The 273,626-nt window shown below is 45.4% G+C and overlaps 5 protein-coding genes across 23 annotated transcripts in view; 2 read left to right on the top strand and 3 right to left on the bottom strand.

The window, feature by feature from the left end:
- The first annotated feature begins 7,858 nt into the window (after positions 1 to 7,858).
- Positions 7,859 to 32,075, top strand: LOC114589398 (uncharacterized). Its single transcript, XM_028715765.2, has 8 exons — positions 7,859 to 7,964; positions 10,205 to 10,296; positions 12,828 to 13,011; positions 21,315 to 21,458; positions 22,483 to 22,616; positions 24,491 to 24,699; positions 26,121 to 26,227; positions 28,582 to 32,075. Exons 1-8 carry the CDS (start codon positions 7,942 to 7,944, stop codon positions 28,682 to 28,684), a joined length of 996 nt encoding a protein of 331 aa, XP_028571598.2. The 5' UTR covers positions 7,859 to 7,941; the 3' UTR covers positions 28,685 to 32,075.
- Positions 32,076 to 38,928: 6,853 nt separating this feature from the next.
- KCNT1 (potassium sodium-activated channel subfamily T member 1) lies at positions 38,929 to 236,758 on the top strand. Of its 13 annotated transcripts, none has more exons than XM_028715145.2 (32): positions 38,930 to 39,646; positions 68,464 to 68,658; positions 165,703 to 165,782; positions 170,865 to 170,961; positions 171,519 to 171,578; positions 173,993 to 174,041; positions 174,800 to 174,859; positions 175,191 to 175,265; positions 177,830 to 177,913; positions 179,516 to 179,610; positions 180,046 to 180,226; positions 182,414 to 182,578; positions 184,022 to 184,158; positions 186,460 to 186,523; positions 187,628 to 187,736; positions 192,790 to 192,898; positions 196,810 to 196,959; positions 198,412 to 198,650; positions 206,383 to 206,599; positions 210,788 to 210,893; positions 212,610 to 212,782; positions 214,493 to 214,564; positions 215,003 to 215,137; positions 217,793 to 217,904; positions 218,663 to 218,764; positions 221,518 to 221,601; positions 222,617 to 222,745; positions 224,476 to 224,496; positions 225,086 to 225,392; positions 231,337 to 231,399; positions 235,653 to 235,737; positions 236,307 to 236,758. In XM_028715145.2, exons 1-32 carry the CDS (start codon positions 39,453 to 39,455, stop codon positions 236,425 to 236,427), a joined length of 3,870 nt encoding a protein of 1,289 aa, XP_028570978.2. In that variant the 5' UTR covers positions 38,930 to 39,452; the 3' UTR covers positions 236,428 to 236,758. The 13 variants fall into 13 exon arrangements, with proteins under 13 accessions (XP_077778366.1, XP_028570978.2, XP_028570983.2 ...); XM_028715146.2 differs by having other exon boundaries at positions 38,931 to 39,646; positions 225,092 to 225,392; XM_028715158.2 differs by lacking the exon at positions 38,930 to 39,646 and adding an exon at positions 47,354 to 47,599.
- Positions 236,759 to 239,588: 2,830 nt separating this feature from the next.
- LOC114589405 (uncharacterized) lies at positions 239,589 to 247,561 on the bottom strand. Its single transcript, XM_028715772.2, has 5 exons — positions 247,435 to 247,561; positions 245,085 to 245,974; positions 243,601 to 244,195; positions 242,002 to 242,889; positions 239,589 to 241,151 (listed from the first exon to the last, which is right to left on the bottom strand). The coding sequence occupies exons 1-5, from the start codon at positions 247,559 to 247,561 to the stop codon at positions 240,349 to 240,351; spliced, it is 3,303 nt and encodes a 1,100-aa protein (XP_028571605.2). The 3' UTR covers positions 239,589 to 240,348.
- Positions 247,562 to 253,992: 6,431 nt separating this feature from the next.
- On the bottom strand, positions 253,993 to 263,813 carry LOC114589404 (uncharacterized). Its single transcript, XM_028715771.2, has 5 exons — positions 263,648 to 263,813; positions 259,527 to 259,622; positions 257,679 to 258,203; positions 255,984 to 256,163; positions 253,993 to 255,710 (listed from the first exon to the last, which is right to left on the bottom strand). The coding sequence occupies exons 1-5, from the start codon at positions 263,652 to 263,654 to the stop codon at positions 254,257 to 254,259; spliced, it is 2,262 nt and encodes a 753-aa protein (XP_028571604.2). The 5' UTR covers positions 263,655 to 263,813; the 3' UTR covers positions 253,993 to 254,256.
- An 8,380-nt stretch (positions 263,814 to 272,193) lies between these two features.
- The window catches only part of CAMSAP1 (calmodulin regulated spectrin associated protein 1), a 42,252-nt gene continuing 40,819 nt past the window's right edge, over positions 272,194 to 273,626 (bottom strand). For all 7 annotated transcript variants that reach the window (XM_028715893.2, XM_028715890.2, XM_028715898.2 and 4 more), the window contains one exon: positions 272,194 to 273,600. In XM_028715893.2, coding sequence (XP_028571726.2) covers positions 273,298 to 273,600 — 303 coding nt within the window. In that variant the 3' untranslated portion in view covers positions 272,194 to 273,297. The remainder of the gene's footprint in view (positions 273,601 to 273,626) is intronic.

Below are 273,626 nucleotides of genomic sequence, written 5' to 3'. Positions count from 1 at the left end.
AGAGGCTAAAGGTAAAGTTAAAGGGACCCCTGACCATTATGTCCAGTCGCGAATGACTCTGGGGTTGCAGAGCTCATCTCGCTTTATGGAGGAGGAAGAGGAGTGTGGGGGGAGCGCACAACCCCTGGAAACACGATCCCAGTGGGGTGCCATCGCAGCTGCCCCCCATGCCCCCGCAGGCAGTGCCCCCCGCCCCCAGGGCGGCATGCCCCCCCGCCTGCTCTCTCCCCCCCCCCCCCGGTGCCGGAGCATGAAGCCCCGCCACTGGGTACAACCTCTCTCTTGCTGCCATTTTGTCAACATGAGCAATGTCAGTTTTATCTTGCAATGATCACTTCCAGAACAAATTAGGGGGAACAATAATATCTCCTGGATAGCTCAGGCAGTAGAGCATGGGACTCTTCATCTCAGGGTTGTGGGTTCAACCTCCACAAGATTTCTGCATTGCAGGGGTTGGACTTGATGACCCTTGTGGTCCCTTCCAACTTTAAAATTCCATTATTCTATACTGCAAAACAGGAGGATGAGTTTAAAAAAAAGAAAAGAGGATTTTAGCTTGTGATGCACAGTGGGGTCCAGCAGAGGTCAGTGTTTCATTGCAGAGCAGAGATGTGAATTAATTTGGTAAAGTTAGGCTATGTATCTCAGTACCTGCACACACACGAAATTACCGTACTTTTCCATGTATAACACAGGTGTCAAACACAAGGCCCGCGGGCCGAATCCGGCCCGCCAGACCTCATCATGTGGCCCGTGTAGCCGCCGCCGGCCGCCAGCCTTCACCTTTTATTCTCGCTTTTTTTTTTTACACAAGAAAGCCGCCTCTTCAGTGCATGCACAGCAGCCTACAAGCCAGAGAACGTCTGCCCTCTAGCAGCGCCGGCCGTTCTACACAGGAAACCTCCACTTTACATGCAAGATACAGATACAACCGGCCCTTTGAGGGTGACCAAATTGCTCGTACGGCCCCCGATGAATTTGAGTTTGACACCCCTGATGTATAAGACTAGTTTTTTTTACTTCAAAGTAAGGTTAAAAGTCTTATACATGGATAGTACATATATGCCCATTTTCTAAATTTGGGGTCCCCAAAAGTAGGGGGCATCTTATACATGGGGGCATCTTATACACGGAAAAATACAGTAGCACTACGGGTTTATCCAAATAGCATCACCTCCTATAATTCAATTAGAAGGTGCAATCGACTGGGGATTTCTCTTTCATAGAATCTTAGAGTTGGAAAGGACCCCAAAGGTCCTCTATTCCAACCCCTTGCAATGCAGGAATCTCAGCTAAAGCATCCATGGCAGATGGCCATCTACCTGCTGCTTAAAAACCTCCATTGAAGCAGAGTTCACAGTCTCCCAAGAGAGTCTGTTCCACTGCTGAACAGCTCTTACTGTCAGAAAGTTTTTCCGAATGTTTAGTCGGACTCTCATTTCTTGACGCTTGCAGCCTTTACAAGCTTCTTTGGAGGAAAAAAAAGCTTTATTCAGTAAATATTTTTATTATTATTTTAAAAATCAAGGCTTATTGTATCTTAGCAGCCAAAACTCCAACTATTACTGAGAGAGAGAAAAAACAGAAACTGAGAGAAACCAAAACCAACCAATTCGCCCATCTCTGATGTAGAATCTACACACATATAAAAAAAAAACGCTGTGAAAATGCTTTTTAAAAAAACGTTTTGAAAAAATACATTGAATTTTCCATAGATCACTGTCGCCATTTGTGTCACATTTGCATACTGCACTTTAAACGTTTTATTTGCAGCTTGTGTAGCTGAGTATGATTTATATCAGCCTCCTCCTGCTTGTACTAATTAGGGTCCCCCCCCTTTTGCAAATGCAACTCAAAGCAATTAACAATACATATAACAATACAAAAACGAAACAGAGAAAAAATATAAAACTCCACATTTTTAAAAGGACTAAAACATCCCATCCACTGAAGGAGGCTGCAGATCATTCAGAGCTAAAGGACTGGTGGGAAAGTAATGTTTTTGCCTGGAGCCTAAAGGTAGGTAATGATGGTGCCAGGTGAGCCTCCCTGGGGAGAGCACTTCACAAGAAGGGAGCCACCGCAGAAAAGGCCCATTCTTGTGTTGCCACTCTCTGGACCTCCTGTGGGGTACGCACCCGGAGGAGAGCCTCAAATGACTTACAGCAGAGCTTTCAAACTTTTCATGTTGATGACACACCAGCATTTTTAGACGTGCATCGCGACACAGTATAGTGGTAACCTCTGGTTGCGAACGGGATCCACTCTGGAGGCCAGTTTGCAACATGAAAAGAACACAACCTGCAGCAGCGCGTCTGCACACGCGCGGGTTGCGATTCACTGCTTCTGCGCATGCACGTGATGTCATTTTGCGCTTCTGTGCATGCGCGAGTGGCGAAACCCGGAAGTAACCCTTTCCGGTACTTCCGGGTCACCACGGGACGTAACCTGAAAGAACGTAACATGAAGCGGACGTAACATGAGGTATGACTGTAATTCAGTTTCACTAGCAAACTAACTCCTGGGAGGAGCATGGGGAGTATTTGCGCGACACACCTACACACTGCAGCCAACACACCAGCATATCACAACACACAGTTTGGAAAGCTCTGACTTGCAGGCCTTTGCTGCTGTTCTTGCTGTTATTATTATTACTTGTGGTAATGAATGCCTCTTCTGAGATGGTGACACATGCAACATCAAGCAGCTCTTGAGGGCAGTGTTGCTTCCCCTAGAGGGTGCATTCCCTTTTCAGCCTGAGGGCCACATTAGCCTCTGGGCAACTTTCTGGGGGCCACATGCTATTGGTTGGGAGGGCCAGAGGCAACAGTGGGTGGAGAAGTGGATGTCATTGTTTATTTTTGCACAGTAGACTACTGTCTACACCTGCCACCCACCCCCATCCATTCAGACAAGAAGAGGTCAGGAATACATTCCATCCAGATCCAACTGGATTCAAAGCTAATCTGTTGAAGGTTATGTAGAAACTAGCCTGCTACACAAAGGTAAAATTTGCCTGTTGCTCTGCCCACTTTCGTTTCCGGACCTGCCCACAAATGGCATGTGCTCTGAAAAAGTTCCTCAACCCTGCTCTGTCTTATGCTGAACATGTTGTGATGGCCACTGAGAGGTGCAAGTGACAGTTGTTGTGACAAACCCCCATCTAAGTTCCCCGATTAGAATAAGAGGATTGGTGATCGTGCCAAGAATGCAATGTTCTTACGGAATGTGGAAGGGATCTCTTTCCTCACAGGTGCAAAAACCAGCCTGGCGCGAGCCGACGCCTCAGCGATTTGAACTTTCCAACAGCTGCTCTTGTGTCTCTCTGGACAGCTCAACTTGCCTCCCCTATTGCCTCAGCCTGTTCTGTGCACTGCCAAGTGGAGGCTGTGATTGCAATGGCCACTGATGTGCTAACCAGTTTGGAATACCTACAACATGAGAGACTGGTGTTCACAGATGGCAGCGTGCCTTATGAGTCGCTAGGCTGATTTCAGTTCTTCCGATGTGATGGAGATTCTTTCTCGGCCTCCGTGCTTCTAAGTATCACATCTAATAGTTATAATTTAATTACTACAAATGCCAATTGTTGCAAGTAATGCAGAGGTGGGAAGCCTCCAACCCATGGGGCAATCTTGACCCACCAGAGGTTTTGATTTGGCCCACAGGGCCATTTTTTCCTTAAACCTCACCCATCTGCTAATAAGGTGGCATTAGCCCAATAGGTAGATGTGGGTTGGTTCATCTACATGCCCTAGTTCCCTGCATGTGTAGGACTGAACTGACCTGGTGTGGGGAGTTCAGTACTGCTCAGTTGGAGGTCATAAGGGAATAATCTGCAGAGAATTCCCTCCTACATCTGAACCCTGTACAACGTGGGGAGTTCAATCTCTCTTGCTCGCTACCTTTGCTGCTTTTGCTGGTGTGCGTATCTGCCTGCCTGCCTGCCAATGACCCAAGCACCTGTCTCAGTTGGCCTGTCGGGTGGGGAGGAGGTAAAGATCTTGGCTGCTGGGCCATAAAGGTTCCAGACCCCCGGAATAAAGCAAAGTGAACCTGGTTGAAGCTGAGGAAATGCAAAAGGGAGAAGATGGTGAGGGGAAAGTATTAGAAAAAGAATTTGGTCTCTCTGATATGGAAATGTGCTGAACTAGGGATTCGAAAAATGAACAATTGAGAGACTAATCTGACAGATTTGTCTATTTCTCCTTTGACCTGATATATCTCCACACTGAGGGCCATACTCTGTAAACCTGGGCACTGCACCACTGTCAGCCTAATCTACCTTGCTGTGAAGATAAAGTCTATAGAGGCATGCCATCTTGGGCTCCTTGAAAGAAAAGTGGATATAATTGTAGTAAAGGGACCCCTGACCGTTAGGTCCAGGCGTGGCCGACTCTGGGGTTGTGGCGCTCATCTCCCTTTATTGGCCGAGGGAGCCAGCATACAGCTTCTGGGTCATGTGGCCAGCATGACTAAGCCGCTGCTGGCGAACCAGAGCAGCGCACGGAAACGCCGTTTACCTTCCCGCCGGAGCGGTACCTATTTATCTACTTGCACTTTGACGTGCTTTCGAATTGCTAGGTTGGCAGGAGCAGGGACCGAGCAACGGGATTCGAACCACCGACCTTCTGATCGGCAAGTCCTAAGCTCTGTGGTTTAACCCACAGCGCCACCCACATCCCTCATAATTGTAATACTGTAGCTTAATTTTTGAAGCTATGTTTCTTATCATATATAGTTTCAACATGACTAATTGTAAACTGCCTTGTGGGCCTTTGGGCCTGAAGGTGGGGGATAAATGGTACAATAAAGTCCATATTTTATGAGTGAAAGCATTCTTGAGTGTTCAAGGCTGCAATCCTAACCCCACTTACCTGGGAGTAAGCCCCAAATGAGGTACTGCCAAACTAGCTCCAGTCTAACCTCAGCCCGTGCCCCCCCGCTTCCCTTCTTACCTAAATCCATTACTGGGGTGGCAATACTGTCAGCTTCACCCTTTTCCTTATTTTCAGTGTTGCCCAAGTAGAATTCAACAGAGAGGAGAATGGGTGTGTGTGTGTGTGAAACTAGAATTAGTTGGCTCTCCATGTCATTGGCTCTGGCGTCACCTGCTGTTGAGCTGCTTGCCTTCCATCCCAATGGGCACCAGCCATCACTGCCCCCACTGGATTCAACAGGACTTAACAGTGTGGTGCAGTGGTTAAAGTGGCTGACCTTGGGCCAGCCACTGCCTCTTAGCCTAAGCTACTGCACAGGGTTGTTGAGGGGGTTAAATGAGGAAGGAGAGAAAACAATGCGGAGAAAAAGGTGTGATATAAATTCAATAAATACTCAGAGTAACATGGTTAGGATTGTGCTTGAAGGAAATTAAATGAAACAGCAGCAACTGAGGTCTGCTTTGCATTGACCAGCGCCATAGCAGTATGAGGAGGAGATGAGGTGATGCCTCAGCTCAGGGAGGTCAATTGCACGCCCTTCTTGCAGACATTGAAACCGAAACTAAACTCCACAAGAGAGTTAGGTTGCCATGGCAATGGGATTACTGCCTAATCGGGTCACCTTCTTATAGAGAGATTCTCTCCTAATTCAGTTACTGGACTTCAAAGGGTTGCGTCGTCTCTGCCCTTGGATGTATTACAACAAGGTCCTTTAAGTGGTTATTTCAAGCTGCTGGTGTGTCTCAGCGGATGCTCTGCCTCTGATTCTTACTTTGTGGAAATTCTTACTTGGCCTCATATTGAGGCCAAGATGTGAGGTGTTTCTTCCCACTTTGCAATTTTCATCCACCCCCCCATCCTCAATGAGAAAAGAGAACAAGTGAGGAGGTAGTGTTGGGAGAGGGAATATATATATATATATATATATATATATATATATATATATGTGTGTGTGTGTGTGTGTGTGTGTGTGTGTATATATATATATATATATATATATATATATATTTGTATAAAGTTGTTTTAAACTCTTTTTTAATGCTGTGTTTTAATGTTATAGTGTTAGAACTCTCCCTGGGACCTTAGAATGAGGGGTGGGGGTGAATTGCAGGTAATTAATTAATTATTAATTAATTAATAGTAGTGATGGTAATGGTGATGATAACAGCAAAAAAATAATAATAATGTAGAATTTTGGTGGGGGATTGATCTAGGTGCAATCATCACCTGACAGCTCCAGGAGGATCCACCAGTGCTTGTACCACATTGGAGAGTCTCCTACCTAGACGCACATTTTAAGTCACCACAATACTCTGCTACGACATGGCCTAGGGCCCTCCAGAGAAGTTTAAAAATGGCAGCTCTTAAGCCACCCTTCTGTGGCTGCTTCCATTGCCATGCAAAAAGCCTGAGGCATACATGACAGCATGGCAGCCAGTGTGGTGTAGTGGTTAGCAGCGGTAGTCTCGTAATCTGGTGAACCGGGTTCACGTCTCTGCTCCTCCACATGCAGCTGCTGGGTGACCTTGGCCTAGTCACACTTCTCTGAAGCCTCTCAGCCCCACTCACCTCACAGAGTGTTTGTTGAGGGGGAGGAAGGGAAAGGAGAATGTTAGCCATTTTGTGACTCCTTCGGGTAGTGATAAAGCAGGATATCAAATCCAAACTCCTCCTCCTCCTCCTCCTCCTCTTCTTCTTCTTCTTCTTCTTCTTCTTCTTCTTCTTCTTCTTCTCCTCCTCCTCCTCCTCCTCCTCCTCCTCCTCCTCCTCCTCCTCCTCAAACCTGGGGTCAGCCCTGGGTGAAATACAACCTTTTCAGGACAAGGATCCTGGGCAAACACATATTTTGGAACCAACTTCTTAACATCTTCCTATATACATACAAATGTAAGCCTGTTGTCACGTGCTGCAGTTTGTGTGACTGCCAACAGGTGACACTGTAGAATACAGCACAATGACAAACTTACTGGTAAGGTCTAAGCGGGGGGTGGGGGTGGGGGGTGAGCAATGTGTATAAATATTTCACTTATATTCATAGGGCAAGTAGCGCTGCAGGTGTGGCTCACTTTTGCTCAGGCCGTGGCCCAGTATGCTTTGAACTGAAATAGTTCTTAGAAATGTTTATAACAGTAACTGTTTTTAGATGCTTTTAACTGTAATTCTTTTTTAAATTATTTAATCTTTTTTTTCGTTCTTTTTGCTTTGCTTTGTTTTTATATTATATCTCTCTCTGCCTCTCTGGGTTCTTTGGGGAAGAAGGGGAGGATATATACCGTATTTTTCCGTGTATAAGACTAGGTCCCCCCCCCTTAAAAATAATGTCAAAAACTAGGGGGCGTCTTATACACGGATACATCTCCCCCATTTTCTTAAATCTGAGTCCCCCAAAATAGGGGGCGTCTTATACATGGGGGTGTCTTATAGATGGAAAATACAGCTTATTCAATAAATAAATAATAAAACTAAGGAGGAGAAAACTACCTGTAGTGCTACCTGCACTCCAGGCTGGTTGTAAGTAAGACGGCAGTTAGGTGGGGGCTGCCAGAGGGCAGTTTGAGGTTGGTGGGGCAGTGCCCCATTTCCCCTAATGGACCAGCCTCCACTGTCTGGTCAGCGCCTGGATGGAAAACAGGTTTAGGAAACCTCTGTGTGTGTGTTTGCCAACTTGAGTTCTATTTGGGATTTGGAGGTAATCAGGAAATAAACAGATGATTTTGGCCGTCACTTCCAGACTGGCCACCAAGTCCTGAGCTGGAATAGATAGCTCTGGCTGGATATCAGGTGTCTTGTTATGCTGAGCGAGGCTCATGGCTGGGGATGGGAACAATGGCTTGGGCGGAATTTCACAGAGACACATGGATCGCTGGCCTCTAGCTTGGAGCTATGCCAGGCATTCCTATTTTTGGCTTCTGAGTTTGCATATAAGCCTGCCGCTTTGCCTCTAAATTAGACACACGGCTCCCTCTCTTTGTTGGACAAGTAGCATCATCAGAGTGTGAGGATGGGCATCTATGAAGAAAGAGGGTAGGTTATTACCTATTATTATTATTATTATTAGCCTCTTGGACTTGCTGATTGTAAGGTCAGCGGTTCAAATCTGCTCAAGGGTGGTGAGCTTCGGTTGCTCTGTCCCAGCTCTGCCAACCTAGCAGTTCAAAAGCATACCAGCATGAGTAGATAAATAGGTACTGCTGTGGCGGGAAGGTAAATGGTGTTTCCATTCACTCTAGCACTCGTCACAGTCCTCCATGTGGCTCCCTCGGCCTGAAAGGAGAGATGAGTGCCACACCCCACAGTCGAATTCGACTGCACTTAACTGCCTAGGGGTCCTTTACCTTTTATCTATTATTATTATTATTATTATTATTATTATTATTATTATTATTATTATTAATTGGGTGTGTTTCCCTTCTTGTTGGAGAGGAGAGGACACTAGCATAGAATGTGTGTTAAAAATTCAAAGAACTGGATATGTGATTCCCTCAGAGCTGTGGGCCATTTTTATTCTTTATTACCGCGTGTACCCCACTTTTCTTCCAAGGAGCTCAAGATGGTGTAAACAGTTCTTCACCTCCTCATTTTATCCTCACAACAACCCTGTGAGGTAGTTTAGACCGAGAGGTGGTGACTTGGCCAAAGGTCACCTGGTGGGTGGGGATTTGAACCCTAGTCTCCCAGGTCTTAGACCAGCTCTCTACCTGCTACACTGCACTGGCTCTTCTAGTGGAGATGGAAGTAGCATGATGATCATAGTGTATAGGGACTGAGGGAAGAAGCTGAGACAGATGTGTGCAACAACTGGAGGCTGTTGGATCTGAAAGATGAGCGGGGGAGCAGCATTGTGGGAGTCTGAGCTGGAGATGGATACCTAGTGAAATTGGGCCTGGATCTGGACCTAAGGGAACCTCAAGATATGTCAATATATTTTGTGTGAGGATTCAAGTGCATACCAGGAAATTGAGGTTTGCACAACTGAAGTGCATTAAAGCACTTTGTAACCATAGCACAACAAATCCACTTAAAAGACGACAATGGACTTTTTGTGCATCAAAAAGGGCAGAATGAATGTGTGACTAATGGGAAGATACATAAACAACATAGAAGCAAATCAGAATGAATGCTCATCAACCTATGACCTCCTCACAAACAAATCAGAACAAATGCTCAATAAAGCCCAGATGCAATCTAACCTTTGCTTTTTTTAATTTGTGCATGCAAATCATGGTGAATGTTCAATAAATATGCCATATGGAGGAGTCCTTAGTTTTTAATAGTTCATTTGTTAAATTTGTATCCTGCCTCCCTAAACCTGTGAGGGGTAAGCTGAGAGAGCGATGCACAAGCTCTAAGGCAGGTGTGGCAAATCTTTGGCTCTCTTGATATTGCCACACTACAACTCCCATTAGCCCTAGCAATCATGGCCAATGGGCAGGGATTGTGGGAATTGCCATTCAGTAACATCTGGAAGGCCCAGGTTCTCCACACCTGCCCTCAACTTTATGACCACTGCTCTGCACACTGAATAAAAAAGGTAGAAGTGCATTAGTGTGCCCATGCTCTCATCTCTGCAACATAGGTCAGGTCATGCTATATGTCAATCTCCCTAGTAATTTTCTCCTCTGATTGGCAGTAGCTCTTAGGGAGTGTGGGACACCTCTTTCAAGCCTGAGGACCCAATTTCCTTGTGGACAACCTTCCTAGAGCCTTAAACTGGTGGTGAGCAGGGCCAGATGTGGAAGAGGGTGAAGACAGCACAACCTAATCCCCCTCTGCAAAACCAGTCAGGATGGATGCTCCACAGGAGTGCCAACTTGAACAAAATATTTTTTTTTTGGGGGGGGAGGCAGGTAAGCCCCACCTTGCATAATGATCACAAGATGTGGTGCACACACACCATTTGAATGTCCATTATTTTTGGTGGTGGGATGGCCACCTGAAATGACCTTGGCCCCTAAGCTCCTATGATGCTCAATAAGCACATTGTCCAGATGTGCCCTGAATCAAGGACATGGTCTAGCTAGACGCTTCTAAAATACCCCTGCTTCCTATTTGGAGTCAGGATAGATCAAGCCATTAACTTTTTTTTAAAGCCTTCTCGGAATGACTCAAGCTCTCACGCGGCATTCCCTTTGCGAGGGCTGATGCTCTCAAAGTCAACATCTCAAAACTTCTCTGGGATAGAATGGCAGCTTGCATGTTTGCTTTGGGAAGCTGAGATGTTCCTGAGGGTAGAATAATAACAGGGAGGTCTTGGTTTGTTCCAGGGAACGGCTTGAACCGAAGAGGAAGCCCTTTAGCTGGAGAACCAAATGTGCAGTGTCCAACCGAGGACGTCCCTTGGAACTTGTTTATGCTAGTAAGTATAACACGGCGTCCTTTCTATCATCCCATTGGAAACATCCATCATTTTCTCTCTGGCATTGGATCCAGTGGGGGCAGGGGCAGAAATGAAACTCAGGTAAGTCATCTGGCCCCTTTCAGGCACTGAGGCAGAACACTAGTATCATTCCCAAGCCTGGCAGCTATCAGCTGACTTATGCAGTGCCAGACCATTGGTCCATCTAGGTCAATGTGCCAACACTGGTATCAGCTGTCCAGGATTTCAGACAGCGTTGTTCTCTCAGCCCTGGAGATGCTGTGGATTGACCCTGGAGCCTTCTGCATGCAAACAAATGTTCTGCCGCTGAGCTCTGGCCCTTCTGTGTTCCATGCTCTTTAGTAGAGGCAAGGAATGTCTATTTTGGGGAGCAAATCCTCTTCACTCTCTGCTACATTCCTTCCCACCTCCTTCTCTCCCTCCCTATCTGCCTGCCACCCTCTTCCCTTCCATTACTTATTCATCGTTAGTGTCATCAAGTTGGAATGAAGAAGACCAATCTCACCCATCTGGTGCCAGAGGCTGACCACTCCTACCTTTTATATTTTATTAAGAAATTTATGTGAGGCAGGGGTGGGGCATGTTGTTTTGTAAGGAGAACAGTTCTTGTCTTACAGAAGATATATGTAGCTTTATAAAAATAGTATAGTAGACAGGCAGCAAGCTTTAAAACCCACTTGTAAATTGCCTATACTCGTACTTACTGGAAGAGATGTTTTCATCACATTGAAGTTTTCTTAAGATCTTGTGACCCATGCCTGCTAACTCTGTAAAGTGAAGAAGAGGTTGTGTTCCTCTGGAAACAGGTGGCGATGGGTGGAAAATAACAGAGAAGGCTTGACTCATCCATGCCCATCTGCAGATGCCAGTTAAAAGTCAGAGTTTGCAGTTGTGAAATGCCAGGATCTGGTCCTGCCTTAAATCCATGTATTGGACTCGAATGGAGGAACCTTCATTATATTTATTTATTTTGTTTCATTTATTTGTTTATTGCATTTATATCCCACCTCTCCCACACAAGGAGCTGAAGGTGGCAAACATGGTTCTTCCCCTCTTCATTTAATCCCCACAACTTCCTCCTGGTGGATTCACCTTTAATTGTGAACTGAAACAGATTTCTCTCCCAACCCTAGTGAGGACCCTGCTCTGGGAGCTGTTGGTGAAGGGTGGGTAATAAACTTAATAATAATAATAATAATAATAATAATAATAATAATAAATATAAAATATAAAAGCAATACTTATAGCCTTCTGGGACTGTTATACATAACACCACTCCCTTTGTAGCTGATAAGATTCACATAATGGGCATTTTGTCAGAAAGTCTATTTGGGGGAGCTCTCAAAGGATTGTTTTTAACGCTGATTCCTTTCCTGTCGATAAAGCTCTAGAGTGACCCACAATTTTGTGCATAGGGTGGTTGAGGATAATGACCCTCCTCATTAAAATTGTGAAGAGCTGATTAATGGATCCCTCCCCAACCCAGTTAAAAATCCACCCCCAACATCAGCTCTGTTAATGACTTCAGCACAGAGACCCCTTGGTTACCAGGGAAAGATTATGCTTTGCAAGCTGACAGGCTGTCAGTCAACGAGGGAGAAAAGTTCACACCGGTCTCTGGAAATAGAGTCATTTAATGAGGAAATCTATTGCTGCTTTACAGTTGGCAGAGCGCTTTCAGCCATGCATCTGTTTCCTCCAAAAGCTCTTTAGCGGTGGGAAGGCAAAAGTTTTTAAATAATTGCTTGACAGAAATAGGAGGGGGAATAAACCAAGCACAAATGTATATCTAGTTCTGGAGTTAGGCTTCCAGTATACCTGAAAGACCACCTCCCCTACACAGAACTGTAACATCATTTATATCTTCAGGGGAAATTCCCCTCCTGACACCACACCTTACAGAATGGCTTTAAAAGCACAAATTCATGGGGGGTAAAGCCTATTGATTGCTGGTTCCCCAGAAGAGTCAACTGGACACAACCCAGCTTTGCTCCTCACCACCTCTGCTTTAAAGTAAAGGTAAAGGTACCCCTGCCCGTACGGGCCAGTCGTGTCCGACTCTAGGGTTGTGCGCCCATCTCACTTAAGAGGCCGGGGGCCAGCGCTGTCCGGAGACACTTCCGGGTCACGTGGCCAGCGTGACAAAGCTGCATCTCGCGAGCCAGCGCAGCAAACGGAAACGCCGTTTACCTTCCCGCCAGTAAGCGGTCCCTATTTATCTACTTGCACCCAGGGGTGCTTTCGAACTGCTAGGTTGGCAGGCGCTGGGACCGAAAGACGGGAGTGCACCCCGCCACGGAGATTCAAACCGCCGACCTTTCGATCGGCAAGTCCTAGGCACTGAGGCTTTTACCCACAGCGCCACCCGCATCCCTACCTCTGCTTTAGACTGATGGAAATGGCACTGATGAGACAGATGCCATCACTTCCTTCTGACCTTTGACTATCCACACTTAAGATTTCAGTTCTTTGATCTAATCTCCTTCCACCCTTCTTCTCTCATCTTATAGTTGGGGGGTTGAGCCCCAAGGGCAACGTCAGTGGTGTGGAGTGTTACAACCCCCTGGAACATGAGTGGAAGGTTCTGGGCTCCGTCTCAAGGCATCGGACTGGAGTTGGAGTGGCTCCCCTCAATGGCTCCATCTACGCAGTGGGAGGCCATGATGGCATGGTGTGCCTCAGCAGTGTTGAGAGGTAATTCTACCGTGTGATTGGGTTGTTTTAGACTTTTGTGGGGCTGGTGATGGTGGGGCAAACTGGAAATGCGATGGGAAGGAGCTAATTAAAGAGGAAACTTCCGTTGACCAGGATTTGCAGTTCCTGTGGTGGCTCTGCATGTGGTTATCCCTTTCATTTGAGTAGAAGTAAGAAGGGCAAGAAAGCGATGCGAGTGGTGCTGTGGGTTAAACCACAGAGCCTAGGACTTGCTGATCAGAAGGTCGGTGGTTCAAATCCTCATGAAGGGGTGAGCTCCCATTGCTCGGTCCCTGCTCCTGTCAATCTAGCAGTTTGAAAGCACATCAAAGTGCAAGTAGATAAATAGGGACCGCTCCGGCAGGAAGGTAAACTGCGTTTCCGTGCATTGCTCTGGTTCGCCAGAAGCAGCTTAGTCCTGCTGGCCACATGACTTGGAAGCTGTACGCCGGCTTCCTCGGCCAATACAGCAAGATGAGCGCTGCAACCCCAGAGTCGGCCACGACTGGACCTAATGGTCAGGGGTCCCTTTACTTTTTAAGAAGGGCAAGATGGCTTTGGGGCCTGCTTGGCATTTTTCTTTTATGTCCATTCCCCCAGAACTCCTATATTGTCCTATGCAACACAGAGCCCTGCTGGATCAGGCCAAAGCCCCACTCAGTTCATCATGCTGTTTTCACAGTGACTGACCACTAGATGCATGGATTGGGGTGCAGGGACATCTTTCTGCCTGAGGCAAAACAGAAAATGCCCCCACCTTCTCCTCTTTTGCAGCCCCCTACCTCCTTTCCCGCAGCACTCCCTCACCTCCTCCTTGGCAGCAGCCCCCCTCCCCTGCCCCCCACATGCTGAACGTGGTGATGATGGTATAAAGGGCCAGAGAGAAGCAGGTGATGAATGTAAGTGGGCGACCACACAGGAGGCAGTCATGGCAGATGGTATGCTCCTCAGAGGCCAGATTTGCCACCTGAGGTGATTGCCTTGCCTTGCCTTGCCTGATGGGAAGTCTGCAAAGTAGGATCTGAGGGCAATAGCACTCTCCTGCCTTGTGATTTCTGGCAACTGGAGTTCAGGAACATGCTGTTTCCAACAGACGAGGAAGAGCATAGCTCTCAGGGTTAGTTAGTGGCCATTGATTTCATTATCCTCCATTAATTTATCTAATCCTGTTTTAAAACCCAACCAGGTAAGTGGCCACCACAGCCCCTCGTTGGAGTGAATTCTACCCTCCATGCAGGCAAGAAAGAAAGAAGCATCATTAGAGTTGAAGGGCACATTCCAGCCAGGCAAAACCACTTAAGAGGGTACAAGGCAAGGCTGGTGATGGCTGTAGCCTGGGGAGGAGCCAGAGGGCCAGACAGAGAGAGGTTTGGAGGGTCACAACTGGGCCTCCAGCCTCTGGACCTCCATCCTTTAAGGCCCCCTTCAAGTCCACGATGGTTTAACAATAATCTGAAAGTGGTCGTTGGATCACATCCTTAGTGCAAGTGCTGAGTTCTCAGAATTTGGCAGATCTGAACCATCCAGCCCGGGCTACTCAATCAGAAACATGAGAAGAGACTAAAGAAGTCGTTGAAGGACTGTAAAATAGCTATGACCCTAAGCAGGAGGAACAGATAGGACTGACTTTCCAGAAAGGAAGGTGGCTTGGCCATAAATAACTACCTTCATGAAGGGTCCAGATGGTTGCACCATTAGCAGTGCAGCAATTTTGGTGTAATCCTTTTCTTATTAAAAAAAACAACAACACAAAAAAACTGAACAGAGTGTTGAACTTAGACCAGAGTTCATAATCCCTGTCTGTTGAGCAAGAAACTTTCTGGATAATCCTAGGCCAACGTAGCTTAATTTTCAGCTTATTGTGAGGATATACTGGGGAAACTTGCTGTACCAACCTGAAGACCTTAGGGAAAGTGTAATTTAATTTATTTTTTTATTTAATTATGTCTTACATTTGTATTCCACCAACCCCCCCCCCCCCCGCCGCCCAAGGATCTCAAGGAGGCATGCATGGTCTCCTTTCCTCTCCATTTTGTCCTCACAACAATCCTGTGAGGTAGGTTAGATGGAGAGAGTTCAGCTGCCCCAAGGTCACTTGGTGAGCTTCATAGGCTGAGTGGAGATTTGAAGCCTAGCCTCCGAGGTCCTAGTCCAACACTGTAACCACTACACCAGATTGCATCTACACTATGCTGACTTGGAGGAAGCGCTGAGATACCAATGCTGAAAGATTTTATGACATTCGCATATTGTTTTGCAAATTAGGGGTTGGTCAATACTAGTCCTACTCAGAGTGCACCCTCTGAAAATGATGGAAACAATAAACTTAGATCCTTTAATTTCAGTGGTTCAACTCCCGAGTAGGACTGAATGGGATATAGCCTTTAAATGCAAACTGAATTTAATTCATAAAGGTAAAGGTAAAGGTACCCCTGCCCGTATGGGCCAGTCTTGACAGACTCTAGGGTTGTGCGCCCATCTCACTTAAGAGGCCGGGGGCCAGCGCTGTCCGGAGACACTTCCGGGTCACGTGGCCAGCGTGACAAGCTGCATCTGGCGAGCCAGAGCCGCACACAGAAATGCCGTTTACCTTCCCGCTAGTAAGCGGTCCCTATTTATCTACTTGCACCCGGGAGTGCTTTCGAACTGCTAGGTTGGCAGCCGCTGGGACCGAACAACAGGAGCGCACCCCGCCGTGGGGATTCGAACCGCCGACCTTTCGATTGGCAAGCCCTAGGCGCTGAGGCTTTTACCCACAGCGCCACCCGCGTCCCCAAATTTAATTCATCCCGCATCCCAAATCATGTCTTTAAATCCCCACAGCATAGCTGGAAATATTCTGGGGGAAGGTAAAGTGACCTGCCATGGTTCTAGTGACAAGTGTCACAGGTGTCTGCAGGGGCAATTGAGTATTTTGGTGCTCCCTCCATAAAAGCTGTATTTGTTTTTGGTAAGATTTTCACTGCTGCATCTCATGAGTTCAGACCTTTTCTCCCCATCTCTCCAATTTCCTCCTTAGTCACTTCTGTTTTCTGTTCCTTTTGGCTAACCCTGGGGACTCGCTCACTTTCAGCCTCACTGGAATGCCTCCCCCCCCCCCAATCATGCCAAAAGGAGGGGCCAAGTGAGAACTTCTTCACCTGCCTTTCTTTTTAAAGATGACTGATTCTGATGGGTGCTCATTTGCCACAGGAAAACTCCCAAGGAATGTGACTGGTCCCTTGTGACAACATCAAAAACCAGTTCCTTGCTTGCTTGGAACATAGGGTGGGTAGCTGGGCAGTGCCCCCCCCAGGGTGGAAAAGCTGAGCTTCTGTGGCTGGGTGCTTAAGAACGAAAATATCTGTTTAATGAACCCTATTAGACTCCAACCTCTCATTTATAGAAATGAGGCCAAGCTGAGAATCCTTCTCTGCTGACATCTTTCTCCCCTCTCCAGCTGATTCAGAATGAGCCCATCACTTCCCTCTTGCTCCTGAGCTATTTCTCGCACCCTGACTGACCTTATTTCCTAGGACCTGCCCCTCATAAACCACTGCCATTATATTTTCTGTCTTTGGGGAGGCCTGTTTAACAAAGCAATGTTTTTTTTTTTAAAAAAAATTAGTATTGTTAGTTTCCATCATACCACAGGGTGCACCTTCCTGTGCTGGAGGAGAAAGCTGCTGGTGGCTGCTAGCCATGATGGCTCTGCTCTGCCTTCGCAGTCAGAGGCAGCAGTGCTTCTGAATACTAGTTGCTGGAAATCACAGAAGCAGAAAGTGTGCTGTGCTTAGGTTCTGTCTGCAAGTTTCCCACAAGCACCTTGTTAGCCAGTGTGAGACAAGGATGCTGGACTAGATGGGACAGTGGCCTGATTCAGCAGGCTCATCTAGTGTTAATTCTTTCATTATTTAATCCAGACTAAACAGTCCTAAAGGGACTGGCGCTGTGGTCTACAACAGAGCCTAGGACTTGCCAATCAGAAGGTCAGCGGTTCGAATCCCCGCAACGGGGTGAGCTCCCGTTGCTCGGTCCCTGCTCCTGCCAACCTGGCAGTTCGAAAGCACGTCAAAGTGCAAGTAGATAAACGGTGTTTCCGTGCACTGCTCTGGTTTGCCAGAAGCGGCTTAGTCATGCTGGCCACATGGCCTGGAAGCTGTACGCCGGCTCCCTCGGCCAATAAAGCAAGATGAGCGCCACAACCCCAGAGTCATCTGTGACTGGACCTAATGGTCAGGGGTCCCTTTACCTTTACCTTTAAACGGTCCTAAACGTGTGCACCTTTTGTTGTTGTTGCATGTTTTAAATTGCTTTTGCTGTTCTTATTTTCAATCAGCTTGAGATGATTGTGTAACGGAAATTAATACATTGATTGTGGTGGTGATGGAAATGTTGTGCAAGAAAATGAAAACATCTTTACCTGGATCCAAAAGGACTAGCAGCAGTTCTCAACCTGTGGGTCCCCAGATGTTGTTGGACTACAACTCCCATCATACCTGAGCTCTGGCCTTGCTAGCTAGGGGTGATGGGAGTTGTAGTTCAACAACATCTGGGGACTCACAGGTTGAGAAAGGCTGGACTACAGGGTCATGAAAGGGAGTCTTTGTAGGGAGATCATTCCATAACTGAAATGCCAACACCAAAAAGTAGCCCCCTCTGGAAACCACTAGCTATACCTCCCTTGGCTGGGGGCACCTGGTAGGGACATGTGGGAAGAGGAGATCTTTCAAGTGCTTGGAAGACCAAAAGGCCTTTAAAAAGGCAAAGCCAGTCAGCCTCAAAGCCAGTCAGCCTCAAAGATGGACTGGAAGGAACAGCAGATGATGACACCCTGGCATAAATATGATGAAAGCACCCACAAGCAAACAACCTCATAGCCCTATTTTGGAGAGTGGTGGCTGGCTCCCCCTGGGACTAGTAGGGCTGAAAGCAGAGAGCCCAACCGCAGGTGGTTCTAGAGCCAATGAGAAGTAAAGACAACTCCATCTAATTTTGTCCTCTTTCCTGCTGAGCTCTGCAAGGCGCAACGCTAAGACAAAGGAGCTGACAGCAAGTTGCCACCCCTTGGACCAGTTGTAAGGAAGGAGGCAGGCAGGGAGCTGAGGACAGACTCAGGCTGGTGGGGCCGTTCCCCATTTGTTCCTCATCTGGGCCTAATGGCCCAAGCCTCCACTGCTGCTCCCCCCCTCAAACTACTTCACTTCCTTAAAGGTAAAGGGACGCCTGACCATTACGTCCAGTCACAGATGACTCTGGGGTTGCAGTGCTCATCTCGCTTTATTGGCCGAGGGAGCCGGCATACAGCTTCCGGGTCATGTGGCCAGCATGACTAAGCCTCTTCTGGCGAACCAGAGCAGCACACAGAAATGCCGTTTACCTTCCCGCCGGAGCGGTACCTATTTATCTACTTGCACTTTGATGTGCTTTCAAACTGCTAGGTTGGCAGGAGCAGGGACCGAGCAACGGGAGCTCACCCCGTCGTGGGGATTTGAACCGCCGACCTTCCGATCGGCAAGTCCTAGGCTCTGTGGTTTAACCCACAGCGCCACCCGCGTCACTTCACTTCCTTAGAAACATGACAAATCCGTCCTGCTGCTTTTGGAGGCCCTCCTCCTCCTGAGCTGGGTCCTAGATTTCTGCCCCCAAATCCTGCCCCAATGGTGCCAGATCTTCTCAAGTGGCTTTAAAATGGAAAATCTCAAGAGAAGGGAGCAGATGTTTTTTCTGTCCAGCACACATGCATGCAAACATATGCATAGAGATGTCAAGGCACCAGACAACAGGTGAGAAATAATATATGGACCCTTTCCCCTTCCCTTGTTGCAACAGAGTTTTGCCAGCAGCATCCATCTCATCAGTGGAATGAATGTTTTTTTCAAAACAGGCCGTCCTTGGCCTCCCCTGTGCCTCTTTAGCCACCCACGTGATTACTGCTTCCTCTGATTGATAGCTTTGACAACCTATTTACTATGTGATATTTCTCGCTAAAGGCAAACTCAGTGCCTCTGGCTCATTTTGCAAGTGTTGCCAGGAAGGGAGGGCTGGAATCCCACAGCTAAATATATGCTTAATTGAGTGGGCAGGGGGGTGCCAGTAATGCGTCATGCCGTATTTGCAGCCTGCGGTTGGCTTCAGGAGGCTGCCTGTCTCCCAAAAGAGATTGCTTTACTGCAAGGCTAGCTCAGGGTCCAATGATGTAAGACAGAAGGATAGCTGGGTTAAAAAAAATTGTTGCTATCTCTGGTTGCTAAGTCAGGTTCTTGGCTATATGGAGATACTTGCTTAGCCTTAGCATTGCATTGGAACGTCCTTACATGGCATGGGTGAGTGGTCTTCATCTGAGCGAGACCCAGCCCCACCAAGCACACTTTGCCCATAGCCAGCCCACCTCCTTACTTATAGCCAGTCCAGTGGGCTACAGTGGTACCTTGGGTTAAGTACTTAATTCGTTCCGGAAGTCCATTCTTAACCTGAAGCACCACTTCAGCTAATGGGGCCTCCTGCTGCCGCCGCGCCACCACTTCGCGATTTCCGTTCTCATCCTGAAGCAAAGTTCTTAACCCGAGGTAATATTTCTGGGTTACTGGAGTCTGTAACCTGAAGCGTATGTAACCTAAGGTACCACTGTATTGCCCTTATTCCTCTTTTAGCTTCAGTTTTTCTTATGTAGAACTCCTATGGAAACTGTTATGTACGGTGGAACCTCTACTCAAATACGGAATCCATTCCGAAGGTCCATTTGTGAGTCGATCTGGGTCGCTGGTAGAAGCACCATTCTGCGCAGTGCTATTCTGCTAATGTGCAGACGGCAGAAGTCGCTTCTGTGCATGCATGAATCGCGGCAAACCCGGTATTTACTTCCAGGTTTGCCATGATCACGAGTCAAATTGTTCACGAGTAGGGGCGGTGGTAAGTCGAGGTTCTACTGTACTAAGCTTGGATCCTAGAACAATAGGCAGGTAGGATTTTGGAAGGCAGCAACCTGATTGGTCTGCAGGAGCGGCCCAATCAGGCTCCAAGAGGAAGTGAATCAGCAACTGGATTGGCCTGCAGGAGCAGTCCAATCAGGCTCCAGGAGAGAAGCTGAATCAGCCAATCACGCGGGACCCATTGTGTACATAATGTATATATAGCCAGAGGTTTTAGGGAAAAGCAATCACTGTTTACCATGAGCCAAAATAAAGAGCATGAAATCAACACTCAACTCCAAGTATATTTTAGAAACAAAACCAGAGTTGGCTGGCTCTGTGTCTCATTGGCTGTGGTTGTCATTAGCTCCACCTTCTGTGGGCATCCCTGCCTTCTGCCCTCTTGCTCCCAGTGGGCCTTCATTGTCTGCCTTAGCAGCTTCTAACTCTGTTCCAAACCATATATTTCTAGCAAATACAAAGAAACAAATCTTTGTTTAGAAAATGCCTTTGAGGGTCTTAAACCCCGGGAATATCCATGCAGAAAATAAAGGAAGGAGGATTTGGGATCCCAGATATAGAACTATATCATCATGCCTATTTACTGTCAAGTACACAGTTCTGGCTTTAACTATAGGTAAAGCCATGGTTTTCCCAGTAGTGATGTATGGAAGTGAGAGCTGGACCATAAAGAAGGCTGATCGCCGAAGACTTGATGCTTTTGAATTATGGTGCTGGAGGAGACTCTTGAGAGTCCCATGGACTGCAAGAAGATCAAACGCATCCATTCTTAAGGAAATCAGCCCTGAGTGCTCACTGGAAGGACAGATCGTGAAGCTGAGGCTCCAGTACTTTGGCCACCTCATGAGAAGAGAAGACTCCCTGGAGAAGACACCGATGCTGGGAAAGATGGAGGGCACAAGGAGAAGGGGGCGACAGAGGACGAGATGGTTGGATAGTGTTTTCGAGGTTACCAGCATGAGTTTGACCAAACTGCGGGAGGTAGTGGAGGACAGAGGTGCCTGGCGTGCTCTGGTCCATGGGGTCACGAAGAGTCGGACACGACTAAACGACTAAACAACAACACACAGTTCTGGAGATCTGCAACCGATAATAACTGTCCAAATTGGGCATCCTTGGAATACTCTTACAGAGCACCTCTGCAAAGATGGGTAGCACTTGGTTCTAAATACATCAATACTTGAGATGCCGTTGAAAGAATTTCATCAGTTTGAACGATACAGCACCACATATGTCTTCATGGGTACTGTTTCTTGTTTCTTCTTTTTTTGTGTGTCTTATCTTATCTCTGTGCACTTGCAATTTTGTACTTTTGATTTTTCAATAAAGAAAGTAAAATAAAGAACAACAATACTGCAACTCTGTTTCATCTTCCTTCTTGTGTTGCTGAAGGTACGATCCTGAAATCAACGAGTGGAGGCGGGATGTGGCGCCGCTTCGTGAACCCAAGCAGGATGCGGCCGTGGCTGAGCTAGGAGGCTACTTGTACTGTGTCGGTGGCTACGATGGGCTCCTATGCGTCAACACCACTGAGAGGTAAGCTGCATCCAATGGATGCCCTTTGGGTGTGATGATGGCAAGATGATGATTGTTCTTGTACATTTGTTCATTTATTTGGTTTTCGTTAAAAAGATAAACCAGTGTCCACCCTGCCTTTCGAATAGAGATTTTCCAGTGGGACTTATACTGAATCAGTCCTAAAAAGAAACGATTAATTAAATGGAACACTATGAACATTTGATACAAATAATTATTTAATGGTCCCTTTTCTTTATTGATTAATTTCATATAACCAGTTTGGTAATCTATATAGCTGCATGTACGTTTAGTAAGTATGTATTTAACACCATTAAAAAAACCCCAACCATATTATAAAGGAGCTTTAATGCACTACAAACTTTAAAAAGCTCCTCTGTTGTCTAGAAATGCACCATTATTGTTATTTTGTTATGATGTGGTGGTTGGTAATTATTTCTTAATTCACCATAAAGCCCCAGATAAGGTTACAACAGTGTAAAAATACAATATTAAAATTAGTTCAAATGTGTAATCAGAAGAATAGGGTGGGTACACACACACACACACACACACACACACAATGTCAAAGAAGGCTTTGTCATCTTCAACATATGACAAAAGCTATACAACGAAGATGCCAGATGCATCTCTGTGTGGAAGGAATCCCACAGATTTGGGGCTGCTACAGGAAGTTTCCAAACTCTCAAATTTTGCTTCTGTGGACCTTTGTTAATACTCAGTAACCTTTGACATACTTTATGCAACTCATATAACTGTGCTTCCCAGTTAACAACATGAATGTTGGACCATCTCCAGTATTTGGCATAACCAAGTCTAGTGGCAACAGTCATCTATAATATTAACTCTATTAAATATACAGGTACTTTCTTTGCATAAGTCAATATCAATAAATTATATTCTGTTTGCATCCATCTTATTCTTTCCATTGCATATTTTGTGCCCTTTGACACTCTCCGTCCAGTGAAGTAAACACTGGTTCAATCGTCTCTAAGCATTCTCACAATTGTAAATTTGTCTCTAGATATGATCCACTACTCAACAGGTGGCGCAAAATGGCACCTATGAATCGTTGCCGGAGGGGCCTAGGCTTGGCAGTACTGGATGGCTACTTGTATGCTGTTGGAGGATCTGATGGATACTCTACATTACATTCAGGTAACAAGAAGCTCTGGTTGTAGACAGGAGTCTGAAGAGGAGATGCACCCCCCCCAAAACACACACACACCCTCCAACTGTTAGGAAAGATTGCAGCTTGGATGAATTAGATTGGAACGATCTCTTACAGTTTCTGGAGTTCAAAGGCTTTATTCATGCAGAAAAAGGTTCATCTGGGCAAGAACTATTTACAGGATGAGTAGAGGTGAAAGAGAGAAATAGACATCTTGTCTCAACATGTTGGGAGAGAGAAAAAACCAACTGGCTCAGCTTTTAGGGGCAGAATTCACTTAGACAGAGACATTGCAACCAAGTGTTGGCTAGACTGATAGACAAACAGTGCCCTCATGTGGTTTAAAGTAACACATGCATTAACATGAAGCTCAGTGAGAAGCAATTGTATTTGTTTTTCTCTAGCATGAATCAGTAAGTGTAAACTGTGGCTGTTGCTACTGGTTGTGTACAAATTGGCAAATATGCCAACTTTGGTTTCTCTCAGGTTCTCATTTTTCCAGTCTTAATTCAGTTCCATGCATTTCCATGGGAGTGTGTGATTTTTATTTTTAAAGCTGAAAATTCACCAGCATTTCAAGTTTGAGTTTCACCTCATGTACACATTTTGTGTGTGCGATTTTGCCTAATATACACATTCTTGCAAGTGGTTTCTCCAAACACACTTTCTGTATGTTATTGTCATAAAAATATGCATCCTTTTAAAGCACACTTTGTACTACCATAAGCATTTTGGTACACCACTGCTTGGCTGGAGCATGGTATTGCAAAATCCAGAGAAATGCAAATTTCAAAGGAGAGCTGTGTTTGCCTAATGTTTCAGAAAGTGTGGATTATATAGGTTTGCCTTCAAATGTAAGCTGAGTCTAATTTCTCTCTCATCAGTGCTGAAGTCAGTGGCGACATCCAGTTCTGAGAGAGCACCACATGCACACTGGAGCAAATGTGAAGCTTTGAATATCTACACCAGAGCTTTCCAAACAGTGTGTCATGACACGTTAGTGTGTCAGCTGTAGTGTGTAGGTGTGCCGTGCAAGTGCTCCCTGCTCTCCTCCCGGAAAGGGGTTAGTTTAACCTCCGGTTTGCTAGTAAAAGTGAATTACTGTATTGCAAAATGATGCATGTCTAAACAGTATGTCACCAACATGAAAAAGTTTCGAAAGCTCTGATCTAGACTGTGGCTGCATTCACATGGACATTTCCCTAGCTATTAATTTTCACATTATTTTGGGGGGGTATAAAAGCCACTTCCAGAAATCTAGTGGAGCCTAGTGGAAGCGCCCTCCCCCTCAACTGCATCTTCCTTAACCTGGAAAATATTTGGGAGTGAAGTGACAACAATTATTTCCTGTTGTTTTCATGGGGGAACCATGGGAGAACAGAAGCATAAATGTGGAAAGGGAATGGGAGTAGCAATGCTGTCTAGTGATGTTTGTTGTTGTGTCACACCATGCCCAGTGGTGGAACTTCATGTTCTGGCACCGGGGGCAGGGGGTGGAGACCAGGCGGGGTGGGGCGCACGTCCTGGGGGTGGGGCGCACCACCCGCAGGGGTGTGACATGCGTCCTGGGGGCGTAGTGTCCAGTGCAGGCGGGGGGGGGGGAGCTGTGATGGCACCCCACCGGGATCGCGCTGCCAGGGGTGGTGCACTCCCCCCCCGCATTCCTCTTCCTCTGCCAGTGACCATGCCCACAAGTGTGAATGGTATTTAGTATGGCATGCCGGCACACCAGTCAAAAAGCCACAGTTCCACTACACAAGAGGTACTGGGCTGCTGAAGGAGCATGAGAAAACAGGGAAACTAATGCAATAGTTCCCATTCCTGAATGCACCCTGTGTCCCAATTTTATTGCCTCCTCCAGTGGAGCGCTACAACCCCCTGGAAGACAGATGGACTCCCTGCCCTCCCCTGAAGACCTGTCGAGAGAACCTGGGTTGCGTTACCTTTCAAGGCAATATCTATGTGGTTGGTGGGAGAGATGACCTCACTGAGCTGTGCAGTGTTGAGCGATTTGATCCTCTTGCCAATGAATGGTCTACTGTCATGCCCATGAAGTCAAGAAGGAGCAAGGTATCAGTGCTGTGGGAACTCATCACAGTAACATCTAAACTTCTTTCAACGCCTTCCGAACTTGTAGGAGAAACTCTCTAGCAGACCATAGCGATCTACTGGGTGCTTAAGGGATGGAGGGATGAGTGTGTTTAGGATAGCGGCCTAAACCCTCAATCTATTTAGGCTGTCACCCCAGTGTTCACCTACCTGTAAGCAAGTCCCACTGAACTCAATAGATATGTATAGGATTTATATTTATATTGTAGATAGGTATAGGATCAGACTGTTGCTTGAAACGATATTTGCAGCTCTGCTTTATTTATTTTTTATCTGGCCTCTTGGTTTCATGACTAGATCAACCCATGACAGAATGTTAGGAAGATGGGAACATTCCTCAGAGCCAGACCCTCGGTCCATTTGGCTCAATAATGTCTGCAATGACTGGCAGTGGCCAGAGGATTTCAGACAGGGGTCCTTCTCAGCCCTACATGGAGATGCTGGGGACTTAACCTGGGATCTTCTATTGCTCTACCACTGAGCTATGGCCCTTCCCCTTAAAATGACAGGAATCTGCCTTATACCAAGTGAGGCCACTGGTCCATCTAAATAGGCATTGTCTACCCCAGGGGTTTCATCTGGCGCCTTTGTTATGCACCTTTAGGCACCAGGCAAAAATGTTCTTTTTTAACCAGGCCTTTGGCTGATTGACACCCTTTTAAAATGTGTTGGGGGGGGTTATTGGGTTTTTATTTTGATTACGTGTTTTGTGTTTTTATATTGTGATTTTATCTTGTGAACCACCTGTGGCTATAGGGTGGTATTCACATTTAATAAATAGTAATAGTAATAGTGGGATGCAGGTGGCGCTGTGGATCAGACCACTGAGCCTAGGGCTTGCCAATCAGAAGGTTGGCGGTTCGAATCCCTGCGACGGGGTGAGCTCCTGTTGCTCGGTCCCTTCCCCTGCCAAGCTAGCAGTTCGAAAGCACATCAAAGTGCAAGTAGATAAATAGGTAGCGCTCTGGCGGGAAGGTAAACGGCGTTTCCGTGTGCTGCTCTGGTTCTCCAGAAGCGGCTTAGTCATGCTGGCCACATGACCTGGAAGCTGTATGCCGGCTCCCTTGGCCAATAAAGCAAGATGAGCGCCGCAACCCCAGAGTCGGCCACGACTGGACCTAATGGTCAGGGGTCCCTTTACCTTTAATAGTAATAGTAATAGTAATAGTAATACCCTGACTATCTACACAATGGCTTACTAGAGTTCTAGACAGGAGTCTTTCTTCAACCCTATCTGGAGATGCCATATGTTGAACCTGGAACGTTCTGCACACAAAGCAGTTGTTCCACCACTCAGCTGCAGGCTTTCCACCGTCATTGCATGAAAATTTATGTGTGTGGTGCAAAAACTGAGAATTCTCTATTTACTTTTAACAACGAAGGTGAGCCTGGTTGCTGCCAATGGTTACCTCTTAGCCATCGGGGGTTATGACGGCACTGTCCACGTAACCACTGTGGAAGCGTTTGACGTGGAGCTAAATGGATGGAGGTAAGCTATCATCCCTTTTCTGTGAGGCTGCTCTTATGGGAGTTTCCTGGCCCAGCAACACAACTCTTGAGACCTTGCATGGCGCCACCTTGAGGATGGGGGGTGGGGAGAGGAGCCCTCCAAGTTCTTAGCCAGGGCGGTCCAACCTCTCAGTCCAAGTGGGCTGCAAGAGTACTTCAACACAGAGCCCGGGAGCCACACACAGAATTACATTTCCATATTGTAAATATGCAGTGTAGTTAATATTATTTAATATACACAAGTAAATGATATTATTTATTATTAAATTAAATAATATTAAATATGCACAATATATTTAACTGAACAAGCACACACACATGTACACACTTAATAGATTTAATATATTTATTTATGCACGAACAGAGGTATGCACTTTCATTAACAACACAGACATCGAGTCCCTGTCAGGATAAACAGGCACGGTATAGTAGTAGTAGTAGTAGTAGTAGTAGTAGTAGTAGTAGTAGTAGTAATAATAATAAATTTTAATAATAAATTTTATTTATAGCCCTTCCCGGCCAGAACCAGGGTGGCTAACAACAGTAAAATTACAGTAAAAACATAATAGGGGGTGTAATGGTTCTAGAGGTTGCTCGTGCGTAAGCCCACACCTGGCTGGGTTGCCTAAGTGAACCTTTTCTGTCTGGACAGCCACTCACCCGTGGCTGTCTCAATCGCTGGCAGAATCCGTCAGTGGGCGTTTCTTAAACTTCTTCCAACAAAGAAGTTCTTTCACGCCCAGTCTCCTCCTACTTTCCCTGTGTGGAAGCCTTCTGCGCAAGGAGGGCGTAGGCAGCGGAGGACCCTTCCTCCCCCCGCTGGTCCCCGGCAAGGAGTCATGTGACCCCCTCTCAGTTTCCCCCATCTGCCCCCCTTCTCCACTGGAGCTAAGCTGATTCCCTTCCCCGGAAGATGGGCTGCCTCTCCCAATCCCGGGATGCTCTCTGGGATCCCTCTGGAGCTTGCTCTCTCCCTCCGGCACTGATGGCAGTTCCCTGACAGGGGGGAAAGGGGAAAAAAACCCCCAATTTAAAATACAGGTTAAAATGCAATTTAAAATGCAGCCTCATTGGAGGGCAACATAAGGGTCAGACTGAGTCCGAACCGAAGGCCAGGTGGAACAGCTCTGTCTTGCAGGCCCTGCAGAAAGATGTCAAGTCCCGCAGTAGTAATTTATTTTATAAGGCTTGTAGTGAAAAGGATTTGAGCCTCTTGTGGAGCCCGTAAATAAATGCAGCCCATGAAAAAGGAGGAGGAGGAGGAGGCGTGCAGGGTGGGTGGGGGGTATCTTCCTCACCTCAGAGTGGAAGACTGTTCCAGATTCCACAGTCTGGAGGGAGGGCTACCTTTGGCTGCTGCTGGGGGCCTGTTATTTTGCCTATTATGCACAATTTCCTTTAGTTGCTGCTAGTTTATTACTTGGCTTAAGCTGTAATTTCTCTCAATCTTGTGAGGCAGCCTCTGATTTCCCAAAGGGCAGGAACGTGAAACACAAGCAGAACGAATAACGAAACAGGGTCTTCTTATGACACACGCAGACGCTTCCATCAACTCCTCAGTATTATTATTAATATAGTAACTTGCGTCGCTAACTGTCTGCTTGCATGGGGAGGCAGTAGCAAGTTTTTGGAAGAAAGGAAGCCGCCTCCCCGCCCCCATGGCTTTCTTGGTCAATGCTGTGCCTTCAGAAGCAGGAATGGAGAAACTTGCAGAGCCCACCTTGCATCAGGAAGGCCCCCAGAGCCCCAGCCTGGCCTTGGGAGGTAGGAGGTGGGAGCCACCTGGTGGGAAAGGGTGTGATGAGATGGCTGAGGGGGGGGGTATATCCCCCCACCCCCCATGGCACATGACCTTGGAGGGCCTGGCTCACCTCAAGTGTTTTTGCCTGGCTGAAACGTATTCTTGAACTCTCGCTCACCTGGAATGAGGATAGCAAGGGATCTGTGAGTAAGTGTGGAAACCAGCCTGCAACACAAAGGTGGCATTTACATTACAGTGGTGCCTCGCAAGACGAAAATAATCCGTTCCGCGAGTCTCTTCGTCTAGCGGTTTTTTCGTCTTGTGAAGCAACCCTATTAGCGGATTAGCGCTATTAGCGGTTTAGCGGCTTAGCGGCTATTAAAGGCTTAGCTGCTTAGCGGCTAAAAGGCTATTAGCGGCTTAGAAAAAAGGGGGGGAGTGAAAAAAATCGCTTCTGCCTGTGGCCTCACCTATGTGGCCCCTGGCATGTCACGAAGACTGGAATATGGCCCTCAGGTAGAAAAATGTTCCCCACCCCTTGCCTTTGCATCAACAGTATACGCTCCATTAACAGCCTCTCTCTTCTCTCGCAGACGTTTTGGAAACACGCAAACCTGTCATCCAGGTGGAGGTGTCACTGTGATCAAAACGTCTCCTGATTATCTGGAACTTTCTGAGTCGCCTTGGAGCAGATAAAACAACAACACACACAGCAGCAGCAAATTCTGGACTTCCTTGTTTGGTGTTTAGTATACAAATGACACACGATGCGTTACTAAACTACGTGCTTGACTTCTTCCTGCTCTTCCCCCTCTTTTGATTGTGTCACCTGTGTCAAATTTTAGATTGTAAGCTTCTTGGGGCAGGGACCCCTTGCCCATGCCCATTTGTGCCCCTATATCAATAATAAGCAGGAGACAATGACACAGTGCTGATGTTTTAAGTGTTAGTTCTGTGTATCCCAGAATATATTTAGTTTGTCCTTTGCCTGAAAGTAGCTGAAGCTTTGCAGGGGGTGGAATAGATGTCTGGGGAGTACCTTCAAACTCTACAATTCTATGGTTCAATTGTTTAATTTGGAGAGCTGTTACATAGTTGTTAGGAGTTTGTCCTACACTCGAGTAGGACCCTGGCAGAGACACATGCCCAACTGGCATGTTCTCTCCCTCCTGGCCGATCGTTCGGGAGCTTCAAAAGCTTTCTTCTGCCCGAACATCACAGCGACCGATGCCAACAGACACCGGCACACTTAGGGATCCGCCGAGTCTTTGCAGCTTGCGTAACAGACCTCAGCAACTCAGCATTTTGGCTAATCTACTTTATTTACATATAAACACACACGAAGCACTGCAACATGGCTCCCCCTCTCTCTAGCATCAGACAGCAAAGAGAAGGAACAAAGGACAATAGTCCCACTTCACGGAACACAGTAACACAAACATCCTGTCTCCATCACTTCCCACACTTTGTAGAGTCAAAACATATACCGTCATGTGATAGACAAAAACCCCATGACTGCAACCATGGAGCAGGAATTCTAACAGTTTACTGGAGGAGGAAGACTCATCTTTTCCCGTCTGACAATTCTTTATTTAATGCCTCTCCTCTGCCCTAAACCACAAAATGAACAAACACGTTCACTTCCAGGCCCACTGAATATGCCTCCTGAGTTTATCTTCAGAAAAACATGGGAGACCGACTTAATGTAAGGCACTGGTCACTAACATGGTCTCATGGGCACCCACAGAAGTCTTACATGGTGCCCACAGGGTCCCCTCTCCCGCCCATCTTCCAGATGCAATTAGTTCTCTACCGGGGATATAGGAAGCTACCTTACATTGAGTAAGATGATTGGTCCAGCTATCCCAGTACTGTCTACACTGACTGTCAGCATCTCTCCAGGATTTCAGGCAAGAGTGTACCTAGATATGCTGGGAACTGAACCTGGCATCTTTTCTGCTGTGTCACTGAACTCTTGTCCTTCTCTAACACCTAATGTAAGATGCCAGCCCTCATGGTTCTGAACAAAGGGTTGAATTAAGTAGGAACATGGGAAGGTGTCTTACAGCGAGTCAGATGACATGCTTCAGTACTGACTACACTGACTTGCAACAGCTCTGCAGGGGTTTTGGGCAAGGCTTACCTGGAGATGTTGGGGACTGAAGGCGAGACCTTCTGCATGCAAAGCAGATGTCCTTCCGCTGAGCTAGAGCCCTCCCCTTAGCCCATAGAATAAAAGGCCCATGTGCTTGGGTGGTGCCCAGAGATTCCAAAAAGTCGGCAACTTTTAATGTAAATACAAGCTACATTAGGGGAGGCAGGTATTTCTTATATTTTTCCTATGCCGCAAGAGAGAAATTGCCCAGCAGCAAATTTATGAGCGCTGTTGGAAGCTTGGCACAAATGAACAGGCATTATTGCTAGTTCCCAAGTGGCGAGGCTCTGCTGTTTGGCTAAACATAATAAACAAATTTTTATTAAAGGCTGGAATTAGAAGCTGGTCTCATGCTCACCACTCATTAGAGGGCACTGCTGCATTAGTAGATTCACCCAAATTTGCCTTCGTGGTTACATTCTGAATTCCTATTGCCTTTTAAGCGGAAAGGTGGGTTCTATTCTGTTTTGATTTGTTTTTAGGGAGGGGGTTATGATGGAAGGGATATTTCAAAATGTGGGCGTGGAGTTGCTAGTCTTTATCCCAATCATCAAAACCACCCCTGTCTATTATTCTGTTTAACGGAAAGCAGAGCAGGTTGCAATCTCTGCTGCTGTGACCTTAGGCCCCGAAGCTTAGGGAGATCAGTATACGGTGTTCTTCAAGGACGTTAATACTGCTGTTTTTATTTTCTTTTAAGTGTGGTGCATGCAAAGCGAATCTTCCCGTCCTGCTATGCTGTTTCCCCTTGAGTGTCTTTCGACGTCATGAAAGTTTAAACCAGGGGTCAGCAAACTTACCGCACCTGAGGCCGGTGTCTCCAGCGCTAATTGCACAGCGGGCTGGAGGGCGGGGTAGCGTGTGCACATACGCATGAGCACACGCTATTTCCGGTGCACTTCTGGGTTGGAGGAGCACCGGAAATAGCTTGTGCACATGTGCACGGGCCTCCTCCGACCCGGACGTGCACCAGAAATAATGCATGTGCATGCACAAATAATGCATGCGCATGCGCACAAGCTATTTCCGGTGCTTCTCTGACCCAGAAGTGGGCAGCCGCGCAACACAGCGCAGCACCGGTAAGAGCGGGCAGCGGCGGTCGCCGCGGGCTGGATAAACGAGTCCCTCGGGCCTTATCCAGCCTGTGGACCTTAGTTTGGGGACCCCTGGTTTAAACATTGCTAGTATGTATATTTATAGCCAGTGGGGGCTGGTGCCCATTGGGCAGATGTGCAAGAAGGCAGGGATCCCAACAGCAGGTGGCAGCAGAGCTAATGATGGGCAGAGCCAACGAATTCTACTTTTGTCCCCATCCTCTTCCTCCTCTCTACTGTGTTCTACAAGGGGCAACTCTGAGACTAAGGAGGAGGAAGAAGGCAGGGCCACCCCTTGGACTGGATGTAAGGAAGAAGGGAGGCAGGTGGGGAGTTCCTGAGGACAGGCTGAGGTTGGCCGGGCAATGCCCCTATTTTCTCCCATGGATCAGCCTCCACTGCATGTATCTAAATCAAGGGTGCTGACGAAGTTCTCCCAGATCTCCTTTGAGGCAACCACCAGTGTGGTGTACTGGTTACAGTGCACACCCTCCAAGTGTCCCTATTTTCTAGGGACAGTCCCATGTTTACAGAAGCCGTCTCAGTTTCCGATTAGATCCCAGAACATCCTGCATTTCCTTACTACGCTGCTATTTTCATCAGAGAAATATTGGAGGGTTGGACTAGGACCTGGGAGACCTGGGTTCAAATCCCTACCGAGCCATGAACCTCACTGGGTGACCTTGGGCCAGTCACTCACTCTCAGCCCAACCCCACAGGGTTGTCGTCGTGAGGATAAAATGGGGAGGAGGAGAACAATGTATGCCACCTTGAGCTCTGTGGAGGAAAGGTGGAATGGAAATGCAATAATAAATAAACAAATAAATAATTCCAATAATCTGTTGTTTGTTTGTTTTTAAGATTCCCTTGCTGGTTTTTGCTGTTTTAAAGAATGTTCTTTAGCTGTTGTGCTTATGTCAATTTTTAGATATTCTTTTTTGTTGCTGTTTTCATATATTTATAATGGTTTGGGCTGTTTATGTTTGTTTTCATACTTTGAATGGATTTTGAAAACACTCCCCCCAAAAGCAAGGCTGTATAGGCAGTGTATAAATGTAACAGAAAAATAAGTAAACCCAAGTTCAAAAATAAAAGAAACTAAATATATAAAACAGAATAAGGATTCCTGGTTAATATAATTTTCTGATTTATGGGATATTTCCAACCCTCCCTTCATTCTAAGTTTTAACAAAGCCACTGAAATAAGCAGCTGAAATAAAAGAAATCCTGATAGCATTTCACTGAGAAAACTGGACAAAGTCTGTGTAATTTGAGGAGAAAAGAGCAGAGAGGCTCCCTCTTTCTTTCTTCAGACCTTGTACCTATCAGGGAGACAATTCAGCCAGAGGGAAAACTCCTTCAGAGCTACACAGCCAATCAGGGCATGCACTACCTCAGTAAACCTCATGCCACTCTGTCTGGTTGCCAAGCAACACCTCTACTCACATCTTGACTTACTGCTAATAGAATTAACCCTTAAACTACAAACTGAATGATCCCTGCTGCCTCACTTACAACATTATGGTCTCAGGGTGGGTACAATACAATAAAATGATTAAAAAATCACTATGATGAAAACCAACTGACAACAAATTACAAGAGTTTTTGTAATTTAAAAAGTTAGCATAGATCCTTAAAATACGTTTTGAGTTTATTTCTCACCCAGCCCCTAAACAGTGGGTGGGGGAGAAAAACAACAAATCAAATTACATCTCAGTCCTACTGCTACCAGCCCTCAATTGACCCCAGCTGTTGAGGAAGGGGATTCAAAGATTGATGGGGGGGGGGGGGAAGGAAGGAATTAGTTACCTCCCCTGTGCCAAAGAGTGCTTCTGTACTGTTGCTATTTTGAGGTGGAATTTAATCACATACTGGCAAACTTAGGCTGCACAATTAAAGTTGGTTTGTTTCTCCCGTACAACAAACCTACTCCTACCCACCCCCAAATCCAGACTTGACAGGAAAATGCACTGGAAAGTAGAGCTAACAATTGCTTGACCCAGCACTGGACCCATCTGCACTGTGCATTTAAAGCAATATCAAATCACTTGAAAGAGCCATGGCTTCCCCCAATGAATCCTGGGAACTGTAGTTTGTTAAGGGTGCAGAGACTTGGTAGGAAAATCCCATTTTCCTCAGGGAGCTACAATTCACAGTTTCCTGGGAAGAGTGACTCTAGAATTGTAGCTCTGTGAGGAGAATGGGGTCTCCTAACCACTCTTGATGCTTTTGAATTAAGGTGCTGGAGGAGACTCTTGAGAGTCTCATGGACTGCAAGAAGATCAAACCTCTCCATTCTTAAGGAAATCAGCCCTGAGTGCTCACTGGAAGGACAGATCCTGAAGCTGAGGCTCCAATACTTTGGCCACCTCATGAGAAGAGAAGACTCCCTGGAAAAGACCCTGATGTTGGGAAAGATGGAGGGCACAAGGAGAAGGGGACGACAGAGGATGAGGTGGTTGGGTAGTGTTCTTGAAGCTACCAGCATGGGTTTGACCAAACTGCGGGAGGCAGTGGAAGACAGGAGTGCCTGGCGTGCTCTGGTCCATGGGTCACGAAGAGTCAGACACGACTAAACGACCAAACAACAACAACAACCACTCTTAGCACCCTTAACGAACTATGGTTCCCAGGATTCTTTGGGGGAAGCCATGGCTCTTTCAAGTGGTATGATATTGCTTTAAATGTACAGGTGGGGTCTGTCATCTACCAACAAATCAGAACAGATACTTCATAAACAACTGATAAACAGGTTACCTGGAAGTGACCACCTTTTGGTGTTTGTATTCCATGCAGTGTGTCCCATGGGTGGTAACTACATTTGCACAAAATATCAGCGAGGCAGTTTCTCTCAGTTTTCCCTTCCAGTCTTAAGTTTAGTTCTCTACATTTCCATATCACTTTGTGATTTATTTATTTTATTTATTTAGTCTTTATTTATTTATTTATTTATTTATTTATTTATTTATTTTATTTATTTAGTCTTCTTGAGAATCCACCAGCATTTTAGTGCAAAATTCTTCTAAAAGGACCCACTTTTGCGTTCATTTCTTGCCCCAGTACACAGATTTTTGGCAAAGCTATTTCCCCAAACCTAATACATTTCTGTATGTTGATTTCATTTTAGCAGGAGAACTGCATTGCAAAAGGTGGAGAAAGGCAGATTTTGAAGGATGGGCGTTTCTCAGTTTGTTTATTGTTTGGGAAAGCATAGATTAAGAAAGTTCGCCTTAACATGTGAACCGAATCCAAATTCTTCCCTATCCCTAAAACGAGCTTCGTTTGGCCCCTTGGGGATCTGTGCCATTTATTAGACTGTGCTCCATGTTGCTGGAACTGTGGAAAGCTTCTCTGTGATGGGTGACTCACCACTTCTGTCTTCTGTGAATTTGCTGCTCGCTCTTTTGACATCTCCTTGCACTTGGCTTCCTTCCTGCTGGAAAGTGGTTGTCAGAGGATCTTCCCGCAGGGACCACCACCTTTAAGAGTGCGAGCTCAGAAGCCAAGACGACGAGCTGCTGATGGCCACAGAGAGACAATCAAATGGCCCCAAGCTGCCAAGGTATCCAACTAAAACAACTAAAATCAAATAAGAACCATGCACTTACTTTATTCAGTACATTCCAAACAGTGAACGAATGAAGGTAGACCTGTTAAGATAAATATAGGATAAATTATGTTACTCTGTCTAAACATCCAACCAAGTGTGGAATTTATACTTACAACAAGCATGTAAGTTAAAACAGAGCATACTCAATTTATATTTTCATGTATGCCTAATTGCTACTTAAAGCAAATCTGGGCATATTAAGATAAATCGGAGCCATAGCTACAGTGGGGTTAGCCAGGTTTTTTTGCCCCAGGTGAAGCCTCCAGAGGGGTGCCATTGAGGCTACCAGTTTCTCTCTGTATGTACACAGATGTGCATGGTGTGTGTGTGTGTGTGCACATGCCAAATTGGGTCTTTGACCAGTGAAAAGAAGCCTAGTTTTGCCCCTGGATAAATAAAAGATGCTAGGGGTTCGGCTCACTCCACTCACTCCACCCCTGCCATGCTCCCCTCCTTAATCCTTTAGAACTTCCCCTTCTCACCCCAGGCAACTACTAGCCTCACTTTTCACCTTCCCAACCCCATTTCTCCATGCAAATCCAACACTGAGATGCGGCACTACAAATCCTCCAGTGAGGACTATGTGAAGACAGTGTTACATTTTTATGTATATGGGGAAGGGGGGGGGGGAGGAATCATGTTAATGTTGCATGAATGTCCAAACAGATGTGGAATTTATGCTTGCCTTAATGCAGCTACTGAGAATTTTAGACACTCATGGGCGCGGTTGGGAGGAAGAACACACCAGTTTAATTTCTTGTTTCTCTATATACATCATATTATTGAAAATCAACCCATCAGTACATTTTTTTAAAAGGGAGATGGGCAAAAAAGGAATAGTGGATGCTATTAGCCCTCTGATGGTGTGTGCATGGACTAAATCCAATTGCACCCCCCCCCCATCTGTGAAGGGAATCCCCCCCCCCGCAACATGTTATCTAGGGTACAAAGCATCTGAATTCAGCTGAAAGGGTGGAGAACATGTAGCTCTTTAGGTTTTGTTGGGCTACAACTCCCATAATCCTGGATGGTGGGAGTTAGAGTTCAACAACATCTGGAGAGCCACAGATTCTCCACCCTTGACTTACGGTGCAATCAAAACACATCTGCTAAGCATTAAACCCTTTTGAGTTCAATGGGACTTACTCGCTGGCAAGCAGAGAAAACATCAGGACGTGGGTGGTGCTGTGGGTTAAACAACAGAGCCTAGGGCTTGCCGATCAGAAGGTCGGTGGTTTGAATCCCCGCGACGGGGTGAGCTCCCGTTGCTCGGTCCCTGCTCCTGCCAACCTAGCAGTTCAAAAGCACTTCAAAGTGCAAGTAGATAAATAGGTACTGCGCCGGCGGGAAGGTAAACGGCGTTTCCGTGCACTGCTCTGGTTCACCAGAAGTGGCTTAGTCATGCTGGCCACATGACCTGGAAGCTGTACGCCAGCTCCCTTGGCCAATAAAGCAAGATGAGCGCCACAACCCCAGAGTCGTCCACGACTGGACCCAACGGTCAGGCGTCCCTTTAACTTTACCTAGAGGAAACATCAGGCCCAAGGGCTGGCATCTCTCTGTCTGGCCTTTGAGAGTCTCCCCAGGCCCCACTTCTCACTGACCCCTTTTCATACCGCAAGTGCTTTTTGGGATGTGTCCTTGAACCCTAATAATGCCTATTGCTTGCCTAGATGGAGGATAGGGAGTGGTGTGCATAGAAATCAGCTTGGTACCTCAAGGTAAAAATCAGCATCCATTGCTCCACTCACTTTTGCCTCTGGCTCCGCCCATCACTGGAATATGGCCCTTAGATGGTTGCCTAGATGTGAATGCGGCCCTTGGGGGGATAAGGTTCCCTCCCATTGACATATAGGCTTGCATTGTTGGTTATACTTGGCTCTTTATAGAGGACTTTAAGCATTCACATAGGGCTCCCTTCAACATTTTAAGCTGTTGGGTATTTTTGTTTTATTATCTTCATTATTATCTAGATGTCTTTCTCAGGCTTAAAAGCAATGCAATCTTCTTTCTAGAGGTGTGTTATGATGCCTCTCACCTAGCTCCCATTGCATCTCTCCCACAGCTTTGTGAGCTACACAGATTAGATCTGAGAAGGAGCACTTCAGTGGGTGGGTGGAAATGAGTAACTTGCTATAAAGGATAAGCATAAACATGTTTTGCTAAACTAGCAGTGCAGTAGTAGTAGTAGCAGTAGTTCAAGCTGATGGTTTATGGCAACGATGTTATTGCAGCATGAAACTGTAACATAAGATAAAGGAAGCTGAAGCAATATGAAAGGCAGATATAATAGTCAATAAAAATACAGTCACAAGTGGGGACCTGCAGTAAAATGCCCTTGTTCAACATACTCCACTCATTGTTCTTGCCTTTTGATTTTGTGTGCTCCGCATGCTGGTAATGGCTGTCAGCATTCTGCGGCCACTGAGAAAGGCCCATCTTCGCTGAGCCGGAGTTTTTTGGGGGGAGCAGCCTAGTCTTAGAGGCCCCCCTTTTTGTACTGCAACCCTCGGGAGCCCCCCACACCAGCTGTTCTGTAATGTCCCTCTTGTGCATGGGTGTTGCTGTTTCGGCTGCACTCACCTCTGGACATTGGAACTAACGGGAGCAATAATGTCACGGAAGATGAAAAGGAGGGGGAAGTTGAGAGCTAGATTGCAAGTTTGGAAAGCAGATCTGGACTCTGTTCCTTGTTTTGAGAATTGTTCACCCATCTGCAATGTAACGTGTTCAGAAGTAAAAGGATATGAACTTGTATCTGGTCTATGCGGAAGACCCAAAAGGAGTAAAGGAGGAATCTCTCCACTGTTTTGACTGGAGATGGTAAAGGCTCCAAATGCATGTATTCTACTTGGGTAGAAGCCTCACTGAACTCTGGGATTCACTTCTAAGCAAGGATGGGGGGGGGGGATCTCAAACTTCAGTTTCTCATTCTTGCAGTCTTAAGTTCAGTTCTCTGCATCTTCACATCAGTTTGCGACTTTTTAAAAAGGAGTCCTCATAATTCAGCATTTTTCTGTAAATTTATCCCAATAGAAATATGTGTGCATGCTATTTTGCCTGATCTTCCCATATACTTAAAAATGTAAGTCTGTTGTCATGCTGCAGTTAACCTGGCCACCAATAGGTGGTCATGCCAACTTCAGTATGATGGCACAACAACAGGCAGGCAGGTGAGTGAGCAGTATGGGAGGCAGGTGGCCTAGGTAAGCTGTTTAACAGAGTGCAGGAGGGGGAGGCAAGTCAGAGAGGGGTTTGGCAATTTGCTTTCTGACGCGCCTCTTACCGCCTTTAAAAGAGAGTGACAGTTTGGGTGGAATGTAAGGGGATAGGTGAGATGTAAAGGGAGAAGGTGTTGGTCAGGTGTGGAGGAAGAGGGGTTGTCAAAGGGGATGTCAAGCGGGACGAGCAGGGCTGTAACTGCTAGCGTACACCTTTTTTTCAAAGTGGCTTTCCCCAACATGATGCATGTTTTACATTATTTCATGGACACTTTGCCATAGTACATGCATTTTTGTATGCACATTGGCCAGAGATGACTCGGCACTGCAAGATTTGGAAAAGATGAGTTTCAAAGGATGGCTGTGTTTCAGTTTGTGAACAGTTGTGTATTTGCATTTTGCATTTAAATGCAAACAAAGTGAATTTTTTTCTCCATTCCTACTTCTGAGATTGCACTGCACATAACAATTATGGGATCTGAGTGTGGCATGAAGTCCACATTTGGGCTAAGAGTGCATTTGGGCTAGGCTGCAATATTTATATATTTCTCATGTGCAAATGCATACAGATTAAACCCAATCATCTAAAATTCACTCGGTTTTTTGCACGAAAATTCTTCTAAGTTTGGATGCAGCAATGCTTCGAATACCAGTTGCTGGAAGCCACAGGAGTGGGCTGGGGAAGCACTCTTGCGCTCGGGGTCCTGTTTGCTGGTTTCCCACAGACTAGATGTTACCTTAAGCTGCACGCTTCTCGTCCTGACCACTAGATGCCGCCACAACGCAACAAACCGATCCCATTCACCCCTACACAGACCTCCAGGAAAAGCCAAGTTAAGAGGAAGAAAAGGCTTATGTCTGTATATATGTGTGATTTTTTAGACCGCGAATCTGACATCTTTTTTTTTTGCAGACGCCTCTCCTTGGATGTAGCTGTTCGCGATCCCTCTGCTGCGGTCGCCCAGAGGGATGGAGGGAGGTGAGAAGGATCACACCCCTCCAGCTGTTTAATGGCCCTCCTAGGAGGAAATTGTCTGGCCTTTCGTGGAGCTGCAACTTCTTCCCTTCTCCAGCCTGACTTGTTGATTGTTTTGTGTGTGTCCTCGCTGCGCCCGGATCAGGATCGCGAGGCAAAGGCGAGTGGGATCGCTCCTTGCAATGCGCGGCCGGAGGAGCTCTAGGAGAGAAGACGAAGCGGCTATTGCCCTTCACTCTTGATGTCACGGCACCCAGGCTGTGGTTTAGCTGCGACCGGTGTAGCTCTGGGGGGCGGCCAAGAGCTCTCCTGGTGAACAGGTTCGAGCTCAGGCAAGGTGGGGGAAGGAGAGAGAGAGAGAGAGAGAGACGGGAGCATCATCTCTAAGCAGGCGCCCGCGGCCATCCTATGCGCTGGTTGATGCTGGCAGGCGCGCCGATCCGGACGCGAGAGATGCCTTGCCCCGGAGAAGGACGAGGGCTGGCCGGGGTCTACAAGCCCACCTCCGGCCGCAGTGGTGGCCAGCAAGCGGAAGAGACCCAATCCTGCCCGGAATGCTACACCAACCAGACCTTTCTGTTTGACGATGGCACCTCACGGAGGTAAGGAATAAGAGATTTATTTTTATCACTTAGATGTAGCTGTATATAATGTCAAGCGTTGATGTCAAGCGTTTATACATTATTACTTAATTAGCTGACGATATGCACATTTATTTATTTTTCAAAGCGTTAAGCGGCACTTCAGGCAAGTTTGTTACAGAGCCCCGGAGGATGCAGGTTGTTGGCTAAAACCAACGAGTTGCACCCGCTGTTAGTCCTGCTCAGAGCAGACCCACCGAATTGAACAGATGGCTAATAAAGGTCCGCTAATTTCCGTAGGTTTGCTCTGATTAGACCATAGTTGGAGTCCAACCTGCTATATTTATTTCGGTGGCTAACGTAACAGAGGAGAGAGTCCTGCCCTAAAGTAGGAAACAAACGTTTTTGTCCTGGGACCAGCACAACATCCCACATAAAATAACTGTATCTATGTGTGTGTTCAAATCACACACGCATCTCAATAGCCTTTCTAGTGTAAGAGCTGCTTGACGGGATCAGTCAAAAGGTGCACCAGGTGATACTTGTCTGACATCCTGTTTCCAAAAGTCATCACCCTGGTACTTCTCTGGGAAGAACACAAGTGGCACAGAAAAGGCAGCCAGCCTTCCCCCGTGTTGCGTGTCCGCAGCATCCAATGGCCAGGCCAGAGGTCTTCTGCCTGTGAAACCAGGAGATGGGTCAGTATGTGATCCTGAGCAGAAGGAGTAGACATGCCACATAGTAGTCTGGTGTCTTTGCATTCACTGGCCACCTTGGGAGATCATGGGAAGCCACTTGCTCTCTGTTGCTCCCACGGCAACTGGTATTCCAAGGTAGACTGCTTCTGAACCAGAAGTCTCCATGAAAGGGGGTGGTAGGGCGTCTGCTTTGCATACAGAAGGTCCCAGGTTGAGTCCTTGGCCTTTCCAGTTAGGGTTGGGGAATTGCCCTGCTTGAGATCCTGAAATGCCACTGCCAGTCAGTGCAGAAAAATACTTTGTTTAGATGTTTAGTCGTGTCCGACTCTTCGTGACCCCATGGACCAGAGCACACCAGGCACTCCTGTCTTCCACTGCCTCCTGCAGCTTGGTCAGACTCATGTTTGTAGCTTCGAGAACACTATCCAACCATCTCATCCTCTGTTGCAGCGGCGTAGCATGGGTTGTCAGCACCCGGGGCAAGGCAAGTAATTTGCGCCCCCTAACCTGTGGATTTGCGCCCCCTAACCCGTGGATTTGCCCTAACCCCAGATGTTGCGCCCGGTGCAGCCGGCACCCCCTGCACCCCCCACGCTACGCCACTGCTCTGTTGTCCCCTTCTCCTTGTGCCCTCCATCTTTCCCAACATCAGGGTCTTTTCCAGGGAGTCTTCTCTTCTCATGTTGTGGCCAAAGTATTGGAGCCTCAGCTTCAGGATCTGTCCTTCCAGTGAGCACTCAGGGCTGATTTCCTTCAGAATGGAGAGGTTTGATCTTCTTGCAGTCCATGGGACTCTCAAGAGTCTCCTCCAGCACCATAATTCAAAAGCATCAATTCTTCGGCAATCAACCTTCTTTATGGTCCATCTCTCACTTCCATACACCACTACTGGGAAAACCATGGCTTTAACTATACAAACCTTTGTTGGCAAGGTGATGTCTCTGCTTTTTAAGATGCTGTCTAGGTTTGTCATTGCTTTTCTCCCAAGAAGCAGGTGCCTTTTAATTTTGTGACTGCTGTCACCATCTGCAGTGATCCAGAAAAATACTAAGCAATGGCAAATATTGGCCTGACAGGCTAGAAGGCACCTCTCTGTGCTTTTATTTAAACCAGCTCTTTATTCAGAACAATGAGGACTGGAACCTTAGTTTGTTGCTAGGGGAACAGATGTAGCTCAGTAGTGGAGCCTCTGCTTTGTGTACAGAAGGCTCCAGGTTCAATTGCCGGCATCTCCTGTTTGTTCCTAGGATCCATGGATCTTATACATGAAACTGTCTGGCTGCTAAATCAAGGAAGTTTGTGGCCACATTGCCTAGTCTACTACAACCTTGCCAGGCAGACCAATCTTGTTTTTTTCTGTTCCCCTGCCCTGCTTCCAGCTTTGCCACCCTTGCTTCTCAAAGAGACTCTGTGCCTTTATTAAGATGGCTCATTTTTCTTTGGGGTGCGAGGGATTTGAAAGAATACTCATGCCTCCCTCTTTTGTAATTTCATTTTTCATTTTCTCATTTATAAACTTATAATAGAAAAAATTTACACATGCAATTTAAATTACCAGATATTAATACTGACCCCCTCCCCTCTTTCTGTGGCTGCTTATGTCATATCTTTTATCACTGCATATCCAATTTAAATCAATTTGTTACTTATCCTTTATTTATTTAATTTGTTTCACTGCTCATTTTTAAAATTTAATACTGCTAGGTCTTTTAAGCTGTTTGGAGTAGTTTTTCAAATAGTATTCCCCATTCTAAATCAAAAAAGTCTATCTTCTTGATTTCTTATTCTTCCGGTTAGTTTCTGCATACTCCAACAGTTTTTGCTGCCAATCTTCCTTGGTTGGGACTACTTCTTCTTTCCATCTCTGGGCATATATAATTTGAGCGGCTGTTGTTGCATACATAAATACAGTCATACCTTGGGTTAAAGTAGCTTCAGGTTGAGCGTTTTCAGGTTGCATTCTGTGGCAACCCGGAAGTAACGGAACGGGTTACTTCCGGGTTTCACCACTTGTGCATGCGCAGACGCTCAAAATGATGTCACGTGCATGCACAGAAGCGACAAATCACGACCTGTGAACGTGCAGACGCGGGTTGCGTTCTGCTCAGGATGCGAACGGGGCTCTGGAATGGATCCCGTTCGCATCCAGAGGTACCACTGTACACCATAACACAAACCAGAAGTCTAACAAGAGTCTCTTGCCTGCATCTCCAAGCTGTGAAAAGGCTCGGATTGAAATTAAGTGGTTTCTAGCAGTAATGGTATAAAAGAATATGAAAAAATGGTTTTTTATAAGTAAAAATTCAAGGTTATAATAATTTAAGATTAAAGATCTGGGTAGAATAAAGAGGGAAAGAAACTCCTGAGCTAATAAATTGAACTGGAATACAAAAAAGGGAGGTCCGAGGAGGTCCGAGAAACAAGTAAATGAAAAATAATGTGATGAAAAGATTGATTGTTTTTAACTACTTTTATTTTGTATTTTGTATTTTTTCTTTTTCTATTTTGTAATGTAAAAATCTTAATAAAATTTTTATTAAAAAAAATAAATAAGCTGTGAAAAGGCTCAGCTGATGACAACATTCCATAAGTCAAGTTAAAATTCCCAGAGAAGGTGGAAAGAAGCAATGTGTTTTGGGCTGCCTGATAGGCAGAAATCAAACAGGTGCAGCTTCTTGGACCCCCAGTGGCAAACTGCTTTGCCTGTTGCAGTTTAAGCTTCCACAGATGACGCCTTGTCTCTTTCCCCTACCACTTTGGTAGAAGATACACTTGGAGAAATGCAAAAACCTTCTCCTATACATCATACTGTTCAATGAAATTCTCCTATTGGTTCAGGTGCAATATATATACCACTGTAGTGTCTTTTTATATGCCTAATTTATGTTGGGATAGAGGATACGCAGGATATGAGACCCCGGAGAGCTGCTGCCAGTCAGTGTATCATTTACTTATCTATTTATTTATACTCCACACTTTTCCGCAGACCAGCACTCAGGGTGGCTTACACAAATTAAAATGGCACAGATAGAATACAAAAAGCTAAAAGCATTTATTTATTTACAGATAATCATTAAAAAGTAATTAATTTCTAATAAGGCTAAACCAAACATTAAAATACAGGTGGTTAAAAACAGCACAGCACTAATAGAAGCCCTTTCTTTAAACAAAACAAACCAGTCCATTCCCAAGGGCCTGCCAGAATAAAACAGCCTTGCCGGCAGAAGGCCTGCAAGGAGGAAGCCAATCTAGCTTCTGTAGGAGGTCTCAGAGCATGGGCAGATTTCCGCTCTTTCAAGGTAGTCGTGCTCTTTCAACGTAGACAAGACTGAGCTAGGTGGACTCACAGCTTTCTGTGCTCAAAGCTGACATGCTATTATTTGGGAGCTCAGTAAGGAAGAAAGCTGATGACTGGCTAAGGTTTGGGATTTAATCAGCACATCTGTTTAGTTTGGGGATAATCAACAGCCTGCGATAGATAACTGAGTGCAGGGGTTTTTGTTTTGGTGTGTGTAGATATGAGCGATTTCAGAATGGAAACTGGTATTCTGAACCAAGAGATGGAATGGAAAGAAAAGTCATATTGTTATAACATTGTTATTATTGTTATAATAAGAGTGTAGGAACTGTATAGTTTGGGGAAAAGTTATGATTTCCTTTTAAAAAATGATGATCTGAAAAAACATAATTGCTAAGTATCACTGGAAGAATTCCAAGTTCAAATGCTGCTCATTCGGAATGCAAATCACACTCAAAATGTACCACAGGAAAGGAGCGAGCTGAGAAATTTTGCATGTGGAACATGCCTTCTGCTCTGCACCAGAGTGGACATTTTTTTTTTTTAAAAAAAGCAATAACCGCCAGCTGCAGCAGCAACAAGCTCAGCCAAACAGGTGCTGAACCAACCCCCTCCCTGCTCCAGCATCAAAGCTGGCATCTGATTGGTCAAGCTCATTGTCACTCATGTTGCTTTGAAGAAGCTGATGGTGATGGACTGCTAGTGCACAGCTTCTTGTTGCCATTGTCTGGATTCCAATTTGTAAATCCCTCCCCCTCCCCCTGCCTGGCAACAGAGCGGTGGGACTTATGCCCCAAAGCCCTCATTGCAGCCAATAAGGCTCCACTCCTGGTGCCATATTTTTGAGAGCTTTGATGGATTGTCGTCCCATCCCCCTGGAGCAGGACCAATTTTTAGTCACGGCCCCAGTACCAATGGAATATTCTTCCTTGTTCAGTTCCTTTGTATCCCCTGCTCACGAAAAAGCTGAAAACGAAAGGGTCCAAAGTTAAAGGTAAAGGGACCCCTGACCATTAGGTCCAGTCGTGACCGACTCTGGGGTTGCGGTGTTCATCTCGCTTTATTGGCCGAGGGAGCTGGCGCACAGCTTCTGGGTCATGTGGCCAGCATGACTAAGCCGCTTCTGGTGAACCAGAGCAGCGCACGGAAACGCCGTTTACATTCCCGCCAGAGCGGTACCTATTTATCTACTTGCACTTTGACGTGGAACGGCCAATACGTCAAGCAAGTGTATCTCTAACATGGACTTACAACTCCAATCATCCCTAGCTATAGCAGAACCAGTAGTCAGGGATGATGTGAGTAGTAGTCCAACCACAGCTAGAGACCCAAGTTTGAGAAACACTGCTTTATAGTCTGCTTTGATCTTTTGATCCCAGTACGTTTCCAAGCACAATTGGTGTTGGTGCTGACCTTTAAGGCCCTAAACGGCCTTGGTCCTGTATACCTGAAGGAGCGTCTCCACCCCCATTGTTCTGCCCGGACACTGAGGTCCAGTGCCGAGGGCCTTCTGGCGGTTCCTCGCTGTGAGAAGTGAGGTTACAGGGAACCAGGCAGAGGGCCTTCTCGGTAGTGGCACCCACCCTATGGAACGCCCTCCCTTCAGATGTCAAAGAGAAGAACAACTACCAGACTTTTAGAAGACATCTGAAGGAAGCCCTATTTAGGGAAGTTTTTAATGTCTGATGCTGTATTGTTTTTAATATTCTGTTGGAAGCTGCCCAGAATGGCTGGGGAAACCCAGCCAGATGAGCGGGGTATAAATTAATAAATTATTATTATTATTATTATTATTATTATTATTATTATTATTATTATTATTATTATTATTATTATTTTGTAACATCCAGAGCCATGGTCCGCTCATCCTTTAGGCCAGGGGAGGCGACTGCCTTGGGTGGTAGGATCCATGAGGGCAGGGGATCCAGCTTCCAAGGAGTGTATCCTCTGCTGCTGCAATGGCACAACCTCTTTGGAGGCTGGATCTGCCTCCTCCTTTGGCCTCACCCCACTGCCGCCTCTGTACGGCCTAGGACCCTCGTACCTACGGGACAGCCTCTCCTGCTATGCCCCACGGAGGACCTTAAGGTCTGCAAATAATAACACCCTGAAGATCCCAGGCCCCAGGGAGATTAGACTGGCCTCGACCAGAGCCAGGGCCTTTTCAGCCATGGCCCCGGCCTGGTGGAACATTCTCTCACAAGAGATCAGGGCCCTGTGGGATGTGACATCTTTCCGCGAGGCCTGCAAGACGGAGCTGTTCCGCCAGGCCTTTGGTTGGGTTCAGTCTGATTCTTTTCCTTAACAAGCATTAAAGAGGCCTCCTAGCCCACTTACAGGTCTTTTATAAGACCATTAGTAACAGTTGGCCCTGGAGAATGTTAACCACTTTCAATTTTACCTGTGGACTGCATCTGTCCAGATTTTAATTTGCTCTGAACTAATTTTAAGATGAATTTAAATTAATTGATTGCCTGTTTTTATGTTCTTATGTTCTTTGTATACTGTGTTAGTTTTGCAGGGTACAAATAAATTAATAATAATAATAATAATAATAATAATAATAATAATAATAATAATAATAATATTACTACGGCCTCTGCAAATCAGAGATGCTGCTGGCCTTTTCCCACCCCTAGGAAGGAAATGGCAGAAGCTGTCTTCTGTGGTCTCCTGGGGTCTGTGCTTGCCCCGTGTGATTCAGTGCATGCTCCTTTCCCCTCCATGAGTACCTTTGATTCCCACTTCACCTGTTAGGTAAGGTTGATTTGATTCCACCTCTTGTTCCCAACATAGATCTTCACTCACTGCTTATTTCCAGTGTAGATCTTTATTCCTCCATTGTTCCTGATGTAGATCTTCACTCACCTCTTCTTCCCTGGTGGGGGAGGTGCCATTCTGTGGTTAGCCTCATGTGACAAAATGTATTGGGCTGGCCCTGCCCAGAGCCCCAAATTATTTAAGTAAAGGGACGCGGGTGGAGCTGTGGGTTAAACCACAGAGCTTAGGACTTGCCGATCAGAAGGTCGGCGGTTTGAATCCCCTCGACGGGGTGAGCTCCCGTTGCTCGGCTCCTGCTCCTGCCAACCTAGCAGTTTGAAAGCAGAAAGTGCAAGTAGATAAATAGGTATCGCTCCGGCGGGAAGGTAAACAGCATTTCTGTGTGCTGTTCTGGTTCGCCAGAAGCAGCTTAGTCATGCTGGCCACATGACCCGGAAGCTGTATGCCGGCTCCCTCAGCCAGTAAAGCAAGATGAGTGCCGCAACCCCAAAGTCGTCCACGACTGGACCTAATGGTCAGGGGTCCCTTTACCTTTTATATTAAGTTACATTAGCAGGTCCTCTGTTACTTTGATGCTGTGGTGCCTAAATCAGGTTGCTGCCACGCTGTACAGTGTCTTCCCCACCCTAGGTGGATTTGGAGCTTGCAAAATTATTCTGTATGTGTGGCAAAGATAATTTCCATCCCAGCTTCCCGTTGTCATTTGCTTATGTTATTTGTGCTGCAGGACAGAAGCACAAAATCAGCCTTCCTCCCCCCTGACTTTCACTTATGGGAAATCTGTTTGCCTTAGGGAAAAGCCTCCTGGGACCTGTCAAATCCCCTCTCTTGACCATGTAAGGGAACTCCGGATGGCAAAGGAACAGGAATGAAGGCAGCACGCTCTTTCCAAAATAACCTGCTCTTAAAGAGGTTGTATATTGGGTGGGGGGAGGAAGAGGAGGAGGAGGAGGAGGAGGAAGGTGCAACTCGGATTTCAGAAGAGGCAATGCCTTCCAAGTGCTTCTTCTGGAACTGAGGATTTTCTGGAGCAGTATTGAGTTTCAGAAGTACTTTGTGGACTGGAATCTGGGCAGAAAATGCAGCAGTTTTATCTCTGATTGCGGTGGAGGTAATTCAACTTTACACCTTCTGTGGGGAAGAGGCATTGGGGTTCCCCGTATTGACTGTTTGTTCCCACAAAGATGGAACTGAAAGGTAATATTTATAGCTTTCTATTTATAACTGGTGTGTAATGCAAATAATGCATGGTTGAGAGGCGGATCCACTTATCAACCAAGGACTGCTGCCTCAGAATTTTTGGATCTGGCCTATATGGTTAAACTTACCAATATTAAAAGAACTAGGGGAGTTAAGAAAACAATATGATTTATTTGTACAGAGCTGGAACTTGTTTATTCAGTATTAAAATGATGAGATGCAGAATACAGTTTGGTGGCATGCAATGTAAGGAAGAATCTGATAACAATGTATATTGGTGATTTTTTTTAAAAGCAACCAAATAAAAACAGAACAATGCTGTTAAAAGCTTTGTTTAAGAGAGGTGCTTGTGCCAGCCCCCCCCCCCCCAGCTTTTTCCAGAGGACAAACAAGGCTGGGCATTTGGCTAGCCATGTAAAGTTTGGCATATATAGCAGTGTAGGAATAAGTAAGTAAATAGTATGGTAATATATCTGCTTTCCTTTGGACCACATCAGCAAGGCCAAGAGGGGAGTCTTGTCGCCTGAGCAGCCTAGGACCTCCATACGCACTGCCCAGGCTTGCACCCCGGGGAAGTAATTTCAGTGCTGCTAACATAGCAGTTTGACTTCATTCCTGGAGGCGCATTCCATGGTTTCTTGAGACAGATGCATGCCAACCTGGCTGAATGAATGAATGAATGAGTAAATAAACTTAAGGGTTATTACTCTTGGCAAACAAACCATTCTGAGCACAGACTTACATGTGGCCATCATGGAGTCGTGAGACGAGCAAAGCCTGAAAATCAAACAGTCTACAGGTAGTTACTGGGGAAAAAATATCAGTGAGGGAAGAGTGGGGCACATAATTTTAAAAGAATAATACAAAGAATAATAACAATTTAAAAAATCATCGCTGAAACAACAAAAAGCCCTCCTTGAAATGTCTGCAGGTATAAGAAACTCTTAGTCAGGGGTCAGCAAAGTTTTTGTGGCTTGGGCCGGTTCACGGTCCTGTAGACACTATGGTGGGCTGGAGTGCGCGCACACGCACACATACGCAAACACACTTTCCAGTGCTGAGGAGGCGTATGCAGCTTCCCATTGGCTGCAGGAGCTTCCTGCAGCCAATGGGAAGCTGGCCAGCATCGCAGAAGGCGGTGCCTGCTCTGCTCCGTGCTGGTTTAGCGCAGCGCACGGGAGCCAACCAAGTGGGTGATGGGGGTCCCTGAGCGGGCGGCAGGAGTCTATGGGCTGGTTAAACGACCCCCATGGGCCGCTTGTGGCCCATGGGCCTTAGGTTGCCGACTGCTGCTCTTAGTCATATGCCTGAAGTTCAGCGAGGGTTCCCATCTAAACTCAGTCACAGAGGCATATCTAGGGGTTGGCAAAACCAGCCCTGGACAGGAGTGCAGGCCCAGCTCCCCCCCCCAAAACCACCTACCAGACTATGTAGTGTATGGTGGATATGTTTGTGGTGATGCACGACCACAGTCTTGCACCGTGCCACAAAAAAGTGTGCAATTTTTTCCACCCTTCCTCTTTTGCCTCAGCCTCACTCCAGACATTCTGAGTACTTGGGTCATGTAAATGTGGTCATTTTTAATGTGGCTATTGCGGTAAAGTGATTCTATTTTATTTTACTGCGGGGTGCCAACACAACTGTGCCAATACAGCTCCTTGCCAAGGGCTCAAGGTATCCGAGGTATGCCTCTGCTAAGTCAGGAGGGAGTTTGACAAGCTTGAACCACAAAGCTGAATGCATGACTTAGTTGAGAGCCATGTATCTACGCCAATGGGGGGGGGGGGCAAATAACAAAAACTCCCTCAGATATTTCAGTTATGGGGCAGGAATGAATGAATTTATTATTTCGGTCACAGACCAGTTCCAGCTCACATACAAAATCAGGGAAGTCATGAAACACAATAGGGATACATTTAAATTGGCAGTGTGGGGCAGAAATATAAAGGACTTGGTGGTCCTCAACTCTCCTGGAGTCAAGTTGTTAAGGGCTTTGTAAATTAATACAAGAACCTTGAACCTGGCCCAGTAACATGTGGGTAGCCATCACAAGGTTTTGAGCACTGGATTTATGTGCTGGGCAGGAATAATATTTCCTGATCAACAATCTGCAGCATTTTAAACCATCTGGAGCTTCCGAACCAGGTGCAAGTGTAGCCCCACGCAGTGTGTATTGCAGTACAGTGGTACCTCGCAAGACGAATGCCTCGCAAGACGGAAAACTCGCAAGACGAAAGGGTTTTTTGTTTTTTGAGCTGCTTTGCAAGACGATTTCCCCTATGGTCTTGCTTCGCAAGACGGAAATGTCTTGCAAGTTTGTTTCCTTTTTCTTAACACCGTTAATACAGTTGCGACTTGACTTCGAGGAGCAACTCATAGCACTCAGTGTGGTAGCCTTTTTTGAGGTTTTTGAAGACTTTGGTGATTTTTGAAGCTTTTCCAAAACTTTTCCGACACCGTGCTTCGCAAGATGAAAAAAATCGCAAGGCGACAGAACTCGCGGAACGAATTAATTCCGTCTTGCGAGGCACCACTGTAATCAAGTCTTGAGGTTACCAATGCATGAATCACCACAGCCAGGCTGCCCCTGTTAACAGTTTGATGATAGAAAAGGCTGAAAATGGGTAAGGTTGACATTTTGTTACACTCCTCACCAAAGACTCCAATCTTCCTTCCTTCCTTCCTTCCTTCCTGAGTGGGCAATTGGGATTGACCTTTGTCTGCTCTGTGTCAACACCTTGAAAGCTGACCAGGTAACTGCCGTGATTTCACAAGCTAAGATCCACAAATGCTTAACCCAAATCCCCAGTTGGAGTGTCTTCAGGTGGAGTTAGCAGACTCCAGAAAGTCCACAGCGGAAAGCAAATCTGCAGATCCCGTTTGCCAGGAGAGACTTCTGAGTCCAGACTCAGCTGGGATCACCAGCAGCATGTAAGAAAAGCTTTCTGCCTGTATTAGTTAGTGGCTAGGGCAAGTCTAGGAGTGCATCCCTGCACTCTGAAATTGACTGCAATGCCACATTCAGCATATTACTTTCTGAATCGTTTTGTTTGTTTGGGGGAAGTGCGGCAGGTGTGATTTGATTAAAATCAGCTTCTGCAAACCTTGTGACCTCCTGGTGCCTTGAACTATAACTCCCATCAACTCCAGTCAGCACAATATGATAATTCTTTCAGTTTGACCTCTCCTTAATTGCAAATAGTCTGTCTATTTTTAAACTGAATTTGTTGCTCTAGGACAACCAAGCCCTTTTAACCCACTTCAATGGCGGAAAGTGAAATTTCTGCCTCATGCCTTCCCACAAAATATTGGCAGCATGGAGGCAAAGTAACTCTCTATGAATGAGAACATTAAAACATAATTAGTTTTACCCACTGCTAGTCATACTCAAACTAGACCTATTGAAAATAATGAACATTATTATTAAAAGTTTTCAGTTTACCAGTTTTGTAAAAACACACTACACATTGTGTGTTCGCATTGATTAGAAGTAGGCTTGTGTTAGGGAAACAGCCTTCTCTGGTCTGATTTAAATATGAAACCTTTGTATTATATATACTGATTCAGGATACTTGATGTAATTAAGAAATTGCTTATTACTTAATTATTATTTTTAGTTAAATCAAAGTTGAGTGTTAAAGAGCATAAATAAGGAATTGATAGCCGCTGTATTAAAGTTTTGCTCAGGTTTAATGAACTTTCAGGTCAATGCCAGTTTCTTGCAACAGAAAAACAGATGCGAACAGTAACTGAAGAGGATTCTCTGTGATTTAGAACCCCAGATCATCCTGTGGTTAAAGTAAAGTAGGATGCAAAAGGAGGAAAAAATGACAACAGTTATTGTCATTTTCCATAGGGAGACATAATTTTAACTAATGGACTTGCCAGCTCTAGCACAGAAATCAATAATTATAAAATAAGGCATTAATAGGAGGTAAGAAGAGAACTCAACCTTTCTTTGCTCCCACTACTTGAGCAATTGAGGCAAATCCTTGATGATTACTGTTATTCGGACATGTCCTTCCTTCATTGATAGAGATCACTGCTTTTCTACCTGGCTACTGAGTTTGTAAGTCTGCATGTTTTGCTGTGAAAAGGTGTGATTGCTTTGTTTATTTTGTGTTGTGGAATAAAATATCCTTATTGGTGTGCGTCAGTGTTGATCTGGTTGAGACATTTGCTGAAGCCCCAAAGCCCACATATTGGGAGAGATTTCCAGGGATTTCCAGCAACCTTTTAGCCCCAGCAATGTGATCCATTAGATCCATTAATATCAGCGGACCCGCTTTGAATAGAAGTCGGTACAACCTGATGATAAGCTGTGAGAATGGATAGTATAAAAATTCCCAGGGCAATATTTTAACTTCAACAACTTTAAAGTTTAGTAAGGACAGTAAGAATAGCTTTAAAATGCCAAATCTGTTGCTGGACAAAGCTCAAGGTGTTGGTACTAATATATATATGTTCCTTGAGAGACTGCATTATCCCTTATATACCCAGCAGTTCACTGTGGCCTGTAGGAGATTTTCTCCTGCTAGTTCCAAAGAACTGTGAAGCAGTGGCAGAGGAAGCGGTGGTGCGGGGGGCTGCAGCCCCCCCAAGGGGTCATCACTGAGAGGGAGTGTGTGGCAAAATGAGTTTAAAATAAAAAATAAAAAATTGGGCTCACGAAACTTTTTAGGAGTGACGTGGTGGCGTAGGTGCCTGCAGGTTCCGCGCTGCCTGAAACGGCAGTGTGGGACTTTTGTCTGCCTACTGCCTCTCCCTCAGCCACCCTACAGCTGAGAGGGAGGAGTGGAGACGCTTGCCCCGCCCCCATGGACAGATCGCCCCGCCCCCGGCTGCAGGACACGCCCCCACACCAGGCACCCAAGCGGCTAGCTATGCTGCTGCTGAGCAGCCTGCTATGTTAAGGTCACCAGATTTTTTTCAAAGAATCTTGGGACACTTTCTTTTTTTTTGAAAAGAGAAAAAAAAGTTATTAAAAAAAGTTTTTTTAAAAAAAGAAGACGTAGTATCTTCTCTTCTGTGGTCTCCTCTGCCGCATGGCCTTCCTCTGGGCCCTGGACTGCTCTCTTGGAGCTCCAAGAGAGTGCTAGCAGCTGTGGAGTAGGCTCGGCCACATGTTCTTGCCCTACCTTAGCGGCAGTGGTGGTAGCAGCGGGGCAAAGTCAGGGCTCCCCTCTTTTTTTCTCCTCCTCTTTCTCTCTCTTCCTTCTATCCTTCTTCTCCTTGTGTTGGCTCTGGGGTTTTCTGGGGTTGACGTGCCGGGCGTCTCCGGTTCCCCCTTGGCAGTGGCAGTGGCAGTCTCAGTAGCCCAGATCAAGCCTGGTAGTGCAGTTGGCTCTGGCTGGCTTCAAGAGCTGCTCACTGCTGTGGCGCCCATCATTTTGCCTCGCCGGAAGTCCCCATATGATGTGTCTTGTGCCGTTGAACCAATCACGCAACATTCATTCCCGTCTAATAAATCTACCACACATAAAAAATATAAATCCAGGGATATTAAATGAAATCCGAGGACATTCTAGGGATGGCTTTTGTCCGGGGACAGCTTTGTAAATCTGGGGACTGTCCCCAGGAAACGGGGACATCTGGTAACCATATGCTATGTGGAACAGCATTCCTGTTGAGATATGACAAGCACCCACTCTCAGCATTGCCCAACAACAACGGAAGACATTTTTGTTCCAATACGCTTTCCAAGCTGGATAAATGAATCTTTGCCATGAGTGTCTATTTTGTATGATGTAAGTTTTGTTTTAAAAATATCTGTTGGTTTTTGGGGCTTATCAGGGTTTTGTTTTTTTGTTTATGCTGCTTTTATTGTTGCTTTGAGACAACTGTATAGAAAGAGAATAATAAATCAATGGTGATGATAGTAATACTGCCTGAGAAGATAAAAAGGGTCTTTACCTGTCACCAGAAAGACTGCAGAGTAGGGCCCAAGTGAATCCCTATAGGGAGAGCAGTCCTTAATTGGGATGCCAACACCAAAAAGACCCCCTCTCTAGTAGCTGCAAGCCATACCTCCCTTGGCAGGGGGCGCCTGGATAAAGGTCACCAAAGAGGATTGCAAGGTCTGGGAAGGGATGTGTGGGAAGAGGCAGCCTTTTCCAGAACCTTGCTACCAGGGCCTTAAAAAGGACTGGATGGACTGGAAGACAGTGCAGATAAGAAAGCCCTGACATAAAGATGATCAAAGCACCCAGTCCCAGTGAACAACCTCATAGCCCTGTTTTGAACTGTGGTGTCTGGCTCCCTTTGGGACTGGTAGGGTGGAATGCAAGGAGCCCAACTGTAGGTGGCGCCAATTCATTCCTGTTACATTCCCAGACTCCTCCTTACTGCTGAGTTGTATAAGGGCAACACTGTGACTAAGAAGGAGGAATCTGATAGCACTCTCTCTCCTCCCCCCGCCCCGCCCGATTAGTTGTAAGTAAGAAAGCAGGCAGGTGGAAATTTGAAAAAAGAAGAAGACAAAACCTAATAAGTATTAATTGGAAAAAGGCAATCAGGCAGGTCGGGGCCAGCTGAGGGCAGGCTGAAGTTGGTGGGGCAGTAACCCTTTCACCCTCGTGGACGGGCTTCTACTGATTTTAGGCTAACTGATGTTCCTGGAGCATCTTCCAAGGCAACGCATTGCAGATATTTGTGTGTTAATAATAGTAGTGCTCTATACCAGTGGTTTCCAATTAGCTAATTACTGAGGAACCTCTATTTTTCAAAAGCCAAGCCAGGAACCCCCTCCTTTGAAAATTTTGATAACTCTATGGTTGTTACCTGTGCAGAGCAATTTTTTGAATAAAATGTCAGGTAGCCCCTAATAAGCAAAGGATTTTAGGCATACTTTTAAAAAAAGACCATAAAATTTGTGATATTATCACAAATTGCCTATCCCCAGACAGTAGGAAAAACATGTCTCCATTGCTCCACTAAAACCAAAGAAAGAAAGAAAAGTAATTGTGTACCTAACTTGCAATTGCTCTATATGCAGAAGGCTTTTTACATGAGAGAATATTCAAACATGCTATTCCTTACTTCTAAAATGAGATGGTACATCTTAGCAATGGATGTTGGTGATCTGACACTAAGTAAAAGCAAAACTAAAGAAGTGGGGGTGGGACCGATTCGGAAGGTCCGCCCCCACCACTTAATGGATCCAAATGGTTTCCAGAGAGTGGTAGGGGATGCTTTATCCCATGCGGATGGCCTTTCAGCTGATTCCCTGGTGACCCGCTGGAATGCAGAGTTAACCAGGGCTATTGACTGCCTGGCTCCGAAGCGCCCTCTCCGATTGCATGGAGCCCGGACAGGACTTACTCACTGTGTAGGACTGGGCCCTGTATCTTGGCTGCTTCTTCTTTCCCTAAGGTGGAAAGTAACAGTCGAGATAAAGTCCAGTCATTGTGATATATCTGCATATACCAGTATTTAGCTGCTGATATATCACAAAGTTGAAAAGAAAGTATCGCCCACCCCATCACTAAACTAAATCATCAGAGGTTGAGCTGTTGTGCTAATCATAGTGGCAATGTGCTTAACTGCTTCCCCTGTTGGACTTCCAAGATGAGACATGAATCCCAAATTCATCAGGCAAGATTCACTGAAAACCCTACCTACAAGCAGTGGGAGAGTCCTCTAAACTTGTTGTTGTTGAAAGCAATTAGAAGTTCTTTTCAGTTAAAAAGTAGAGAGCGAGGAGAAGGAATCCTTTACATTTTTTTAAATGATAAGCATGTGAGCTGTTTGCACTCTCTCCCCCTCTCCCCCCCCATTGCAAGAGCCCTAAGAAACTGTGCCAGAGGTTTGTGCCCAATCCCAGCTCACTTGCCATTCAGCAAATATTTCACAAGTTTTTCCCCTACCAGGAAGCAGGCACTGGTTGTAGGCAGAGGCTGGATGACTCGTGGAAGGCTCTCACTGTCCAATTAGCAAGACAAGCGAATTCCTGGCAGGGGGTGGTGCTGCAGACCCCCTGGGTGTGATCCACGGACCCCCAGGGGACCCCTAATTGGGAACCACTGCTCTAGAGGGAACAAAGTAATGTGCTGTCATTGGGCAAAGTGTACGTAATGCGACCATCTGCATAGCACTCCTGTGGGTGCCCTTGGGGAGAAGAGTCCACTTCAAGGAGGTTTTTTTAATTAATTAATTAATTAATTAATTAATTAGATTCTATTCTGCCCTTCATCCAGAGATCACAGGGCAGTTTACAATGTAAAACACAAAAATATATAGCACAATAACAAATACAACAGTATAATTATGATTTATTATAAGCCTCTTCACAAAACCCTCACCAACCAGAATAAGGTTGCATGTGCAGCACTGTCCAAAGGAGCCAGTGTCCAGCATGGAAACATGATCTAGACTAGGCAAGGTGAGGCACCACCATCAGGTCCTCAAGCAACGTGCACCAATGCTAGGCAAGATCGTCTGACCAAGAAGCCAGGAACTTTGGTTATTTCCACCTCTTGTAAGACTCCCAAAGGATGCCTTACATATTTTAGGTCCCCAAGACAACACCCAAACCACAACTATTGGTAGTGAAGCCGTTTTATGAAGTGCTTGCTCATGAGGAGACCTCTTGCTCATGAGCCGTGCGGTGACTTCATAGATGTGTGCTATGTTGCCTTTCTTTGACCTGGACCTTTCTCAAGGACTGGGAGCCACCAACAATGGTTACAGGGGACCTACTTGCTCCTCCAAGTCTTCCACTTGTGGGTTGTCCGGGGTTCCTATGAGAACCGTTTCTGGTACCAGGCCTGGGCTCAGCATGAGCGCTATTAAGCCTCCATCTGTGTAGTCTGTCTAACTGATGACTGAAGCTAATTCTTTTAAATTCTATTAGGCCTGATAACTGCTCAGGCCAGGCATCTCCTGCTGATATTAATAAAGCTGACCCCATTTTTTTAAAAATTATGCCAGGGGTTGAGTTTTGCCTCTGAGCAAGTCCTGCTTTCCCCAAGATATATTCCATGCTCTACGGAATTCCAAGAGTGTGCCATTTCTCACGAGAGAGATTGGCTGACTTGAGGATTGACTCTGAGCTACGTGCAAAATGACCTAGTTGTGGAATCAGAAATGCTGGGTTGGGTGGGAGAGAGGGAATGAAACCCATCTGGAGTACTGGATCTGGCAGCCAAAGTTCATTAGAGTTCAGCTTCCCTATATCCAAACTGCACAGTCAGAAAGTTGTGCTCCCGTCTCCTATAACTCAGGAGGTTGGCAAGCTTGATGGGGCTCAACTTCTAAACAGAGGTGTGAGCCAAAACCTGACCTTTTCCAAGTTGCCAGCCTTTCTGCTTTGGAATCCTCATATTGAATATCCTTTCCATGTTTTCTGGGTGGGATTCATCTCATGAACGAAGCCCATCAGTGGAAGTGGAAAAATGGGGTTTTAATTTCTCTCCATGTTGAGAAATTCCCCCCAGCAATGTGTAAGGGGAGGGGTGGCAGCGATCACACAGGGTCCCCGGACGTTTCACCGTCTATTGATCCCTGTGCCACCACTTTATCTCCTGCTGCCACCACCCAGGCCCTACCTGGGACAATACTGAGTCCAGTCAGGGTTAAATTGAAACATAAACTTCTGTTTATTTATTGCAGTTTAACAAGCGTGTGGTTTCACAAACGGTATCAGCCCATTACAATCATGGGATGCCTATCCAGACCTATAACTTCCGCTACCTGCTCTCACTCACTAAACCACCTCTCAGATATTTACTTCTCTTCCTAGCCCGTAACTGTTCCTGACTCAGCTTATTTCATTATACTAACTCAACCTACCCACAGACTCTATCCCAATTCCCACTCCAACCAACCTCCCAACGAACTCTTCCCTTCACCCCTCCCAGAGCTGGTTTTATAGTCCCCCCGACTCCACCCCCCTGGGTTCTGATTGGCTAACTTGTTTAACTATTTCACCTCCAGCATTCTCATATGTTAACGTCACAGGGGGTTGTTCCTTCTGGCAAGCCTATGAAGGGTTTTCTGCCTCTGGCCTTCTCTTTCCCTCAAGCCTGTTGTTTCTCCCACCTCCCAGCGTCCCTCCTCCTCTGACCTGTCTTCAGACTCACAACACCACATTCCTGGTTGTGTGCTTTCCTCCCCAGCTGCTTCCCTGGGGGGCTCTTCAGCCGGAGGCTCCAACCATTCCTCTTCACGCAGCCAGTCCCTGACATTGTGTGGCTGGATTATAGCCTACTGTACTGGAGCTGCATCTATTGCTCTGATTGCTTTTGCCCCTGGCCCCACCCTGCCCTCGGCATGTGGCCCCTGGAAGATTTCATGCAAGGGAATGTGGCCTCCTGACTGCAGAAGGTTCTTCATCCCTGTCTCGTTAGAAAGATTACCAGGAATGGGAATTTGTGGGCTTCCTGCAGGCAAGTGCTCCTCCAAAGGAGACTGAAATATTTAAAGGATGGTGGGAATTGTGGCTTGGGATGAAAAGCCGTATCACTCATGGGAGCAGTTAAGTAAGATTTCCACCAAGCAGCCCATCATTACAGGAATGCTGCTGAGAGCAAAAGCTGGCTGAGAAATATTAAGCTGAGAAAATGCATAGCTCAGTAGAGAACGAGTCTCTTAATCACATTGTCATGGGTTCAAACCCCAGGCTGGGCAAAAGTTTATTTTATTGGACTAGGTGGCCCTCATGGTCCTTCCAACTCTACAATTCTATGATACGACATAATATTGCACAGAGGCTTAATGTGAACCTGGATCTTGCTCCAGAGCCTTCTGTTCAGCTCCTGGTACCTTTTCCTGAATACTGCTTATATTACTCCTGTTGGAAGTGTAACAACGGAGATCATTCGATGAGGTGCCTTAAGGGTTATCAGTAAGTCAGTTAAGAGGGGTGGTCTGGAGGTATTATTTAGCAACTAAGCAGAGTGATTTATCCAGACATGAGATCAAGCTGGGAGGCAATCAGGATGGGGAGGAATTCAGAACAACCTGCATTTCAGAGTTCTTTCTCACAGAGAGGGAATGAAAGCAAACTCCTTGCACCTGCTCCTTCTCTGGCCAGTGGAGGAGCCCAAGCTGATTTCCCTCTTGCTCCATAAGAGCCTTAATTGGAGTCTGGTGGAACAGCCTCTCAGTAGCCCTCAGTTCTGCTGGCTGGTGGAGGAGGTCAGTTCTGCAGCCTAAAGGCAACTTGGGACAAAGGGAGGGGGTGATCATACTGACTTACCTTGCAGAGTAGTTGCAAGGCAGGGGTCGGGAACGTCAGGTCCAGGGGCCAAGCGCAGCCTTCTAGGCCTTTCACTCTGACCCTCTGGACACACACCCCTCGCAAGCCCTGCTTTGCACCCTCCTCAGGTGTTTTTGCCTGGCTGGAATGTGCCCTTGAGCTCTGGTGGTACCTCCTGCTTGCCTGGATGGAAAACAGAGAGAGGAACTTGTGTGAGTGTGAGTAGAAACTAGCCTACTAGCATACACAGGTAAGATTCACACCCATTGCTCCACTCACTTTTGCCCCTGGCCACACCCACCTCTGACCTGTGGCCCCGCAAGGCTACTCTTTAAGGAATGCAGCCCTTTGGGTGCAAAAATACCATCTGCCCTGGTTTCAGGTAGTTTGTACACTTAGATAACGACAGGGCTTTGCACCCCTGAAAGCATTCTGGAATTCCTGGATTTCCAAGCAGGAGGTTGTCCTAAGATGATCTGCTGTGATTAGAGCTATCACAGTACATGTGAAATGCAGTGATGGCTAAGTCCTGAACATGCAGAGGTGATTATAACAAGGATCGTGTGGGGAAGGAAGGAGGATGAGCCACCAGCACTTACAGAAAGGAAAATCTCTCCCCCCACTTCTTTCTCTCTCTCTCTCTCTCTTTTTGCGTTGTCACTCAGCCAGCTCACACGACTGTATGAGGGATTGGAGTGGCTTGTGGAGATGGATATGGCATGCGTTCCTCCTCTGTGCATGTGAGCTGCTTTGCCTCTTTCCCTGCTGTTTCCTCATTGTGCGTGTGCCTGGAGGCCTGTTGTCATCCTTCAGCACAGAAGCTGAGATCGCCGAGAGCCGTGGGTGGGGGAAACTGGCAAAGTGGCAGCAGCCTCTGGACCTGCCGAGATGAAATAAGAGAGTGTGATGATTTCCCATCAGTTTCTGGGTGCAGAACAAAGTGGGGGCAGATGAGCCTTCGTTTAAGGAAGTGGATTTTTGGAACGGGCTGTAGCCACCCCACCTGTCGGCGTGGGAGAGGCTTCCTGGCTGTGGGGTCCTCCTCTGCTGTGCTTGATTCGAAAAAGTGTATTTGCTGAGCAGCTGATTCCCAAGGCTCGGCACCCAGCATGCTTGCACCCAATATGATGTTGAGTCATCGTTCCAGGAGGGATGATCTCGCTCAGGAACTGATGAGGTCAGTGTCTGCCAGAAGAGGAGACACGCTGGCTGGCTCCAGGTACTGGTGTGGATATAGCTGGAAGTGTGACTCTTTCATCCTTTTTTGGGAAAAGGTGACTGTAGCAATTTTAAAAGGAGCCCAGTGCAGTTTTCCCCTCTGTTGCAAGTGATGTCAGCATGGAGGACACCTTATCACATGGTATTTCCCCAAACCTAGGACTCTCACCTCCAAGGGCTCTGAATGAATCACTGGCCTGGCCTTGTGCCTCCTCCTGGTCAGCCTCTGCCAAGGAGTGGTCATTCTGGCCCTTCTTGTGGCATCAGTGGTGGTTGGAGCTTAAGTGATGCAGTGAAAATGCCCACCCTCAAAGGGGACTGCCTGCTTTGTCTCTGCATGAGTTCCCCACCGGGCTCAGGTTACCAACAGAAGATCTGCCCTCAGAGCACCTGCCGGTTCTATGTCTGTGTGACCTGCTGTTTGCATTTGTCTCAGATTAGTGATTTGCAAAAAGGAAGGTCAGTTAGTAGTGCTAAAGTCAACAGCAGAACTTTGGGGCAGATGCCCAGAGCCCTACTCTGTATAATGAGCAGGAGGGCATGCCATGTGTTAAAGGAAGTGAAATAATATGCACAATATACAGGTGAAACTCAAAAAATTAGAATATCGTGGAAAAGTTCATAGATTTCAGTAATTCAACTTGAAAGGTGAAACTAATACATGAGCTCGATTCATGACATGCAAAGCAAGATATTTCAAGCCTCTCTTTGTTATCATTTTGATGATCATGGCGAACAGCTGATGAAAACCCCAAATTAACGATCTCAGAAAATTAGAATATTCAATGAAATCAGCAAAACAATGATTGCAAATAGAGCAAGATTGGACCTCTGAGAAGTGGAAGCATATCTGGCTTTGCATGTCATGAGCTGATCTCATATATTAGTTTCACCTTTTAAGTTGAATTACTGAAATCAAGGAACTTTTCCACGATATTCTAATTTTTCGAGTTTCACCTGTATATAAAGAAACCATGCTCTCCACCATAAGACTGCTAAGTCCAGAGTTTCAAATTGCCTAATTGCACTATGGATTGCAGGGGGCGTTCCCTTCCTCTGGGGGAGGCCACCTCTCACTCCTTGGTTCTTTGATAGTACAGCTTTCCAACTGTTCAGTGCCACAATATGCTTCTTGTTTTCATCTGCCAACATGCTTTGCCTCTGCTGTTAGTTGTTTCAGGAATGTTGCAGCATGCAGTGGGGGGATTGATGATTTTTTTTTTTTTGTAATGCTGATTATACAGACTGGGGTGCAGAGAGATCGGATATCAGCAGTGATGGTTCCATTTGAAGTAACTTGAGCCCATCCATAGCTGGGAAGCAGCTGGAATCTAGGTGTCCCCCCAAAAAAACAAAAATCCCCCAAGTGGTTTGAGGAATTTATATTTTGGGAAACTATGGGACACTCAAGCTCAGCCCCAGCCTCCAAGCTTCTCTATCTGGTCCTGGGGATTCTCCCCAGGCCACACCCCTTACCAGTTCTGCTTTGCACCCTCCTTGAGTGTTTTTGCCTAGCTGGAATGTGTCATGGAGCTTGGGTAATGCTTCTTGCTTGCCTGGATGGAAGGTAGAGTGCGTTGTGCAAGTGTGAAGAAACCAGCCCACTGTGCAAAAGTAAAATTCATTGCCCCACCCACTTTGACTCTGGCTCCACCCACCACTGGCATGTGGTCCCTGGAGGCTTACCCAGAAAGGAATGTGGCCCTCAGTATGAAAAATGCTTCCCACCTCTTGTACGGTGGGTATGGAGATGTTACCAGGATTTTTACAAGGGGGGCAGGACTTTGGGTGGGGGCAGAACCAAGCTATCTGTGACATGATTGATCAGTTAGTTAAGTATTTTTATTTATTTACTTGATGGGGGGGGGAAGCTGCCCCCTGCCCCCTCTGGCTATGCCCATGGGCATGTATCCAGGGGTCCCATCAATAAATCGGCATCACCAAGCACCTGTCGTGGCTCACAGCCCAGCAGGGCCAGCACTGCTGACCAGCCCCCTTCTGGTTGTCCTCTTTGCTGTTGCTTCCTGCTCACCTGCCTTCTCCAAGCATGTGAGCACTAACAAGAATAAGGAAAAGGTCTTCTGGCTGCCCTGCAGGGTGGGGAGAATCTTTGAGGGCCAGGCAGGGAGACTTGGAGCCCTGCATTTAGCACCCAGGCCTGAGGTTCCTCACACCTGCAGTGGACAGTACTTAGCAAAGTGGACCTCTGATCTCACTTTGTATAAAGCAGTTTCATACACTTAGCTTCAGCAAGGTTGCTGGGACATGTGTCTTCAGACAATGTCCTTAGTGGTGGCTAGAAGAAGAAGAGAAGAGTTTGGATTTGATATCCCGCTTTATCACCCCCCTTTAGTAGTCTCAAAGCGGCTAACATCCTCCTTTCCCTTCCTCCCCCACAACAAACACTCTGTGAGGTGAGTGAGGCTGAGAGACTTCAGAGAAGTGTGACTAGCCCAAGGTCACCCAGCAGCTGCATGTGGAGGAGCGGAGACACGAACCCGATTCACCAGATTACAAGTCTACTGCTCTTAACCACTACACTCACACTGGTTAGTATCCTTTGGGACTTGTGGGGCAGAGTGCACTTAGCACAGAGTCAGTGGCAGGCAGAGCCAACTCATTCTACTTTATTCTCTCCCCCACCATCCTTCTCCTTGCATAGTTCTGCAAGGGCAACACTGAGACAATAAGGAGGGGAAAGCTGACAGCCAGGACCACACCTTAGGCTGGTTGTAAATAGGTGTGTGGGGGATGGCTGAGGGAAGACTGAGATGGGTGGGACAGTGCCCCACTTGCTCAAATGGAGCACCCTTCCCTGCATTCCCTAGAACATGCCCAAGAGACATTTGGCTGCTCACCTTTACAAGCAGAACAATGAACTTGGCAGACCTTTGGTGTCATCCAACAGAGTTGCTCTAATGTTTTTGTTCTTTCAATTGGGGGATCTTTGGCCCTCCATATGTTGTTGAACTGCAGTTCCCAACATCGCTGGCCACTGGCCATGCTTGCTAGAGCTGGTGGAAACTGTAGTTCAGTAACACCTAGAGGGCCAAATGTCCCCTACACCTGTTTTACCTGGTGCCAGGTGTGTGAATGAGTGAGAGGGTTTTGATACAGATAACATATTGTCTACTTGTAAGAATCACTTTACAGTGATTGATTTCTTTATTATTTTTAATATGTTTTTGATTATATGCAGCTTTCAGCATCTTTGGGAACAGGTAACCCTAATCTGTTATTAGTAAATCTATACAAATTTCCAATTTTTGGAGCACCTTGGTGAGAAGGTCAGAATTAGCCAGTGCTATTCTAGGCTGCATCAACAGATAGTGTCCCGATCAAGGGAAGTAATAGTACAACAGTCTGGAGGCAGAACTTAAGGGAAGTACAGCATGTGGGAAGCCACACAAAATTTATAATTGGCTATGTACCAGTAATTGATTTGTATTTGAATTGGTATTTGGTGTTAATATAATATGGCACGCGGACGGGGGTGGCGCTGTGGGTAAAAGCCTCAGCGCCTAGGGCTTGCCGATCGAAAGGTCGGCGGTTCGAATCCCCACGGCGGGGTGCGCTCCCGTTGCTCGGTCCCAGTGCCTGCCAACCTAGCAGTTCGAAAGCATCCCTGGGTGCAAGTAGATAAATAGGGACCGCTTACTAGCGGGAAGGTAAATGGCGTTTCCGTGTGCGGCTCTGGCTCGCCAGAGCAGCGATGTCACGCTGGCCACGTGACCCGGAAGTGTCTCTGGACAGCGCTGGCCCCCAGCCTCTTGAGTGAGATGGGCGCACAACCCTAGAGTCTGTCAAGACTGGCCCGTACGGGCAGGGGTACCTTTACCTTTACCTTTATAATATGGCACATATTGGATTTTTGTAAAAATTATTTAACAAAGTGGGTGGGGAGCAACAGTACCACTCTACTCTGCCTTGGCCAGACACCTGGAGTTCTCTGTCCAGTTATGGGTGCCACAATTTATGGAGGATATTGAAAAGCTAGGATGTGTGCAGAGGAGGGCAACCAAGATGATCAAGGGTCTGGAAACTCAGCCTTGTGGGGAGCGCTTGAAGGAGTTGGGTATGCATAGCCTGCGAAAGAGGAGACTGAGAGGAGATATGATAACCATCTTCAAATATCTCAAGGGCTGTTACATGGAAGACAGAGCAAGTTTGTTTTCTCCTGCTCTGGAGGGTAGGACTCGAACCAATGGCTTCAAGTTGCAAGAAAGGGGATTCTGACTAAACATCAGGAGGACCTTTCTGACAGTAAGAGCTGTTCGACAGTGGAATAGTCTTCCTCAGGAGGTTGTGGACTCACCTCCCTTGGGGGTTTTTAAGCAGAGGTTGGGTGGCCACCTGTCATGGATGCTTTAGATGAGATTCTTGCATTTCAGGGGGTTGGACTAGATGACCCTTGGGGTCCCTTCCAACTCTACAATTCTATGATCTTAGGTTTTGAACACATCTTGGTTGTGTGGATAAAGTTCAGTTGGCTCTGATTATTTAAGCACAGGCTGGCTCCCGGAAAGAAAAAGGATTCTACCCACTCTTGCTCAAGGGGGATAGAATAAAGCAATGGTACTTATGAGTAGCACGTGGTGGGTGAAACTTTGATCTCAAAAGCACTGAAAAGCAGCTTCCTCAGGCTCCTCAGTGCATCCTTCAGCAGAAATTTCAGATGCCCTTTGCTTCTCAACCAACCCAGGAAATGCAATTTTAGGCAAATTAATTGACTTTTTGCACTTTGGCAAGCTATATTAGGAGGTGCCTCAGCTACTAAAACAAGAACGCATCTTTACAGCAGTTTACTGGAGCCAGACAGCCTCCTCCTCCTCCTCCTCCTCCTCCTCCTCCTCCTCCTCCTCCTCCTCCTCCTCCTCCTCCTCCTCTCCTCTCCTCTCCCCTGGTGAAAATGTGGCTGATAAAGGCTGTTCAGTTTTGCTCCCTTTCACCCAGTATTGTTGAGAGTTGATGCTATGTAGGTGCCAAGGCCTCATACCAGGTTCAAAATCATGGAATAAACTCTGGGGCTGCCATCAACATTGGCCAATTCATAGAATCATAAAATAGAAGAGCTGAAAGGGACTGTGAGGGTCATCCAGTCCAACCCCCTGGAATTTGTGCTAAGGTGAGATTTGAGCTTCCATATCTCATGGAAGGGGCAAACATGCCTTTTGCAATTGTGTACACATAAGGCAACTTATCCTGCAATCTTGGGAGTTTCAGATTGTAGTAAATTCTGAAACATTGAACCTTGCAAACAGTTGCAGCTTATCCTTCCATCTTGTTCTTATTAGCTTAGATGGCTGTAAAAGGGGATTAAGGTAAAGGTAAAGGGACCCCTGACCATTAGGTCCAGTCGTGACCGACTCTGGGGTTGCGGTGCTCATCTCGCTTTATTGGCCGAGGGAGCCGGCGTGCAGCTTCCGGAACATGTAAAGGGGGATTAGATGGCTTTATTTACTGTATTTATCTTTCCTTCGAATAGCTCAAGGTTCTCCCCACTCCATTTTAGCCCCCAGCTACCTGTGAGGTAGGTGAGGCTGAGAGATAGTGACCCAAGGACACTTAGGAAGCACCATGGTCAAGTGGGGATTTAAACCCAGGTTCAAACACTAGCCCAGATGTTGCAAGGGACTACATCTACAGAGTTGCTCTCCATACATCCATGTAAAGTATTTAGGATTAGCACCAACACCTTAGGTTGAGATGAATCCAAAACCTGCTCCATCAGATTGGCCACTGCTTTAAGGCATATCAGCAATAAAGACTGCAGTCCACTGATGGAGAAGACTCTTGTGGCACCTTGAAGCATTAAAAACATGCACACACGAAAAAATGGCATAAGCTTTCATGCAGCACGGCTCACTTACCCACACTTATTTTTCCTTTGCTTCTTCCAGGCATGGCCCACAATTTAAAGCTCAGTGTCTGAGTGCCCTCCTTTGTTTTTGCTCTGGAACTTCCCCCACAAAAACCCACTCTTCAAAGCTCAATCGGAGCAAACGTCAATCCATGGTAAACTCAAACAGATGTTTGCTCTGATTTAGCTTTAAAGAGTGTGTTGTGTGTGTGTGCGAAGGCAGCTTGTGGAAAAAATAAACCCTGACACAGAGCATTAAAGTGCAGACTGTGCCTGGAAAAAGTGGGGGGGGGGGGAGTAAGTGTGGATAAGATGTTTGTCAAATGCATGATGTGTAAACCTTGAATCGGCGAACATATGTGCACATGGAGAGAGTTCAGTGGAAAGTGTACAGCAAAATGAGAGATGGTGATGATTACCTGAAAGCAAAATAATTAGAAAATCAACTAAGAAGGCATTACAGTTATTAATTTGACTAGACAGCATTGGTGAAAACACAAAATTTTGGCATGTATACATGCTGGCCAATTAAGGGTTACACATCATGCAACTGATGAAGTGGACATAGGAACATTAGACACTGCCTTATATTGAGTCAGGCCATTGGTCTATCTAGCTTAGTATTGTCTGCAGCAGGGGTCAGTAAGGTTTATCTTGCCTGGGCCGGTTCACTCCAGTGGAGATCCCTCCATGGGTCGGATTGTGCATGCGTGTGAGTGCACACAGCCATGATTTCTGGCATCTGCGCAAACATGATTTCTGGCATCTGCGTCTGCGCAGATGCAATTTTCAGTGTCTGAGCATGCGCAGACACAATATCTGGCACCATGGAAGTGAGTCCCCGCACCACGCTGCACCGGTTTAGCGCAGAGCATGGGGACTTGTCAAGTGGGCAGCTTGGTTCAGGGGCAGCTTGTGGGCTGGTTAAGCGACCGCCGTGGGCCGCTTGTGGCCCATGGGCTTTAGGTTGCCGACCCCTGGTCTACAGGGACTAACAGCAGCCCTCCAGGTTATCTTTTCCAGTCTGACTTGGAGATGCCAAGAATTGAACCTGGGACCTTCTGCATGCAAGGCAGATGCTCCACCACTGAGTTACCTGTCCCACTTCCCAAATCAGTTGTAACTGCCTTATACCAACTCTTTTGGTCCTGCTGGCTCAGTATTGCCTACTCAGGTTGGCTGTGGGTCTCCAGAGTTTCAGACTGGGATTGATCTTGGGATGCTTACCACTGAGCTACAGAATTCCCCTAACTGTGGTCCATAAAAGCAGGTGCCATTATAAATGTGCTAATCTTGTGGCATCTTCAGGATTCTGCTATAGCAAAACAAAAACAACAACCAACACAGCCACCTTTCTGTAAATTGTTACCAAAGTCTAGCTGGATTCCAGTTTGATTTGTCAGTGAATGTAATGCAGGATAGAGTCATAGAATTGTAGAGTTGGAAGGGATCTCAAGGATCATCTAGTCCAACCCCTGCAATGCATCCCTGGGTAGGCAGCAGCAGCCTTATTGATTGCATCAACGGTGACAGTGGAACATGATGTATGTGCATATATGACATTCTTACATTAGAGGAGGACAATTGCATCCAGTGTTAGTTCTACTTTGAGCATATCCACTGAAATTTATTTATTGCATTTATGTCACACCTTTTTCTACAAATGGCATACATGGTTCTCCCCCATCTCATTTAATCCCCACAACAACCCTGTGAGGTAAGTTAAACTGTGAGGCAGTGACTGGCCCAGAGTCCTCCAGTGAGCTTCATAGCTGAGTGGGGGATTTGAACCCTGGTCTCCTGGGTCATACTCTGACACTCAACACTACCCCCCACTACTTCCCAAACTTCAGGTCACTGATTTCAGTTTGGTCTACTCAGAATAGAAATTAGTTGGCTCCAACCCAGTACCTCTCCTTGACTTTTGCTGAAATCTCTTCTCTTCCCTCCCCCCATTTTGCTGATCCAGATGTTTGCCTTGTTAGTGTGTCTCTGTGGACACTCCACACGTCCAGATTCAATATCTCTCCTCGCCATCCCTCTTCATTGCTGGCAGGAGGGTCAGCCAGAGCGGTGCTTTGTCTCCGCGTGCCTCACACTCTCCCCCCCCCCCCCAATTCCTCTCCTACTTCGATATTGGCTGTCAATTTGGAAGGATTCTTTTCTCTGCCGGAGAAACTGTGCCTATACCCCTCTGGGCTTCAAGGAGGCTGGTGAGGGTCTTTTAAAAGAACGAGAGCGTGTTTTTCCTTCTACCAAAAGGGGAGGTTGAAGGATGCGAAGCCGGATGGGGCTTGGGAGATCATGTTTATCTGGGGGGGGGGGGGGGCTGGAGTGTCCCAGTTAGAGAGAGAGCGGTGTCTCATTTGCAGTCCAGGGAATCAACTCCACACAACCCCCAAAGGAAATCTAAGTTAGATCCGCAGGGAACGCGCCTCCGGAGCCAGTTTTGCAGAGGAGGTCTTTGAACGGCGGGCAGTCGCCTTCCTCCTCCGCCAAGGCTTCCGTCCAGCGGGTAGGAAAGGAGAGCACAGTCTCTAGCCTGGCTCCATCCTCTCATCTCCTTCGCCCCTCTCTTCCTCGCAGGCTGAAGTCGTCAACTGGCGGCTACCGAAGCGGCGGCACCGGCACGGCTGGCGCCAACAAGCAGAAGAGCGGGGTCATCCTGGACATCTCCTCCTTGACGATGAACGAGCTGGACTCCGAGGTGCTTCCCTTGCCGCCTCGCTACCGGTTCCGGGACCTGCTCTTGGGGGATCAGAGCTTTCAAAACGACGACAGGTAAGAGCGCAGAGCGGGAGGAGGACGGACCAAGGGCACAGGGAAACCTCACGATGGGCACAGAAGCGTTTCAAGAGTGCTGGGGTCGAAATGGCGATGCTTTTGGTTGGAGGTTGCTGGGTCAAAAGGCGACAAAATAGCGGCAGCTGGTAAGTGGGCGCCTGGAGTGCTCTCCATGGTGCTTATCGCTGCGTTCCGCTTTTACGCGCTGCCGTTTCGCTGGTTGAACTCTGAGCGGCTCCGGACTCGTGTTACTACTTCATGCCCTCATTGAGCTCTCTCCATGGTGCTGATCCTGTGGAAGCCGCTCTCCTCAAACCTTCCTCAGTCCTCGTTGTTCGCATGGTGGCGGTGGGGATCGGATGCCTTCTGGCTGGCCCTCCGGTTTCTTCCTTCCTCTATCCAGTGTGCTGTAAACGCTCCCGCGGGAACTGCTCCCTTTCGGGATTTAAGAGCCCCCTCCGTTCTCCCTTGTCAAAGAGGGCTTTCGCACATACTTAACACACGTTTGGGAGACTTGCATGCCATTTGTTCGCAGGAACGTGTTTGCGTTTTCTAGTTAGTTTTTTTTTTTTTTTTTTTTTTTTTTGCTTTGAAAGTAAGATCCGAAGAGAGATTAATTTCTAATCTGAATTACATTCCTGCTAATATAGACATTACTGATCGTGTAAAGTAAGCCCCCTTGAACTTAGTGGAACTTCTGACTAAACATGCATAGGAGTGCTCACTTTTGTGTTTTGGGGTGCCAGTTCTTTTTTGGATTATATATCCCACTTTGAGGGAAGGCCCAGAGCTCAGTGGTGAATAATCTGCTTTGTGTTTAGAAATCTCCAGGTAGAGTTGAGAATTTCCCCTGGCTGAAACTCTGGAGAGGAACTGTCAAGTCAGTATAGACAATACTGAACTACATGAACCAATGGTCTGACTCAGTATAAGGCAGCCTCTTATGTCTTGGAGAAGGGCTGTAGCTCCTTAGAAGAACATCCATCATGTATGCACAAGGTTCAGGTCAAATCCCTAGCACCTTCAGGTAGGACTGGGAGTGTCCCTGAAACCCTGGAAAGACTCTGCTAGACTAGGCAGAATTGGTACAAGGCACCTTCCTGTGATCAACTGCAAGCAGACTCAAAGGTGGATTACAAAGGAGCGTATCCAGCTAAGTTCTACTCAGAGTAGACCCAATGAAGTTAATGGTCATTGCCTAGGCACATCCATTAATTTCAATGGGCCTTATCTGAGTAGAACTGACATTGGCTACATTCCAAAGGGTGGTTCTTCCCACTGTGTCCCATTCTCCAAAAGCCTTCCATGCTTGCTAAATGGGATGCCAATGCTTTCCTCACCAAACCACCCTTCCTTTTGCTTCCTCTGTATCTTATTTCCTTTGCTACCTTGCTGAAAGTGCTCTCCAAAAAACAACCAGCCACCCTTATTTTCCTGTAGGAAAGAGACATGGGAAATTGCATTATACTGTGTCAGACCATTGGTCCTCCTTGCTCAGTCTTCTCTACACAGTGGCTCCCCAGGGTTTCAAGCAGGGGATTGAGTCAGAGACCTTTTGTGTGCAAAGGAGCTGCTCTACTATTGAGCTGTGGTCCTTCTATGTTAGTTGGATGGGTGCATCCCTGAGACTTTGTCCAAGTTGTCTGCTTTGTTGCCCAAACCTTTGACTCTCCTGTTGCCACCTGTCATCTGTTTTCTTGCTCTGGACACTGCAAAGCTCTCTCTACACCCAGTCAAGCATCCCATTGGGTTGTAAGTTCCTTCAGAGAGCTGGTATAGTGGGGGGACAAGTCCCAAGGCAAATTTTTAATGTCTGGTAGCTGCTATTGCAGTCTAGAGGAAAGGATGAATCAATGGTATGGCAACAGCTCTCAGGGGTGGGAGACGGGTTGGCTTTTGTGGTGATGGGCATTTTTGTAAGATGGTGACTTTGGGAGTCATGGATGATTATTGCTTTGGAGAATTGCACCTACCTGAAATTACCTTTGTGTCTAGGGTCATGGATTTGTATTTTGAGAACTGCAAATTTCTGAAATTTCCCTTGTGTCTATGGTCTTGGATTTCGAACTGGAGAGCTGCATGTGTCTGAAATTTCCCTTGTGCTTAAGACAAATGTGGTTCATAATCATTTAAGACATGCATGCTTGGCCATGTGCAAATAGGAAAAGACCTGCATGGTTGATGACACTCAGTCTGAGTGAATGTAAATAAACCTTTGAAGAGGGAGAGGGTGTGTTTGTGATAAACGTTCCTTATTTTATTTGAAAATGGTTTGTGGAGTTTTGGATATGGATTGCTGTTGATTTTAAACTTCCTGCCTCTCCCCTCCCACCTGCCCAATTTGCCATGATTTATTAAGGTTCCTACAAAGTTATAACCAAGCTGTGAGCTTACAGTTGCTTAGCTGCAAATGAGTTTCAGAGAAAGTGTCAGTTAAAACAAACAGCAATAACAGAGTGATTGCCCTCTGGTGAAATGTGTGGTTGTCATAACCATTAGACATGCAATCTATTGCTAATGGGGGTCTGTTCTGCAATATGGCACATTATTTCCCCACAAAGATAATATTTATCTTGCAAAGAAGTGTTCTGTGGATCTCCAAGAAGCAACTAATTTTTGCTACAGGGTGATCAGACTGAGTGTTCAGGGAAAATTTGGACTGTTTCTTCTCCCTTCCAAAGCAGAGCATTGTAGAGCTAGTTATCTCACCAGTTTCCGTAAGAAATGCCTTTATTGAGCTCTGTTTCCAAGTGATGCCCACTGCAGTCTTGGATGGCTGCTTCAGCAAGGTCCCATATGCAGAGAGACTTTGTATTTGTGGTCAACCTCAGGTGGAAGACCTCACTCTATCTGTTAGCCTGCCCCTTATCTAGAGACCCAAGAGATTCCTTTCTGAAACAAAGCACAAGCAATCAGGCACACTCTGGCACAAATGGTTTGGTTTCTTTTAAGTAAAAATAGTATCTTCATAACACATAGGTGGCCCTCTATGCACTGGCTGAGCATGCACACACACGCACGCACGCACACACACACAAAAATCTGGAAAAAGTAGTCAGCTATAATAACTATAAATTGTTTTGATGATTCAGAGGTTTAATCTGAAATCGAACTGGATTTGAGTTTGCTGGTGTCAGTGGTAACTTCTCTTTCTTACATAATGGATGCTGGCAAATTGGATTTTAAAAAGGTGAAATAATGCTAGAATTTGAGTTGTAAGAGATGCACAAAGGGAAACTGTTTTAATGCCCAGGAACTTGGCAAAGTATTTGCAGATTGTTATATTATGCATGTTTTGTATTATGTTATTGGTACTATTGCTTAATACATGTTTGTCATGCGCTCTGGCTAGAATAATAAACTTATGAAATGAACTTGTTATCCCTTTCAAAGCAGCAAAGGGGAGAATTTGCAGAGCCAGACGGCACGCTTAACCCCCCCCCCCCCTGCTGGCCATTTCCCTCCAACTATCTGCATCTCAGTTACTACATTCTCAGATTCCTTCTTGCCACATTGAGTTGTGGGTAGGGAGGCATGGTTGAATAGGAGTTGATGGGGGAGAACAATGAAGGGTCAAGCTCACACACCTGTCTGCTGTTTCTCCTATGCAAATCACCCCCCCCCCCCATTGTTGCAATAGGGAAGTGGCAAGTTCGGCAGTGAGACCATCAGAGTATGGCTTTGGGGACAGAAGACCAGGACCCCAGTCAATAGAATGAGGAGTAACAAATTTTGAAGTAATGCATACTGCCATCTAAATTGCCTAACTGCACCATTGGTCCATTTTTGAACTGGAATCATGAGCCCAAGAAACACATTGGGTGTGTACCTCCTACATACATTAAAAGACTGATTTATAGCCTGCATGCCTTCATGCCTCTTATGGGGTAGGCTTTCTTGACAAGTGGTGGGAAATATGTTTGGCCTAGTGGCTCAGATCTTTATCTCCCCGACCCCACCCATGGGCTGACTTTGACAGATGTACAGGGTCACTCACCTGATGTCATGATGACATCAGGACGTTTTTAATAAATAAAATGTTGGGGTGGGGGAAGGGTCTGCTTTGCCAGCACATTCCCTATAGGATACTTGCTGGCATAGCATCATCCAGCAGAATTGAACTGCACCACCTTGCTCATCAGCTGATGTCACCCAGTAATGCCAACTGATTGACAGATGGACATGTGGTTCTTTTTTTTTGGGGGGGGAATAGCCTTGAGGGCCAAGACTGACCAGCAGGCTGGAGGTTCTTCATCCCTGCTTAGAAGACCAAGAAAAGCTTCTGCCCATAATAAATATGTTAATCTTAAAAGTAGATTTTTCCATTGTTTTTGCTTATTTATACAAAGAGCAATCAACAGTCAAGAAACCTACCCCCAGCAGAAGCACTAGATTCCTGTTTGATTTCATTTAGGCCATTTCAGTTTTTAAACAAATATATAACGTATTTTTCACTCTATAAGACGCACCAGACCACAAGACGCACCTAGTTTCTGGAGGAGGAAAACAAGAAAAAAATATTCTGAATCTCAGAAGCCAGAACAGCAAGAGGGATCGCTGCACAGTGAAAGCAGCGATCCCTCTTGCTGTTCTGGCTTCTGGGATAGCTGCGCAGCCTGCATTCGCTCCATAAGATGCACACACATTTCCCTCCTAAAAAGTAAGGGGAAATGTGTGTGCATCTTATGGAGCGAATGCAGGCTGCGCAGCTATCCCAGAAGCCAGAACAGCAAGAGGTGAGTCTTATAGTGCAAAAAATACGGTAACTCCACAAGTTGCCATGTGTCACTGGAAGCTTTTTGATGTTGCATATATCATAAAACTATGCCAGGTTGATTGAAGAGTAGTGTTTTTCTTGTCTGTTCAGCTCTCTTGGACCTGGGCTGTCACTTTGTCCATTTGTATTTAGTTGTGAGATCCAGGTCTCAAACAGGTCTACATTTAGAGTCTTCCAATACCTTGCAATAATAAGGTGTGCTGCAGTCATCAGGTGAGTAGTGAGGTCATTGTGGGAAAGTTGTTGACAACTTCTTAATAGTATGATATGAGTGCTATTTATTGTTAATCTTTGAGGTGCCTCACAAAGCTTTTTGCTGTTGTTTTATTAGATGAGCTTCTGCTAGGTGGTAAAAATGATGTCAGGATGAACTAAAGACTTCTAGGACAAGAAATAGCACTAATGGTGGTCCCCAGCCCTCCGTTGAAAATATAAAATCTAGCAGTTACATGGATGTGACTCCAGCACCGATGATCACCTACAAGTTTCTCTTCTGAGGTGGAGAGAAGAGGCAAAGGGAAAATGCAATAAAGCCAAGTCGCCACTGGACTTATGACAAGAGATGGAGAAAATGCAGGCCCACTCTTTCTAGTGACAGCTGGGAATTGTATGGGTTTGTGGAAATGTACTTGTGGAACATATATTAAACATTTTGTATGATATGCATCTCCTCCTCTTCACTTGGGATAGATTTAGATATCCTAAGCTTGCAGCCCTTTATCTATTCACCTATCAGTAAACCCCTGAATTCAGTGGGACCAACAACCATGTAAACATGTATTGCACTGCTGGTTTCTGCCTTGGTCATATCACACCTGGAGAACTGTAACCAAATCAGGGCACTATGGTTTAAGAAGGATATCAACAAGCTGGAATGTGTGTGGAGGAGGGTGACCAAGACGATCAAGGGTCTGGAAACCAAGACTTATGAGGAATGGTTGAATGAATTGGGTATGTTTAGCCTGGAGAAGACGGATAGGCGATATGATACCCATATTCAACTATCTGAAGGGCTGCCACACATGGAAGATGGAGCAAAGCTTATTTTCTGCTGCTCCAGAGTCTAGGATCTGAATCAATGGATTCAGATAAGAAAGTTTCTGACTAAACTTTAGGAAACATTTTCTGGCAGTAATTGCTGTTTGGCAGTTGAATGGACCAGCACTTTAAAAAAAAAAAAAAGGAAGAAGGAAAAGGTGCTGGTTCTCACCATGAAGTTGTTGCAGTAAGTGCCACACTTTTAACATCTGGAAAAAAGTACTGGTACTGAGTACCCTTGCATACCCCGAGAGGAAAAGCACTGGAGTGGACCACCTCCAAAGGTGGTAGACTCTTCTTCTGGGGGTCCCTTCCAACTCTACAATTCTACAGGACCAGAGTCCTATCTACGGGGGTGGTCAATGTGGTACCTCCAGATGATTACATCTCCTATCAGCCCTGACCATTGGCCATGCTGGCCAGGGCTGGTGGGCAAATCCCAGTCTAGCAACATCTGGAGAACATCATGGTGGCTATTTCTGAGTATATAATGATCAGGGAGTAAGTCCAGTTGAATTGAATTGTAAGATTTTGGTTTTTTATTTGCCTTCTCTCCCCACCCCTCTTCCTCCCCTCTTAATTTTGTGAAAGTGTCTAGTATGGTGTATTTTTATGGACTTTTTTTAAAAAAAGGGTGCAGGGGCTGTGGAATGAAGTACTTTATGTTCCTTCACTTAAATGCATTTGAGATTTGCCATTTTCTTGTTCGGAAACTCAGCTTCTTTATTCTAAGAGTGAGGGCAGGCTGCAGTTGCTCATTCATTAGGGAAAGAGAGGGAATCTCTTCATGCTCTGCAGTCATTTTAATTATATGATGAATGCCCTGCAATACTTGGCATGTTGGGGAAAATAAGGGCAATGGTAAAGGATCAAGGCTGAGATCCTGAACGTATTTAAGTAATCCTTCTTAGACATAGGATTGCACTGTTGGTTTCCTTTGGACCAGAAAGCCCTCCAAGCCTATGGTGCCTTTGTTACATTTACTTTATTTTGCAAATATATACCAAGAGCACTTTGGAGCACAGTGATAGTCTGAGAGCAAGGAGCACAATAGCCAATCCTGCACCAGGTTAGATCCCCACACCCTGAATCCCTTAGTAGAACATCCATATTCAAGGACAGTGTACCTCTGAATACAAGTTGCTGGTTACAAATGACAAGGGGAAGATTGCTGCCTTCATGCTTCACTTGTTGTCTTTCTGGAAGTGTCTGGATGATCACTGTTGGAATCAGTGCACTGGGGTTACATTAGCCTGATGTGCAAGGCTCTGCTTAGATTCCAGAAGAGAGCCACTCAACCTTAAAGATGCTTCACAGCTCTCTCCCATAGTCTCTGCCCACATCCAGACTTCAAACATCCCTCCTTCACTGTCTTTCTGTCCCTGCCCACTCCCAATACACTGAAGTATTCCATTACAAACTTTGGAGAGATATTCCAAGCCATTAAGGACCATCTAGCTCAGGCTAGTGAGCCTGTGGCCTTCCAGATGTTGACGGACTATAGCCCCTGTCACCCCTGGCCATTAGCCATGCTGGCTGGGTTGATGGGAACTGGAGTCCAGCGACATCTGGAGGGCCACTGGCTGCCTACCCCTGATTCTAGTTCGCTTTTTTATAAGCCCATGAATAGCCATCAGCTTAGCCAGCCAAAATCTATCCACAGCTCTCCAGATAGCTATACTCCTAATTTACTTGGCAAGACACTGGAACATAGGAATGTGCCTTTTGTCAAGTCAGGCTGCTTGCCAGTCTAGCCTAGTGCTGTGAGCTCTGATTGGCAAGAGCTCTCCAAGAGGTCTTTCCCATCCTCTCATCATGATTTGTGTGTGTGTGTGTGTGTGTGTGTGTGTGTATGTATATATATATATGTATAATATATGTATATAATTTATATATGTATAAATGTGTGTGTGTGTGTGTGTGTGTGTGTGTGTGTGTGTGTGTGTGTGGTAAAGGGACCCCTGACCATAAGGTCCAGTCGTGACCAACTCTGGGGTTGCAGCGCTCATCTCGCTTTATTGGCCGAGGGAGCTGGCGTACAGCTTCCGGGTCATGTGACCAGCATGGCTAAGCCGCTTCTGGCGAACCAGAGCAGCGCACGGAAATGCCGTTTACCTTCCCACCGGAGCGGTACCTATTTATCTCCTTGCACTTTGACATGCTTTCAAACTGCTAGGTTGGCAGGAGCAGGGACCGAGCAACGGGAGCTCACTCCGTTGCGGGGATTTGAACCACCGACCTTCTGATCGGCAAGTCCTAGGCCCTGTGGTTTAACCCACAGCACCACCTGCATCCATATATATACACTGGAGCTAGAGTATCTCAGGGCCATGGGTTTTAGCCCCATGTTGGGCAAAAGATTCTTGCATTCCAGGAGGTTGGACTTGATGACCCTTGTTGTCCCTTCCAACTGTACAATTCTGTGAACCCGAGACATTTTGCATGGCACCAAGTAATAGGAAGCAATGGGTAATACCCAAAGTAGGCCTATTGCAGTAAACATGAGATGGTTTAGCTCATCGATGTCAATGGTTTTATTTTGAGTTGGACTATTATTGGAGAAGAGCCTGCTGCATCAGGGCAATGGTCCTTCTAGTCCAGACATACTGTATTCACGGTGGGCGAGCATTTGCCCGTGAGAAGCCCAAAAGCATGACCTGAGGACAACAGCACTCTCCCCTCCTGTGGTTTCGAGCAACTGGTATTCAGAAGCATTGCTGCCTCTGACTGTGGAGCCAGAGTGTAGGCATCATGGTGAGTTGGTAAGGCCATTGATAGCCTTCTCCATGAATTTCTCTAATTCCTCTTTTGTGTAATCCTCAATGGGATACATCCAATTGATACATCCCATTGAGGTTCAATGATACGATAAAAGGGGCAGTAAAGTTGCAAGACCAGATAACCCTGTGAAAGGTCAACCACCCCTAAATCTTTTGGATAAAACCTGATTTTAAAAATGGTTTTAACCCCTTTTTAATATGAAGAAAATCACCATTTGTGGCCATCTTGCAGAACTGAGGTTGATTTTCCCCCCTTTTCTGGGAGCACGTAGAAGGCTGAGAGTGCACTTCTAGATTTCCAGCTGTGGCCTGATCAAGTTATATACAATGACTCTAAATATCTGCTCAGATTTTTAAAAACCCAATCAAGAGGAAGAGGGAAATCAGTGACATTCCCTCCCACCCCACCCCCCATTTTGGCTGAATGTTCTCCTGGTATGAGAACATGCCCTGATTACTTGAAATGGAAGTGCAGTTAACTACAAAGGCCCACAGAGAAATGCTCACTTGAAGAAGACAAGGTGGTGGTGATTAGCTCCTAGCATAATTAGAACCATTTGTATTGGCTTGCTAAGCAAGGGTGACAGCTGGGGGAGCTTCCTGATGGCTCTTGAAGAAAATGTTAGGGAGAGACCTGTGTCAAACCTCTATGTGTGTGTGGAAGGGACGAGAGAAAGGAGAATAGCCTTGTTTGCTTGACACTGTCTGGAAAGTCTGGGGAAACAACTGGGAGAAGTGATAATTTGGCCTACTGGAGACAAAGAGATAATGCAAAATCTAAAGCATGCTCAGTGGTACAGAACAGCCCTTGGGACCTTACCAAGGCCACACCCCCTCTCCCAGGCCACACCCTCACCAGCCCTGCTTTGAACCTTCAAGTATTTTTGCTTGGCTGGGATGCATCATTGGAACTCTTATCATTCCTCTTGCTTTCCTGGATGGAAGATAGAGAGGGATGTGTGTGAGCATATCTAGAATTTGTTGTTGTTTAGTCGTGTCCGACTCTTTGTGACCCCATGGACCAGAGCACGCCAGGCACTCCTGTCTTCCACTGCCTCCCGCAGTTTGGTCAAACTCATGCTGGTAGCTTCAAGAACACTGTCCAACCATCTCGTCCTCTGTCGTCCCCTTCTCCTTGTGCCCTCCATCTTTCCCAACATCAGGGTCTTTTCCAGGGAGTCTTCTCTTCTCATGAGGTGGCCAAAGTATTGGAGCCTCAGCTTCACGATCTGTCCTTCCAGTGAGCACTCAGGGCTGATTTCCTTAAGAATGGAGAGGTTTGATCTTCTTGCAGTCCATGGGACTCTCAAGAGTCTCCTCCAGCACCATAATTCAAAAGCATCTGCCCTATCATATAAATGCAATTATTTACATTCATTGCCCAAACTTTCTTGCCCCTGGGTGCACTGACCACTGTTTCCTTGCCTCTGGAAGGTTGCCCAGTTGTGAATGGGCAGCTCTCAGTCTGAAAAAGATTTCCCCCACCCTGCTTCAGAACACCAGAAGAGCTGCACTTGATCAGACCAAAGACCTATCTAGTCCAGCATCACAGTGGCCAACTGTGACCATCTTGCAGAACTGAGGCTCCCCTGAGGGAGGGGATTGCACAACCTGAGTAGGACATTGGAAGAAAGCCCCATCTCATTCCCCAGCCTATTGTGCATAGTGGTGGGTTGCATATCATAGCCTCCAGTGTTGAATGCAGTGAGTAGTGGGCAGGATTATATGGCAAGAGCCTGTCTTTAACAAGGTAAGAGCAGAACAGACCCCAAAGTCAAACATTTGCTTGCATTGGAGCTTCCCTTAAATTTTTCCTATCTGGAAATCAAAAATCAACATGAAACAGCTTCATTAAAGTCTGGCTGATTCAGAGTAATTTGAATGTCAGGAAAGTTTGACTCATTTCTTGTATAGAAGACAGATGAGTGTAGAAGAAATGAAGACCTGTTTTTATACTGATGTCAGTGCAATGAGAGAAGATTGAAGTTTCTCATTCTAAAGTGCAACTGATGCTTCTAAGAGTAAATCCACATGGTATGGAAGCACAGTCTTGAGTTATTCGGAACACTCTTGGGATGCTTTTTCCAAAGCTTAGGCTACATAAGTTCTACCAAGCAGAACATTGAAATCAATGTGTCTATGTTAGTCATGTCCACTCTTTTCAGTGGGTTTACTCTGAGCAGAACTAACACTGAATACAGCTCAACATTTGGATTCACGTGCAACACTAAGTTCTGGTTAACAGCAAGGCTAACTAACCACAAACCATGAGTGTGTTTGGTTAGTAAACCATAGTTAAACTTCTGGGCCTGCCTTGGGCGAGCAACCTAAACCATGTTTTATAAACCATAGTTTAGTGCTATGTGCAAACTAGGCTACTGTGATACTCCTGTTCACTAAAACCTCTTAGCAAACCCCATGATAGTATTTTGGTATCTGTGGTCTGTTTTCCCCAGATTCTGGCTGATTTGTTTTACTTAGTTAAGTCTACGTAGGTATGTGCTTGTTTTCAGTGCAAAATGTGAAGTTTTTGCTTTTTTAAAGCCCTCAATGGTCTGGTAAGACTAGTTTTATTGACCAAATAAATTACATCCTCCCACTTTGTGCGTAAGAACCTGATGTGGCTTATGAATACACTGTTCTTGGAAAAGTAGTCTAAGAGGGAACATTGCCTTTGTCTTGAGTTAAATGTCTGCCCCATTCTCCAGGAAGCTGGAGCTGGAAACCACAAGGGTCAACTTATAGCGGCAGAGATAATGGATGCCCTTCTGATTAAATGTTTGCTCCTAACATCTAATAATCAACAAAGGATTTATCTTTAGCACAAGGGTTGGAGAGAGAGAGAGAGAGAGAGAGAGAGAGAGAGGAGTTTTCATAGACGAAAGGGAAGCAACTTCTGTCGAACAGATTTAGCAGCCCTTATTTTGAAGGAAGGATTCTGCTGACATTGCATAACCAAATGCCTTGAGGATTTATTTTATTATGAAAGCAAACTAACTTTTAAATAAAGCAAAAAAAACTTCATCCCCATTTATATTTCTAGGTTAAAGAAAACTGTGGCATATTATTTCTTTTCTCACATTATCCATGCTCCAGATTCAGCAGGGGGGAAATTGTATTATTTAAAAATGACATTGTAATCTCCTCTTCTTCTAAGGAGCTCAGGATGACATATGTGATTTTCCCACTCCCTGTGTTAATTATTATTATTATTATTATTATTATTATTATTATTTTGAAGAAGAAGAAGAAGAGTTTGGATTTGATATCCCGCCTTTCACTCCCCTTCAGGAGTCTCAAAGCGGCTAACAATCTCCTTTCCCTTCCTCCCCCACAACAAACACTCTGTGGGGTGAGTGGGGCTGAGAGACTTCAAAGAAATGTGACTGGCCCAAGGTCACCCAGCAGCTGCATGTGGAGGAGCGGAGACGCGAACCCGGTTACCCAGATTACGTGACTACCGCTCTTAACCACTACACCACCACTGGTTTTGATTACATCCTTTCTTCCAAGGAGCTCACAGTGACATATATGGTTCTCCTCCTCTTCATTTTATCTCCACAACAAACCTGTAAGGTAGGTTGGGGCAGCCAATGCCTCCCCTCCTAAGTCAGCATCCCACAGAGGGCTGAATTCCCTTGAAGCAAACTAATTTGGGTCTGCATATCAATGGTGGGTGAGGAAGGAGCTGCTCTGAGAAGAGGGGGCTGCTCTCTCATGACACAGAGGTTAAAACTCGAACCAGTGTCTTCAAGTTACAAGAAAGGAGATGCCTACTAAACATCAGGAAGAACTTTCTGACAGTAAGAGCTATCCGATAGCAGAAGAGACTCTCTTAGCAGGTTGTGGACTCTCCTTCCTTCCCCTCCACAGTTTCTCCTTCCTTCCCCTCCACAGTTTCCAGCAACAGGCATTCAGAAGCATTACTGCTTCTGATCATGGAGGTGGAGCACAGCTGTCATGGCTAGCAGCTGTTGATATCCATCCCTCTTCCCTTCCCTTCCTCCTTGGATGCCCTCTTGCGTCTCTGCCTCCCAAAGGTTTGTGCAGCTGTTGTTGCAGCAGCCCTAGCCTCATGCTCCCTATGTGAAGAATTATTATTATTATTATTATTATTATTATTATTATTATTATTAATACCCCACCCATCTGGCTGAGTTTCCCCAGCCACTCTGGGCAGCTCCCAATCAAGTGTTAAAAAGAATACAGCATTAAATATTAAAAACTTCCCTAAACAGGGCTGCCTTCAGATGTCTTTTAAAGATAAGATAGCTGCTTATTTCCTTCACATCTGAAGGGAGGGCGTTCCACAGGGTGGGCACCACTACCGAGAAGGCCCTCTGCCTGGTTCCCTGTAACCTCACTTCTCGCAATGAGGGAACCACCAGAAGGCCCTCAGTGCTGGATCTCAGTGTCCGGGCTGAACGATGGGGGTGGAGACACTTGTTGGTGCCTCTGGGGCTGCCCAGGGGGTGCTGGTTGCCAGCAGCTGAGGCAGCCTCAGAGTAAGCAAGTGGGTTGGGGAGCCTAGCCAGCCAGCCTTCGCTGTTGGGAATGGACAGACAAGTGGGAGGCAGGCAGGCAGGCACTGTGCTGGCCTTTCTTGTGCTTGCTGTGTACAAGGCTTGCCTGGGAGCTGAGTGTCTGGTGCCAAAGGGGAGGCTTTCCTCCATGCAGGCCCAGCAGTGCCAGCTTCTGCCTCCAAGGAGAGTAAGGTGCTGGTCTCAGGTTCACTTTGGGCCAGTCTCCGTCAGGCCCCTAAGGATGGGGGCATCCTCTTTGCAGGCCCCTGTGGGGCGGCATGAGGAGGCACCTCTTTTGGGGGTTGGGTGAGGGTGGTGGCGGCTGCCTGGAGGACTCCAAAAGAGAGGGAGAGGAGAGGATGCTGAGGGATCACTTCACAAGGGAGGGTGAAGGGCTGCCGATTATGCAGGCAAGGGGTGACATAACTGGGCTTCTGAGGCTTGGAGCGCCTTTTTGCCACAGCGGAGCCACAGAAAGAATGTAGCTGGTCAAGGGAGCCATGGATTCAAAAAGGTTGAAAACCTGTGCCCCATATGTTCTAGACGATGGGTAGGAAAACTAAGGCCTGGGGGCCGGATCCGGCCCAACCGCCTTCTAAATCCGGCTCTTGAACGGTCTGGGAATCTGTGTGTTTTTACATGAGTAGAATGTGTCCTTTTATTTAAAATGCACCTCTGGGTTATTGGTGGGGCCTGCCTGGTCTTTTTACATGAACAGAATGTGTGCTTTTATTTAAAATGCACCTCTGGGTTATTTGTGGGGCATAGGAATTCGTTCACTCCCCCCCCAAAAAAACCCCTTTAGTCCAGCCCCCCACAAGGTCTGAGGGATAGTGGACCGGCCCCCTGCTGAAAAAGTTTTCTGACCCCTCTTCCAGACAAAATAAGTACTGGGCTGTTAAAGAACAATTGACTGTGCAGGTGCTGTCCTCCCCTGCCCCCCCCCAGCTGGGTGTTAGTTAGCAGAAGAAATAGAAGAGTTGGGAGGGTGAGGTTAAAGGAGGAGTGGTGTCACACTGGAGAAAGGGGTGTGTGTGAGCAGACAGAAGGGAAAGTGTTTTTTTGGTAAGGAGTTCTGGGAACCAGAAGAAAGAAGTGAGAGAGAACTCCAATGGCTGGAGGAGGCTGCAGGAGCCGTGCCTGTTGCCTTGTGCCCCAGCTTGCTGAAGCGATGAGAGGGGCAATGAGAGAAACTCTTGAGGGGTGTAATGTTTTGCATGCCCTCCACTGAAGACCAAATATGTGTAAAACAAACCATATTTCTTAAAGGTCTCCACTGTGCCTCTATTTCCCAGTGGTAACACAAACCTGGATGAACTCCTGGAATCCTCCTACTGAGGTTAGCAGAGATGGTGGCTGATGCACAACCTCTGCATTATAATTAATTAATTAATTAATTAATTAAATTTCTATACTGCCCTTCATCCAAGGATTACAGGGCAGTTTACAATATAAAAACACAAAAATACATACCATAATAGGTGCTCTTCACTTAGGTTTTGAAAACAGCTTTGTTGGGTCAGTTTGATAATTAAGTAACTCTGCTCTTTGAGGCAAGTAAATTATTTTGGTTCTAACTGAGGGGAAGAAATTAATTAATTTATATTTAATCCCGAATATAAGCAATGTGACTCTCACTGGTGGTGATTTTTAAACTGTGGCTTTCCAGCTGCAGCCCAGCAAAGAGGTGGGGTGAATTTCCACCTCCTTATGGGACTAAGAAGTCTGACCTTTTAATTTCCACTGGTGTTGGATTCATGATCCCCAACCCACCCCCACTTCAGACAAAATGTGGGCCATTTTAAAAGTCAGGAAAAAGATCACTTTGCAGAATTGCTCCCCCAGGGGGAGGAAATCAGCAGGACAGCAGCCCACATTGAAACGCAGCCTGATTTAATCACAGCACAATTTGTATTTTATATGGGCAATCGAACAGCTTTTGGGGAGGTAGTAGCTGGGGAACAGGTCTGCAGGAACGTTTTGGGTATCTGGCAGGGAAACTGCCTGGAACTGTTGGTGATAAATGAGAGACTATTGTGTTCTGCTGTTAAGGCCTGAAATGTTAATTTAGGCCAGCTTTCGGCAATCTGGTGCTCTCCAGACATTTTGGACTACAGTTCAGGATGATACCGGAATCAGGTGTGGCAGCACCTATCCTTTACATGTAGGGATTGTGGGATGTACTATTACTAGAGCAGTCAAGTACAACATTTTCCTGTTGCCTAGAAGGAACACACAGGGGAATGTGGCTCCAGGCATGGAGGACTTCCTGTCATACCTGCTCTGGAGCATCCTCCCTCTGTGCGTGACCTAGCTGACCAGATAAAAGTGCTGGCCACACAACCATCTCTCTCTTGGACTCTCTCTCTCTTACTCTCACTCTTGGACTCTCCTGACTCTTAGTGAGTGCATGGCTCAACATTCACATAGGATGGAGCCCAAGATAAACCCTGCCTTCAGATTACTGCTGTGAACTGAATGTGAGAAAAACTTTATTCTTACTTTTAAAGAAGACTGTGTTGTGTTGTTGTTATTACTTTAAGAGGGAAATAAAAGGGGAAACTTACCAGAAACAATCCAGACTGGACAAGGGAGACTGGATTGCTTAATTAAAGGATTCTAATGAATCACCAGGGACGCGGGTGGCGCTGTGGGTAAAAGCCTCAGCGCCTAGGGCTTGCCGATCGAAAGGTCGGCGGTTTGAATCCCCGCGGCGGGGTGCGCTCCCGTTGTTCGGTCCCAGCGCCTGCCAACCTAGCAGTTCGAAAGCACCCCCGGGTGCAAGTAGATAAATAGGGACCACTTACTAGCAGGAAGGTAAACGGCGTTTCCGTGTGTGGCTCTGGCTCACCAGAGCAGCGATGTCACGCTGGCCACGTGACCCGGAAGTGTCTCTGGACAGCGCTGACCCCTGGCCTCTTGAGTGAGATGGGCGCACAACCCTAGAGTCTGTCAAGACTGGCCCGTACGGGCAGGGGTACCTTTACCTTTAACAAATCACCAACTCACTTCCAGTAAGTTGCAAAGCAAATGTGCTTTGCTGTTTATTCACTAGCATGAGTGAGGAGGGATAATATCAAAACAAAATATCCTCTCCTACCTTCCTTAACATTCCCACAGGGATGAGCAAATTGGTCAATTTCTATTTCTCTTGGTTTTCCATTTTGACCTACCTGTAATCTATACCTTTGTGCTGAAGGAGCATATTAGCCCCTTTTAGCATAATAGTGTTTGAGATCAGGAGTGGGATCACATTTGTGGTCCTTGGCTTCATCCTCCAAGCATTCTTCCAAAAGACCACCAGTATACTGCTGTAGGTGCTGACAGGTGCACCACACACTCACACAGCAACTGCTTTGCATGCAGAAGGTCCCAGGTTCAATCCCTGGTATCTCCAAGCAGGGCTGGGAGAGACTTCCTGCCTGAAAAGAGTCACTGTCGGTAAATGTATACTGAGCAGTCTGATTTGGTATAAGGCAGCTTCCTATGTTCCTACCATCTTGGAGAACAGGCTTTAGTGTGTATCTGTTTAATTCAGAACTTGCAAAGTGCAATCCTATGCAGGTTTGCATTGGAGGAAACCCCATGTGGTTCAAAGCTGCTTACTCCCTATTTTCAGTGTATTTAGGATTGCAGCTTTGGATGAAGGTGAAGAGGTCAGCAGCAAGGACATCAAGTGCAATCCTGATTCCACCCCCCTCTGTTTGCCTGAAAAGAGCTGTTGTTATGTTCTTTTGCCATTTGAAAGTGCCTTGGAAGACAGCCCTGATAAGTGGCAATGGCAGTTCCACCCCAAGTAAATATAGAACCCATTAAGATGCTTAAAACTAAAATAAAACAAAAAATAAAACAGGCGAGGGGTTCCTTCTTTCTTTCCTTTCTTAAACAGAATATCGTGAGTCATTTCCATGTCTTCATGCTGGGTGCAGAATATAGAGCTTTCTCTCTCTCTCTCTCTCTCTCTCTCTCTCTCTCTCTCTCTGTTTATTCTTCCCACATATCTAATTGCTGGGTTTTGTGTGCTAATTCTCACCCACAGAAAGGTTTCGGAAGGGGACCTTTAGGGATGGGCAGTAGTTCAATGGCAGAGCAGCTGCTTCACATGCAGAAGGTCTCAGGTTCAATCCCCATCATCTCTAAGAAAGGCTGGGTATTTTCCTGTCTGAAATCCCAGACAGCTGCTGCCAGTTCATGTAGAAGCGGCAACACAGGCAGCTGTCTTTCGTTGAGTCCATAATTGGTCCCATCTAGCTCAGTATTGGGGATGCGGGTGGCACTGTGGGTTAAACCACAGAGCCTAGGACTTGCCGATCAGAAGGTCGGCAGTTCAAATCCCCGCGACGGGGTGAGCTCCCGTTGCTCGGTCCCTGCTCCTGCCAACCTAGCAGTTCGAAAGCACAGCAAAGTGCAAGTAGATAAATAGGTACCGCTCCAGCGGAAAGGTAAACGGTGTTTCCGTGCGCTGCTCTGGTTTGCCAGAAGCAGCTTAGTCATGCTGGCCACATGACCCGGAAGCTGTACGCCGGCTCCCTTGGCCAATAAAGCAAGATGAGCGCCGCAACCCCAGAGTCGGTCACAACTGGACCTAATGGTCAGGGGTCCCTTTACCTAGCTCAGTATTGTCTGCTCTGACTGGCATAATAGGGTTTCAGGAAGGGAACATTACCTACCTGGAGATGATGGGCATTCAGCTTGGGACTTCAGTTGCCATTATTGAACCAAGGCCCTATCTGCACTATATATTTAAAGCAGCATCACACCACTTTAGACAGTCATGGCTTCCACCCAAGTATGGTGGGAACTGTAGTTTTTTTAAAGGGGCTGAGTGGTGTTGCAAGACTCCTTTCACAGATCTACAATTTTCAGGGTGGCTTAGAAATCAATTCCTCTTCCCTGGAAACTCTAGGAATTGCAGCTCTGGGAGGGGAATTGGGGTCTCCTAACATCCCTCAGCACCCTAAACAAACTACAGCTCCCAGGATTCTTGTTTAAAGTAGTGTTATGTGCTTTAAAATGTATTATGTAGATGCATCCGAAGGCAGTTTTCTATAGCCTTATAGCCAGAAAAAATGTTATGTGTGTGTGTTTTCTCTCTATCTTATCACCATCATTATTATTTCTGATGTAGAAGTTATATACGGTATATTTAACTGTTGCTTACTTATTTGGTCAACAGAAAGGCATACCTCCAGGTTCTTAGTTGGTTTCAGAGAAAATGCTTCTCTTCTCCTTCTCCCTCTTTTTTAAAAAATAAAATAATAAAATAGCAAGTTGGCCCATTTTGAGCTGATTTCCTCCTCCTCCTCCTCTCCCTCCCTACCCCTTCATATTTGTGTAGGAGCTGATGAGCTCCCCGTCAAGGCTAAGAATGGGAGTCTGCCTGCGATTAGGTGGGAAGAGAGACTTTTAAAATTTATTAAATTGACGCTTCTGAATGGCACTAGTGATTGCTCATATAATTGTATTAATTTTGGAGGAGTGAGGTGCTGTTTTCATCACTTAAGGTTTGCACTGATGTTGTTTTCTGGTGAACAGCAGGGTCCATTTATTCCAAGAATATGGAGTGGTGGGTGTTTTTTGGTGTGTGTTTTTTACAGAGTCTAGGAAACGGCCTTTGTCTAATACAGCAGGAATCTCACTGAAACAAGAACATGGATAGGTTTTTCCTCTCTCATGCTTTCCAGTTGTTTATCATGCTGTGAATTCAGTTGGTTCTCCTTCCTATGAAGTTTGTATTGTCCTCAGAATTGTAGCATTTCATTTTTCAGTTGGCACAGTATTTATATATGCCCTCCCCCCCCCCCGTGTGTGTGTGTGTGTGTGTATACAGACACTAATAATACAGTGGATAATCTGTTTTATCAGTGTGTGTCTCCACCCTCCTCCATAAATGATTCTGCTCCTTTATTAGTTTTATGTGTGTTAGTGGTAATGCACGCTGGGTGGTTAATGTGCACAAAAACCAGCCATTGTGCACATTCACCACACCTCTGGAGAATGTGCACATAATCTACGAAGACGGAATTGTGCACACTTCCTGATCAAAGGATATGAACTCTCAACAGGCCTTGTGAAATGTGCACATCTCAACTGCATTTTCTACATTTGCCAGCTATTATGCATAATCCCCAAAAGATCTTGAGGAATGTGGGTATTGTTACCTGGAGCCAAAGCTCAAAATGAGCTCAGGCTTGTGCAAGAGGTTAAAAATATTTTTTTAAAGGGTTTTGTCCATGTTCGAAGCAAGAAGAAGAACATGCAAGTAGTAGCTCCTCTGCATGGAGAAGATGGAGAAATGCTATTGGGTGACAGAGGACTCATCTACACTCTTGGTTTTTTAATGCTAAAAATGAGTTTAAAGGGGGTTCTGAAAATCATATAGCCATATGACTTTTTTTTAAACAAGTCAATAATGCATTATTAAAATGTGACACCAGAGTGCTCCGCCCAGTTTTGCAACTGGCCCTGCCCAACACAGGCCTGTGGCCCCTGGAAGGTTGCTGAGAAAGGAATGTGACCCTTGGGCTGAAGAAGGCTCCCAACGCCCTGCAGTGCATTGGTCAAGGTTAGCAAGATAAATTTTGGCACCTGAGTTGAACCACAAAATGGCATGCCCCCTGGCCAGGGAAGAAGGGGTGAGTGAAGATCTATTCCCCCCCCCTTCTGCGATGGAGCTCCTATTTGGGGACTTCCCTGGCTTTTTTCTGGCCCACATAGGACCAGTCTGGATAGTTAGCTTTGGTGAAGACTTGTGGCGATCACACAGGGTCCCCGGACGTTTGTCGGTCTATTGACCCTGTGCCACCACTGTGTTTGCTTTCTTCGCTGCCACCAGCCCATTTCTCTCGGGTACACACGGAGTCCAGACAGTTGTTAACATTAACAAATAATCAAGTTTATTTTATAGACATGAACAACTAACAACTTCAAACTGATTATCCCAACTATCTATCTGACTCCACCTAACAGTTCCTCTCACTCTCTCACCACACAACTCGACCAACCCACAGACTATTCCTCCCTCTTCCTTCTCCAACTCCCAACTCCCAACTAAACTTCCACACGCCTCCAACTCTAACTTTTACTCCTCCCCTCGAGTTCCCACTGGCCAATCACATCACACTCATTTAACCCTTTCCTTATGACCCACCTAGGAGGCAAACGCCACAAGACTTGACATTTTCATCCCCCAAAAAGTTTTTGATTTGAGTTTCTACTGAAATGAGGCTGCATTTTAATGTTGTATTTTAATCTTGTTTTTTTAAGCTGTATTTCAATCATTTGTTTTTATACCTGGTGTTAGCTGTCCTGAGCCCGGTCTTGGCTGGGGAGGGCGGGGTATAAATAAAATTTATCATTATTACATTAGGAGCAAGCGGAGGGGGACTAAAAGCAACCATACTTGATTAAAGTGGGAATCAAAAGCTGTTGCAGGAGAGTAGGGTGGGAGAGCCCAAGATATCCCAGAGTCCAGCCCCCACAATTTCCTCCCTAGAGATTGGGAAAGACCAGCAGCACCTCCTATTTACCAAGAGGCTACCGTAGAGGCAGCATAGCAGACAGGCTGCCAAAGGAAGCAGCAGCAGATCTGGTATCCAAGGAGTGCGCCGCCAGCAGTGACAGCAACTGCAGGTGATACATGCCCTAGAGGCCAGATCTGCTGCTTTTGTAGATTCTGCCACCCAAGGTGGTCGGCTCACCTTGCCTCATGGGTGGGCCGGCTCTGGTGGTGTTGCTTGGCTTGGCAGGGGTGGTGGTTGTGCAAGTCGCAGCTGGGGAGTCAGAGGGAGTTCAGTGTCCTCCGGCCATTGCTGTGCCCATGTAAAATGCTCAAATTGAAACTGACAGCAGCCGCCATCTCTGAGACAGATGCCCACTTCCCTGCAGCTGAATGGAGTATAATTATATTTTTTTTTGCAAAAAATGCCACTCGTCCTTGATTAGCCTAGCTGGGTTTGTTCTGCTCGGCTGAGGGTGTTCCTGGCGGCTGCAGAGCCAAATGGGCTCTCTTGCCAAGGGAACGGATGTGAGTTTCAGATGGAAGTTACTGAAGGTTTCCTACAACCCCCCCCCCTCCCCACATTACACTCGCAATTGAGTGAGTCTCCTTTCTCCTTTTTGCAGAGAGGCAAAGAATGTTACTGGGCCACATAAGTAGCAGGCCAGCAGGCCATCGCGAGATGTGGGGGAACCCCAAGATTTTCACAAGTTTTTTTTAAAAAATAGAGCCATAGAAAGAAGCTCTAAAGCAGCGGTTCTCAACCGGTGGGTCCTCATATGTTGTTGGACTACAACTCCCATCATCCCTGAGCTCTGGCCTTGCTAGCTAGGGGTGATGGGAATTGTAGTTCAACAACATCTGGGGACCCACAGGTTGAGAAAGGCTGCTCTAAAGGGAAGGGAACACCCCACAAACAGGAGGTGGTACATAAGGGTTGGCGTACACAGAGCCAGCCCTAGACATTTTGGCGCCTGAGCCAAATTAGAAAGAGGTGTGTCCCTCCCCCCATTGTAATTTGTTAAGGGTGTTTTTTAATATATAGGCTCCTCACTCCTCCCCCCCCCATCCTGATGCTGATCCTCACTCACCCCTTTCCCCCCGAGCCGACCTTCACTTGGGGAATATAAGAAATGTGATTTTTAAATGGATAGTGTAATTTGTGAGTTTGAACCCACAGGGCCAAAAATTGGGAAGTCACATTTCAGTTAACCAGCTTGATTCAAAAATGGCTCAAGCGAAACAATTTCACTTGAATTCAGTGGGCATACTGTCCATGATGGGACGCGGGTGGCACCGTGGTCTAAAACCACAGAGCTTAGGGTTTGCTTATCAGAAGGTCGGCGGTTCAAATCCCTGTGATGGGGTGAGCTCCCATTGCTCGGTCCCTGCTCCTGCCCACCTAGCAGTTCAAAAGCACGTCAAAATGCAAGTAGATAAATAGGTAGCGCTCTGGCGGAAAGGTAAATGGCATTTCTGTGCGCTGCTCTGGTTTTGCCAGAAGTGGCTTAGTCATGCTGGCCACATGACCCAGAAGCTGTACGCCAACTCCCTTGGCCAGTAAACCGAGATGAGGGCTGCAACCCCAAAGTCATCTGTGACTGGACTTAACGGTCAGGGGTCCCTTTACTATCCATGATAGCTTTGCTCCATCTCAATGCTTCTGAATACCAGTTGCTGGAAACCACGGGAAAGGAATCTTGTGATCATGTGCTGTTCCCTGGTCTCACGACAGGTATCTGGTTGGTAGTGCTGCCATATGTCTGAATTCTCCTGGACATAACTGGGGTTTCAAAGGTGGAATTGACATCTGGTGGGGAGGGAAGGATTTCCCAAAGGTGGCGCTTTGTCCTGGATCTTAGGCAAGTCGATTTTTGGTGTTTTTGTTTTTAAAAAAGCTCAGCAACTGTGAGAACAGGATGCTGCACTAGATGGGCCATTGGCTCTTCTTATGTTCTTACTCCCAGTGAAGTGGGGCAAGGATTGCAGCCTTAGTCTAGCAAAATGCTTTTAAATAAATAAATCCAAAGAGAAGTCAACCAAACGTTGTAGCCCTTCACCCCACCCACTGTTACATGAATATGATGTTGTCTCCTACCCCTGTTTCCTGGCTGTGAAAAGCCCCCAAACCCTGCCTCTATGTCTGTGTCTATCCTTCTATGACAGCTAACATCCAGTCACCTCAGCCTTCTATTAACGATCACCTTTCCCCATAAGGTGGCAGCTTTTGCTATACAATCCCTGTCTGGTTTCTGTGGTTTCCTACTCTGATGGCGCCCTCTAGAGATTAAGGAGCCCCTTAGCAACTCATCTTGAAGGGAAAGGGAAAGCCGTTGATTTTCACAGATGTCTTCCTCTTGGGCATATGTCATGGCTATAACTGAATTTTGGAAGATAACAAGCTTGTGCCTGAGAGCCAGGACCATATCCCCTAACAGGCTGTGACCTTCTTCTGGTCCTGGGGTGATGAAATGCAAGTCATAGAATCATATAATCATAGAGTTGGAATAGACCACAAGGGCCATCGAGTCCAACCCCCTGCCAAGCAGGAAAAGTCCACAGGCATAATCTGGTCTGCTAAACTATCTTTTTTTCTTTTCTTTTTTGCCCACCGGTATCTGACCCCAATTTACTAGTGGCAGCATTGTTGGCATAAACAATGAAGTGCCTCTTCCACCACGGACAGCAAATTGGGGTGCTCTGATAATACGAAGGAAGGCGGCAGTGAGCCTTGAAATACCAATTGCTAGGAATCACAATTCCTGGGAAGAGCTACTGTTGCACACAGTGTTGCTCACGTGCTACCTAGAGGCACCTGTGAGATCAGAATGTTGAACTACAGGGGTCTTTTGGCTCTTCTTATGTCCTAACTCCACTGTCAGAGGCAGTCTGCCTCCGAGTGCTGGTTGCTGGGAATAATAATAATAATAATAATAATAATAATAATAATAATAATAATTTATTTATACCCCACCCTCCCCAGCTGCCTCAGGGCAGCTAACACCAGGTATAAAAACAATTGATTAAAATACAAGTGGGGTCCTGTTTGCAGTTCACCCAGAGGCATCTGGCTGGCCACTGTGAGTGCAGGATGCAGCAATAGGTGTGCCTTTGATCCTTATCTCATGTCTTTATGGTTTGCTCTGTTGCTTTATTGAGCACTTGGATGCTGTGGTGGAGCATGTCTCCATGCCACCTGGGGTGGTGGTGATGTTGGTGTGTGTGTGGTGGGGAATGGGCAAAGGGTGGAGGACAAATAGAGCCCATCATGTCCACCAGTCCCTGCCACCACTGGAGTGACACCAGCCCCGAGCGGCATGGCTGTGTCACCCTTCTTGTGCTGCTTTCCCCAGATTTAAGGCTTGCAAGGCCGCTCGGGGAGGGGGCAGTGTGGGGACACAGCAGCCATGCACCCCTTGATCCCAGCCTCACACTAGGCTGGGGTCAAGGGGTGCATGACTGCCACGACCCCACGACCCTCCTCCCCGCAGCCTTGCAAGGCTGGGATCTGGTGAAGGCGGCACAAGATGGATGCCATACCCTACAATATTTCTCTGATGAAAACTGGGGTGTCCCATTCCATAATGGAAATTTTACTATTTATACACCACACCAGCCCCGTTGTATTTCGGGGGGTTGCGTGGAGAGAGTCTCTTCCTTTAAATTCCGGGGAGGTTACCTTACTTGGAAAAACAATATAACTCAGGTGGTTAGGAAGGCCCAACAGAAACTCCATTTTCTCATGGTCTTGCGAAAGAACAATGTTAAACAACAATTGATGACCTCCTTCTACCAGTCCACAATAGAAAGTGTCCTCTCATATTGTATCACAGTGTGGTATGTTGGCTTGACAGCCACAGACAGAAAGTCTTTACAGAGGGTGGTGAACACAACACATGATATCATGGGCTGTCCCCTGAGCCTGCTAGATGACATCGCAAGGGATCGATGCCTTAGGAGAGTGAGAAAAATTATCAGGGACGATTCACACCCTGCCCAGCACCTCTTTAATCTTCTACTGTCAGGCAGGAGATATAGAAGTATAATCAGTCGTATGTAAAGGTAAAGGTAAAGGACCATTAGGTCCAGTCGTGGCCGACTCTGGGGTTGTGGCGCTCATCTCGCTTTATTGGTTGAGGGAGCTGGCGTACAGCTTCCAGGTCATGTGGCCAGCATGACTAAGCCGCTTCTGGCGAACCAGAGCAGTGCACGGAAACGCCGTTTACCTTCCCGCCGGAGCGGTACCTATTTATCTACTTGCACTTTGACATGCTTTTGAACTGCTAGGTGGGCAGGAGTCAGTCGTACCAACAGACTAAAAAACAGTTTCTATCTGTGAGCTGTTAGGCTGCTGAACGGAAAATAATACAGTGCAACTGACTTTCGGGGTTGGTGTGTTGTGCGACAGGCACACAGAGTGCAATGAGACTGAGTGTTTGCTGGGAGGGGAGGCTCAGTTAATGTCATTGTACACAGGTTGTACATTGACAATAAAGGTATTATTATTACACATCTTACTGTGTTGCTCCAGTTGCTCTGGGCAGCTTTCAACATATAAGAAAACATTAAACATTTTTTTTAAAACTTCGCTATACCGGATTACCTTCAGACGGCTCAGGGGTCAGATAACTCCATACCCTCCAACATTTCTCCAATGAAAATGGAGACATCCTAAGGAAAAGTGAAACATTCCGGGATCAAATCAGAAACCAGAACAGCTTCTCTAAATCAGGGACATCTCTGGAAAATAGGGACACTTGGAGGGTTTGGGATGCAGCAACCATGCACTGCACAGCCTATCCACCTGTGCAGGGAGCAGCCCAGGCAGCCAATGGGGCACTTAGTGGGCAGGTACCAGTGTGGCCCAGTCCGGTGCTAATCTCTGCCAATATTGGTTCCTTCAATGCCAGGAGACGAGTGCTGGGCCAGGCCTCGCTATATTTCCATGTTTTTCTTTGCTGCATGTTTTGTTGATGTTAAAATAAATATCTGCTGGATTTCTCTTACCAAAGAGTGTTTGCCCCAAACTTGGGTCTTGGCTTCCTTGCTGATTGGGTAACTCCCCACTGCTAGGTATTAAACCTAGGTATTAAATGCCATCTGTGAAAATAATATCACAGGAGGGGTTTTGTTTAGTAAGGTACTCTCTCTGCTTGGCCTTTGGACGGTTGCTTGCAGCTGAGTGCAAATTCATTATTGTGAAGAAGGAAAGAAGCTTTTGGCTGGATGACCGAAAAGCCATTCAGCTATGTATGCAAATGGACAGTTGCTCATCCTTAAGCAGAGCCCTTCACTCTGGAACAGGCTGTAATGTTTGGAACACTGCTTGCTTCATCGAACAGTCAGTAACTGGCATTGAATGGGGTTCGTTCAAGTGTCTTAATTTTATTTTTCTGTGCCAAAAGTGGTTATGTCTGTTTCTGAAGGAAAGAAATGAAGACTCCTGGGAACATGAAGTATATTTTTTTCAGTGCCAGAAGTTCCAGCTGGTTCGGGGAAATAGGTTTGCTTAAAAAGTCATTATTCCATGGTGGTGCAGCCTTGCTTTCAGAAGGAGATGGGTTTGCTGTGTGCCGCTGAATAGCTTATGCCCCTCTTTAGTTCTGATTACAGCCTCCTGCTGCCTCACTTCTATTTGGCCCCCATTTCCACTGTTCCCACTACAATCTCTCTCTTTTTACTTTTACCTAGAAAAAAGGTAAGTAAGGAGGTGCATGCTAAAGGTGTATGAAACTATGCATGGTGCAGAGCAACCTTTGGCCCTCCAGACTGGTGAACTACAACTCCCACTACAGTGGTACTTTGGGTTACATACACTTCAGGTTACACACTCCGCTAACCCAGAAATAGTACCTTGGGTTAAGAACTTTGCTTCAGGATGAGAACAGAAATCAGGCTTTGGCAGTGCGGCCGCAGCGGGAAGCCCCATTAGCTAAAGTGGTGCTTCAGGTTAAGAACAGTTTCAGGTTAAGAACGGACCTCCAGAACGAATTAAGTACTTAACCAGAGGTATCACTGTATCTCTGGTCATTGGCCATGTTTGCTCTAGGCTGATGGGACCAACATCTGGAGGGCCAAAGGCTCCCCATATCCAGCACAGAGAAAGAAATAGGGAAACGGTTTTTTTCCCTTCTCCCATAGTAATGGAACTTGAGGCTGGATGTTGGAAGATTCAGGAAAGACGAAAGGAAGTACTTATTAATACAGTACAGAGTTAAACTGTGGAATTCACTCCTACACAAGGCAGTGATGGTCATTGACTTGGATGGGCCTCTGAATGCCAGTTGCCAGCAGCAGTAGCGTAGGAGGTCAGGGGCTGGTGGGGGCATAGGGCCATCATTAGGTCTGGAGGGTGACATGGTGTGCCAGCCGCACTTGGCTGGAGGGTGGCATGGTGGCTTCAGGGTGCTGGAGCCGCTGTCCCTTGCATGTGCCCTGCTTGAATAGGCTTATGTCCTATCTCTCCATCCCAGGCGCCAGTGAGGGTTGCTATGCTGGTGTCAGGAATCGCAAGTGAAGAGACGGATTCTCAGTTCTTGCTTGTGGGCTTCCTATGGATGTCTTGTTGGCTACTGTGAGAACAGGATGCTGGACTAAATGGGCCACTGGCCTAATCCAGGCAAGCTATTTTTACATTCTTATGTCCCTCCACTGCTTTTGCATGATCAGGCATACCTCATAAGGGCAGGATGCTGGGGAAAGTAAGAGATATGAACTCCTGCCTATAAGACGAACATGAAATGTTTTTGAATAAATTAAGGGATGGGGAAGAAATTTTATTCAGTTCACATTTTAATGCAAATGTATCTAATTTGCCAACTGTCTTTTGAAATTTGCATTTCTCTGAATCTTGGTAAGCAGCTCTTCAGCCAAGAATGTGGACAAGAACACATATTTTAGCAAAAAGTGGGCACAATAATGCATGTGTTAAAGAAAAATAACAGATGGAGATTCATTTCGTTGTTTGAAAAACTGGGTACATAAGGTGAAATGCGAAGTAAGATCAAATGCTGATGCATTTTTGTGAGGACTTTAAAAAACAAAAACATGTAGAAATCCAGTGAACTGAACTTCAGACTGGAACCATGGCTGCAGGAATATGGTGCAGCTCAGGAACACCTGATTGTTCAAGCAAGGCTCAGCAAGAACCAGAAGTCCTCTTATAGTCTTCCTGTTGAGAAGGATCCAATAGTCAACCTTGGTGGGTTGGATCAGTCCAGGGCCTGAAGGTATTGAGAAGTCTGCAGTTCAATGGGTCACCACATGGGGAGCTGGCTGCAGATCCAGCTGCCTCCTGACAAAATCACCAAATCACTCACCCATTGAGAAGTTGCTTGTTGTGTCTCTCCATGAGTCACTGACCTGTGACTTGCTTTGTTTCATCTTCTCAGGGATGCTGAGAAGAGGAGCAACTTGTGCAAAAACTTAACGGTAGCGGGAGGCTCTCCTTATTCTTTCACACTTTGAAAAGCCCCCAGGTATAGGAATGAGTAAAAGCAGACTAGATCCAGCACTGTGGGTCATGTCAGCTGCTCACAGAGGTATTGGAATTTTCTGTAGTTGTCTTCTTGTGGGTAGATGCTCCCACAGAAAACAGTAGTGGCGTTGTGCCAGCTGCCAATGTCAGATCCACTCTTCATTGTGTAATTTAATCAGAATGTTGTACAGAAGACAGGCATGAAGCCCTCAGACCAGATGGGCAGACAGTCTACTCTGCCAAATCACCATGTAAACAGAATATTAAATGCCCATGGGTGTCACCAGCATTTGTGTTAGGGGGCGGCAGCCTTTATGTTGGGGTGGGGCAGAACCTCAGGCAGTTAGTTAAGTATTTTGTATTGATTTATTTGATGGGGGGCAGCTGCCCCTCCATGCCTCCCCCACAGCTATGCTCATGTAATTGCCTCTCCTGTTTTGCTGAGAGAAAGAGCCTATGGTAGGAGAATCACTTGGTCCTGCACTGTGGCTTGTGCCATGTACTTTAAAACACATTGGAAGCACCTTATTTCTCTCAGGGATTCTGGGACTGCAGTTTACCCATCACAGTTATGGTACAATCCCCAGCAAGCCTCAACAAGCTTGGTATCCATTCTTGAGAACAGAGCATCTCAGAGCATCTGATCAAACTCTCACCAGTTTCCTTAAGAAATGCCTTTATTGAGTTCTGTTTCCAAGTGATGTACACTGCAGTCTTGGATGGCCACTACAACAAGGTCCCGTACGCATGCAGACTTTGTATTTGTGGCCAAGTTCAGGTGGAAGACATCATTCATTTTCTGTTAGCCTGCCCCCTATCTAGAGACCCAAGAGATTCCTTTCTAAAACATTTGCTTGCACAAGCAATCAGGCACACCCCAGCAGAAATAGTTTGGGTTCTTTTGAGTGACAGTAATAGCTTCCTAACTCATAGAATAGCCACCTATGCACAGGCTGCCAAAAAAAAAATCAAGAGAAAGGAGTTAGATAAAATCACTGAAATGGTTGTGGTGATTCAGATTTGAATTTGTTGGTGTCTCTGATAACTTCTCTCTCTTACATCATGGATGTTGGCTTATATTATGGATGTACATTCTGCATTGTTTTATCAATGCTATTGCTACTGGTTTGTCATAGCCTTCGGCTAGAACAGTAAACTTATGAAGGAAAGTGCCCATAACTCTGTGAGGTTAAGAATGTGCTTTGTATGAGCTTCAAAAATTTAGTGTGCACACAGTCTTTGACTCAGTGGAGGCTGATGTGTCTGCTGCCAGCTAAAAATAACAACATCAGTTCCCTGGGATGCCATTCCTAATGCATTAACTGCGATTGTTTGTGACTCATATATACCTCAAGCCTCCTTATGTGACAGTGGAAATGGCATCTTCATCTGAAGCTGTACTCTAGGCAGAATTGTGTGTTGTGGTCAGCATTTGGCATCCTGATAACATCAGCACTCTCTTCATCTGGAAAGCAAGCTACTGGTCCTCAAAACTGCTAGAAGCCAAAGGAGTGGCAGGTGAGGAGAAGTCAACAACCTGAGGATATCAGCACCTGCTTTTCTGTCTCATAGATATATTTAGTGAAGGGGTCACCAATGCTGCACCCATGGGCACAATAGCGCTCTTGAAGTCTTCTCTTGTTGAACACAAAACATCTGATGCTTGCATCTTCACAATGTAGTGTGCGGGGGTTACCTTCTTCTCCCTTGCAAGGTACATAGAACCCCCAACCGGGACATAGATCTCAACAGGAGCCTAATGATGGCAGCTTCTAAAGCTAGCCCAGGTATATATGCTCTTCTGTGCCTGGGAATGGGGAACCAGTGGCCCTCCAGATGAGTATTGGCTATGCTGGAAGGACTGGTGGGAGTTGGGGGGGTTCTACAACATCTGGAGGGCCACATGTTCATCCCACTCCTCTTGGACGAGCTTTCTCTTCCACTGTACAGTGGTACCTCTGGTTCCGGAGGCCTGTTCGCAACATGAGCAGAATGCAATCCACATCTGCGCGTCTGTGGGTCACGATTCGTCGCTTCTGCGCATGCACATAACATCATTTTGCATGTCTGCGCATGCACGAGCCACGAAACCCAGAAGTAACCCTTTCCGGTACTTCCAGGTTGCCACAGGACACAACCTAAAAACACTCAACCTGAAGCAAACGTAACATGAGGTATGACTGTAGTAGATATGCAAGTAGACCACATGTGTGAACAGTGACTATCAGGAGGGTTAGGCCCTGCAGTAACATCTGTGCCAGCTCTAGGTTTAAGGAGACAACAATTTTTAGGGCTGTGCACCAGATTTGGTGGAGGCCTGAATGAATTGAACTGATTCAGAGGGGGGTCTGGGTGTTACTTGAGTTTGGCTGAGGCAACCCCAGATCACCACAAGTTGGGTCAGGTGGCTCAAAGTGAAGCTGGATTGTCAGGGGCTGGGGTCAGGGAGAAAGGAGATGCAGGCGTTTGGGCAGGAAGAAGGTGAATATCCAAAAATAGAGGTGAGACCATATTGATGGTTGCATCTTTCCTGGAAGATGGTAAGGGTTGGTGGTGGATGCCTTTGAGTGTGGTGTCCCACCTGGCTTCTTCTTTCTCCCACCTGGCACATGGCACCAACACAATGCACACACCACAACACAGGATAGAGAGTGTTCAGTCCTTTGGGTGCAGGTTGCTGCTCCTTTGTGAAGAGTTTCCATGCAGGAAAAGCAGTTGTGAAGGAGCAGTACCCCATGGGATCAAACCCTCCGGTTCATGGCCAGGATGGGGGAAGAAGATGCAGAGACACCAGTTCCTCCCCCCTGTGATCTTATGTTGAATATGGGTAAAAAAAAAACCTATTTTAAACATCAGCCCCCTACCACTGAATTGATCCAGGGGCAGATCCAGGGTAAGTGGTCCTTTCATTGGCTCAATATGGGGCCACAGGGCAGATTTGTGTGTGTGTGTGTTTGCACAGACCTATTAATTTTTGGATCCTCCTTTAGATCCTTCTTGGCCGATCTGAGTAGAATTAGCAGAGCAAGTGGAGAGATAAATGGCTGAAGTAGATGAATTAAGGAAATGCAGAGCTCTTAATTAATTAAGACAATCTCCCTCCAGGGGAGATAAGAGCTCAGTTCTGTGATCCCAGGAGCCCTCATGCTGTTAAGTCACTAGTGCAGGAAACAGTGTAATGAAGGAACCATTTTTCCCTGTGTCTGGGGTGTCTCTCATTTGGCTTCTACAAGAAAAATAAGCAGATGACCTCTTTTCAGGGAAGAAACCCATTGGATCTGAACAGCCTCTTGCTGCAATTAGGCTTTTATTTATAAAAGCATATTTCCAAACTTCCAGCTCTTAAATAATGTAATTGTGGTCTACAATAAAACCATTAAAACATCGTGGCATTATAAAACCAATTCTGAACCAATTCTTTAAAAACACTTGATGGAACAGAAATGTTTTCAGCAAGTGACAAAACAAGAGGAGCCTGTCTGATTTCAGTCAGAACTGTGCATGGATTTCTTTAGAGCATTTGTAAGTAGCTCCTCAGTCAAAAAGGCTCTCAGACTGGCTCTCGTACCATGCAATCAATTTTTTAAAATAAAAAGGTAGTCCCTGTCTGCAGGCTTATAATGTAAAAACATGATGCACGAGGGAAAAGGGATGGTGAGGGATAGGGGAAGAATCTGCCATAACCACCAATTCTTTAACAGTTGTTGTGGTTGTTTTAGTAGTTTTATTAAAGATTTTATTGGATTACAAAATACATGCTTTGTCTCTATTTTCAGGTTGTAGAGTATTTTCTACAGATTAGTTACATTCAATGTGAGACATTAATGTTGTACACAGTATAAGGTTGGGGGAGAAGAGGGTGGGGAGAGGGTGGGTGGTAAACTTACTTTTTAAACTTAGTGTATGTGTGAGGTTTGTGTGTCAGCATCACTTGTGTAGATTCCCTTTCTATTCATTTATCGGTTTTCATTGGAGGCAGGAGTAACGTTGACCCCCCCCCTTTGTTAAAAAGGTTTTTGGAGTTACAGCCCTGCTTATCTGCAAGAACAGGGGTCAGCAAACTTTTCCAGCAGGGAGCCAGTCCACTGTCCCTCAGACCTTGTGGGGGGCCGGACTATATTTTTTGGGGGGGAAATGAATGAATTCCTATGCCCCACAAATAAACCAGAGATGCATTTTAAATAAAAGCACACATTCTACTCATGTAAAAACACACTTATTCCTGGACCATCCACGGGCCGGAATGAGAAGGCGATTGGGCCGCATCCGGCCCCCGGGCCTTAGTTTGCCTACCCATGTGCAAGAAGATGCATTGTGCTGCTCTTTCAGATGATTATTTAGGTTGCTCACCCCATTTGCTGTTGGCTATTTTAGAAATACATGAAAGAGTTGCTGACTCATCTCCTTGCATTTGAGCTTTTCAGTGTGTCAGTTCTGTAATGGGTCCTTGGCAGAGCAAACCAGCTTAGCTTCTCCTTTGCCTAACACAGGATATGAAAATAATTTTTAATGACTGTGCAAAAATGGAGAAATGATCTTTTTTCTCTAAGCTTTTGTGTAGCTCACCCTAGTGAACCATTGGTTTTTTTGGCCTCATCTGGCCTATGCAGCCTTGGGAAAGGGCCGTAGCTCAGTGGTAGAGCATCTGTTTTGCATCCAGAAAGTCTTGGGTTCCATCCTCAGTATCTCCATGTAGGGCTGGGAGAGATTTGTTGCCTCAAACCCAGGAGAGCAACTTCCATTTGGTACGGACAACACAACCCCTGCTTGGCAGGGGGTTGGACTCGATGGCCCTTGTGGTCTCTTCCAACTCTATGATTCTATGATTCTAACTACATGGACCATTGAGTCTGCCTCAATATATGGCAGTTCCATATGTTCCTATATTCCAGCCATGAATGCTCAGCCCCCAACTGATTCATGTAGCACTGACTTGAACACTACTTACCCAGTTCATTTTCACCAGCATTGGAAAACATATCCCCCTTTCATCACTTTTGAAGAAACATATTCGTGTTATTTCAATGCTGCTTGATGCCTTTTTCATCACCCTGTTTGCTACTGCACATCTCAATGAAGTCTGCTTGCCCTCATTTGCCATTGAGTCTGGTTGTGGTGACCAGTGTGTGTTCTGGCCCATGACCGCAGAATCTGAAGGCAGACCAAAGACAGCACTGTGCTAGAGACAATCATTAGGCTAATTGCTAAAATGATGGTTATGCTGATGTTGCACTGTTTGTCTAATTATTGGAAGAGATTTTAACTACATTTCTTGGAGAATTCCACTGGCGATGTGCCACTGTTGTTGATTCCCCTGACAGCAAATCAGCTTTGCTTACAAGTGGCTGACCAGATGCCTGTGGAAAACTTGCAAACTGGGCATGAATTCAATAGCACTTTGCACATCTGTATTTCCCATCAACTGGTATTCAGAGACACAATGCCTCTGACACCGGAGGTAGAGCACAGCCATTATGACCTGTAGCCATTGTCCTCCATGGATTTGTCCAATCCTCCTTTAAAGCCACCCAGGTTGGTGGCCATCACTGCCTCATGTGGGGGCGACTTCTACAGTTTACCTATGAGCTGTGTGAAGAAGTTTTTTCTCTGTCTTGAATCTTCCAACATTCAGTTTCATTGGATGTCCATGAGTTCTAGTATTATGAGAGGAGAAAAGCTTTTATTTCTCCACTTTCTCCATGGCACACATAATTTTATAAATTCCAATGATGTCACCTGGTTCTCTTTCTGTAAACTAAACTTTCCTCTAAATTTCAGCCATCTTCTGAACCCATTCCTACCTCACTAACATCCTCCACTCTTCTCCCTCTTCCCTTTTTTCAGCTGTCAGCCAAAGTCTTGTCACCAACACAACTATCATGCCGTGCTTCCTTCCAGCTCTACCATTGGGCTGATCAAGGTAGTTGCCACAGACAGCAGATGCTGAGGACCAGCAATGAGCTGTTGGGAGACAAGGTGGTGTAATCATTCCCTAGAGGGCAGGATACTGTCCTGTCACCTACATTGATGAAAGATTCAGCAACTTGTCCAGTCACCTTCATTACATGGATTGGGGATACCATCTTGTCCTTCATCTCAGGATGCATAATGTTTTAGGCCAGTCTTGCTTCTAACTTCTATTTACTTTCGTGTTCCATCAACTAAGCACCCACTGTTCCTTCTCTCCAAACATAACACCCTCCTCAAACACAGCACATTTCAATGTATCTTATTCCAAGGCTCAGAATGGGTTGAGTTCTGGAGGGGTATCTGGCATCTGCTGTATGTATGTGTTTCCCTAAATCTAAGTGCTTTCTACTGTTGACTCATGAACAGCTGGTCCTCATCCATTTTTAAAAGACAGCCTCTGCCAGCCATTGCTGGCTGATACTGAGCAAGCATTGTTGCCTCCATATAACCACATCACTTTGGCTACTTTTGATCAGTCATCAGTCACTCTAGAACCTCATGGAAGGATGTATCCTGTTAAACTTGCTGAGAAAGTCTTGAGATCTTGATGGTCCATAGTATACCCCCTCTGTGTCAATTAGAACTTTTTCTGGACATTGGAGAAGCACAAGCTGTCTGGTTTCTCTTCTCCCTGGTAGGCTGGCTGCAGGGTTTTCTCCACTGTGTTTACAGACTGGCTAGCAGCTTTAAGCTGAGGGATTTAGGGTGCTGGTAAGTAGTAGTATTAGCGATGTAAGCTTGCAATGAATCAACAACCCCCAAAACCCTCTTGCTTCATCTTTCTCCGAGATCTTGACAGTAATAGAAAAGACGGTGATATTAATTCTGTTGGTGGAAGATCGATGGCTGGGGCGGCATTTATGAAGCATTTGTGTTAATAATAAATAGAGCCATCTTCAGCAGTGAGATGGAGGCCTCAACACCATCTGGTTAACAGGCTGACAGCAGAGCCAACAATTGTACCTCTCTTTTTTAAAAAATAGTTTTTTATTAGTTTTCAATTACAGTCCAGTAATAACCTCATTATAACAATACCAATTTATAATACAGTTATTAATACCAATCATTCAAGTACCAAATTATATAATTTAGTTAAAGTGGCCCCCCGCATGCTAAATTTGATGATTTGAGCATTTTTTTTATTTCTGCATTCCAAAATCTTATTAGTTTCCATTAAATTCTGGTCACAGAAATAATCCCTTATACAACAACTGCAATGTTAATAACTTCTGTTCGTGTTGACACATTAAATGATTCAAAGAGATTCAAGTGAGGAACTCAAACCAGAGTGGTACCTCGGGTTACGAACTTAATTCATTCCGGAGGTCTGTTCTTAACCCAAAACCATTCTTAACCTGAGGCGCACTTTCGCTAATGGGGCCTCCCGGTGCTGCCGTGCCGCTGGCATGCAATTTCCGTTCTCATCCTGGAGCAAAGTTTGCAACCCGAGGTACTACTTCCGGGTTAGCAGAGTTTGTAACCTGAAGTGTTTGTAACCCGAGGTACCACTGTATATCCTTGTTCTTCCTGTGTGCGGCAATTATTCTGTCCGTGGTGTTTCTTCCTGTCCTTGTAAGATGTTATGTCTTTCTTTCCCCCAATTGTTGCTCTTATCAGTCATGCCTTGGGTGGAGCTGATATCCCATTGTTGTTCCAGAAATTTCTCCATTGCTCTGTCCCGTGCTTCGTTGTTTTGCACCAAGAACTTTAACAGCAGCTGCAAAAGTCACTCTGTCACAGTAAATAAACAGTTGTCACCATTTACTCCCCTCAGCCTGGGAAGAAGAGCGATCTGTCAAACTGCACATGACTCAGTAAAGAACCTTATCAGTTCCTTGGCAGCTCACAGACTCCTTTCATCCTTCCTTCCAGCTGATTATCCTTCCAATTAAATTAAATTCCAAGTCCTCTTAGTTCAGTTCAGTTCATAGATAATAAAGGACGGAGAAGAGTCAGCTCTAAGTTTCCATCGTAAACCTTTTGCAGATTAGAGCTTCCCTTCCTTTTTCCTGTGTTTTTTTTTACACACACAGTTCCATTTGATGTTATATTCCACCCTCACTTATACAAATATAATTTGAACTAACATTCAGAGGAGGATTGCTGAATCATAAATTTAGCGAAGAAAACTTTAAATAAAGAAACCTTAGGCTCCCCCCCCCCACGTCTTTTGCACCAAATGAAGTCTTATCTCAAATTCAAACCTCAAAGTCCTTGCGGTTGATTTGTTCTGCAGTTTATGATCCCATCTCTTCTAGCATGCGCCTGTACTTTAGTCCAATTAAGCTCTAATTAACAGGGGAACCTCTGCTTCTTGATGGCGGCATTAGAGGGTTTTTGGCAGGTGAAGTGCTTTTGGACTCAGCGCTTCCTTGCCCCCCTCCCCCGCATTTCATGCCAGAGCAAGAGTCAGGTACAGAGATGACCTGTGAGTGAAGCCTATTCCCCCAGTCCCTGGGGGGAAATTTGCAAGGATAATTTACCCCCGATCACCCTTGTTTTCCCTTCGCCTACAATCCCCCACTGTTGTGGGGGCTGCCTCCATTAAGGCAGAGTGGAACTGGAAGCCAGAAATTGTACCTCTCTGCACGCATTTCAGCCTCCAGAGCTGAGCTCCTAATGTAAGAGTGACAGGTTGTGATTAGCCAAACGTGGGTAAGATGGGCTGTGGCGGCCCAGTGTAGAAAAACTCTGGCTAGGGCTCCTTAAAAAAGCTCTGTGGGAAACAGATATTCCAGGGCTGGAGATTTTCCTATTATGGCATCCCACCAATTAAAATTAGGGACGCGGGTGGCGCTGTGGGTTAAACCACAGAGTCTAGGACTTGCCGATCGGGAGGTCAGCGGTTCGAATCCCCACGATGGGGTGAGCTCCCGTTGCTCGGTCCCTGCTCCTGCCAACCTAGCAGTTTGAAAGCACAAAGTGCAAGTAGATAAATAGGTACCGCTCTGGCGGGAAGGTAAAGGGTGTTTCCGTGTGCTGCTCTGGTTCACCAGAAGCGGCTTAGTCATGCTGGCCACATGACCCGGAAGCTATACGCCGGCTCCCTTGGCCAATAAAGCGAGATGAGTGCCGCAACCCCAGAGTCGGTCACGACTGGACCTAATGGTCAGGGGTCCCTTTACCTTTACCTTACCAATTAAAATTAGCTGTGCCTGTTGGATTTCTACCACACAGCTGTACATAGGGTGGGGTCTCCTTCCAGAGTATGCGGGGACCCAGCACCAGAATGCTGCGTGTTTGCTTATGCCAAAGGATAAATGGAATTTCCCTGTTCTATTCCTTTATTGCAAGAGTGGAGACACTCAAGTCCTGGGATCATAGATGGCCTAAAAGCCCTCCCTGTCCAAGGCACCCTCTCAATATTTGCAGGAAGGGGGCTGAGCCTCAATGTTGTGGGGGCAGAGGAGGCCTCCTCCTGATGATGGGTGCACTGTGTGGCGTGCCCTACCGCCACCCTCCTGCCTACGAACGTGGCCCAAACCACCTTGAACCACCACCCGCCACCGCTCACCTGTTGTCTTACCTCCACTGGATCTCCACTGGCTCTCTACCACTGCAACTAAGCCAAGTACACCAGCACAACAAAGCCTCCATTGAGGCCTGTTGCTGCTGCAGACGTACTTCCAGAAGCCAGGCCACGCTTCCAGAAGTACATCTGCAGCTGCAGCAAGCCTCAATGGAGGCCTTGATGCCTCATTGGAGGCAGAGGCCTTGCCCCAGTCACCACTGCGGCAGCAGAGGAAAGGTGGTGGGCAACAGGCAGCAGTGGCAGTCTGGCCTGCATTTGCAGGCAGCGGGTGGCAGTGGTGGGCTATGTCGTGCCACGCATGCATCATGAGGAGTCCGAGTGCAGAGCGCAGCATAGCCATAGCTGTCAAGCGTCCCTTATTTGAAGGGACAGTCCCTTATTCCAGCGCCATGTCCCTTATTGATGGATGTCCCTTAAATGTCCCTTAAATGATGTCCCTTAAATTTCAAAGGAAGCAGCTCCTCTCCCTCCCTCCCTGCCGGCCAGGGAGGAGGGAGGCTCCAACTGTGTTGCTTGGCTGTGTTGCTCACCCAATAAGAAGTCTAAGAACGACTGGGGGGTGGAGCTTGCATGCCTTGTGTGTGGCTAGTTAATGCAAGCTGAGGGGGTTTTTGAATGCTGGACGCCATTTTGTTACACGTGCTGCTGCAAACTTTGCAGTGCAAAGCCAGGCCGGGGAGCCATCTTAAGTTGAGGCTGCATAGACCTTGTCGTGCATGTGATTCAGATTCTATTCAGTTGAACCTCTGGTTACAAAGTTGGTTAGACAGTGTTCTCGAAGCTACCAGCAGGAGTGCCTGAGGCTGCAGGTCCCTTATTTTGGCTGTTGGTCCCTTATTTTCAAGGCTGCTGGTCCCTTATTTTCAAATCTGTAAGTTGACAGCTATGAGCATAGCGTGTGCATGACGTCATGATATCACGTGCACACGTGCAATGCTGGGCCCCTACAAAATGGGGTGCAAGTCATGCCTCTGCATCTAAACATTCATAATAATGTGTTTATAGTTACAGCCTTCCTGGCAGTGGTGTCTTGTGTCTATTGGGACTGGTAGGGCAGAAGGCAAGGAGACCAGCAGCAGATGGCTACAGAGACAACAGAGCCGACAAATTCTAGTCCCCGTTCCCCCGTCATCTTTCTTGTTGAGTTCTACAAAGGACAACACTGAGATAAGGGAAGAGTAATCTGATAGCCAGGGCCATCCTTTGGACTGGTTATAAGCAAAAAGGCAGGCCAGTGGGGGCTAGCGAGGGCATAATGAGGTTGGTGCAGCAGTGCCCCATTCACAATGATGAACCAGACTCCACAGCTTCCTGGGATTGTATCACTCCTGAATATAGGTGGAGGACTGCATTCTGAAAACTCCCTGACTGTGGAAACCTAGCTGTTCATGAGGAATAGGCTGCTCTCCCAGATATGCTAGGTTTCCTTATGCAAGGAGTCAAAACAAAAAACCACTGCATGGAAGAGCATGCCATCATATGATTCCTGCCCCTATCTTCATAAATGGTACAGTCCCTGGGGGCCTGTGCCACACAGATCATCATTCTGGATGTTTAGCTTGGTTGTAAGATGCCAAAAACAGCAGCGAAGTGAAGCTTCAGCCCTTCCAAATAACGTGCCTGCAGTCCCCAAAACCATGGTTACTCAAAGAGAATGTCAGTTTCATTTCCAAAATAGATGGAGAAAGCGTCATTGTGTGTACTCTATGTAAAATGTGTTGGTTTTTGCCTCTGTGCCAGAGGCACCTGTGTGTGCTAAAAGGATGAATGGCTCCATCACAAAATCAGAAACTTGGGGAGAAGGGGAGAGAAATAAGGGGGAATTATGATATCTTTGGAAGTGCCAAAATGATTGACATTCTAATTCTGTTTCTTTCTCAGCACTCGGGCAGGAATCTATTTTTGCTCTCAAATGTGACTGAGTACAGTTATGGATAGTGAAGAAATCCATGATTTTGTTAGCATTTGAATGAGACACAACTCAACTCACATTTTCCAAAACAATGCATAAATGGGAAACATGGACTATCCTTTTAAATTTGCACTTTTCCTAATTTTACATTGCATTTCTCCAGCTGAACAGTGTGTGTGTGTGTGTGTGTGTGTGTGTGGAGAGAGAGAGAGAGAGAGAGAGAGAGAGAGAGAGAGAGAGAGAGATTGCTCCAAGTCCTGCACATCTCCCCACTTGCCCCCAACTGCTGTATCTCTCTCTCTCTCTCTCATCTATCTACTATCTATATCTATCATCTATCTATCATCTATCTATCTATCATCTATCTATCTATCTATCTATCTATCTATCTATCATCTATCTATCTATCTATCTATCTATCTATCTATCTATCTATCATCTCTATCATCTATCTCTATGTCTATCATCTAACTATTTATATCTATCTATCTACCTAGCAGTTCGAAAGCACCTTCGGGTGCAAGTAGATAAATAGGGACCGCTTACCAGCGGGAAGGTAAACGGCGTTCCGTGTGCTGCGCTGGCTCGCCAGATGCAGCTTGTCACGCTGGCCACGTGACCCGGAAGTGTCTGTGGACAGCGCTGGCTCCCGGCCCATAGAGTGAGATGAGCGCACAACCCTAGAGTCTGGCAAGACTGGCCCGTACGGGCAGGGGTACCTTTACCTTTATCTATCTATCTATCTATCTATCTATCTATCTATCTATCATCTATCTATCTCTATCTCTATCTATCTATCTATCATCTATCTATCTATCTATCTATCTATCTATCTATCTATCTATCATCTATCTATCTATCTATCTATCTATCTATCTATCTATCATCTATCTATCATCTCTATCTCTATCTATCTATCTATCATCTATCTATCTATCTATTTATCTATCTATCTATCTATCTATCATCTATCTATCTATCATCTATCTATCTATCTATCATCTATCATCTATCATCTATCTATCTATCTATCTATCTATCTATCTATCTATCTATCTATCTATCTATCTATCATCTATATCTATCTATCTATCTATCTATCTATCTATCTATCTATCTATCTATCATCTATCTATCATCTATCTATCTATCTATCTATCTATCTATCTATCTATCTATCCTATCTATCTATCTATCATCTATCTAATCTATCTATCTACAGTGATACCTTGGGTTAAGTACGTAATTCGTTCCGGAGGTCCGTTCTTAACCTGAAACTGTTCTTAACCTGAAGCACCACTTTAGCTAATGGGGCCTCCTGCTGCTGCCGCACCGCCGCTGCACGATTTCTGTTCTCATCCTGAAGTAAAGTTCTTAACCCGAGGTACTATTTCTGGGTTAGCGGAGTCTGTAACCTGAAGCGTATGTAACCTGAAGCGTATGTAACCCGAGGTACCACTCTATCTATCTATCTATATCTATCTATCTATCTATCTATCTATCTATCTATCTATCTATCTATCTATCATCTATCATCATCTATCTATTTTTATCCCATCCTTCCACTAGGGAACTCAAAGTAGCATACATTCTTCTCTCTCTCCCCCCTCCCTCCTTCATTTTATTCTCATAACAACCCTGTGAGGTAGGTTAGGCTGAGAGTGAGTGACTGGGCCAAGGGCACCCACTGAGTTTCATGGCTGAGTGGGGATTTGAACCCTGGTCTCTCAGGTTCTAGTTAACTGCTATACCTCTAACTGCTACACCTCACATTCACCTGCCCAGGAGGGGATAGGAACCTAATCTGGCTGGCCTAAAAGAGTTCTGAGTTGGTTAATGGGTGGTTTTGGCTTTGAAGGTGCTGATGTTCCTTTCAGACTGACAGCTTGCTTCTATAGCTCCTTCCATATCCACTCAGATTACAGTGGTATCTCCAGTTAAGAACTTGATTTGTTCCGGAAGTCTGTTCTTATCCTGAAACTAAGATTCCACTTTAGCTAATGGGGCCTCCTGCTGCCGCCGCTCTGCCGCAGCATGATTTCTGTTCTCATCCTGAAGCAAAGTTCTTAACCTGAGGTACTATTTCTGGGTTAGCGGAGTCTGTAACCTGAAGCATCTGTAACCCGAAGCATCTGTAACCCGAAGTACCACTGTATACGATGTCGAAAGAACAGTAACCACGGAGTCCTCTAATGCAGGTAATGGCAGACTTTGGTCTCTCATATTTCAGTGGTTCCTTGGGCAATGTTAAAATTTGTTGCCCCTCCCCACCTCTCATGCTCCGTTCTATAGCATTGTTTTGGCACCCCATGCAGTGCGGCACCCAATGCGACTGCTCTGGTTGTGCTACCCTAAACAACCTCTGATGCAGGTGTGGAGAAGCTCTGGTCCTCTAGATGACATTTGACTAAAACTCCCATAATTTCTCAGCATCAGCCCTGTTTTGTGAAGCTGATGGGAAGCTGTGGTTCAACAACATCTACAGGGCTGAAAGTTCCCCCTCTAATGGAAATTCACCCAGGCAAAGATTTCCAGAAGATCTAAGACCTAGAATGGATAACCTTTGCCCATGGGTTGCGTGCGACTTTTGGCCAAATTCCATCCTTCCCTGGGATCTCCACTCCTTTACCCTGCTGCTTATCCTGCTTATCATCTTCAGTTTCTAAGCAGTGTGGAGATGGCATTTTGACTGCATCAGGTTTCCTGGGGAGCTGAGGCTTTTACTCCCCACCCTACCCCCAAGTGATGATGATGATGATGATGATGATGATAATAATAATAATAATAATAATAATAATAATAATAATAATAATATAATTTATTATTTATACCCTGCCCATCTGGCTGGGTCTCCCCAGCCACCCTGGGCGGCTTCCAACAAAGTATTAAAATACAGTGGTCTGTTAGACATTAAAAGCTTCCCTAAACAGGGCTGCCTTCAGATGTCTTCTGAAAGTCTGGTAGTTGTTTATCTCTTTGACATCTGGTGGGAGGGCGTTCCACAGGGTGGATGCCACTACCGAGAAGGCCCTCTGCCTGGTTCCCTGTAGCTTTGCTTCTCGCAATGAGGGAACCGCCAGAAGGCCCTCGGCACTGGACCTCAGTGTCCGGGCAGAACGATGTGGGTGGAGATGCTCCTTCAGGCATACTGGGCTGAGGCCGTATACCAAATACAGTCAAAATAAGTGCCCCTGCACCCATGTGTTTGTATGTGTGTAAAGGTGTGTGAGTGCAAGGGGACAAGGAAGCATTGGTGCATGGGTGTGTTTATGATTCAGTGTGTATTTGGGGAGGAGGGTCTCAAAATGGAAGGCCTACCCAAAACTCCACCACATTTCAAGAGAGGCTAAATTGGAATTCCCATCCCTACGGCCAGGCAGCCTTCCCTGCCCATTCTCCCTCTTCCCAAGTGCAAGCAAAAAATTTTGAGAATAGGGGGCAGTGAATTATCCATGAGGATTGCTTACGGGTGCCAGGAGAGGCATTTGCTGGCCTCTCCATCATGAGAAATGATGCTTTCGAGCATCCTCAGGAACATCATTACGTTCCAGAAAGCACAGGATATCAATCTGCATCCTTCACTGCTGTGCCATTTGCACCAGGATGATCTGATTGTATGTGGTAATAATAATAATAATAATAATAATAATAATAATAATAATAATAATAATAACAATAATAATAATTTATTATTTATACCCCGCCCATCTGGCTGGGCTTCCCCAGCCACTCTGGGCGGCTTCCAAAAGAATATTAAAATACTATAATACATCAAACATTAAAAGCTTCCCTAAACAGGGCTGCCTTCAGATGTCTTCTAAAAGCCTGGTAGTTGTTGTTCTCTTTGACATCTGATGGGAGGGTATTCCACAGGGCAGGTGCCACTACCGAGAAGGCCCTCTGCCTGGTTCCCTGTAGCTTGGCTTCTCGCAGTGAGGGAACCGCCAGAAGGCCCTCGGTGCTGGACCTCAGTGTCCGAGCAGAATGATGGGGGTGGAGACGCTCCTTCAGATATACTGGATATACAGATATATGTGGTACAGATATATGTGGATATATGTGATATACAGATATATGTGGTACAGGAACCATGGTGGAATTTTGACCCCTCTTCCCTGCAGCCAGCAGAAGCTGACTGGAAAATGACACGGCCAGATCAGTGAATCACACAGAGATGCAGCCAGCAGTGGCTCCACTCTAGGGATGGGAGCTCTGGACCTGCAGAAGACATTAAGTGTTTAATGATTTGATGCTGCAGCACACTAGTGGCTCTCTTGTTAGCATGCCACCAAAAACCTCTCCAAACCCAAAACCCTGCAAAGACCTCACAGTAGTATGCAGAAGCAAAAATAGACACACATGTGTTGTCGTTTAGTCGTGTCCGACTCTTCGTGACCCCATGGACCAGAGCACGCCAGGCGCTCCTGTCTTCCACTGCCTCCCGCAGCTTGGTCAAACTCATGCTGGTAGCTTCGAGAACACTGTCCAACCATCTCATCCTCTGCCGTCCCCTTCTCCTTGTGCCCTCCATCTTTCCCAACATCAGGGTCTTTTCCAGGGAGTCTTCTCTTCTCATGAGGTGGCCAAAGTATTGGAGCCTCAGCTTCAGGATCTGTCCTTCCAGTGAGCACTCAGTGCTGATTTCCTTAAGAATGGATCGGTTTGTTCTTCTTGCAGTCCACGGGACTCTCAAGAGTCTCCTCCAGCACCATAATTCAAAAGCATCAATTCTTCGGCAATCAGCCTTCTTTATGGTCCAGCTCTCACTTCCATACATCACTACTGGGAAAACCATACCTTTTACTATACGGATCTTTGTTGGCAAGGTGATGTCTACTTTTTAAGATGCTGTCTAGGTTTGTCATTGCTTTCCTCCCAAGAAGCAGGCGTCTCTTAATTTCGTGGCTGCTGTCACCATCTGCAGTGATCATGGAGCCCAAGAAAGTAAAATCTCTCACTGCCTCCATTTCTTCTCCTTCTATTTGCCAGGAGATGATGGGACCAGTGGCCATGATCTTCGTTTTTTTGATGTTGAGCTTCAGACCATATTTTGCGCTCTCCTCTTTCACCCTCAATAAAAGGTTCTTTAATTCCTCCTCACTTTCTGCCATCAAGGTTGTGTCATCTGCATATCTGAGGTTGTTGATATTTCTTCCAGCAATCTTAATTCTGGCTTGGGATTCATCCAGCCCAGCCTTTCGCATGATGAATTCTGCATATAAGTTAAATAAGCAGGGAGACAATATACAGCCTTGTCGTACTCCTTTCCCAATTTTGAACCAATCAGTTGTTCCATATCCAGTTCTAACTGTAGCTTCTTGTCCCACATAGAGATTTCTCAGGAGACAAGATGAGGTGATCAGGCACTCCCATTTCTTTAAGAACTTGCCATAGTTTGCTGTGGTCGACACAGTCAAAGGCTTTTGCATAGTCAATGAAGCAGAAGTAGATGTCTTTCTGGAACTCTCTAGCTTTCTCCATAATCCAGTGCATGTTTGCAATTTGGTCTCTGGTTCCTCTGCCTCTTCTAAATCCAGCTTGCACTTCTGGGAGTTCTCGGTCCACATACTGCTGTATGTGCAATGATAAAAATGTGTAGAATGATACACATGTACAATGATAAAAATGTGCCCATAAGTTGCAGCCACCACTGATTGACCAGTTTAAAGCAGGGGTGGGTGATCTCAGGCCCAGGGGCCAAATGCCTCCTCCCCAGCATCCCTTTTTAGCTCTTAGCCCACACCCCTCTCCCCAGCCCACACCCCCTCATTGGCCTTGCTTCAGACCCAGAGGATCTAGCTGGAATGTGCCCTTCAGCTCTGATCATGCCCCTTGCTTGCCTGGATGGAGGACAGAGAGGGGCAGGTGAGTGTGTAGAATCTAGCCTACTGTACAAAGGTAACAATTCCCATTCATTCATCCACCTTCTTTTACCTCTGGTCCTGCCCACCATTAGCATGTGGCCCTTCAGAGGCTACTCAGAAGGAAATGTGGCCCCCAGTCTGGAAAAGATCCCCAACCTCTGACTTTTAAAGCTTTTAGAGAGTGTGAATTATTGTGCTTTATTTAGTGGCTGTGAATCATTTTAGCTCACTTGTGCCATTTGGGAGTTACTGGAGTAGATTAATCAACTAAAAGCTTTTAAGCTGATTAATCAGTGGAGCCAGGAGCCAAGGGCACACTTGCCTATTTTATGTCTGTGATTCAGGTGTGCTACCCTCCTGGGGGATGGGAAAGTACAGTATATAGGAAACAGAGCTTTCCCTTCCAATGATGGGCAGTGGCTTTTGTTTGTTAAATTGCTCCCAAGGATGCAAATTCAGCAGAAGTGTGTATTTAAATCCAAATTATAGGGTATGTGTGAAGTACCCCACTGCTGTGACCTTAAAAAGGCAAGTCCTCAGACAGTTGGTGCATGCATGCAAAATGTAGATCTTGGAGGTGCCGGTTCAGTGGTCTCCCTAACGAGAAACATTTATATTTCTAGCTAAAAGCTAAGCCAGTGTGCTTACTGTGAGCAAATCACTGGAGGCTACTCCATTAGGGCAAATGTGGTACTGCTAAACTAACCTCAGTCTGCTCACCCACCCCACCCCCACCTGCCTCCCTTCTTAAAGGTAAAGGTAAAGGGACCCCTGACCATCAGGTCCAGCCATGGCCAACTCTGGGGTTGTGGCGCTCATCTCGCTTTATTGACGTACAGCTTCTGGGTCATGTGGCCAGCATGACTAAGCCGCTTCTGGTGAACCAGAGCAGTGCACAGAAACACCGTTTGCCTTCCCGCCGGAGTGGTACCTATTTATCTACTTGCACTTTAATGTGCTTTCGAACCTTACATCCATTCCAGGGGTTGTCAGAACTGACTGTCAGCCTTCTCCTTCTCTTTAGTTTCAGTATTGTCCTTATAGAACTCAAGCAGGGAAGAGGAGGAGGAGGAGAGGGAAGGCAAACCTAAAACAAGTTGGCTCCTTCTGTCATTGGCTCTGACGCCCCCTGCTGTTGGGCTCCCTGCCTTCCACCTCACTAGGCTCAGCAGGTACCAGCTGCCGCCGAAGTAGACACTAGGAGGCAATTCTCTTTAGGTGACTCCACTTGCATTAATGGCATTGGTGGCTGATTCATCCAGGTATGAATGCAGATAGGCGTCACATCATGCTGGTTTGGAAATGAAGAGGAAAGCAGATTTAATAATTTATTTTATTTTATTTTATTTTATATCATTTATAAACCACCGTTTTTTAAAAAATGATGTACAATATAAAAACAACCAATACTGGCTGGGGTTGATGGGAACTGGAGTCCAACAACTACTGAATGGCTGCAGCTTCCCCTTTCCTGCTTTAGCAACTACTCCCATGTTGTCTCGCTTGCTTCTGTTGCCAAAAGTGTGTGTGTGCGCGCGCGTTGCATATGTATATGTAAAGAAAAAGGGTAAAGGGACCCCTGACCATTAGGTCCCTTTACTCTGGGGTTGCGGCGCTCATCTCGCTCTATAGGCCGAGGGAGCCGGACTACAGCTTCTGGGTCATGTGGCCAGCATGACTAAGCCGCTTCTGGCGAACCAGAGCAGTGCACGGAAACGCCATTTACCTTCCCGCTGGAGTGGTACCTATTTATCTACTTGCACTTTGATGTGCTTTTGAACTGCTAGGTTGGCAGGAGCAGGGATGGAGCAACGGGAGCTCACCCCGTTGTGGGGATTCAAACCGCCGACCTACTGATCGGCAAGTCCTAGGCTCTGTGGTTTAACCCACAGCGCCACCTGCATCCCCATATGTATATGTACACCAGGGTAACTGGCAGAATGAGGCTTTCAAGCACAGCCCTCTCTCCATCCTTCATTCAAGCAAGCCAGAGGCATTATCACAGGTCAAGGACACAATCCAGCCAGGCAAAAGCACTCATGTCATTAAGGAGGTGGAGCAAGCCTATTGAGATGTGTGACCTGGGGAAGAGTCTCAGGGGGCAGATAGAGAGGATCAGAGGACCACATTCAACCTACCTGGGCCTGAGATTTCCTGTGCCTGTACAAACTATGAAACTGCACACACATGGTCAAAATTCCTGCCTATATTTTGTTGTGGGTTGCACCTGATGACCCTTTGACCGCCTTCCAATTCTATTACTCTCTGTGGGGTCTATCCACAGGTGCAAGGCTATAGGGTTCTCTAGGGCTCTTCATACAGTGCTCTCTGATGAGCTCCTGCACTTTAGCATTTTACCACTACAGCCACTGAAAAATATCACCTATCATCATATTAACTGGCCAAGGCATTGGAAGTGCCACCAGCATAAATCCTATTAGCCAGGGGAAGCACTTTCTCTTCTCATCTTGCCACGGTTCCGCTGCATGCCACCTGATTCATTGCACCACCATGCCAGCCAGAGCCTCCCTTCATCAGTACCACAATAAATCCACAAGGGCAGGATTGTTCCACTGTGCAGCTTTGTCTGGGGGGGCGAGCGTGTTGTGTGCCTGGGAGAAGGAAAATGGTACGTGCTTCCCGCTCTCGACCCAACTGCATTTTGGGCAAAGGATTGCTATGAGTGAAAGAGTAAGAAGAGAGAAGAGTTCTTGCTGAGGGGGGAAGTGAAGGCAGCCCCCATCTCCGAAGAAGCCTCCGCGATGGCCAGGGCAAAGCTGAAGAAGTCGCCATCCGAGAGCAATGCTCACCAGAAAACCATCCCGCCTCTGGCAACGACCGAGGATGTCCCGGGGGTCAGCCCCTTGCTACCCGCGCGGAGGCTGGGGTCCTTGGGCAGCGAAACTGGACACAGGTACTGCAGCATTGCATGCCTCAGTGTGGAGATGACCACCCCCCGTAGTGGACTTCGGACATAGCAAGGAGCCGAATGGGTTTATTGGAGCAAAAATGTGGAAAATTGGATTCCCTCTCCCTTTTATTGTAAACCCACACCCATGCTCCTTAACATCCCAAACCTGTTTTTTCCCCCTGCGGGAGGGGGGGTGGGTGCCATTATTAACTAAGACCAAAGATTCCAAAACAACCAAACCGGGATGAGATTCAAATAAACATACAAAACTGCAGCATGCCAGTTATTGAAAATCCCGAAAGCGTGACTTCAGCCCCTGTTAACTTGCAGTGTGCGTTAATCTGCGCGAGGGGTGGGGTGGGGGGGCTGCTGAAGCCCTTTCCCCCAGTCTTCCCAATTTGTGGTGTGTGCTATTATGCACCATCTTTGGAAGCTGTCTGGGGAGGCAGGAGCACACGGTTTGGAAAATACACCCCTTTGCGTAAAGAACCTTCCCTCTCTCGCGCTCATACCAAGGTTTTGCATGCAGATAAAGGAAAATTAACCAGGGGAAATAATCAAATCAAAAATGCAACACTATCTTCTGGGTACACATCTGTTAACAGGCAAGCGATGGGCAAGCCTTTTCTCCGAAATCGGCAGGTGTTTTTGCATTTCCTTTGAAACCGTCCATTTCACTTGGGCGGTGGGGCGGGCAGCTCACAGCCTGAATGAATGATCCCAGCATTGCAGATAGATGCAGGACCGAGTTCTCCGCTTTACCTCTGTTCCATGGCATCCCTTTTCCATCCTTTCTCTTATATCCATCAATCCTTCCACAGCCCGCCTACCGGCACGCTCTGTCTGTCTGTCTGTCTGTCTGTCTGTCTTCTCTAAATCTTGAAACACTGTATGTACTGCATATATCGCTGGATTGTAAGGCGAGCTGGCGCCTTTTATTCATTCCCCGACTGCGAAGGGGCTCCATGTAAACAAGGCAGTGGATGAAAAGGATTGTCTAATTAGGCGGGTATTTCCTTGTAGGGGGAGGGGATCTACCTGGTGTGTGTTTGCGGGCGGGAAGCGGGAGGGGGTGTGGGAACAGCAGGGGCACATAGAAAATCAGCTGTGGAAATAGCAGGTCTTCTGCAGGGCAGAAAGGCACCTAGGTACTTGTTTGCTTCTCTGAATGGATGAGCTGAGGCTGGTGGACTGTTCTTGGCAAGGGTGGCGATGGACAGGTGCCAGCAGCAGGGCTGAGTACCACTTGCAGCTCCTCTCTCCGTCCCCCACCCCACCCCCTTGAAGCAAAAGTCAGCCATGCATTAGGTAGCAATGTGTATTACTTCACTGACTTCCAAATGCGGTAAGCCAGTTTTGCACCACTATTGGACCTTCCTGGTTATTCTGCTGAGTGAGGCACAGGAAATCTACCCAAAAGAGGGAGTTGGAAAGAACACCACTTTTCCAACTTTCTCCTTTAGCTCTAGGTACCTTTTAAGGCAAAACAAGGTAAGTTCCCTCAATACCTCATGACCAAGGGGGCAGTGAGGTGCAGAAAGCTCCAAGTTTTATAGACACTAAGGGAAGACCCCAAGTGTGCCCAAGGACCCTAACAGATGCCAAATTGCTGACCCCTGCTCTGTAATGTGTTAATTGTGTCATGAGACTGCACTCCCACAATGAATCAGGACTTTAATGAGGGTATTATATGTGACCACCAATTTTTTTAATAGGGAATTCTACCTGCTGAAATTGTATTAGTGGTTGGTTAGGGGAAAACATCTCATTACCAGGGAACCACCACTGAAAAGGCTCCCTTCCTAGAGGCTACACTGCCTCACTTTATTAGATGGCAGTGGTGGACCTGGGAAAGGCTCTCTCATGAAGAGTCTTGAGGACTGGACACTTAGGTATGGGAAGAGATGTTCCTTTAGGCAATCTGTTCCCCAGCCATCTAGGCTCATCATTGATATATTGACCAAAGCTGATAAAATGACTAGAATCCCATTGGTGGCCATCACTGCTTCTTCTGGGAGTGAATTCTAATATTTTAACTCTGCACTGTTTGAAGAAGTACTTTCTTTTGTTAAGACCTACTGTGGATTCAAATACTAGCTAGGGCAGGCCTGTGGGTCCCCAGAGCTCAGGGAAGATGGGAGTTGTAGTCCAACAACATCTGGGGATCCACAGGTTGAGAACCGCTGGATTAGGGAGACCCTGAGCCTGATTCTGCTTTGACATGCACTGGGTGGTACTGATGTTGTCATTTCCTCCCACCCTGTGAAGTTCATAAAAGTCAGTGGGGGTAACCTCACATATGTACTTGTGGGTGGAAGTTATGGGGCACAAGAAATGTGCTGTATAATTAATAACTCCACAGAGCCTATTCCTTGTGATTCTACTTGGAAGACATGCTGTTCCTGGGCTAAACAGGTAGGGTTGCCATGTGTCCTCTTTTTCCAGAACACATCCTCTTTTTTAGGGATAAAATTTCTGTCCGGGTGGATTTTTTAAATTTGCCAGAATTCTGGATGAGACATAGACATAACTGGTGGTTGAAGACTCTTCTCTTCTCCTGCCCGCCCCCCTCTGCAATATATTAGTGCTTCTATAGCCTACATATAGTAAGGGGCATTTAAAATCACAGTTGCAATAACATCCTGTTTTTTGCTCTTCAAAATATGGCAACCCTAAACATGGGTAGATAAAATCCATGTCAACAGTTCTTTGGAGCGCTATGGGCTTTACAGTAGGGGTGGGGAACCTCAGCCTTCCAGGGCTCTCCATCATGGGACTCCTTGAGGCCAGAACCTTTCTCATGTGAAGGTTGCTTCACTAGTCCTGCTTCGCCATCTCTCTGCCTTGAGCCATTTTGCCTGACTCAAAAATGTCCCCTACCACTGCTTCATAGCAACCACTGTTCCCACTTTTGACCCAGTAGATTTTCTCTTTTTTTTTTAACTCTTTGGGTTCTCCTTTTTGGAAGGTGTGACATTGGCATGCAGTTTTGAGTGCCACATACTCAAGGGGGCAAGAATGGGCAGAGATAGAGAGCCTGGGTGTCCAGGGCTGGTGATGCCAATTCCTGCTGCATCACCTGTTGTTAGCAGTATCAAGAAGTACGAGAGACAGCAGAAGGCCCCTGTTTCAATCCCCAATGGCATATCCAGGTAGGGCTGGGAGAGCCACTGGAGAGCCACTGCCAGTCAGTGTAGACAGTCCTGAGCTAGATGGACCAATGGTGGGACTTGTTAGAATGCAGCTTCCTGGTTTCCTAAGTGATCTTTATGTAAGGAGCTAGCTGGCCATTAGGGGCTGCCCTTCCAGGTCCTACATTAGGTGGAGAACCTCAGGCTCAGGGGCTGAATGTAGGCCTCCAGGCCTTTCCATCTGGCCTCCAGAACCCTCCCCAGGCAACCCACCTCACTGACCCTGCTTCAAACCCTCTTTGAGTGTTTTTGCCTTGATGGAATATGCCCTTGAACTCTGATCAGGCCTCTTGCTCACCTGGATGGAGGACAGAGAGTAGCATGTGAATGTATGGAGGAGCTAGCCATACATACTTGTACATGCACATTTATATGTTTGCTTTTGGCCCCACCCACTGTGGGCATTTGCCCCCCCCCCAATGTTCCACAGAAAGGAATATGGCCTTTGGGGCAGGGACGCGGACTTATAAAAAATATTGGGGGGGCCCGGGAAAGCTCATGAATAATAAATAAGCTCATGAATATGCAAATAAAGTGGCGCCGCCTCCTCGTGAGCGAATAGGGGAGAGCGTGCTGCGCCTATTAATCAGCTCCAAAGGAAATTGGGTGGAGCTTTTGCTCGGGAGGGAGGGCAGGAGGCATGCAGCCCGCCCCTCCCTGTGCATTTTGGGCTGGGGGAGGGGCGGCGATGGCGCTCTGCTGGAGGGGCGCCGGAGATTATTGGGGGGGTGGAGCCCCCCCAAACGAATTTTTGAGGGGGCTCGGGCCCCCTCAAGCCCCATGGAGTCGGCGCCTATGCTTTGGGGTGTTAATCAAGCCAGCAGCTGAATTGAATGCAGGGAACAGAGACCTACTGTAGGTTAGGGACCTGCAGTGATCCACACATCCCCATTTGCCTCCTGGGTAGCCTCAGCAAGCCAGCAGGACAAGATGGAATTCCCTCTTGGGCATGGCAGATATTTTAATTGAAATCAATTGGTGTGGCATGCCTTGCCATGAATGGGTTTAGGAGTGTAGTGGTGCATGAATAAGCTTAAGAGTGGGGTAATCTGTGAATGGGCTTAGGAGCAGGGCAATGGCATCTAGAATTGCTTGTACTCTTCCCAAGCATTCATGTCACATCCAAGCTCTCTGCTTCTGAAAGATTTTCACACGGGTTGGAAAGGCATGACTAATGCATTATGCCCTCTAGGAAGTGCATCCCAGGTATAGGCAGGCATAGGGATATGCTGTTGGCAGGGCTCCCAAAACCAGCCTGTTCTTCTGTCTGTGATTGCATCCCAAAGGTACGGACTCTCAGGCGGGCTGATGTCACTGACTGTCCTTACAAAACCCCATTTCTAATAAGGGGGTGACCAGAGAAGGACCAGGAATTAGGGTGGCTGTGCTCCCTGTTTTACAGGAAATGAACCTCTATTTGAAGATCTGGCAGAGGATGGTCCTCTGAAGATGTCCTTTGTTTTGAAGGATGCTCCAATCCAACTCCAGTTTTATAAAGATAAAGACCCATCAGAAAGGGAGACTAGGAGCCTTGAAACTGCCTCATCACCTGGTTAGGATCTCATCTGGTCAATCTTCCCCACTAGGCTAGTGAGATGTATTAAATCACACCAGCAGTATTTTGCTTTAAATTATAGTAATTGAGCTGTATCCAGTCCTACTCAGAATAATTAACAGACTTAGACCCATTGGCTTCAATTAGTGTACTCTGAGTAGAACTTAATTGGATACAACCCATTATATTTAAATTTGTATCTATTCATATAAATTAGCAAATTTTATGGTGATCTTTGTCCCTTTTCTGCCTCTTTCTTTTTTGGGGGGGAGGGAGGGATGTGGGGAGATGTGTCAGTGGCCACCCTAGTAGATAAATTGACAGAGAATGTTTAAAAAGGTAGAATGAAATTTTGTCACAGCACCACTCATTACTGCATTAGTCCGTTGAGACTTTCATGTATGATGGGTGATCCCAGATTTAACATTATAGAGACAGTGTTCTCACAAGCCTTTGTCATCAATGCAGACTTAACGGAGTCCATTCATGCATTTAGCTGCAAGTTATCAAATGCTCAGTGATTGTTTGGACTGTACCAAAAGTTCCTCACTCAATTTTTGGACTGAAAGTAGTGCCCCAAAATCTTCTCTTCCATAAAAACACAATCTCCCCCCCCATTGCTGCTTCTGGCCAATAACAGCCACTGCTTCTGTCCCACATTTCCCCCCCAGTTCTGCTTCTCCTTCATGGATGGCCCCGACCAATTAGAGATCACACAAAAAGAGTGGTAGTGCCAACAAAGTTTAGTTTCACAGGGCAATTACTGAGGTAGAACAAAGGCAATGAGAATGAGGCCCCACAGCACTGCTGTCACTCTGAACAGGCAAACACAGTTTGAAAAATAAGAATAGTGGAGTTGCTTTTCACAGGGTACAGTCCTAACTTACCTCTCCGCACCACCACAGTGGTGGGGCTTTGCACACCTGTAACCCCATTGCTCACAGCAGAAAGTGGGAGGCACGGAAAGATAGCAAGGGCAGCGAAACAGGCCCAGCCTTTTCCCCTCTTGTGCTGCCAAATGGCCATTCTTGTGATGATATTCCCACCTACGCATTTAACAGACAGGAGCGGAGGTGGTGCACGAACAGAGCTGGAGCTCTTGCAGTGATGGCCAGCTTAGCTGGGGGAGTTGGGCAGAAGGGCACCTCCACCTAATCCACTAGTTGCTAAAAAGTTCACAAAAAGTGTCCCATGTTAATCTCAGCCCTAATAATTGGCTCATGGAAAATCATGGCGGTTGGTCTCAGTTTGTTTGTGTTTATTTATTTTATTTCTATTCCGCCCTTCATCCAAGAATCACAGGGTGGTTTACAATATAGAAACATAAAAACACATAAATACAAAAAACAACAACAACAGCACACCCCAGAGTATTCACAAATATACACTCACTCAGTGTTGGAGGGGGTGGGGGTGGGTGTACTAGCTATTGCTTTAGGCTCCCTCCCTCCTTCCACATATTAACCAGACTTGTCTTTGACTTTTCTGTTTTGCACTTAGGAAGCTGCCCCCATAGAATTTTGATTTTTATCCTAGGCATATCTTTGGGCAATATACTCTTCCCTCCACCTTGCTCTTCTGTATCCAGCCCGATTGTTTCCAATGCTGTAATATACATAGCTGCCTTGCACCAAGGCATTCAGTGCATCTAGTTCAGGCCATTCAGCCCACTACTGCGTACACTGACTGGCAGCTGCTCTCCAGGGTTTCAGGGTGGCAGCGGGAGGGGGTGGGACATTTCCAGTTCCTGGAGATGCTGAAGATTGAATCAGGGACCTTCTGCATTCAGAGCAGGTGGTCTACCACAGCCCCTTACCACAGCCTCAATGAGCTGTACACTGGGGCATATTCACCTTCACCTTTAACCTTTCCTTTGCTTCAGAGACAGCCATCAGAATAAAGTGGCTGAATTCTAGACTGCACCGCTTCAGACTATAGGATTATGTGGGGGGGGGGTTTTCAACCCACCTCCCTTATTAAGGGATTTTAAAGGACACTTTTATTTATTAAAATATTTATATGCCACTGTATCACAGCGATTTACACCAAAATAAAACCATAAAACCATACAGTAAAATCACAAAAAGTTAAAATCAAGTTAAAAGCAAAATAATTAAAAACCAACATCAGTAGACCATGGGGGGGAATGTACTCTTAATTCTCTGCATAGGCCTGGTGGAATGGAAAAGTTTTCAGCAGGTGTTTAAAAGGCACCTGCTGAATCTCTATTGGCAGGAGGTTCCACAGGACTGGGCCAAGGACACTAAAGGCTCTCTCTCTCGTTGTTGTCAAATGAGCCTCCCCATCTCTGGGAGCAGCTAGAGATTCTCCTGCAGATGACAGAAGGCTTCAGGCGATCTCTGAGGTATCCCAGACCCAAGATGTTCAGGGGGCTGTAAATCAACACAAGAACCCGGAACTTGGCTCGGTAGAAGATGCAGCTGCTCTAACAATGGTGTCACATGTTCTTGATGGTGTCACATGTTCAGCATTCTGCACCAACTGGAGCCTTCGAGCCAGATCCAAGGGCAGCCCCACATACAGTAATCTAGCCTCAAGGTTATCAGTGCATAGACTGCAGTGGGCAGGCTTATCTCCATCCAGGAACAAGCATAGTTGGTGAACCAGATGAAGCTGATAAAAGGCACTCCTAACCACAGAGGACACTTGGGCCTTTAATGACTATGCCCTGTTATATGCATTTGTGCACATATTACCCGGCTGGAGAAGTGCATTGTAAAATTTGGATAAGTGAAAATTTAAAAGATGATTTGTTTTGGTTCTAATATTGTTCCAGAATGTGCAAGTTAGGAGGTTTGCCTTTGAATGTGAACTGGATCAAGCTTCTCCCGGTCTCTGGTCTTGATCAGCTCAGTTCCTCTAGTCTGGGTACCAGTGCTTCTTCTACTGTAAGAGGTAGTTTTTGGGTTGTTTTTTTTACTGAGACGAATCTTAATGTGATGAATAGAAGTAAGAAGTGAAAAGAAAATCCATCTTGCAAACTGCTCCCAGGAATACAAATTAGTTTTCTTCTATAAAGAACTCAGAAGAACTGATTGTTTGAAAGCATATGCTGTTTTTATCACTCCACAGATCACACATTTTTAATGTCTCACCTAAAGGCACATAATGGTGAAAGAAAGGGAGTAAGTTGCACAAAAGTGTTGTAAATAGAGGAGACTCAGGATAATGCTGTAGGTCATTGGCAGAGCATCTTCTTTGCATGCAAAGGTCCCAGATTCAGTCCCCACTGGCACTCTCCAGGTAAGACTGGCAGAGATTCCTGCCTGAAATCCTGGAGAACTGCTGTAGACAATACTGAGCTAGATGGCCCAATGGCTAAGCAAGGGTTGTAGCACAGTGTAGCTCTGTTTCTTTTTTTTTTTTAATATATATATAAATTTTTATTAATTTTCCAACATAAATAAAAAACAATACAATAAACAATACATAAACACACAAACATATAAACACGTATAATTTCACAACCTCTTTTTCATAAACCTTACTTCCCCGCCTTCCCCATACCTCCCCCTTCTGCATCCCTATTTCAAAATTTCTTCAGCAACCCCTCGCTTCAATTGACTGATTACTCATTTTCTTTCCCCCCCTTTCTTCTATTACTTAATCAATTTACAGCTGTAATTCTATATTTTCTTAACCTTGACATTTTAGCACTCATCAATTTTACAACAATTCTTAAGGTAAACTTTAAATTTCTTCCAATCTTCATCCACCGTCTCTTTTCCTTGGTCTCGGATTCTGCCGGTCATCTCCGCCAATCCCATATAGTCAATCACTTTCGTCTTCCATTCTTCCAGCGTGGGTAGTTCTTGTGTCTTCCAATACTTTGCTAAGAGAATCCTTGCTGCTGTGGTAGCATACATAAAAAATGTCCTATCTTTTCTTGACACCAATTGGCCGACCATGCCCAGGAGAAATGCCTCTGGTTTCTTATAAAAGGTACACTTAAGAACCTTCTTAATTTCATTATAGATCATTTCCCAAAAGGCCTTAATCCTCGGGCAATCCACCAAAGGTGATAAAAGGTGCCTTCAGTTTCATTGCATTTCCAGCATTTATTATTGGGCAAGTGATAGATTTTTGCAAGCTTGACTGGGGTCATGTACCACCTATAAATCATTTTCATAATATTTTCTCTTAAGGCATTACATGCTGTAAACTTTATACCGGGTTGTAGCACAGTGTAGCTCTGTTTCACTTGGAGGGACACTTGGAGGGTCTGTAATACGTACGGTGCAGATGGGGCCTTAGTCATGGGTCTACTCTGAGTAGGGCTAACACTAGCTACAACCCATGCACTTAATTTCATTTAGCAGGGGCCACTACTCAGTGGTAGAGGATGTGCTTTGTATGCAGAATGCTTTGTACTGAATTCCTGTCTTGTTATTTTTTTAAGGACCATGTTAAAAAATAACCAGTTAGTAGTTATGGGGAAGGCATCTACTTCAGACCACAGAGAGCTGCTGCTAGTCAGAGTAGATGGGAACATAGGAAATTGCCTTATACTGATCTGGACAATCAGTCCATCCAGCTCAATATTCTCTACACTGGCTGGCAGAGGCTCTCAAGAATTTCACACATTAATTCTGCCCTAGCTGCACCTGGAGGTGCTGGGAGCGGCAGATGTTGAACCTAGGACTTTCTGTATGCAAAACAGGTGCTCTACCACTCAGTGGCGGAGCTTCATGCTCTGGCACCGGGGTGGGGGGGGTGGAAAGCAGGCGGGGGCAGGGCTGGCGCATGTCCTGGGGGCATGGCGTGCCACCCGCAGGGGCGTGGTACATGTCCTGGGGGCATGGCACGCTGCCTGCGGGAGCGTGGCACCCAGTGTGGGCAGGGATGCAGCCACAATGGCACCCCACTGGGATCACACTGCTGGGGGTGGTGCGCTCCCGCCACACTCCTCTTCCTCCTCCAGTGCTGCCACTGAGCTTCAGTCCTTCCTGCTAGATAGCAAAGACCAGAAAAGGTATGACATGGTATGGGACAGCTTCCTATGTTCTCGTGCAATTTCTACAAGTTGCTGAGGAGGAGGAGGAGTGTGGCAGGGCTTGGGAGCTTCTTGAAGGTATCTGATTGGCCACTTTTGGAAGTAGAGATGCTGAACTATGTGGACTTTTGATCTGATCCAGGAAGGCTCTTCTCCCTCCTCCTCCTCCTCCTCCTCCATCTTCCTTTTCCTTTGCTCCTCCTTGTACTATTTATCTATTGGTTTCAGAATCAGTTTCCAAAGCTATTTACAATATGAGTGGTGTTGGACCAAGTCCCTCCCGCATTGGTCTCTACAGCCACAGCAGGCGCTGCGACCTTCCAACAGCTTGACCTCACCCCCAAGGGAGCATTCCTCCATAGTCTCCCGAGAAGAAACACACATGCCAACCAATAGTGTTGGATACAATAAGCAACCTCCTTGTAATATTAAATAACATAATAGAGAAAATAAATTCCTCGAACAAAGGAAGTTGCCTACCTCTGAGTCATTAGCTCATTTAGCTCAGTATTGTATATGCTGTCTGGAAGTGGGTCTTCAGGATTTCAGACAGGGGACATTTCCAGCTAACACAGCGGCCAGGGATTGAACCTAGGATCTTCTGCATGCAAGGCAGATGCCCTACCATGGGGCTACAGCCCTTTCCCCCAATCAGCAGGGATCTTCTTCTGGTCTTACTTAAGACACCCACTCTTTCACATAATTTGCATACTGTAGCTGCTAAGCCATATGAGGGTATTTTCTCCAAACCAAGATTCTTCAGGGGCTAGAGAAAGAGGGGGTGTCTGTGTGTGCCTCCTGCAGTTTTCTCCCTCTTCTGTGTGCAGTACCGTTCTGCATCTGTCTCAATATTGCTTTAGTTTCCTTCCCCTTGTAACGCTGCCACAAATCTAAATTGAGCTCTTTGTGTGGGATGCGAGTCCTACAGATGTCTGCCGATTCATTTTCCTAGTGTCTGCCTGATTAATCTTGGGCTGCTCCTGATGATGGACTGTTTGAAAGCACATGAGGCATGGCAAGGGAATGGCTACGCGCCTTGATGCAGTTTCGGTGGGCTTCCAAAATTTGATCTGGGAAACCACAGCCCAGCTTTCTCTCATTCTGCGATTCCTTGCAGTTGTGTGTGGCTTGTTTGTTTGTTTGTTTGTTTGTGTGTGTCTCTCTCTGTGTGCAAAATGGGACATCAAAATGGTCCTTATTGCTCAAATGTACTCAACCTTAGAGCCAGATGTAGCCCTTTAGCACAACCCAACTTTCGGGTTTTTCTTTAGGGGGAAAAAGCTCAGCAATTTTCGGAGTCTTCTTACTTTTGAGGTGTCCTGGTTTTTGCTTTTTGAAATATGGCAACCCTGTTCTATATGCCCAAGCCACCCTTTGCTATCATATTCCCCCTGTCATGGAAATCCTGGAACCCTCTCCTAGTGAGTAGGAAGAAGTGTAGGGATTGTGGGGGTGTGGAATTCTGCTACACCCACATTTAAAAGCAAGTCTATCCAATTCACACCTACCGGAAAAAATACGCAGATTGAAACATAGCCATCCTTTGAAACCCACACTTCTGCAGATCTGCAATGCCTTTCCCCCCATGTGCTAGTGTAAAGTATGCCTAAAAATGCATATTGTAGTGGAACATCAAATACAGAAATGCATTGTATTAGGAGAAATTGTTCTGCAAAAATATGTACATTTGGAATAATTACATAAGAAACGTGTATATTAGGAGAAAATTGTACTGAAATGCTAGTGAATTTTCATGAAAGGAAAAAGAAAGCAAACTAATGTGGAAATATGAAGAACTAAAAGTAAGATTGGGAAAGTGAGAAGAACTGAAACTGACTGCATGAGTCTACTTCTCTTCCTCCAACCACATGCTTAACCAGGGTTTATAACCCTATGTAACATGTGCTCAGGGAAGGGCAGAGAGGAAAACACCTGCAGTCCCCCCAATGTATATTTTTGTGTGGGGAAGGCTCTCTGGAACTCTCTGCCTATTGATGTTAAACAGGTGTGCCCTTCCTTTTATTATTTGCTGGAAACTCTTCTGTTTCCAGACAAATGATTTCCTTACCTATATGTGTTTTAAAAGTTTTACTAATTTCATATTTGCTTTCAATGCTGGTTTTGTGGGCTGGCGTTGGGCATCCAGTGCTTTTTTTCTAGGGGGGCACGGGGGGGCACATACCCCTAAACATTTTGTGAATCTAAGTTTGGCCTCATTGAGGGGCAGTATTTCAATATGAGTAGGGAAATGAGAGGGACGTGGGTGGCGCTGTAGGTTAAACCACAGAGCCTAGGACTTGCCAATCAGAAGGTCGGCGGTTCGAATCCCCATGACCGGGTGAGCTCCCGTTGCTGGGTCCCTGCTCCTGCCAACCTAGGAGTTCGAAAGCACGTCAAAGTGCAAGTAGATAAATAGGTACGGCTCCGGCAGGAAGGTAAACGGCATTTCCGTGCGCTGCTCTGGTTCGCCAGAAGCGGCTTAGTCATGCTACCACATGACCCGGAAGCTGTACACTGGCTCCCTCGGCCAATAAAGCGAGATGAGTGCCGCAACCCCAGAGTCGGCCACGACTGGACCTAATGGTCAGGGGTCCCTTTACCTTTAGGGAAATGAGAGTACCCCTAAAGATTTTTTTTTAATAAAAAAAGCACTGTGGGCATCTATTTGTGATTTGCACCCCAGAATGTTTATTCTGGAAGCTAACCTCAAATCTTTCCAAGACTGTTTGAGATGCTGTTTTTTTCTTGCTTGCTTGCTGCTTATCTTTTTCAAGGCCATAAATGCCGGCATGTTAATGAGTGATATTGTCTAACCCAGCAGGAGGAATTCTGCAGAGTTGTTTACATTTCTTCACTAAGGGCATATTAGAAAGTTCTACTGCTGGGTTTGGGAACCTTTTTCAAACGACTTACGGCGCTCATACGTTTTGGACTACAACTCCCATCAGCACAAGCCAGTATGGTCAGTGGTCAGGGATGATGGGAGATGTGGTCCAAGGTTAGAAGAGATGCTGCATTACACAGTCACTTGGCAGATACTGACCATAGAAAAGGAAGCATTAGAGAAGAGCCATCAAGATTGGCTAGGTCAGGTCACATGGCAAGGCCTGATGATACTCATCAAAGCTTGCATGCAGTCCCTAGAGGGTTACAAAGAAGGCAGGGGCAAAAGTAGGCAATATTTCATCTGGGTCAAAGGCCCAGTTGGGCACACACACACCCAATGCACATTTGCGTACACACACACACACACACACACACACACACACACACAGAGGCTGGGAGCCTCAATGGCGCCCCTCTGGAGGCTTCACCTGGGGCAAGAAACCTGGCAAACCTCCCCGACCTGTAGCTACGACTCTGAAGGGAACATGGCCCCCAGAAGAAAAATGATTTCCCCGCCTTTGGACTGCAGTTATCCAAAGACTGCATCCATCCCCGCCTTGATTCATGCATTAGCACCATTGTTAATTAATTCTCCCCTGAACAATTTGTTCACTTTATTGCAAGCACAGTAGTAGTTATATTCTGTGCAATAATTAATCTGAAACTTGTTGCAAGCATAAACAGGCCATTACTTACAGTGACAACAGCAGAGGATGGTAACATATTAGGAATGCAGATCTGGACAAACGCCAGATAATGAGCTGAAGTGGGCCTATTTGCGTCGACCCAGGATCCATCCACAACAGGTTGAGACAGGCCTAGATTGTCCTGGGTCAGAACAGGTCCAACTGGAGCAATGTGGACCTAGCAAAAGGAGTGTGGCTGGCGGGTTGGGGCTGACAGCATGATTGTCTTGCCTGATAGTACATTTAATTGGGAATTAAATAACCTGATTAAAAGCGTCTGTAACCTGAGGTACCACTGTATACCGCTTGATTGTAAACAAAGTGGTTTACAAAAAGATAAAACAATGATTTAAAAAGTGTAAAACAGTCAAATACTGTAACAATAAAGATTAAAGTCCATGGTAAACTAAAAACAACAACAGATGAAAACACCTGTCAGCATCCTACCTATCTAGATAGGATTGCTTAAATAAAAATGTTTTTAACAGGTGTAAAAAACGTAGAGCTAAGGCGCCTGCCTTATGTCCATAGGCAGGGAGTTCCAAAGCAAGTGTCCCGGGGGGGGGGGGGGATCATGCTGTTTTTTTTCCTCATGAAAGAATGGTGACCATTTTGTACACTGTGATCTCATACGATTCCTCATGCCCCAAAGTGCTTTCTTTGGGGCTGCAATCTTGCGTGGTGTCCCAAAATGTGGGTTTTTGGGTGCCATGCCGGAAAATGCACTTTTTTGTGGGGGGTGGGGGCGGGACATGGCATGAAATCACACAAAATTATGGCATACACAATGGACTTCATTCTCTAGCAAGAAAAAAAGAGGAGGCAGTCCTGGAAAATTGTATACCTCCCAGATTTTTTTTGTGTGTGGTATGTACGTTTGGGTATGGAGGGTATGGTATTCTCTGGCACCAGTAACAATGCCAGTTCCACAGACTGAAATAATTGAGTGAAGGTACAGCGGTACCTCGGGTTAAGTACTTAATTTGTTCCGGAGGTCTGTTCTTAACCAGAAACTGTTCTTAACCTGAAGCACCACTTTAGCTAATGGGGCCTCCTGCTGCTGCCGCGCTGCCGGAGCACAATTTCTGTTCTCATCCTGAAGCAAAGTTCTTAACCTGAAGCACTATTTCTGGGTTAGCGGAGTCTGTAACCTGAAGCGTATGTAACCTGAAGCGTATGTAACCCGAGGTACCACTGTATATGGGTTTTACAGGCAATTTTTACAGGTAAACGTGTCCCAGGCTCTATATACTAATAGTAACACCTTGAACTTGTCCCGGTAGCAGGTCTCTGATCAAAGGTGTTACAGGCTAACTGCATCTCACTCCTGCTGCGGCTTCTCGTTGGCCCTGTTTCTGCAGCCTGGTATAGGACTGCTGAATCAGGACCCAAAGATCTTATGGTTTGGGACACACAGTTGGCAGTCTCTTAACGCCACCTCTGCCCATCCACCTCCCACCCCCTTTGGTTCATCCCTATGTTGTAAAGCCAAAACAATCCAAAACCAAATTTCTTTTCCAGGAACGTGAAATCCCACAGACAGCATACATTAAGCAAGTGAATACATGAATGTGTGTTTAATACAAATTCTGTATCATTTATCATTCTTCCATTAGTCCTTGGTGGAAATGAGGAGCTGTGTAGGGGCTCTGAGAGCGGTAACCCACCCCCCACCAGCCTCCTAGTAGTTTTAGCACCAGTTTGGGTGCCCTCCAACTCTTGGTTAATCATAGGGTAACTTCAGACCCTCCAAGTGTCCCTATTTTCTAGGGGCAGTCCCGGATTTACAGAAGTCGTCCTGGTTTGTGATTTGATCCTATACAACCTTTACAAAACACCTGAGAGCAACCCTATATAGGGAGGTCTTTTAATGTTTAATATTTTATTATGTTTTTATATATGTTGGAAGTCGGCCAGAGTGGCTGGGCAACCCAGTCAGATGGACGGGATAGAATAATAATAATAATAATAATAATAATAATAATAATGGAATAGGATGTCCCTATTTTCATAGGGGAAATGTTGGAGGGTATGTAACTTTCTCTTTGCTTTAAAAAAAAAAAAAGAATGTTGAGGAATTCTCAAATTTTTTTGAATGCTGCACCTATTTACCACATCCTCTGCTTTCTCCTCCTATAAAACTGTGACGCCCCTGCCTCACTACTTTTCCTTTTGACTCTGACGGTTTTGTAGGTGGTGCTTGATTAGCAGGTCAGCCAGAAGTTATGTCATTGCCTTACTCAGTGCTTTTGCCTGAGATGCCATAAGCACTACTCACATCATAAACATGGCTTGTTGAGTTCCATGGAGCTGTATAATTCCTCTTAAATGGAAAGAATCCCCAGCAGGGTCATGAATAATCAATGCACAATCCAAGGCTGTGAGTTTCTAAGATTTTTGTTTGTTCGTTTTACATCAAGAGCACCGTAGTGTTGCAGACATTTTGATTATCCAATTTCAGAGCAAAGGTGAACGGAAAAGAAATGACAGTGTGTTCTGGCTTCACAGTCTGCATGGCAGATACATGCACCCGTAAAAACTAATCTTGTTTAGGCCCAAAGCATGCCTCTCCCTCTCATATTTCAGGTGAGCTACCCAGGTGAGCTACCCATGCAGTCTAAGGGACGCAGGTGGAGCTGTGGGTTAAACCACAGAGCCTAGGACTTGTCGATCAGAAGGTCGAATCCCCGCGATGGGGTGAGCTCCTGTTGCTCGGTCCCTGCTCCTGCCAACCTAGCAGTTCGAAAGCATGTCAAAATGCAAGTAGATAAATAGGTACCACTCCGGTGGGAAGGTAAACGGCATTTCCGTGCACTGCTCTGGTTCGCCAGAAGCGGCTTAGTCATGCTGGCCACATGACCCAGAAGCTGTATGCCAGCTCCCTCGGCCAGTAAAGCGAGATGAGCGCTGCAACCCCAGAGGCGGTTATGACTGGACCTAATGGTCAGGGGTCCCTTTACCTTTACCCAGGCAGTCTGGTTGTGCATCCCCTTCTCTTCTCCTTTCTGCCTGCCTGCCTCCTCCTTTTGACAACCCCAAGTCACTCTGGGTAGACCTGCTTTCATCTGGGACTACCTCAACCCTCTCCATTTGAATCCCAAGTCAACCTGAATCAGCTCAGTTCAGTTCAGGATCCAGGATTCACCTGGAGCCAGCACACAGCCCTAATTTATCCCCCACACCTTTAGTCAAAAAGGCTGTTGCTAAAGCTACTTAAGTACTTAAATGGTCCCTGTCTTCAGGCTCATTAAAAAGACATAACACCTGAGGAAATAGGAGTGAGGAGAGAAAAGCAAGTTCAAGAACAAGTTCTTATAACACTTATTAGTTCAGTCTGGCTACCCGTTCTTTTCTCGCTCTTCAGCATTCCCAGCCAATCATGAGCCACATTAAGATCAGTACCAGTGTGCCCTGGTTAGGGATGCCAGAGAATTCCAAAGAAAGCAGAAATGGGAGTGGAAATTGCTGGCATTCGCTTATACATCCCATGTCAGGAATGGAAATCAATCCAGCAAATGCTGGATTGCTGTTCTTGCTTTTAGCCAACAAGTGATATTATTACTATTACTATTATTATTAAAATTTCTATACCACCCTTCATCCTAGGATCACAGGGTGGTTTACTATATAAAAACACAAAAATACATAATATTGTAACAAACAAAACAATAACACCCCCACCCCATTTAAAAGGCCATTGATTGTTTAATTAGCTAATAAGTAATTGATTTCACTTTCTTTTGCATGTTTCTTTAGCACTGAGATGAATGGGGTAGAAAAATATAACAGTAATATAACTTACACGTCATATGATTTTGCCGCAGTGGACAGTGAGATGAATAATGTGGTTTTAGGCAGAAGATGAACTGCAGAAGATGAACAGCAGTAGAATGGAAGCTGTGTTGCATGCAAAGGATGCAAGGTGGAGTGGGAAACGATGCCTTTTCTTGCTTCCCTAGTCCTGGGGGGTTTAAATGTTCTCTTATTGGTTTCTGAATATTGCAATTTCTGATGTCCAATTTGTGTCCATTGATTCCTTTCCATGGGATTGTCCTATGTATTGATGCCACTGGTAGATTAGATTAGTCTAGGTCTAGGAAGATGTCTCAAGCATTTGATGCAAGCAACCATTTGATGCAGAAGTCCTGAAGTGGGAAGTATACATGTGTGAATCTATCTGAGTGTTGGTTCTTTCCATGTATCTTAGAGAAGGAATGCAGTTGGGCTTGCTGCTGTTTCTCTGTCCTAGGGAGCTTTTTCTTAGTGCCTTTTAGCTCTCTCAAGAATCTCCATTCCTGCCAAGTACGAAGTTAGTCTCTCAGATGTAAATTCCCCTGGAGAACTGAGCATTGCTGATCTGAACTGCTGACCTGCAAGATTCCAAAGCTAATGCCTTTCGCTGCTAGGAAATTGCTTTCTTCACAGCAAGAACTTGCAATAATGGCAAATGCATGCATTTTTATTATTACTTTGTTTTCATTATTTATTTATTTATTTTGCATTCGAAGTGCTGTAAAATAAAGGCTTTTAATTTGGGCCAGAGATGCTGCTGCAAGAAATATATTTCAATGGAACCCATTGATCAAAGTCTATGGAACTCTGGCTTTGTCTCCATGACGGATTAGACAAATTCATGGAGGATAAAGCTGTGAGCGACTACTAGTTATGATGGCTACGTCTTACCACTCTATATTGTCAATAGGCTGCTGAATATAGGTTGTTGGGAATCACAAGTGGGAAGAGTATTGTTGAATTCAGGTCCTGCTTGAAAGCTTCCCATAAGCATCTAGTTGGGGGAAGGATATCAGTGGAAGGATATTCAGCTCCTGAAGCCAATCCAAAGCCGCAGACGGCTCTGGGCAGGCGGAATGCTCACACGGCTTCGGATTGGCTGGAGGAAGTACCTGCACCCAATCCGAAGCCTCGCTGCCTGTGGCTGAGGTAAACCTGGCCTGGCCATGGACAGAGAGGCTGTTGGGCAGGCAGCAGGTCTGGGCTGTGCCATGGGCATCATGATGGGTGCATCGTGGGGCTTCAGCTGGAGCTTGGCATGCCTGCTGGCCCCATGCCGGGCACCCGGCTCAGCGCTGTTGCTGGAGGCGCGCTTGGCGGCAGCACTGGAGCAGCTGGAGGGTGAGCTGCGTGCTACTGCCCAGTGCTCTGCATGCGTGGCCTGCTCGCTGACCTGGCCTTGGATGACAGGCCGCAGTGCACTCCGCCTGGGAGCTCTGTGGAGACGGGCTGATGGAGTGGCTGCTGCTCGCCAACAACGCCGGTGAGCGGGCGGTGCCAGGATGTGCTCCTGAGCACGTGCAGAGTGTGTTCCTTCTCCAGGTCAGGAGGCAGCTGTGGGACCAGCTTGCAGGGTATTTATATTTTTCAAAACATGGTCCGGCAACCCACAAGGTCTGAGGGACAGTGGTCCGGCCCCTGATGGAAAAGTTTGCTGAACCCTGCACTAATCTCCATGTGTTCTGGGCTAATTTTGTGCTGCAGCAGGGAGTCTCTTCCACTCCTATAGGCTCCTGATATGATTTGGGACCCTAGGAAATCAAACAAGTTGGCAGAAATGAAAGAGAAGACTTGTCAAGTGATGGAACTATGTCTACAAAACTCCCTTCCAACTGAGATGTCAATCAATCGAAATATTTAAAGGCTTTTAAAAAACCTATTTATTCTTGCTGGCTTTTCCTTGAATTTATGCTGCTGCTGCTGGCTGGCTGGAGTATTTTGTTATATAGATGGAGCTTAGGAACATTACGGGTGCAGATTCAATTACTGTGCTGAAGAGCAGAACAGAAATGAAAAAGCAGGTTACCACAACAACCCACTAAAAAAGAAACACACAAAGGAAACCCCAAGGACAATAAATCAGACCATCATTCCAGCAGCTGCTCCCATAAGAAAGTAATAAGAGTCGTGCTTGATCAGACCAAGGGCCCATCTGGTCAAGCACCCTGTGACATTAGCAGAATTGAGTGCATGTGATTGGGTCAGTCATACCAGAACGGAATGTCCAGGGCCTGCAGCACAAGCTCAGCTCAGTATATCCTACTACGTGGCAGTTCTCAACCTGTGGCTCCCCAGATGTTGTTGGACTACAACTCCCATCATCCCTGAGCTCTGGCCTTGCTAGCTAGGGGTGATGGGAGTTGTAGTTCAACAACATCTGGGGACCCACAGGTTGAGAAAGACTGTTAACAGAGAGAGGCAAAGGCGGGCACATATGGCCCACAGGCCTGAGGTTCCCTACCCTACCCTAGTCATATCCAAAGGAACTTTTCTCATAAGCAGAAGCATAATATCATCCAACATAGAGCTGGGAGCAGCCTCCTCCTCAATCCAGGTGTTGGTACGGGATGTAAGGATATGTAGGCAACGGAACTACTTATGTTTCCTTGGTGTTGTAAACTTCTGGGGTTTTGAAAAGTTGCAGGGATGATAGAGGCAGTTTGGGGGGAAAGGGTATCCTCTGTGTCACAAGCCATGGTATAAAGGAGAACAAGGCAGCATTGGTGGTAGACGCGTTTCCTAATTACAGTGGTACCTCAGGTTACATACGCTTCAGGTTACATATGCTTCAGGTTACAGACTTCACTAACCCAGAAATAGCACCTTGGGTTAAGAACTTTGCTTCAGGATAAGAACAGAAATCGTGCTCCAGCGGCGTGGCGGCAGCAGGAGGCCCCATTAGCTAAAGTGGTGCTTCAGGTTAAGAACAGTTTCAGGTTAAGTATGGACCTCTGGAATGAATTAAGTACTTAACCCGAGGTACCACTGTAATGAAATATTTATTTATTCCTTGCCATTATGGTTTTGCAATGCATTTGGAAAACCATTGCTTGCTTTATTCAAAGCAGGCTTTCTTTTTAAATGTAAACTGTAAAGGGCTCTTAGGAGTTTGGGTTCCTTCATATCATTGCTCCAGGAACTCTTTCCAGACAAAGCTTTTTGCCTGTAGCTCTTAGATTCAGATACAGCTGGTCTCCTCCATTCATAACAGCCTCCCAGGCAAAAGTCCCCTCGGCTATTCACCCCTTCTGCCTTCAGAATAGGTTTTCCTCAAACTGGTGCCCTTAAGAGCTGGTATTGATTGAATGCTTTGGGGGGGAAACAATCCAACCACATAGCAATTTATCATCATACATAATGTCCAGGAACATCTATTTTCTTTTTCTCTCACTCACTTTGCATTTCCAGGAAAGTGGCAACATGGTTGTTCTACTGATCTAACCCACGCTTAGGGAAGCTTTTTCAACTGAAGGTCCACATTCCCTTCTGGGCCACCTTCCAGGGGCCACATGCCAGTTGCAGGGTGGAGCAATGAATGTGAATTTCACCTTTGTGCAGTAGTTTCTACACACATTCACATGCTCCTCGCTATCCTCCATCAAGGTAGAGTCATTCCCAGAGTTCAAGGCAAAAACACCCAATGAAGCGATGCCAGTGTGTGGTCTGGGCAATGTTGCAAGAACCAGAGAGAGGCCTGCATTTGGCCATTGGACCTGAGGTTCTCCACACCTGCTCTAGTAAAGCTAAGATAAAGGGACCCCTGACCATTAGGTCCAGTTGTGACCGACTCTGGGGTTGTGGCACTCATCTCGCTTTATTGGCTGAGGGAGCCGGCGTACAGCGTCCGGGTCATGTGCCCAGCATGACTAAGCCACTTCTGGTGAACCAGAGCAGACACAGAAATGGCGTTTACTTTCCCTATTTATCTACTTGCACTTTGACGTGCTTTCGAACTGCTAGGTTGGCAGGAGCTGGGACCGAGCAACAGGAGCTCACCCCGTTGCAGGGATTTGAACCGCCGACCTTCTGATTGGCAAGTCCTAGGCTCTGTGGTTTAACCCACAGCACCACCCGCATTCCTCTAACCACTAATAATAGTAATAGTAGTGGTAGTAGTAGTTGATGATAATGCATCATTACTGTATTTCTCAGTAATCCTTACAACAGCAATGTAAGGTAAGCCAATATCTCTGCAGATGTAGACAACAAAGAAGGATGCCAGGGTCTCTAGGATCCCTTTTGACATGAGACCTGAGCAGGGGGGCTGGCTGGGTCAGGAGGAGTGACCTTCAGAAAACTCCAGGTCGGGATCCAGGGCTCTGCCTCTGGAGGTGTTGGAGGCAGGTTCTGGCTCTTCCACTTTGCCTGTCACACCATCAACTCCACCTTCAGAGTTGTCAGAAACTATGGCCAGCCTCTCCTCTCCGAGGGGAGGAGGTTACCCCACTTGTCCAATCTACCTCTGAGGAGGCAGTTGTGCCTCCTCCATCACCCAGGTCATGGAGGCACCAATGCAGGTGTGAACAGACGGGGGCATGTTCAGACTTGTTGGCAAAGTTGTAGGTTGCTTCTCCAGTGTAAGGATCAGAACCGCTTGCTATGTTAAGTTGAACCCAACCCTTTCTCTTATAACAGAGTTGCAAGGTGTGTGTCATAGTTGGGTCAGCTTCTTTGCTTGTGTTGTTATGTGTAGCACCAGCTGTGCCTTTGAACAGTGTTTTGCCTATGTGTTGCAGTAAAGATTTTGGTAGAAGCTGCACCATGGGTTCAAGTTCTTCACTGAATGGAAGCTGTGACACTCTTCAGCTTCCTCTACCTGTCTAGGGAAGACCTTGCAGTACTCATGGTTGCCTGTCTCTGTGTTGTTTTATCTGTGCTTATCTCACCTTTCCTGCAGAAGCTAATTTTCCTTGAAGGAGGAAACTTGGGAGGGGTGGAGGAATGGGGACAATTAGCCCGTCTCCCAGGAGAGCATTCAGGATTGCCAATGATCAGAGGTAGGCTTACAGAAACCTCCATATTCACGCTGCAGGTGTAATGCTTTGACTGTAATTTGGTGGTCCAAATGGCTGGCAAGTGTCGCTCTGCTTCTCTCCAGCCCCGTTTTGTCAACAAGATGTCCTGCAGCCTGAGAAGCACTTTCCTTCCTGCTTGGCATCCTGCAGGGCTGAGGGAAGTGGGCAGGTCGCCAGTCTCCGAAATGCCACTTTAGCTGCAAAACAAGATTAGGGAGATGTAATTGGTAATTTCTATCTCACTGCTCCCATTTCCTTCACTTGGCTGTGGCAGGGGCACTTTGTAGTTTGGTCATCACCTCCCTGGGTGATTTGACACATTGTGTTTTATGGAGGCTTGCATAATGGCCCTGAATCTGTCAGGTGCTCTTTAATTTTCATTCATCTCTTTCCTCCAGGGGATTTTCCCTCCCCTTTCACAATGCCTAGTCAGTGACTGAATTAAGTTTTAATAACTCAAAAGAAGCCATGGCAGGGGGTGCTGAGTGTACAGAACCACTTAGGAGCAATCTAACATTCTTGGATCTCGGATAGATCTCTTGGCCACCTGTGCAATTTCACTAACAAGGCAAAGTCTTGTAGTTTGGAACACTGTGCTCTAGGTGCCACATGGCCCAACTATTTTTGTGTGCATACTGGCTGTTAGATGACTAAGCGGTACACCTGTGGGGATCCATGCTTTACTAGGTTAATTGGCAAGAAGATTAAAAGTGATGCGAGTAGACGTAGGCCTGGTAATCATACCATCACAGAATTATAGAGTTGGAAGGGACCACTAGGATCATCTAGTCCAACCCCCTGCAATGCAGGAATCTTCAGTCCAATGTGGGGCTTGAATCCATGACTCAGAGATTAAGAGTGTCATGCTTTACTGACTGGACATTACTATTGCTCATATTGCAGCATGTACTTGTCCTATGCTTGTTTTACACTGTGATATAATTTGAGGAGCGGGGGGACTGTTAGGATCAAGTCCCAACAAAGCCAGGTGTGAAACCTCTTAATAGTCAGAAGAGCTATGACGCCAAGACTAGTCAAAAGTGCAAGATGGTAAGGCCCAAGGCTAATCCAGTTGCAGGTAGTTCCAAGGGTGGAACGGGTGATACAGGAGTATACTATGTGTATGACATCTGTATGGTTGTTGCAGTTACACAGTTCATGAATCGGGGGAGGATGTTAGGATTCTTGCTCCGTGTTTGCAGTCATGAGATTGTTGTCTATCACATGACGGTGTGGAGCTAAGTCAGAATGCTCCGAATGTGTTATATACTGTATAAATAAAAGTAGATTAGCCAAAATGCTGAGCTATTGAGTCTGTTACGCGAACCGCTAATACTATGCAGGATCATAAGTGTGCTGATGCTTCTTGGCATCAGTCGCTGTGATGTTCGGGCTGAAGAAATCTTTTGAAGCTCCCAAACGATTGACCAGGAGGGAGAGAACATGCCAGTCAGGCATGTGCCTCTACCAGAGTCCTACACGAGAGTAGGATGATCCTAACATAACTGGCCAGTCCAACATTAGAAGATTGAATAATAAAGATTTTGGGATACAGCTCATGTGGGCAAACTAGTCCGTATTACACACATAAGAGAAGTTAAGAGAAGAGAGGGAGCTTTGCATACTTCTTTATGTCACCCCTCCTACTAAAGGTAAAGGGACCCCTGACCATTAGGTCCAGTCGTGACCGACTCTGGGGTTGCGGCGCTCATCTCGCTTTATTGGCCAAGGGACCTGGCGTACAGCTTCCGGGTCATGTGGCCAGCATGACTAAGCTGCTTCTGGCAAACCAGAGCAGTGCACGGAAACACCATTTACCTTCCCGCCGGAGTGGTACCTATTTATCTACTTGCACTTTCTGCTTTCTAACTGCTAGGTTGGCAGGAGCAGGGACCGAGCAACAGGAGCTCACCCCGTCACGGGGATTTGAACCACCAACCTTCTGATCGGCAAATCCTAGGCTCTGTGGTTTAGACCACAGCACCACCCACGTCCCCTCCTACTAGCAGATGTCAAATAAATGCATTCATGCCTGCTTAATTCGGCATTCATTTATTTGGCTGTCAGAAGCCTTGCTCCTTGGCAGAGATTTGGAGTTGAGTGTGATGGACAGAAGATGCAACCCTGGTCTCAGATGGATATTTAGCTAACTATCCAGGACTCCATGGCAGTGCCAGCTCCATAAATTTTACCCCTTGGGTAAAGGAGGTGGACCTGGATTTATCCCTTCACTGCCATTGTTGCCAACTGCTGCTGCTCCCCAGCCTCATGATAAATATGCATAAAACTATGCATGACATGGAGACAGTGAACTGAGAAAAGTTTTTCTCCCTCTCTCACAACACTGGAACTCATGGACATCCAATGAGAATGAATGTTGGAAGATTTGGGAAGGATAAAAGGAATCATGACTTCACACTTTGCGAAGTTTAACAGCGGAACTTGCTCCCACATGAGGCTGTGATGGTCACCAAATTGGATGGCTTTAAAAGAGGATTAGATAAATTACTGGAGGATAAGGCTATCTGTGGCTACTAACCCTGATGAATATTGTTATGAGTTCGTGGGTGGCAGACTCCCTGGATCCAGAAGGTGTTGGAATTTCATTAAGGCTTGGGGTATTAAACTGAGTGTAAAACAACCCCTAGACCCAGCAAGTGTTAAGAGAAAGTTGATGGATAATTAAGAAAGCAAAAGAAGGGGAGGCCTCTGGGACAGATGGCAAATGAGTAGGACCCCTTCTCCAACCCTTAAAGGGTTAGAAAGAAAAAGCCGTAATCTGAGGGCAGAGTTTGCTGTAATGTGGCCTAAAGGAAAAACCTGCAGACTGGAAAGGCACAGAGAGGCATGGCTGATTTCTGCTTGAAATCAGGCAGCAGCTATGGGAGAAGCTAGACCCTTTTGGGGTGTTGATGCTATGAACCCCTCCATCATAAGCTCAGGATATACAGTGGACACTCGTGTTGCGAACGTAATCCATGCGGCAGGCACGTTCGCAACCCACAGTGTTCACAACTTGCAGCGCCACATCTGCACATGTGCGGGTCGTGATTCAGCGCTTCTGCACATGCGCAAAGTGCGATTTACAGCTTCTGCACATGTGCGAGTGCCGAAACCTGGAAGTCACCTGTTTCGGTACTTCTGGGTTCGGCACAGTGCACAATCCGAAAACGCGCAACCTGAAGCGTCTGTAACCCCAGGTATGACTGTATATGCATGTAAATTGACCATAAACCAAAAGACATCACAGTCTCCACCGTTTCTCATTACCAAAAGGTAACACAAAGCCTGGGTGGACACCTGGAACCCCTGGAACTTCTCACCTTTCGGGGATTGGGCTGGCATGCAACACTATGTTCTATATCCATATTCAAATCCCACACATCTTACTGGGTTGTCCCAACCACTCTGGGCAGCTTCCAACGTATAAAAACATAATAAAACATTAAACATTTTCTTTAAAAACTTCCCTATACAGGATTGCCTTCAGACGGCTCGGGGGTCAGATAACGCCATATCCTCCAACATTTCTCCAATGAAAATAGGAACATCCTAAGGAAAAGTGGGACATTCCGGGCTCAAATCAGAAACTGGGACAGTTTCTCTAAATCAGGAATGCGCCTGGAAAATAGGGACACTTGGAGGGTCTGCAGTTGCTGGAAACCACAGGAGGGGTATTATTTTGTTGTTAACAAAAACCAAGCACACGAAAGACACAAAATATGTCAGGAAAAAATTCAGAAACAAATCTGATTTACAAAACAAGCTTGTGTGTACAGCTAATTAAAAGTTTCCTTAGTGCATCATTCTCTTTCTCTTGCTGTGTCCCTGATTCCTGCAAACTCCCCAGTGTCTCTTTTCATCAAGGCTTCATATTTGCTGTTCAGTTGCCCCTGAGACACTCCTCTCTCTCTTTCCAAATTGGCTTAGGGCCACCTGTTTACCAACAAACAGCATGTCCCTGGAGTAATATGCTGAATGAGAACGCACAGGAGCCCATGGAAATACCAACATTCACTTGTGGAAATAATCACTGGCTTCTGGAGCCATAAAAGCCCAAAGAATGAAAACAAAACAACCAGTGGCAATGTTTGTTCAAACAGGCCTTCTGGGTGCCACAACCCATAAGGATTAAATAGCTACTACTCAGCCTTTCTGAGTTTTGATAATAACTCCCACAGCAGACCGGAAGTGGTTTTAATTGAAGGTAGCAATTCAGACTGGGATAAACATAATAATAAGCCTGAGGACCACATTCCTTTGTGGGCAAACTTCTGGGGGCCATGCAACAGCGGTGGCTGAGGCAAAAGCAGGTGTGGCCACAAACTAGGGATGGAGAAGGCAGGCATGCTGAGTAGTGGGAGCTGAGGGTGTCTTCAGCCCCCCCCCCAATTTTCAAAGAGGGGACGGAGCCTCCCAAAAAACCTTCAGGCCTGCTCCACCTCTTCCCTCCCTGACAGGGAGAATCAGGCCAGGTGTGGAGCCCAGCTCTGAACTCTCTATTCCTCACCTGGCGCATGAGTACCAGCATCGTGGCGGTGGGGTCGGGGCGCCTGCACTCCCCCCCCCAGCACACAAGCGCTCATGTGCTAAGCAGGGGTGGGACCCATCACGTGGCATACCACGTGATGTGCCCCCTTCCATGTGGCGGGCAAGTCAGCGCCCCTGGGAGAAGATTCAGTTCACACTTATAGGTTAACCTATCTAAGTCATACTTCCCAAAACAATATGTGAACCAGAAGACAGCTATCCTTTGCAATTTGCACTGTTCTGAAATTTGCAATGCAGTTCTCCAGCTGAGTAGCGTGTTAAAAAAATGCATGCTACTTGGGTAAGAGATATATATCAGTGAAAATAGCATACAAAATGTGGGTTATTTGGGGGGTGGGAATTGCTTTGCAGGAATGTGTATTAGACAAACTTGCAAATAAAGATGTACAGTGGTACCTCAGGATGTGAACGGGATCACTTCTGAAGCCCTGTTCGCATCCTGAACAGAAAATAAGACGCGTCTGCGCGTGTCGCGTTTTGCCGCTTCCGCGCATGCGCGTGACGTCATTTTGACTGACTGCGCATACGCAAGTGGTGAAACCCGAAAGTAATGTGCTCTGTTACTTCCAGGTCACCACGGAGCGCAACCTGAAAATACTTATCCTGAAGCGTATTTATCTCGAGGTATGACTGTACTCATTAGGAGAAATTCATGCTAAAATCATGGTGAATTTTCAGAAGGACTTTTTAAAAAAATAAAATCAAATAAATGTGGAAATGTGGGAAACTGAACTTAGGCACCATCTGAACTATACACCAAAAGCACTATCATGTTGCTGTAAACAGCTGTGGTTTCCTCCAAAGAATCCTGAGAACTGTAGCTTAAGGGTCCCGAAAGCAGCTAAGAGACTTTATTCTAGGAGAGCTACAATTCCCAGAGTGGTTTAGCAACCAATCTTTCCCTCCCAGAGAACTCTGGGAATTGTATTTGTGAGAGGGGACCAAGGGTCTCATAATAATTTCCAGCACCCTTAAAGCAACTACAATTCCCAGGATTCTTCGAAGGAAGCTACAGAAAAAGAGGGGGCCAAAACTCCTTGGGAAACCCAAAAAAACCAGTTCAGTGAAAACTGAGCAGGCTTAGATGGCATGGAATGCTAATAGTTTGGAGGGAGGGAGTTGAAAACTTGTGGGAGGCTCGAATCCTGAACAGCAGCACTCCACACTGAATCCTGCACCTGCCCTACAACTCCCTCTTGAAACTAAATACAGTGGTACCTCGGGTTAAGTACTTAATTCGTTCCGGAGGTCCGTTCTTAACCTGAAACTGTTCTTAACCTGAAGCACCACTTTAGCTAACGGGGCCTCCTTCTGCTGCCGCGCGATTTCTGTTCTCATCCTGAAGCAAAGTTCTTAACCTGAGGTACTATTTCTGGGTAACTGGATTCTGTAACCTAAAGCGTATGTAACCTGAAGCGTATGTAACCCGAGGTACCACTGTAATGCCTTTTTGGGAAATGATGTCTATGGTGAGCATTGTGAATCACGGTTAGGAAGGTCTGATTTTCTGATTAGTACTTTCTATTGAAAAAAAATGTATCATCTTTCTTCCCTGGTGGAGCCCTAGTGCTGCCTATTATCTATTACGAGAATGGGGGAAAATATTAATTTATTTGTACCTATCCTCTGAACACATGGTTTCAATGTGGTTTACACCAGGGGTAGAGATAAAATCAGACATTCCTTCCAAAAATAGGGTCTGCTAGACACCCTAAAAATACCATAAAACAACTTTATTTATTTATTTTTATTTTAAAAAGCAGATTACATGCCTGGGGAATTTTAGCTTTCTTCTAGCCCTATTTTTTCAATGATAGACCTTCAAAGGGCCTGCAAAAGCAAGTTATATCTAAAAAGAAAAGAAAATCAGGACACAACAGCTGGCTTCCTATTTTTGTAACATTTTAATTGGTCCTAAATAAAGCAGGGTGGGGACTCTTTTACAAGCTTGAAGGCCACATTCTCATCTGAGTGACCTTCCTGGGGATGTGGGTGTCTACATGTCAGTGGTGGGTAGAGGCAGAGGCACAAGGGGACAGAGCAAAACAATGTAAATTTTACCTTTGCACAGCAGGCAAGTTTCTACACACATTCTTCACTATCTTTCATTCGGATATGTATGACCAGAGTTTAAGGACATATTCCAGCCAGGCAAAAACACTGGGGGCATGGAGCAAGGCCAGTAAAAGGTATGGCCTTAGGAGAGTTCTGAGAGCCAGATAGAGAGGCCCAGAGAGGCACATTAGGTCCCCAGGCCCGAGACTTCAGCACCCTTGTAATACAGTGGTACCTTGGTTCTCAAACTTAATCCTTTCAGGAAGTCCGTTCCAAAACCAAAGCGTTCCAAAACGAAGGTGCGCTTTCCCATAGAAAGTAATGCGAAATGGATTAATCCATTCCAGATTTTTAAAATGGCAATTTAACATGAATTTTACTATCTAAAAAGATAGTAAACGGAGCATGTTCAGCTTCTGAAAAAAGTTCGCAAACTGGAACAATTACTTTCGAGTTTGCAGTGTTTGGGTTCCAAGTTGTTTGAGTACCAAGGTGTTTGAGAACCAAGGTACCACTGTACAAGTATTGCCAATTGTGAGCTGGGAGGTGGGTAGGTTCTCCCTCTTATCCATCAACACAGCTGCCTTTGCTTATCAGATAAACCAGCAAATAGTTTTGAAACATCTAGTATTTAAAATATCATAGAGTGATCTCTTATTTTAATTATTTCTGCTTAGCCATAAGACAAACATGGTATATAAGAAAGTGTACCCAGAGAAGGGGACGCGGGTGGCGCTGTGGGTAAAAGCCTCAGCGCCTAGGGCTTGCCGATTGAAAGGTCGGCGGTTCAAATCCCCGCGGCGGGGTGCGCTCCCGTTGTTCAGTCCCAGCGCCTGCCAACCTAGCAGTTCGAAAGCACCCCCGGGTGCAAGTAGATAAATAGGGACCGCTTACTAGCGGGAAGGTAAACGGCGTATCCGTGTGCAGATCTGGCTCACCAGAGCAGCGATGTCACGCTGGCCACGTGACCCGGAAGTGTCTCCGGACAGCGCTGGCCCCCGGCCTCTTGAGTGAGATGGGCGCACAACCCTAGAGTCTGTCACGACTGGCCCGTACAGGCAGGGGTACCTTTACCTTTACCTTTACCTTTACCCAGAGAAGGGACAGGATAAGCTGGAGGAAGACTGTACACCAGGGGTGTGGTGGAGGCAGTGGTGGAGAAGAAGGGGCACTTAGCTCTGATGATGTTGTTTTCCATAGCAAGATCTATGGCATCATCTGCCAGTGACAGACTTCTCTTGATCTAGCAAGTGACTGAGGTGATAACGAGGCTTTCAAGTTTTTCACTAACAGTTTGTGACAAATTAGCATAGGCATGTGATTGAGGTGATAATGAGGCTTTTGAGTTCTACATGAGGGAACAACACAGAGGAAATAAGAAAATCCACAGGGGCTGTAGTTTTGTACAGAGCAGCTACAGGGGCTGTTATGATGGGCTTATACATTTCAAATTTTACCACTATACTGCTGCTGTGTTTCTCACCTGACCTGGCCATTGGGTAGCTTCTAGCAGCTGCAGTAAGATTTGGAGATTAAAACTAAGCTCCTTAAAATTACTTTTGTTGTTGTTGTTCATTGCATTACAATCTTCATTTTAAGTGGAACCTGATTATCAGTGTTATTTATCTAGAAAAAGAGGTGCTAGAACTCACGATGAACACCTCCCTTGTTCTCTTATAATGGGAATGGTGCTCACCTGAGAGGTGCCGCAAGTGAATTCCAGCAAGTTCCGGCTGAAAAAAGCCCTGCTGATTATGAAGCTTACATAGTTTGTTGAAAGTCAGACCTCTTTACTTTTGTGTTTATTGTAAAATGGCCTCTGCTTCTTTTTGATATCATTTTTAAAACCGTTTCATTAGATTTTAACATTATCTGGTTAAATGGTTGTAACCCGTCCTGGGACTTTGTAGGTGACAAAGCTCTTAAACAAGTAAATTCAGGAAAGTAAAATAGCTTTTGGAAAATGTGTCTCATCTTAATAGATTTGGTGGTCACGGCCTATTGCTGAATACCAGTTGTTGGGAATTGCAGGTGGGGAATCTGGTTGGCCATGACAGGGAGTTGAACAAGATAGACCTTTGCTTTGATCCAGCAGGAATCTTAAAAATGTCAGAAGAGCTCAGCTGAATTCAAGAAGCTGGTACATTTTTCTCAATGTGATGCACATCAAAGTTTTCTTGAGCCACCTAAGTTTGATTTAAATGGGTGTGTGTGGGTGGGTGTAGATCTGCCTTTAGGGGGCATCCTCAGCCATAAAAATTCTCTGGATATTACTTAATATCATTAAGAGTGGATGTTTTCTACAACGTCAGCAGCTGTCAAACTTACACACTGGGAAATATGCAGTACATACATATATTTGTGACTATTTGGAATGGAAACTTTCCTCTGATTATAATGGTTTCTTCTTATGTCCATTCATCTCTTGTCCATCACTCTATCCCTGTCTCTGTTTCCTTATTCCTCTCTCTCTCTCTCTTTCTCGTGGATAAATAATGTAAGATGTAAAATGGATGTCCATGGAATAAATTTGGTGCAACCCCACCCTCTGCCATGCTAGCAGAATGCCCCCCACCCAGCAGATTCAACTTTTTTTAAAAAAAATGCAATAACTTAACTTGCAATTCTGTACACACCTAGGAGTAAATCCCATTGTACTGTTAATGAGAGTTACTCCTGTGTTTCAATATTTGCTTCAAAAGTAGCACATTTAGTGCAGAGGAACCATGCCCTTCCACCATTATTATTATTATTATTATTATTATTATTATTATTATTATTATTATTATTATTATTATTATTTTAACTGCCCCACTAAACATTATTTCATCAATTTACTGTGACTACCCTGACATGAGTGATCAGAGAAAAGAACCTTATTGGTCAAGAATAGCATGATTGAAGTTTTCCTACCTCTCTGATAAAACTAGAACTAGATCCAATGAAGCTGAATGTTGGAGGATTTAAAGGGACCTCTTCACATAAAGGTAAAAGGTAAAGGTACCCCTGCCCGTACGGGCCAGTCTTGACAGACTCTGGGGTTGTGCGCCCATCTCACTCAAGAGGCTGGGAGCCAGCGCTGTCCGGAGACACTTCCGGGTCACATGGCCAGCATGACAAAGCTGCATCTGGCGAGCCAGCGCAGCACACGGAAACGCCGTTTACCTTCCCGCCAGTAAGCGGTCCCTATTTATCTACTTGCACCTGGGGGTGCTTTCGAACTGCTAGGTTGGCAGGCGCTGGGACCGAACAACGGGAGCGCACCCCGCAGCGAGGATTCGAACCGCCGACCTTTCGATCGGCAAGCCCTAGGCGCTGAGGCTTTTACCCACAGCGCCACCCGCCTTTCTGATAATACTAGGACTAGATCCAATGAAGCTGAATGTTGGAGGATTTAAAGGGACCTCTTCACAAAGTACTTAAACTGTGAAACTCACTGAGCTACATGAAGTAGCAATGACCAGCAACTTGGAAGGCTTTAAAAGGGCATTAGACAAATCCATGTAAAATAAGATTAACCATGGCTACTAACCTCCATAGGGACGTGGGTGGCGCTGTGGGTTAAACCACAGAGCCTAGGACTTGCTGATCAGAAGGTTGGCAGTTCAAATCCCCACGACGGGGTGAGCTCCCGTTGCTCAGTCCCTGCTCCTGCCAACCTAGCAGTTCGAAAGCACGTCAAAGTGCAAGTAGATAAATAGGTACCGCTCTGGTGGGAAGGTAAACAGCGTTTTTGTGCGCTGCTCTGGTTCGCTAGAAGCGGCTTAGTCATGCTGGCCACATGACCTGGAAGCTGTACGCCGGCTCCCTCGGCCAATGAAGAGAGATGAGCGCCGCAACCCCAGAGTCGTCCACAACTGGACCTAATGCTCAGGGGTCCCTTTACCTTTACCTTTACTAACCTCCATGGCTGTGTTCTACCTCCACTATCAGAGGCATTTTGCCTCTGAATACTAGTTCCTGGGAATCACAAGCAGGGAAGTGCTTAGGTTCTACTTTCAGGTTTCCAGCTAGCCATCATCCTGAGAACAAGATCCTGGGCTAGATGGGTCATTGGCCTGATCTAGGCTCCCCCTTTTTCTTCCTCCTTTTTTGCCCTCAGTGTGCTTGCCCTCACTTGCCCACATTGAATCCAGCTGGATGTGACAACTCATGAGACTTTGTTTATGAACATGCGCTATATCCATGGGCATAGCCAGGATTTATGTTAGGGGAGCAGGCTTCATGTTGGTTGGGGGCAGAACCTCAGTTAGTTAAGTATTTTTATTGATTGACTTCACTTGGGGGGACAGCTGCCCCCCTGCTCTCCCCCCTTGGCTACACCCATGGCTGTATCCTCAGTGTATAAGTAATACCAGTATTGGTATGCAGTCAGAAAATCACATGGACTGTCTCAACCAATAGGAGCAACGTAGGCAAATGAGGGTGAGGACTGTGGAAATGGAGGAAGGTTGCGGAGAAGAACCTTGTCAAGACAACGTAAGAATGGGAGGTGTATTTTGGCACTTCCCTGGGGAAAATGCGGTAAAGGCATTTCAAGTCATGTAATTCTCCTTACATTTTTATTAAAATTTTAATTTTTAGTGGCTCAATAGACAGAGTAGTACATATAAAGATCCACACAACAACACAAATCCCATCACTTGCCCTCCTACCATGACTTTTCCATGAGCTTTGTCAAGCTTCAAGAATGACAGCAAGATCCTATAGATGGGGCCATAGCTCAGTGATAGAGCATCTGCTTTGCATGCAGAAGGTCCCAGATTCAATTCCTGACATTTCCAGGAAGGGCTGGTAGAGAAACTCTGTTTGAAATCCTATGCAGCCCCTGCCAGTCCATGCAGACAGTACTGAGCTAGATGGACCAATGGTCTGGGTTTAGTACAAGGCAAACTTCCTATGTTCCTAAGTCGCCCTGAGTTCAGTGTGGCTTACTCTCAAGTAAGCAAGTATTAAGATTGCATCCAAGATGACATATACATGAATGTAGAACCAAGTGAGAGGAAGGGGTTAAAGTGGCACCCCAAACACACAGAACACAAAATAAAAGAGTGTTCCTTAGGGGAGTATGATAATCACATTACGCTTCCAAGTCTAATGCTAATTGCTATGGAAACAAGTGCTGAAATGCACCGGGAGAATCGTCTTATCCTCCTATTATGCCTGTGCAGATGAAGAAAGTACAATAAATATCCTTTCAAAACTGAAGCCTGAGATTGACTCACATGGTACTGCAGCCTTGTGATACGAAGACCAATACCCCTTCTGTCAAATCCCTTCTTGGAATTCACCTTTTATGTGACCTCTTTGACACAACTCAGAGATGGGGAACCTGTGGCCCTCCAGATTTTTATTTTGTTTACTCCAACTCTCATCAGCCCCAACCAGCATAACCAGTGGTTGGGAATAAAGGGGGTCGCAGGTGGTGCTGTGGGTTAAACCACAGAGCCTAGGACTTGCTGATCAGAAGGTCGGCAGTTCAAATCCCCGCCATGGGGTGAGCTCCCATTGCTCGGTCCCTGCTCCTTCAAAAGCACGTCAAAGTGCAAGTAGATAAATAGGTACCGCTCCAGCGGGAAGGTAAACGGCGTTTCCGTGCGCTGCTCTGGTTCACCAGAAGCGGCTTAGTCATGCTGGCCATGTTGGCTGTATGCTGGCTCCCTCGGCCAGTATAGCGAGATGAGCGCCACAACCCCAGAGTCGGCCACGACTGGACCTAACAGTTAGGGGGTCCCTCCCTTTAGCACAGCAGCACCTGAAAGGCCACATGTTCCCCATAAGCCACTTTTCATTAAGCCACTGTTATTAAGCCTGTATCTGTATCTGTACGAAACTTGCAAAACCATTTCCTCTTGGTAGCCCTACTTACGCAGATACCAGCTGTGTGCAATCAGTTCCCCAAGCAAATGTCGGTTCTGCAATCAAACCCCACCCCCCAAGGATCACCATGCCTTGATCCAATAGTTGCACGCAGAACGTCTGGTGTCCAGGACAGTTTTATATAGACAGGCTCTTGATATATGCAAGGCATGACCAGTGTGTGAAACACACCCAGAGGATGCCTGCAGATATGATTTCTGCTTCTCATCCCAGCACACAAACACACTGATTGTGCACAGATTCCAGTTATCTGAAGAGTGCACCAGGGTGTAATCTTGGAATAAAGCCCCATTGGACTTGATTGAACTGCTGAAAAGGGTTCCTCACCCCTCTGTTTGATGGTTCTTCACTAAAAAGGAGATATGAGCTTCAGTGCAATAGGCCTGAACAATAGTCAAAGCAATCCCAAATGAGCATAGTACAGTTATAAAATATTTACTGTACTCACGCTGACCTAGCAGAAGAATGTGACAGCTCTCAGTAGCAGTTCCTTGGTCTATGAGGATTATTTCTACAGTGAGCAGACACACACACACACACACACATACACACAGTGCTACAGAGTTTTCAGTAGTACTCTTCAACTACCTTCACTGGGGATTAGAATGTGCAGAATCTTCTGGCAGGCAGAGCCTGCAGCTGGTGAGCACTCCCTTCTGTCTCTCTGTATTGCTGATATGACTACTGGTATCAGTAGTCATGCAAGTGATGTGCCCTGCTCATGCTGAACATCAGAATTCAGAAGCTTTTATTCTGCCCCTCTTCCAGTTTCTAGTGAAGAACCATAGAATCAGACAAATTAATTCCACAGTCAACTCTACATCAGCCCACTTTGAGCTTTGGGGTTGGGCTTACTTGAAAGGCAATGGATACTAACATGGCATATTCTGGGGAAGCAGGAAGTACATGAGCCTCACACTTCCTGTCTCCCTTACATCTCTGTCCCATCTGAAACAGAATGTCCACACACATACCCCAGATCTCTCTTCATTAGAAAAATCACAAAGGAATATGGACGCAAACTTCCTACTCCTTCCAAATGTCCATTATGGTCACAGAAATTCCATGTTTTGGGGTGGGTCAGGGATGGAGAACCTGTGTCTCTCCAGATGTTTTGCTGGACTACAACTGCCATTAGCCCCAAAGTGTATAACCATTGGTCAGGGATGATGATGGGAGTTGTTGTCTGACATCATCTGGAGGGCCACAGGTTCCTCACTCTGGTTGTCTGCGTTACAGAGGAAGACCACTTTTCAAATTAGCTAATTCAAATTAACAATGTCTGATATTCAGAAGTCCCAAGAAGAGTTTGTATAGCAGGGATAGCAGCTATGGCCCTTCAGATCTTGCTAGACTACAACTCCCATCAACCCAGCCTACATGACCATTGGTCAGGCGCTGGTAGGAGCTATAGTCCAACTACATCTGGAGGACTACAGGCCCTCCCTCTTTGAGTCAATTCTATTTACTTTCAGGGTGGGGCATGCACTTATTTAGCCACATGGGTGATACTTCCCTATAGTCTCCTGACAAACTACTCTAGCCATGTCTCTAGGATTGGACAATGTGGATTTGGCCGATCTGATACTTTTAAGTTGGCACCTCCTGTCTTCTGTGTTTTGGTAATGGAAGGGGCTCTATTATTGTTCCAACTCCTAGAAACCTTTGAACACTCATAACTGAGATGGTTGTGGGACTGGAATGTGGAGAAGCAGCTCTCATGCTACTCCATTGAAGTATTCCTTGGCCATCTGGGTGGTATTGCCTATGGTAGGAAGGTAGAAATATGCTCTGTCTTCCAGTGCCAATAGATTTTTGTATACCACTCCATCCTGTCCAGTTCCACCAGTTGTGTCCAATAACCCTCTGAATGTTCTGTTCATGTGTGTCTGACCTCTTAACGCTCCTTTTGCCCCATGTCTGTAGGCCACATACCGAAGATTTCAGTATGGATTCCTCCCTTTCACAGTAAGTGAGCTCCAAACTGCATGCGCTTCAAGATGGCAACAGTACTCTGATTTGAGAAACTCATTTACATTCTATTCCTCTGAAGGTTAATTACCAAGGATTGTGAGTGAAAGTGAAAGAATGTGAGCAGTTTTTAAGCAAGGGGCCACAAGCTTAAATTGGTTTCAAACAATTAAAACCAGAACTGGGGTTTTACAAATGTTATGTAATGTGTGTTCCATGCATGTGAGGAATGGATCTTTTAGTGTGGCAGTGCCTACTCTCTGGGAGTTCTTGATATTAGGCAGTCACTTAATTGTATCACTTTCAACACCTGCTGAAAAAATCTTTTATTTAGGTCAGCCTATTCAGACATGCAATTTTATTATATACAGTATATTTGTTTTTTAAACAGTTGCTTTTATCTTACATTTTGATAACTTTATTATGTCTAGTTGTTTTCAAAGACTGTTGATTAAATCAGCATTTCCTTAATGAGTATTTCATATTGTTTCATGTAAACTTGCTTAGAGGTTTGTTTGTTGATCGTTATAGAAATCTTGCTAAGTAAACAAACTCCCATTTCCTCTCCCTGGGGGACTCTGCCAACTTTAGTGCTATGATGTGGAAAAGATTTTGAGATCACTAATGAACTCTGAGTGTATCACCAGACTACAGTTCCCAGGGTTCTTTGGGAGAAGCCATGTTGGCTAAACTTTCATAAAACAGGCTGTAGATTTTCTCTCAGTTTTTCCTGAGAATGCTCCCATCAACAATTTTTCTTTCTTTCTGCAGCTTCAGTGACTTTTCCTCTATAACTCTCTGCTTTATACCACACGAGTCATTAGCCTACATTCATTATGTAAGAGAGAATTTGTTTGTTTTCCCTGCTCACTGTCAGGGCTGGCAAGGAATATATAACTCTGTGTCTCAGAGAACATATTTGCCCAGCCTATGGAGAGTCATCATCACAGGCAAGCACTTTTTCAGCAGCCACAATGGACATTTCTCAGATGGTCCCTCAAGATGGAGTTATTTCTGTTGGGAGTGAAGCAACAACACTTGCAATAAGTTACCTGACAGAAAGACAACCTATTCTTCCCTCACTGACTCCTTCTTGAGTAACTGTATGTGGATTTAAATTTTAATTTTTTTTAAAAAAATTGTCCAGTAGCACCTTAGAGAGTTTGTTCTGGGTATAAGCTTTCGTGTGCATGCACACAATTCCTCAGATACCATGTGGTTATGTGGATTGTTTTGGCTCTCAGGCTTCACCTCCTTCCTGCTGCTTCTTTAATGTTAGTGCCATAAGGTTAATATGACTCCATTTTTCCCTCATAAAAGCCTGTACTTAGAATGGCTTTGTTTGCCAGGAGTAATAAACCTAAAGCTCATCTTCTTTCAACCAGCTGTCTTGCCAGACTACTCATGTCTGTACTGCACTGTGATATATATATATACTAAGCATCAACAATTTCAGCCTGCAGGTTTTGACTGAAGCCCCAGCAAGTAAAAAATATATAGGAGAAACTAGGACCATGGTCTCTCAAATACATTTCATCTCAGGGAAATCAGTTCTGAAAGTGGAGTTAGTCTGTTGGATCATCAGACTAGCCACTTTACATATCTCTGACCCCTTCTTTCAGGCCTGAGGGTATGTTCTAAAATGAGCATAAGAATAGTATATTGGTAGAGCATCTGCTTTGCATGCAGAAGTTCGCAGGTTCAATCCCTGGCATCACCAGGTAGGATTGGGAGAGACAATAGTAAGCAAAAGATGGCTTGGTATAAGACAGCTTCCTATGTTCTTTGAAATGAATGGGCCGTAGCTCGGTGGTAGAAAATCTGCTTTGCATGCAAAAAGTCCCAGGTACAATCTCTTGCAGATTGTGGTTTAACATGGGCCCCCGAATCTGAAAAGACTAGTGCCTGCTGTTGCTGTATACCTGTATTGCATCCCCAGAGAAAGCAGCTGTTTGCAATTAACTGCTGGAGAACAGATGTCACCACTTCCATTTTTGAAAGTAGCCCTTGTTAAACAGATCTGGGGATTCGTTGATTTAATATTGTCCAATAAATTCATCAAATGCTGGGGATAATTATGTTGCTGCATGTGGCTCCTTGCTTGTGGCTTGACAATGATGTGTCATTTTTTACTTACAAGGAAGTCCTCAACAAAATTGGTGGTGATGTGGCTATATGGCAAGGGACTTCAGACAGTTACCAGTTACTTGAAATAAATGCTGCTCTGAACTCGTCATTTTCAAGCGGCCTCATCAGTCTCCTCCATGGGCATATTAGTTTCTTCCAGTTTCCTATGAGTGCCTGAGACTACAACTCCCACCAGCCATCAATATTTAAAGGTCCACAGGTTCTCCATCCCTGTTCTAGCCTATCAGGAGTGGGGAACCTGCAGCTCTCCTGATGCGGTAGGATGGCAACTCCTACCAAGCCCTGGCCAATGGTTAATCAACAGGGCCATAGGTTCCCCACCTTGTCTATCAGGACCTGAGAGCTGTGCACTCACAGTCAGAACTAGTTCTTTGCAGCATTAAAAGCAGAAGGGTCTAAGGGTTCTGAAAGTTGAATATCTGGTCAGGGAGTTTACACAGTAGGGGAATCCTTGCAATCTGCTAGTTCCCCCTCCCAGAGTATCCACCTGGGTTCCATTTTCATGGGGAGGTTGGAAGGAACTATCAGTTCAGCAACACTGGAAGCAGAGACTTGTACAAGTTCCCAGTCTCAGAGACTTGTAAGTTCCCAGCTCTCAGCCTTCCTTGGAACAGTTCGCTCACTTGGAACTATCTGTGGTGCTGAAACTAACAGCATGTTTATTTCTATTGTGTCCAGGACAGGCCATGAATTTATATGGAGAAAAATGTAGAAAGGCCCTTAATGAAATCCATGAGCCTAACAACTTTAGCCAAATCACATCCACCTCCCAAACCCCGGTAGCCTTCTAAAAACAATAGCTAAGAATGATCTCCTTCTGATTTTCTGCAATTTATGTACTGTCTGCACAGAGGTGATAGAACTTTTAATAGCAATCTGGGATGGAGGGCTTGAATATGATAGGATTTGCAGTACAATGGGGGGAAATATTAACCCTTTTCCCCTTTGCCCATTTCCTGGTAATAAAAACCTCACCCATTTTTGTTCTGCAGAGGAAAACACACAGGTATGATAGTTTTCCCCTAAGGGGCACCTCATGTAGTCTGGAACTGATTTTACTTCCATTGCATGGATGTGTGTGTGGGTGTGTGGGTGTGTTCTTATGCTCTTATGATTCCAATTGCATTCAAAACATTTGCAGTTTGTGTTCTTGACTCTTGGTGCATTTGTTTAAAAAATATGTCACATGGCATTATTTCTATTTGAATAACTATTCAGGTGCTGCAGACTGAAAATGTGGGGCAGGCCTGGAACATTTGGAAGGCACCCAAGCTTTCAGAATTAAGGAGGAGAGATGCTGGCTTAATAACAATTCTTAGAGGGCATGACTTTCTTTTTAGTATCAAGGAACATCCCTTACCATTGGTGTAATCTTTTTGTTTACACACAAGGCTTTGGAGCAGAAAATTCATGCTGATCTGTTGTTGTTATTATTATACTGATTAGTCAAAATACTGACCATGGGTAGAGAACTTGCATTGCCCTCCAGAAGTTTCTGGATTCCAAGATGCATCACGCCTGACCACTGGCCATGCCGAGTGGGACTTATAGGAGTTGGAGTACAACAGTGTCAGAGGACTGCAGATTCTCCACCAGTGAGATATACTTTATGCTCTTTAGTAAGGATGTCAAGAGATAAAGACGGGTTGCTGGCATATATGGCAGATGTAAAAGACTCCACTGATTTAGTTGTTTCAATTAGTTTTTACTTGGCTTTGTACATTTCCTTTCTTGTTCTTTTTAGTAGTTACTGATAAAAACAAATCCTGTAGTGGGGTTTTAAATTTAGATATGTAACTTGTTGAACTGTACTTAGCAATGATTTTATTTCTTGGGGTGATTGCTAGATTTTCATTTTTGAATCCATTTATCCTTAAGTGGGTTTCTTTTGTTCCTCACCTCATTTATTATATAATGAACATATTTCCTCCCCCCCCCCCATTGTGATGATCTACGGTTAATCCAAGTGGCACAGCCTGGGGCAAGGCCTCCAGCTGACTACCGAGAGGGCATCAGCATAAAAGTCCCTCATCAGCACCAGGGCCAACAGGAGCAAATCAGGGCATCCGGGGGCCAATACTGGTCATTTCCTACCTTCCTACCTCATTTTCCAAAAGATGTTATAGTTAGTAACTGGCCAGCCAGGCATGTACATGGTCACGGATGCTCATGTTATCATTTTCATGTTAAATCTCTCTCATACCTATTTATTGATTTATTGACCTATCAATCTACACACACACACACACAGAGAGAGAGAGAGAGAGAGAGAGAGAGAGAGAGAGAGAGATGGACTGTCACTCCTGCTTGCTCTGCTCGCCAACACTGCCTCCCCTTTGTTTGTTGTTGTTTAGTCTTGTCTGACTCTTCATGACCCCATGGACCAGAGCACGCCAGGCACTCCTGTCTTCCACTGCCTCCCGCAGTTTGGTCAAACTCATGCTGGTAGCTTCGAGAACACTGTCCAACCATCTCGTCCTCTGTTGTCCCCTTCTCCTTGTGCCCTCCATCTTTCCCAACATCAGGGTCTTTTCCAGGGAGTCTTCTCTTCTCGTGAGGTGGCCAAAGTATTGGAGCCTCAGCTTCAGGATCTGTCCTTCCAGTGAGCACTCAGGGCTGATTTCCTTAAGAATGGAGAGGTTTGATCTTCTTGCAGTCCATGGGACTCTCAAGAGTCTCCTCCAGCACCAGAATTCAAAAGCATCAATTCTTCGGCGATCAGCCTTCTTTATGGTCCAGCTCTCACTTCCATACATCACTACTGGGAAAACCATAGCTTTAACTATATGGACCTTTGTTGGCAAGGTGATGTCTCTGCTTTTTAAGATGCTGTCTAGGTTAACTTTGTTAACTTCCCATTTGTTAACTTCCCATTAACTCCCTTGACCAGCCCTCTCTTCTTAACACGTCACCGACCCTCTTGCCTATTCCCTCCTCAGCTTGCCCCAATGCCATTTAAAGGAGGGGGAGGCAGTTCACGTAGCATCCTTATTGAATGATAGAGGTGGGATGGGGGTGCATAATTGTAACTAGATGTGAACATTGTTTACCACAAGCATTCCTCTTTTTGCTTTCCTGCCCAGCCATGTGTGTATATGCAAAAAAACACACAACCCAAAACAAAAAAACCACCTCTGCTTTTATTCTCCCTCCCCCCCCCCCCGCACTCCTGCACTCCTCAGATATTTTTCTCTTGCCATACAAATAAATCATAGCTGAAGGAAAGGATTTTGGATCCCTTCCGCTGGCTCCTTCCCAACAGCTGGTCATCTCTGAGCACTTCATTAAATGACTCCTTTATAGCTCTTTTCTTTTCTTTCCTATCTTTTCTCACCAGCAGTTTAAGGTTTGAGCTGCTGGCACAGCTGCTAGTGTTGTTATAGGACTGGGGGCAGCAGCGTTGAGCTGGATCAAGTCTCTGGGTCCCAACCAAGGTTGTGAATTCATATTTGTAAGGTTGTAGTTTGTAGTAGAAGAGACTGCTGGAGTGGCCAAAGCAGTCTCTTTGCTAAGTCAGTGTCTCTGAGCAGGCCTGTAATCACCTTGTTTACATGTCCAAAGAGCTGGTCGTGTTGTCATACTCGTTGACAGAGCTTCCAAAAGGAGGAGGTGAGACTTTCTCCTAACAGCTCACCTGGCTGGAGACCACATCATCATGAAGGCAGGTGAACAAGAGCTTGCCATTTGTCTGGGCTGAAGATGGCAGCTGGAAAAGAGGCACAGAAGCTTGTCTTGCTGTGTGCTGAATCCAAAGCTATGGCCTTGGAAACGCCCCCCTAGAAACCTAATGAGGAAGCAAGTTCTGTTGAAGTGTTTTCTGTGAGCTCTTCCATCTTATTCTCAGGTGGCAGATATGTGTACATAAAATCATATATCTTAAAGACTCCGCAGTATCCAACACTCTCCATCCCTAGGAAACTACACCCTGGATAAATGCTGGGAACTATGTAGTCTCTCCCTGCACAGATTGGGGTGCAAGCAAATGTATTTTATGGGTATCATCAGTAGAACTATGTTTTGTTAGCTAATGCAAGGCAGGTTATGTATTTTATTTATGGTTACATTTGTATCGCATCTTTCCTTCCAGCAGCTGAAGGTGATGTACATGGCTTTCCCCCTTTCCATTTTTATCCTCACAACAATATGGAGATTAGGTTAGGTGAGAGACAGAACTGGCACAAGATCACCCATTCCTACCTCTCACCCCCTTGACTCATTTTGCCTGACTGGAATTTGCTCTGTACTATAATAATGCCTCTTACAGGCCAGAATGGAAAGCGGTATGTGTGTGCGTGCACAGAAAGTAGGTGTGCTGGTCCCGGGGGGTTACCGTGCGGCGTGGTCCGAGTCCAGTCCAAGGTGGAGGGTGCGGTATGGAGGCTGTCCGCCAAGGCTGAAGTGGCGTCCAAGGCAAGGAGTCAGATGTGGTCAGGAACTCTGGCAGAAGAGCAGGACAGGGTGCCAGCAGGAACAGGTTACCAACAGTGTTGCTCCAGCAACCTGGGACTGGGCTGGCTGGCTTTTATCTCCTCTGAGGCATAGGGCGGCCCCGGTCCACAGGTAACTCGCCTCTCCTGGCCTGGAGGCGAGCACTCCTCCTGCGAGAACTTAGTTCCCTCTGCCTCTCTGCCCTGAGCCTCTGCAGCTCAGGAGAGGCTGGAGGGTTACTGGACCCAGAGGCAACCTCACCTTCCCCTGACAAGGCTGAGAGTGGAGCACCTGCAAGCAATGGGTCCTCCATCACCTCAGGAGCCAGAGCAGACTCAGCTGATGCCTGCACCTAAGGATCCAGCACAGGTGAGGACCCTTCAGGCTCAGGCCCCAGCCCCTGCTCAGCTGGTTCTGGAGGCGGGGACTCCTGTGCAGGCTGGGATTCCTCAGGTTCAGCCTCTGAATCCGATTCCCAGGCCATCACACTAGGGCTCTGACCAAATTATGGATCCCAAACTGAATCGGGCCAATTCAGGTCAACCTGAGATTTGGCTGGAGCAGGTTGAGGCTGCCCTGGGTCATCTTGGATCAGATCAGGTCCATCTCCAGTGATCTGGGGCTGTCAAAAGGGCTCCAGAATGCTAGTTAAATACTGTGTAAGCCCCCAAAACTGTTTTCAAGGCTCTGATCTGGGTCTGCCCTGGATTGGGCTCCAAATCAGATCAAGGGAGGCATGCATAGCCCTGGTAAAAATCTCTGGATTGTGCATGGCTAAAACGTAGCCTGCTATGCAAAGGTAAAAATAACATTTGTTGCTCTGTACGTTTTGTCTCAGGACATGCTCACTACCAGCATGTGGCCCCCAAAAGGTTGTCTGTGTTGGGATGTAGCTCCTGGGATGAAAAGGGGTCCCTCACCTAATAAGTGTTGGAAATGTAAAGAAACTGAAGGTACATTTTTTCACCTTTGGTGGACGTACCCAAGGATTAAGGCTTTCTGGGAGATGATATATAATGAAATGAAAACGGTATTTAAATATACCTTCCTGAAGAAACCAGAGGCCTTTCTCCTGGGCATGGTCAGCCAAATGGTGTTAAAGAAGGATAGAACTTTCTTTATGTACGCTACAACAGCAGCAAGAATACTCATCGCAAAGTATTGGAAGACACAAGATTTACCCACCATGGCAGATGAAAGTGATAGACTATATGGAATTGGCGGAAATGTCTGGCAGAATCCCAGATCAGGGAAAAGAGTTGGTGGAAGAGGATTGGAAGAAATTTAAAGACTATTTGCAGAAATATTGTAAAATTAATGAATGTTAAAATGATGTTGGATTGAAATGAAATGGCTTTAGCAATAAGCTTAAAAAGAATATGTAAAAATGGATTGATAATTAGATGAAAATACGAAGTTATAATATGCTAAGATATAGAATTAAGATAAAAACAAAGAGGGAAAGGATTTGCTGAATCAACCATGTGAACTGGAATACAAAAAATGGAGGTGTGAGGAGGTCAGGAAGCAAGTAAAAGAAATATAAGATATGAAAATACTGATTTGTTTTTAATTGGTTTTTTTTACTTTTTATGTATTTTGTATTTTTTCTGTTGCATTTTTGTACATTTTATTTTTTTTCCTTGTTACTTTTTTACTTGCTCCTTTTTAATTTTGTAACTCATTTTTGTCTGTAAAATCTTAATAAATATCATTTTTTTAAAAAAGAAAAAGAAAAAGAAAAGGGGTCCCTCACCTCTGGCCTAGTCCAACACTCTAACCAATGGGTGGCTTTCTTGAGCTGGGGCTTCCAGAAATCAGGATTTGGTTGTCTTACCACCAACATCCTCTTTCTACAGCAAGACTGGCAGAATGAGACCTGCTTTGGAAGGCACCCTCTAGGCTGCCATGCCAGCCTGCCTGAGCATTCTGTCAGCTGACTCCCAGCCCACCAGACCCTAGAAAACCATCGCTTCAACATCACTGCTCTATCTGAGCAAATAGTCTCTTGTGCAGGGCTGCAGAACATTTCCCAGTCAGTGGACCAGATCCTTACTTTCCCCAATCTCTTCGGACCATTTTGGCCCACGGCCAGGGTAACCTATTTGTCAGTCAACTGGCACCACCAGGGCTGTCTTAAGCATATGCGGTGTTGGGATGCAAAGATCCGCCTGGTGCCCCCCCCCCCAGTTGCCCAGTCCCAGGTGCACAGGAGGGCAGGGCAGCTGGCCACCTCAGCATTTCACTGGCTCAGTCACCCATGAACTCGTGGCGCAGAGCTGCCCGCAGCAGAAGAGCCTGCCGCGGCGCTCTGGCTGATGGGTGGGCTCACCCCCGGACTCAACTCTCGGGCCCTGGACTCTTGGCCTGGTGCCCTTGAGAGCCCAGTGCCCGGGTGCCCCGCACCCCTAGTGCCTATGGGTAAGATGGCCCTGGGCACCACTATGATGTCAAGAGCTTCTTTTGCCCAGGCAGTTTGATAACAAACCATGTGGAGAAAGGTTTAGTGATATGTGGATGTCACTGCTCAGCTGATCAGTCATGTCAACAAACTCTGCTTTCAACAGGAAGCTGCATCATCACCTGTCATTGGTTACAGCCAGTGTACGGCAAGAGATTAACACTGACTCAGGGAGGAAGAGCAGCAGGATCAGCAGAACCCACTGTGGGAATGTGGACAGTAGCATGTGCCCAGTGATTCTGAACTCTGGTGCCAACTCTGCTCAGCTTCCTTATCAAACTACAGCATTCTTTGGTGGAAGCCAGGGATGTGAAACTGGTATAAAAGCTGACCTATGAGTCTGAAGCCTAGATGACCAGTGTCCTTTGCTTCAGTCCATCTTTAGTATTTCCATAGTGCCTTGTGGACCCATCCATCAATCAGCCACCCATCTGAAAGCTGAGATGGATTCATTTGTTTTGGGTTCTCCATTATTATTACAAATGTTTTTCTTGGAGGTGAATGGCTGGCGCTGTGGTGTAAACCACTGAGCCCAGGGCTTGCCAATCGGAAGGTCGGCAGTTCGAATCCCTGCGACGGGGTGAGCTCCCGTTGTTCAGCCCCAGCTCCTGCAAACCTAGCAGTTCAAAAGCATGCCAAAAAGTGCAAGTAGATAAATAGGTACCGCTTCGGTGGGAAGGTAAACGGTGTTTTCATGCGCTGTGCTGCTTTCGCCAGAAGCGGCTTAGTCTTGCTGGCCACATGACCCAGAAAAACTGTCTGTGGACAAATGCCAGCTCCCTCGGCCAGTAAAGCGAGATGAGCACTGCAACCCCAGAATCGTATGCGACTGGACTTAACTGTCAGGGGTCCTTTTCCTTTTTACTGTTTTAACACTTGCAGACTGACAAATGTAAATCTGTTGAGCAGTAGCTGTGGCAGAATACTGGTCTCCTCCCTCCTGAGGTACTCCAACGTAAAGTGTAACAAAGGCAGAACAGCAATTGATGTGTGCTCAGAATGGTTGTTTGGTTTTCAAAGGATGCTTCCCAACATGAATGCATTGATCAGAAGTATCTATGGTCATGACCATGCTAACTAATGGGAGTTGAAGTGCAGCAACAGCTGGAGGGTCGCAGCTTACATGAACATTTGAAGTGTCTCAGACTCTCTTGTTTGCATCTCTGAGCTGGTACTGTGGGCGTCACACCCCCTCTCCACTCTCAGCAGAACTAATAGGAGCCTTGAAAAGTACATAGAGCTGACAAAGGAAGTGGGAAAGAAAGCCTCTTCCAACTTCCTCCTTCAGCTTCTTGTACTTTTCAAGGGATCAAAAGGTAACCATTCTCAGCTGCTCAGGACCAAGGGGACAGTGAGTATGTATATTTGGGGAAGAACACAAAATATGCTTGAACTGTCTAGGACTCTCTTATCTCTCACCCCCACTCTCTCTACTCCTTCTCAGCCTGCTATGTAAACAAAAATTGTTGATTCATTTTTAGTGTTTGATGTGTTTAGATGTTGGTTGTAACCAGTGCTCCCCCCCCAAAAAAAAATGTTTAGGGGGTACTCTCATTTCCCTACTCATATTGAAATACTGCCCCTCAATGAGGCCAAACTCAGATTCACAAAATGTTTAGGGGTAGGTGCACTCCTGCTACCCCCCCCCCCCAAAAAAGCACTGGTTGTAACTGCTTCTTGCTTGAATAAAATGGAATTGCTGCTTGTTTTTAAGACATCTTTTTTTAAAAAAACTGCAGTAAGTAAGGATGGCAATTATTTATCTTCTAAATAAGACCAAAGGTTTAAAAGAAAAGTGTCAACGCCAAGCTTTTGGCTCTCTGCCAAAAAACAAAAAAAAAAGTTCTCATTGGCCACTATGCAGAAACTGAAAGGTCTGGTGCAAAGTATGATGTTGTTGTGCTTTCTGTATCATATACTCATCACTCTCATGGGGATATCTTTTTGGATTTTGGGGCTGCTTATATATGTGTGGAAATTGGGAGTGATGAATTATTCTTATTGCTAATGTGAGCTGATGGTGTAACTTTATCCCCCCCCCCCCGTTAAATTTGTAAGTGTGTGTGTGTGTGTGTACAAAGTTTGGTGCAAAGCAGGGGTGGCCACTTGATAGCCCTGGAGCTAGTCATCATGAAGGAACAACGTCTGGTCCCTGCTGACCCTATGAGAAAATGTTTGCAAGTTGTAAGGACCCTGTGTTTCAGTGCTATAAGATTAGGCAAGGGTGTGGAGAAACTTCTCCCTTTCTCATAATAAATATAACTTAGAGACATCCAATGAAACTGAGTTTTGGGAGGTTCAGGGCAGGGGGGAAATACTGGAATTGGCACCCACGAGAAACAGTGATGGCTACCGTCTTGCAGTGGCTTTTGAAGAGGATTAGACAAATTCACAGGGGGTATTACTAAGGATATCAATGGATACTAGCCACAATGGCTATGTTCTCGTCCACTTTCAGAGACAGTCTGCTTCTGAATACCAGTTGCTGGGAATCAGAAGTGGGGAAAGTTGCATTCAGGTCTTGCTTGCGGGCTTTCCATTGGAGCAACTGGTTGGCCACTGTGGAGGTTGCTGGACTAGATGGGCCATCAGACTGATCCTGCAGGGCTTTTCAGGTCTTCTTAACGCAGCATCTCTTATTTAGATTTTGCATGTAACACTGAAATGTCTGTATCATTCCCTCGACACTAACAGCAAACTCAGTGGGAGAGTTGCCACACTGTCACCAAAACAAGATGCCATGTGGCCATTGCAAGAAAACCAGCAGAGGTTGCATGTGTGTCTAGTTTTCCAGAGACAAATTTGTTCATAAGGCCCCATCTCTTCCCCCCAAATAAATAAATGGAGAGGGGAGGAAGGGAAGGAAGGTCAATCTGTTTCCCTCGAAACTAGCCATTGCACAGCAATTGCAGATAGGTTGTAGTGTAGGGGTGCTGGACACATAAAGTTGTTGAGCTTTTGGGGGCACCCTTTCACCCCACGGTTGTCTGGATGGACGTAAAGCCCCCCTAATAGAGGACATGTCCAGACATATGGCAACCCAACCCTACTGTAGTGTCAACTTGGTCGTGGTGATATTGTAAGAGCTCTGGATAACTCCTCACGTGCTTCTTTCTCACTTGGCAGGGTCCAAGTGGAGTTTTATGTGAATGAAAACACGTTTAAGGAGCGCCTCAAGCTGTTCTTCATCAAAAACCAAAGATCAAGTAAGTGTTTGCACCATTGGGTTCTGCTTTGTGTATATGGGTTTAGAACTACTAAAATACTTGATGTGAGGCTATCTATATACTTCAATGTACTCATGCCAAATTCAAGGCACCCAGTCTTCTGTGTGTGGGGTGGTGGTGGTAGGGGGCATCTGGGGCAGCAAAAACCTAACCCTGAAAAACCACTCTGTAGCCTCCTTGTGGGCCCTAGCACACAGTCTGAGAAGTGCTGTAGGAGAACGAAGGGTGTGGATGGGGCACTGAACCAATGGAGGCTGGTCCATTAGCGAAAATGGAGCTTTGTCCCACTGACCTCATTCTACCCTCAGCCACTCGCACCTGCCTCCCTTCCTACTTACATCCAGTCCAGGGGGTGGCCCTGCCTGCCAACTTCCTCCTCCTTAGTCTCAAGTGTTGCCCTTGCTCAGCAGGGAGGAGGATGGCAGAGGACAAGACTAGACTGAGTTGGCTCTGCCTCTCATTGGCTCTGGTGCCATCTACAATTCGGCTCCCTGCCTTCTGCCCCACTGGTCCCAATAGGCACTTGTCAGTATGGAAAACTGCTTATTAACCCAGCTTTTAAAAATGCACATACCCCCAGTTTTGCATTCCAGGTCAAACACTGAACTCCTTCACATTGCACATCAAACAGGGGGCATGTTTTTTTGTCTTCTCGGTGCCTGCTAGAAGGAATATTGATAGTGGAGATCTTTATACCACCTGGTATCCAAGTTTACTTGAAGTTGTTCTACATATGCAATGGTTTTAATAAATGTGATTGCTTTGTTATATGTGATGTTTCCTTTAATTGTTTTTATATATGCAATTGTTTTAATGTTGTGTGTGTGAGAGAGAGAGAGAGAGGGAGAGAGAAAGAAAAAGAAAAAGAGAGAGATTGATTGTGATATTACTTTGAGATGCTTTATAGGAAGTGATTTTAAAATGAAATAAATAATTGGGTAGTGGGGTGTGGGGGTGTGGGTGTGTGTATGGAAGGCTTTCCCTTCCTGTCTATGAAAGATTTGATGAAATGCTTCCATTGATTTATAATTAGATTTTACTCTTCCAGATGTTGCTTAATTGACTTTATTGTTCTTAGAGCTTGTATTTCTGTTTTTCATTCTGTTTTGCCCTTGTCTTGATGACTCTATGCTATGAAGTGGTTTGTAAAAATGTTTAATAAATAAAATAAATATTGGGTAGCAATGTTTACTCAGGAACAAGCTTCAAAATAACTGGGAACTGGCAGCTGGAAACTGTAGCAAAAATAGCACTCGCTGATTATCTTATATACTTGAAATTTCCAAATACAACAGAACTTTCACTTTGGCCTGTTTTAATGCCTTACTATAAGCTTTGCTGGAAGGGAAATACTCACACATTCCGTATAAACAGCATGTCTACTTCTGTCAATCCAGCATTGAAATAGTAAAGCATGTTTTACTCTACTGCTTATACTATAAGGATATTTGCTACTTATACATCACACCTATTTTAATAAAATTCCCAGGGAGACCAGATAATTTTTACACTACCTTCCCTTTGACAGACGCCACTGACAAAATCACCATCCATGTGGCAAAATCCTGTATTGCTAGGAACCCGATGATTAAAGCGCTCTACCAACCATTCTAGTCCTCAGTAATTCACTCTAGTGTGTTTGTGAATGTGTGATGATGCACACTCATATCCTAGCTTTTTGTTAATCCCAAAGAGTCTTTTGCCTGTAAACTGTAAAATTGCATGTGGTTCACTTTATTCTAGTGGCTGATTTGAGATCATAATAATAGAATTTGATTGATTGAAAAACAATAGGGATTGTCTCTGATAAATGAGGACAGTTCGGATGCATGAGCTGGGGAGTGAGTGCACAGGGAGTCTATATTTTGCTGCAAGACACAAAGCAGACTCTGGTGCCAGCATAAATGAAGATTGCTAGTGACTCCTACAGGGTGTACAGAGAGGACACTAAGCACCCAACAGCTTTTTAAGCATGCAAAGGTGATTTCAGATCCCACCCCTCCCTCATAACCTGCCATAGCTGGGCTTGAATTGACCATGCTGATCTATTTGATTTATATTGTGGGTTGCAACGGTGGTGATTTAACAGCTGGTGGAAGTAACAGATCATTTAATGTGGAGCGTGATTCATCTGTTTTCACACATTTCTGCTTCTGAACTTGAGCCATCAATTGTTGTTAATGCAGCTTTGCTCACATCTGAAGCCTTTTCCTTTTACAAATAAAGGTAGGTCTTCTCTGGAGTGCTGCTTCGGGACAACAATGGCTCCATCTATTGGTTGCAAATGCTACAATGTCCAGATGACTGATTTTCTGAGCCCTTCCATAGAAGCAAGATTCTTCTTCGTTTTAGGTTTCACATTTGGGGAGAGGAAGCTCCCAGTTTTGCATGGGGGGGATGGAACCCTTCTTGCAAATTCATCTTCAATTTTAGTAGAAATCTGACCAAAGCACTTTTAAAGGTGTGGAGCAGGGCTCTTTGATGTGCCTTCCCTAGAATCACAGTCTTCCTTCTAGGCAGAGATAATGGGAGCTTGATGAGGGAGCACATTGATGCTTCAGGAAAAACTCTACAAACTCAGTTTTGCCTCATTATGCTAGTGTGCAGATGGAAAGGAGGGGATTAGTGGGAAGGATCAGTAAATGAGAGGGGGCACTGAACCATTATTATACCTACTGCTTCTCTGTGGCAAAGCTGCATGCTCCGGTACCGGGGGCGGAGAGCAGGCGGGGGCATGGCTGGCATGCATCCCGGGGGTGTGACGCATGTCCTGGGGATGTGGCACACATCCCGGGGGTGTGGCATGCTGCCCGCGGGGGCGTGATGTGTGTCCCGGGGGCGTGGCACACCGCCTGTGGGGGTGTGGCACTGACCATGGGGGTGTGGTGCCTGGTGTGGTGGTGGGGGTGGCACGTTTGGGGGGCAGCCTCAATGGTACCTCCCTCCCCGATGGTGCCGTGGGTGGTGCGCTCCCCCACCCCTCCCTTCCTCCACCAGCGCTGTTTCTCACCCATAACATCTCCTACTAAGCAAGGCTCCAAAACTGAAATAAACCTCCCTGTCCATGGTGGTGGATTGTCTGGGGTAGGGACTGTGGTGGTGAATCAGTGGGTACAGGGAGCTTATAGACCAAACCCTTTGAATCTTCCCTGCAGGTTGAGGCAGCTGCCTCAAGGGGCAAGAACCAAGAGGCCCCTTTGTGGCCATGCCCCCGCCACCTGGGGAAGCATGTGAGATCTTGCTGGAACCCAGAAGCCACACAACCCCAGCAAGCAAGGCTTTGGCAGGGGCAGCAAGAGGGGAATTGGTATTTGGCTCATGAACAGGGTGGCACCTTTCCATTTCACTTCAGGTGGTGAAATGGGGTGCACCGCTACTGCCTCCAGTCCTCTCTATAGGCTGCTTTGCTCCTTGAGTATGTTTGCTTGACTGGGATATGTCCTTGACCTCTGACAATGCCTCTTGCTTGGAGGATAGGGAGGGGTGTGCAGAAAGCAGCCGGGTGGACCAAGGTAGAATTTCCATTTGTTGCTTGCTTTTACCTCTGGCCCTGCCCACCTCCGTCACATGACCCCCAGAAGGGGATGTGGCTCTCAGACTGAACAAGATCCCCACCCCTAGCAAAGGCCTCATTCTGATCCACCAGGGCTCATCCTATGCTCTTTTATCCCTACCCCCGCTGCATGTTGTGTAATATTATATTTTAATGTTGATGTTGTGTTTTGATTGCTGTAACCTGTCCTGGGATGTTGAGGTTGATGGCAGGCAATAAACTGTAATAATACCAAAGCTAATACTACTATTACAACCAATGGATAGGATTTTCTTAAATGAACATATCATGAAGGCTGGAAAAACAATTTAATGCAATATCCTCAGAGCTCTCTACTCTGGGTGTTCTGATAACAGTTGTCCTGAACTTTTCCCCATGCAGGGAAGATGAAGTGTGGAATAATTTCAACAAGCTGATATGCCTGCTACTTTTATTTATCATATTTGTGCTTATTTAAAGCACAAAGATGATAAATAATGATGGGCGCAGCACAAAGCTCTTGGGCAAACGCCAGTCGATTTTTGGGGGGCAGGGCAATTGTTGGTAACACAGCTCAGAGAAATGATCCTTAGGCAGCCTTGCTATATTAAGCAACACAAATTACTATGTGTGTTTGTTTCTCCTGATGAAGTGACAATAGATGTTTAAATGTTGCTGAAAGCAGATGTTCCCAAGCATTTGTAACATAATGAGATAACATCCCCCCCTTTTGTTCCCCCACCCCCATTGTGAGCAGTGTATTTGGATTAAGGGGAAGGGAAGAGAAATTAAATTCAGTTTGCAGTTAAAGGTGGACTACCTAATACGCACTTTCCAAAATGGTGCAGGAACCAAAACCCAGCCACCTTTTGAAATTTGCACTTCTCTGAATTTTGCAGTGCAGCTCTGTGCACAATATTTGGGGGTAAAGTGATGTGAATTTTTCTTGATTTTCTTGTTTTACCTTTTTGTAAACCACTCTGAGGTTTCTTATTACAGTCAAGTGGTGTGCAAGTTTTATTTTTATGCTGCCTTTCTATAGTTAACCCACAAGGTGGGTTACAACATAAAATACACATAATTACAAACATAACAAAAGCAGTCACAAACACTAAATAAAACATCAAGAAGTACACAACCAAATTTTTTAAATTCCACATAAATCACAATAGGATCTAAAACAAATAATATCAAAAACAGCAACAACCTACCCCAACCTAATATTGTGCTACTTGGACTGTTGCTTTATGTTTTTGTTGATTATATCTTTTACTGTTATTTTTATACCATTTTTGAGAATTTATAATTATACATCGGTATTTTAAAATTATTTTAATGTAATGTCAAATGCTTTCTCCAAGCCATTAGCATCGCTTGTCACAGTTCTGTGTTCTGGATGCTCCATGGTTCTTGAAAGTGACATGTCTGCTGTTGTCACAAGCTCAGAAATATGTCTGGGGCACTCTTGGGTTTGTGTGTGTTTTGTTTTAGGGCTACCCAATAGCTCTCATTTGTTCCACTTGCTACAGGTCTGAGAATCCGCCTCTTCAACTTCTCCCTGAAGCTCCTTACCTGCCTCCTTTACATTGTCCGTGTTCTGCTTGATGACCCACAACAGATAGGATGGTGAGAGCCTTTCTCTCTGCTACAGCATGCCCGTTTTGTTGTGCATCCATGATTATTTGTGTTCATGATGGTATTGGGGCAGCCATGTGTGATCCCACTTTCAATATTGTTTGCACCTGCAAAAGTTTCAGGGCAGACACTCTGCTTTCAGGGCACGTGCCATAGCTACCTACTGAAATCCTAAAACTTTCCTGACTGCAAATGTTCCAGGCTTATTTATTTGTTTGTTTTGTCTCTACCTTGTCATGCTGTGATGCAAGAGTGCCCCTCCCGATGGCGTTAATGTGGTAACATGGGGTAGCATCACAGGACAAGTAGAATAATGTGTAGATGGCCCTGCGTGCATTCACTGTTGGTAAGCTGTTGTTGTGTCAGTGGCATGTTGCAGAAGACAATTCCCCCCCCAAAAACCCCACCAATCCAAAGGGCTCCTAACATAGCTTATTTCAATTAAAAGCAACATGCTGTCTTCTGAAATACTAACTCCCTGCTGTAGCTTCCTGTAGCCTGAGTACTGTTTCTAAAAGGCATTTTATTTTTATACTATTTTCACTCAGCTGGGAATGCGAAAAACACAATTCCTCAACTTTCAACCAGTCATCAACACAAATCAATTGGTAAGTAGGGGGCCAGTAGCCCTTCTGATTATATATCTGTAGATTTGCTCAAATGACAGGCTAGTTTATATAATCTGCAAAATCATGTTGTTGATGGGGAGTTGCTTACACCCCATAATAATGTTTTTAAATACCCCTTCCTGGCATGAAAAAGTGGCTCACTAGGTGAGACAGAGCCTCTATGCAGCTGTATAGAAAGGACATGGGAGGCTGCCTTTTACCAAATCTGACCATTGGTCAAACTAGCTCAATATTGCCTACACCAGCTGGAAGTCTCTGTCCAGGTTTGGGGCAGCGGATCTCTTCCCCAAGACAAAAGCTGAAGCCTGGAAGTAATTGTTGCAGGCAGTTGCCAGGCCGACTTTGTTACCTGTGCAGTGCAGCTCCTCGTCCTAGGTGAGCCTGGAGGCCCTCAGATACCCCTTCACAGTGTGGGGAGGACTCACCCCCTATTGCTCACTCCACGCGATCTGCTGCTTGATGATCCCAAGGAAAGGGGATTTTCTGAGGGAAGGCCTTTTAAGCAACAACCTATTCAAAGCCTGAACATCAGGGAAAGATATACCGTATTTTTCGCTCTATAAGACGCACCAGACCACAAGACGCACCTAGTTTTTGGAGAAGGAAAGCAAGAAAAAAAATACTCTGAATCTCAGAAGCCTGTACAGCAAGAGGGATCATTGTGCAGTGAAAGCAGCAATCCCTCTTGCTGTTCTGGCTCCTGGGATAGCTGCGCAGCCTGCATTCGCTCCATAAGATGCACACACATTTCCCCTTACTTTTTAGGAAGGAAAAAGTGAGTCTTATAGAGCAAAAAATACGGTACATTTGGCTGCTGTTAAGTGCTCTGTGTTCCCAGGTTGGAGCTTAAAAGGGAGAATATGCAAATTCCAGTAAGTGAGATATTAGGATGCATAGCAAGCGAAGAGGGGCGTTGGAAATTGCTCATCCCCCATGGAGGAATGCACTTAGTAATCTGTTTAACTAAACCGCTAGACCAGACAGCACATTTGTAGAAATGATTCGGGTAAGAGAAGAACGTCGCCTCCCAGATCTGAGTAAAACTGAGTGTAAGAAAGAATTGAACTAACTTGACCTCTGTCCCCAGGAGTTTTCACTGCTACTTTTGAAACGAAATAAGCTCTCTCTCTCTCTTTCTCTCTCTGTGTGTGGTATTGATATTTGACACTGAAGATCTTTGCTCTCCATCTTGTGTACTTTGGAATTATGAGAAACTGAAAAATCCATGTGGTTTAGAGGCCAGTGCTTAAAGTAGTGCAGTTTTGAAATGTTCTGTCTGCCATCTTGAATCAAAATGGCACCCAGTCGTATCCAAACATAGACAAGCACCTGCTCCTTGATCTCAGGAACCATGAAAAGTTTGGTTACAATATCTTAAGAGGTGTCCAAATGTGGAGCAAACAAGCAGCTTCCCAACTGGTATAGTCAATTGGTATTTGGCACTAAAGATCTTTTATTTCAATATTCAATATTTAAGAGTACAGTGGTACCGCTAGATGCGAACGGGATCCGTTCCGTTCGCATCTAGAAGCAAACATAACCTGTGTCCGCACGTCTGCATGTGCGCGGGTCACGTTTTGGCGCTTCTGTGCATGCACGTGACATCATTTTGAGCGTCTGCACATGCGCAAGCGACGAAACCCGGAAGTAATGCGCTCCATTACTTCCGAGTTGCCACGGAGCGCAACTCGAACGCACTCATCCCGAAGCACATTCAACCTGAGGTATGAATGTACTTGGTCGTTGATATACAATAACATTTTATGTTTGTTTTTACTGGATAGCTAGCATGAAATTGTGTTGGGTTTTTTACATGACATGCAAAGGTGCATAGTGTTAGACAGTATGTGATAGTTGGCTTGAGATGTATTTAATATTTTACTGAACAGATTAAATAGTAAATACAACAGTATTTATTATTTGATAATACAGCAGTATTTTGTATTGGGAAGTATTTTATATTCCACATGTAACGGGATTTAATATTTGATTCAGTTGTGTTATTGACACGGAACAGCCTTTAGTATTTTATTGCTTATATGTGGTGGTATTTTGTCCTGCATAGAATTTTATAGACAGCATGCAAATTTATTATCTTACCTCCTAGCCTAGATGAGATTTGACCCATGATACTGTATTGTTAGTTCACGTTTTGTGCCTATCAAAAGAGAGGAGAAATGCCAGCAAGCCTAAAACTCCCAGATCTTGAATCCTGAGATAAAATGTCATATTTAAAATTCAGAAGTGCTGTTTCCAAATTTATACATTTTGTGTTCAAAGTCTGAAACAGCTCAATAGGAGTACAAGTTAGCTACAATCAACATGAGCCCACTGCTTTCAAATCAAGTCCTCCAACAAGATTTTTTGTCTTTGTTATTACATGTTCTGTACAGGACTCCAGTTATATGGGTGGACCGAAACAAGCCATTATGGGCAATACAGGTAAGTGAAGAAGAAAATTGTTAAAATACACAAATGAATACAGTGGTCAAGGGTCTGAAACGTAGTTTTATATATTCTTGATTAAAATTGGATAGGGCCACTTGGAGCCAAATTTGTTTCATCCAGGCATATATAATTTTACAGGTGAAGTGCAATCCCCATGTTTTGGTAATTTAAACATAATCTTCTTCTCCGCAAGATAAAACTGAAGGAAATTTACTCTACTTATTTACATCAGTTCTTGTTATGCACAGCACTGACTGTCCCGGACCAGTGCTATCATTAACCCCCTTCTCCTTTCCAGAGCAATTTTTCAACACAGTACAAGCTTATTCTACTTTTTAAACACACACAGAGACACACACATACATCCATGTAATTGAATAAATGTACAATAGCATCACTTAAAAAAAATAAAAATATTACAACCCACCTGCAGTAGGGAGAGGACAGATAACTGAATCAGAGTTGGATTCATGGCTCAGTATATCTTGTCAGTTACAGGTGTCTGACAGGTGTCCCCAGGACCGGTGATTAATTTGCTGGCTGACATGTCTGTCAAAAGAAATTACAAAGGTCATGGGGAAACACCTCTGACAGTGAGACCATGATTTGAATATATCTTTGTAAGCACCCTAAGCAGGAAGCCAGTAGCCTTCAAGTCAGACATTCCTGGGTTAGACTGTTGCAGAATTCTCCATTCATGTTGGACAGCAGCGCTAAAAATCCCTCTGCTTTCCCCTTACCACCACTTCCAGGTCAGCGTGGCAATCATTAGCTTTCTCGAGACGATGCTTCTGATTTATCTCAGCTACAAGGTAAGATTATGGCCTTGAGAGTAGGTTGGCTAAACTGATCGTGCATCAGGTGCATTGCGTTCCTCCCAACATTGCAGGGGCCCGGCATACATGTGTGATGTCACACGGTGGGAGGAAGACCAAGTGGGCCTGCTTTGAATGGCCCCAGTGGGGTCTAGTTGCAGCCATGGGAGGGCCTGACAGGGCCCAGCCAGCTGTGGAATATTGAGGAGGCACACCCCCCTCAGTGAAAATTCTGAGGGGGAGCTCAACCCCCACGGCCCCACATAGATGGCATGCCTGTTGGTCATGCATGCAGGGATAACAAATATGAATCTCTTTTTCTTTTTAGGGAAACATTTGTGAGCAGATCTTTCGTGTAACCTTCATCCTTGAAATGATCAACACTGTGCCCTTCATTATTACCGTAAGTGTGTGTTAGATTGCTAAAACAAATGGTTGCTGAGAGGTTCTCCTGCTAATTCAAAAAGAGAGAGGAAGAACAGTTGACACTGCCATTCAGGTTTTTAAAAAAGGGTTTTTGCAAGGGAACAGCTGCTGGTGGGGTTCATTAGCAACAGCTCACTCAAAAGATACATGAGCTTTGCAAGAGCACAGCTGCTAATGAATACCCCACCCTACCACAATTTGGTGCTGGGTTTCCAAAGATTACAGCAGGATTATAGGACAAAGCTTGGAATCATCTGCCATAATAACACCTGAAGAGGTCCATTCTTTGTCACTGAAACCTGATGAGACAGATCTTAAGCCTATATGGAGTACTGGACTGGGGCCAGGGAGGCCTGGTTGAAATATCCACATAGCCATGAAGCTCACTAGGCTATTTCCCAGCCTAGCCTATTTCACAGGGTTATTGTGAGATAAAACTGTGAGGAGTTGAATATGCCAAGCTGAACCCCTTAGGGGAAGCAATCCTCAGATGAAACAGCAATGTAATATAACCTTAACTTTTAGGGTCCAGTTCGAAGGGTAAGATGAATATCCACATGCAAATATGTCTCCACTGGAGACTTTTGCTGAGAAAAGCAGGTTCAGGGGGTTGTGGATTTGAATGGAGAAACAGCAGGTGGTGGGGAGTTGCTGCAGTCTTTCCCCAGCCACTGCCACATGCACACTCTCTTTCCCTAATGGGGCTCTTCCATTTGGGAGCCAGTGTGGTGTAGTGGTTAAGAGAGGTAGACTCCTAATCTGGTGAACCAGGTTCGCTTCCCCGCTCCTCCACCTGCAACTGCTGGGTGACCTTGGGCCAGTCACACTTCTCTGAAGTCTCTCAGCCCCACTCACCTCACAGAGTGTTTGTTGTGGGAGAGGAAGGGAAAGGAGAATGTTAGCCGCTTTGAGACTCTTTCGGGTAGTGATAAAGCGGGATATCAAACCCAAACTCTTCTTCTCTTCTTCTTCTTCTTGGGTGAAAGGAACAGCACTCCTTCCTCAGTCAGCCCCCATATCCCTGCCTTCTCACTTATGACCAATCAAGGACAGCTCTTCCTATTATTGGTGATCTCATTCTCTCTCTCTCTCTCTCTCTCTCTCTCTCTCTCTCTCACACACACACACACACACACACACACACCCCTACAGAGGCCCCCTAGGCAGTCAAAATCTTGGGGCTTCTTTCGTGCGCACGCTCTCTAGTGGGATGACATTGAACTAAAAGATACATAGTAAAGGTAAAGGGACCCCTGACAGTTGTCCAGTCACAGACAACTCTGGGGTTGTGGCGCTCATCTCACTTTATTGGCCGAGGGAGCCGGCGTACAGCTTCCGGGTCACATGGCCAGCATGACTAAGCCGCTTCTGGCGAACCAGAGCAGTGCACGGAAACGCCGTTTACCTTTCCACTGGAGCGCTACCTATTTATCTACTTGCACTTTGACGTGCTTTCATACTGCTAGGTTGGCAGGAGCTGGGACAGAGCAATGGGAGCTCACCCTGTTGCGGGGATTCGAACCATCGACCTTCTGATAGGCAAGTCCTAGGCTCTGTGGTTTAACCCACAGCGCTACCCGCATCCCGAAAGATTCATATGGGTGGGGAAATCAGCGGGAGGGAGAAGGATTAAGCATACCCTCCCACTACTCCAAAATCACAACCTCTCAAAGCTATTTCTTTCTTTTGCAATGTACAGTTTACACCCCGAGTGGCTGACAATTTATTTAAGGAGAGCATGCATATTTTATTATTGTAATTGTTGGGGGATGCGTTATTACTATTGTTGACAATGAGGATCTAATTGCAACCTAATCATTATACAGCCACCATTTCAACTGTATTATATAGCCTGTATTTTGTATTTTGCAGTCACCAAGGTTGGTTGCAATCAAATCCTCATTGTCAGTGAAAATCATATACTTGTCTGCATGATTAAGGGTAAAAGGATAGCTTGATTTCTAGAAAATATAGACAATGAAACTCAAGTCTGTATGGAAGCTGCTCCATCTAAACTCAGTCAGCAGAGCATGAGACTCCTAATCTTAAGACTGTGGGTTCAAGCCCCACATTGGACAAAAGATTCCTGCATTGTAGGGGGCTAGATTAGAATGACCCTTGTGGTCCCTTCCAACTCTTTGATTCTATGAATGTGTCAGGACTTTCTGGTAGCTACCCAGCGGTGAAGAGGGAAAGCATTCTGCACTGACTCAGGAGAACATTTGCCCTCTCTTTCTTTTGATTTTGCTCAGTCGAGCTCTGGGCAGAACTGCGGGGAGTGGGAGAGCCTAGGGCAAGCTGTGATGGAATAGGCGAGGAGATAGATGAAGCGAGGGGATGGTCAGGTGTGGGGAAGGGTGGTTGACCAAGGGATAGACAGGGTTGGTGAGATTAACAAGCAGGGGTGAAGATCCCCTAGTATATCTTTATCCATCTGCCTATGCACAGAAATGTACCCATACATACATGCCTACAATTCAACAGACATGCAGATAATGGCAGTTTGTTTGTTTGTTTGTTTGTTTGTTTGTTTGTGCCTAGATATTTTGGCCACCGCTGCGGAATTTATTTATCCCAGTTTTTCTGAACTGCTGGCTGGCAAAACACGCCTTGGAAAACATGATCGTAAGTGACCGGGGAATTTTTGTTTGCAACAGATAGAATTGTTTTAACATTCTCCATCTGTTCTGTGTTTCTGGCTGTGCATTGGGTTGTCACGATTGATCTGGGAAAGGCTGTGTGTAGTTCCTGCCTAACAGCAGAGCAGCCACACAGTCCCTTTCCAAACCTACGCCGTGTGTCTGTATGCCGTGTTTCCTTGCAAGTAGCACAGTGTGGTCTTGAATGTAGTTTTAAATACAGGTTTCCAAAGATGGTTCCAAAGATGCATTTGAAAGTCTTTGGGTGATGGTCACAGGGAGGAGGAGATTTCTGGTTGATAGGGAGATTCAGTGCCCCACCTTTCCCAGTGACTAGTTTAGTGGGTAGCTATTATTTAGTAATTTATACCCAACCTTTTCCTTTATGGGACTCAAGGCAGCTTACAGATAAAAATAACAACCACTAAAAACATAGAAAAAACAATCAATAAAACAATTAAACAGATAGATAGATAGAAAGGTAGATAGATAGATGATATAGATAGATAGATAGATAGATAGATAGATAGATAGATAGATAGATAGATAGATAGATAGATGATAGATAGATGATAGATGATAGATGATAGATGATAGATAGATAGATAGATAGATAGAGATAGATAGATAGATAGATAGATAGATAGATAGATAGATAGATAGATGATAGATAGATAGAGATAGATAGATAGATAGATAGATAGATAGATAGATAGATAGATAGATAGATAGATGATAGATAGATAGATGATAGATAGATGATAGATAGATAGATGATAGATAGATGATAGATAGATGATAGATAGATAGATGATAGATAGATGATAGATAGATAGATAGATAGATAGATAGATAGATAGATGATAGATAGATGATTGATAGATAGATAGATAGATAGATGATAGATAGATGATAGATAGATAGATAGATAGATAGATAGATAGATAGATAGATAGATGATAGATAGATAGATAGATGATAGAAAAGGAAAGTCTTCACCTGCTGGCAAAAGGACAACAAAGAGAAAGTCAATCCAGCTTCTGCAAAGCCCCTCTCCCACATCCTTACCAAGCAAATAGTAAATAGCACTTCTCTGTCTTTTCTACACATAACTGTTAAACTGATTTAATAGTTGTTCCCACCCCTCCCTGGGAGCCTTAAGAATTGTAGTTCTGTGAGGGCAGCCAGGACTTAGAGAAGATTTCAGCATCCTCACCAAGCTCCCAGGATTCTTTTGTGGGAAGCTGGGAGCTCTAATGGGGCATAAAACTGATAATTAGTTGGCAATGTGGATGCTCAGTTTTCCAGAGTTTCAGGCAGAGGTCTCTCCCAACCCTAACTGGGGATTGAACCTTTGAGCTTCTGCATTCAAAGCAGATGCTCTACCTCTGAGCTACGGCTCTTCCCGTAATCTAGTCCAAACCCACTGACAATGCTTGGACTCTGCTGCTGGGGGATTCCTGATAGGCCACCATCCAGCCTCTGCTGAGAAACATCTAATGAAGGAATGTTCACCAGTTGCCATAATCTGGAGCAGGCTTTGTTATCTTGTTTTGGTAAATATGAAGCTTATGTGTTTCCCCCCCAGAATGACCTACACAGAGCGATACAAAGAACCCAGTCGGCTATGTTCAATCAGGTGCTCATTTTGATCTGCACTCTGCTGTGTCTTGTTTTCACTGGGTAAGATAAGATCTCACTTGGCAAATATTTGTTTTTAAAACTGGAGTTTCCGTGTAAATCATGCTAATAGAAGCCTCTTTGTGAAACAGAATCCCCAGCAAGGCATGCTTTCAAAATTCTCCTATCCAACCTAGGTTGATCTGAGGCTCCCTGACCTGATTGTGGGTTGACTCAAATTGGACTGATTCAGTTTGGTATTCAGGATTCAGCATTGTCCTAGGATTAACTTGTTTACTTCAAAACATGGTCAGCCTTTCTGCTGAGGCCTGATGTGATGACACAACTGAGAGTGGACTTCTTAACCAGTTCCCAGTTATGGAATGCATATTGTGCCTTTGAAATAGAAAAAGGTTGAAATTATCCTCAGTTTGCGGGGAAAATCCTGGTCCTGTGTATGGAATCAGTTCTTTTGCTTCTTTCCTTCATTTCATCCAGAACCTGTGGCATCCAGCACTTAGAAAGAGCCGGTGAAAACCTCTCCCTCTTCAAGTCCTTTTACTTCTGCATTGTCACCTTCTCCACGGTGGGCTATGGTGATGTCACACCCAAGATCTGGCCATCGCAGCTGCTTGTGGTTATCATGATTTGTGTGGCCCTGGTTGTATTGCCATTGCAGGTAAGGTGTGATTCCTGTCGTTCTATCAGATAAGTCATGAGCAAGATGTGCTTGCAGAATCAAAGCAGTTCAGGAGTTGAACCACACAGCTCACCTTGTGATGGACCAGAGCTGAGTTGCAAAGGGCATTGCAAAGGCTTGTTAAGGAGTCAGCTTTGACTCAACAGCTCAGGTTCCATGAGGCTAGTAAGTTATAAGCACTGAGTTTTTCAAGCCTCATGCAAATACTTTTTAACCTGAGCTCCTTAAAACAACAACAACATGTTCTATATGTCAAGATGTTTTGCCTCAAGTTAGCAAACTCCGCTGTTGTACAGTCATGATCACCCCTAACATTTCTTGGGGAACTTACAGCTCTAGGACACAATTATCTGGAACTCTCAATAGAGAGAAGTCACAGCTAGGGATGAAGGAAGGCATCGGCTTCCGTCTGCCCTATATTCATTGCATGCAGCACTGTTTCTTTCTGCTGCAGTTTGTCTTCTGTTAAAAACTATGTTGTTACGTTTTTCCAATGTAATTTTTCCATTGCATTTTCCATTTTCATTGCGAAGTAAACATAAACGGTGTGTGTAATCAGTCATGTATCATCTGTGAACTGAAAGCAAAAACAACAGTGGTTGATTTTCGTTCCAGGCATGAAACAAATAAGGGAACACTGGCAATTTCTGCTCCCACTTCTATTTTGGCCGAATTCTTTGATATCCCTAGCTACAGCATATTCCAGTTGAAGTGTGCAAGTCTCTGGACCTGTTGACGTAGTTTCCCGTTATGGCTTATGAGCTGACGGGTCCACCAGGAGATGTTGCCCTTGGCTGCCCACCAGCTGGCTGCCAAGTTGACCTTTGAGGCAGACAAGCTTGCTCCGCAGTCACTGTGCTGGAGGACTTCCAGAGTTTTCACTCAGCTGTGAAACTGTCATGGACTCGTTGAGCTGTGACTGGCTGATATCTTGAGCCAGGGAGGAAAAAAAGAGAAGCCATCACTTTCCTCAGTAGCTTGCTGGCCTTTATTGTTTACAGCTTGAGCTGTCTAGGCAGGCAATTCCCAGGAGACTGATTTCAACAGCAAAAGAAGAGGTGGTTGCCACTTTCCAGGGAATTCAGCTTGAAAGGTGATGGTGGCTTTGTGTGGGAGGGGGCTACTGCTTCTGCCTCCCCTCCAGCATCCACTACCAGAGGCATTCCACAAGATGTAGTAATGGCCACCAACTTCCCATGGCTTTAAAACAGGTAACAGACTAGATAAATTCACGGGGAAGGCTATCAGTGTTTACAAGCCATGAAGGCCATGTTCTACTTCCACTGCCAGATACAGTATGCCTCAGAATACCAGTGATGTGAATTCACAAGTGGGGAGAATTGCTCCTGCCCTCAGGGCCTGCTTGTGGGCTTCCTGTAAGCATCTATTTGGCCACTGTGAGAACAGGTTGATCGAGAAGGGGACCAGCAGGGCTCTTCTGAGGTGCTTACTCTGCTTCATTCCCACCAATAAGCACACTGGAACCACTAGTGAAGGCTGATCCATTAGAGTGAATGGGGCACTGACTCAACAATCTCAGTCAGTTTTCAGCCAGCACCTGTATGCCTGCCTTTTCACTTACAACCGAGGTAGTTCTTCCTGTCATTGGCTCTGGCATCACATGTTGCTGGTTTCCTTGCCTTCTCCTCTACCAGTTCTAATGGGCACCGGCCACCACCTACCTACCTTCCTTCCTTCCTTCCTTCCTTCCTTCCTTCCTTCCTATCTCTCTCTCTCTCTCTCTCTCTCTCTCTCTCTTTCTTTCCACATGGTTTCCTCCACACAGTGCTGATTCAAGCAGTAAAACTGGAGGGAGGGTAACAGGTAAAGCATACTCTCCCACCACTTTTCCAATCAAAATCACAACCTCTCAAAACTTTCTCTCTCTAAAAAAAGTTGGGTAATTGTTACATATTTGCCTTGACATATAGCGTACCACTGTAGTCCCACTGCTAGTGATTGCAAATCACAATGTTCTCAGTTGGAAAGTGACATTTTCGCTGATAGCTCTAGTATCTATCTCTCAATTGTTCACCCCACCCATTTTATTAATGCCCCTCAAATGAGCCTGGGGCTGTCTGAAACAGAGTTTACACAGGAGGGTCAGCCTTTGGAAGCTCATTATGCTACTGGGTGACCTGCTTCATTTCCCCCCCCCCCCTGCAGTTTGAGGAACTTGTGTACCTGTGGATGGAGCGTCAGAAGTCAGGAGGGAACTACAGTCGCCACCGAGCCCAGACAGAGAAGCACGTGGTCCTCTGTGTCAGCTCCCTCAAGATTGACCTGCTCATGGACTTCCTCAATGAGTTTTATGCTCACCCTCGTCTGCAGGTGAAGACCTTTATATCAGCTTCTAAAGCAGGGGTGGGGAGCCTCAGGCCTGGAGGCCAAATGTGGCCCATCAGGCCTCTCTTTCCAGTCACTCCCCCTCTCCTTAGGCCACACCCCTCACCTTGTTCCACACCAGGGCTGGCCCAATATATTTGGCCCCTGAGACAAACCACAAAATGGCGTCCCTCTGGCCTGGGAGGAAGGGGTGAGTGAAGATCTGCATCAGGAGAAAGGGGGCAACAAAGGTCTACATTGGGAGCAAGGGTGGGAGGAGACCAGCCACGCTTCCTATTCACCAAGAGGCCACTGTAGAGGCAGCATGGGGGGGGGGAGGGTCCTGAGAAGATAAAAGATTTGGCTTTGAAGGAGTGTGCCGCCGCAGTGGGTGATGCATTCCTTGGAGCCTGGATTTGCTGCTCCTGTGGATCCTGCCACCTGAGGCGGTCACCTCACCTTGCCTCGTGGGTGTGCCAGCCCTGCTTCACACCTTCCTTAAGTGCTTTTGTCTGATGGGAACACTTTTGAGCTGTGATGATACCTCTTGCTTGCTGGAATGGATGATAGAGAGAGGTGTGTTTGTGTGTAGAAACCATCCACTTCTGGATGGCTGGAAATGTATTCAGATTGCACCTCCTGCTTTTGCCTCTGGTCCCACCCCCCACTAGCACCTGACCCCTTTGAAGGTTTGCTGTTAGGGTATGTCGCCCCTCAAATGCAAAATGCTCTCCAGTCCCATTGTAAAGAGAGAGACACCGAGGCTCAAAGATCTGCCTAGAGATTCACAGTCTGACATAGGATAATGCCCTCACGTGGTCTCAGAGGTGAGCAAATTGCTGAACAGTTTGCATAAAATAGTGTCAAGTATTTGTTTTTATTTATTTATTTTAAAATAAGGTACAGATAGAATCAACACAATTTAAAAGCAAGTATTAAAAAGAAAACCATACAAACAATTGCGGTGGATGTGTACCTTCTTATTTCAGGTAGCTGCCATGGAATCAGGGAAATCAGTTTCAAGTCAATGGAGAGGAGAGTTAACATTCTTATTCCAATGTAGGGATCCTTAGAAAATCTGCCCCCTCCAAATTAACAAGCTGTTCTTCCTCCTCGATTTCAGGGACCCCCCCCCCAAAAAAAACCCCCAACAACAGTGCATGGAGAAGCGGTTAACCCTCCTCACTAAATCCCATGGTCCTGATCCTGCTTGGCCACTATTGCAGATCCTCTTTTTGAATGAATGAATGTGTTAAATGGAATTACACATTGAACTAATAGCTCTGAAAAGATCTGAAGCGTTTCCTTAAAATTGCAGCATCCTTGCAGACCTACTATTTGGAGACTTTTTGTTGGGTTGTGGGCACCTGTGAGAAGCCTTTCTAGTTAAGCCAGCCCCAAAGTTTTTGTGTAAATGTGCTCCTAAATATTTCTAGGCTTCTCTTTCAGGATTACTATGTGGTGATCCTGTGCCCGACAGAAATGGATATTCAAGTGCGCCGGGTCCTGCAGATCCCACTGTGGTCTCAACGGGTGATCTATCTCCAGGGATCTGCTCTGAAAGACCAGGATCTCATGAGAGCAAAGTGAGTTTGGAAAGGGGAGATGGGCTTAGCAGGTGCACAGCCTCACAAAGAGATCTGTGAGATTCGGATGCTTAAACTTGTTTGCCAATGTCTACCTGCGTACCTGTGTGTTAGTCCAGTGAATGACAGCCTTCCTTTTCCTGCTTCCTTTATCACGTGGAAGAAGGTGTGTTAAAGATTGAAATTACTGAGTTACGCTCTTTCCTATCCCATCCTTGTGAAAGGGCTTCTGCTCCCTGTTTTGCAATTTGGGTTCAATCCCTGGCATCGCCAGGTAAGGTTGGAAAAGACTATAGTGTGGCTGCAATTTGGAGTTCCTTGTACAATTCTGGTTGCCTCGCCTCAAAAAGGATATTGCAGAGTTCAGAAAAGGGCAGCCAAAAGGATCTATGGGATGGAGAAACTATTTTGTGATGAATGGTTGCAGCAATTAGGGCTTTTTAGTTTAGATAAAGGGCAAGAAAGAGGTGGTGCAGTAGAGGTTTATAAAACTATGCATGGCATGAAGAGAATGGATAGAGGAAAGTTTTTCTCCCTCTCTCATGACACTAGAACTCATGGACACCTAATGAAGTTCTGCATTTTGGAAGATTCAGGATGGATAAAAGGAAGCATTTTATGCAGTGCGTAATTAAACCAAGGAACTTGCTCCCATGGGAAGCCATGATGATAGCCAACTTAAATGGCTTTAAAAGAGGTTTACAGGTGAAACTCGAAAAATTAGAATATCGTGGAAAAGTTCATTTATTTCAGTAATTCAACTTAAAAGGTGAAACTAATATATGAGATCGACTCGTGACATGCAAAGCGAGATATGCTTCTACTTCTCAGAGGTCCAATCTTGCTCTATTTGCAATCCTTGTTTTGCTGATTTCATTTAATATTCTAATTTTCCGAGATTGTTAATTTGGGGTTTTCATCAGCTGTATGCCACGATCATCACAATTATAACAAATAAAGGCTTGACATATCTCTCTTTGCATGCCATGAATCTATCTCATATATTAGTTTCACCTTTTAAATTGAATTACTGAAATAAATGAACTTTCCCACGATATTCTAATTTTTCGAGTTTCACCTGTAGATTAATTCATGGAAGATAAGGCTATTGATAGCTACTAGCCATGATGGCTGTGCTCTGCCTGCACAGCTGAAGGCAGTAATGCTTCAGTATATGTGTTGCTGAGGATCACCAGTGGAAAGAGGGCTGTTGCTTGTAGGTTTGCCACAGGCATCTGGTAGGCCACGGTGAGTACAGGATGCTGGACTAAATGGGCCATCGGCCTGATCCAGCGGGGCTCCTCTGATGTTCTTATGTACTACTAGTAGTAATGTTGTTCTTAACTTAATGCCATCCATGTGAAAGTAGGCAGGTTTCTGCCCCAGTAAACTTACAGACTTAAGAGTTCAGCCCAGGGAACAACTCAGGAAAGGTGAGGGATCTGGAGGGAAGGGGTCAGCAAAGGAAGAATTGCACCCACAGCTATATCCTGTGCTAGTCCTACTCTGAGTAAACCCATTGAAATTTATAAACGTGCATATTCTGAGTAAAATTTAATTGGATTCAACTGTTGCTACCTGGGTAAAGATGTGTGTGAGAGAGACACACACACACAAACACACACACACACACACACACACACAGTTGTATCCAACTAAGGTCTACTTGGAGTACACCCATTTAAATTAATGAGTCACAGTTAGTCATGCCCAGTGCTTTTTTCTGGGGGGTACACAGGGGTATGCATACCCCTAAACATTTCATGAATCTTTGTACTTTTGTCCATTTACTGTATTTATTTTTCCTGATTTGAACTATAAAATGGTCTTTTTTTTTTTTTTTTGAGTCAAAATGAGAGTACCCCTAAACATATTTTTTTAGGAAAAAAGCACTGGTCATGCCCATCAGTTCCAATGAATCTACTCTAACATGGGATGCAACCCATTATTTGCACGTTGCCATCAATGTACATAGCACTTAATAGACTGTGTAATCCTGAAATACGTCCTATTGAATTTGGTGGGTTGCATCCGGCGTTTTGTACACGCATGTAGACATTCCAAATTGGTGTGGGGATGTGGGGAGAGAACAGAAGGATGTGGGGAGATTTAAGGTCAACAAAAGTGATCAAAGGAAGTTACCCAAATATTTGGATTTTGTTGCTATCGGGATGGGGATTAAAAGGTTAAGCCAAAGGCTTTGCGGATAAAGGACTTTGAGACACAGACTCTGCCCTCCTGCTTTTATCTGGAATTTGACCTCCTGTTGGGTCTGATTGACAGAATCTTTTGTGCTTTCAGGATGGACAATGGGGAAGCTTGTTTCATTCTGAGCAGCCGAAATGAGGTGGACCGCACAGCTGCTGTAAGTCCTGGACAATCAGCTTGGCTGTTTCAAGGCTTAACACTCTTCCTGATGAAGCAGTTTCTGTTGGGGAAAATGGGCTTTGTATACCTGGACAAACAAAGGAGAGTTGAAGAGCATTTGCTCTTGCAATTCTCACCTGACGATTTTGAGATTGGGAATAGTCTTTCCCAATAGCCTCCCTAAAACGGAACTATTCTCTACACCGGGGGTGGGGAACTATTTTGGTCCCTTGGGCCAGAAATTTGACTCCTCAACCCAACCCCTGGGGGCATACTTTGACATGTGAGTGGGGCCGTCTACCTGTCTATCATCTGTTATCCTTATGATAACATCAGGGACCCATGGATCACATCCAGTTGCCATAGTTGACCCGTAGAATAGACAAAGCAGAACCCAGCAGGACAGAGCCTAGGTGAGTGGAGGGTCCACTCCTGATGGCTGTGCTTCACCTGCAGGCAATGAGCTGTCAAAGCAACACCCACCTGTCACTCCTTGATAATTTCTTACAATTTCTTTTCAGAGGAGAATGATCAAAAAATGTGGAAGAACTTTTAAACAAAGCACTTCTTTTAAGCTAGGAATTGCAGTTGTCAATAGGCAAAGTGGTTTGTTTTTTATTTTCCCTTTTTGTTTTGTTTTTTAAATTGTATTTGTGTGGTGTTATTTGGGGTTTGATTGCACTTGGTGTATAGCATGTGACACTGACAGCTCTGGATGAGATTTCATCTGGGATGCTTGCCAAAGTCAAACAGCCAAGGGAACTAGGTGTGTTTTTCTGGCCAAGACATCTACAATCCTTCACCTGCTTATTTGGGAGTAAGCCTCAATTAACTCAGTGGGGCTGACTTCTGAGTAGACATGTATAGTATTGTGCTGTACAACTCTCCAGTTTCAAATGCTGAGGTTCACATTTTGGATTTCAGCTTTGAAATTTCGCATTCAGTAGGAAAAGCCACATTCCAAAGCTTTGTAATTCTTGCGCTATTCAAGCATACGTGTACCCTGCAGTTTTAGAAGTGAAACTCACACAACACAATTTGTCCAATGCAGAAAATAAATGCAAGGAAGGCTTCTGATTATTGTTTTTCTCTCTTTCTGTAGGATCATCAAACTATCCTGAGGGCCTGGGCGGTGAAGGACTTTGCTCCAAATTGTCCTCTCTATGTTCAGATTCTGAAGCCAGAGAATAAGTTCCATGTAAAATTTGCTGGTAGGGTTCCCCACTGTCCTGTTTCTTCTTGTTTCATTTTACTTTAGAGATAAAGCACATGAGAAGTGACATGATAGAAGTTCATAAACTAATGCATGGCATGGAGTAGCTGGGTAGAGAAAAGTTTTTGTCTGTCTCTTGTAAGACTAGAACTCAGGGAATGAAGGTGAATGATGGAAGTCCTGCTTGGACTACTGCAATGCGCTCTATTTGGGGCTACCTTTCAAGGTGACCCGGAAACTGCAACTAATCCAGGATGCGGCAGCTAGACTGGTGACTGGGAGTGGCCACCGGGACCACATAACACCGCTCCTGAGAGATCTGCATTGGCTCCCAGTACGTTTCCGAGCACAATTCAAAGTGTTGGTGCTGACCTTTAAAGCCCTAAACGGCCTCGGCCCAGTATACCTGAAGGAGCGTCTCCACCCCCATCATTCAGCCCGGACACTGAGGTCCAGCGCCGAGGGCCTTCTGGCAGTTTCCTCATTGCGAGAAGTGAGGTTACAGGGAACCAGGCAGAGGGCCTTCTCGGTAGTGGCGCCCACCCTGTGGAATGCCCTCCCTTCAGATGTGAAGGAAATAAGCAGCTATCCTATCTTTAAAAGACATCTGAAGGCAGCCCTTTTCAGGGAAGTTTTTAATATTTAATGCTGTACTGTTTTTAACACTTGATTGGGAGCCACCCAGAGTGGCTGGGGAAACTCAGCCAGATGGGCGGGGTATAAATAATAAATTATTATTATTATTATTATTATTATTATTATTATTATTATTATTATTATTATATAAGATTTGGGAGAGACAACAGACAACTATGGAGCTCCCACGGGAGGCAGTGATGGCCACCAACTTGGATAGCTTTAAAAGAGGATTAGATGCCTTTGTGGAAGACAAGGTTATCAATGAGTACTAGTCATGATGGCTATGCTCTGCCTTCTGGGTCAGAAAAAGTAATGCTTCTGAATACCAGTTGCTGGAAACCAAAGGAGGAGAGTTGTGTTTAGGTCCTGCTTCCAAGTTTCTGAGTGAGGCATAGGGCTGCGAGAACAGGATGCTGGACTAGATTGACCGTCATGTTCTTCTCTGTCCTTATATGACTTTGTTGTTGCTTAGTCGTTTAGTCGTGTCCGACTCTTCATGACCCCATGGACCAGAGCATGCCAGGCTCTCCTGTCTTCCACTGCCTCCCGCAGTTTGGTCAAACTCATGCTGGTAGCTTCGAGAACACTGTCCAACCATCTCGTCCTCTGTCGTCCACTTCTCCTTGTGCCCTCCATCTTTCCCAACATCAGGGTCTTTTCCAGGGAGTCTTCTCTTCTCATGAGGTGGCCAAAGTATTGGAGCCTCAGCTTCAGGATCTGTCCTTCCAGTGAGCACTCAGGGCTGATTTCTTTCAGAATGGATGCGTTTGATCTTCTTGCAGTCCATGGGACTTTCAAGAGTCTCCTCCAGCACCATAATTCAGAAGCATCAATTCTTCGGCGATCAGCCTTCTTTATGGTCCAGCTCTCACTTCCATACATCACTACTGGGAAAATCATGGCTTTAACTATACGGACCTTATAATACACCAAATTTGCATGAGAATATTTTTAATTTTAAAAACTACATTTATTAGTTTTAAACTAAACATAAAAACAAAAGAGTGAGGAGAAGGATCCTTACCTCTTTACAAAATACCCAAAGACTTAATCCATCACATAAAATATTTCACATACAATCTCAATTACAAAAAAACACCCACCTAGTTTCAAAAAAAACCATAGAAAAGGAGCATAGAAAAAGGTTATTTAAGAACTATATCCAAAACAGATAGAAAACAATAGAACTAAGTGTGAATATAATATTGTTTCAGTTATTTAGAATGTTTTCTTAATTTTGTAGAAAGATAGCATGGATTGATTCCAATGAAACCTGTTGAGTTACATGCTTATGTCAGTCGCATGAGGGGAGAAGACCCTTATGTCAATAGATGCCAATATACATCCAGCCCTTATAAATAATGCTGCAAAAGGTAAATATGTGGGACTTCGGTGGTGCTGTGGTCTAAACCACTGAGCCTCTTGGGCTTGCCAATTTGAAGGTTGGTGGTTCAAATACATGCGACAGTGGTGAGCTCCCATTGCTCTGTCCCAGCTCCTGGCAACCTAGCAGTTCAAAAGCATACCAACATGAGTAGATAAATAGGAACCACTGCGGTGGGAAGGCAAATGCCGTTTCCATGTGTTCTGGCCATTGTCATGGTTTCCCATTGCACCAGAAACAGTATAGTCATGCTGACCCCATGACCCGGAAAGCTGTCTGTGGACAAGCGCCAGCTCCCTCGGTCTGAAGTGAGATGAGTGCCACACTCCATAGTCGCCTTTAACTGGATTTAACCGTCCAGGGGTCCTTTACCTTTACCTTAATGCTGCAATGCTGTTCACTACTGCCCCTTACCTCTGATGAGATGGCAAGGGAAGAGTTGGGATCTGACTCCTTCAAGCATCTAACGTAATACAGAAGAGTTGCTAAAGGGCAAACTAAACATGGTCTTTTTGACAAGGCATGGCCCCTGTATATCAACTATGTAAACAGAAGTGCTCCAGCTACTCATGCTTATTTATGCTGAAGGAGCGTCTCCACCCCCATCGTTCTGCCTGGACACTGAGGTCCAGCGCTGAGGGCCTTCTGGCGGTTCCCTCAAGGCGAGAAGCCAAATTACAGGGAACCAGGCAGAGGGCCTTCTTGGTAGTGGCACCCACCCTGTGGAACGCCCTCCCACCAGATGTCAAAGAGAAGAACAACTACCAGATTTTTAGAAGACATCTGAAGGCAGTCCTGTTTAGGGAAGCTTTTAATGTTTAACAGACTACTGTATTTTAATACTTTGTTGGAAGCCACCCAGAGTGGCTGGGGAAGCCCAGCCAGATGGGCCGGGTATAAATAATAAATTCTATTCTATTCTAGAAGACTATCTCACAGATAGCTGACAATCTTGACAATTCATTCAATGCCATAAATATAAGACTATGGAAAAAAATCAAAAACTGAAATAGAATGTGGAGAACTTAATGCAAGATTGAAAAACAAAATGGAAAGAAAATTAAATTTACATATTATTTGTCCATTCTCTTGCTGTCTGCCGCTCAGGTGCTAACTATTGATGGGTGACTTCTGGGTTCGTCATACTCTCCCTTCTGATTATTCTTTAGCTTTAAAATGAACTTCAAGTCTTCTCCAACCTGCTTCCCTCCAGACATTCTGAACTACATTTCCCATCAGTCTCAGCCGGCATGGCCATTGGTCAAGTGTGATGGGTACTGTAGTCCAAAACATCTGGAGGGCACCAGGTTGGATCAGGCTTTTGCTATGCCAGACTAGTTCTTCCTTCTACCTTTTTGTCTCTTATCTCCTCCCTGGTATTCATCCTGCTTTGCTAGCTTCCAATTCTTAGCACCCCACAACACACACACACCCCCCCGCCCACTCTCTCACACCCTTTATTTCATCCTCTTTTCCACTTGTTCTCTGGGTGGGATTGTTTGTTTGCTTTCTATCATTTGGAAACATGGGTGGGCTGGAATAGAAAGATAATGTACTTTCTCGGCTGTGTGTAATCAACATCTGAAAAGGAACTAGGGCATCAAAAACTAGATTCTAGGTTCCATGTGGAGGGTGTTGCTGACAGGCTGAATCCCATGCTGTGACCCATTCCTGTACCTTGGAAATGGCAAGGGAGAATTGCATTCAGAAGAAATAGCCAGTTATTCTGCATTGATATAAGCCAAAGAAAGAGAGGGATAAATATGGGCGGGGGGGGGGGGGGAGAACCAATGAGGAACCAGCAGCCTGAAAGTTTGTCATTGGCTACCAGCCACCGCTTCAGCCGCTGTTAGACAGAGATGGCTTGGCCACTGTACTTCATGCTCTGGTAACCTCCAGGCTGGATTGTTGCCATGTGCTCTGTGTGGGCCTGCCCTTGAAGAAGATTTGGAATTTTTGACTGGTCCAAAACTTGGTGGCCAGATTACTGATTGGTGTTCCATCCAGAGATCACAGACCTCTTTTCTAAAACACCTGCACTGGTTTCCACTTTGAAGTTCTATTGCAACCAAGTGGCACATATATATTTTGTTAACTAAATCAATCATAGTGTTCACTCTGATATTTAAGATCCTAAATGACAAAGGCTCCAAATATCTGAAAAACCACCTCTTACATAACTTCTGGAGTCTTAAGATCAGAAGAAGGGGCCCTTTTCGTTGCTCCACCTCCTTCAGAAGTTCAGTGGGGTGGCAACTCAAATGAGGGCATTCTCTGTGGCAGCCCCATAGCTGTTCCCTACCCAGAGACTTTTTTTATTGCTGTTGTTGTAACCCACCCTGATACTTTAAGGTGAAGGGCGGACAGGAAATCTAAATGAAGGAGGGGGTGGTGGTGTTTATGATAATGATAGTAGTGATGATAATAGTGCTGATGATGACGACGACAACAACAACAACAACAACAACAACAACAACAATAGAGGAATATGATGATACATGGAGTCCAACAACATCTGGAGGGTTACAGATTCTCCACCTCAACATTAAAGGCTCCAGGTCTTCTTGTGAATGGAGATTCCTGTTTTGCTCATAGTCTCACTTGATCATGGTTTATGAAGCCTTTTGGATCCATGGGCATGTAATGCACCTGTTACTCACCCTCAGGGATGAAGGATATACAGTTCAGTGCAATCATTTTGCTAAATTATTTCAAGGATATAGATGCTGTGGACCCCTCCCCCCCCAAAAAACACACCCCAGCAAATTGATTGTACTGTATAGCTTTAGCCAGACATTGAAAATCAATAGCACAACAGGGAATCTGCTGTTTTGTTGAAGATTTGTAAACTGTCTGAAGAGTTTTAAAACAAGTATTTCCATTGGTTTCTTGTAAATGCAGCAGTGCAAAGAACAGGGGCTTTGGCGGGTGAGAGGCCCTTGCGTGGGAAGGAAGGGGAAACATACTGTGTTTGGTGCCTCAAATCCTTGTGCTTTGGGAATAATGGGAAGGCCTCTCTTAATTTCAGATCACGTGGTGTGTGAAGAGGAATGTAAGTACGCCATGCTGGCTCTGAACTGTGTCTGCCCAGCTACCTCAACGCTCATAACCCTCCTTGTCCATACGTCTAGAGGACAGTAAGTAATTGAATGACCAGCAAGAGTCAGGCAGGGTGAAGATAGATGGGCACTCTCACCAAGGGAAGGCTGGTAGGGAGGAAGTGGTTTGAATCTGTTTTTAATGCTGTATTGTTTTTAACATTTGATTGGGAGCCGCACAGAGTGGCTGGGGAAACTCAGCCAGATGGGCGGGGTATAAATAGTAAATTATTATTATTATTATTATTATTATTATTATTATTATTATTATTATTATCTGCATTCTGTGCCCTGAAAGCAAATGCTGCAAATAGATGTGTATTAAACCATTTCCCTCCTTAGCGGATAGATTTCAAATGACCCACACTCTTGAGATCAAAAAGATGGCTAACTTTTTTCACATTTACTGTTATCTAGCCTCCTGAGTGCCCCATGATAGCAGAGGGTGTGTCAAAGTGAAAGTGGGTGTGTCCAATAAGTCTGATAGGCAGGGTTGGAGCAGAAAGGTTGGAACATCTCCACCCAAACCATCATGACAGTGGAGATTAGCGCCAACACTTCCCACAAGGAGGTCAACTCACTGTTGTTGTTTTTTAATAAAATAGACAATTCTTCACCACCAACAAATTGTTGGATGAGAGTCAGATACAGTCTCTGAGCCACAACTTAGCTAGCCCTGATCTAAATATGCATAAAAATATATGATTCTATACATGTGCTAACACATATGATATAATATGAAGGCATGATACAACCCAGAAATGTTGGGGGTCAAACCAAAACATTTAGGAACACAGGAAGCTGCCTTATATTGAGTCAGATCATTGGTCCACCTATCTCACTGATGTCTACACTGACTGGCAGCAGCTGTCCAGGGTCTCAGGAAGGGAAATGTCCAGACCTACCTAGAGATTCTGTAGATCAAACCTGGGACTTTCCGCTCTGCCACTGGGCTATGGCCCTTCCTCTAAAAACAAAGTGTGATTCCAGTTCTCATGGTGCTGAATAAAGGACTAGTTCACCCAGGAGACTGCCTTATGCCAAGTAAGACCCATTGATCTATCCAGATCAGTTTCCTCTTCACTGACATGCTTCAGCTCTCCAGGGTTTCAACCAGGAGACATTCCCAGCCCTACCAGAAGATGCTGTGGCTCAAACCAGGGACTTTTCTGCATGTGAAGCGTATAATTTGTCCCTAAACTACACCCCTTCCTTGAAACTGGGGCATTATATTTTCAAGTGGGAATGAAGCTTCTTATTCAGGTATCCCCAACCTGTTGCCCTCCAGATGTTTTGGCCTACAACTCCCACGATCCCTAGCTAACAGGACCAGTGGTCAGGGATGATGGGAACTGTAGTCCAAAACATCTGGAGGGCCAAAGGTTGGGGATGCCTGTTCTTATTGATATGATGCCATGCTGAATTGTTCCACCAAGCTCTTTTATAAAGGGAAAGGTGGAAAGATGCAGTGTCTTAGCTGGGAGCGTGATAGCTGGGAATGGAAAGAGTATTTGCTGAAGGACACACCATCAGCCTAAAGCTTGCTGGCATTGAGAGAGAGAAACGCATCCTGCACGTTCAACGGAAGGATGTGTGATTCATAGACTCTCTGGGCCAATTTCTCCCAAGCATGCATTGCAAGCTTCAATAAAATATGTTTAGGGTCTGATCTTGTTGCTGATTATGAATGATGACATCTTGAGTTACTTTCCCTGTTCTGGAGTTTCGGCTGCCTAGGCTTTGAGGGTAGGAAGAACTAAAGCAAATTGTTACAGGATGGCACAGAGGGATATACATCCAGGGCCAGGGCCAGGCTATTTTGTGCCCTAGGCAAGGCTAACTACTTGCATCCTCACCCCAGCAAAAAAGTTGCTAACTTCAATTGTGAAAAACAGACAAAAATGTCTTGGTGAAAAAAATGAAAAGCACAAAATTTGAAACCACTAAATTTATTTTAAATTACAAGTAATACAACAATCTTATCTTTCTCAAACACAAAAGAAAACACTTCAGGGCACAAATAATTTTGGATAATCTTGTGAATTGTGATGTAAAAATTTACGCATCTTAAAAGTTTCATTTTCACGCACATCAAAAAATCTCACCTTGCATGCATTTTTCCTTCACAAATTTTGTCACCGATTCTTTCAGGTCAAGTGCCAATGTTTGGGCATGTTTAATTGATATAGTTGCCAAGGCAACCAGTCTCTTTTGCTACATTGTTGGATGCATGCAAGTTTTTTATATGTCTGAGCTTTGAGAAACTGCGTTCCCCACTTGCCACGGACACTGGAAGTGTGAGAAGGATGCTTAGAACAATGGAAACATTATTATTATTATTATTATTATTATTATTATTATTATTATTATTATTATTATTATATTATTATTATTATTATTATTATTATTATTATTATTATTATTATTTATATCCCGCCTTTCTCCCAGAACCAGGACTCAAGGCGGCTCACAAAAATTAAAGCAAACATGAATAAAACGCAGAAAGCTAACAACATATATAAAAGCTGATGCTTAAAAAGGATTTAAAATATAGCAAAGTTAAATGGATATAAAAACAAACCCATTAAAATACAGATAAAAACAGCACAGCACTCTTAAAAGCCTTTCCTTAAAAGCAGCCAGTTCCCAATACCCTGCAGGAATAAAACCGTCTTCACCCGCAGGTGGAAGGAAAAGGAGCCAGTCTTGCTTCTCTAAGAAGGGAGTTCCAAAGTCTGGGAGCAGCCACTGAGATGGATTGACTAGGACTTACTTCTGAGAAACAGGAAATAGACACACACCCAGGATTTTTTGTTGTGGTGTGAAGAGAAATACTCCTTGTGGCAGCATTGACATTGGAAGCCCTCGAGCTACAGTGGTGCCTCGCAAGACGAAATTAATCCGTTCCGCAAGTCTCTTCGTCTTGCGGTTTTTTCGTCTTGTGAAGCACGGCTATTAGCGGCTTAGAGGCTATTAACGGCTTAGCGGCTTTAAGAAAAAGGAAACAAACTCGCAAGAACTCGCAAGACGTTTCGTCTTGCAAAGCAAGCCCATAGGGAAATTTGTCTTGCGGAATGACTCAAAAAACGGAAAACCCTTTCGTCTAGTGAGTTTTTCGTCTTGCGAGGCATTCGTCTTGCGGGGCACCACTGTATTGCTGTAAAGTTCACAGCACAGATAAAGCAAAAACTAATCTGTACAAAACTGCACCCTTCAAAGGTCAGTTCTGTGCACTTAGAGGTCTGTGCCTGCCTGGTTGGCCTAATGATAGCACCAGCTAGTATACCACCAGTCTTTAGCCAAGTGTGGCTGTACCAATTGTCTTCATCGCTTCTCATTTGGCTTGGCTTTCAGCACAATTTCCAGGAAGTTTATTCTCTGCATTGGTGCCTATCCTGGAAGCCATAAAGATATAAAAGAACTTGATCATTTTGTTACATCAGGGTTGGAGATACCTCAGGCCAAGACCTCTCTGTCTGGTCTCTAGGACTCTCCCTGGGCCATACCTCTCACTTCTCTGCCTCACACCTCCCCTGAGTATTTTCTGCCTGGCTAGAATGTTCCTTGAACTCTGATTGCGCCTCTTGTTTGCCTGGTTGGAAGGTTGAGAGAGCTGTGTGTGTGTGTAGAAACTAGCCTACTAGACAAAGGTAAAGTTTGCATTCATTGGTCTGCCTGTTTTTTGCTTCCGGCCCCTGGAAGTTTCCTGGAAGGCCCTCAGACCAAAAACAGCCCCCTATTCTTGCATTATCCCCCATTCATTTTTGTTCAAGGTCTCATTTGTTTTGCCATTCATCTGCACTTGCCCAATTCGTTCCGTTACTCATTTGGCAAAGCAAATTATTTTCTCTAAACAGATAAAGCATGTTGAGCATGCTATGGATTCTGGATCCAACTCCATCCATCCTAAGAGGTGTTTTTCTTCTTCTCCTCCTCTGATCTGTTTCCAGAGAGGGTCAGGAGTCACCAGAGCAGTGGCAGAGGATGTATGGTCGCTGCTCTGGCAATGAGGTCTACCACATCCGGATGGGCGACAGCAAGTTCTTCATGGAGTACGAAGGGAAGAGTTTCACCTACGCATCCTTCCATGCCCACAAAAAGTGAGAGGCAAAGCCTGACAATGTGATGTTATATGGTTTATTTTACACTCCACTGTTCAGGATTTAGCTGGGATTGCTGAATTGCATGGGGTTGGACTAGATGACCCTTGGAGGTCCCTTCCAGCTTTGAAGTTCTGTGATTCCATAGGAACAAAGCCATTTCCAAAGTGAGGAACTAAGTATTAATACAAAAGGTCATCTATTATATATTTGGGGATATTGTTTATTTATTGCTATGCATTTGGACACCTCTCAAGATACCGTGAGCAATTTTGGCATGATGGTTCTTGAGATCAAGGAGCAAGCTTTCATGTGTGTTTGGATACAACTGGACTCTGTTTTGAATCAAGATGGTGGGCTGAGCCTTTCAAAACTGCACTGAGCACAGGGCTGCTGGCATGCCGTTAAAGTACATTAAGTAGTTTTTAAAAAAAATATCACTTGAAAGCATGTAAAATTACAAAATCAGAAAATGCCCACACTAAATATGTTTAGGTATGGCATTTAACCCTGTGGCATCCCTGTCTCTCACCTAGGTAGGGGTCTGGGAGAAAATCTATTCAGCTCACATTTAAATGCAGCCCTACCTAATTTGTACTTTCCAAAACAACACAAGAGCTGAAACTCAACTTTCTTTCCATATGCACACTCCTCCAAATGTTGCAATGCAGTTCTTCAGCCAAGGAATGTCTACAAAGCTGCTTTAAAAGTCATGTAGTGGTTAGAGTGTTGGACTAGGATTTGGGAGACCAGGGTTCAAGTTCCCAGTCGGCCATGAATCTCACTGGATGATCTTGAGCCAGTCACACTCTCACTCTCCACCTAACCTACTTCACAGGGTTATTGTGGGGGTTATAGGCAGAGGCGAAGGAAGACTAACCGGCACCTGGTGCTGGGTTAACTGGATGGGTGGCGGCGGCAGGATACTCTGTTTGCAGCGGCGGCGGCGGTGGAGGGATCCTCCGCACGCGGCTGCGGTGGAACGATGGTGGCGGCTCACGCCACTGTGCCCAAGGGTGGCGGGGTGAGTCCCCCACGGGGTGCCTTCTTGTCACCCCCCTCAGAGATGGTACACAGGGTGGACCACCCACCCCTCGCCCCCTTCCTCCGCCACTGGTTATAGGAGGAGGAGGAGAACCATACACACCAACCTGGGCTTCCAGCTTGGGATTAGATCATGCCAAGTACAGTGGTACCTCTAGTTACAAACTTAATTCATTCCGGAGGTCCGCTCTTAACCTGAAAATGTTCTTAACTAGAGGCGTGCTTTCGCTAATGGGGCCTCTTGCTGCCACTGTGCTGCCAGCACATGATTTCCGTTCTCATCCTGGGGCAAAGTTCTCAACCCAAGGTAACTCTTCTAGGTTAGCGGAGTTTGTAACCTGATGCATTTGTAACTGAAGGGACCCCTGTCATTGGTTTTATCCAAGACCTCTTTGGTGCTCCTTTCAGGTATGGAGTCTGCTTGATGGGTGTGAAGAGGGAGGAGAATAAAAGCATCCTCCTCAACCCAGGACCGCGGCACATCTTGAGTGCCTCCGACACATGCTTCTACATCAACATCACGAAGGAGGAGAACTCAGCCTTCATCTTCAAGCAGGAGGAGAAGCAGAAGAAGAAAGGATTTGCAGGGAGAGGCATCTATGATGGGCCGTCAAGGCTGCCAGTCCATAGCATCATTGCCAGCATGGGTGAGTTAGTCTGCCACTTTTCAAGGTTGCATTGCAAGATAGCCCTATAGCAGAGGTTGAGAACCTCGGGTCTGGCAGCTGAATGCAGCCCGCAAGGTCTCTGTCTACCTCTCAGAATTCTCTTCAGGCCATACTGGCCCTGCTTTGCAACCAGAGAGTGTTTTTGTCTGGCTGGGATGTGTCGAACTCTGATAATGCCTCTTGCTTGCCTGGGTGGAGGATGGAGAGAGGTGTGTGTGTAGAAACTAGTCTATTGTTTACATTCATTCTTCTGCCTGGTTTTGCTTCTTGCCCTGCACACCTCTGGTATGTGGCCCTCAGAAGGTTGCCCAGAAGGGAATGTGACGCCCCCCAGGCTGAAAAAGTTCCCTAACACTGTTATATGACTGGATGGACAGGGCTTGGCCCTTAGCCCATGCAAGCCAGATCTGTCACCCTTAAAGGACAAGTCTCAAGTCTACCAGGTTTGCAATGAAACAGAATACTGGTTTCTGCTGGAAACCCTGGTTCTAGAACACAGAACCCTACAGACTTGTGCATTCATGAAAATGTGTAGTTTGGCCTTTTGCATTAACCCTTTCCCCCCCTTCCAAAATCTGTATCCAGCCCTTTATTTTAAAAACAATATCAGGACATATTAGTTTTTTCTGTGTTTTCTTATCTCATCTACCCTTTCCTGCTGTCATGAGGGCTGGAAGCTTGGAGAGGAGGAGTGAAAAGCTGGCAATATTCATTCTCAAGACAGTGCATGTGAGCCATCAGACAGAAATGGCAGGAAGGGCAGCAGCAGGCAGTAGCTTGTCCATCCGAAGGCACAGCCGAAAATTCAAAGTCCAATCAAATTGTGTTCCTATTTTTCCTCCATCAGTCTTATTTCCTGCTCCATTTTATTACCCACACAGCACAATGCCAATATATTTGCAAAGTGCTATTTACATGCCTTGTGTGTTGCGCTGCTGCACTTGGTTCTCCTTAGAGGGGTGTTTTGTACCAAAAAAAATAAGTGTCAGAATGATTAATCTCTCCGAAAATGAGGCTGCACTCAGCTGGCAGTTGATGAAGGGAAAGAAAAGCCCTAGTTGCATAACTGTATCAGTCAGTGGTTACCATAAAGTATAAAAGCAGTGCTGTCTGGTGCCCACTGGGGCTGGCAGGGCAGAAGGCAGAGAGCCCAACGGTTGGGGGCACCAGATAAGTCTAGTTTTATCCCCATCTTCCACCATGCAGAGTTCTAAAATTGTCCAGTAGCACCTTAAAGACCAACTAAGTTTGTTCTGGGTATAAGCTTTCGTGTGCATGCACACTTCTTCAGATAACTACATGACCTCTTATACCCAGAACAAACTTAGCTGGTCTCTAAGGCACTACTAGGACGCGGGTGGCACTGTGGGTTAAACCACAGAGCCTAGGGCTTGCCGATCAGAAAGTCGGCGGTTCGAATCCCCACGACAGGGTGAGCTCCCATTGCTCAGTCCCTGCTCCTGCCAACCTAGCAGTTCGAAAGCATGTCAAAGTGCAAGTAGATAAATAGGTACCACTCCAGCGGGAAGGTAAACGGCGTTTCCATGCGCTGCTCTGGTTCACCAGAAGCGGCTTAGTCATGCTGGCCACATGACCCGGAAGCTGTATGCCAGCTCCTTCGGCCAATAAAGCGAGATGAGCGCCGCAACCCCAGAGTCGGTCACGACTGGACCTAATGGTCAGGGGTCCCTTTACCTTTACCTTAAGGTGCTACTGGACAATTTTTTAATTTTTTAATTTATTTCGACTGCGTCAGACCAACACGGCTACCTAACTGAATCTAGAATCATGCAGAGTTCTGTAAGGGCATATTATAAGAGCATTTTCTGATTTTATCAATTTCTACTTTCCTGTACCATTTTGAGGCTTGCCTTATTTTTCTGTTGTTGTTACTTTTATTATAATTTATTACCCTCCACCCTAAGGTTCCAGGGCAGGTAACAATGGTAAAGCACAATATTAAAAACAGCTTAAAACAATGTTGCTTTAACAAAGAACAATTCAGGTCTCTTCATTGTGTCACAGGCAGCAAAGCCCCATAGACAAAAAAAAAAGAGGGGGGGGGATTGTACAGAAAGTACAGAACTATATGGTGCAGAATAGACACAAGTCTTTGTGGGGTGCTCTGATCCATCTTGGGGATGGGGGTCATTGGCATTGTGCTTCAACATTTGGGGCAGGGAAAGCCCTGAATCACCCCAATTTGCTTCATTATTTGGCATATAAAAAGAGGTCACACACAAATCACCGGTGCCCTGATTTTCGCAGGGTTTTTTCTTATTCAAATACTGCACACAAATACTGTATGACGGCTATCCAGTTTCATCTGCCTAAGATCAAATACTGAAGACAAATGGCCATTGACTATCAGATGGAGATATAAAATGTTTGCAGATCATCCAGCAAATATTCAAAGGCTATGTTGTGAACTGACATTAAAGTTTTCAAGAGTGAGGAGGGCAGCAGATTCACAATAACATAAGAAGTGCCAAAGGCCCACCTAGTCTAGCATCCTTTTCTCACAGTGGCCAACCAGATACCCTAATACGAAGCACACGAGCAGGGCATGAGTGCAACAGTGCTCTCACCCCAGCAACTGGTACCCAGAGGTGTGGAGCTTCTGATTCTGGAATTCGCATACAGCCATTTGGTGGAGTTTGGTTCATTAAGACAAATATCAAACTCAGGCAGCCCCTGCCTGACTGCCTTCTTACTTGCACCGGGTCCAGGAGGTGGCCCTGCTTGTCAGCTTCCTCCTCTTTGAGTCTTGAGTGCTGCACTTATAGATCTCAGGAGGAAGATGAAGAAAGAACTAGAATGAGTTGGATTCTGGTGCCGCTTACTGTTGGTGTCTCAGCCTTCTGTCCAACCAACCTCAAAAGGCACCACCTGCCACTGGATATAGTGTTTTCGAGGTTACCAGCATGAGTTTGACCAAACTGCGGGAAGTAGTGGAGGATAGTAGTAAATATATATATATATATATATATATATATATATATATATATACCCTGCCCATCTGCCTGGGTTTCCCCAGCCACTCTGGGCAGCTTCCAACAGAACACTACAAACAGAATAAAACTTCAAACATTAAAAACTTCCCTAAACAGAGCTTCCTGCAGATGTCTTCTAAAAGTCCGATAGTTGTTTATCTCTTTGGCATCTGGTGGGAGGGCGTTCCACAGGGCTGGCACCACTACCAAGAAGGCCCTCTGCCTGGTTCCCTGTAACTTCGCTTCTCACAGTGAGGGAACCGCCAGGAGGCCCTCGGTGCTGGACCTCAGTGTGATGTTTAAACATACAGGGAGGATGTTTCCCCATCATTCTCAACCAGCCCCAGACCCTGCCTGCTTCCTTACCTATAACCAGTCTGCTTCCTTCCCTTCCTTAGTTTCTGTGTTGCTCTTGTAGAAGATGGTTACCAGATTTTTTTCAATGAATCCGGGGACACTATTTATTATTATTTCATGCTTTATTTTGGGAAAGGGTTGCCCAGAGTTCTTGACCTTTTTTTAGAGGAGGGAACTCCAAAGTTGTCGGGCATGCACCTTGACACAAGGCAGGTGGAGAAGCCCATCTACAAACACACAAAAGCCCCCAAAAAAGAGGTTGATTGCAGGGAATGGGGGAGATCGAGTAAAGGTGCAAGCTGGTCTTGGGAAAACACGCATTAAAACACACACGCAAGGCACCGGCTTCCCATAACTGGGAGACAGCGGGAGGGTGAGTGCTGTCTCTATGGAGATTTAACTGGTGTGGTGGTGTCTCGTTACCTGAGGTGGACAAACAGAGGACTCGCACACAGCCCTCCTCACAAGAGAGGCTGCTGGTGCCGGAGAAGGCGTGGAGGGAGCGAAGGAGGCCCCATCTCCTGAGAATGTTTCAACTCGCGCTCCACTCCTGGCGGGAAGGCAGCGTGGCACTGCCAGGGACAAGGGGCGCCACAGTGCCTTCCTTGCCCCCCATTAAACTCACCATCTCCTCAGAGGCCATTGGAGGGAGAGGAGGGAGAGAAAGCAAAAGAGCCTGTTCACCTGCCTCCCTTCCTCCCCCCCCCCATTTCCCCCTCAGCCTTCGCTTTCGCGCCTCTTTGTTCCCGTGAGAAACTGCCACCACACTCCGTCTCTCTCTCTCTCTCTCTCTCTCTGTCTCACAACGTGGCACAGCTCTTTTCTATGCTTCTTTTCTTCACAACCTCAGTGCCTCACTCACCACCCCCTAAATTCAGGCGCACAGAGTCCGCAGCAGAAGCGGGCTCTTCTGCTGCGGGCAGCTTTGCGCGAGTTCGGGACGAGCGTTGATCAAGGAAGTGAGCCAGAAAGAAGCTCTCTGGCTTGCACCTTGGTTTAAATACCCGCCCCCCAGCCAGTGGACTGGCTGGCTGGAACTTTGACGTGGCTGGGAACTCCATGCTGCTCGCTTCCATGGCGTCTGCCATGTTGCCTCACCGGAAGTCCCCAGGCATAAATCCGGGGACACCGGTGTGATGTAGTGGTTAAGAGCGGTAGTCTCGTAATCTGGTGAACCGGGTTCACTTCCCCGCTCCTCCACATGCAGCTGCTGGGTGACCTTGGTCTAGTCACACTTCTTTGAAGTCTCTCAGCCCCACTCACCTCACAGAGTGTTTGTTGTGGGGGAGGAAGCGAAAGGAGAATGTTCGCCGCTTTGAGACTCCTTAGGGTAGTGATAAAGCGGGATATCAAATCCAAACTCTTCTTCTTCTTAATTAAAATCCGGGGACGTTCCAGGAGCACATTTTGTCTGGGGACAGATTGGTGAATTCAGGGACTGTCCCTGGGAACCGGGGACATCTGGTAACCCTATCGGGTAACTCAACAGGAAGAAGTACGGGAACAAGCTTGAATTAGTTGGCTCAGCCTGCCACTGGCTCTGGTTCTGTCCCTGCTGGGCTCCACCAGGCACCATAGATGCCATGGCGCTGCTGTTAAGAGATGGAGTCTCTGGAAGGGACCTCAAAGGTGTCATTCAGTCTGACCCATCTGCCAACTCAGGAAATCTGATGCTACAGCATCCCTGATGGTGCCAAACTGCTCAATACTGGCTCTGGCTCCCCCTACCTTCAGCGTCCCTGCATGGCATCAACGATTACAAGCCACCACTGCAGCCCCTAATACACAGCCTCATCCTCAGTGGCTATGCATTTTCCCTCCAGCTGAAAGGGCCCTTTGAATATGTGCCCTGCATTCTTGTCTTGTCGCAAGGCAGAGAGAGCGCCACAGGCGAAATACAGGAGTGCTATTTATGCCTTTCCTGAATCATTCCTCCCTTATACAATCTTGCTTCTCTGCCGCCCACTCTGTTAGCTCATTATAAGGCTCTCCCTCCCTCTCTTCCTGCTCTCCTCCCCCAAACAGAGTCAAAGATCGTTCTTCTCATCATCTGCCTTTTCTCTCCTCGGGTTCACCAATTAGAATCTGTTGCTGGCCTTCTCATGGAGCCCTGATTCACCCGTCTCAGCAAAGATGTTACCCAGAAGTCCAGGCGCGATGGGGCTTTTCATGCTGCTTTCTGTCAAACTGCAATCCAGATAATTAGGGCCACCTACCGTCGCTTTGCAGAATAAAGAGCAGTCTGCATTTTACCTGAAACAGATCTGCATAAATGGCACACAGGCGCACACCTGCTGGAGATGTTAGTGCTGCCGAATATATAAAGAATGAGTTTCTTAGACCCATCCTGCTCAGTGTGGTGTCACAGTGGTAAGAATGTTGGGCTAGGACCTGGAAGACCTTGGTTCAAATCTCCACTCAGCCATGATGAAGCTTCCCGAGTGACCTTGAGATAATCGCAGTCTCCCAGCATAACCTACCTCACAGGGTTGTAGCGAGGATAAAATAGGGAGTGGAGAAAATATTTACACCACCTTTGAAGAAAATGTGAGGCATAAATAAATAAATAAATAAATATACAGTGGTACCTCAGGCTACATACGCTTCTGGTTACATACGCTTCAGGTTACAGACTCCGCTAACCCAGAAATAGTGCTTCAGGTTAAGAAATCGTGCTCCGGCGGCACAGCAGCAGCGGGAGGCCCCATTAGCTAAAGTGGTCCTTCAGGTTAAGAACAGTTTCAGGTTAGGTATGGACCTCTGGAACAAATTAAGTATTTAACCTGAGGTACCACTGTACAGACATTCCTCAGATGTTCCAAAACAACTTACCATAAATTTGGGGAAGAATTTACACCACAGAGCTTATTTGGGGGGCACTGATGGAAGGATTTTGGGGGGGAAGGGAGCAGACTTATATTGAATCAGACCATTGGTCTATGTAACTCAATACAGACAAGCAGTGCCTCTCCAGAGTTTCAGGCTGATGACATTCCCAGGCTGACTTGGAGATACCTGGGATCAACCCTGTGACCTTCTGTATCCAAAGCAGATGCTTTGCCACTGGGCTACAACAATGAGGACTAGGACCATGGCTTCTAGTCATGACAGCTAAAGAAAACCTCCATGTTCAGAGGCAGTATACCTGTGAATACCAGTTGCTGGGGAGCAAAAATGGTAGTGGGGAGGGGGCTGCTGCCTATTAGCTCTGCTTGTGGATTCCTCAGTGGCACCCCACTGTAGGAAACAGGTTGCTAGACTAAATGAACCTTTAATCTGTTCCAGCAGGAGTAATTTATTTATATGGATTTCTTTATCTGGGTTGTTTTTAGGTCACCTAATAGTAAAGGCTCTCTAGGCTTGGGGGTGGAAAACCTGTTTATGGTTTGAGGGCCTCATTCCCTTCAGGGGAACCTTCCAGCATGCCAGTGGTGGGTGGAGCCAGAGGCTAAAATGGGCAGATGTTCATGGACTGGTTGGAATGCAGAGGAATGGGGGGCACCAGCTAGGGAATCCCCAAGGGAAGAAGGCTCAGAGCCTACGGAGTGGTAGTAGGACAACAATGAGAAGAAAGAAAGAGAAGAGTGGGGAGAGGAGGCATCACAAGCTTAAAGGGTAACAGGGCTTAGTGAGCTGGGAGAGTCAGTGGCAGAGAGCAGTACTGAAGCAGATGCAGAGGTGGAATCTGGAGAGGCAGAGATGAGTTTGGCTGGTGAAGAGTCATGGGTGTCTCCCCCTCCTGCTCTGACAAGCTCCTCCAGCCTCTCAAAACCAGAAGAGGCATGTAGTGAGAGGAGCAAAGATAGACTCTGAAGAGGAGGATACATAGACAGCTGTGAGAAGGCAGGGATCTCTAGTCTTAGCACCTGATCGATGGGGGCAAGACCTACCAGGGATTAGTTCCTGTGCTCATTAGGCCTGACACTCCACCAAGTCTGTGCAGATCCTGTTCTTGCTAATAAAGAGTTAACTCCAATGTATACAGTGTGATTTACTGCTGGCTTGCAACAAACACAGTTTTGACCTTTTGTAAAGTAGGGCCCATTTCTCTACACACGCACACCCACACTATCCCACATCCAGACAAGCAAGAGGCATGTTCAGAGTTCAATGACATATTCCAGCCAGGCAGAAATGCTCTGGGTATGAAGCGAGGCCAGTGCGGGACATGGCCTGAGTGACCTGGAGGGCCACAGTCAGGCCTGCTGTTTCTCACCCTTGCTGTAGGCAGCTTGCAATGAAGAGCAAAAATTAAAAATAGGTGTGTGTGTTTTTCTTTTAAAAAAGTGTAATATGGGCATTGGTTTGCCTGTAGTAGCTGCCTTTAGTGCCTGACCCTGCCTCTTCCCTCTGTCCCACAGGCACGGTGGCCATGGATCTGCAGAACACAGAGTGCCGCCCCATCAACAACAGCAAGCTCACCTTGCCAGCGGAAAATGGCTCTGGGAAAAGGAGGCCCAGTATTGCCCCTGTCCTAGAGGTGGCCGACAGTTCCTCCCTCTTGCCGTGTGACATGCTCAGTGACCAGTCCGAGGACGAGATGACTCAGTCGGATGATGAAGGACTCACTGTTATCGAGTCAGTGAGCTGTTAGTTCATATCTATGGCCTTTTAAACTGTGTGTGTGTGAGAGGGAGTATTGTTCCTGTTTGTTGCTATGATATGTGTTTCTGTGTTGTTAAACTGCCCTGTGATCCTCTGATCCAGTATAGACATTTAACAACAAACAAATGAAATATATTTCTTAGGGATGGTTGCAAGTGGCAGAGTAGTAAACCTGGCTCTTGGATTGCACCACATTAATAATAATAATAATAATAATAATAATAATAATAATAATAATATATTTATATCCCGCCCTCCCCAGCCAAGGCCGGGCTCAGGGCGGCTAACAACCAATAATAAAAACAAGTTGATTAAAATACAATTTTAAAAAGATTAGAATAGATTATTAAAACATTAGGATGCAGCCTCTTCACAGGAGGAGAAAGGAAAAAGAAAGAGGGGGAGGGAATCAAACTGATTCTAAGCCAAAGGCCAGATGGAACAACTATGTCTTACAGGCCCTGCGGAAAGAAATCAGATCCTGCAGGGCCCTGGTCTCATGAGGCAGAGTGTTCCACCAGGCCGGAGCCAGAGTTGAAAAGGCCCTGGATCTGGTTGAGGCTAATCTAACATTAGACGGCTGGACGGATTGTATGCCCCCCCTCCCATTTTTTTTTATTAAATAGCTCCCCACACTTGGGCAATTAGCATGTCAGGAAGGCAGCATTTAGCCTAGCTTTCGTTCTGATACATTAGTTTTTTATACGCATGGGAATTTTAATCCTGGGGAAATCTAGATCATTAGCTTATGTCACCCTTTGTCTTCCTCTTATCTTCCCCTTGCACCCAACGAAGGACCATTCTAGCTAGTTGGGCAGCATTAAAATGCATTGAAGCGCATGACCCGCCAAGGGGCACAACAGCTTCGCTTAATTCCTCCGTAAGGAACATGCCAGGAAGCTATGACAAAGGCTAGAGAATTGCAGAGGCTTGCCAATATACTGTATGTTTTAATCATTCAGTCCAGCCCTGCCTTACAGTGCTTAACCAGGTCCAGGGTGTTCTCAAGTCCTGGTGGACGTTTGCTGCATCCCTCTGCTGAAATGCCAAGATTAGAGCCATGCTGCTTCCAAGACACACACACACACAACAAATGGGGTGGCTTTTAGAGTGCAGCAGAATGGAAAGTGCCTCCAGGATGGTGTTCTGGGTATTAAAGGACCCAGCAAGATGCCAACTTGCTGTTCTGTGGAAGCACTGCCGTGCAAATTTATTGTTATTTCCTGCACTTAATGGGCCATTTGCATAAATTAGCCTCCCATTAACAGTTTTCTGCTCCATTTCAGCTCTGTTCCTGGGTGGCATGCTTTCTATTCCATTCCTTTCTGCCTAGATCTCACTAGAGCAAGCAGAAGGTGAAGGACTTTGCCATGGTTTTCTTAAAGTGGCACCACAGTGCCATCTTCCGGACACATTTGTAATAGCTAAATTGCTATTGTTGTTTAGACGTTTAGTCATGTCCGATTCTTGGTGGCCCCATGGACCAGAGCACGCCAGGCCCTCCTGTCTTCCTCTGCCTCCCGGAGTTTGGTCAAACTCATGCTGGTAGCTTCGAGAACACTATCCCACCATCTCGTCCTCTGTCGTCCCCTTCTCCTTGTGCCCTCCATCTTTCCCAACATCAGGGTCTTTTCCAGGGAGTCTTCTCTTCTCACGAGGTGGCCAGAGTATTGGAGCCTCAGCTTCAGGATCTGTCCTTCCAGTGAGCACTCAGGGCTGATTTCCTTCCGAATGGAGAGGTTTGATCTTCTTGCAGTCCATGGGACTCTCAAGAGTCTCCTCCACTCCATAAATGCTTTGCAAAATTAGTATGGGGCTGAGTTAAATGTCTCTTCTCCCCACTTCAAAAAACACCAAAAACACTAGGGTTGCCGTATTTCAAACAGTGAAAATCCGGACAGAAAAGCTGTTGAGCTTTTTTTTGTTTTGCCCAAAATCTGATTAGATTTTTGCAAAACAAAAAACAAAAAAACTGGACGCTTTCCAGCTATTTCTAAGTAAAATCAGCAAAAATGACACTGCTGACATGGGCTAGATGTGTCCAGGAAATTCCGGGTGTATGGCAACCCTACCATACACACAGACTTTTGTAGCCCCTCCAACGTTTCTCAGATGGAAATAGGGACGTTCTGTTCTTCATCAGGAAGCTTCTCCCAAGTTTGGTTTCCTCACACCCAGATACACCGTCTGCACATCTACATCAGTCACCATGAGCCAGTTACAACCTCTCTGCCAAACCTATCTCACACAAGTGTTGTAAAGAAAAAAATGTGTGAGGGAAGGAGTCATGTACAACACCTTCCACAGAATGAAATTTTTTTTTTGCCTTGTGTCCCTGTCAAGGAAAAAGGCAAGATATAAGAATAAGAATGGAAACTGTAAGAATAATGAGGAACATACCAGAGAGGAAATCCTATTGAACTCAGTGGAACTTAGTTCTGAGTAAAAAAAATACTTTGGGTTGTGGTGTAAGGTTACTGGGTCTTTACACAGTTATCTCGGAGTGAGCTCCATTGAATACAGTGGGACTTACTTCTGAGTAGACAGAGCAAGACTCCATTTACAGTAAAGGAATAAAGACTCCAAATGTTTCATAAGAAATGACTCACTGCTGAACCGTTGCAATGAAACAATTTAAAGTGGATTCTTGGCCTTTCGCTTCAAAATTGCAGGGATTGCTTCGCCATTTCCTTCATTTGGTGCAGGAATTTTATTTTCAGTATAAACAGGACTCGGTGTTCGCACCTACACACAAATATACACAGACAAGCACACCACTTTTAATTGTTCTCTGAGACATGGAGGGGACGGAAAAGGCAAACTGGGACATTCCAGCATCAAATCAGAAACCAAAATGGCTTCTGTGATTCCAGGACTGTCCCTGGAAAGTAGGGGCATTTGGAAGGTATGTGTATGCAGGTGGCAGAAGGTGGTTGAGGATAGCAGGGGTCAGCAATTTTTTTCAGCAGGGGGCCGGTCCACTGTCCCTCAGACCTTGTGGGGGGCTGGATTATATTTTGAAGAAAAAGAATGGAATGAATTCCTATGCCCCACAAATAACCCAGAGATGCATTTTAAATAAAAGGACACATTCTACTCATGTAAAAACACGCTGATTCCCTGACCATCCGCGGGCCAGATTTAGAAGGCGATTGGGCTGGATCCGGCCCCCGGGCCTTAGTTTGCCTACCCATGGAATAGAGGATGAGGAAAGAAATTCAATTTATTGCACAGTGTGATGTGAATCTACCTAATTTGTGGTTCCAACACATGACCTGAAATGCAGCTCTCTCTCGAAGTTTGCATTTCTCCTTATTTTGTGGTGCAGTTCTCCAGACATAAAATGCATACAGTAATGCATACATTAGGATAAAGTCTTCATCAAATGCATCTACTATATACAATAGCCTTGCTTGAACACTGTAGTCCATGCCTTGGAAACTTCAAGGGGCTGCCCTAGGGCCTGGTTTGGAAGCCACAGCTCTTGCAGAATGCAGTGGCCAAAACGCTGGTGGGGGCATCTGGCTGACAACATGTGATGCAATTGTTAAAGCATCCATATTAGCTGCCCATCTACTACCAAGCCAGGCTCAAGGTCCTTGTATAAATTTACAAAGCCCTGGACAACTTAGGTCAGGGGTACCGTAGAGACTGCCTGGGGTGGACTTGTTTGTGATTGACTCAAAGTATTCTGAAATCCTGGTCTGGATTTGATCTTGGAATGTCCTGTTTTGCCTTATTTTCATCTGAGAAATGTTGTAAGGTGTGGTAGGATGTCCTTATTTTCATCAGAGAAATGTTGGAGGGTATGGAGTTATCTGACCCCCAAAGCCATCCGAAGGCAGCCACATATGGGGAAGTTTTTAAATGTTTAATGTTTTATTGTGCTTTTATATATGTTGGAAGCCCCCCAGAGTGTCTGGGGCAACCCAGTCGGATGGTTCGGGTATAAATAGTAAAATTATTAGTATTTATTTTATTATGGAATAGGATGTCCCTATTTTCATTGGATAAATGTTGGAGAGTATGCTGTTGGGCTTGCTGCAACCATTTTACATTTCCTGGAATTCCCCATTGCAAGGGGCATTGTGTGTAGAAATGGAAAACCACAACAAACAAAATGGTGGGCCAAATCCTGACCACTTCCCCCTTGTTCTACAGGTATGTGAAAGGCTACCCTCCCAACTCTCCCTACATTGGAAGCTCTCCCACATTATGCCACCTTTTGCCCGTTAAAGCTCCATTCTGTTGCTTGCGCTTGGATAAGGTAAGGACTGGTCACATTTCCATATTTGTCAACTGTCCCTTCTTGTGAGAGGACCGCAGCCCAAATGCCCACTGTAATCTTGCAGAACTTAGGGTTGCACATTTTTTTGGACATGGCAGCCCAAAACACTCATTTTTGGGTGCTGTGCCCCCAAAAAGCACTGGGGGATCTTGTTTTGCATGACTTGTGAAGGAGTGTGGCCCCAGAAAATGGTGTCCCAGTTTGGGGCCACTTCATATTAGAAGGCATGCATTTCTGAAAAGGTTCTTTCTTTTTCTACCCTTTTGTGGGGCACCAAGGTTAATAGGGGACATGGGTGGCGCAGGGGACACACGAGGCACTGTGGGTTAAACAACAGAGCCTAGGACTTGCCAATCAGAAGGCCGGCGGTTTGAATCCCCGCAACGGGGTGAGCTCCCCTTGCTCAGTCCCTGCTCCTGCCAACCTAGCAGTTCGAAAGCACAATAGTGCAAGTAGATAAATAGGTACCGCTCCGGCGGGAAGGTAAATGGCGTTTGTGTGCACTGTTCTGGTTCGCCAGAAGCGGCTTAGTCATGCTGGCCACGTGACCCGGAAGCCGTATGCCGGTTCCCTCGGCCAATAAAGCGAGATGAGCGCCGCAACCCCAGAGTCGGTCACGACTGGACCTAATGGTCGGAGTCCTTTTACCCTTTACCTTTTAAGGTTAATTTAGAAACACCGGCAACTGAAAATACTTCCTGAAAATTACCAATTTTATTTTGTCTTAAGGCTTCTAGTCCCTACGGTGGCAAAGGCTTACAGGCAATGCCTGCTCAATGATTAGAGGCATGAGAAGGTCTAGATCAGGGTGGCCTCACCTCTGGCCCTCTGCATATCGCTGAACTAACAACTCCCATCGCCTCTGACTTTTGCCCATTCTGCCAAGGGCTGATGGGAGCTGTAGTTCAGAAGCGTCTAGAGAGCAAGAGGTTAGCTACCCCAGGCTAAACAAAATGTCCAGGGGTTTGTAGGAATGGGAGCTTTGGAGATGCAGACATGTACATAAGCAGCTACCTGGGCTGGGCTTTCTAAAAAGCCACACAAACGTCTCTGATGCTGGAGGAACTGTTTGAATGGCCAGCAGGGTTTCTCTATAAAGTGGAAACATCTGGTACATTGGCAGCTGATAAAAGTGAAGCAGCTGGAGATTTTGTTTCTCTCCTCCCCCCCCCCCCCAGCTCTTGCATCTAAGCAGCTTCCCTGCCCCCATCTTGTTCACGTGGGGGCTCTTCTCTTCTTCCTACTTCATCCATCTTCCTGTTCATTTCATCCTCTCGGCTGGCTGTTCCTTTGTGGTTCCTTCATATCCAGGAGAGTTGGAAATGGTTACTGTGGGAGGGAGGATAATTTTATTAGGAAAGTGGTCTAGTTTACCAACTGCCCTGCTTGCTGCGGCTGCTTTTATTACCTTGTTGTGAAGGATTTTTAACCTTGGTGGCTACATTCTCCCTCCCTCCATTCTCAGAGGCAGCAGTGCTGCTTAATCCCAGTTCCTGGAAACCACAGGAGGACCACAACCTCTTGTGAGTGGGTCCTACCTGCAAGTTTCCCACTGGGGCATCTGGTTGTCTACTGTGAGACTAGATGCTAGGCTAATTGGGTCTTATCTTCTTATGGGGAGAATAGGTGACATTGGCCCTTTATTGAGCGCCAGCCAGGAAGTGTAAAATAAAACATTTCCCGGCATCTTTCCAGGGCTGCAGGCACAACAGTTATGAAGACGCAAAGGCCTACGGCTTTAAGAACAAGTTGATCATTGTGTCAGCAGAGACGGCTGGGAACGGCTTGTACAACTTCATTGTTCCTCTCCGCGCCTACTACCGGTCACGGAAAGAGCTAAACCCCATCGTACTGTTGCTTGACAACAAGTAAGTACTTCCCCGCTCCAGCTCATATATACACACAAACATACAAATATACTGGTGCTACATCAGAGCCCCAACCCCCCCCCCCACACACACACACTCCCTGTAAATAGAAAAGTAGGCTTCTAGGGGAAAGGCTCTACCTAAAGCTGATGCTCAGAGAGTGATTAAGAAAGATGGTGGTATGCTCTGCTCTGAAATTCTTCCTACTCAGACTGCTTCTGCTGGTGCTGTACGTGATGATATTGTTGCTGTTAAGTTGTGGGTGAACATATCAGACGACACAGCGATTCTTCAAACAGCTCTTGTTTATTCATAGGCCAGAACTGAACTGAACTGAAGGGTTCAGCCAGCATTCTTATATAGAGCTCCACTACAACGTAACTGTAACAACTTTCTGTAACTATCCAATCACTGAACGTCACTTTTGATTCCTTATTTGCATATGTGGACCTGAACTATCTACAGTATCCCCCTGCTGGCCCAGGGTGAGAACTTCAGTACATAACAGTTGCTTTACTCACAAAAGTGACTTACAAGCACAGTGCACAAACACTACTACAATTTACAAACACGAATTACAATGAAAGCAACAAATAGAACCTGACACACACACACATACACAACACCTAAACAAATAAAGGTCAGTCTTATGGATCCTGCCTTCTAAAAGAGGCCACAAGTAATTGAAAACCTTCAAATTAAGGGCCAAACACCCAGGTAAAAAGGAATGTCTCATATCTGAAAATGAAGATGGCACCAAGCGAGCTTCCCTGTGGAGAGCATTCCACAAGTTGGGGAGCTACCACTGGGAAGGCCTGTTCTGTGTTGCCACCCTCCAGTCCTCTCCATGGTGGCAGCACACAGAGAAATGCCTCAGATGGCGATACCAGGATCTGGGGCTGTTCATGTGGGGAGAGGTGGTCCTTGACATATTAGAGCAGCTTAAGAAATGATTGCGCAAACACTGACTGGCAGCAACAGTTTCAGGTGGGCATCTTTCACAGCCCACTTTGGGGACAAGTCAGGACTTGAACCAGGGACCTTCCAAATGCCAACTCTCTAACACTGAGCTACAGCGCCTGTGACCAGCAAAAGTCACAGGCGGAGGTGTATTGTGAGAGTGGAGAAGTACAACTTCGAAAGTAAGGATGAGGAGCTGGCACAGGATCCAGGGAAGGAGAGGAGACCTATGCAGAGATTGAAGGTGGGGTGTCATCGTGGTCAGAGCGGCAAGAAGGGTGAAAGATTTGGACAGCACAGCACCAGAAAGCAGGGCTGGCGGTTGCGGGCCGGGAAGGAATTCAATTCAGTTTGCCTTTCAAAGTGGACCTATCCAATTCACACTTTTTGAAACGTTGCAAGGATCAAACTGCAGCCATCCTTCAAAATCCGCATTTCTCTGGATTTTGCAGTGCAGTTCTCCAGCCAAGTGATGCGCACAAAAATGCATATGCTGTGGCAAAGTGTGCATAAATGTGCACGTATTCATGAAAATAGAATACCAACATGCATTTTATTATGGGAAGCTGCTTTGCCAAAATGTGTATATTTTAGGGGAAATTGCATGCAGACATGGGTCCAGTAGGAGAAATTCACACTAAAAGGCTGAAGAATTTTCATGGGCGCTTCTTCGTAATAAGAATTCACGGACTGATGTGGAAAACTGGACTTAAGATTGGAAAAAAGAGAAACTGAGTGTCTCTTTTTCAGGCCTGACCATCATTTCCTGGAAGCCATCTGCTGTTTTCCAATGGTCTATTATATGGAAGGCACAATTGATAAGTAAGCTTTCCCCTTTCTCTCTCTCTCTCTCTCTCCTTCCCTGCACCTGTCTCTGTCTCTTTTGGTTCAGTGCCCCAAGGCACAACCCCAAGGCACCACCATGAGGGACAGAAACTTGGAGGTGTTTTATTTTGTTGGGCTAAAAAAAAAACCCCTCTGATAATTCATACTCAGATCCATAAACATACAAAACAGTTCTTCCTTTGTACATCCCTTAAGTTGATTCCTAAATTTTCTGTCCTGAGGCAGTGTTCCCCGTGCTGGCCCAGTGCAACAATTTGGGATGGGATGATCTCAAAACAACAACAAAAAATTGTCAGCAAATTGCCAAGAGCATAATTTTCTGAGACATTTCGAGCATCAAAGCTGGCTAACCCTAACCCCTCCCGCCTTCCAACAGCCTCCTAATTGTCACTTGTTTTGGGGAATGCCTTTTAGCCTCGACAGCTTGCTGCAGTGTGGGATCATTTATGCTGACAATTTGGTGGTAGTGGACAAGGAGAGCACCATGAGCGCCGAAGAGGATTACATGGCAGATGCCAAGACCATCGTCAACGTCCAAACCATGTTCAGGTGAGACAAAGTGCTTTGAAGGTTCAGCATCTCTGGCCATGATAATTCTTCCCTCTTTCTCCAGGTTGAGGAACCCTTTTCGGCCTGAGGGCTGCATTTCCTTCTGGATATCTTCTGGGGGCCACATGCCAGTGGTGGGCAGGGCCAGAGAGAAGAGCGGGTGGAGCAATGAATGCCAATTTTACTTTTGGTACAGCAGGCTGGTTGCTAAACGCACCTCTCAGTCCTCCATCCAGTCAAGAAAGCAGCAGCATTAAAGTCCAAGGACACATTCCAGCCAAGCAAAGCACACTTGGAGTGCCAAGCATGGCCAATGGAAGGTGTGGCCTGGGGACAGTTCTAAGGGCCAGATAGAGAGGATTGGCAAGCTGGCCTCAGTTCCCCACTCCCACTATTTGTCTTGCATCCCATAATGGAGAGCTGGTCCCAGGTTGGATGGTTTTAAAAGAACACCGGACAAATTCAGTGATAAGGCTATCAGCTGCTCACCAGCCAAGGAAATGTGCACAAGAACACCTAAATTAGTGAAGATAACATAGCAAAATGCATTATATCAAAGGAAATTCCTTGAAAATATGTCCTTCGTTAGTCAAACCTGCATACAGAAATGTGTTGAGTAGGATAAATTCACATGTAAATGCTGAATAAACTTTTTTTAAATGCAAATTGCAGAAGAAATGTGGACAACTGAATTTTAAGACAGGAAAAATGAGAAAAGAGAGAATCAAAATTGACAGTTTTGCCCACAAACACACACACGAGACATTGCAATGTGGGGTTCTCATATTTTCATTTCATTTCATTTCACTTTAAATTTGTATACCGCCTTTCTATATACCTATATATTGATATACAAGGCAGATTACAAGCTGAAGAAGCAACAAAATATACAGCAAAGATTACTCATAACAATCTGATCCAATGCAAAAAAAGTCGTAATAAAAATATGACTTAGAATAAGCAGCTTATACAAAATAAAGTAATATAATAGCACACAAAAATAACACACAAAATATCATAGAACTACAGAGTTGGAAGGGACCCTGAGGATCATCTAGTCCAACCCCCTGCAATGCAGGAATATGCAGCTGTCCTATATGGGGATCGAACCTGCAACCTTGGCGTTATCGGCACCACACTCTAACCATCTGAGCTATCCAGTGACAGAACTAAGGCAAGAGTTAAATGGGAAAAGGCTCAGAGGTTACAGCATATTTTAATGGGTCCTCAGACATGCAGCTTGACCTATTCGCACCACTGGGAGCAATCCTATGCACATGAAGTTGGCATAAAGCAATGTGGTGTAATTAATACAGCATAAAGTTACACAATAATATCAACAATAATTAAATAGAAATTCACTTAAGCATTAAAAAAAACATTACTAAATTACAAAAAACAGCAAAATTACAATGCATAAAAGCTATATAAACAGATCAAGTTGAACAACAAGATCACATAACTTAAAATAATTCCCTCCCCCCATATTCCTCTTCTCCCTTTCCAGCTGCATCTGCTGCACTTAAAGCCATGGGAAGGCTGTTTCTCAGCTGGACATAATAATAATAATAATAATAATAATAATAATAATAATAATAATAATAATAATAATAATAATAATATATTATTTATACCCCGCCCATCTGGCTGAGTTTCCCCAGCCACTCTGGGCGGCTCCCAGAGGGTTGATTGAGGGTGGGGGAAGCAGATTCTTTTGCCCTCCTTGGCAATTCCCAACTGAGTAGCAATTAAAGTTGTGGGATAACCAGCATCATATAACCAACATGCTTAAGTGCAATTAATACATGAAGGGGTTAAGACCATAGAATAAGCTTAGTGAGGTCACTTCTCTTTACACCTTGGGGGAAATAGGAAATCAAACCTTCATTTACCCCCAGTCTACATGAGAAATTCCAGCTCCAGCTCAACTACATGGCTCTTACGAGCCACTCTTGAGTTCTTATACTAATAATCTAGAAACATTTACCACTTTGTAACTAAGTATTGCTTACTGTGCAGCTTTCCTGAAATTTATATGCGAAAGCACATAAATTTGACCTTTGGAGAGTTTGTAAGTAATCCATTTTTAAACTTACCAAACATGCGGTCTCTTGCTATGCTGGGAGGAGAAGGAAATCTTGGAATTTACTTGGAAGAGCATATTTTAATGGTCTAACAGCCTATACTTCCACACTTTACTTTGCTGCATATTTTGTGACCTTAAATCTCTGCGGGGTTCTCTTACCAAAGACTGCTTGCCCCAAAGTTGAATCTTGGCATCCAGCAATTCATCTCTATCTCTATCTATCTCGATATGCAACAAAAATGAAATGGGGTAGCTAGGTATTCACTCTATTCCATTCCCCCATACTCATTTTCCATCTCAACAGCGTTTTCCATAGCAATGGCTAGATAGTACTCTGAGGCCACTCTTGGGCTGTTCTAGGTTTTTATTGGTTCATCCCTGCTGATGGGCTGTTGTCTTTGTGCCCCTTTTGTGGGCTTCCCAGAAGCAACCAGCTGGCCAGTTTTGGGGAGCATGATGCCAAATTATGAATCTCACTCTGTGATCCATCAGGGCTATTCTTACATTTGTTGAAATGTCTAACAGAAATGTATTTGCTTTCTCTCCCGCACCCCTTGCTTTCATTCTAGGCTTTTCCCAAGCCTGAGCATCATTACAGAGCTGACACATCCATCCAACATGAGGTTCATGCAGTTCCGAGCAAAGGATAGCTACTCATTGGCCCTTTCCAAACTAGAAAAGGTAACAAATGAACAAAAATATGTATATTTGGTTATTAGAGTCCTAATTTATGGTGGTATCAGGTATATTTTTAAAAGAATGCTGATTTGTTGCCCTCTTACCTCTCCCTGATTCCCGTTGTTGAAGAAAACATCATCACGGTCACCATTATTATTATTGCTACCCACCAAGTAGGTCATGTCTCAGCTGCTCCCTTGTTATGAGATTCCATGCTGACATTTTAGGGTTGCAAGGCTCAAGATGAAGCACAATTCTCATTGTGCCCTTTCTTTTCACAGGACAATCCAGCAGTGTTCTGTGGATGTGTGTGTGCCCACTGCCATGCTACCTCTTAATATAGCAAATAAAAAAGACCACGAGCGCTGAGGTTGTAGCCAGTTCTAGTCCTACACAGAATAGACCCATTGAATTAAGAGCATAAATAAGTCTTGCCCATTGATTTCAATAAGTCTACTCTGAGTAGGAGTAGTATTGAATTCAACCCTTGGAAAGTCGAACACAAATTGGGACCTACAACAAAGTGCTACACTGTGAAGCACACCTGATTGCGGCGACAGCTAGCCATGCACTTTCTAAGTATTCCATGGGCTGTCTTGGTCTCTACCTTCAAACTTTGTTGTTTAAAAAATAAAAATAAATATTGTTTATTGCAAACTTTGGGGTGACCACCATTAGAGGCAGGATATTGGGCCAGATTGCCTTTGGTCTAATCCAGGAAGGCTGCCATACTATTATTTTCATCTCTGCTTTCTCCACAGAAAGAGCGGGAGAACGGTTCCAACTTGGCTTTCATGTTCCGCCTTCCGTTTGCTGCCGGCAGAGTTTTCAGCATCAGCATGTTGGATACACTGCTTTACCAGGTAACAATGAAGGGAAGAAGGGAGCCACCATTCATTCCAAAAGAGGCGCCTCCTAGCTGAAGCATTTGATCCCCTGTAGCATTGGGTTGTTGTTTTTTTGCAAACTGTGTCATACTGAATCTCCAGGAAGGGAAGAAACCCTATTCAAGAAAGGAGTTGTCTGGACCTCTCTAAATGTAAATGTAAATTTGCCAAGTTGGGACTAGAACTCCAGTTTCCCAAGTCTCAGCCCAACCTTCTAACTTCAATGAGTCTGCTCTGTGTTGAATTGCTATAGGACTTCAACTCCTATCATCCCTAACTGTTGGTCATACTCAAAGTAGTTGTCTTATTACAAAGGAATTTCAGAAATAGACTGAAAAGAGAAGTTGCTGAATTGCAACTTATTACCAAACTTAAAACCACTGAGAGACCTGGTCTGAATAGAGACATTGGATTATTATCTCATTATACACGATATAGCTATTTTTAGCCATCTCACCCCTTGCTTTTTCCTATAAGATCAATTGCAGTCGTTAACAGTCGTCAGCAGGTTTACCACACCTATCAGCCAATCACCCATTCCCACCACCCTTCTGAGTAATACCCCTCCCCACCCTCTCACTATATATAAGGGTCTGGTGACTTCTGTTTCAGTGTATCTGAAGAATTGTGTGCATGCACACGAAAGCTCATACCAAGAACTAACTTAGTTGGTCTCTAAGGTGCTACTGGAAGGAATTTTTTTATGTTGGTCATACTGGCTGAGACTGATGGGAGGTTTCAATTCAACAATGTCCAGAGGCCACCAGATGGCAGAAGGCTGTCGCTCAGGGCTGTCACACAGTTTAAAGAAATGTTAGTTAATGTATGAGTTTTTGTACATGGATTGATTGGTAGACACTGCGTATGAGGAGGTGGGAAACTGTTCTCAAGGGGGTCCATGTTGGACGGGGAGGGGGGCACAAATGCTTTGCATTTAGATGATACATTTTCTCCATCGCCTTGTTCTCTTCCACACAGGACAGAATGCATCTTGGGTGATGTGGTGATTTCAGTTTCAGAAGAACATGTATTAAAATATTTTTTAAAAAGAAAATGTATATTAAGAACGTAAGACAATCCTGCTACATCCAGCCAATGGCCTATCTAGTCCAACATCATATTATCACAGTGGCTGACTAGATGCATACGGGAACTCTAGAAGCAGGGCTCAAGCACAAGAGTAAGACTCTCCCCTCCTCTGGTTTCCAGCAACTGGTGTTAGAGGCAATAATACTTCTTTTAAAAAAAAATTTTTTAATTGATAATAAAAATCAATAAGAAGTCTACAGAACAAGAATATTAAAAAACCAAAAAATGCAAGAAAAAAGAGAAGGAGAGGGAGGAAATGCCTAAAAGGCCCTTTGCCATATTTATATCATATATATCCTGTCATTTATCCACATAAAGAGAGGATGACCCTCCCATCTCCCACTGGGGAGCCTATTTCTCTCACCCTGGGAGACCCTATCCACCCTGCCTTTCGTGCAGTGACCCCCCCTCCTACGACTGTCCCCTTCCTGCTTGTTTCCTCCTCAGTCCATGGTAAAGGACTTCTCTGCCCGCTGCCCCGTACCCACACCCAAAAAAGCCTTTTATAAATGTTTCCAATACTGTACAAAATAATAAAAAATACAAAGAGAAAACAAGAGAAAGAGAAAAAAAAGAACAAACAGTACTAAGATAAAAAGATAAAAGGAGGAGGAAAAACATAGAAGGGAAAAACAGAGGTGTACTTCCATGACTCTATCTGTGAATTGCAAGTATTACAATTATTCAAATTATTATTATTATTATTATTATTATTATTAAACATTGTATACTCCCCTATACCCGCAGGGTGGTTCACAGGATAAAAATCACAATATAAAAGCACAGAATACATAATCAAAGTAAAAACAAGAACAACCCAATAGCCGTGTCCCCACCCATAACTGGAATGTAGCATATACATTCCAGAATAATTTGACACTGTAGTTGATGATAATCAGCTTTTCTCCCAAACTGCTTAATGCTGTGTTCCCTAGTTTCTTTCATGGGTCTCCAATGTTCCACTTCTGTCACTCAGGAAGTCCAATATAACTTTTCTTTTCATCTTCTTCCCACCCCCAAATGTTCTGGATTGATTATTTCTTCAGTTCCTTGTGATGTACTTTTTCTGGCTTCTGCAAGTCTCAATAACATTGTCCCCATCAAGCTTTTTTCCTCTCCTGTTTTTCCAATCTCCCCCCAGATTGGGTTCTTGGAAGTAAGCAGCAGAGGCACCCAACTTCATCTTAGCACATCACTCTTAGAGGCAGTCATACTTCTGAATAGCAGTTGCTGGAAACCACTGGAGGAGGGAGCTCTTATGCTTGCATCTTGCTTGGGGTCTTCCCACAGGCATCTGGTTGGCCACTATAAGAACAGAATGCTGGACTAGTTGAGCTTTGGCTGGATCCAGCAGGGCTCTTCTCATGTTGTTACATTCAATACTGCCTCCACCTATGGAAGCAGAGCATAGCCATTGTGGCTAGTAGCCATTGATAGCCCTGTTCTCCATGAATTTGTCTAAAAGTCATCCAAGTTGGTGGTCATCACTGCCACCTGTGGGAAGGAGTTTTACCTGTTGTTAGCTTAATTGGAGTTTTCACAAGCTCTGTTGTTCAATCAAATTGAGGGACCAAATCCATTTGATGCTGTTGCCTGAGTAGAGGCCGCTGCCCAATTGTTGATGGGTTCTTCCCTTGCAGTCATTCGTGAAAGACTATATGATCACCATCACAAGGCTGCTTCTCGGTCTAGACACCACTCCAGGGTCCGGCTACCTCTGTGCTGTAAGTGTTGAGTTTCTGCATTTTCAGTGGTACCAAAGTGGCAAATATAGTGCTTTGTAGGTTCCCTGCCTAGCCCAGTCCAAGTGAAGAAAATCTACCCTCCAAATTATCCAGGGAAGGTACCCAGGATGGTGATGGGGTTTGGAAACCAAATCCTACAAGGGATGGTCAAAATATCCAGATATGTTTAGCCCGGAGAAAAGAAAGTTAAGGGGAGACTTTATGGCTTTCTTCACACATCTAAAGGTTTTTCACACAGAAGATGGAGCTGACAGTGCGGGATGGTGTTCTCTGGGAGTGGTGGGGACCAGTATTAGGCAGATTGGTGCTGTAGCATCTGTTTTCCTGCATCGGTACAGAGGTCAAACTGGATAACCTTTGAGGTCTCTTGCTCTGTAAAAATGTTTTAAGCATGAGTTGATAGAATTTGCCATTCTTCAGGGTTCAGCCCCAGCATTTTCTCGCTAGTCTCGCTAGTGAAGGTCCTTTCCAATGAGAAGGGATGCAGGTGGCAATGTGGTCTAAACCACTGAGCCTCTTGGGCTTGCTGATCAGAAGGTTGGCGGTTCGAATCCAGGCAACAGGATGAGATCCTGTTGCTCTGTCCCAGCTTCTGCCAACCTTTACCTACCAGTGAGAAAAAGCTTGATGCCTAAAGGTGATAGGCCTCCCTATTCTGTTTGATCTCAGTGATCTGAAGTAGGGGAAGGTCGTGGCTCAGTGGTAGAGCCATCTGCCTTGCATGCAGAAGGTCCCAGGTTCATTCCCCAGCATCTCCAGGTAGGACTGGGGGAGACTCTTGTCTGAAACTTTGGGAAGCCACTGCCAGTCAGTGTGGACAATACTGAGTAAGATGGACCAATGGTCTGACCTCAGCATAATGCATCATCCCATATTCCAATGCATGGAGGTTGATGGGAGCTTGTCAATGCAAAGGAATATGTTTTTGTCACCCATTGTAAAAGAGCATCAATGACTTTTCATTCCTTCTCTCTTTCCTTCCTTTATTGGATAGATGAAAATCACTGAGGATGACCTGTGGATCCGGACATATGGGCGTCTGTTCCAGAAACTATGTTCCTCCAGCGCTGAGATCCCCATTGGCATCTATAGGACTGAGTCCCACATGTTTTCCACCATGGATGTAAGAAGTTGAGAATCAACCTGTTTGGCCTCTCCTCAGAATCCCTAATCCCCAATATCCACCCACCCAAATCCAGATTTCCTTTCTCTCTACTGCTGCTTCTCCCAACCGGGGGGGACCTGCAATTAATTCAGAAATGAGTGCATCAAATCCAGACCTGTCTTCAGCCACCCATACCTCTATCTTTTATTCTTGGTTCTCTGCTAGCCACACTCTCCCATGCCCTCCTGTTCCTTCTCTGCCAAGAGCATTTGACCCCCTTCTGCCTTGTGTGAAGGTTCTGCCACTGACACATTCAGTGGCCTAGAATGTTCACAAACTTCTTGACAGCAACAGGTGCCCCACCCCAGGTCTAGAAGACCCCCACTCCATCAATAGGCATACTACTTTCAAAGGAGGTCCAGAGTGTACTGATGAGAGAGCAGACCTTCTCAGTAACAGCCCCCCAATTTATGGATTACTGTCCTCAGGGAGGCCCATCTAGTACCAACCTTGTCATTGTTTTGCTGCCAGGCAAATAGATTCTCTCCCTCCCATGCATGTGGGCACCACCAATAAGTATTCTATTCTATTCCAATTTTTGTAGCTTTCTTGTTGGGTTTTTTACTTGCTTGTAAATCATTTCAGGAGGGATGCAAGTGGCGATGTGGGTTAAACCACAGAGCCTAGGACTTGCTGATCAGAAGGTCGGCAGTTCGAATCCCCGCGACGGGGTGAGCTCCCATTGCTCGGTCCCTGCTCCTGCCAACCTAGCAGTTCGAAAGCATGTCAAAGTGCAAGTAGATAAATAGGTACCTCTCTGGCGGGAAGGTAAACAGCGTTTCCGTGCGCTGCTCTGGTTCGCCAGAAGCGGCTTAGTCATGCTGGCCACATGACCCGGAAGCTGTACGCCAGCTCCCTCGGCCAATAAAGCGAGATGAGCGCCGCAACCCCAGAGTCATCCCCGCCTGGACCTAATGGTCAGGGGTCCCTTTACCTTTACCTTTAAATTATTTCAGGACCTTTAGTGGGAAGCGACATACAGATATAATAAACCTAATCCCGACTAATATCACCATTGACTATTAGGGAATAGAAAAGAAAATTGGATTGGTTGGGATTTTAATGTGAACCTACCTATTCCTCACATTCCAAAGCAATATGAAAACTAAAAAAGCTATTCTATGCAATTTCCACTTCTCAGAGTCTTGTGTTGCAGTTCTCCAGCCAACTAACATGTACAAAAATGTGTATGTTATGGGGAACGTGTGTGATAAAATGCATGTGTTAGTGAAAATAATATATGAAATGCATTATATTACTTCAAGCAAAATTGCATACAAAAATGTGTGCATCGGGAGAAATTTGCACTCAAATGCAGATGAATTTTTATGAGGACTTTTCCTTTAAAAAAATAAAAATAAATCACAACCTGATGCAGAAATGTGGAGAACTAAACCTAAGACTGGAACCTAAGACTTGAATCTGTCCATTTCAGTAACTGAGAGGAACTGAAATGGACAGATTTGCCCATCCCCACTGACTTAGAGCCCACAGTTGATAAGTAGGTGACCATTTTTGTTACACAGTTTAGGTTGAGAAGGGAGCAAGAGAGGTAAAGTAAACATCACTTAAACAAGAATCTTCTCAGTGTTGTGTTTCAGCAAAGGAATTTCGGGCCAAAATAATGATACACTTTTTCAAATTATGTTTTTCAAGTATTATGTCTTTCTTTCTCCCTGCAACCCCAGCCTCATGACATCAGGACACAGGTGAGTATTGGCTTCTGTCAAAAAAATATTTATTTGTCTTTATGCTGAGAAAAGTTATTGTAGCTCTACAACTTTTCAGCTAAAGGTAGAATAAGGATGCCCTTAGTTTCCTTGGGTAACTAGTGAACATTTTCACCTGCATTTGACGAGTTGCAGACTCAAGATAACTGCATTAAAAAAGATTTTATATATATATATACAACATCAAAATAGTGCGTACCAAGTCAGCCAGTGCTGTCAATAAATTCAGCCTGTGCGACCTCACACTTTATACAGCTTTCCTTTTTTTTAAAAAAAGGAAACTAAAATAAAATAATGAAAGAAATGAAAGATGGGAGAAACAAATACTACTACTACTACTACTACTACTACTACTACTACTACTACTACTACTTAAAAAGTTCCTCACCCCAGTATTAAAGAATGGGTCATGCCACCGAACTATGATCTATTCCCAATAAAAGTTTGCTTTTAGTTTTGGGGAAATGAAAGCTTTCTTTTCTTATGATTCCATGGAATGACATCAGTGGCCCATCAGGGGACCAAAAGCCATATTTTGCTTTCCCTCATGGCCTACTGGTGTTCCCAGTCACAGATCTCAATCAATGTGGAAGACTGTGAGGATACAAAAGAGGTGAAGGACCACTGGAACACCAAAACCCCTCATCACCGGAACTCGTGCCCAACTGACCAATCGGAGCATCCTTTGCTACGGCGCAAGAGCATGCAGTGGGCCCGCCGGTTGAGTCGAAAAGGAGCAAGCAAACACACACCCAAAACAGCTGAGTGGATCAACCAGCAGAGGCTGAGCCTCTACCGGCGGTCAGAGCGGCAGGAGCTTTCAGAGCTGGTGAAGAACCGGATGAAACATCTGGGCTTGCCCACAACAGGGTACGGTAAGTAGTGGCCCCCTTCATTCGTGGCATCTCCAATCAGCGCCTCTTCATGTAACGATGTAACATTCAGCCCAATGTGCCCCACAGACGCTGCCTTGAGTTCTGTGGTGGAAGGCAGGGAAACTGTAAATCCACTCATAAATAGTTTCTGGAGCCACAGTGCGGGAGAGTGCTCTACTGATCAGGTGCTGCTTCCAGGTTTCCAACAAGCATTGGGTTGATAACTGCAAAAACAGGGTGCAGGATTAGGTGGGCCACAGGCTGTTCCTATGTTGTTATGTAGCTGTGATTCCTGCATTGTAGAGGGTTGGACTGGAGGATCCCTTAGGTCTAACTCTTATGATTCTATGAAATAATACATAAAAGGAGATGGCGGTGAGTCAAAACCAGACCATCATGCAACCACTGCTGTTGACATGCAAATACCATGGTCGTTTTATTCTGCCATCAGCCACCTTTTTCATCAGGCGAGGGGAGGGGGGACTGTCACAGGGTTCCTTGCCTTCAGGAAACCAAGCCTTAAAGAGAGCGATGAGATCAACATGACATAAGAATGGAGGGGTTAATGAGGCTGTCTCAGAGTTAGGACTGGAAATCAGAAGCGACTTTCTGAGTGGGACAGAGCTGCTACCCTAGCTCTTTGGCAGATAGGTCAGTGATGATTACCAGGAGGGAGGAGGCAAGATGGCAAGAAGCAAACAGACCAGCGGACCCAATCCACCACTCTCACACTGTGAGAGCCAGTGTGGTGTAGTGGTTAAGAGCCGTAGTCTCGTAATCTGGTGAATCAGGTTCGCTTCCCCGCTCCTCCACATGCAGCTGCTGGGTGACCTTGGGCTAGTCACACTTCTTTGAAGTCTCTCAGCCCCACTCACCTCACAGAGTGTTTGTTGTGGGGGAGGAAGGGAAAGGAGAATGTTAGCCGCTTTGAGACTCCTTAGGGTAGTGATAAAGCGGGATATCAAATCCAAACTCTTCTTCTTCTTCTTCTTCTTCTTCTTCTTCTTCTTCTTCTTCTTCTTCTTCTTCTTCTTCTTCTTCTTCACTCTTTCTGGTCTGTTTGCACAACACCAACCTTTCCACAGCCTTAGGCCCTTCCTCTCTCAGAAAAAAACAATGACACGCCTGCCAATGGCAACTCCATCCAAGCCCAAGAAATCCATACAAAATGGAATGTTTTTTTAATTGACTATATATTGAAAAGAAGAAGACTCTTACAATTAAAACACACACAACTTTCTTGCTTCTTTCCTTTTCCTTTCTTTCTATATTTATTTTTTGCCATCCTGTGCTGTTGGCCATTTGCTCTTCTTATACACGATACCTTACTAAACCTTCTTATGCCTAGGAAATGGCTCCCTGCACCTGTTTGCAAGCAGGATTTATTTATTCATTCATTTTGCCAAAAACACAGCCAGACCTTCCAAACCAAAATTGGTAGTTTTGAGGGCTGGTGTGTGGTGCTTTGCGGTTAAGCATCTCAAGCAACTGAGGCAAATCAAAGTGTCAATGTTGATTCCCCTCATGCCCAATGTATTCAAAGGAATGAAGAGTGTTTCAAAAGAATTGAATCTTCCTCTCGTGAAGATTTGATTCAATGAGGTCCAGAAACCTACAGGGGTCTTTTTGCACATCCTTAAGCCAAATAGAAAAAAGGTTACGTCAACATTAGCACTCTTTAGTGCTGTGGCTGCTGCACTCCTTCTCCTATGAGTAAACTGGTAGGGGAATTAAAACCAAGTTTCAGCACCACTACTTCTCAGAGCCCTGCATTATCCAGTAATAAAAGGTAAAGGGCCCCTGGATGGTTAAGGCCAGGCAAAGGCAACTATGGCGTATGGCGCTCATCTCACTTCAGGCTGAGGAAGCTGGCATTTGTCCGTAGACATTTTTCTGGGTCATGTGGCCAGCATGACTAACCCGCTACTGGTGCACGGAGGACCATGACAAGTGCCAGAGCGTATGGAAATGCTGTTCACCTTCCCACCACAGCGCTACCTGTTTATCTACTTGCACTGGCATGCTTTCACACTGCTAGGTTGGCAGAAGCTGGGACAGAGCAATGGGAGCTCACTATATCACATGGATTTGAACCGCTGACCTTCTGATCGGCAAGCCCAAGAGGCTTAGTGGTTTAGACCACAGCGCCGCCTGTGTCCCTTATCCAGTAATAGCCTCATCTGTAGCAAGGTCCTCCTGGAATGGTTGCCTCACCATCATCCCAGTTGATAAAGGTCTCCAGCAATGTTAATTAAAAGTTTCCTCCTTGTATATCTACATTGCTGTATTGTTTCCTGATGAGTGTAGGCACAGGATTCATGACAAAGAACTTGTAGATTGCCCTTGGAATTGCTTCTCTTAATTGTCTCAATTTCAGTTTCTGTAATGGGTGGGACAAAGCTTTGATGGCTTATTTCCCCTAATTGTTCCCCCCTTTTCATTAATTTAAAGAGCACTATTAATTATTATTATTCAAAGAAACTAATAAAAGGGAGGGGTGTCTGATTAAAGGAATAGGAGGACTTAAAAGACTCAGTAGCATTTTGTCTGTCCATGCTAGGCAGCCAGGCTTTGGAGTTGCATTTTCTTGCCACTGACACCCCCCACCCCCACTCCCCCCAAAAGCCTGGAATGCAACAGGCTAACAATGAAATGGAAAGAAGCAGTAGATGGCTATTCTCTTACTTTCCAAGCATCATTTAGTGAGGGAGTACCCAATATATCAGAGCCTCCCTGAGCCTGTAGTGATGACTGCTGGCTTGACAAACCCTGTACCCTTTTAAAATGTGGGGTATTTTGGGGCGGTATTGGGTTGTTGTTTCTGATTATATATTTTGTGGTTTTATATTTTGATCTGTGAACTGCCCTGAGACCTCAGGGTATAGGGCGGTGTATAAATTCAATAAATCATAATAGTAATAATAATCCCTACAAATGGCTACAGCTGGAGAGGTTCTGCCTATGGGGCTCTTTCCCCAGTGTGATAAAAATATTTTATAAATATTGCACACACACCAATATATATATATATATATATATATATATATATATATATATATATAATATAATCTTGCACAGAAGAGGTACTCTATCTACTCACCTGCACAGATGTTCCTCTTTTTTCCTTTTTCCTTTTTTGAGAAATGGAAAAAAGGAATTTACTTTCCTCCTCTTCCCCCTTCAGATTGCAGGCAAGAGTAGTCACTGTCAGAAATAAGATAATAAGCAATGAAAATGCTGATGCAGCAATTTCCTTGTTTATTTTTCTGGCACTAAAAAGTGAGGTGTTGCTACAAGGTGGAGCGGACAGGAACGTTCAGCTTTCTTACTAGGAGCAGGGGACGAGGCAAAAGCTGGGAGGTGGATTTACAGCTGCAGCTGCTTGTAGTGGCTGTCAGAACCAGAGGCTACTACAGGTTCAGGGAGGCTTCTCTGTATGTGCGCCCTCCCCCCAATTAAAGAGGGTAATGTGTGAACTGATTCAATGGGGCTTTGAAAGAGACATGCAAGTCCATCCTGAAATATTTAAATGAGTGAATGCATGTGATTTTCCTTTCTTAGTAGCGAGTAACAAGTTCACATCGCCCAGAGACTGCACTGTTTGGCTGTGTCCACAGATGGCCACCAAATCCCCACCCCCCAAATTCAGCAACTGTTAAAGGAACAGAGCCAAAAGAGGAAAAGACCGAGACACAATGTACACCCATTTTTTGCACAAAAATGTAGCTTTTCTCAATATGGAATCATTCATGCTCATCCTCAACATTCTGCATTCAATCTAGTTTGATACTAGATGGTGCCATCCACAAAGGCTCCTTGATATAAATTTGGAAAACCTCCCCCTTCATTAGATTATCCATGATTATCAGGTGAATGAAGAAGAAAGTGGTGGTCACAATCTTTGTATACACCCACCCACCATGCTTTGGATATGCCATCACCCCAATTGCTGGGACCACCTTACATCTGTTTTCAAATGGACACGCTGTGAGGTAATACAGAATCAATCCACAATGACTTTTATTTTTGGAAAGAAACTAGATTCTTAAGAAGCACTTTTCAGGGGCGGATCTGTAGCCCTCCAGATGTCACTGGACTCCAACTCCCATCATCCCTGACTATTGTTGATACTGGAGGGAGCTGGAGTTCAACAGCATTGGGAGGACCACAGGTTCCCCATCCCTAACTTGCCCAAAATTCTCAAACTTCACAAACTTACAATTCCCTGGATTCATTGTGGGGACACTGCACTGGTTAAAGTGATATGGAGCTATAACCAACATATTTTTTTCAGAGGGTTGTAGGCTGCTATTTCTTTTTAGGGCTCCCATACACACACGTCCTCACTTACTTGAGTAGACGTAGGGGAGAGTAAGGCTCATACCAGGGCTTTCCTATGAGGAGACATTCAAATATTTTGGTGGAATGGGGGGGATGCAAATTTAGGTATTGGCAAGGTCTGTGCATCTCTGCCATTTGAGAAGAGCTTGTTCTAGAAGATTAGCCTAAAGGGAATGTGTGTTATATTGACTGTGAACTAGGGAGCACATCGGCAGACACAGAGGAGGATGGCTCTCAGCAAATGCAGTGGTAGATTTGAACCAAGATTACAGGAGCTGAGTGAAAAAATAGCAAGAGTCAAAATCTTTCCCTCTATCTAGGGTGTCTGGGGGGGGGGGGGGTTCTGAGAACTGGCCTGACTGGAGTGGGCAGATTTCCATCAACAGCAGCATTACTGCAGGGTTATGGGGGGCATTGAGTGGCAATGGTGGATGGACCAAAAGTGTCGACAGGTACAGCCAAAACCCAAAATAGACAGACCACCCTGCCCCTTTTACCCCTCCCCTCCTCCTCTCCCTCCCTCTTCCACTTTGAATGAATTTCCCCAAATTTGAGCTGGGCCAAAGCCCAATTTTAGCTTGGCCCAGCTCGAATTTGAGTATGTACCACACTCCCTTCTCTGTCTCCTTCTACCACCCCTCTCTCCCTCTCTTTCTGAATTCCCCTTCTCTCCTCTCTCAGACACTCCCTTCTCAGTGTCTTTCCTATGCCAGTTTTCTCCCCCCTCTCTCTCTCTGCCTGCCCCCTTCTCTCTCTCTCTCTCTCTCTCTCTCTCTCTCTCTCTCTGACACCCAATTTTCTCTCTGACTCCCCTTCTCTTCCTACTCCTTTCCTGAGGCCCTCTTTCCACCACTTCCTTCTCATTCAGACACCACTTCTGTTTCTTAGTCTCTCTCTCTCTCTCTCTCTCTCTCTCTCTCTCTCTCTCTCTCTGTGTGTGTGTGTGTGTGAGCGCGCGCTTTCTCGTCCTCTTTTTACACACTGTTTTATCTCTTTCTGACACAAACACTCCTCCTTCTCTCTCTTGCCACCACTTCCTTCTCACTCTTTTCTTTTCCCCTTCTTTCCCTCCCTCTATTTTTTACCTCCTTCCCGCTGTGTGCTGCGCTGGGGAAGAGGCAGATTCCTCCTGCCAGATGTCTGAAGCAATCACTGGCAGAGGGGTTTTGAAATTACCTGAGGGCTGTATTAAATCAGTTCAAGGGCTGCAAATTGCCCGTTTCTGCTATAGAGACTCTGCCATACTCTCCTAAAGAACTGCCTAGTGGGTGAGGGATGGGCATCTAAGACCAACATCACTGATCATTTCAATGGTTCTCTGAATGCATCCTCACTCCATATCACCCGCTGGTGTCTGAAGTCTGCACAATGCCATGAACAGAACACCTAAGTCCGGCTTCCTTCTTATTTTATTTTGTTTATTTATTTTGTGTGTATATATATTTTTACTACATTCCTGCCCATATAATCACCAATGCTGGTCTCTTAAGTACTTTCTAAATCGCTGCTCGCTGATCTTTCTCTTTCTTCTCTTTCTCTCTGTTTATGTCTGTGCCTTTTCTTTTTTGTTATCGTTGTTTTTCCTTCTCTGTGTGTTCTGTAGAGGATGTAGCAAATTTAACAGCCTGTGATGTGATGAATCGTGTAAACCTTGGATATTTGCAAGGTAAATCTCTTTTCCCTGAGAGTCAGGCTTGACTCGTGGTTAAACTGCATGACTGAGAACATGCCATACAGAGGCTCAAGTTAAATGCATCTCATGGGGGGGGGGTGGCACAGAGGTGGCCATTTTGCATCATCACATCAATTGGGAAGTTCAGGGAAATTTCCCAAAACACCCACCAAAAATTCAGTGGCCTTTTAGGAGGATGTGGTAAATGGCCAATGCATTGTTGCTCTTCAAAAATACACCCCCATTCCACATTACCACATTCCAAATGATGTCAGTTGTATGGGGGGGTGACCTTTTAAATCCTAATAATTCATCAGGAGCTTTCAAACTGTCACTATTTCGGATAGTGACTATCACGTATCAGAAAACTCAGCTTGCGGCAAAGTTGATTTGTAGCATCAAGCCCACTCCCACCCGCTTCCAAGATCAAACTTATTGGAGAAATGGGCTGGAAAATGTGGAATGACCTTTGTTTGATGCAATGCCATATAACCTCCCCACGAACAAATCAGAACAAATCAGAATTGGATTATTGGGAAGAGTCATTGCTCAGGGGTAGAAGACATTCCTTGCATGCAGAAGGTCCCAGGTTCAATCTGGCAGAATCTCCAGGTTGGGCTAAGAGAGAGACTCCTGCCTTAAAGTACTGCTTGTCAGGTTAAGCAGTACTGAATTGGATGGACCAATGGTCTGACTTGGTGTAAGGCAGCTTCCTATGTTCCTATGATCAATAAATAGGTCATATGGAGGTGGTCATAGATGCCAAAATAGACTGAGGATGCAAGAGTTCTTTCTCATAGTCTTCCAAGTCTCAACTAAGGATTGGAGAGAATCTTGATCCATATTGCCTTTAAAGGTGGCTGTACCTAATTTCTGAATCAATATGTGAACTAAATTACAGCCATCCTTTGGAACTCAACACATCTCTTAATTTTGTTACACAGTTCTCCAGCCATTTAATGTGTAAAAAATGCGTATACTGGGATAAAGTGTGCATGGATATGCAAATATAAGTGAAGTTCACACAGAAACACATTAAAGTAAGGAAATTTGCTTTGCAAAACTTTGGGAAACTTGTGCACAAAAACTGGGAATGTTGATGGATTTCCATGAGGACTTAACAAAGAAATCACTGATTGATGCGGAACTGTAGAAAACTGAACTTATGGATGAAAAATGCCACAAGGGTGATCCTACCCACCCAGAGATCACACAGTGAACATAATGGCGTTAGGACATGGCCCTAAACTTTGGCCCTCCAGATGTTACTGAACTGTAGTTCTCATCATCCCTGGCCATTGGCCATGCTTGCAGAGGCTGATGGGAGTTGTAGTTCCCAACACTTGCCCAATGCTGTGGTCCTTTCTATTGCACCTTCTGCTGGGTTCTAGGCGAAGAATGATGGATCAAACTGCAGAGAGAGAAATCTGAGCTGGGCATTAGGATGGACTTCCTCACTGTATAGGCTGGTTCACATATGCATGTTATTGTTCCTCAGAATCCCATTGGCTCTCATCTCATCATCCTGTGCTTGTTGAGCTGGCTTTTCTCATAATGTTCCTCATTTTCAGGGTCACACTCTGGCAGTACCAAAATGAAGAAACCAAGGTCCTGTCAAACCCACCATTTCAAGTACAATGTGAATAGTTATAGATGCAGCTAGGATAAGATTCCCAGCTTGGTTGCACTTGGACTCCAGCTCCCATCACTCCCAGCCGGGATGATGGGAACTGGAGTCCAACAACTTCTGGAGGGTTGGAGCACCCACATCCCTGGCCTCAAAGGAGTCTTCGTGGATATTAATAGGACTATGCATGTATGTTTGATACAGTCCCACAAGTTGCACATAATTTGGCATCCTCGAGAATCTCTGCTCCAAATCAAGTTTCTAGGCTTGAAAGTGCCTGGGTGGGTTTCAGGAGTCAGAGCAGAGGAAGCTAAGCAAATACTATATGCCAACAGTGAGTTCAGTTTTCAGAGTGTCAATCCCTTACCTCACCAAAATAAAAAATATTTGTTTGTTTATAATCTGTACTTTTTTAAATTAAAGGTGGAATACAACATATGAGAATAATATAAGCACAAAAACATTCTTAAAACATCAATGAATATTGATTGGTTAAAAGTGAAAATAAAACTATGTATGCACTTTTGTGTGTTCATTAAAAATGTAAGTCATTGCAATTTTGCTTACAAAGCTCTATGATGTAAGGCAGTAATATCCAACATTTTGCATATATGTGACTGGAGCTAAGAGAGAGAGGAGGGTATTAGACAACCGCATGGGTACATGTGTAGCCCTTCTCCAATTAAAGACTTCGCCAGCATATGAGACACAACAAACTTGTGCTTTCGCAAGGTCACCAGGGGAACAAATTAAATATCCAGATGAATGGCTAAAATCAAGGCTTTTCTCTTTTTCTTCTCTTTGCTTGACTTGAGTAATTTCCCTGAATTTAGAGATCCTTCTATCCATATCTATAAATGGACAACACTCAGATTCCCAGGGAATGTCTGGAGCTGGGGTAGCCAGTGCAAGCCAGCAGCTCCATCAGACCCACAGAGATTTACTATCTGGCCTTGACCATAGCCTCCAATTCCACCACCGCCACCGCCCACCTTATGCACCTCCCTTTGCCACTTGGCTCTAATAGAACTGGTCCTGCCAGCGCAGTGAATGGAGGAGCCTTTCTTGGAGGGATGCCTTCAGAAAGTGTCACAGTTGTGTGTGTCAAAAGGTGTTCCAGGCATTCATACAATGAATTTCTGCAGAGAACAGATGGGGATAGGGGACACACAGAGATGCTCAGAGTCATTTGGGGGCTGCCATCCATTAGGCCTGGTGCAACCGAAGGCAAGGAGGCCAACAGCAGGTGGCGCCAACTCATTCTGGTTTGTCCCCATTCTCTTCTCTGCCAAGCTGTCCATGGGCAATGTTGAGACTAAGGAGGTGGAAGCTGATAGACAGGGCTGTCCCCTGGGGTGGGTGTAACCAAGAAGTCCAGCAGCTGGAGGGCTGGCTGAAGTTGGTGGGGAAATGTCTCCATCACCCAAATGAATCAGCACACACTTTTTTTAAGAAATAACATTTCGCAGACAGGCTCTGCCTGAAAGGAATTCATATGACCCAGATTCATCCATCTGACAAGCAACCAACTTTTAACCATTTCTGAGCATGCTCCCATGGCCTGCCCCTCCGACGTGTAGCCCTCCTTTCCATCACCCTGTTTTTCATGCATGCTTCTGTCGTTGTGGAACAAGCAGGTCCTTTGTGGAATGCCAGGTTTCTCAGATGGCTTGCACAAAGCCAAGCATACCCACTTCCAAGGGGAAAAGATGCTTCTGCATAAAGCCATGTTTCGTCAGCCTGAGTGGGGCTGTGCTTGGTGTTTTAAACCAGAGCAGAGGTGGAGAACGTGTTTTGTTTTCAAGACCAGAGGCCGCATTCTTTTGGGAGCAGCCTTCTGAGGACCACGTGCCCATGGTGGGTGGGATCAGGGGCAAATGTGGGTGGAGGAAATAATATAAAGTTCACTTTCTTCACACTCACCCATCCATCTCAATCCTCCCGCCAGGCAAATCTAGCCAGGCAAAGGACACTCAAGTGAGCGGCATGCAAGGCAAGGCCTGTGGCCAGTGGAGAAGGGAAGTTGCTAGAGATCTGCTATTACACCTCTAGCCTAGTTTAGAAGGTGGGGGGGGGCATTTTTCAGCCCAAGAGCTGCATTGTTTCCTGGGAAACTTTCCAGAGGCTGCATGTCAGTGGTGAGAAGGGACAGGCACAAAAGTGAGTGAAGCAGTGAATGCAAATTTTGGCTTCCGTACAGGCGGATAATTTCTACACTCACTGTCCTCCCTCCAAGCAAGCAAGAGGTATTATCAAAGGACACATCCCAGCCAGGAAAAAACACCCCAGGGGCCAGTGAGGGGCTGCATGAGGAGAGGGGTATGTGGTCTGGGAAGAATTATGAGGGTCAGGTCAAGTGATTTGGAGCACTACATTTGTGCCCTGGTCCTGAGGTTCACCACACCTGAGCTAAAGTCAGCCCCAGAACTGTTCCTGGGATGATAATAATGGCCATTATTGCATGCTGGAAACCTGCATGCCTCAAAATACTATGGCGGGTGAGTAGGTCAGAATCCCCCCCCCTTGTAGTTGTGATTCAAACACTCCAAAGGGCTCAAAGGTTTGCCATTCTTTACTAAAGGATTTGCTGTTTTACCAGTCCTCCTCGTATTTCTTGCAGACGAAATGAATGACCATCAGAACACGTTGTCCTATGTTCTCATCAACCCTCCTCCAGACACACGCCTGGAACTCAACGACATTGTGTAAGTACCTTTGATGTGGTTGACTGAAACCATTGATGGTGTAGGTTGAATAGATAGAACACCTTTCATATCTGGCTCCAGGAGTTCTATGTGGGTAAAACGGCTGGGTAGGGCCACCGGAAGAAGCAGGGCCTTCTCAGTGGTGGCACCCCAGTTCTGAAACTCCAACCCTTTTGAGGTTATTCTGGCAACATGGTAAGGCTTATTTGTTCTTCCAGGCCTTTAGTTGGATAATTTATTGCTATCCATCTTACTGCTTCATTTACAATATTTTGGGTGGTATTCAGCTAGAAAAATAACTCCATTTCCCCAACAGGACTCTCCTCCCCTCCTTTCCTCCCACACACCCTATCCCCAAATTTAGGGGGTGCAAAGGGAAGAGGAGAGTTGTTTTGCTCACGCAAAACGCTACATAGCACTGTGTTAAATACAACCCAATGTAGTTGTGGTTTTGCTTTTGCTTTCATGGTGTGTTGTTATTGTTACCCGCCGTGGGTTCGCAAGAGAGGAAGGGTGGGGGGACAAGAAATACAATAACATAACAGCAATGCGTAATCATTTCTGCCTAGGTATTTAATACGACCCGATCCCTTAGCTCATGTCGAAAATGAGACCCACAGTCGAAAGAGCAGCTGCAGTAACAAGCTGGACCCCTGTAGCCCCGAAACGAGAGATGAGACGCAGCTGTGAGAACCTCCCTCCTTTTGCACGGACACTATTGCCTCCCCCTCTTGTCCATGCATGGAACTATAACAGAACTTAATGGATGAACTTTGCTGAAGGGGATGGACAGTTTTCTGCAGGGATTGAAGATGAGCTCCTCATCGAAAAGACAAAGACAACCGCTTGGTTGGGGATCCCGACCAGCTTACCGAGTGACCCACAGGGCACTGAGAAAAAGTCACATTCCCTCCCCCCTCCCCAACCTGGCTTTGTGTCTCCCCCAGGAAAGTTTCCAATGGAAGGTCCTGAGAGTTTCAGAATTAAAGGAAACATGGTCCAATCGAAGACATGGATGATTCGTACAAGTCTCAGTTTTAATCATTTCTTTTTAAAATGCTTTTTTTGGGAGAGGGAAGGTGGGATGGGTTTTTTAAAATGTACCAAATCTATCTTCATTGTCAAAGACTGGAGGGTTTCCACAGGTGATTGTTGCACCAGGTGTTTCAGCCACCCTCCAGTCCAGAAGCAAGGCCACATTGTGTACAAAGCAAAAGAGCTTCAAAACCGAAAACAATGAAGCATTCCAGTGGTGGTTACTTATGATTTGCTAGGTATCTTTATCCTCTAGACATGTGTTGCCATGTCCTATAAGAGGAAATCTGGTAAACACAAGGAATCACATTAGAGTGGTCATAACTGTCATGAGAATTGGCTGTAACCATTTGCTGGAGACTCAAGATGTCCATTTGGGTAGAATTGTTTACAGAAGGGACAACTTCATTGTTGGATGAGCGCTGTCAAGCTGCAAGGGGCCTTGACTAAGTATCTTATTGAGTTATCTTCCTTGAGTTAGGAACGCACCTCTCCATTACAAAACATGTGTCTATTCCCATCCCATAAACCAGGGATGGGGAGACTGTGGGCCTTCAGATGCTTTTTGGCTTCCATCAGCTCCAGGCAGCATGGATAGCAGCCCATGATGTTGGGAGTTGGAGTCTGACAGTGTCTAGAGGTCCACATTTTCTTTATCTGCTTGCAAGTGATGAACTGGTGACCATTCGTGATATAATTTAGAGGCATTTATCTGAGAGGAGATGGAAGTTTGCCAGTAAACTTGCCAGACTCAAAAGTGGTACTTGGCGTGGTGTGTGTGTGTGTGTGTGTGTGTGTGTGTGTGTGTGTGTGTAAGGGTCTAAGAATGAATATCTGCTGTTCATCTTTTCCACTGCCTCTACCTCTTCATGGCCTGAGTGGTGGTGGTGGTTTTAAAGAAAATAATTACACACAAGTCACCAGTGAGGCGTCAGGAAACAGTGACTTTGCTCTGGTTTGGCTTCAGGCAAAACACTACTAAACTTTAGGTTACGTAAATACAATCCTGGTAACAACACACACAATGTAACAGGCTGTTTTTGACTATGTAACTTCTATTTCAAACACAATTCAACATATGATATCTCACAAGGTGCAATTCCATAGACCAACACATCATGCAAACAGAACATATCAAGAGTCCAATGGATGGTCAGGAGATAAAGTCCATTCAGTTCCTAAACTGGCATATTGGCAATAACCACAATATGGTGACAAGGATTCCGGGATAATACCTTGTTTCGCCCAACCGGGCTTCGTCAGCCATGCATACTCTAAATTAAACAAACATGATATAACATAATCCTTATACAAACCAAGTAACACAACATACAAATTAAACAAGTTTATATACCATATTCTTGTATGACGGAAACATGGAACAAAATAAATTCAGTTAATCCAATCACTGGCCAAAGTTCCTTTTTATACAGAGAGGCAGTATAGATTCTAACACAGGTGGCTACAATTTCTGTAAATGAGAGAGACCGTATTTTCATGTTTAACGAAATTAATGATGTACCTTTAAGAATTAACACTTCCCGCCGGAGCGGTACCTATTTATCTACTTGCACTTTGACGTCACCCCGTCATGGGGATTCAAACCGCCGACCTTCTGATCAGCAAGTCCTAGGCTCTCTGGTTTAGACCATATCGCCACTTGCATCCCTAAAGCCCTCCTTATTAGAAAACTCATATTGTGGTTATTGCCAATATGCCAATTTAGGAACCGAATGGACTTTATCTGAATACTGGCCATGGTGGCTGAGGCCGATGGCATGCAACAACATCTGGGGCACTACAGATTTTTCATCCCCTATTTTTCAGTGTAAGTGCCTCAACATCATCAGAGTCTGCAAAAAGCCAAAGGAGAGATGTAATGTTGCAACAGTGGAATATTCCATTTGGTTCTAACTTGGTAGCATTTTCTTTTCCTCATGAGTGAAACTAGAGAGACTGTACTCTGTCACACCATGACTAAAATCTGATAGGACCCATGCAGGGCCAGAGAAAGTTCCTTTGGGGGACCAGATCCAGCAGCTACTTGTGGGGGGAGAAATTTAGTTCAGTACACATTTAAAGGGGAGCCTACCTAATTAAACAATATATGAATCAAACTGGAGCAATCTTTCAACATTTGCACACCTCTGGATTTTGCAATGCACTTGCTACAGCCAAGCAAGGCATACAGAATGCCTTGCTGATAGGATAAAATGTGCATTAAAAATACCTATGTTACTAAAAAAAACAGGAAAATGCATTATGTTAAAGGGAATTAAGGGCAATCTATTTGGAAAAATTCACAGCATAAAGTTGATGAATTTTCATGAGGATTTAAAATAATAATAATGGACAAATTGAGGCAAAAATGTAGAGAACTGAAGACTGAAAAATGGGAAACTGAGAGAAACCAAAATTAGTAGATTTGCCCATCCCTCCCTGATTTTGTTTGTTTTCTCATTCTAAAGGACCAACATGACTTAACAGAAAAGAAATTCATTGCCCCTATTCCTTGCCCAAATTTGATGAAGCAGCATCTAAAATTAGAGTGATGGCATTATGGTGGTTTCATTTTTTCCTATCGATCTTTATATGAAACATTACTTGCTTAACACATCTCACCTTTAAAAAAATTCATAGATTACTTCTAAAGTGTAAATTTACATCTACTGAGACATTCAAAGAAAAACAATGTATTTAGCAATGGCTGATGGACTACTGAATACAAATGTTTAATTTTTCTATTACTTTCAATCAGAAGACACATGTAAAATAAATATTTTATTTTTGTAACTGTCCTGCCAGCGGACATTCATAAAAAGGAAGAATATTTATCTACAAAATGTTCTGTCAAGGAAATGTATTCTTGGCTTACTTGGGTATCATTTTAATGATATGAGCAATTTTGTTCTGTTTATGAAATTATATACAGGGGACTCTCCACTTATGCTGGGGTTATGTTCCAGGGATTGTGCCTAAAGCCAAAATTGCATATAGTCGAAATACATTGGGTTCAATGGCAGGTAGGATTACTGACATCCCCCCCACCATTACACCTGCCCCCTTTCCACCCCCGTCTTAATTTATCTTATTTTTTTAATTGCCAAGTGTTTAAAGCTGAATGTTCACAAATTAAATGTGCCTAAGTTGCAAGTTATCTGTATTGTTTCCAAATATATGGGAGGGTGATGATTTATATAAGGAGCGTTTATCAATTTATACCCCTATATCACAAACAGAAAACTTTGATCTTGAAGAACTTTTTCAGACTGTAGAGATGGTTGGGTTTTTATTTATTATTTTATTTGGACAAAAAAAATAATGATGGCAATAAAATAAAAAAAATGTTCAAATTTTTGAGGGATGTTTTGAACTCTAAATTGCAGTGTCATAAATGTGAGCTTAAAATACCGAGTGTTGGTGGAATGAGAAACTGAGCACAGTGAAATTGACGCATTCATCCATTCCTTTTTGAAAAATGGAACCAACTTCCACTGAGGGAAGAGATTGCAGCCTCATCACCTTCGACAAAGTTTTACTTTGGTAGCAAGTGAGTGGGTGGGGGAACCCACTGGGCTACTTCTTAGACTTGGCATCAAGTTCAGTCTTTAAGCAGCCTTCTTGCTCCCCAACATTTCCTGAAGGGCTTTCATAGGCAACCACATAGTCTTCCCTCATATCAGCTGAGTCAGCCTCCGTATGCTCACCTGGCAAGCTTGTGTTTTCCTCTTCAGCCAGAAGGGGGAAATTGATCTGGCACATTTTCTGAACCAAAGGGCAGCTTGATGTGACAGTTTCGGCCTCTTCATATCCACCCCCTTGAAAGCCTGAATAAATCATGTTGCTGCAGCTCTTATCAGACGTAGGAAGCTCCAGCAGCCACAGATTCTCATCTATCGTGAAGAGGAGGCCGATAGGAGTGTCATAGCAGGAATTCAGATCCGTTGCTTTGGAAGATGAGCCAACACCATCCTCTTTACCTTCTGCAAAACATGGATTGGCAGTGCCAATGGCAAAAGACTCTAAAGGTGCTTCTGCATCCAGGATTTCTTCACTCAAGGTTCTGAGGCTCACACCCCTTGGAGGGTACATGTCCACTCTGTGGTCAACCACCATCTTAGCTTCTAATGTCCCCACAACCCCCAGGCTCCTATCCTGACCTTTTAGAATCAATTGCATGGTGTTCTTAGTCGGCGGGAAGACAGTGGCAAGTGCTGTTGTGTGAGCCAGAGGAGAAGGAGTCTCTAAATCACCTTCCCTCTGCCCATGATGAGGAATTCCACAGGAAGGGTGAAGGGCTGATAAAGAGATTGGTTGCCAGACGTCTTCCAACTTCGACCTCTCAGCATTGTGGTGCAGACCAAGGGCTGCTTCATGTTCTGCAGGATGAAACACAAAATTAGGGATTGTATGTTTCTTTCATTTGTTTATGATGTTCCAAGTTTTCCAACTGATAAAGAGATGCACACAATCTCCTGCTCCCGCCTCCCAATCACATTTAATTAGGAAATTAAACCCTAAGCTCCTCTTCTTTTTGGAGAGCAAGAGCCAAATGGCCATTGGTCTTGAGTACAAGGCCAATGGTGGGGTGGGAATGGGGCTCATAATCTCAGTTCTCCTTCTGTACTTAGGAAGTAAAGGCTGGTGATGGAGATGAATGTAAGAACACCATAAGAGCCGGCTGGCTCAGGCCAATGGCCCATCTGGGTCCAGCATCTTGTTCCCTCAGTGGCCAACCAGATGTCTGTAGGAAGCCCAGAAGCAGGACCTGGGCACAAAAGCACACTCCCCCTTCGTGGTTTCCAGCAACTGGTATTCAGATGCATTGTTGCCTCCAGCTGCTGAGGCAGAGCATAGCCATTGAGGCTAGTAGCCACTGAAAGCCTTATTCTCCATGAATTTGTCTATCCAGCCATCCAGCCATAATCAAATAATTAATCAAATAAATATTCAGATGCATCTCAATATGGAGAATGTGTTGTGGCCCCTGAAAACACCTCCCTTATCTCTTCCTTCTCTAGTCATAGGTCTGGTAAAAAGGGTGGGGGGTACATGTTGTAGTGACATTGCATAATGATGCCACATAATGCATCTTATTTTAACCAGACATTATCAAAGGAGGATGAGCCAGGGCTGTTGTTGTGGTCAGTGGACATGTGCTCCCTGATTTTCTCCATGCTGCTGCTAAACTGCCCCACTTAAAAAATGATAATGTATGCTCAATGTTACCTTTCAGGTGGGCTTTGTCAGTGGAAGACCATTGGGTGGCTTTATCTAGCCTTCTGGAGGTCCTAGGGGTGGTGCTCTGTTGAGTGTGCCCCCTCTGAGCTATCCAATACTGGTTGGGTTCCTCTCTATCGCTTCTATGTTTCCACATTCTTTTGGTGGTGGGTACATTCCTTGACAAAGAAATGTCTGGGCCTTGTTGCTGGATCCCAGGTTTTCTATGTTCAAGAACTCTTGTTCTGGCCTGTGTTGTAGTATCCAAGCATTGGGAGTTGCTCCCTCCTTCCTCAGAATATTGTGTGATGGACAGCATTTCAGTACATGCATCCTTTGGAGACCTGGGGCTGTAATCCTCTGACTGGCTGGGCACATTGGAAAGGCAAGAAGTGGAAGTCATGCCACAGTATGGAGGGGTGTGCAGATCACCTGGTTGATTCCTCTGCTGTTTTATTCTGCCCTTGCTTGGCAAGGAGGAATAGCCTTTGGAATAAATATCAGTCTTCCAAGATGACTGTCCATTTCTGGTTGGGTGCTTAGAATGGCTTCCCTCTGTGAAGCGTTCTCCATACAGTTTCTCTCCAGAGGCTTTTCTGCATCTACGAGATGTGCCATTACCACCCTGGTAGTGATGACTAGGTCTTCCAGACATTGACATGTTCTTCTTCTTTGTTGCCAGCCAACTATGGGTAGTAGAGTTCAATCCACTCTGAGCCAACTCTTTTCTCTCGGAAGGGGTCTTGTAAAACATGGAAGAGTCTCTCTCCCTCTTGAGGGCACTTCCATCTGGAAAATCTATATGGACCAGAGCTTCGGAGTCCTGAACACCACCAAGCTGAGTCTCTGGGTGTGATATCTGTCCATCCAACTGGTGATTGACTCCTTCCCTCAACTCTGAAAACATGAAAAGCCAGAGAGAGAAAACACAAATCCTACATCACAAATACAGGTGACACATGGAATGCACACATGCATCAATAAAAATTAACTTGGGAAATTTATTTGGAGTGCTCCATTAAGCAGAGGCCCTCAGCCGCATTTCTATCTAACTCTGTCTGTCTGTCTCTCTGTCTCTCTGTCTGTCTCTCTGTCTATTTCTCTCTCCATGACAGTGAAGAAGAGGGAGAGAAGGGAGTAGCAGAGAGAAAGAGAAGGGGGAAAGCTGGACAAAGGGAAGTTCCACAGATTTTTGGCTCTTGCTCTGCCCATCAATGGCTTTGGACCACACCCACCACCAGCATGCAGACCCTTGACTGATTGCCCCCAATTTAAAGTAACCTTGACAGACACAAAGTCACCAAACCCTGAACTACATGAATCTGATTTATTTATTCAGCTTGTTTCATCCAGGAAAATCTGCTGGTGAAGATACAAGTCATTTCCACACCATACATTTAAAACACATGGCTCCCCGCCCCCCCCCCAAAAAGAATCCTAGGAACTGTAGGTTGTTGGGAAATATAGCCCTGTGGGGGGTAAACATCAGTTCCCTGGATTCTTTAGGAGAAACCATGTGCTTTAAAATGTATAGTGTGGAGGAATCCGTAGTATAATCAAATGCTTACAAGTCTTGGGTGGTTTCTCTGTTCCGTGTTGGTCACTCACCATGTTTCTTCCACTCCATCTGATGTAAAGTTGCATGCTGGATGCACGGGCAGCAGGATCCTGCACCCCTCTTTGCAAATGATTGCTCCTGACTGCCATGGGCTCTGGTAGATCTAGAGGCGTCATTCACCCTGTTGATACATCCTCTGTGTGCCAGGCAGCAAGATAGGTTGTCTCCTTTCTCATGGAGAGTCACAACGGTTTTACCCACAGGATCCGTCGATAAAAAGGCAACCACCGGCCTCTTGAGGAAAGATTTGGCCTGTCCCAAATCTTGTGCTCTACAGGTTCCACAGAAGCAGCCACAGAATGGCCCTCTAGCAATGTTGACCCCTTCCGAATGGCTTGCAGCATTCTCCATGATGGGAAAACTGGAAGGTTTCAGTGGGTCCATGTTTGAGGTCCTCTGTTTGCTTGAGGACATTTTGGTCGATTTCTTTTGGGACGGTGGTTTGTCTTCAGTCTGCTTTGCAAAGGGGGTGCAGTTACAATAGTTGGGAATGCAGCAACAGATGACCAGGCCTGGAATTAAACCAACGAGGAGTCCTCCTGCACCCATGGAGATAAAGCATGGTAGAGATGAATGGTCAGCAATTTATTTTGTCTGCTTTATTCTATTTGCATCCCAGGGTTCCTCCAAGCAGCTTACAGTGGCATGCATTGGGAAGGGAGTTGCCCTAGACAAGGTCAGGCTATCTTTCCATCAAGCTCAGTATTGTCTGGACCAGGGGTTGGGAAGCCCTCGCCTGTGGCTTCATACAGCCTGCAAGCAGATTTCATCCAGCTCTCAGGGTGCCCTCCCACCCATCAGGAAAGAAACAAAGCACAAGGACTTGGCCATTGTGCAAAGTATGAAATCCCAGCTCTTGGGAGTGGTCTGTAGCTCAGTAGCAGAGCATCTGCTTTGCATGCAGATGGTTCCAGGTTCAGTTCCTGGCTTCTCCAGGTAGGGCTGGGAGATACTCCCTGTCTGAAACCCTGGAGAGCCACTGCCAGTCAGTGTTGACAATACTGCCCTAGATGGAGCAACAGCCTGAGTTGGCATTAAGGCAGTTTCTTATGTTCCTATCTGATGCAAGAGCATCAAAGCAGAAGGAAAAGAAGGGAAAATGTCCCGGTGGGGTGGGGTGGGGTGACGGACTTGTCCTCCTTCCAATTACAGAAAAGGTGCCTATTTGTTTTGAAGCTGGGTGCAGGCAATATTTGGAATGCAACTACATTTTGAAATCTGAAGCTGTAAATAACTGTAAGGCAGGGTGTGCATTAGCTTTGTTTACGTTCTTCTGCATTATGTCCTTTGTACAGTTCAACTACGGTACATTTAAAGAAAAAACTATCCAACACTGTTTAGCAAATATTGTAAAAATAGTTTAGTCATAAAACGATGGTTACAGGAATAGTGATTCTGCTACTGTTATTGGTGAGACTGCAGCATTTAAGTGACTAACTGACTAAGTTAATCAATTCAAAGCGTTTTGATTAACAAAAGGTCCAGCTTTCAAACATGTGCTTAAATAGCATTTACCTAGAAAGCCATAAAAAAAGCTGAGGTTCAGTAAAGCTGATGGCAGGAGGTGTGTGGTTGGGGATGGAGAGGGAGGCAGAGAGACACAATCTCCAGGCCTGATGCTCATCACTTGGTGTCCTGCAAAGTTGGGGGGTCTATCACAAACAATATCATCGAGATACTGGATTTTGGCCATCAGTGGCTCCATAGATCTTGCCAGTTGGCAATTGCACTCCCATGGGTTTTTGTGAAGAAATAAGAAGTTTACAGAACCTGGAAGGATGGGCAAGACACTCAACCTGTTTTGGAACAGTAGAAGATGTTTGAGTGTTTGCAAAGGCTGAAAAACCTCATGGTTGATGAACATGATTTTGTTGCTTGATAAGTCCAGTTTGGTCAACAAAGGCAATCCATAGAAAGTGTCCATTGGAAGATACTGGATCAAATTAGAAGACACAACCAGTTCATCCAGCTTGGCCAGGTTTTCAAATGTTCTTGGAGGAAGGTATGCAATTCTGTTGGCCCCAAGGAAGAGTTTGCTGAGTATTGGCATCTCTGAGAACCATGACCTTCTCAATATGTCCAAACTATTGTTGGTCAGAATCAATTCATCCAGGAGCAGAAGACCTGAGAAAGCCATTGGCTGAACCATGCAACTAAGGAGGTGGTTGTTGCTGAGATTCAATACCCTCAGGCGGCTGGCATGAATTGTGGAAAAGGTGAGGTTGGTCAGGGATGAAACTAGGAATCCAGTGATTGACAGGAACTGGAGGTTGGAGAATTTTGTGAAGGACAGTGGAGGAATCTCACTAAGGTTCCCATGACGTAGGTGTATCTTCTCTGTGTAACTTGACAAACCTACTAAGACTGAATACAGGGGGGAGGGGTGGGGGAGGGTGGGGAGACACTTAGACAGAAAACTACAAGGCAAAGCAACATTTGGACTTACAACTTCTTACTGGAAATACACAGGATATGGTAACTCACATTCTGCACTGAGGGAAGCAGGACTCTGCAGTTTGCATACACCATGCAGAAAAAGCCTATGTGCAATGGTGCTTCTCTTTTGTTTTGTTTTGTTTTATTACATTTGCATTCTGCTCTTTCTCTCAGGATTATCTACATAAGAGGCAGGCAACTGTGGCTCTCCAAATCTGGCCAAACTACATATCCCATCACCCTTGGTCATTGGCCATGCTGGCTTGGGCTGATGGGAGTTAGAGTGCCCCAGGTTCCTGAGCCCTGAGATATCTATGTCTATATCATTATTTCCTCCCTCACCCATTTTATCCTCATAACGACACTGTGAGGTGTGGCTGGCACATAGTCACCAGGGATCACAATGGCTGAATGGCAACTTGAATCTAGGCTTCCCTATTCCTAATCCAATGCTCCAGCCATTGTGCCACACTGGACCTCATGGTAATAGTTTTTGAAGTCCAACCACCACCAATAAAATGTATTGTAGCAAAATACTCTTAAAATGTGCATCTTGAGAGAAAATGTTTATTTTAAATGTAGTTTGATACAGAAATTAGTCAGAGCAGACTTATGAGTAAACAAAAGTGGAATTGACACAGCCCCCAAATAGACTGATCTGCCCATGCTTAGGCACCACTGTTGCCATATTTCAAAAAGTAGAAATCAGGACACCCTAAAAGTGGTTGAATTTTTTTCCTTTTTTTTTTTCTTTTCAAAAACACCAACAAATGCATTTTTTTCCCCAATTGACTTGCCTAAGATCCAGGACAAAGAACCACATTTCGGAATTTCCCCCCAGACGTCAATTCTGCTTTTGAAATCCCAGTAATGTCCAGGAAAATCCAGACACGTGGCAGCCCCAGATAATGATAGTTAGTGCATTGCAGAACTGCTTAGCCCACTGGTGGGGAGCCTCAGGCCTGGAGGGCAAATGTAGCCCTCCAGGCCTCTCTACTTGTCCTTTGGAACTCTCCCCAGGCCACACTCTCTCTTCTTCCCAAGCCACACCCCACACTAGCCTTGCTTCACACTTTCCTCGAATGGCTGGAACATCCTCTAACTCTGATATTGCTTCTTCTTTGCCTGGACAGAGGCTTTGGAGAGGCACATGAGTGTGTGTAGAAACTTGCCTACTGTACAAAGGTAAAAGTTAAATGCATTGCTCTGCCCACTTTTGCATCTGGCTGTGCTCACAACTGGCATGTAGTCCTCAGAAGGCTGCCCAGAAGGAAACATGTCCCACGTGCTAAAAAAATTTCCCCGTCCCTGACTTATCCACTGAGACAGTTACAGGAAGTGATGGGGAGGAGGAAGCGGAAGCGTGGGTTTGAGTGGGGCAGACTCACCTTCTGAGAGTGCTGAGACTTGCTCACATTTTGCTGCATATACAGAGCAGGACTGACACCGGGGAGGACAGTGCAGGGCAACTTCCTTGGAAAGCAGCAGCAGCTGCAATGCACCAAACACCACCATACCTGTTCAGTACAAAGCAGAGGAAACTCAAATCTCTCTTGGAGTCCCTTCAGAGAGTCCCTTTGGTTCCCAGGAGTGATGATGCTGCAATAAGGAGGAGCTGCAAAGTAGACTCTTTTTGTCCATGGAGGCTGCTCCTTTGGAGTGAATGGGGAGCTCCCCACACCAGCCTTAGCCCTCAGCCAGCTTTCAGCCCAGCCCAGGGGGTAGAACAACCTGCTAGCTTCCTCCTACTTAGTCTCAGTGTTGCCCTTGTAGAATGCAGTGGGGAGGAGTATGGGAGCAAAACCAGAATTAGTTGGCTCCATGTTAATGGAAGACAATCTTACTTGGCTACGAGCGATCACCAAAGAAAGAATAAAGAACTGTTGGTTTGCCCACCTCCTGCCCCTGCCCCACCAGTCCCAGTGGACACTAGCCACCACTGCTTTCTGTGACCTTGGACTTCTGACCTCAACAAGCAGTAGTCTCCCAGCAGGAGTTGAAAAATAATGTCCCAGGTCTAAATATCAGTATGGAAAAGCACAACTCATCCCTCAGACTGGTGCCATCTTAAACTCAGTCTACATACACAAGGAGCCAAATCAAAGTAGGTTGGATTATATGACTTCAGCTGTGGGGAATCTCATTTTTGCAAGACAGTATTATGCAGGAAAACTTCCCTACATATAAAACACAGCAGGGAAATGGGCTGGATCAAAACTTTGCTCCCTGGCATGCTGGAATTTTTTTACTTACAGGGATTTATTTTTTTACATTCACAAATGACTTGCCCTCACCTGTAGCCTGAAGTGGTACAGTCCATTATGCCACCTCAAGAGGCCTACCATCTCATTCTTACAAATGCGTAGACCACATATGCACCCCTAATTTAATGTTTGTTGGGCTTGACTTCTCCTTCTTCAAAGAATGAGACCAGAGTGGGGGGAAGGATTGTCCTCAGGGTCACCCCCAAAAGCATCTAACATACTTGAAGGAGTTATGGAGCCAGAACCCCAGTTTCAAAGGCATCACATTGGGGATTGCATCTCAGAAGCTCCAGTGCAATTGGAATCTATACCACTCTATTGAAGTAAATGTCTATTGGAAGACACTGCCCCCCGTTAAATGAAGAGGCCCCTCTCAGTGAAAGGGGAACAACCTACTGAGACAGGGCCTTGGCTCCTGTATAAAGCTCAGTCCAAAAGTAACTGGTGCTGAAGCAACATCTGAGCTCTGCTCTTATGAACAGTAGTATTTGGCCTAAGACCTGTGTGGAGTTATCCAAGGCACCCTGGCCTCTGCTGAGGTCAGTGTTTCCATCAGGACAATGTTGCCTTCAGTATCATCTGGCTCTTTGCACGCTGCTGGTCCCCCACTCTTGCTCCCCGGGTCACCCACTATGATAATTACATACGCTTCTGGTTCATGTGTGTACGAGGGAGGTAAAGAAGGGCTGGGGTGTCACAGAGAGAGGAAGAAAAAAATAGTAATGCATTCTTGCAGTGCTCAAGACTCCTCCCACTTTTATGTTCTGGTTTCACCCACCATTGGTTGTGGCTCCTGATTGGCTTTTCCTACAAGGCCACAGCCCTTCCTAGGTGTGGTTGCCCATCCCTGTCATGGTGTAGTCAATTGTCTCTCAAGAATCATGTCACCCACTTATATACATGCATTTTTAGAGCTTTATCTTGGATTAAAACTCTATAATTTTGATATGCATCCTGGGGAGCTGCATTTATTGGACCAAGATGGATAGCTCTCTCCATACGTTCAAACAATATCTAGATATGTGTGTTTTAAAACGAATACTGCAATAACTTACAACTTTTCCTTGGAGGTACCCTGGGTTTGGCCATTGCAAACTTCAGCTTCGCTATATGATGAGGATCTCGCAAATGCCAGAATATTTATGCCTCTCTGAGATTGTAGTTCCGCAAGTAATCCAGATTTAAGGCTCATGATTGATGAACAATTGCCTGAACAAACCAAACAACTAAAGCACTTAACATTGGAGGTAAAATATGTTGAATGCAATGGCTACATCCACACAATATCATTCTACTTTAAATAATCATAGCTTTCCACAAAGAGTCCAGGAAACTGTAGCTTGTTCAGGGTGCTGAGAGTTGTTAAAGGTAAAGGTACCCCTGCCCGTACGGGCCAGTCTTGCCAGACTCTAGGGTTGTGCGCTCATCTCACTCAAGAGGCCGGGAGCCAGCGCTGTCCTCAGACATTTCCGGGTCACATGGCCAGCGTGACAAGCTGCATCTGGCGAGCCAGCGCAGCACACGGAAACACCGTTTACCTTCCCGCTAGTAAGCGGTCCCTATTTATCTACTTGCACCCGGGGGTGCTTTCGAACTGCTAGGTTGGCAGGCGCTGGGACCGAACGGCGGGAGCGCACCCCGCCACAGGGATTCGAACCGCCAACCATGCGATTGGCAAGTCCTAGGCGCTGAGGTTTTACCCACAGCACCACCCGCGTCCTGAGTTGTTAGAGGGCCCCTATCCCCTCACAAAGCAACAATTCCCAGAGTACCCTGAGAGGAATAGGGGCATCGAGCAACTCCTGGCACTCTTAAACTACCAGTGGTATAGCATGGGGGGTGCCAGGGGGACTGTTGCCCCAAGCGCACCATTGGGAGGGGGCCGCAAACCAGGCACCCCCCCTACACAGAGATCCCTGTTGCTTGGTGTCCATGGCCCTTCCCCATTTGCTGTAAGGGCACCTGCCTTTTGGCAGTGAGAGCAGGGAACACAGAGGGTGAAGAGCACCCTCTGTGCCACAACCCTGCCTGGCATGTGATGGCTTGCCTGATGGTGAGAGCTGGGTGACCACGCTCCACCCCCATCAAGCACACATGGGTGTGTACCTGTCCCAGGCACTGGCAAACAGTTCTACATCCCTCCAAACTATACTTCTGAGGGTTCTTTACAGGAAGGCATGGCATTAAATTGGTATAGTAAGTGCTTTTAATATATGGTGCAGATGTGGCCAATATCTTACCAGCAGTGTTGTAGTCCTATGTCCCACCGAGTTCAGTGAGGTTTACTCCTAGGCAGCGATGGACGAACTTGTCAATTTGAGGTTTCTCATTCTCCTAGTCTGCAAATGAGTTCACCCCAATTTTTTCCACACCAGTTTGCATACACTAAAAACAAAAAGTCTGCACACAAATTTGCCATGTACACAATTTTGTATATATCCTTCCCCCACCCCATTGCCCCCCAGTGTTGCTACCCCAATCTACACAATGGGGTAGGATTTTTTGGGGGGGGGGGAGTGTTCGTTGAAAAGGTTGAAGTGTGGATTTTGAAGAATTAGCTGTGTCTGCTCTCAGTGAAAGGTAATGGAAAGCAACACCAACTTCCATCAGCTGCAGGCAGCATGGCCAAAAGTCAGAGTTGAAGTCCAGCAACATCTGCAGCGCCAGTGCCCTTCTTCCATTAAGATGCAGCCAGGGATGACATGAGTTCAAATTCCCACTCATCAGTGCCACTCATAACATAACCTTGGACCAGTCGCTATCTCTTACTCTCACTGACATGAGATAATCCCTTGTAGTCTGCCCTGAACTGGTTGGATGATAGGCTGGGAGCAGATATTATATTACTTCCCTTAAACAGGACACTATACTTCTTTTGATGCAGCATAGAATTGCATTAGTTTTTCGTTTTTCTTTTTCCTGTTGCTTCACACTGTTGACTCTTGCTAAGCTTGTGGCCTACAAAGACCCCTAGGTCATTTTACAAGCCAGGAGTGAAAGCCACCATCCTGTATTTTTGCATCTGATGATTGCCGCCGAAGTCTAAAAAACCTTACATTTGTTCCTATTGAAATTCATTTTGTTAGTTTTCGTCTAGTTCACCAATCTGTTAAGGTCATATTGCATCCTTGAATAAGGTAGCAAGCTACATTTCATTCCTCTACCACCTAAGCTGAATGCACATTGCTTTAACATTGAATTGATGCCTCTTTAAGGGGAAAAAAACATTCAGGATAATGATGAAAAGAAGCAGATTTTCAGCCAGATTTTAGACACAAAACTGAACTGTGAATCAGAATGCTGGTGGTGAATATTGTGCATTCTTTGTTTTTATTACACACAAGATATTTGTCTCCTAACACACTATATATATCTATATTTATGTATATCTATATTTATGTGCATTTCTTCATCATGAAAGCATGCTAACAGATACAGATTAAACATCTCCATTGTAAAATACATCCTGAATTACAAGACATCATAAAATATCAAGTAAATAAGCAGCAGTGTTTACTGAGCCCATGTGAATATAAAATGGACTAAGTGTCTTTTGTGGGACACGGGTGGCGCTGTGGGTAAAAGCCTCAGCGCCTAGGGCTTGCCGATCGAAAGGTCGGCGGTTCGAATCCCCGCAGCGGGGTGCGCTCCCGTTGCTCGGTCCCAGCGCCTGCCAACCTAGCAGTTCGAAAGCACCCCCGGGTGCAAGTAGATAAATAGGGACCGCTTACTGGCAGGAAGGTAAACAGCGTTTCCGTGTGCTGCGCTGGCTCGCCAGATGCAGCTTTGTCACGCTGGCCACGTGACCCGGAAGTGTCTGCGGACAGCGCTGGCCCTCGGCCTCTTGAGTGAGATGGGCGCACAACCCTAGAGTCTGTCAAGACTGGCCCGTACGGGCAGGGGTACCTTTACCTTTACCTTTAAGTGTCTTTTGACTATGGCTGACAATTGAACAGAGGAGTAGACTGCATGCTTAGCATGGTAGACCACAGCATATACTTAAAGCACTTTTATACAACTTTAACAATCATGGCTTCCCCATCCACCAAGAAACAGTCCTTTCCTAAACAATTTGCCACTGTTTGAATTTCACCAGAAAATAGCAAGTCTTGAAGCACCCCAACACAAAAGAAAATTTGCAAAGAGGATTTCTGTGTATAAAGATTTCTGTCAATGCAGCTTATCAACTATACTACAAGTCAATAATTTAAGTGCCAACAATATCACATGCATAAATTAACATGTGATGTCAACATGCAGAAAAAGATCACAAAGTGCAAACCAAATAAATATTTTGGTGGCTTTCTGGATGGTGTTTTTGCCATGGATGCAATATATATTTCCAATAAAGGTAAAGGTAAAGGTACCCCTGACCATTAGGTCCAGTCGCGGACGACTCTGGGGTTGTGGCGCTCATCGCGCTCTACAGGCCAAGGGAACTGGTGTTCATCCACAGACAGCTTCCGGGTCATGTGGCCAGCATGTCTAAGCCGCTTCTGGCAAACCAGAGCAGCGCACGGAAACGCTGTTTACCTTCCCGCCGGAGCGGTACCTATTTATCTACTTGCACTTTGCTGTGCTTTCAAACTGCTAGTTTGGCAGGAGCTGGAACTGAGCAATGGGAGCTCACCCTGTAACGGGGATTCGAACCACCAACCTTCTGATCGGCAAGCCCTAGGCTCTGTGGTTTAGACCACAGCGCTAGCCGTGTCCCTTTATATTTCCAATAGTCAACTTAAAAAAAAAAAAAAACACCCAACAACCTCTGCTAAACCCCGTATTTCCTGGTTTGGGGATATAAACTTCAGGAATTAATCACATAACTGTTTCATGTACCTGTTTGTTAAAACTTAAATAGGAGCCTTGAAGGAAAGACTATCAGGACCTGGACCCCAGTACTCAGGGAGAGGGAGTTAACCATTTGCACCACCACCTACCATGCTGCAGCCCTGGTGAAATGCTTTCTCACCCCAGAAGTGCTTGGAGAGAAACTGCCATTGATAGCAGCACTGGACATAACATTAACTAAGTTCAATATCCAAGAGGATATTATATTAGGTACATAGCTCAGATTTGCATGAGTGATTTAAATTAGTAGATACCCACCACTGTGCTGATCTCACAAACACAGACTCCGCTGTTCAGAGGAGTCTAGTCACAGTGCCTTGTCTGCAAGCCCTCCCCCTGCCAAACCCCCACTGATGGCCATTGCAAGGGGCAGGCAGGAACACCAACCACACTCAACACACCAAGGGGGAAGTCTAGCATGCCCCATAAAACTTATTTTAGTAATGTTGAGGTTGGCCAAACCTCACTGTCCATTCTGAGGGTAATTTTGGAAGGATGCATGATGAAAAATTGAGCCTGCCAAAAAGCCACATCACAAGAAACATCATGAAAGTTGCATTGAAGGTGCTCAGCATAGGACGTCTCACCATCAAGAACACGGCTTGCAGAATGCCTCCAAGATATTCTAGAATGGCATTGTGAGGAACTGTGTGTAGCTTCCGAAGCCCTCTTTTCCATGAAACCACAGGAAGCATCCTCTTTTACCAGTGCCAGATCAACACTGTCCACTAATCCTGTTTCATTATATATAGATAGATGATAGATGATAGATAGATGATAGATAGATAGATAGATAGATAGATAGATAGATAGATAGATAGATAGATAGTCATTGAATCATAGAATTGTACAGTTGGAAGGGACCCCAATGGTCATATTCATCTTCTTGCTATGCAGATTTGATTGATTGATTGATTGATTGATTGATATAATTGTATCCAACATTAGTTCTAGACTGATTTGAAATTAATGATTATGGCTAACGAATATTAATTCCAGTAGGTTTACTCTCAGTAGAACTTAGATAGATACAACTCCCCTCTCTCTTTTTACTGCAAAGATGAATGTACAAAGCATTAAACTGGAGTCTGATGTGATCTACTTGGATTTGGTTGGGGGGTGATTCACTGAACGTTTCCTGTGGGTCTGTCTCCATCTTTCCCTGGTCCACCTCCCACGATTCTCCACAACTTCATGCAGGAGGCTGGCATAGTTATACTCGTCGTTTTCAAGTGAGATCTCATCATACCGGGGCTGACTAGTGGAAGCAACATCAGCTGATGAGAGCGGAGAGGGATGACTTTCCTGGCGGACTTTAGATTGAGCAGATACTGGTTTAGATGACTGTTTCCTTTTCACAGCTGTGGGGCCCCTCATTGTTTTGAGTCCAGACTGTGAGGCAACTGCTGCATTTGATTCTGGCTGAAGTGAAAACTCGGGTTGGTTAGCTTGTTTTACCTCTGTCTTTAATTCAGTTCTGCCACTGACTATGTGATCACCCTCTTTGGGGCATGTGCTCAGATCATGCTGTCTTTGCAGATCTACAGTGAATTCAGATTTTCCAACATCTGTTGGCTCCAAGGCAATTTCGGCCCTTGATTTTTGCTGATATGGAAACTCTGTTTCCTTGGCTAGCTTTGCCTCTTGGTTTAATCCAAGCTGACCCTTATCGAATGGCTGACATGCCTTCCTGGGATGAACCTCTAGCCACTCTTCCTGAAATTCTGAACTCCCAACATCCAGTTTCTCTTCAAGGTTGAGAGTAGGCAGGAGGAACTGTCCTTTAAATGATTCTCTAATACTTAACACATTAGACTTCTGCCCCAAACATTTTATCTCATAAGGCCATGTCAAAGCACGCTTCAAAGAAACTGAGCAGTTTCCACCTGCTTTTATAACATCTTTTTTAGGTGGGACATCAATTTGCTCTTCAACTGTGGTCGTAGCAACACTTAAATATAAAAAGGGTTCGGGATTTTCAACACTGTCACAGCCTTTACTATCATCATTCTCAGATGCTCCCAAAATACAATTTTCCTGCAAACTTTTTGTTGCCACTTCTGAAGTAACTTTCATATCTGGAGTTTCTAGATATACTTCAGTCGGGAATGAGTTCACATTGCAATGCCTCTGAAATTCCTTTCTGTTGTCTGCTTCTAGCTTGTGGTAATACCACAGTTCCATAAAGTTGCACAGGTCCTCACTTCTCATGTGCATTTTTTCATTTAACAGTGTGAAGGGAGTTGTTAGATGCCCTTGCTTTTCATCAGCCAGATTGGTGGCCTGACATGGTCTGGGGCAGAACTCTGCCTGCAACAATATGGCTGAGGCAGACTTGGCACGAACTCTCAACAACCTAGAGTGAGACATCACCCCTGTCTCTGTAATTCTGATCTTTCCATCAGTCAGTCTGTGTTCAGCCATGGAATCAACACAGTCAGATGGTTGCCCATTGGTGGTTAGATCAGTCGCTTCTTTGCTTGGCTGGATTTGTTGATTACTGCGTTTCACCATCCAGATCAAAAGCAGCATCAAAATGAACGACATCAGCACTGCCCAAAGTAAAAAAAAAAAGAAGGTAAAATATTAGCTCAAAAGGGTACATGAATTCCTAAAGAAGCAGATAGAACATAACAAGGTAAGAAAAGCAGACCTGATCAGGCCAATGACCCATCTAGGGCTTCCCATTGGGGCATCTGGTTGGCCACTGTGAGAACAGGATGATGGACTAGATGGACCTTGGACCTGATCCAGCAGGGCCTTTCTTGTGTTCTTATGTCAACAGAGATATGTTATCAAACATTAACAGATACACAGAAACATACCTAAACATACCAGCAAAGCTGGTAGTCCAACTTTATGGAAGCTGTTCTCAAAGGCTGATGAAAAGAAGTCTGGCAGGCAGTTCAAGTCAGAGATGTTCCAGACAGGAATCCCTTCTAGGTTTGGTGGACTTCGACAAATGACAGAGGCAGCATCTTCAAGCAGCGACGCATTGATCAACTCTGTAAAGACATACGGTCTTGAACAGTGGAAAAACTGACTGGGAAATGATTCACTGGTGAAATCTATTATGTCTGGTTCCATTTATATTTTCAATGGTTTATGCAATTAATTTTTTAAAATAAAAATGAAGGCATTGCTTAAATTGGTTTTAAAAGTTAGCCTGTAGGATTAAGCCAGCCTCTCTCAAACTTCTGATTAGAAGAGGCCCACTTCCCACTTTTAAACTGTTCAACCTGTGTTGAATCACATTAAGTGTTGAATCTACAAACAGTAACTATAAAGATTTAACAGAAAGATATTATTTATCACATTGATCACAGTTTACAAAACTCCCAAAAGCACAATTTCAAAAAGAGTTGTCTAATTTAAGAGAGTACATATATTTACAATAACATTATGGCATTAATTCACTAACACCTTATAAACACATAACGTATTTTTTGCTCCATAAGACACACTTTTTTCTTCCTAAAAAGTAAGGGGAAATGTATGTGCGTCTTATGGAACAAATGCACGGTCCCTGGAACCAAATTGCCCAGGGGCAAAAAGCAGATCATGCTTTTTTCTTTTTTCTTTTTTTGAAAGAGGGAAGTAGGTGTTGAAACAAAGCCGCTGATCATTTGCCGATAGGGGAGAGAGATAAGGGATGCTAGAGATAAAGGAGGCTGCCTGGGAGGGGAGAGGTAAAGACAGCAAACTTGCAAAGGAGGGAAACAGGAAGACTAAAGCAATAAGGAGAGAAATTAGAAGAAAAGGAGGAGCAAAAAACTGCTCCAGCTAAGGAAAAGTCACTAAGGCAAACAAGAGGGAAGGGAGTGGTGAAAGGAAGCAGCTGATCGGTGGGATTGGAAGAGAGATAAGGGACACTAGCGGAGGCTGCCTGGGAGGGGGGGAGGTAAAAGCCCATGGATCCTCAGGATTTTTGCATTGGGTCACCCCAAATTCACCATCAGATCACATAGCATGTCCATGGCTGCAGCCTGCACCAAAAAAAAAATCAGGCACCCACTGTTTCCTGGGGTTGCAATGGTGCAAAAATGTGGTTACAAAGCACGGATCCACATGGATCCTCAGGATTTTTGCATTGGGTCACCCCAAATTCACCATCAGATCACATGTCTGTGACCACAGCATGAACCACAAAAATCATGCATCAACTGTTTCGTTCAGAATATTTCTTTCCTTGTTTTCCTCCTCTAAAAACTAGATGCATCTTATGGAGCGAAAAATACGGTAATTCATTTTGGTTCTAAACCATCTCTGTTTTTATAATCAATATATGTCTGCCATTTGACCCCCAAAATTATTTTGTCTCTGTCTTCCTTCCAGGTGGGTCCAAAAAAACCCTGTCAGTTTGGCCATAGCTGCAAAAACCCGCAATTAATCAAAATATGATTTAATTTTAAGTGTCATTTGTAACCTCCAAGATGTTGCAGAGAGAATTCTAGCTGCTTTCAATTAATTTTAATTGTATTGTTTTCACAACTAGGTTGTTAGCCACCTTGGGCACCTACCTTGCAGGAATAATCCAAAATCCTGAAGTTGACAGGAGCAGTTCCATGGATTTCCACCAAGCTTCAACACTGGGAGCATCAGCCCATCAAATACATCTCTTGCTAAAGTTGTTAACTTATTGCCAGACAGGTCAAGCAGTGTTAGCTTGGTCAGGTCCTTAAAACTCTTGCTGGATATCTGATAGATCTGATTGTTTGCTAAGTTCAGTGATGTAAGGTTGGAAAACCCTGAAAAGTCCTTTGGTCCTATACTGGCAATGAGGTTCTGAGCCACTGTCAGGTTTTCTAGATGCCCAGGGTTGGAAAGCCAAGAGGCTTTAACCTCAGTTACACTGTTCTGGTATAAACTTAGTTTGCGGAGGTTTTGGAAAATGCTGAACGCTCCTGGTTTGATTTTCGTTATGCCGCTGTTTGCTAGGGCGAGGCTGGACACTGATGCCAAGCTGGGGCTACTGAAGACGGTGGAGTTGAGAATCCCGATGTTGGTCACCACAAAGAGAATGGAGGTCAACCCTTCTGGGAAACCTAGAAGTGGCAGAAACAGAAAATGCTTTATGTTAGAGATAGCTTTATGTTTTATATGTGACTGTGTTGGGAAAGGAAAGTCTCTCCTCCTCAAGGAGGGGAGGAGTTGTGAGCAGGAGCCGTTTCCCACGTTGGCCGGGGCCGTTTCGCCCCCTGCCCAGCTGCCCCAGCTACCATGCCACACCCCCAGGTGGCCAGCCAATTGGCTGGAGGCTTGGGGGTGGGGTTTAGCCGCTCAAACGCCGCCGCAGCGTTTCCCAGCCATTGTGCTGCTGCTTCTGGTCGGATCACCCACCCACCCTCCCTTAGTCCATTGCTTGGTTCTTGACATTGCTATAGACCTGTGGTTGGTCACCTTGGTCGGCCAAGGGGCCTGGTAGGAATTTTTATCCAACTGGCAAACTGGCACTGGCCACTTGGTTTTTCGCCTACCTCGTAGCAAATCGTCACAATTTTTCGGTATTGGCGGTTAGGCATTGGAATATGGTTGTGTGTTGGAGGGCATGGTGTGGCCATTGCCTACCCCTCCATTTTATGGGTACAGTGGTACCTCAGGTTAAGTACTTAATTCATTCCAGAGGTCCGTACTTAACCTGAAACTCTTCTTAACCTGAGGTACCACTTTAGCTAATGGGGCCTCCTGCTGCTGCCGTGCCGCCAGAGCCCGATTTCTGTTCTTATCCTGCAGCAAAGTTCTTAACTTGAAGCACTATTTCTGGCTTAGTGGAGTGTGTAACCTGAAGCATATGTAACCTGAAGCGTATGTAACCTGAAGCGTATGTAACCCGAGGTACCACTGTAAAGGAATCCGGCAGTCATGGATCCTGTCCGATGCCCTTGCTGGTGGCTAGGGCCATGGCACAACCCCCCAGTGACATCAGGGGGAGCTTTCAGTTGTATTTGCATCAACAGGCTCTTCCCACTGGTGGTTAACCCTTGATAGACTCACCACTCCCTGAGGGGGTGGAGTCATGCTCTGTTGTTTTATCCAATGCCAATAGCTCTCACATGCTGTAATCAATAAAGTTGTGGCCTTTTTTAGCCCATTAACCTAATATACCGTGTCCATGTGTCTTTCTTATCCTCAAGAAGGTGGCGGGTCCTTGAATCTCAACTAGCTTACCATATAAAGGTAAAATTTGCTCCACACACATTTGCCTCTGTTATTATCCACCACTCGCATGTGACCTCAAGACAGTTTCCCAGCAGGGATCTTCTTAAAAACCCAAACTTAAAGTGATGACTTTGGAAGCTCGTCCCTCTACAATTTTCTAACAATCATACCCCAGCATAGATAAGTCTTCAGGAGGATGAATAACTCACCATTTGGAATGGAAGAGCAGAAGTACTCTTTTTCAAGGACACACTGGAACCTGGAAAGCTTTATTAATACCCAAACCAAAGTAAGTCCAAAGAGCACTGCAACATTAAGGAGAGGCTATGTTAGTCCAACGCACCAAAAAAATGTACATACAACTCCTTCAGTTTCTCTCTCCCTCTAGTGGGCAAGTCCTTGCTAAAAGCAAAACTAATACAGTATCTCTAAACCTACCATCTAAGGAAAGCACCAGGGTAGGGAGAGGGGAAAGGGAGAGAGAACTCTGTTTGCAACTGGCAGGCCAACCTTGTAAACAAAGGAAATGATTTTGCCCAGGCCCTCCAATCCCAGTCCTTTAGGGAAGGGATGTTGAAGTAAATAAATCACCTAGGTCTCATGGGTTTCTTGCACTTTCGCTAGTTCTGTCTCTACACAGGAATTTTAATAAAATGGTTCTGGTGGAACACAGCAAGTTGCCTAGCATAGTATGGTCTACACTGGCTGGCAGCAGCTCTCCAAGCATTCAGGCAGAGTCTTTTCCAGTTCTACCCGGAGAGGCTGGGGGCTGAAACTATGACCTTCTAAATATGAAGCAGATGTCCTTAAGGCTTGAGTTCAACCCATGCCCACCCTTTATCCAGCCTTTTCTTTCACACCCTACTGTTCTTCCTCATATATTCCTTTTGGTGTAATCTTGCTGTTGTTTTTTTCATCTTCTTTTGTTTCCTCCTTTTGTTTATCTTTTCCTGCTTGATTATTTTGCTTTAAGTTCCGTGTAGTCTTCTGCTCCGGAAGGAAAGACCTGAACCAGCAGATTCTATTTACAGGAATCAAGACATTACGAAGAATTTTCTGACAGTAAAGAGTTGTGGTGGAACGGGCTCCCTCGGAAAGTAGTGAACTCTCCATTCTTGGAGGTTTTTTAAACAGGTTGGATGGCAACCTGTTGGGGATTCTTCAGGTGGGATTCTTGCATTACAGATGGTTGGTCTAGATGGCGCTTTGGGGTCCCTTTCCAACCCCACAATTCAATGATTCTTGTCTGTTTTATTCAGTCCATCAAAAGTGATTTTATTCAACTATAGTCTGCCTTTAAAAATTCTTAGTGTTGGGGGGGGGGGCGTTTCATACACCCACACCCATTCCAAGTTTTATTTATTTATTTAGCCAGCCACCAAGCCATAGTTTGCCTTATTAAGTCATTATTGTCACTTACAAGTATTATTGAAGCATTTTCCGTAGAGGGAGGCATCTCTGGGTCGGTGTGTGCTTGTATCTTTTTCACACATCAACCAGTGTCTTACTGGACTATGGAATTGTATAACACACACAGCCACCGTTGCAGGGACAGGTGGAGGTGCTGGGTGCTTACTCACTTTGCCTGATGTGAAACCCCCGAAATCACCATTGGATGTGGAGGTTCTCCTTATAATTGGGTTTTAATTGGCATTAAGAATAGGTGCACACAAGAGGGCATGCACATTATAACTGCAAACAGCCAGCTGCATGGAACTGAGGTTTGAAACTGGGAGAAGAATCTATCTTGTGCTGGAGGTGGATGGAGGAGACGGGGGCTCTCTGCTATATTTTATGGAAGATTTTACGTTTATGGATCAGCAACCCTCTCCTAATATTGAATTTTAAGATATACAAGTGGGGGTGGTTTGATGTGTGATGAAACGTTGAGATTTAAAAGAATATGTAAAGCTGTGTGCGGCTTGAAAGGAGTTAAAAGAGGGAGAGAGCTGTTTTGTTTGGAAGGTTTTCACTGGGAGTTGGAGCCTACCCCCCCCCCCCAAAAAAAAAAGAAGACTGAGAGAGATGTTGGGATATAACTTTCTTCTTTTTTTAATGCTATGGTAGCAGGAAAAGGAAAGTTGCATGAGGGCTTTTTGGACGTTGGAAGAGGAATGACACCACCTTTCCCCTCCTTTCCCAGCCAGAAGAAGAAATGGCAAATCTCTGGAACTCAGAACTTGTTGGTTCTCGGTGCTAGTAGAAGGGAGGGATACTGCTTGAGTACTATGGGAAGGAGCTGAGCAGGAGAAAGAAGAGGGTTTAACCTTGAAGTTTCAACTCTGCCCCAACCAGGCTGGAATACAACAACAGTGGGAGTAAGGAGATAGCCCTAAATGCTACAGGAAAAAGGAAAACGTCAGAGAGACATATAAGGCCAAGAGACTAACAACTGACACAGGATGAAAAAGGAAAAAGCTATGGGTCCTCACCTGAAGCCTTTTTTTGGGGGGGGGAGTTAAATAATAAAATACAGTGGTGCCCCGCAAGACAAATGCCTCGCAAGACGAAAAACCCACTAGACGAAAGGGTTTTCCGTTTTTGAGTTGCTTCGCAAGACGAATTTCCCTATGGGCTTGCTTCTTGCGATTTTTTTTCGCTTCCCCCCCCCCTTTTTCTAAGCCGCTAAGCCGCTAATAGCCGCTAAACCGCTAGATGAAGAGACTCGCGGAACGGATTAAGCCGCTAATAGGGTTGCTTCACAAGACGAAAAAACCGCTAGATGAAGAGACTCGCGGAACGGATTATTTTCGTCTTGCGAGGCACCACTGTAATAGAAATAAATGAGAATATGAAACACAGTAATATTAGATAATAAAGATCCATCAGGAACTGTGTGTGGGAAGCCTCTTAACAAAATTGTACTAATTTGAAACTAATTTGTGTAACTAGCTTTATATTGGAAAATCAATAAAAATAATTGGCAAAATAAATTAATAAATAAATTGTTGTGGTGATTCAAAGGTTTAATCTGAAATCAAGATGGATTTGAGTTTGTTGGTGTATCATTGATATTAGCTTATATTATGGGCGTACGTTGCTTTATTAAGGCTGTTACTACAGGTTTGCCATGGCCTTTGGCTAGAGCAATAAACTTATGAACTGAACTGATTGGAGAACTGCACTGCAAATTTTTGAAAGTTTTCTCTCCATCTCTAGCCAGAACTCTGCACCTGAGTTCAGTTGATTGCTATTGTGTTTCCAAGCCCAATTCAAGGTGCTCACAGTTACATTTGAAGCCCAAATGACCATCTCCCTCCCTGTTGAACCTTTAAATACTATTATGTATATAGTACATTAAATCTTAGTAGTTCCTCTTAGTAGTTCCACCACCCAGAGAAGTTCGAGAGTGGTGGCAGCCTGGGAGAGGGCATTATCTGTGGAAGCATCAGTGCTTCTGGCATCTTCACTGTAGAGTTTTTGTCATATACTGAAGAAACATCTCTATCCTACCCTTTGACACTTAAGTTATATATACTTCAGGACCCACCCTATTCTTATTTATTTATTGCATCTACTGTATACCCCACCTCTTTCTCTGAGGAGCTCAAGGTGGCATACATCACCCTCAACCTCCTCATTTAATCCCCACAATAACTATACAAGGTAGGTTAGGCTGACCAGCAGCAGCAATTGGCTCAAGGTCACCCGGTGAGTTTCATGGGGATTTGAACCCTGGTCTCCCATATACTATCCCAATCCTCTAACCGCTATACCACATTGAGTGCAACCCTCTCAGCCCCAAACACCTACCCCCGCCCCCCCCCCCAAAAAAAACCTCCTGATCCCTTCCTCCTTGCACTGGATATTTTGGGCAACCTGAATGCCGCTGTGTTGGTCCGGATACAGAGCAGTTTTGCCATTTGCTTTAAGGCAGTGGTGTCCAAACTTTTTTTAGAGAGGGCCAGATTTGATGAAGTGAAGGGCCGTGAGGGCCGAACCACCAAAATTGTTAACCTTTTTTTAGGATTGAAGTTGTTGCGCTTTTTTATGATTTTAGCCCCAAGTTCCAAGTTGTTGAGCTCTTTTTTTTTTTTTTTTTTTAAGGATTGAAATTGTTCGAGTTCTTTTTTAGGATTTTAACCCAGGAAATAAACTGCCATAGGGGCCAGATTAAACCGACTGCCGGGCCAGATTAGGCCCCCGATACGAACTTTGGACATGCCTGCTTTAAGGCATCTGTAATGGTGTGTTTTTACATTGCTCCGACCAGCTGTGGGAACTTAAGGGTGATGGGTGCGTAATAAATCAAAATAAAACAATAATTACAGCACCTGCAACTAAAAGTTTGTCGTTCATCCACATGGTACTCTAAGAGTCCCCTACTTACATTTCATATTGGACAGGCTTTTCCTTTCGGCGAGAGCAGCAGTCAGCTTGGGCTTCTTCGTGAGCACACTAGCAACTTTGCCTGGGAGGTGGGAGGTATAAAACTGCAGGGCTGGTGCTTGCAGCCTCCATTTGGTGGACACAGGCAAGTCGAAACCTGTTACGTGTTGAACTCTTCCCTTCTGTGGGGGGCTTTTCATTCCCCCGTGAGGCCTCATGCATGGTTAGTACAGCATCATCTCCATAGCATCACCATGGAGTCTTCCCATTACCAGTAAATACGTTAACCATTTTACAGGATAAACCAAGAGCCCTGCTCCATTTTCCTAGTCTCCCCCTTCCCAACACAGTCTGGTGGGGATGTAGAGAATTATAGATCAAATATGAATATGTCTGGCCTTGGGGTCCTTCAGTCATTGCTAAGTCACTGGGAATTGGATGCCTTTGTCCAGAAGAAACCAAACTTTTTAGAGGGTCATTAATGAAGATGACAACGGGCTTATAGGCGACCCTTGTCCATTCGCGCTGCACACATGTACAGTAGATCATAATAATTTTATTATTTATACCCCGCCCATCTGGCTGGGTTTCCCCAGACACTCTGGAGTGTCTAACCTGAGTCATGCCTCCTGGTGCCACCCAAATCATTTCCCAAAAAGCAACTGTGCAACTGTCTTGAAAACTGAGTGGCATTACACCCCACCCACCCAGTCCAGTTGCACAGTCTATACATTTCTTCACAAGCATCGTTGTGATACACCACAGAGCAACCGATCCGCTGCAACATTTTGCAATGTTGTTTTGCAATAGAGCTTCACAGCAGGTATGGGGAGCCCTTTTCGGCTTGAGAGGTGCATTCGCTTTGGGGGGCTCCATGCTGGTGGTGGGTGAGGCGAGAGTCAAAAGTGGGTGAAGCAATGAATGCAGATTTTACCTTTGTACAGGAGGCTAGTTTCTACACACACTCCTACCTATCCTCTATCAAGGCAAGTGAAATATACTCGGAGTCGAGAGTGGATTTCCTGCTCTTTATTCAGCTCATAGTGGTGAGGAGGAATGGAAGTTCCCCCAGAATGTCTGCCTTATATACATTATTTACACAATGGGCCCCACGTGATTGCCTAATTCCGGGATTCTCCTGTAGGCCAATCAGGCTGCGGATTCCCTTCCACCTGGAGCTCCTGTGGGTAGCTCCTGTGGACCAATCAGACTGCTGCATTCCAGATCCTATTGTTCTAGGACCAATCAGACTGCTGCATTCTGGATCCTATTGTTCTAGGACCAATCAGACTGCTGCATTCTGAATCCTATTGTTCTAGGACCATTCAGACTGCTGCATTCTGGATCCTATTGTTCTAGGACCAATCAGACTGCTGCATTCTGGATCCTATTGTTCTAGGACCAATCAGACTGCTGCATTCTGAATCCTATTGTTCTAGGACCAACCAGACTGCTGCATTCTGGATCCTATTGTTCTAGGACCAATCAGACTGCTGCATTCTGGATCCTATTGTTCTAGGACCAATCAGACTGCTGCATTCTGGATCCTATTCAACTCAGTACATAACAGCAAAGAAGGTTTGCCTTTGATTATTTCAAAGACACATCCCAGTCAAGCAGCAACAGTCAAGTGTGGTGCAAAATAGGGCCTATGAAGGATGTGGCCTGAGGAGAACATTCCAAGGGCCAGAAAGAAAGGCATGTAGGGCCACATTTGGCCTCTGAGCATGGGAGTTGCCATCCCTATATTACATCTTCCAAGTTTGGAACGGGGGCCTTGGGTAAGGTGCCCCAAGTAGATCCCCTTCTCCCTCATCTCCAGGGCATTGATGCCCACTCACTTGCCCTCTCCCTCTGGCCCCAAATCTGCACCACCACCTGGAGGGAGAAAGCAAGACAACTGGAGGCTGCCTTTGCTGCATCTGCTTGCTGCTAGTAGTCTTAGAGAGGTCAGGTAAACAGGCACTGAGGCAGGAAAGAGCAGCAAGCAGGCAACAGGAACACCGTAAGGGACCAGGAGAACCTGGAACAGCAGGACCAGGACACAAACTTGCAGAAAATGGGTGTTTGCTAAGTGATAGATTTAGATACCTCTGCACAAATTAATGTTTCAGAGGTCTCGTCCATGCTGTGCTTTGTTTGCGATGGGCTTGGTTGCCTTGTAAACAAAGTGTGTTTTTCACACAGAGGGAGGAGAAGGAGATCTGGACTTTAGTACAAAAGGCTCCTCAACACCGCTGCCCATACCAGAAACAGGAGCCTCTAAAGTAGGAGTTATTAACCTTTTTGGACCAGTGGGCACATTTTGGATTTTGAGAGTGTTGTGGGCACAAAATGGTTGCCACAGGGAACATGGCAGAACACAAAATTAGAAACAACCACTCCTCGCAACCTTCCGTTTACCATGGGAAGTTAGCTGTGTCCTGCTGCTCCTGATTGTGATCACACAATACTGGTGGCATGCACACAGAATGACGGTGTGCTGTCTAATAAAAACAGGAAGCATTCCTCAAAACCAGGAAAAATATACAAGGGGGCCACATCATACTCACACTAATTTCACAGAAGCGGCTTAGAAGGTACCTGCACATTTTGCCCCATAACTTTCTTTCTAGGAGGACAAGAGACTTTTATTTTTCAATTAGTATTCAGTCTGGGGCATTTGCCCAGGGGCAGCAATTAAGGCTTTTGTGGGCATCAGATTAGTGACCCCTACTCCAGAGTGTGGCAATGTGCCCTCTGCAGTGGCATAGGCCTCGGCAGATGACCAATGACTCAATTATAAAGGGATTAGTGATGAGAAGCTAAAAAGTCGCTGCCCTCCCAAACTACCAGTCCTAAGCCAAGAGGGGAATGTCAACTCTGGCCTTTTTTTGCAGGCAGTTCGCTTCAAAGGGATACAGCAGGCTTGTCCACCATAACCCCAAGTAGCCACCAAGGAAATTATTAAGTCATTGACCAATTCATTTATTTGGAATCTATAAACGAATGCTGCTCCATCAAACCCATTCTTAGTCTCCAACTGCAGCTGCTCCTTTTTCTTGGCTGCCAACTTTCTTTTTAGAAAGCAGCCGCTGTGTGCAAATAATAATAATAATAATAATAATAATAATAATAATAATGTAATCTCCTATTGACAGCCTTAGAAATCACACAATCACTGAATCAAATTTCCAGGATACTGAGTACCTTCCCATGAAGCTAGGTCCTGCTTGTGGAGTTCCCAGTGGGGCATCTGGCTGACACTGTGACAACAGGATACTGGACTACATAGGCCTTTGGCCTGATCCAGCAGGGCTCTTCCGATGTTCTTAATGCTGCATATCCTTTAGGTTTCATATGTAGCATATAAAGGTGCCTATCATTCCCTCTACACTAATAGCAAACTTAGCAGAAGCCACTGGCAAGCCTGAACTGAAATATGAGGGAGCAAAAACTAATTTTAAAAATGCATTGTAACATCAGAGATCTTGAACATGTCCCAATGAGAAATGGTTCTCATGAACAGGCAGCTGAGTTCAGCTCTTTAACTATGACAGTGGTGTCCAGTTCAGGAAGAAAAATTATTCATGTACAGAGCTAGGTTAAAAGGAGGCTAGTATCACAAAAATGTTTTCTTGATCAGTTTTGCTACCTGGTTTAATATTTGCATAGACCAGATCTTCCTGACAGGTCTTCCTGCAAGCCAAACTTTTCTTTGTTATGAAGCAGGGGTGGCAAATCCTGTGACCTTTCAGGTGCTGCTGGATGGCCAACAGTCAGGGGTGATGGGCCACAGGTTCTCTATTCCGGTTTTTAAGAAAAGAATTTTGTTATTCAAGGATCTTGATGAAGTGATTGGACTAGGCAGTAAAAAACTTGGCAGGCTAGATGCCCTGTTCAGAACACCCAAGGTTTGCACCCAAGCACTTGTGCACATCCACTGAAATGCAAACACACGCCACTAGGCTCTTACAAACTTCTGCTTGCACTCAATGGGAGGAAAGCCCTGGCCACTTCTTACACTACCGTGGTAAAGTAATCTCTTTGCAATCCATTGCTGCCACCCACTACTTCCCAACAGTACTTGAAATATCTCTAACCTTGAGGCTGCTTCTTGGTATTTTTAAACTGTGTAATTGTTAGCAGCCCTAATTTTCTTGAATGGTGGGCTATGCCCAAAATAAGCAAGCTAAGAGTCATCTCCATGCTTTTCTTGTTTTCAACCACTCAGCTAACCTTTCCCTTGGTGAAATAGACATGTATTGTCAAGTGATAACTGATGGTTGGGTTTTTGAAGTTGTTGTTTTAAGAAACCTTTCAAAGATCCACTGTGCTGTGTTCAGGACTAGGGGCTAAGTCAGGGTAGTTTGGATTTCTATTTACTTGTGAACCAAAAAACTGTTTGTTTCAAATGGTCCCTATTCTCAATAATGCCAGTGAGTCTGAAGTTAAGCAGCTACAAAGGAAGGAAGTCCTCCCATGAAGCCAAGAGAAAGTTTCCCTATGTAGCATACATAGCCAAAATGAAGGAATGGGTTTCTGAGCAGGCAGTTTAAAATTCTAAATCAGACCACTGGTCTATCTAGTTTAGTACAATCTACAATGACTGGCTCCCCTGGGTTTCAGAATTTCCCAGCCCTACTTGGAGATGCCAGAGATAGCGCCTGGGACCTTCTGCATGCAAAGCAGATGCTCTACTACTGAGCTATGACCATGTAGTGGTATGTGACATTTAGTAGGGAGTAATCACACTGTCCAAAGAGTAATATCACCAGTGTTTAAAAACATAGCCTTCACACACAAAATTCTGCATACTCTAACTCAGCTTCACTTTTGTTTTCAAGGTTCATAAAGTACTCAGAAACAGTAATCCTAAATGAACTTATGAAGATGTACCTTCCAATGAACTTAGAGAGACTTTTGAGTAAACATGCTTAGAGCTAGCTTTGAGATGGTTAGCCATCTTAGTAGCCACTTAGAAATTTCAGAAGTTTCTTGCTGAAGGTATAATATAGTTGCCTTCTCCTGTTCCCCTTTGTAAAGTAGGCCAGATTTCCTCATTGTGCAGATGGTAGAAGGACTGAGGCTAAAAGATGACTATTTACCGAAGACCACCCAATAATTTCACATTGTTAGAATCTAACAATGCCTAACAACTACACAAAATGAGCTACATCTTTGTTCTACATGCAAGAATTCCACCTGAACTGTAAAGGCAAATACGAAAAGGGTTTATTTCTTGTAAATAAGCTGTTAATCCTTACTTGGATGTGAAAGCAGTATGAAGGTTGCAAATATATACTCATGCCTCATGACTTTACCCCAATAATTCAAACACCAAAAAGGAAAGGGGGGGGGGAGCTACCCATTATAGCTCAGGAATAAAGCTGATAGGTGAATCCAGAGTTTAAACTACAACGGTATGTAAAAATCATGGACATGTCACAAAGACTTGTTTCATGATAAGGGGAACACTATGAGGCATGCATACTGGACATCTCCCAAAGGCACAAGTTCTAACAAACATAAAGCTTTTACTCAGGGAGCAAACTCTGGAATTCCTTCTAGGTTCTCGCAGACTCAAGACAACTCCTTTACAGGAACCCATCAGGGTCCTTCCAGATGAAGGACGGAAAACAAAGTGTCAACTTGGTTTTCAGATCATTATTTAAGCTCCACCAGCTGGGATGCATACCATGCTACTTGCTCCCCATAGGTCAAGAGAACTTTGCTTTAATACAGGGTTGGGAACTTTGTGGTCCTTCAGATATTGCTCAGTTACAACTCTCATCATCCCTGACTCTGACTGCTACCCATGCTGGCTGGGGTGGATGGGAGTTGGAGTCCAATAGCATCTGGAGGGCCTTCGATTCCCAATCCCTAGTTTAAGAAACACTTCAAACAAAATGCAAAGCACATCAATAAAGCTATGTGTCTGTGTCTCAGCATAAGGGAGGCGTCCAACAGAAAGAAAAAAGATGATGCATGGAATAACAAAAATTAGGTGATGGTTTTTATTAAGATTCAGTGCTTCCATAAAATAAATATGTTGTATAATATCAAACAGTCAGAAATAAAGCATGTAACAGAAAAAAGTTACACTCATGACAGTGCTGAATACTTTTAGAAATAATAAAGCATCTCCTTTCTTACAGGGTAGCCAGCTATTAAATAAAATGTACAGCTGACCTAAATGTACTTCAAGGGGATGGAACCAATAAGACTGCAATAGAAGACCTTCATTCTTCTTTCTCTAGTTAGTATTCACTACCCTCTCTCTCACCACTTCTGTACAAAACTCACTTTAATTCCAATTATCGTTATGTCTAAATTCATTACAAAATTACACTGTATTGTGTTTTGGAGTTTCAACTGTTCAGTCTCTAATGTTGGCATAGTATCCTTTGCACTAAGAATAATAAGTATTATTTTATTATTTATACCAAGCCCATCAGGCTGGGCTGCCGTACACTAAACATATTCAAGTAACACTTCAAGTAGAAGTAAAATATGTGCAAACCAGAGTCATAACCTAAAAATAAATTCCTGGGCAGCTGAGTCAGAGTGAGCTTGGGGGTGGGGAACAGACAGGTTTTATAATTATCAGTAATCAAAACGGCCCTCATTAGACATATACACAAACAGGTTATTTTCTGTAGTGGGGAAAACAAACAGCCTTAAGGTCATATCTGATCTCCTGCAATGATTTTGCAAAGTTTTTTGCAGATAAAGTCGCTCAGATTCGGGAAGAGGTAGACTCCACCGTGGGAGCAGGGCCGGGGCGGGAGAGTGCTGGAGTCCTGTCTAGTCAAGTTGCATGGGATCAATTCTAATCTGTTACCTCCAAGGATGTGGACAGGCTGCTGGGATGAGTGAAACCAACCACCTGTCTCCTGGATCCTTGCCCATCCTGGCTTAGAAAAGCTAGCTGGGAAGGGCCCATTCTTCACTGGGTGGTGAATTCTTCTCCCTGCGAGGGAGCCTTCCCAGACCCGCTGAAAGAGGCGGTTATCAAACCGCTTCTTAAAAAAAAATCTTAAGATGCGGCCAACTTTCACCCAGTCTCAAATCTTCCATTCTTGGGCAAGGTGACTGAGCAAGTGGTTGCTGAACAACTCAAAGCATGCTTGGAAGAAGCGGACCATTTGGATCCCTTCCAGTTGGGATTCAGGCCTCATCATGGGACTGAAACTGCCTTGGTCGCGCTGGTCGATGATCTCCAGCGGGCTAGGGACAAAGGTGAGAGCTGATTCCTGCTTCTGCTAGATCTCTCAGCGGCTTTCGATACCATCGACCATAACATCCTTCTGGACCGTCTAGAGGGGTTGGGAGCTGGGGACACAATATTATACAGTGGTTCCACTCCTTCCTCCTGGGCCATGTTCAGAAAGTGGTGGTGGGGGGTGAGTGTTCAGATTCCATGGCTCTCACTTGTGCGGTGCCTCAGGGTTCTGTCCTCTCCCCCATGCTTTTCAACATCTACATGCAGCCGCTGGGAGAGATCATCAGGGGGGTTGGGCTGGGTGTTCATCAATATGAGGATGATACCCAGCTCTACCTATCTTTCAAATCAGAACCAGTGAAGGTGGGGAAGGTCCTGTGTGAGTGTCTGGAGGCAGTTGGAGGATGGATGGCAGCCAAGAGATTGAGGTTGAATCCTTACAAGACAGAAGTACTGTTTTGGGGGGACTGGAGGCAGGCAGGTGTGGAGGACTCCCTGGTCCTGAATGGGGTAACTGTGCCCCTGAAGGACCAGGTGCGCAGCCTGGGAGTCATTTTGGACTCACTGCTGTCCATGGAGGTGCAGGTCAATTCTGTGTCCAGGGCAGCTGTCTACCAGCTCCATCTGGTACGCAGGCTGAGAACGTACCTGCCTACAGACTGTCTCACCAGAGTGATGCATACTCTGGTTATCTCCCACTGGGACTACTGCAATGCGCTCTATGTGGGGCTACCTTTGAAGGTGACCCGGAAACTACAAATAAACCAGAATGCGGCAGCTAGACTGCTGACTGGGAGCGGCCGCTGAGACCACATAACACCGGTCTTGAAAGAACTACATTGGCTCCCAATACATTTCGGAGCACAATTCAGTGTTGGTGCTGACCTTTAAAGCCCTAAACAGCCTCGGCCCAGTATACCTGAAGGAGCGTCTTCACCCCCATCGTTCTGCCCAGACACTGAGGGCCTTCTGGCGGTTCCCTCACTACGAGAAGCCAAGTTACAGGGAACCAGGCAGAGGGCCTTCTTGGTAGGGCACCCGCCCTATAGAACGCCTACCCACCAGATGTCACAGAGAACGACGACTACCAGACTTTTAGAAGACATCTGAAGGCAGTCCTATTTAGGAAAGCTTTTAATGTTTAATGGACTGTATTTTAATATTTTGTTGGAAGCCACCCAAAGTGGCTGGGGAAACCCAGCCATATGGGCTGGGTATAAATAAATTATTATTATTATTATTATTATTATTATTATTATTACTCAAGATTTAATATTTCTAGATGGAAAAGGAAAACTGAAACCATCAGATTGAGCCTTCAAAAAACAAAAACAAAATGCAGGTTTGTTTGAAAATTGTTAGTATATGGAAACTGGTATATTTTCTCCTTTATTAGTATATACTCTTGCCATAAAAGAAAAAAGTTGAAACAACATAAAACAACAACATAAAACACACTCCATTTTAGAGCATGGTACTCATTCAAATAAAAAAGAAAAAACCAATTTAAATTACATTTCAGGACATAATTTAAAAGCATTATAATTTGTGATCATTAAGTGCACCATTATACAGGAGTAACATGCTCTGAGTGAAGATGTTCTACTATTTCAATAATCTGTCTTTATTTAAAAGACAAAAAAAATCCTGTTAGGATACTACTCGAAACAGAAAAGCAATGTTGACTGTACTCCATTCAGCTTGCCTCAAGTTTCAAATTGGGAATATTCCAACAAGTAGCACCTGTTTGCCTCTTCATGATTGTGTTGCAGAAATGTTCGGCCATGATAATTTGCATAAGTCCTCCATTTTCTTTCTTTCTTTTTTAAAAAAGGCGAATTTTACAGTTTTCAGTGCTTTTAAAAATGATTTGATACTTTAGGTAAACTTGGTTCTGAGCAGCAAGGGGGTGGGGTTGGAGTATTTTCCTTTTCCTTCCACAAGTCAGAGCCTGGTTTAGTGTTGGCAGTGGGGACAAGTACCAATTGTTTGTATGTTATCAAGTCTCCAGAGTCTAAAAGATATTCCTTGAAAGCCTGCCACAGTGCCCAGTTTCTTGTTCTCCTGAGGGGCAGCACATGCTAACTCCAAGAGTGATTGCGGGAAGAGGAGGAACAAGAAAAGATGTCCCAATTTGTACCAATGAAGAACTTCAAGTAAAAAGAAATCCACTCTTGCTACATGCACCTTCCCTCATGTTAAAAGCCTCTCTGGTTATCAATGGGTGTAACAGCCGTTTCATCATTCATACAAAAAAACCAAAAAGAACACTGAAGCTGCTCCTTCATTCTTTCCTTGCATCCACGTTTAATAAGCCTCTTTCTTTTCTTTTTTTTAAAAAAGGGATTATGGTTCTGCTCATTTCATACCCAAACCAGAGAGAGGGTGAGGAAACTCATTTCTCCCCAGCGATAAAATCTACAATAGTCTCCCACTGAACTGTAATGTCATTTGTGAGTTTGAGTCTTCTTTGGCACTACAGGTTGTTTGGGCTGCCACAGATGGTTGTGAATCGTCAGAGCATCTACACAGGCAGACATGGTTTTGGCTGGAATGATATTAAATTGCTTCCTGTCCGAGCTATATTTATAAAGCTTGTCAATCATTTTCTTAGTGATGCTCTTTGGCCCTGTTCCTGTCAGCTTGTGGATTTCTTCTGTTTCAGGATTGAAACAATAAAGTGCTCTGAACTGGCAGCCAGCATCACGGAACAAAATAATGTAGTGCTTGGCATCACATTTCTTGAGCTCCTAGAGGTGAAAGAGAAAAATTCTGA

This window comes from Podarcis muralis, chromosome Z (genome assembly GCF_964188315.1).
Source record: "Podarcis muralis chromosome Z, rPodMur119.hap1.1, whole genome shotgun sequence".
Taxonomy (NCBI): domain Eukaryota; kingdom Metazoa; phylum Chordata; class Lepidosauria; order Squamata; family Lacertidae; genus Podarcis; species Podarcis muralis.
This window is presented reverse-complemented; position numbering and strand designations above follow the sequence as displayed.

Excerpts from the sequence above, each read along its gene's own strand:
- LOC114589398 (XM_028715765.2), top strand. The coding sequence starts at position 7,942 with ATGGGCATCTATGAAGAAAGAGG. Across the intron at positions 10,297-12,827 it reads CTTGGAACTTGTTTATGCTA|TTGGGGGGTTGAGCCCCAAG; the intron begins GTAAGTATAACA and ends CTCATCTTATAG. Across the intron at positions 22,617-24,490 it reads ATACTCTACATTACATTCAG|TGGAGCGCTACAACCCCCTG; the intron begins GTAACAAGAAGC and ends TGCCTCCTCCAG.
- KCNT1 (XM_028715145.2), top strand. The coding sequence starts at position 39,453 with ATGCGCTGGTTGATGCTGGCAGGCGCGCCGATCCGGACGCGAGAGATG. Across the intron at positions 170,962-171,518 it reads GACCCACAACAGATAGGATG|CTGGGAATGCGAAAAACACA; the intron begins GTGAGAGCCTTT and ends ATTTTCACTCAG. Across the intron at positions 224,497-225,085 it reads CTCATGACATCAGGACACAG|TCACAGATCTCAATCAATGT; the intron begins GTGAGTATTGGC and ends TGGTGTTCCCAG.
- LOC114589405 (XM_028715772.2), bottom strand. The coding sequence starts at position 247,561 with ATGGTGGTGTTTGGTGCATTGCAGCTGCTGCTGCTTTCCAAGGAAGTT. Across the intron at positions 242,890-243,600 it reads GATGGAGTGGAAGAAACATG|AGTTGAGGGAAGGAGTCAAT; the intron begins GTGAGTGACCAA and ends TCATGTTTTCAG. Across the intron at positions 241,152-242,001 it reads TGACAAAGCCCACCTGAAAG|AACATGAAGCAGCCCTTGGT; the intron begins GTAACATTGAGC and ends TTCATCCTGCAG.
- LOC114589404 (XM_028715771.2), bottom strand. Across the intron at positions 256,164-257,678 it reads TTTTGGATTATTCCTGCAAG|AGTTGATCAATGCGTCGCTG; the intron begins GTAGGTGCCCAA and ends ATGTCTTTACAG. Across the intron at positions 255,711-255,983 it reads AGCTTTGCTGGTATGTTTAG|TGCTGATGTCGTTCATTTTG; the intron begins GTATGTTTCTGT and ends TACTTTGGGCAG.